The sequence below is a fragment of the Hemibagrus wyckioides genome, linkage group LG06 (genome assembly GCF_019097595.1).
Source record: "Hemibagrus wyckioides isolate EC202008001 linkage group LG06, SWU_Hwy_1.0, whole genome shotgun sequence".
Classification (NCBI taxonomy): domain Eukaryota; kingdom Metazoa; phylum Chordata; class Actinopteri; order Siluriformes; family Bagridae; genus Hemibagrus; species Hemibagrus wyckioides.
The window spans coordinates 31,783,726-32,070,116 of record NC_080715.1 but is presented as its reverse complement, the minus strand read 5'-3'; the positions used below and the strand labels follow the sequence as shown (position 1 = coordinate 32,070,116).

Below are 286,391 nucleotides of genomic sequence, written 5' to 3'. Positions count from 1 at the left end.
CTCTTGTTGCCGATATAACCACAGGGCAATGTTTGAACATCTGGCCCGTGTCCGGACCTACAACAACCCGAAACACCCTCGAGTGTGAGTTTGCGACACGGAGCGGGACAGACTGGCCGATTTCAGATTGCTTGTTTGTGTGGGCTTTGGAAGGCACACTTGCTCCAGAAGACACAACAGAAGATCAGGGAAGATGGAATGGCGGCAAGAATTTGCAGTTCAGTGCTCCCATCTGCCTTGTTGGCAGTCAGAGTCGGTTTTAAAGCCACCGAAAAGTGAAAAAAGTGAGCTGAATATCGCAGCCAGCTAAAACATTAAAAGTGAAGTAGCTCTCCAGAGATGTTTGCTTATATCATATCATTGAAAGACAGAAGTCGGAGAGGGTTAAGGCGTAGATGTAGCTTCAAGCTGACAAACATAATGAGTTATCTGTTACTGAACAATAAAACCTACCAGTCAGTTCATACACATTTCAAATAAATTGCCAATGACAACGGATGTAGTATTTTTAATGAGCTTCTCAATTGTTCCCTCAATAGGATGCCCGATAGGACATCCCTTCCTCGGCAGCATACTGTGCGTTTCGGCTGTAAACTGTAATCAGAGAGACAGAGATGTGGCATCTGGGATACGACATACTACATGTGAAAAACAACCTCAGCACCACTGACAAGAGCTTCACTCGATTTGTGTATTCTGATGGGCCCTCAAAGTTGTAGGAGACAAGTTTCTCTTCTTAATGACTGCTTTGTTTCTCAGCTCTGCTGAAGAGCTTCAAAGAGATGCAGAGCAGGGAGACAGGAGGGAACATTTCTTCGTCTAGGAATGAAACGAAAAAAGGGAATAGTGGGAGGAAGGCACTTCAGTTGGCAGTTGGCTCTTTTATGGTTGCCTGGCACATGAATCTTCACTTTTTTTCCTCATATCCCTCTCTAGTCCTGTCTCACATTGTGTGACGGTTTGGCTAAAAGTTAAGAAGGAACCATTTTGACCCATTCATGCTCTGGAATCTGCGCTGACCATTCACCTCTAAGTCCCTAAGATTGAACTCTTCTCAGTAACACATTTGAGAGAATCTGATACATCAGAGTCAAATCCAGATGTCACTTCTTCCCATCGCCACTTCAAACCGAAAGGGTGCAATTTTGATTGGCTTCACTGTTCTATTAAAGCAGATCTACATTAGCATTAGTACTAAAGTGGACCCAGGTAGTTCTAATTAAAGCACTGGGGCAGTCAGGCAGAAGGTGCCAACCCATGGATCTCTATTTTTGTATCAGACTTTCTTGCTGCACTATATGAGCAACATCTGGCTGTACCATGGCTGTGCCCACATGCTGCTGGAGTGGGTTCTAGAGTCCATGCCAACTCCCTTCATCACATCACAATGAAGAGGTCATCATCTGTGACTTCAGCACGGACAGTTTAACATCAAAATCAATGCTGACCATCACATCGCTGCAGGCAAATTATGCTCCAAGCAGTGAGCTCTGTGTTGTATCAGCATAAACCTGCGCACTCCTTTAAATACAAGCACACCCATCCTTAAACCACAGCACTGCATTATTTAAAAACACTACAGAGAGGTGTTTTAGATATAATTTCTCACTCTGTATGCATGCTGATTGTCTCATCTAATTCGTATTTGTTTAGTCAGGTATGCAAATGCACCTCTCATTTGCATGGCACATCTCAGGGGTGTGCAGATGTGAGGGGGGATTTGACAGAAGTAAAAGCTAATGCTTTCTCGCTGTGGGAGTCTGCTGAGTGAATGTGGGCCTAATACATTTTTAAAGAAAATGCTTTGTATACACTACCAGCATGGACAATCCCAGGACTGTCAGAGAGCCACTGTTTGACGCTTGAATAGGAACCTGAACTGTCATCTGATCAGACATATGTTTGAATTGCATCCTGTGTCTCAATGCTATTGTAAGTCACTTTCGGTGATAAAAATTGGCAAATGAATAAATATGAATACAATCATGGGAATGATTAGAGGAAAAATTCATATCAACATGTGAGTTGTCTTACTGTATAATTACAAACTATTGTCTGTTGTTGAAAATGAAGCAAAGGCTTCTGACCAACCAGATTTGAGAATTTTAAGTCTGTGTTGAACTATAAAGGATATTATTATGGATACGATTGAATTTTAATAAATTCTAACCAAATTTGGGAAAAATAGTATTATATTTTACTGTATACTATAGTGCCTATTTTTTCTGTTTATATAATAGCTGTATTTATTACTATAAAATCTCTACTTTACATTTATTTTTATATTAATGTTTATTGTATTTGCCATGTATATATATATATATATATATATATATATATATATATATATATATATAATATTTGCCAGATGCCCTTATCCACAGTGTCCTACAGACAGTCTTACTCAGAGGACAGTTACTGGCTTTAGCTGACCTTGTGGTTGAATGAAAATATAATTGATAAGGCACAATGGTCAGGGCTAGAGGATGTATTTATGGAGGTTGGGGTTCTAACAGTCTTCGATAGGATTGAAAGTGACCCGTCACGTGAAAGATGCAGGCGCCATGTGGCACGATTGTGTCTGTCCTGCTGAAGTGTGATGAGGACGAAGGCAAGGGGGTGCTGACAGAATCCTGCTCATGGGCATGAGCTTCCTCTGAAGTCAGTATCCTAAAGAATGAGGACAGGAGAAATGCAGGTAAGTTGAAGTAAGCCAGACCAAGTGTATAGAAAAAGGGGATGGATTTTGGGGGATGGGGCTAATACCCAAGCAAAAGCTGAAGGTAACAAATCTATCTGGGTGTTTTACGAGACTCACACATCACTCTGCCTATATTATTTGCTCTTGAGCTACATTCGATATCTCTTTTACTGGTTTCGCCGCCATTTTCTCTTCACCTGGCCACATGAGTTACGAGCCTGGCCTTGATTACAGCTCCCGCGATGGTGTAAATAGATGCAGTGGTCAGTGCCGGGGATCCACACACTCGGAAGGGGAGTGTTGCCAGGGCGAACAAACCCTACCCCCTTGTGACGTGTCCGTAAATCTATGCTTTACGAGCTGAACTTGATGAAACCATTTCCCTTGACACCTTGTTTTTGCTGCATCCAATGTTGGTTTATTTCTCCTCAGCTGAGCGGTTTTATGGGGTGGTTTGGGCACTTGCTGACAGAACGACTGGTGAAGACTGAAGGTTTTCTAATAGTGTGGTGCTGCTGGCTTGGATGACCAAACGCCCTCCTTTTAATTTCTCCTCAGAAGCTGTTTTTTTTTCTCTCTCACTCTTCTTGGCTTTAAGGCTCATCCTTAACTGGTGTGTTTGTTGTAAGGGGACGGGGGTCAAACAATGAAAGCAGCTTATGCTCTCAATATGTTGTTTATGAATCCAAATATTTATGCAGAATCCAGTTAAATAAGAGTTCATCTAATCATTTTGCACATTTATGCTTTTAAAATGAAGCCATTCAGACTTTTGTAGGAAAAAAAATGTCTGTATTTTCTCTCTCCCCTCTACAATTGTCTTGTGAGCAGTCTTGGCATATCGGTTTAAAGAAAGATCCATTTGAAAAGATTTTGATTCCAAGATGATGAAATGAAGTTTCAGTTTTGACAAAGACAGATGTGAGGAGGTGGAAAGGAGAATGAGCAAGTATTCGAATGGAGAGAAGGAGCAGTAGCAGCTTAAGACTTGGCACCTACTGTAAATATGCCTCTCAATGGGAGACGACACAAACGGGGACAAGATTCTACATCGACAAAAATAACTAGGATACAATCCCAAAGAGTGAGGAGGGGTAATCAGAGAGGGCAGTTCTCCCTGACATTGACCCAGAGATGTAAAATAATGATGTGTGTAATTTCATGCTGCTAGTTATCTGGACTGCAGCTGTGTGTGTGTGTGTGTGTGTGTAAGAAAGAATGGAGGTACTGCCTAAAGCTCAGACCCCAATGTCATCTGATGCAGCCTATATTCACTCTATTCATCACTCCCTTTCTCATTCTTCCCCCTTGTCTATATATCAGTATAACAGGAATTAATTGGACAGCCAGAACATGTAGGATCCACTCAGCTGGCCACTACTTTCTCAACATGATGATTGGATTCAAAAAAGGGATCAGAGGTGTAAGTAGATTTATGGAGATGAAAAGTACATTATTTTTGTATGTAATCATATCCAATAGCGCTACAGTTCAATCATTCAGTACGTACACTATAGCGCATGTGAAGTCTTATAGTGTCCAAGTACCAAATCTAACATATCATTATAATGTGAAAGTCAAGGACTGCGGGTTTGATAGTCCCAGAGAGGGTACACTTCAACTGATATCCATATATCCACATCCACTCAACCTTTTTACTGTCAAAAGAGGGCCCTCTAATCTATAAATTATGGTCAATCAAACTGATGTGCCATGAGATTAGGTTACTATAAACATATGTGTAGTGTTTTTGCTTCAGTTCCATAACAGATTGCTTGCCATGCTGTGCAGTATGCCATGCGGATATCTGATACTCAGTTATCTGGTAATTTATGAGACTTCTATAGGCCAATATTTATGAGGTTTTCTATTGGCCACTATTTAGAGACCGGTTGTGGTGGTCATTTATAAATGTCTAATCAGTGAAAATGTAACTATTAGGTTATACTTGGGCGAGTCATTAGTCACCGTGGATCTGAGTTTGTTGGCAGCTGCGGATCAATAAAACTGGATGTTCTGCGATTAGTCTTTTTACAGTCATCTTCACATTCTGTACATCAAATCACTTGATTTAAATCTTCTAAACAAAGTGTTTATAGGGAACAATAAGTATTATTAGTTATTTAGCTTTCCCATTATACCACATTTGTAATATATTATGCACAATATTTTGTTGACATGATTACCCCACAATAAATGGAAATTATATATAAACTGAAATATTTCCTGAGGTTAATATTAAGACTGAATTGAAATGTCATGAGCAGTCATAGCAGCGTTAGTGACAATATGACCTAATGGGAAATCCAGCACGGATAATAATACATGTGTGTTTTCTCTGTGTGTGTGTGTGTGTGTGTGTGACCAGTATACAATTAACGTCAAATGAACAAAAGATAAAAGAAAGAACTTTTTGATATTCGGCAGATTTAATCCCAAAAGATTAACAGTTAAGTATGATTTGAACTTGAGGTCAGGGTACACTACTAGAAAGAGAAAACACAAGAGTGCATTGATCTCACATCCTCTTGATCACAGCCAGGTTCGCTTCATTTCATGTTGTGCCTTTTTTAAATCTCCTCTACCTCTTTGCCCCTCTGGTATTCTGGACAGAACTTGGCTTGACCCTAATTATTGATCATATTCAACTCTTATATTTGAAACTAGAGAAATGTCTTAAAGTCACTGAATTTCTCAGTTTGAATATGTTTTCATCTTATTGAGCCTATAACGCTGCAGAATGTTTTAATGCTGCTTTGTGTTAAATATAGTATGTATAATATGCAGCAGAAAACACAGTTATCTTTGGAATAAATATGTAAGAAATTATCCTTGTTGCATGCAGAATCCGTTCCATTATTGATACACAACTCGGAAAGACACTGCGCTAACCCGTCTCTCTCGGCTGCTTTCACTGTTGTCTCCCGCTGCAGAACAACTGGCAAGGTTTCAACAAGGTGATTTACTGTTTGTGTAAGTGGCAATTCCACTGAGGCTGACGCTCTGTTTCTCCTAATTGGGGCTCTCATTACCAACAAGTAACCTTCAGTTTCTAATGAAGCAGAACTTTTGGATTCGTCTAATGAAGGAGTGCAGTATCAGAAAGGTGAGCGTGATGGTCTGGTTTGGAATTAGATGGACATGGGCAGTGAAGACCAGCTTTATCTGAGGAATAAAATTTTTAGGACCAGTACGGGCAATCCCTGTATTCATATTACCCTTTAGCTCAATTATGCCTCAGAGCATAATAGCCTTTTAACACCAGCGCATGCAGGAACCATGTGAAAAGTTTGCAGTGTAACAAATTCGAGTTCTGAGCTCTATGACTATCCTTGAAAAAATTGTAACTCAATGTCTCTTCTATAGCAACCCTGAGGGTTTTATATATAAATACCATATTATACTGGCAGGCTCTACTGCGCTTGACAACTGTAATGACATTTGCCCAACCGGCCATATCAGATCGGCTCTGGTCACTAATATTTATTGCATGCGCTAGGTTCCTGTGTGTTTCCAGGCTTTTTAAATGGCTCTTGACCTTTTCCAGACAGTGACCAGCAAATGGGGTCTCTATTCATTGCCATTTTTATTGCAATGGCCATTTTCCAGTCCTTTTATGAGCAGTTGACATTTGCTCATACCCTCCATAGGTCTGCTTGGGTGACAAGGTGAGCCCATGTAAAATTTAAAGCTGTGGTTTCATGTGTAAAATGCTAGCTTTGGGGGTTTTACTTTCATTTTTTTCAATCCACTCGAAATATGTTCCTGTTACAACAAACAGATCTGATTGTCTCCAGTGTTAGTTATATATTTTTTATTAACCCTTATAACCCTTACTAACCCTTATTTACACAGAGGACATCTACTGTAATATTGGATTCCGAATATATGAAAAAAAAAATCAAATACACATACACATCAACGTCAATAAAGGAAGCGAGATTAAATCTGAGCACAACAAAGACCACATAAAAACTAAAACAAGCAAAGTGTCCAATATTAAACCTGTCACTATGTAATTTTATTTTACAGTATACTGTATCAAGAAGTTATTTACATAGAGACTCATTAAAGGAAAAGCTAGTTGCTGGGCTATGCTGATGCATTTTACTAGCTTTTACGATTTGCGTTCTCTTAACAGGACAAAGGCATTACAAATCACTGCAAGCTTCTGACCGATCAACTTTATCCTTTAATGAAGCATTGCTTTCCTGATGGGAATGGTGTCTTCCCGGATGACCCCGCCCCATCCACATTGCACAAGGGATCACTGAATGGTTTGATGAGGATAACAAAGAAGTAAATCATATGCTATGACCTTCACAATCTCAGCACAATTGACCACTTATGAAAGATTTTGGAGTGATGTGTTAGACACCACAGTGCTCTCCAGCATCATTATCATCAAAAATCACCAATTGAGTGAAGAGATTTTGGTAGAATGGCATTCAGGATAATTCCAGAGACATGTAAAAATATTGGCACTGTTCTGGTGGCTTGGGTTGGGCCAACACCTTACATTGCCTGTATGTTGTATTTATTTTTTGTTTGTTTCTTTGTTAATTCAGTTACTAATTGATCTAAATACATCTTCTGTCAGTATCTGATTTTTAGACTGGATTATGTACATATGTTTTTCATTTCTTTTCAATTTATTACAAGAAATATGCCAAATCACCAGAGCTATTGTAAATAAAAATGGAAAAGCATTTAGTGAACATTCTCATCAAGATCTCTTGAACAGACATACTGGAAATTGATTCTCCATTTAAAATAAAACCTCAGAAGATAAGATAGGGTTTGCCAACATAGTACTGTATTGTTCCTGTTTGCTCTTACTATAAATCAGATTTATAGTTAGAGGTGTTTTTAAAGGCTCAGAACGACCCCCCCCTCCGCGCACACACACACACCATCATTTCCACACCCCATGTGTTTTACGACCTGGGGGACCTTGTTAGGTTGGCAGACTGGTGGCGCCACACTGGGTCCGGCTCGCTGTGCTTGTTTCTGATACAGCCCCTGTTTCATCTCCCTCAGGACAGGGTTGAGGACACGTGGGGGTGCCGGAGTGTTGGAGCCAGGAGAGAGCCATGATTTCTCCTTGAATACTTTACGCTCATTGCCGCTGACATCACCCATCTGCTGGCAGTAGTCTTTAGTCTGGCAGGCGACTCATTGGTACCATCTTAAAAATGTCACGCTTGGAAAGGGCTCGGCACTGAGCTGTTGAAATTTGTTCACTGATCTTCATGGAGCCCAATTTACTGCTGATGGTGTGTCTCCCGTGCCAGTGGATTTTTTAGATCTGAAGCTTTTTTTTTTCCGCTCGACTGGGGGAAATGGCAGTACCCATAGCAAAGCTGAAGTTTATTTAACGCTTAGAGGAGGAGGATTGAGCTCCTGTCATGACTAGCTAATTAGGAACCTTGTTGATATAAACGTTTGGAAATGGAGTTAAGATCAAGAAAAATTAAGATCATTCATATTAATTTAATAACTGTGTACATGAACCATTCTCAGCGACCTGGCGCATCACCGAAACTGAATCACATCCCAAATCTGTGCCAGACTTACATCAATCCTCAGGAGTGAGTCCTGGTGAACGATGCCCAGAATCACAGGGCACTTGAAAATGTGTGCTACTCAACCACAGGGGTGTGCCGTGATCAGCGTTCTGCCTCTGGGGAAAAAATGAGGACCAATTTAAGCGTGATGGTGAGGCAGGGTGCATGGTTGCCGGGATGTGACTCATGGGCTAATATTAGGGCAGGCTTTACTGTGGACCCCTGGTGGTGCTGGCAGCTTGTTTGCGGTCCCTCCCACTGGGTTCTCCTCAGCACGGCTCCTCTCGTCCTTTTCGCACATCAACTACAGTTTTGGAAGAGGAGGCGAGCGAGAGCACCCGAACCCCACATTCAGACACAAAAGCCTTTTGCAGTCCTGCTAAAGCAGAGCCTGCTAATTGATGAGAGCAGGCCATCAAACAGCCTCTTGCTAATTGCCTGTGAAAACTTGGAGCTTGGTTTGATCACAGAGAGTGCTATAGCACTGAACCATGCAAAGCGCTGTGTTATCTTTTAAGGAGCCCTGGTAAATAACAGAAGATAGGCAGCTTTGGGTTTTTTTTTGGTTGCTGTGCTACTTAGAATAAGACAGGAGTAGAAGAGAGAGGAGAGAGTGTGGGTGTGTGTGAGTGTGTGAGTGTTTGCGGATCGTAGCGATTCTAGTTTCTACAGCCCTGTGGGTGTTAAAGCAAACTTTCACTCAGCAGGCAATCAATACAGAGAACACTCAGGTGTGGTGGTTTACAACCAAAATAATGACTTTAATCAGGCTTACACTCAGCTATAAGGAATCGGAGCAAACATTACTGTTGGAGTCTGGCTGGACCACCAGTGTCGCAGCTAAGAAATCTCAAACACCAATGACAATAATCACCCAGCTGTAATGTACACTTTATGGTGACCTTAAATTGTATCATAAATGTGATATTGATTAAAGAAGAAAGCATGGATCGATTTGTACACTGATGTGGCTATTATCTAATTTCTCCCTCGCCTCTATGCCGAATGTATAGATTTATGAGCATCCATTGTATCACATTTTTCTTTTACATTTTGTTTGCTACCAAAAGTTGCCCCTTCTTACTGAGGTTTTGAAATTCCTCTTGCACATTCACATCATTTGATGGAAATTAAAGATTTTGTAAGCTTACCACAATGCACTGAATACTCAATACTGGAGTGATATCATAATCAAGCGATTCCCATCAGGCATAATGCATACCTTAGCATTAATATTTAATAAAGATGACCTTATATGCATGCTTTCCATCATTTCGTTTGACCGTGATTTTTTTTTTTTTTTTGCATAGCTCTTCCTACACTGATAATATTCCTGGTACACATTCTGCAAAGTAATAACACTATTATGAATGAATCTCAGTTAAGACTGTAGAAAAAAAAATATTTAGGAGCCCATGAATCATGGTTTATGAGTCGAAACCTTATTCCTAATATTATAATACCAATAACTGTTAGGTACTTCAATTAAATCTCTAATTTAATTACTGCATAATAAATGTCACCTCCTGGTTTCTCTGAAGATGCTCATCGGGAGTGATAATACACATCTCTGAATCAGCTCTAACCAGCCCCTTTCTTGTTCCAGGATATTTAATATTTTTGCTTGACCTTTTCACAGTGACCAGGACGATTTCCTCCCCTCTATTAACGGTTGACATTTTGTGCCATTCTTTCTTGTGTCTACCTCATTCAGAAGGGTTAAACATACATGGCTGACCAAAATCACGCCATTAAAAGCAATTGTCCTCCTTCGAGCCTGGGGAGCAAACACAGAGGTCGCTTCGTCCTCTGCGTCTGATTTGGGACGTTTTCTTCATGACCTTTCTCAGTGACTGGCTCTTGGCTACAATGTTGCTCTAATTCAGGCTTTTGGCAGTCATTGGAGCGGCATTATCAGCAGCACTACCTCTCTCCCCCACACACACAAACACACACACACACACACACATAAACACACACCCCTCGGATACATGTCTCCCAGGCAACTGGCTGAGGCCGCTAGGCAACAAGCAGCTCTGCTCAGCAGCGCCAGGTCTCCGAGGGCTTGCTCTTTCTGCTACTGCTGCTGCAAGCTTGTACCATTTCACTTTTCACTCACCATTACGACCTCTGCAGGTTTTACTTATCACCACAATCTCTGCCTAAAACCTCAATATTACACATGTTCAGCCTGTCTATCTTTCTGCATGGGATTTCACTTTCACTTTTATCTCTTGGGCTTTTGTTTTTATTCTGCACTTTCTTTCGAACTGTGTGAGGTGTAATAACACGACAATAGCAAGTGTCTGGTTTTGATGCAAAATATACTGTTTCGGTGTGTTGAGAATAAAACCAGAGTCTGTCGATGCCTTTCAGTTCGTTCTTGCTCTGGCTCCTTCTACTTTCCTCTTTCTGTTCCTCTGTGTCGATACTCTATTTATGTCTATTTATTAAGGATGTGATGTAATAGCACTATCTGTGTCTGTATCTATATCTGTTTAATGCTCCAATATCCATATCTGTTTTGGTATAATAGAAACTCCTAACACTATGCCCCTGGAAAATTCTGGCTCTGACACTTCCTCGATCCCAGCTACATCATTTAAAATGTGTGGAACTGTTTTTTTTGGTTTTTTTTCCTACTTGCAGAGTTATTATTTTTGTTTGTACTTGCCCACATTTTTTAATGACTTTAGTTGGTTCTGTTTCCCAAAATACTAAACATACTAGAAGCCTAATTTAAGCCTCTGTGACCCCGACCGATCAGTTACTAAGGATGCTGTAAATGCATAACGCAGCATCACACTTTCACTTTCACATATGGTCTTTGTTTGTCCCACAAGCTTCATATTGTGCATATGACGGTAAAAATCCTGCAATATATTTTGTTGTGTCCCACTGGATTCCTACAAAAAATGTATCCCCTGATTCGTATCTGTATGTGCATCTGTTCAGAACACATTATTTGTTCAGTCTGAATAATGTATTCATTTTCCTGCTATTTATGTGGGAACAACAGTGGATGGCTGTTGATTGATTGATTGATTGATTGATTGATTGATTGATTGGCTGGTTTGTTCATTCATTGTTCATTCATTCATTCATTTAATCTTCAGTAGTCATTTTACTCAGGAAAGACTCAGAGACCACTAGGTTTGAGACAGGAATACTCCCTCGACAGAGTGTAATGTCCATCACACTACACTATGCACACACATTCACACACTCATTCACTACATTGCTACTAAGATTATGTAGCAGTGTAAAACAACCATACTGACACCGAAATCCAATGAATTATTATACAAACTGACAAAGTGTGTAATGCAGAGCATCCCACATAGCTAATTATGCATAATTTACTCTTATATTAATGATTTAATCCAGCATGGATTACATGTGTCTATATATGATGACTCTATCCTGACTTGGGGGCTTTTTTCATTCCCTCACACACCATGCAACACTAAATTACTGGCTGTGGCAGTCTTGCCAAGAGAAGGCATCAGCCTGCAAATAAAAGATAATGGCGGCCAAATAAACAGTGAAGGTGCTGCGCTAGGTCCAAATGCACTGGGCCTGGTCCCTGCATGCGCAGAAATGTGCTTTTAAATGGGCAATATCTGCCAGGGCCATAGGGCTATTTGGCAGCTCTGCTGCTCGATTCACAGCTCACTTTGCAGACAATTAGCAGGGGGAAAAAAGACCAAAGAAACTTTGGCAGATAATATGGTGTAATTATATGTTTGCTCACTTCAAACATGCATTAGCATATCTCAGGATTTAACGTACGCATAGAATTAGATAAGGATGGATTTGGTTCGAAAAGGAAATTCTACTAAAGTGTGATTTGCTGCTTGATGAGTAGCCTGCTGGTGTTTGCCCACTGTCATTTTGTTCCCACTCTATCAGCCTGAGAGTGGAGAACAGCTTTCTGGGAAACTGCAAATGGGCCCATCAATAGGCAAATACATATGCACTCAATTACATGTTTGTTAAGCAATGAAATATGAGGGTAATGAGGCACAGCCATTTGCCGCACAGTCATTTACCCCGTTGAGTTATTACCATGTTAATGACACTCTCTCAATACCTTAATTAATGCTGGCCAGGCTGCTATAAAGCAGATGTAGGTGTGATGGGCAGACAAAAGCCCACGCAAACATTCATGAGTAAAGAATAGTTCAGCAGTGAAATGAAGAGTTTCTGAGGGATAATTACTCTGAGGTTGATGTGTACCTTGATAACCCACGATATGCGCGTGTAGCATATTCCCTCCTATGATATTGCTACAGCATGCAGAGAGACCTAATGAAATGTCCAGCATTTCATTTATCCTTACATTAAATGAGAGAGTCTAAATAACATGCTTAATGGAGCACTCACAGGTATGCACTTATGTCCATTACACACATGAATGTTATGTCTGCTTAATTAAATTGCGCTTCACACTTAAAATCAGTGTCATCTCAGGCAAGTCGTCTTTCTCCATGAAGAACCCAATGTTAATAGACTGACTGACGAACACACGCACATACACACACACACATACACACACACACTCACAAGGCCACGCTCATAAATCATTCATCTCTGTTGATTTGGTGTGTTTTCCCCTTTAATGGGAATGAAGCTGTAACATGTCATATAAATCTTTCAGACATCCTCGATTTGTGAGCCCCATGTGTTTGGAGTACATTCTGTTCTTTTCATGTCCTCTTAGTAAGGCTAAAGATTATAAACTATACTCTTTGTTTCCATGTCCAGCGTCTTAAATTTCATTCACACTCTTTTTTTCCATGCTGAGCAGTTATCTGGATTCTCTAGCCTCTGACTCTGGTGTTTCCTCTGTCTATATCAATTTCCCTCGTTTTGTTGACCTATTCTACCTCTTTACTCTTTTTCCAGCTAGCTCATTGCTCCCCTGCGGTGTCATTATTCTGCCCCTTTTTTCCATTCCCATCTCACTCTGTATCTCTCTCTCTCTCTCTCTCTCTCTCTCTCTCTCTCTGTATGTGCGTGTTGTATGACCCAGGGGAGAATTCAGCACCTCTCTGTCTGCGTGTGTGTGTCATTTAGTCTCTGGAGTTCCCCCTCTGCTGATCTCCTGCAGAGTCGCCACTTGTGCGACAGTGTGATGTCTCCTCTGGTATTGCCAATTATTCTCTCCATCAGAGTGACCTAATTTTTCCCAGCCTGTACTGTGTCTATGGCTGCTCCTGCCACACACACACACACACAGCTTCTGTGTGTACGCTGACCACACTTTGCCCTCATTGCCCCAGCCTGTGCAGTTTTGGTAGCTGGTTTGACAAGCTGCTCCCTCGTCTGACAGGAGGGTATTTTATGGGCACTTATTTTATGAACACTTTGTTGGATTGCTTCAGCCTGTTAATGTATTAACTTAAATTCCTCACTCCTGCAGTCCCACCTCTTACCCAGCAGAGCAAACTAACCTTAAGACTGGAGTTTAGCATTTGGAAAAACAATACACCAATACAAGTCTAGTCTAATATTGTTGTACTGTATGTTTTTTTTATACAAGCATCAATAAAAGTCTAATATGACACTATCATTTTTAGCCTGCCTGTGCTGGAGTGATGCTGTCTTCTGGGCTGTACTGGATGTGATGTGCTCCAATGTTGAGAGACACAGGCAGTTCCTGGGCCTAGTGCTGTGACAACAGAGGCTCTTCAACTCCAGGCTTGGACAAGCTGCTGTGTATTTAACTGATAAGGTTATTTCAAAGCAAAAGGCATCATTTAAAGAAGTAAGAAACTGAAGTTTGTGTTTCTAAACACTGCCTTTTTTTCTCCTTTTCATCTCCAATGGTCTGCACCGTTTTCATCAGCATCATTGCTGCTCTTTGTCTGTATTCTGTCTTTTTGAGGCAGGTTTGAGGTAGTTGAGCGCAGGGTTAAAACCCTTCCCCTTCTGGGCTCCTAGTGGAGTGTCTTAGAAAGACACAAATTCATCTTTAGTTTACTCATGACTAAATTATAAATGGTGGTGTTCATTTATAATTTAGTTCTTTGTCGTTTTAAGCATGCTGTTGCCTCCATCCTGGTGCACTTATTCAGACAATTCTCAACCTCTATGACTGTATTATTCAAAAATGTGTAAGCTGAAGACGATTTCTGACTCACTGGGACTCAATTTCCCCAATATCCTGTATGTCTGAATTTGGTTTAGGAAGTATATAAATATGAGAAAAAAATCATTATCAGCGTTGTAAATCATGATATATAAGAAGCCTTCATATTTTTATGCTGTAATCGAGCATTGTGGTCCTGATAGGGTTTTATCACAAACCCTGTGCTTTTGTGTGCCACAAGGCTTTGGCATTAAGTCCTGCCTGGAAAATCAGTATGCTGTTAAAGCCTTCTGTCACTGACCATTTCCCGTCCTAATCCTTCTCCTGTACCCTCTGTCACATTCTTCTCAACCCTTCATCTCTCTGTCTCACTCTCTGTCTCTCTCTCTTCACAATCACTCCGTCCTCTCGATGCCTGGACAAAGAGCTCAAACTCCCCCTCCCACTAAGCACACACACATGGTCTCTGTCCATACCAGTCACATAGAACACAGTCACCCACAGGAAAATTGGAGGATAATACTAGCCTGGTCCTGAGGCTGCCTGCTCCCTCCTCCCTCCACCCTCTCCTGTGGACATTCAGGAGGCTGGAACCCATCCTCCAATTTTAGTGCACCAGCCACAACCAGGCAAATTGGCCATTTTACAGTAGGTTCTGTCAAGGTCCATGAATATTTGATAGGCTCTGACTGTTGATGAGCATGTGCTTTGACTCCCTTATCTTATTTGGTCAGCCTGCCAGCATAAGCTTCTCCACCTCCTAGCCTTATTCCCCCAAGACAGACAGAACGAAAGAGAACGGGAGGGGTGAGTGAGGTGGCAAAGCCAGTAAGCTCTGATTCAGCGGTGGCTCCTGCTGGCTTGATTGTGATGTGGTGGCCCAGTAAGGGGGAAAAATTAAAGAAGAGTGAGTGAGAGAGAGAGAGAGAGAGAGAGAGAGGGAGAAAGAGAGAGACAAAGAGAGAAATGCAGAGAGAGAGAGAGAGAGAGAGAGAGAGAGAGAGAGAGAGATCATCCTACACAGCTAGTGAGGAAACAAATGTCAGTTGAGTCCTCAAGTCCAGCCACAGAAGTCATTCCCCTGGGTGGACAGAGATGAGAAAAGCTTTTCCACCTCAACAGCAGGGGCTGATAATAGTGAGGCAGCTGAATTGGCATGGCCTCCACACTAGCTTCCCTCCCTCTGTTCCATAAAGGGATCAGGGTGCTCTGCTTCCCCTCAGGTCACACTACTGTAGCGCAAGGCCACACTGTGAAAATGCCATTACAGCAGTACCGCCCCGGAGAGGTAAAGTGGTTTAGAGGGAGGGGGTGGGAAAGTACCTTTTTCCTGGGTGACTAAAATGACTGATGGGATATAGTAACCAAATTTCAGTAATAAGGAAAAGAGAAAAATAAAGCAAAATTTAGAAGCTCTGAAGTTCTTTAAGTGGGTGCGTGTGTGTGTGTGTGTGTGTGTATGCGTGTGTGTGTAACTGTACTCTGCTGAGGTCAACACTCAGTTGCATGATCATCGGCTCTCTCTACCAGAGGGTTCTTTTTTTTGCAGACAGCCATAGAGCATCTGTGGAGTTCTGCCTCCAGGCCACTTCAAGTAAATGGATTTTCTTTTTTCCATCTACCAGCATCTTATTTCATCCCTCCTTCACATGTAAGATGCAGAAAATGGCAGCCAAGGGAGTGAACAATACATTTCCCTGGATGCACTGACGGACTAACTGAAACCTCTATACATTCACACATTCAAGAGCTGTGTCAGAGACACACTCTACCAGAATAAACCGATCAAAGGAAACTCTTGAGCTACTTGCATTAATCTGGGTGTGAACCCTATCGATAAGCTGCCCTTTGCTACTTTGCAGAGCACCTAGTGACCTTTGAACCTTTGCTCTCTGTTTTGTAGCTTTTAAGCTAATATTTGCGAAAAATAAATTCTGCAGTGCACTCCTGTTTGGACAAGAGAATCACAAAGGCTAATTCTCAAGCTAGGTCTTTCATTAAATGATTTAAACAGATATTCCTCATGATGGAATTTTTTTTGCACCTCTGTCTTTGTTTCTCATCCCCACTGACCTCGATTTCCAAAGAGGTGACAAGAGGCAGAGTGCAGGCTTTCTGGAGAGCATTGGCCTCCATCAACTCTCTCCTAATTGAATCAGATTCTTTATTCGCCATAATCTGGGCCTTTTAATTGCATTACACCCTGGGTCAGGAAGGAGGGCCTCGCAGGCAATAACCAGAGGAGCGCATTGGACTGTTGACATTGGGCAGAGCTGACGCAGTCCTGGACGTTGTTATGGCAGTAACCAAATTACAGTGCATCTGGTCTAGGATAAATCACGAACCCAGGGTAGAATGGGATTGTTGAGAGAAGAGGAATGGACTGGAATCAGGTCAAGAATGGAAGAGATGAGAAATAGAGAATAATCTCATGGAACAAATCGTGTGCATTGAAGTGTACTAATAGATGCATGGACGAGCATGCTATTGTGACTGACAGAGGGGATGTGCTGGTCATGGCATTTTATTTGCCATGAAAACACGAATGATGTTTGTAAAGCCCCTATTCCCCCTAAAATGAAGCATTTCCACCACTTTTGCCCTGTCTGAAGCTTTGACTGATAGTCACTGCATCGTTATGGCACGTGCATACTAAGCAAAACCATTTGCATATGTATATCTATTCTAGGCATGGCTTCCTTAAGGAAAAAGTGTCTGGTTGCATGAGATGGAGAGAAGACTACTTTGTTGAATGGAAAAGAAATAAATATGTGGAGCCAAGGGGATCGATGGAGATTCAGGCTCTGTCTTGCTTGGCTCTGGCGAGTGTTGGCGTGGTAACACCCACTTTGCTTATCAGCTGCAGCATGATGGACGAGACTCTTCCACTATAAAGAAATTCCCCCCGAAAATGTCTGGTGCGATAGATTATGTGAGGGATTTGTTCAGGTGCACAGAATGCCCAATAGATCTGGTCCAGAATGCCGGCAGTATCGCAAGCCTATGTGCAGAGTCCTGATTAGTACAGTAGATTTAAGGCTGGTATGGGAGCTGATGCTTAGCAGAAAGGATGGGTGTTTAAAAAAGATAGATATGAATGAACGGGAAAAGTCAATACAGAAGGCTTTTCGGTTGGTAGTTATTAAATGACAGAAGTCTGCAGGCCTGTTTGGGTGGTAGACTGTAGCTCCACCAGACAGAGGCCGTGACATTGTCATGGTCATCTCTGTGGTTCTAATGTGACAACAGTGGCAGCAGTGGTGAGTGGGGTCATTTTGGGAGCACATGATTTGGCCTGGTGGCCCTGAGATGTGACAGTACATACTCGGGGCTTAGCTGAGCCTTTGCATGTCATCAGAGCACTCTTCAGAATGTGCTCGACATATGTCCCTTTGGCAGCTGTCTCCCCATGTGTCAAAATTCACACCACTCATGCCTGGTCCTACACAGCTGAGCCCCTCTTTCCAGGGCAAACAGGGTTGGATATCAAGGCAAAAATAAACCTTTAATAAACAAACATCCCCATCAATCAGTGGTCTTGTCAGGCCCAAAGCTGGTGGCACAACTTGTTCAGGATAAGAAACAAAACAAAATGCATAGATGAGCCTCTTTATTGACAACCATAATGTTTATCTGAAATCCATTTCCCCAGACTGTTATGTGAGCATTAGGGGTCATTGAGCAGCACCTTGGACGGTCGTGAAGATTCATACTGAGAGGCTCATCTGCGACAGACATCAAAATCAATAGGCATCATTGGAGGAGGTGCACTGCTGCAGTGCCTCATTCTCTGACACGTGTGTTGCTTTTTTTTTGCCACGGCAATACAGTGGACAGTTTACAGCACTAACCATGAATGCAGCAGAAACATACTCAGCTTGCAGAAACTTGCAAATCCAGCATTAAAACGGTCTGATTCAGGAGAATCACAATAATCGGCCATGACAATGTAATCCATTTAAAAGTCTAGAATGGGGGACACACAGAGAGTGATGCCTCTGCTGTGAATGAAACAACAGCTCAAATGTTATTTAATCGCAGTTCCGGGGGTGGGGGGGTAGTTCTGAAACAGGATTTTTTTCGATGACAAAGAAAAATTGAGCATTAAGCTAATTTAAGTTAATTTGATATCATGTATTGGTACCTTCTGAATTTAAGAATTTTTTTTTCATAACCTCTTTTCTGATGTTTTATCAGTAAATCTTGGCTAAGGGCCAAGTAAGGGGGGTCTGCCCTGATCCCAAATCCATACTGGATTAGCAGAGGTTTGTGTGGATTTGTAATATTCTCCCTAACCTTCCAGCCATTCTGGAGTTCCTAAATTGGGTGACTGCTTTACTCCCAGAGACAATCCTTCTTTCTGTATCCTCTTTTACACTTTTCTTTTTTCAGTCTCCTTTACCTGTATTTTTAATTGGGTGACTCGTCTCGTCTCACCCATTTTCGATTTGCTTCTCTGAGAAACTGATTTCCTCCTTTAACACCAAGTATGCCACTTCAAGACCTCTAAATAAAGTACCTTTGTTTCTTTTTGAGTACTTTGACTCCTGAATAACATCCATTAATCTTTCTAATAATTAAATTGTTCATATCTGCGCCTAGGAATACATCTTGCATAGCTCTGTTATATAATGCAACCTTGAATTCACTTGATTGGTCATTCAAATGTGTTTTCAGTCAGAATAATAATTCTGTCTCTCGTCATATCCTCCAGTGATTGTTTAGACTAACCTGATTTAACCCACTTGCCAAATGCAGCTTCTTCTTCACAGTAATATTCTCATCTTATGCATTATATCTAGGTAATAATAAGGTCTATTCAAATAAGGACTGTAGTACGAGATCATGGGGGAAATGATTTCATTAATCGATTAAATATTCATAAATCAATACAGCTTTAGGAACAGTGCTGAAGGTGGCTCACGTTTACTTTTTCACATGAGAGGAAGAGAGATTTAGTGTGTGTGAGAGTGAGAGTGAGCAAGCAAGCAAGAGAGAGAGAGAGAGAGAGAGAGAGAGTGTATGTGAGACAGAAAGTGAGAGAGAGAAAGAGAGAGGGAGAAAGAGAGGAAGCTGACAACAAGGAAAAAGTGCTATGTTGTTTCTCTCCCTAATTGATCCAGCTTTCCAGGACCAACTAATTGAGCAGAAAATATCTAATTGGCCTGGTGTACATCATAAGAAAAGATACAGGTCAGGCCAGTCCGGATTAGGCTTAGTTTTTTTTCTCACAGATCCAGGCTTTTATACCATGGTGAGCCGATATTTGATCTAGGTCTTCAGAGCAGACTTACAAAACAGATCCTGTTGTGTCATCTGTTTTCTTATAGCCTTATTATTTTTATTTAATAGTTCTTATCTTCTTTAATCATCCTGCTATTTGCAGTAAGATGGGTAGGGTTGCCAGCCAGCTCAGACTGGCCAGAAGATTACAATAATTAGACGATTCTCGGGCTCTCTGGAATACAATCATACATTTCCAGAAAGTCAGGTTAAAATGAAACACAATATACATTGAAACGTTTATTTAAAGTGACAGACACGACTTTTATTTAAAAATTGTTTAATGTAGCATTTTAACACACTGACTTTTCATGCTCGAGCACCATGACTGAAGAGAGGAAGACACCACACTGAATTCAAACAACATACAGTGAGATAATATTATCAATCATCGGTCAAATCTTTGAAGAGAGACATGGAAAATACAGCAGTAATAAATATTATTTGCTATCAAATACTTGAGTTTGTTTAGTAGTCATTTGGTGTATTTATACAGTTGACTGCTAGAGAGTTTAGGCATGCCAGTACATATCCAAATTCCCTCTGAATTTTCTATGTTTTTAAATTCCAGCATCACTAACACTATCACACTAACACTATCTATCTAGGGGAATTTGGCAATCCTAAGGATGGGGTGGGTGCAGTGCAGACGGCTTGGCAGCTCTTAGTGTGATGGCAGCTGAAATGGAGAAAGAGAGAAAGTGTGTGTGTGTGTGTGTGTGTGTGTGTGTGTGTGTGTGTGTGGTGGGTGGGAGTGTTGGACCGGCCAGATGGGTTGATATTCAGGTCTCGGAACGAATGTTAATTTAATCAATGTGCTGTAAATCTGACTGACTGCTGACTCATGTGAGTCTACTGCCCCAAGGGTCCCTCCAACAAAAGCCCTGCTATTGCAGTTTGTTCCCCTGATGCATTTTAAAATGCCTACTCTTACACACATATGCATGCACAGACACACACAGGCACACACACACACACATGCAGTGGAAATCTGGACTCATGGACCAATACTAAAGTCGTGCACCTGCAGATGTGCGTGCAAGCGTGTGTTTTGCGAAGAAAAGTGCTGAAGAAGCAGCTCAGGGAGAACTGGGTGAGTGGTTTGAGGCGCCTCTCGCTCTCCTTGGGTCCGAATGTCTGCCAAACCATGTGTCCTAGCCATCAATCTCATCGCCAAGTCTCTCACACAAACAAACACATGCACACACACTTAGCCGGCTCAATGAGAGGACACTGTGACCGACAAAGTGTCTGGGATATATAAGCGTTATCATGTCATGTCATACAGTGACTGGTGAGGATTTGCACAGAGGAGAGAGACAGAGGAGAGAGACAGAGACAGGGCCAGAAAGGAGAGTTGCTGAGAAAGAACGGGTGATAAGAAATTGGGAACACAGAAAAAGATGGAGTAAGTGAAAGAAGAAATAGATCAGGGTTGGGTGCTGAGGGATAATCCCAATGCACACGGTTTATGGCCGTGCGGAAATTTATTTAGAATGAGTACGGAGAGCCCGCTGTGTGTGTGTGTGTGTGTTGGAGTTTGAGGCAGAGGGAGGGTACTTTTAATTAAAGTGCATGTCTGTCGCAGGTTTTAGAAAGGCTTCTAAATCACTGATGCAAATCCAAGGAAATATGTGAATACAGTTCCTCTCTGTGTCTCTCTCTCTCTCTCTTTTTGTGGTATTGATGAAGCTGTAGGGAAAATGCGACAAGAAAGTAGTGTTAATAATTAGTGGTAACATCACTAAATTCCAATAACATGACAGTGGACATATGGTGAAACGCATACACCAGCCAGAATGCCACACAGAAATGATTTTCTTTTAGCACTCGATGGGATTTTATGCATTTGTTTCTCCGAACTTACATAAATTAAAGCAGCTTAAAGCAATGTTGGGGATCTTGCTAATTTCTGCACCTTGAAGTATACAATTGAGCTAATGACACTCACAGCTAAATGGTAGCCAAGAGTTTTGCCTTTCCATCCATTTAAAGCAAAATACTGGTGTGTAATTATCATCTGATCTCCTTAATTCCTGGATGTTAAAACATATTATAGTTACTGTATTAGATATTTAAGTCTTTTTGATGGTACGAGCTCTGATACATCTAAGTAAACTTTTCAGGCTTCAAGGTGAAAGTTGACAGACAGCAGGTCTGAGGTCAGTGTGGCAGAAGATGTGGTGAAAAAGATCATATGCACCTTATTACCTGAGTAATGAAGGCAGACTCTGGAACCCTGACAGGAGTTCTGTACTGCATCGACACACTGTGTTAAAAAACAAGATAATCTTGCAAAGCCATGGATCTTCACAATGGCTCTAAATGTTCACTATGAACTTCTTCTAGTGTCACAGCAGCCACAGTGTTTAAAAGCACAGTTGTGTAGTCACTACAATCAAGTGTCCAGCAACAGACTCCACTGATTATATAATCAAAACCAGCAAGCATTTCTTAAATGTGCAATCCTCTTGTGATTACAAATACTGTGTATCTTTAAGTATGTTGTTATTGTGAAATTGCCAGGAAGCATTCACAATGTATAAATAATTAAAAAAAAACACCCAAAAGATCCTGCCTTTCAAATAAATAGTGATAAAGCACGAAGAAACCATCTCTGTGTTCCTTCTGGGAGACCCGTGATGTGGAGGGCAGTCTGCAAAATCCTGTCCGAAATTTCTGGGCTTAAACGTATTTCAAGAATAAGTCATGGAAATTGTTTATATCCTTCTCTTCCTGAAAGGTCTCCTATGTTGGCTGGCTACAATAAGTACGAGTTGTTGTATAAATGTTCACAATCTTTGGTTCGATTGTGAACGTTTTTTTTATTTTATTTTATTTTATTAATATATATGTGTGTCAAATTTAAAATACTATATAGCTCAATAGTTTCAATTTCACGTTAAATTGTAGTCAGTAAGTATCCTGTCAAACTATTATTTCTTTACATCTTCGAAACGTGATTTGGTGCAAACAGCAATTTGATCCATCAAATTTGATCCATCATTCCATCATTAGAGAGCTACTGCTTGAGGTTTTCTTGCCTGTAGCTTTATTTAATGTCGTGTTTAGCTAGCCAGAGATTAACATGCCATTATCCTCTAACATTACCTCTATTATGGTGAAGTCAGTACTTGCCAAGAGAGAGAGAGAGAGAGAGAGAGAGAGAGAGAGGGAGAGAGAGAGAGAGAGAGAGAGAGAAAGAGAGAGAGAGAGAGAGAGAGAGAGAGAGAGAGAAAGAGAGTGGGAGGGAGAGAGAGACAGAGAGGGAGGGAGATAGATAGATAGATAGATAGATAGATAGATAGATAGATAGATAGATAGATAGATAGATAGATAGATAGATAGATAGATAGATAGATAGATAGATAGATAGATAGATAGATAGAGTTGGAGAGAGAGAGAAAGACAGGGGGACAGAGAGAGAGAGTGAGGTCTTCCTAACTTGGTCACTGTTTAATCTTAAAGAATCGTCACAGACTTTTTCATCCAGATTGGCCCCCTAAATTTGTTCACAGAGCTTGAAGAAACAGTAGAAATTCTGTCTTTAGTTTTGTTATCACAATCCTTACTGTGAGTATATTCTTTCCCTGTTTCCTGCCAACAGATCCTGCTGATTGTAGGGTTCCAATATTAGCTGCATTATTTATTTTAACCAGTATGTTGCTCTGCAGTATGTTCAAATGCTAGCACTTTGTTGCTACAAGATACCAGCTCACACTGGATAGAAAGATCTTATTTGCTAAAAGTCATTCCTTTCTAAGGTGCTTTATTTTCAGTTGCATTCTTCACTCTCTCAGATTAACCTTCTCTGTCATTGCTTTCATAAGATATACTCCACAATAATCCAGTGCTTATTTTCTACTTTGTCAGCCTAGTGCTTCATTTCTGGTTTATTTTTAGTGCACCATCTATCAGAATAATTGACAGATATAACAGAAAATACTTGACAAATGGGAAAGGCTGCCTTCTTGCAATTTAGTTTCCTGCTACAATTTGGTTAACACAGCTGGGCTTTCTGACCATATTTACTTGCTGAATGCAAGATGGTCGCTGACATATTGACCATTCAGGATGTAAAGACAGCTTAGCTATGTATTCATAAAAATATTGATCATAAGCAAGTTCGTAAAACATAAGAAATTCGTGAAATATAGCCCAAAAAACTGTCAGCCACACAGAACCTCTTATTCATCATTTTCTGGATCTCCCAGACACATGTGACCTTAGTGCACCTATCAGCCTTAAAGGTCAGGTCTTGCCTTGAGGGAATAAAGTGTCATAAAACAAACTCCAGCGATGCGACCGGCATTTCAGCACCGGTGTCAATTCCTGGCTTTCCAGAAATATTTGTGTTACATAATGAGGTCTGTATCCATGGGAACGGAACAGGGTGAGTTATAGCTGTCAGGTCTACAGGAGACAGCATGTAGTGCGTCTGCGTCGGTGTCACCGATCAGGCCTTCTAGCTATCATGCATGAGCCACATATAGCTCATATGCAGGCCTGCACCGGCAGTGTTGAAAACAACCTGGTGTGTATCAGCGAAACAGCTTGTCTCTTTGCATTAGAAAAGAAGTGTGACACTGACAGAGTGTGACAGTGGGTTCATCATTGAACCTCTCCAAAACAGGGTGAACGGGTTGATTTTTTTTTTTCATGATTTGTAGCACTGAGAGGCCATAAATAAAAAAAACTGACGTCATGTCTGCTGTTGTCTCATCTGCTGCACTCTCCTTCCTTCCATCTTTGCCAAAATCACCCTGGCTGGAATGTGAGGACACCACTGAAGGTCCCCAGGGCCCAATTCCAATATAAACCTTGGGTTGATGAGTTACAATAGCGTTGTTAGGATCAGGCCCCTTTCGATATAAATATTATAAGGCCAACAGACAATGGACTGCGTTCTCATTCTCATACATATAGTCATATTATTATTTTATTACTTATACACTTAATGTCTTTAATAGGAAGACTTTCATTCACGCAATTTTATAATCAGCCAATCATGCAGCAGCAGAGCAATGCAATAAATCATGCAGATACAGGTCAGAAAGGGCGAAAACATGAGAAAGAGGGGAAAATGTGATCTCAGTGACTTTGACCATGGCATGGTTGCTGGTGTTAGTTGATTGGTTTGAGTGTTTGAGAAACTACTGATCTCCTGGGATTTTCACGGTCTCTAGAGTATACACAGAGTAGTGCAAACAACAACAACAACAACAAACATCTATTGAGCAGTTCTGTGGATGATGTTGATGGAAGTAGTGAAAAGTGATTGAATAGAATGGGTTGACACAAAGCCTACAGGAACTCCAATGACCAGTCTTTACAGCAATGCTTAGCAGAAAAGTATCTCAGCACATAGAACCTTGTGGAGGATGGGCTACAACAGCAGGAGACCACATTAAGTTTCAAATCTGAGCAAGAGGTCAAGGCTACAGTGTGCACAGGATCACAGGAACTGGACAGCTGGTTGGAAGGGTTGGAATACATGATGAACAATCATCAACTTCTGGACACTTTTGGTCCTACGAATCTTTAGAGTAAAAATCTTCTTAATTTTAAATTTAAAGTCTTGATAGTTTAATTATTTTGACTAATACCAAGGTCCAAAAGTGGAAATAATTTAACATAATTAATTTTCTTCTTCTTCTTCTTCTTTTTTGTCTTCTTCTCCTTCTTCTTCAAACACATTTTAATTACTGAAGGTTTATAACATCTTTTAAACAAATAGACTTTGTTACAGTAAACAAGAACATGATTCCTTCAGAAGCATGACGGTGATAGAAATACCATTTTAACAGTTTATAAAATATAAAAAAGGCAGATTGATTTATCATGCTAAAGCTACTTTATACCTATCATATTAGATGTCCTAAAAGCACACAATTTATTTTTGATATTTTCACAGTTTTGGCACAATTTTACCAGATTATGGTGTTATTGGAAATGGCACACGATACAAATGTTCTGCTTTCACTTTTGACAAATGGGATGCTGTTCTCAGAGACTCCTATTTACTTTCTAACCACCGAAAAATAACTCAAAACAAAAAATAAAGCAAAATGTCATCATTTGGTGTCAGAAGCAAATTTAGAATTTTATTCATTGCTGTAAATTCTCCATACTTTGTAGCAACATAATGTTTATATTTCACATTTTGGACAATAAAAACTCATTGATGGATGTAAAGCTTTATATATTTTGAGAAAATGAAATTTTCAGACTATATATTAAAATAGTTTTTCACTGATCAATGAGGTACAGCAGACTCATTCATCAAAACCCAGGACTGTCAATAGTCAATATTAAGTTCATCAGTTTCCCACCACATTCCACTACTTGGGAAAGTAGAAGGATTTTGCTAGAGGTTATAGGTGACTAGTGACTGACTGTAAAAGAAATATAATTTATAATTTGTAATGCATTATGACATCTAGCGTTACTGGGATCGGCTCTGGACTCAGCGATACCATGGCCAAGATAAAGTGCTTATGAGTTGAGTGAGTGTAATCTTATATTAAATAACATTTAATACATATTTATTGTATGAATTTCACAACAATATCAACATAGTATGAACTCTGAGACCAGAAGCTGAAACCAATAAAATCCCAATGTTTGTTTGACCCAAAATGCATTTTCAAACCGAATAACTGACCGTGACTTTTGACTCAAAACAATAAAACACCTCCCAAATTTCCCTATTTCTTTCCTGTCATCCTGAAAATCCTCATCTATCATTGAAACCACTGAATAAACTTGGCCTCCTCTGCTGAGTTATTTAGGCACACATTGTGTAGAAGAGAAGGCGAAAAGACAATAGGTGTCCTCTCTCCCAGCTCTTATTTTCTTCACGGCTTTAACAATGTGAGAACTCTGCAGAGTGACAGACCTCTGGAGCTGCACAAGACTCCCACAAAATGTGCTCCATGCCATGTGGAATGAAGATGAACGTAACATTCATATCTATGTACATTATTGCTATTTTGTTGCTGTTATTTTAAGTTATTTTAACTTAAGCATTCCCTTATTTAAACACATGCTGTAGTATATTCTTAAAAATGAATAATAAAATGAAAGACATAGTAATGAATATATTGCAGAATCATAGACCTAAACCTTAACATGATCACTAGACTAAGTGCATGCTAATGTGGTGATATCATGATAGAGCACATTTATTATAGCCTATTTCTGCAAAATCACCAGGATTGAATTAGCCCTTGCTGTGTTCATCTGTGTCTGGATATAAAACACTGCAGGTGTTATTTCAGCACTGGGGGATTTGTTGTGTAGTGTGATATAAAACTCAGATTCCAGTGCAGTTTTGAGATTAAAGCCCCGGTCAGCTCATTTTCATAATTAGTCTCTTACTGTTATCTATAGCTTCTGTGAACCTACCACTGACAGCAAAAGAGGGTTTATTTTTTTAAGTTGATAAAATTCTGAATTATTTTTTTCTGCTGTTTTTCTTTTGGACTACTTGAATTGAGCAGGGCTACATTTGGTAGATGTGACAGCAGGTTTACCTGCACCAGCTATTTGCTTATGCAAGCGCTGTTTTTATCCCAACCACAAAAATCTACCTGATTTCTCCCTACTCACTGGAGCCTCCTCGTGCTTGTGTCAGAGCGAAATAGTATAGTTATCTATAAATAAACAATGTCTATTGTTAAAAATGCTAAATACACCGATCAGGCATAACATTGTGAGCAGTGAGAAGTGAAGTGAATAACACTGATGATCTCATCATGGCACCTGTTAGTGGGTGGGATATATTAGGTAGCAAGTGAACATTTTGTCCTCAAAGTTGATGTGTTAGAAGCAGGAAAAATGGACAAGCGTAAAGATTTGAGAGAGTTTGACAAGGGCCAAATTGTGATGTCTAGACGACTGGATCAGAGATCTGGATCTCCAAAACTGCAGCTCTTGTGACAGGGTCATGGGCGGCCAAGGCTCACTGATGCACATGGGGAGCGAAGGCTGGCCCGTGTGATCTGATCCAACAGACGAGCTACGGTTGCTCAAATTGCTTAAGAAGTTAATGCTGGTTCTGATAGAAAGGTGTCAGAATACACAGTGCAGGACGGGTCAGGGCAGTTTTGGCATCAAAAGGGGGATCAACACAATATTAGGCTGGTGGTCATAATGTTATGCCTGGTCAGTGTGTATAAAACGTAATTTAATTGAATTGAATCATCGTGACTTGTATCTAATACTGGAAAAAGCTAGAAGAGCTGTATTTTTATGCAACTAACAAATTTTTATAATACTCAATACTAACTATTTGGGACAAGCCAAGACAGTATTTGTTGCATTTGTATAATAAAACTTACAAATTTATATTAAAAAAAAGACAAAGTAATATAGTGATAATCTTATCTTGCCGAGCATCATCAGCACGACTCATGACCCGCTGCATGGTAGTAAGGACGATGAGAGGATATCTGAACTGATTCTACAGATTGCAGTTTATGCTCTGTTGATCTTTCTAAATTAGTTATTTGGAAAAGACGTAGCAGTGACACACACGCAAGCCATAATCTTATGCCGTACTGCTACAAATATGTACAAAATACACAAACTACACAACATTCAGGAGTCAAAAAACAACTTCAAGAGTGTTGACGTCAACCGGTATGACACATCCACACTGTTCTGATCAGGAAGAAGAGAGCAGTTTTTGTATTTATAAATAATTGTATTCAAATTATAATATATTGGCATATATTTCTATTCTCTATTATATTTTGTATTATATTCAGATACTCTTTTTATACTTGATATTCTATTTATTTTAGATTCTTCTTTTCTTCTAGTGTATGTCTCATGTTTTTATATTCTAGTTTTACATTTGAAGAGTTTATTTGTAAAAATTGATAAAAGCCATTTTTACAAAAAATTAACTCACTGTCGTTAGTTATTCTCCACATATAGCACGATCTAAACCCTAAACAGGTTTTGTCAAAAAAGCTGGTATTGTCCACTTTTAAGGCATTACAAGTTCATGTTTTACTGCAAAAGCCGACAAGTGCCCTTGTTGTTTGTGAGCAAAAATAGATAAGTCCATTTTAGCGAATCAGCGCACAGTATTCAGGTCAGCTGACCAGGCTGCTAGTTACCTCGAAAAGACACACTTGCTGAGAGGAGTTTCACTGAACCGGACTAAGTGATCGAGTATGGATAATTTTGACAGACTTGCTGAACCTGTGATATCTTCTTCATGGCGTAAAAGGAAAATAAATAAATAAAAAAATAAAAGCTGAAACTTTTTCACGAACATTGCTAAAGCAGCATGTTGCAGTGGTGAGGGGAAAGCTCCCTGTATTGCATTTAATCACAACAACAAAGTTAGTCAGGTGTCTACATCGTCAGCTGAGGAGATTACAAAGATGAACCAATTGTTTTATTGAACCACTGATAAAACTAAACAAGATGCCACTGCGTTGTCATACGCAGATATTATCCCAGTTGTGTACATTGTGATGTCTAGTTATAAACTCTGGATTGCTGATTTCTGTCATCTAGAATGTTTATTATTGCTAATTAATGGCCTATTTTTACTGCTCTTTACCTAGACTACTTGTTTTAAGTTAAACAATGTAAAATATTGCACTTAAATTCAATTACAAAGCAATTACTTGGTTTTGTTTAACTCTGAAATATGAAATATGGAGTTATCTACTTTTGCCAAAAAACGACTGTTGGAGATATCTGTTTTTGCTCAAAAACAGACATTTAATAAATTAAAAAAACATACTGAAACATAATGAACTTCATTTTTTTAAGTTACCTGTATTTTTTTGAGTTATTATTATTTAATCAGAACAACCCAACTGCAGTTTGATTGATCTATGATTGATCTAAGTTATCTGTTTTGCAAATAAACTCTTTATTTTTATTTAAACTTTCTTATATTTTATATTCTAGTTTTACATTTTTATTTAAATTTTCTTTCTTATGTTTTATATTCTAGTTTTACATTTGTATTTAAATTATTTGTTATATTTTATATTCTTGTTTTACATTTTTATTTAAACTGTATTTCATATATTTTATATTCTAGTTTTACATTTTTATTAAAATTATTTGTTATATTTTATATTCTAGTTTTACATTTTTTAAAAATGATTTCTTACATTTTATATTCTACTTTAACATTTTATATAAATTATTTCTTATATTTTATGTTCTAGTTTTACTGTTTTATTTAAATTGTATTTCTTATATGTTATATTCTAGTTTTACATTTTTTAATTATTTCTTATATTTTATATTCTAGTGTTACATTTTATTTAAATTAATTCTTATATTTTATATTCTAGTTTTACATTTTATATTCCATTATAGGACAGTCGTAAAAAACATTTCCCAACATGTTGCACTGTGTATGATTGTGTATGTGACAAATAAAATTTGATTTGATATCTGATCTCATAAATGAATAAATGAGTGACACTCATGAGTTTGAATAAATGAGATTTTTAGCATCACAAAGTTTTTTAAATGAACCTTTGAAATAAAGTGAAATCTTTAACTAAGCTTCAACCCCTCAGTCTCAATTCACCTTCACTGGAGTCACTTCTATATTATTGCTTAATGGATAATCTTCTGGTATTGTGTGTGAATGACAAAGAAAAGGCCACAAAGAAATCAAGAAAGATCCACATAGTCAATAAGACTACTGAAAAGGTTAAGCCGGTCATCTTCCCTCTGGCCTGTCTATCTGTCATTGTGGACATGGACAAGAAAAGATGGCTGTGTTTCTCTCAGCACACGTCAACCTCCCTGAGCTCCCAAATCGGAGTTTATTTCACGCAGCATTTTTTTCATCTGGTTTTTCTTTTAAGGCTATACCTATATCCCTCTCTCCACATCTCTCCTTCTGTCACTCCATATAAAACATTCTGTTCTGTTTATTATTTCATATGTTGTTTTTTCTTTCTTTCAGCTTTTCCATCTGTCCCTATTTCATCTGTCTTACTTACTGCAGCTGCCCATGCAAACATCAGTCACTGCTTGATTTTGCTCTGTTGGTCTATTTACTGTGGGTTAAACCACTCTGATAAACTGCTGGGTATCTCTTCTGTAGAGCTGCCCACTTCTCAAACAGATAGATCAGACTATAAAAAACTCAATCTAGTTGAGCATCAGAGAAGGACTATGTTTGACAGACACGCAAACACTATATGGTCTAAAGCGGCTATCTACATACAGTAGATTATCAGAAGAATGTCAGAACCGGTGTGTGATGAATTGCATCTTCTTCAGTAAAACACAAAGGTAAATGTATTCATCTCAGCTCAGAGTTTAGAGGAACCAGAGAATAAGGACGTGCCAAAAAAGGAGGACAATACATTTATACGTACATTTATACATTTAATGTTAATTTTTTTTCTTGTATATCGTGTGTATCCACACAGTCTTGATATGATACCATTCCAACAATAGAGTTAAATTAGTTACATTTTACACTTATATGAGAAGAGTTGCTCTGTGTCTTTTATGATGTTTAAGATTATAACCAGTAGTGGAAATTATTCCTGTATTTAAAGTGCTTTTTAAATGATTTATGTTTGAGAAGTTCCGTTTTCTACTGGTTCTGACATCTTGAAATTCTACTCCATTACAGCTTAAAAGGAAAACCTTTTAGCCTAATTTCCTTTTCCACTGTATTTCAGAATATAAATTGTGAGAATGTCATGTTTGTGATCAGAAATTGTGTAACTGTTTAAGAATTACATAATTATCTGCTGACAGGAAAAGAACAGTAGCAAAAATATTGCCACTTAAGTTGTCTGCAGGCCCATTAGAGTCGGTTTAGAGGTTGTTCATGACATTTTATATTGACTTGTGGAAAATCAAATATTTTTTTTTTTCATAAACTAATTCTTTAGTCAACCTTCCATTAAATAAATCTAAATACTTTCTTGCTTTCACCAATTTTTCCCACTTTTAACTTTTTAAAAATTCCCTGTTGTTTTTGTTCCTATCAGGACCGTGTTCTTTCAGCGCTTTGTCTCTTCCTCTACATTTACTAAACGTGACATGTGACACGTCTTCCAGCTCTGTAGAAACATTTACATGGCTTGTGTCGTCACCTGTGACATGTGACCCAATAAGGTGCCAATTAATTCCATGTCTTGCTCATGACATCCTCCCGCATTACTTTCACACTTGCCCTTCTCCACCACCTCACCTGTATGGGCCTTTTAATTGCCATGTTTGCTCTTAATGAGATTACAGGCTTTAAGCAGTGTCCTTGGACAAGCATTTGTGGAGATAGTGGACTGGAAATCTGTGGCATGATGATGATGCTGGGTCTGATAGTGGGGGAGATGGTCTGATATTACATTAGCACTGATTAATTGATAGGTGCTGGGCATAGAGGTGAGAGCATGCATGCCTGAGAGTGAAGTGTGTGACTGGAGGAATGTGTGTCAGTGTGACACACGGGCTGTAAGAGGATTATGGAGATAGGAGCTCAGGCATGGAGTAGAAAGTGTGTGTGTGTGTGTGTGTGTGTGTGTGAGAAATAGTGTGAGATTGCATGAGTCAGAGGTATGTAATTCAGTGAGAGGTACGCTACATCTTTCTCCTTGCAGGGACTTGTTTTACATGTCATTGAGTAAGAATGTACAGTATCCATGTGTGTGTGTGTGTGTGTGTGTGTGTTTATGGAAGATGTATGAAAAGTCACATGTCCAAAGACATTTTTTATATTATAATATTAAGTGCTTAAAAAGACTTTGGTGGTTGGCTTGTTCATACAGTAATGCTCAGTAGGGGAGGAAAAAAGGAATACTAATAATGAATCACAAATGCAAATATGAAGGCATATGAAATAAATATGAAAAACAGAGAAAGACAAAATGAAGCATGAATACTAAATGTAGAGCATGAAAACAAATTAATGAATCACAAACAAAGAACAACAAAATAACAAATTAGAAGAGATGAAGCATATTAGACAGTTTTGCACACACAGTAGAAATTTGATCAGCATTCCAAAACTCCTGGTCCTGTTTTTCCCCCTACTGCACTAGTATAATTAATATAAAACCAGCAACATGCTACAGAATATAAAAATGTATGTCAGTGGGGGTGCTGTTGACATTCAAAAGCCTCTGTTCTTCACAGTGTGCCGAACTAGCCTGCTAGCTCTAACTATTCCTGAAGGATCAAAAGTCCAGAAGCATCCTGCTGTGTGGGGGAGGCAGATCCTGTCAGAAGCTCATTGAGATGCTAGATGAGGGCACTTAGCAGAATGGCAGGGTCAGCATATCTTGTCTGCCAAAGAGGAGCTAAGGCCAGAGCCCACACGGCTAGCACCAGCTTGTAATCCACCCAACACAGAGGGTTCTCTTATCCATACTGCTGCAGTAGCACCTACAAGCTCTACTAGGACTATTATAAGCTGATGACACTGAGGTCAGATGAGATCTGAGCTTTAGGAGAATATTTGCTCTTACACACTTTACAAGCCAGTTAATCTGATCGTTGTACAAAGGCAGTCTTACACTGCACATGTGTACAATCATCCAACTTCCAACCTGTTCAATCGGAAACATTCTCAGCTTGCTGACTGTTATCTAAAACTACTGGCAATGTATTAAATAGTTTGCCAAAATAGTACATCAGATATGTTACTAAATATGAAAATCATTGTTTATAGTATGGGAGTGTGCAGGAGTATACAGAATACTGGCTATTAATCCTAGCCTCTAGGAAGGTCTTTTCTTAACAATTCATTTTTAAAGACCCAGTTATTATGGTTGTTGAAATCTTCACACAAAAAAAGTTTCAGGAATTTCATTTCAAGTTTCAGTATTTTTTCTCTTTTCTTACCATCAAAATATTTATTCATAAAGCAATTGCTTTATCCTGGCCTTTCCTGGGAAGACTGGGATTGCACTCTGAAAGGAATGCCAGTTCGTCATAGAGCACACACACTTTGAGACTTAGGGTCAAATAGGCATAGCCAATCCACTGAAGTCATGATGAAACTGGTTTAAATCCACTACAAGAACATGCACAAAAACACCAAACAGACCCAAACTCAGGACTGTGGACCTCATCCAGCAGCATTGCTGCATCACCGTGCTACCTGCAGCCATACCTGAAAAAGTATGCCATTTATGCCAAGTATGCCACTGCCGTTTTCTGATTGGTCTGAATTTACTGTGTCAGCTAGACTGACCTTTAACAGACAGCAGATAGCCGACCACCAAACCCACCCCCAACAATTATTACACAACCAACAATCATTAGACCCTGTATAAACCCGAAAACAAAGCAGCTATAGTCTGTCTACCACCTGCCAAGTGACTGCCCTGCACTAATGTAACGAATTCTCAATATGTCAACGGTTTGTTGATCACCTATAGAATGGAGTCTACCAGTCTATGTGTACTCACTTATTCATTCACCACCAGTTCATCACAGGTCGCCACACACAAAGATACAGGCAGAGCTAGAAGTAACTGAAGCAGTATCAGCCAATTCACCAACCAGCAAGTTTTTTTGGAAGTGTGTACAGCAATACCCAATGTACTTCACACAGTAACCTGAGGTCAGAATCAACCCCAAGGTCCTGTAGTGTTAAGACAGCAACACTACTATCTGCATCACCTCAATGTGTAATCAATTGGTTAAATATATCACACATTGTCGAAAGATAAATATCTCTTGACATTTATTCATCTACATTAACCTCTTTATCTTCATTACGTTTGTGGTTAACTCTTGACATGTTGATGAAAATCAGTTAGTAGGCTGTTTGTGACGGTTTATTGACTGTTTGTTGAAGTGTCTACAGCAGGTTACACAAATAAACCGCTACCCAAAATGATTTTATTACTGAAACCTTTATTGACAGTAGAGGCTATAAAGCTCTCAACAAAGAAGATAGAAGTTTAATTCTACCCAAGTCATTTAACTCAGTAAAGGGCTGAACAGAAAAAAAAGCAAAAAAACAAAAAACAAGAAACTCTTGCTGTAAACAACAATATCACAAATTCTCTATTGTATTGTTATTTTTTTATGTTCAGCCTGACTTTGCCCCTGGCTAGCAACGCCATAACGGTTTGTCCTCTGCCTCTCCCAGCAAATTGAATCTGTTCCTCTGTAATTGGAGTTAGCGGGTGCACTGATCCTCCAGGTTGCCTGCGTCGTGTGCTCGCCGCTTGTGGTTTCTGCCGAATCCCTCGGTCAACACATCTGCAGCTACTTTAGAGCACATTATCGCATTTTGGCAGTGAACATGGAGTCATCTTATCTCTTCCTTCTGCCATGTCTGACAGACCTGAGAGAGGAGGACGAATAAAAGTCAGCAACGTATTGACAGGACAAAAATTGGCAACATCACTGCCGAGCATGAACCCCCCCACACACACACTTTACCCCAACTGACCCCATGTGCACGAATTCCAGAGAGATGACTGTGCTGAACAAAGGTGAGGCAATGCAGGCAGGGCCAAAGTGAGGCAGAGTGCTGAGTCATTGGGCCAGACGGAGGTGGCCATGATCTCCCGATTGATTATCTGTACAGTGTGATACCAACGGAGGTCAGCAAGTTCGACAAGCAAGGCTGCTGTTTAGGAAAAGAGTCCAATCTCATCTAAAAGGAAGCACTGACCTAGCAACCTTCCTTGCCACACTCCCAATATCAACAAGGTCTATCAATAGCAACCTACTTTCCTAATATTCTAATGAGGGTCCTGAATGTCTTGCAAATATAATAGAGGTGAGCTATCTGTCAATGCACATTAGCGAAGTCATCAGCAAGGATATGTGCTCATATGCACATATGGAATGCAATTGATAGCTATTGATTACAGACAGAGATCCTGGAGCTCTTATGGACTGCATGCTAATCTCATTGTCACTGTAGGTATCTGTGTTCTCCAAGGATTTGAGTCTTCTTCTAAATGAAAGTAATATCAGCAACAAAAAAAAGTAATAAGTAATATCAGTTTGAATATACTGAGGAGATTCTGTTCTCATATACGCTCTTGCTATACGGCAAATTAGCTTTCCTCCGAATGCCTCCACCTTCCCCATCTCGTCCGTCTTAGCTGAGTGTGCCCCGTGTGATTGGATACCCTTAATCGCACCAGCCGCAAATTGCTTTCTGGAGAAGGGGTGCGTTCTTGTGTTTTGCAGTGGCCCCACTGGGGGAGTCACCATTCGTGTTGCTTTTTGGCTAAATAGACAAATGAGATTGGGGAAGAAGTTGGAGCAGAATAGTTAGTTCTGCAGGTCCTGCAAATCTAGAAGGAAATAGAGCAGAATAGTTAGTTCCAGCAGCCCTGTGGATATGGAAGCCACTCGTGTAAAATGGAGCAGCATGAATGCACAGGGAGTTTAAATTAGCCAGTGATCTAAACTGTTGTGAGAATTCTTCAGCTTTAAGGAGGGGGATGAGAAAGGCTCTTCTATTTTCTTCACATCTAATTTCTACATCTAATGACTTCCTCCACTTTATTAGCACTTTGCAGGAGAACCGGTTGTGTTTTGCAGGGTGGAAGAGGCAGATACTTGAAGCCGGGACCGTTTCAGTTTGGTAACGTGATTTTATATGACCCCTCTAAGGCACAAGTAAATGGTTTCCGTTCAGAAGCAAGCATGTAGCAAACCGCTCTTGGCCGGCCCCAGGCTCTCACACTTTTTGTATCATTCATCATCTCCTTCCGCCTGGTGACACCATGCATCATATAACCAACAAATTAGGCAACAGTGCACCACTGCACAAAGGAAAGGAGATTGTAGGGTTAAAGAATTTGTGGATGCTTAATGAAAGAGTGAATGGGAGGGAAAGAAAGGCTGAATAATGTGATCTTACATGTATCTATTCTTGTATCATTTTCTATTGTTCTTTAACTGTTTGGAGCCTAAAAAGGTAAATCATGTTATTTTTCTCCTTCTGACTGCTGCCTCTGTGGAGTCACTAATCTGTCCTGAGGCCATTAAAAGAGTGAACTAACCTTTGCATTAATCTTCCTGAAAACGACGCACTCTTTGCCGTTCCCCATCGAGCACCGATTCCTCACTCTGTGTGTGTTCAGCTCAGTAAGATGGAAGAGTGTTGAGTTATGTGTTAGGGGACATTGTCTCTTGCTGCGCTGCAGTCAGTGAGATGGAGGTGCATTAGGCAGGGCGCAGTGGGATTAGACTGTGCTGAAGTCAGTAAGGGTTGCTGTTTAAGTGATGTGATGTGGGACATGCTGATCCACACCGGGCACATTAGTGCTAGGCCCCTGGAGGACCACCACAGTGGCCAAGGTCGAGTTCCAGGACCCAGAGTGAGCTTTACACATGCCACACCGCTGAAGACAGAAGAGACAGAGCACCACTGAACATCCCTGCCTCCTTATTTCCATTTTCATCTCTTCCGAATGTTGCATTTAGAACCCACCATGCTCCTTTTCTCCTATTATCTTTCTTCTGCCTTATATCTCTCTCCTGTCATCCATTTCATTGCTTTTGGCTCATGTCTTTTTCTCATCTATCTCCTGTTCTATCTCTGCTTCCATCCCACTATTCTGTTAAACCTTCATCAAACCTCTCTCGCGCTTTTCTCATCTTTCTCCTTCTTCTGTGTTTTCTTTCCCCTCTACTTTCATACATCAGTCATCCCATCCTATCATCCTTCTGCCCTCTCATCCTTTTCTCATCTCTCTCCTGTTTCATCCCCTCTAGCTTAGCTCTTGTTTCTCTCTCCACTCGTTCTGCTTCAAGCAGAGCGTGTCTGTGCTATCTCTGCAGCGCAGGAAGAAGTGGAGCCATGATTAGATTACACAACAGTCACACAGCAAGGGATGGAGCAGGAAAGTGTAAGGAAGTGTGTGCGTGTGTCTGTGCATGTGCGTGTCTGTGTGTGTGTGTGTGTGTGTGTTTGTGTGTATATAACAGACTAGCAAAGACCGGCAAAGACACTGAATAATGCTCAGATGCATAGAAAATACTCTTAGCAGATGCACACACAAATGCACGCATTCACTCAGATACACACCTCTTCTTTGCATTGCTCTTCATGCACCTTTGCTCCTGATCCTGTCCAACATATACAGGAAGTAAAGTCATGTGTCCTGTCTAATGACAATGCCTCCATGTACGGGTCAGAGGATTTGTGTTGTGTGCTTCACTGGCCTTAGCCTCCTTTATCACAGTGAACAGAGCCAACGAGCACTCTCTCCCACTCTACTTCTATCAAGCTCTTCTTTTTTCTGGCCCTTTTGCTATCCTCTAACTCTGTCTGGCCTCTACTTGTCTTATTCAGTGACATTTCTCCTTCCCTCACTCTCTCACTTTCCTTCTCTCTGTCCCCCTACCTGTACAGCCAAGGAGTCTCAGATAGCTCTATCTCTTTTTACACCAACCTATCAGCTCCCACCGTTGCCCAGGCAACGCACCATTGTCATGGCAACCCTGGTGGGTTGGAGGAGGAGGAGGAGGAATGGTGTGTGTGTGTGTGTGTGTGTGTGTGAGAGAGAGAGGGGGGGGGGCAGAGAGAGAGAGAGAGAACGGGACAGAAGAGAAAGAAAAATTAGAAAGTCAGGGAGAGAGAAAGAGCGTAAGAGAGTCACCCATCTTTTCTCATTAAGCGATAAAGAAGTCGCTGTGCTTCTAATCTTTGTTCCACTGCAGCTTTATCAGCACCGAATATCACGCTGTCTTCCTCTCAGAGTAAATAACACAGACCCAGTCCATTTGGTAGCATAATGGCTGCCATTTATTAATAGTGATGCCCGTATTAAATTGGCCTCCGTCACTACTCAGCTTGCCAGGTTTTTCTCGTGTGCAGTCAGAGTAAAGAGTAAAGGAAAAAGCAACACACTTTGAGGAAATATGCTCTTCACCTTCGCTTTGGGTTCTTTTTATGTTGTTTTCCCCTTTTGCTGCTGTTAAAAAGCATGCTGAGGGTTCCAGGCAGTCTGTAACAAGTGAGACAAGATGCAGGTCAGTGGAGCTGTTTAACCCCATTACCGGCCAGTGTGAACGCAAATACAGCCAGCCTGATTCAGCAGGCAGCTCCATACCTCCCTGGGGAAAAGAACAAACACACATGCTAATATATTTGATCTGGATGTATTGTGTGTTGTGTGAGGCAGTCAGTGCATGTATCCATGTATGCACACAGACATGGAATAAAGTAGCATGGAAAATTGCTGTTAGATCAATTTTCTTTACTCCCCACAACAGTCCCTCCTTCTCTGTTGCAATCTCTCTCTCTCTCTCTCTCTCTCTCTCTCTCTCTCTTTCTCTCTCTCTCTGTCTCTCTCTCTGATGTAGGCACTGTATGTTGAAATAGTACCCTGATAGAAATTCATTAAATAGACTTCTGAGCTGTGTGCCGAACGCATACGCGAGGACTAAAAACAGATAAGCCATTACAAAGACTGATGGCCACGTTCAGCAAAAAGTCTATTCAGTGCCTGGTCTAAGTCCAGTGATACACAATGCACAAAGCTATTCCCAGCCATCGTCTCGCTCATTTTCTCATGTGAGATATATTCTCAGTGTTTAAGATTTTTTACAAATTTAAATCCATTTAATGAATCAAACAAAATCTTGTTTCAAACGTTTAATAAGTCACTGACCAGCATGTATAATGATTTGCAAGCATACTTATTAAACTTTACATTACTACAGTTAATATTTTAATTATAATTGTATAGCTGTAGCTTTAGAAGCTACATCACCTGTTTCGTGTTCCACTACAAAGACCGACTTGCATTCCAGTTTTCACAAAAGCTTAAAATTTGGTGCACATCATCTTCTTCACTGAAGGCCATTCCAGAGTGTTCAAAGTTAATTAAATCCACACATCTAACAAGGTCAGGCTCCATTTTTGTTTGATATGTTAACAAGGTCAGCTTGAAGGACATCAGGACTCATCTGGCAGCTTATTGTGGTGCGACAGTGGCGTGAGAGGGATAGGAAGCTCCTCTGGCTTCATCTTGATGGTCTATTATGCTTTTATGGCCAGATTTGAGCAGATCATACATTTTTCAGTGTGGCCAGAGCATCCTTTAAAGGGCTGGTAAGTGTTGTTGTTATAAGTGCTAGTCAACTAGATGGCCACACAGTGCTGCACTGAAGTGAATAAAGGATGCTCGCTCGGTTAGCGCAAGTCAAGAGACGAATTTTCATGTTCAATCTCTGTCTGAATGAACACAGTCTCTCTGTCTCACACCTCCATGGTGACAAAACGACAGCTGGATGTGTACAAAATGCGATTTGTTAGCATCCCTTCATGCTGCACTGTTGACAAGCATGCTTCCTCTAGGTCTGATCCTGAACAGTGCGCTGTGGAAGCAAGCAGAGGAAGGGCACGGTGTGTTTGGTGTACAAGAGAAGATGAAAGGCTTCGGAGGTCAAGCGGAATGTTCACGCCGGCTCTACACTGCAGAGGCTTATGGTGATCCACAGAGCGTGAAAAAACAAGCAAAATGGAAAGAGAGGGGCCGAGAGTCGAGGAGAAGGGAGCGAGCCATCCCCGGTAGGGTTAATTTCATGGGGGCTGCTGTGGCATGCTGGTTTCCAGTACACACTGCCTTTTGATGTGCCTGTCATATAGAAGAGGAAAAGCTGGCTTTAGCAGAATGTAATTACACTCATATACACAACCTGTAATGCCAGGACCATCTACACACTCATTTACACCTCAGCGGATTTCTGTGTCCAAAATTTTGCCTGCTACACCAGACACTGGAAGCTACCCGTCTTTTCATCCATTTCTCCATTTCCTTATTTCCATTTTTTCCACAACTGATGAAGCACAGAGAGTACTTGCCTGCTGTACCGAACAGCCAGTTAATTAGAATAAATTAGGCTCGCTGATTTAATTAACCTTTTTGGAATTGGTTTGCATGCAGTGTAGCGGGCGGATTTTACATCCTGTTGACATCGGACACGACAGTGAGGACATCAGTCAGGTTTGGAGGGTCACACACTTACAATCCACATGCAGGGGCAGGAATCTCATGTTTAAATCCGTTCCCTGATCCTGTGATGGCAAAATAATGTAGGGTAGCACTGGTTTTGAGTTGCTTTGCCCTATTGTTTCATATAGAATTATGTTCTCCATGCCACCTGTGGTGATTGGATATAAGCCAAGACAATTATGGTGCATAATGTGTGAACAGTTGGCAAAGAGCATGAAATCGAAGTGGCTCTGTGCATTTGCCTGAAAACTAACCCACATACTGTTATACATCATTGTTTTCTCATCAAAAACACATTACTGTTAGCTTGTGCTGTTAACATAAACGATCTCCAGATCTGGTTCCCACAGATTTGGAAACCAGTTGCTATGCATTTACTATTCTGAGCTCTACCAACCTTCGCCACTAACAGTGACAAATAATAGTGCTTCTGAAATAAGCCACAGTTTGTTTTCAAATGCCATTCAAAACAGATGAGGCCTTGAGGTCCCTCAGTTTGTCATAAGCTCCAAATGGATGAGCCTCTCCCATTCCATCACTGGCACACCCCTCCAGCGTCCCCAGCTGTAATATTAACTGCTGTGAGAGATGGCCGTGAGACCCCCTTTTTCACTGAACCTCGGGGGCTATGCATCTTAAACCCCCCTCGTCAGCGTCATGCTTGTGCACTGATGATCCATTCCAGTGCCATCAATTTCGCATTACTTGAACACTCATGATGCATGGGGCCTCTTTAGCCAATCTCTTACATATTTATCACGTGCGTATGTACCATGTCATAACCCTCCCAATCACAATACACTCACTTGGAGACATGCAAGCGATCAGGGTGATTGATTTTACGCAGCAATGTTAATTTGAGGTTCGAGCAGGGTGCAGGGTGCTGCTGCTTTTGGTCTGCGTCGATTTGCTGAAACTGAAAATGCCACAGTGTTTGGCGCTCCAGGTCTGAGCAGCAGGGCTCCGCCGAGAGCACAAAGTGTCTAATGGGCCTTATTGATCGTCAAACGCAGCCAAGTGATGGATGGCAAAATAAAAGCCCCCCCCCCATCTCTCCCCCTCACCACTATCTGCTAACCTCTGATCAGCTTGAGCGAATGTCCACCATGACACCAGCTGCAGTTGCCACCCCCCAACTTCTTCCACCATCCATCACCACCTCCACCCCCAACCAAACGGAGCGGTCTAAAGAGTTCTAATTGGCGAACTGCATTCCAATATGCATATATCACACCGGAGAATGCTCAAGCAGGGTCGTATTTAACAGCAGTCTAAGCCTCTGAGCTTTAGCATTGCAGATTTATACTGCCAAACCTGCAGGAGGGAGAGAAAGAGTAAGCATCAATATGTACAGTATTTGATGCAATTTGTCCACAATGTTGCTGAACAAGCGGGGATGTGGGGAACCAAAATTTCATCATCAAAATGCACACATAGTCTTTCAGCCGCTTAATGTTGCCGCTGTGTGTGTATTGGTGAGATGCACACAGAAATGCATGCTAACTTCATACTCTGTGCCTCGCCTGCTGCTGACAACTGCTTCATGCTTTGTACCACACATTATAATGATAAGGAAAAAAATACCAATCGGTTGAACGAGGTTGAAAGCAAGAGGGAGGGAGAGAGCGAGACGAGGGAGGAGAAAATATTGCATCGTAATTGAGATGATGGCTGGAACCGTCTGCAAAAGCCATTATGTTTGTTGTTGTGGAATCAGGCTTAATGTTATCAGATGAGGGACTAGTGCCAATTATAAATATTTCTCTCTCTCCCTTCTCTCCCTCTCTCTTTCTGCCTCTCTCATTCCCTCTTCTCCTCTCATTCTCTATTTCCCTTGGCTGCTTTTGCCTTTAATTCGAAAATCAAATTAGCAGGGTGGTATGCATGCAAACACCTACATGCTCTCTCTCTCTCTCTCTCTCTCTCTCTCTCTCTCTCTCTCTGCCTGCTTCTGTCCCTCACATTTTCAGTCGCTCCATTGTCCATACCATACCACTGCTATCATGCAATAAAACAAATGTAACCTTGTTCTGCCCCTCCTTTTTGACACATGTACCCTCTATACTTGCACATAAGGCACCGCAAACATAATATTCTGTGATCACGGCCAGCAGATTTGTCAGTTTATCCGCACTCCCCCCAGGCTCGCTTGACATTAACTTCCTCAGGTTTCATGTTAATGAAGGATCCTGTTCCTGCTTAATAGACGCTCGCGCTCGGATCTGCGCCAAAAATCAATTTCCAGTCTTTTGCACAGAGCATGTCTGCAGTAGGCTCTCCGGGAGGAGCGGACTCTGTGGTGTCAGAGGAAAAAGTCCATTATAGTAAGAGATCCAGAGATGAAGATAGGAGTGGAGAAAGAAAGAGAATAATGGAAGCAAGGATAAAGAGAAAAAAGGCAAAGCCATAGGAGGCATTTATCACAGTGAAAGTGAGAAAGACAAAACTAAGGAGAGTATGCAAGAAAAGGGCATAATAAGAGGGCGTAAAAACAAGTGACTGATTACATCGCATTAATCAGTGAACCAGATAATGTGATACTCATACAAAGAGATGAATACAGAGGAAAAACAAGGATCAATAATAACACCCAGGACTGTCCAAGCAGTAGCTGGAGCAGCTGCAGGTACAGTAGAAAAGGTGAAGAGGAGGTAAAATTCTCTAGAGAATTTGTCTCAGCCAGAGGAGAGAGAACAAAAGGAGAGAGAAGGAAGAGAGACGTATGTGTAATGACAAATAACAGGCTCATGCCACTTAACGGCAAAACAGTGGCGTCCATAACAAGGCCACACAGCATCGTCCATTAAATATTTATCTCCTCCTCTTGAGATTCCAGTAATCTGCGTCATCAAGTCGATGGGGCCAATCGCTACTGTGGCCACAGCCAGAGGACACCGAAGAGAGAGAGAGAGAGAGCTGCACCTTTTTCTCGATGGGTTTGGAGTTTGTGCCCAGATCTGTAGGCAAATCTCCAAACCCCTGAGTCCCCTGGAAAGGTTGGCAGAAAAAAGGATTTGTGGTGACCGAGGAAAGCTTTTGGTGGTCAGTGATCACTGTGTTGATGTGTCAATGTACAATTTTGTCTTATGTGTGTCTGTATAGATGTGTGATGGTAGTAAACTCAGGGCACTGTGGAGAAAAAATGGTCACTTTAAGGTGGAATGAGCGACAGGAATGAGTGGAATAGTGAATCTAATTGTCTACAATGAGTCATTTTCTGTCACACTCGCTTCCAGTTCAGTCCGAACCCTTATCAGTTTGTTGTATTGTATAACTGGTGAACAGTAACGCACAGTTTATATTTTGCAGGGTTTCGAATGTTCTGAATTTATATGCGGCACCAGTGGGATTTAATAACACAGTCAAGCAATTGTAAAATCATTTGCTATTTATCACAGAATCAATGAAATGTGCTGAGCAGTTTGCTTTCCTATAGCACAACATACCAAAGCCTGCCTTCTTGCCTCCCCTTGCTAATGTTAGCTGGAAATATCATTAATTTAGTTTGCCAAATGTTATGCTTCAACTTGACAGTGATTTTTTAGTCTTGCTCCTAATCACAGTGTGGTGCTGTGGTGCTAACTGAATTTGATCTTACAGCTGTTTTTAATCATTCATTCTTGAAAAAAAAAAGTGTCTGTTTTTGTTTGCAGGATAATATCAACTCTACATTGCTTCATTACCAAATGAATGAATTATGATGGTAATCCATTAGATGCCTCCTGAGGTGACTACTTACAGCCTCCTGCCTGCTACTGACACCAGCACTGATGTGTTTCCTGGTTAACAGCATGCAGGCAGGAAGTAGCATGGCAAGTGTGTGTGTGTGTGTGTGTGAGAGAGAGTAAGACAGAGAGAGAGAGACAGAGAGAGAGAGAGAGAGAGTATGAGACAGCACTCATGTTAGAGATTCTCGGCAGAGCTCTCACACTTTCAGTGCTGCTGTAGTCTATAGGTGATCGACTCGGCCGCTTTCCACCTCCATCTCTAATGGAGAACTAATGGAGCTCATGAGAGAGAGTTCATCTGTAGATACCTGCATTTACATTAACATTTACAGCATTTAGCCAACTCCTTTTTTCAGAGTGCTTCGTAGTCTCTATCAACAACATATCTTCATGCTAGTTCACTGGGTCAGGGACTAAGAATACGATTAAGCTAATACCATGTTAGGGGGATTTTTTTTTGTTTGTTTTAATTCAATTGCTTGGTGAAGAGGTAGGTCTTAAGTGTTAGTGAAAAGACAGCCAGTGACTAAACTGTTCAAACAGCCATTGGAGGTTCATTCCACCATCTTGGAGTCAGGGTAATGAAGAGTTCTAATGCATGACTTGCATGTACCTTGCTGTGTTGGGTTGAGTTGTAGCTGTGGTTGTAGCTTGAAGGTAGCTCATTGTGTGAAAAGTGCCGTAATGTAGGTGAGGCATGTCTGTTCTTGGCTTTGTACTCAAGCGTCATTGTTTTCAGTCTGATGTGGGCAGCAACAGGAAGCCAGTGGAAAGAATAGGGTGATGTGGGAGAACTTGAGGAACGTCTTTGCTTGAGTTGTGTTTGTACGTAAAATTACATAACATAAAGGGTTGATGAGTTATATCCCCATAACGAGCATAATGTTTAGAATATAATCATTTAATATGGTAATTGTCCAGGCAGAAATGTAGAGAACAGATCATCAGCCTGATTAGCTTATCCTCTAGCTTTAATTGAATCTGTTACGGGGTGAAATAATTTTTTGCAGCTCTATTCCTCATGCCTTTTTATCTACTGGCATGCCCAATTTTCCCTCAAAACTCCACTCCACTGCTAATGAAATGTCAGCATTGCTGCTTTGCCCTTTTCCTCCTCTTCTGCTAACTACCTGCAGCACTTCAGCTCCTCCTTTACTGAGCCTCCATCCTCATTTAGAAGCTGGGGGAAAAAGGCATCTCAGCTCCTTTAAGCTAGAAATCTTAGTAGCCTCAGGCAGCGTAAACAAGTTCCTCTCAGTTTTCTCCTCTGCAGCACTGCACCAGTGCTTACAGGAAGCTCAGGTTGGATGGAAGCTGAGCACCTTGGTGGTGTGACCATCAGTGTAGCCTCACTTTCACACATGCAACCTTTCACTCATTCCCTCTCTCTTGTTCACACTGTGGCACTTCTGTCTGAGGGTCTGCACTTCAACCTTTCCTCCCACGGGGCCTTGCTTTTACTAATACACACTCTGTACAGTATTATTGCATCTAGACATATGCCAATACTACTCCTATGCTGTGCTTTATGGTATTATTATGGGGGCGAGGCATTCTAAAGCAAGTACTAATGGCGTGATTTTTCCTTTAGTTATAATTATCCCTACGTAGTAACCAGGTATGCTGTGAAAAATATGAGATTTTTCCTTTGATGTAATACAAAATAATTGCATTCTAGCATTATATGTAAGTTTGAATATTATGCTTTTCATAGCAGACGGGGTGAGATTTATAGATCTGTCAGAGTTCCGCTACCGCTCTCCGCCCACACCTTAACAAGCACATTAGCATGATTTCCACCAAAGATCCATTTCCTCTTGAGCACACTTACAGCAACAGGCATCCTGTTATATCACACACACAAAAAAAAGAAAAACATTTCAAAAATACACTTTGAATATTCATGCCTCACAATTAATGCCACAGAACACTATCTTTCATATAAAAAGACAAAAGGCATGTGGTTTCATATTATATTGTAGTTGAATATGCTGACCCATACAATGGGACTCTTTGGGATTCATCCTCACATACAGTTGCAGATGTAGGAGAGTTCAGGAAAGTGGTCTTCTTCTCATTTACAGTCACAGAAAAAGGTTAAGTCTGCTTCCCTTGTTCATGCTGGCATTTGCTTGCTCCCTCTAATCCTCGACCATCTGTATCAGCTTTACACCGAGCACAGAAGACTGCAGAGAAATAAACCCATTAGAACGCTCATTTGTAAAGATGCCCATCTGCTTTCACTACATTCTGAAATATATGTGTTTATATATATACACAGCTCTGGAAAAAAATAAGAGACCAGTGCTCAATCTCCAGATTTGAACCCTATTGAAAACCTCTGGAATGTCATCAAGAGGAAGATGGATGGTCACAAACCATCAAACAAAGCTGAGCTGTTTGCAAAAAGAGTGGTATAAAGTTCCCCAACAGCAATGTGAAAAACTGGTGGAGAGCATGGAGCCAAAACGCATGCAAATCGGGGTTATTCCACCAAATACTGATTTCTTAATGTTATTTAGCCAAAGCATTAACACAATTTGTTTACAAATTATTTGCATTTTGTTTTATTTGAGTTATTAAAGCTCTGCAAATACTGCATGATCTTGGGTTATTTTGATGTGTTGTCATTTCCTTTAAATATACACTCTAAATATTATATACAGCTCTAGTTATATTTTGAATTTAGGAGAAATATTATCAGCAGTTCACAAAAAATGAAACAAAACTGTTCATCTCACCAATAAGAGTCATAAGAAACTGATTATTTTGTTGATTATTTATTTTTTTCCTTATATATATATACTATATTATTATACTATACTATACTATACTGTAAGGTCCTTGTGCCTAAGCACTATAAATGTATATTATGTAGGTTACTGTAAGTAAGGTAATATGCACCTAAGTCTCAAAAAACTTTAGACACATTCCTCCTGTCCCTGTGGAACACTGTACATATTTTTTTTACTCACTTTTTCTTTATTTATGCTTTTAACAACAGTCCCAAAGTAGCTTAAGAGAAATCTGGGTCTGGACCCCTAATGAGCAAGCCAAAGGCGACAGTCGTGAGGAAAAACTCCCTCAGGACATTAGGAGGAATTCTTTAGAGGAACTGAGATTAAAAATGGAAGTTATTCTCCTTTAGATGAAATGGGATAGTGGAATTATAGTAGGAAGTGTGCAAGTACACAGTAGAAGGGGATTCGGTTCAAACTGAGTTCGATTAAAGCCTCAGCTGTGAGATATGATAAGACGCAAGCAGAGGAATGATTTCACTGTATTGATGATTTCACATGGAACCAAACCTAGACAAAAAACAAGGAGTTTTTATGACATTTTTCCAATCTATGATTTAATAAACTCTATTTACATAGAACATGGACAAAGAGGTGTCAGCTTATTTAGATGTACTTCTTTGATGAGGCAAGAACTTGTAAGGATGTAAGGATGAATCCAAAACAGGGTCCATTTTTAAGTGATAATGTGGTTACTGATATATATATATATATATATATATATATATATATATATATATATATATATATATTATTTTATTTTATTTTTACCATACTAGCCTTTAAAGCATACATTTCTGTTCTCTTGAGTTATTGCCTGTCTGATAAAAAGCCTACATTCTAGTAGTTTATGCATTTTATCATTTCATGTCAACGTAACTCCTTATGATGTGGATGTTGCCAGTCATTACACATGTGCGTTTGCATAAGCCTTGGCTTTAAATCTCTCTCGACGTGCGTGAGTTTGGCTTTGTTAATGTGCAAAGACAGAACCGCAGCATTTTGCAGCAAATGTGTTGTTTGCCTGAAATACTTCGCAAAAACACAACTCATGCACTATTACAGAGAGGAAATACAATGACTCAACCTATCTTCACACCATTCCTGGAGCTCACCGCTGTAATTCCCTGTAGCATGATGTGGTCGTATCTACTCCTTGCTGAGGGCCAAATAACTGGAGACAAGAGTGTGAAGCAGGCCATGTGGTGACCTTGGCAGCCTCTCTTCCACATACCTCCTATTCTATCCACACCTGCTTCATTCCTCCTTTCCAAATGCCATTGTTTTATGAAGCTTTGTTGAATGAATGACATTTTTTGTGGGTTCTAATTCACCGCTGAAGGATTCTGCTTTGGAAGACCTTGGCGGCAAGCGAGAGTCTTCCAGCTCCCCTGCTCCTCACACGTGTTTGAATAGAGACGCAAATCTTTTTAACACAGAAAAACCTTGGACATGTGAAGAGCGCTGTGCTTTGCTGATAAAGACATTCCAATTCTACATTTTTGTACCTTTATATTTCAGACTGAAGGACTGAAAACTGAAGTGCACTTATGCAGGAGACAGAATGTGAAAGAGAGAGAGACTTCATCAAGCAAGGAAAACAACAACAATTTTTCATACATTTGATTAATATTGAAAATCATGCATATATGTAATAGTTGTATAATATATATATATATATATATATATATATATATATATATATATATATATATATAATGTGTTTTTTTTTCTAAATCGAATCTCATTACAATATTTTATCTAAGCACAACTTTCCTGTAACATGCCTTATGTGATTAGGTTTATCTCCCACAATGCAACATTGCCATCTCCTGTTTAAATAGGGAACTGCCTGAATTTCTTAATAAAGCAATTTACAGTCTATATATCTGCTTTTATAACACAATCTATACAGTTTACAGTCTGTGTGTGTGTGTGTGTGGCCATGGTTTATAATTTTTAGGGAGCAAATATCCCCACAAAGACAGGCATATGTGACAGTTCTGACCTTTTGGGGACTCCCTTGGGATTTTTTTCCCCCATAAATTCATAAATTTTATTTTAAAACTAAAAAAGTTTTCCTTTCTGTTGCTGATGATCAGGTTAAGTTTAGGTGTAGAATATCATTAATTAGGTGTGTTATATCCATAGAAGGTCCTCAGAAGGACAGTAGAAAATTTAGCTGTAATAATATTAATTTGTTCGTTTGGACAAACTAATTTAGAACTTTGTGCCAATGCCGGAACATTTATTGATTAAAAGTAAAAAATATCCTTACATTAAAAGTATATATTTAAAACCAATGGATGTACACACACAGGTACCTCTCTCATCCGCCTGGAAACGTTATACAATATAATATAACAATATCTCCCTCTAGTGGCCACTATAGTGTCATTACAGACTCTACATGAATCTCATTTGCACTATATTAATACTTTAATACAGTACACATAATACATTATTAATACTATATGATTTTGAATATTTTGAACACTTCAAAAGTCCTTTTTAATAGCATAATTTGAGTAGTTTAAAAGATTGATGGCATTTTTAAATGTAGAAAACATTTACGGCAACAAAATATTCAGTGTAATAGATGGTCCTCATTGTTGATTTTTTTTAATTTGGTAGCGTTTTAAGTTTTAAAAAAAAAATCCTTTACCAACTCCTCAGTGCTGTTTGTCCTCTACTGCCCTCCCTCGGGTAATCAGCCTTTGATTAGCTCAATTTCTTGGCCCAGCCTAGGTCCTTTTGTTTCAACGTTAAAGTACATATGTACCCGCAGGCATCATTTCCTCAGACAAGTTCTTCCTCATCCAGCCAGCTCTAACGACTAGATTCAATAATGTTCTGATTAAATTAAGCCATTACTAATTTACTAGATTCCATTACACTGGACCCACTACTGTGACCCTATTAGTACAACAAAGTCTAATACATTAAAGACTACAATACCAATGATTTCAGTTTTTCTTTACTTTTCTTTTTGTTTCTTTTTTCTTTTTCTTTTTCTTTTTTTTAATACAGTATACTGATCTAAGCATGTTTTAAGAGAATAACTAGATTTGCAGTTAATATGTTTCAGATAAACAAACTGCATTTACTGCCTTTTTTAAAATTTATTTACTAAAATAAATCTTACCTTCTATTTTTTTTCTCTACAGCAGCACAGGAGGTGTGCAGAGAGAACAGATAAATGCCCAGTAGAAAATGGGCACACACAGTGGGGGACGGTAGGTTCCATTAAGGTCCTTGTCCATTAAGGAACTAACTATGGAGTAACTTTAAATTTAAACAATAGAGCTAATAACTATTTTATTCAATCAGGAGACTAATAATGTACGAAGCACCTTAAAGAACTACACCACTATAACAAATTACAAGGGTAACAATTCAAATGAATTTAATGCTGGAAAACACTGGGAAATAAATATCCAACATCTGTTTGTGCCTTGGGTATCGAAAGAAATCTAATCAAATAAGAGAAATTCACTAATTATAAATGTTGTTCTTGCTGTTGTTCATGTACTCATGAAGTATTCACCCTCTCAAAACCACCTTACACCTCGAACTGTAATAAACACCTTTGGGATTAACCTGAGTCTTCAGAAAAATTGTTTATTTTGTGTGTATATTAAAGTATGTGTGTGTGTGTGTGTGTGTGTGAATTTATGTATACAGATACATTACAGATAACAGATAGCATGTATTCCATTTGAATGAACAAGATATGTTTATAATATTCATTTCTGTAATATGCAGAAAGCACAAGCAGATCAGAGGGAGTGCAGTAAAAATTTTCTATTGTATTCTACAGCTTACATTTTCATTCAAGCTTCTTATTTGAAGTTGACAGATGAGTAGATGACGGAGTCACTGGTACCTGCCGTCTGTTTATATCACACAAAGGACAAATAAAGATGTGTCAGTTGCTAAAACAGCGAATGTCTGTCAGTCCAGTTCATGTCAGAATAAAGCATCTTATGAGCCACTGTGTAAACTGCAGGAGATTAAATGTAAATATATTGGCTACTACTTACCTTGATCCTTTTAACATTTCCACAAGCTCCTGCAAAAATCATTAACAACACTACTGTAAGTTATATTACAGTTACTTTAGTTTATTACACAGAACAGCAGCAATGTAACCAAAAAAAAAACTAAAAAAAAAAAACTGTTTCATAGACAATAATATATTATATTATACACTGATCAGGCATAACATTATGTCCACCTACCTAATACTGTGTTGGTCCCCATTTTGCTGCCAAAACAGCCCTGACCCATCATGCACTGTGTATTCTGACACCTTTCTATCAGAACCAGCATTAACTTCTTCAGTAATTTGAGCAACAGTAGCTCGTCTGTTGGATCGGATCACACGGGCCAACCTTCACTACCCACGTGCATCAATGAGCCTTGACCGCCTATGACCCTGTCACCGGTTCACCACTGTTCCTTCCTTGGACCACTTTTAATAGATACTGACCACTGCAGATCGGGAACACCCCACAAGAGCTGCAGTTTTGGAGATGCTCTGATCCAGTGGTCTAGCCATCACAATTTGTCCCTTCGTCAAACTCGCTCAAATCTTTACTCTTGTCCATTTTTCCTGCTTCTAACATCAACTTTGAGGACAAAATGTTTACTTGCTGCCTAATATATCCCCCCCACTAACAGGTGCCATGATGAGGAGATACTCATCGTCATAGTCATAATGTCATAATGACATGCCTGATCGTGTGTATATCACAATATATTCAAATTCAATTTCAAATTTTATTGGTCACATACGAAATCATACACAGTACGACATGTAGTGAAATGCTTTTAACAACTGTCTTACACAAAAAGAAAGAGTAAAAAAAGAAAAATTTAAAATTTAAAGTGTGGACAGTGTGGAAAGTCAAGTGTCAGATCAGATATGCATATGCAAATATATGTCTATGTATATATACACTATATTGCCAAAAGTATTCGCTCACCTGCCTTGACTCGCATATGAACTTAAGTGACATCCCATTCCTAATCCATAGGGTTCAATATGACGTCGGTCCACCCTTTGCAGCTATAACAGCTTCAACTCTTCTGGGAAGGCTGTCCACAAGGTTTAGGAGTGTGTTTATGGGAATTTTTGACCATTCTTCCAGAAGCGCATTTGTGAGGTCACACACTGATGTTGGACGAGAAGGCCTGGCTCTCAGTCTCCGCTCTAATTCATCCCAAAGGTGTTCTATCGGGTTGAGGTCAGGACTCTGTGCAGGCCAGTCAAGTTCATCCACACCAGACTCTGTCATCCATGTCTTTATGGACCTTGCTTTGTGCACTGGTGCACAGTCATGTTGGAAGATGAAGGGGCCAGCTCCAAACTGTTCCCACAAAGTTGGGAGCATGGAATTGTCCAAAATGTCTTGGTATGCTGAAGCATTCAGAGTTCCTTTCACTGGAACTAAGGGGCCAAGCCCAGCTCCTGAAAAACAACCCCACACCATAATCCCTCCTCCACCAAACTTTACACTTGGCACAATGCAGTCAGACAAGTACCGTTCTCCTGGCAACCACCAAACCCAGACTCGTCCATCAGATTGCCAGATGGAGAAGCGTGATTCGTCACTCCAGAGAACGCGTCTCCACTGCTCTAGAGTCCAGTGGCGGCGTGCTTTACACCACTGCATCCGACGCTTTGCATTGCACTTGGTGATGTATGGCTTGGATGCAGCTGCTCGGCCATGGAAACCCATTCCATGAAGCTCTCTGTGCACTGTTCTTGAGCTAATCTGAAGGCCACATGAAGTTTGGAGGTCTGTAGCGATTGACTCTGCAGAAAGTTGGCGACCTCTTCGCACTAAACACACTCCTAAACCTTGTAGACAGCCTTCCCAGAAGAGTTGAAGCTGTTATAGCTGCAAAGGGTGGACCGACGTCATATTGAACCCTATGGATTAGGAATGGGATGTCATTTAAGTTCATATGCGAGTCAAGGCAGGTGAGCGAATACTTTTGGCAATATAGTGTATGTAGTATCAATAGCAGTAAATATAAATATGAAAAATAAAATAAAATAAAAATAATATAATAAAAATATTAACAAAAAATAGTAGTATAATATATATGTATACAAATATAAAACTGCTTTATAAAAACTAAACAAATATAATATAAAACAAAAATATAAAACACTAATATAATACAGTAGAATGGTTAACTTTGAAATGGTGTAGCAAAAGAATACAGTATGTACAGTGTGCATATGTAAGATAAATATATAAATATATATGTAGATGTCTATAGGCAAGTATAAATGTCCAACTGAACAGGGAGTAAAGTGTCAGTGCAGTGTGCACACAAGATGTACAGGAAAGATGTACAGTGAGAGTGTTATTGTGTGTACAGAATAGTGCAGAGTACAAAGTGGTGCAATTATTGCATGTACAACAATCAGCTGAGGTAGAATGTAATGTCGTGTGGGAGTATGTCCAGAAAGTCCAGATTCTAGGTCTATATATATCAAGTTCCTTATTATTTGATCTGATACCTAATATGTTTCCACTATGACATTACTATGAAAAACAAATCAGTGATTATTAAATATATTTCTAGACATTTTTACCCATTTCAAACCTGACATTATATTTGTTTGGAATATATTCTTGTTATATAAATAATTTAAATGATTTATTCCCATAATTACATTCCTAAAGAATACGGCTTTTAAATTTGAGGCGAGTAAAAATGTCTACTTCATATTTATTTTATAGTAATTTTATAATACAAATATTATAACAGCATGCCTTTATTTAGGATAATTTTACATGCAGGGAAACTGTAGAACAGTCGAACAGTATTGAGTCTGAGTGACGTGAGCAGAGAAAAAGAAATAAAGTGGAATCTGATCTCTAATATTACCATGGGCACGTTCCACTATGGTGACGGAGGCATAGTGGAACTCTTCTACTTCTTGTTCTTCTTCTACTTTAACCACGTCAACATCTACTACAAAAAAGAATGACAGTTACTATGCAGCGTGTGATTAAGATAAACATCTTTACCTTAAGTAACATTGCTATTATTCAGATATGTTTCAGAAAAACAAAATGATTCATCTACACTTCCAGCTAATTGCTGCAACTTGTGTTTATTAGGCATAGTACTAGTGGAAGTTATACCTCTGTTACCTTGAGCTGAATCTGAATGGCATGGATCACCTCTGCATTTCATCTCTATGACAGATGGACCATCTGGAGTAATAAACAAAATTGCTCAAAAGAAAGATTTATAGGTAGAGGCAGAGAAGTTTTGACATAAGCTGTTCCCAGAACATGCTTTCATAATGTGAGTTGTACTGTGGCCCAAACCACATGATACGCACTAAGTAGTAATGCTAAATAAATAAAGGCACCGCTAGAGTGCAGATCTCTTTTCTTGCTTGCTAATTATCTGTTGCCATTTTTGTCATATCGTCAGTGTTGCAGAGGTGAGAAATGAGGAATATTTTGGGCACATCAATATGAATTGGGATCCAGTACAATAGCTCACCTGTGTGTGGGTGTGTGTGTGGGTAACAAGTGATAACACTCTCACACTGCACTACTACAACACTTTTTTTCTAGACTCACAAGGTTCTACTGCAATGTAAATTACAACTGTGTTTCATACAGTATCTGCACTGCTACGTATTCTATTGTATGTATATATATGTATACATACAATATATATATATATATATATTTTATGTCCAGTTTCCCACAGTTTCATTAGCCAGTGTCAGGTTTTTCAGTGAGGCTCCTGATGTGTTCTCATCTAAACCATATTTTAAAATATTTTTTACTTCCCTTTTTTTTACCACCTAAAAACTTTACGCTTTACACCTTAAACTAAATGCGAGTTATGTTGAGTTATGTTGAAATTAAGGTTTTTATCTCCTAAAGCTGTTCGATGAGAGCAGTGTTATTTATAAAAACAGGTGAGTTTACCTGTGGAAGATTTTCTTCGACTGTAGAACAAAAGAAACCCAAGCACAACCACCATGACATGATTATCACAATGATGATGACACTGCCCTTTTCCACACTGTTTCCTGTAGAGATGCAGTGCATATTAACCCAAATGTGCACAAAACGGAGAATAGAATCGCAGTGAACCTGCTACTGCTGCTTGTGAACACATGTAAAAGAGCTTTACCCTGGCTGGAGAGTTCTCTGGTATGTTTTGGTATAGCTGAAGAAGGCTCTTTTCTTAATGACTGAATGAGGGGAAGAGTTACTGGGACTAGAGCTCTGAGTGAGTTCTCACTAAACACAGCACACCAGCAGAAAAGCAGGTCCTCCCAGACACTCTTCAGTGTTACACTGACTCTCCTCATGTCTATTGGTGTCAGGACTTGCTGTTTAATTAGCATTGCCCTGTTTCCCTCCATCCTCAGCCAGGATAGAGTAACTCGCTCTGTCACGTCAGACACCTTGCAGGTCAGAACCACTGACTGATTCCTGATCAAGACAGCAGGCTGTGCAAAGACTAAGATGAATACTTGTCAGAACATAACTCTACTTTTCATAATACTGAAAAAATTGATATAAATGCATTGATGGGCTACAAACCTCTTAGTGTGCGAAGTGTTAATGATGAATAGGTGACGTTATCATTCACAATACATCTATACGTTCCACTGTAGTTGAATTTCATGGGTGAGATGTGAAAGATGAAATCATTTCCATTGTAGAATGTGGATGAATGCCTCTCTGGTATAATTGTTCCATGTACTTTAGTCTTTTTCTCTTTTTCTGCAGCTATCATTACTTCTTTTGTTTGGTTTAGCTGCCGAATCCACATTATTCTGTTATAAGATTTTTTGGAATTGCAGATGAGGGTCAAATTACTACTGTTGGAGCTTTCTCTGTATAGCATATACTTTTTTTTGTTCTGCATCTAGAAAGACATCAAGCACAGAAGACGCTTTTAGGTATTTTCTTTATCTCTATATTGCTGATTGCTGACTAAAATTTAAGACCTCAAAATGCACCGCAATGATCAGGACAGGATGCAGCTACATTTTTAGAGGAAATGTTTTGATTTCATTTTGAACTGTATGCTGGTGCTTATCAGGAATTTTAACATTTTAAAGTTGCCTGTTTCTTTTAAGGAAGAAAGAATTGGGTAGTCTGTTTATTAGGGGTGGTACTGAGAAATTATTATTTATAAAAGGATTCAGCCCATGTCTAACTCATGAGGTTAAGTCAGTGTCATGTTTTCATGTAAGAAATGACATAAAACTAACATTACTGATTAATGAATTAATCAAAAGTATAATGTCAGTAGCCAAAATTACCATTAGGAAAAGTTTGACTTTCTGCATAGCTAATTACGCTAGTTACAGGAATGCTAGTGTGACTTGCATTAGCAAAGAAAGCAGTCTTACTAACTTGAATAAATTCGAACATGACTTCAAAGGAGATGCCTTATTTTATGCAAGTCTTTATTGTCTCCAGCATATTGCAATATTTTAGCCATATAGGGCCATGGGAACCCATGCTCAAAATCAACACAGCCATCTACTGCCTTATCAGTCTTTTAATGCACTCAGATATCTACAATGGTAAATAGCAGAAAAGATCACCATAGGGTGGTGTGGGGTAGGTAACATCACCAGTAATCAGAACTAGTCATTCCTACCCCACTCTAATATTTATACCATGATCAACTCATATAACTGTAAATTTATTTTGTAACATTATTGGTGTTCTGAGTTGATTTGTCATATTAATCAGATAAAAATACTAAAAGCCCCGTTTGGTTGCAAAAGTTGTTCAAGTATTGCCCTATTGCAACACAATGCTTGATTACAGACATGTGACTGGGAGAACTGATCACAGGTAGCCCTGAAGACGAAGAAAAGCACTGTCCAGCAGACTATTGTCATCATCGGTCAGAGATGGAGAGCAAAGAAATATAAAACATATGCTCAGAAGGACGTAGGATAATATGGTGTAATCTAGCTAACAACACTCCACATTTATTGTAGCTCACTAGCGCATTCATTGCAATTAACCATCAATTCAACAAGTTAGTAAAAAACAATGCTGAAATTTAGCGAATTTTATTTTAATAGACTTCATTATTATTAACAATGAGGTTGTTCACACTGGATATCATGTTGCTCTGTCTTCTGTTGTTGACAGATGCTTCATTTAATTTTAGATTACTCTGTTGTCAGGTATCTAAATGTGCTGAAGTGAAGTGACGTTTCAAACGAATCGATGCATCCAGTGTGAACATCCTGAAATTGTCTCTAAGCAACTCATCCCTACACTTCTATTCCTTTTACTTAGTTTCCACAGCTTTTCCACTTGTGTTGTCAGAAGTGAACATCTTTAGACAAATAGATAGGTTAGACAGATGTATGGATGTATGTATGGATGGATAGATTGTTGGAGGGGTAGGTAGATAGAAACATAGAAAATTGTGTAATGACATTGCATCTTTTTTGTACTTTGATGAACAGAAGTCCAACTTACTAACAAAAAGCACACAGTCATTGGCTGCATGAGAGAAGAAGAGACCTTTGTGAACTGTAAGAGGCGAAATAAAAACGGTCTAAATAAAGATAAAAATTTTTTTGAAAAAAAGCATGGAGTAAAAAAATTCCATTACAACAATATTCAGGTGAGATATAAATACCCCAAAATAATAGTTAAGTACAAAATAAATGTAAGCATTTTCCTATTCACACAACATACTCACATTCTTTTACTTCAAGTGTTTGATTTCTATAAATTTGTTTCTTTCCCTGGTGTCTCCATGTGCAGTGGTATTTCCCCTGACTGCGATGGTTGACGTTGTGTAAAATGATGTAGCCGGTGCTGTCATAGAACAGAGTGCTGTTAGGAACGTGAGCTTCTTCTCTCTCCCAATGCACAGTGGAGGATTGTGGGAGGTCAGACACCTCACAGCTCAGTGTCACATCAGTTCCACGTTGGGCTTTTAAAAACAGACAGTGTTGTCTATAACTGCTGCAGAGCAAGGCTTTTGCTAACACATTTGTCATTTGTCATGTTGCTTGCCTAGAGAAGGATTTATGTAACAGCCACTGAGTTCAGTACGATCCTGTGCCTCAGCTCTGAAAGAATGCTATAACTGGAAAACATCTGCAGGTTTGCAAATAACCAGTTTTACTTAATGATTATCAGTAAAGTCGTGACAAATTATGACATAACATGGATTACATAATTTATAATTACATATTATTATTATTATTAGCCTGATTATTGTGCAGTATCATATGTATGGTCACTGTTAAAAAACACTTTGCTAGTACTACCACTGCATGTGTAATGACGAAGTAAAAAAAAAACTTACCTTTAGTTAACTCAGCTTGAATTCTGTAGCAGAAAATTAATTTAAAAAAAAAGACGTTTAATGGTGTGAGGTTCATGGTTGTAACTACTTTATGAGGAACTGAAAACGACTGACTTCATAGGATATAAAAGCTTAAATTACCCCTTAAAATGCACAAGAAACAACTGGCATATATATATATATATATACATACATATATATATATATTTATTTATTTATTTATTAGTAGCAATATTTTCAATTTACTTTATAATATCCTTCTGAAGTATATAATTTTCATCCTGTAATTTTGGAAAAAATCTGCAAACAGCTGCTGTGGATATTTGCCATTCAAAGTATCACTTCAAAATCGATCATTTGTACATTTTAGTCTCTAACTCTTTGCTGTTATAATAAGCTCTCCTGGGAAGGCTTTCCACTAGATCGTGGAGCATGGCTGAATGGACTTGTGATCATTCAGCCATAAGAGCATTAGTAAGATCAGACACTGATGTTGGGTGAGGAGATCTGGGTTACAGTTAGTGTTCCAGTTTATCCCAAAGATGTTGAGTGGGGTTCAGGGTTGAGTGTCACAACACTGAAGTTTTTTCACTCCAAACTTGGCAAACTTTGTCTTCATGGATCTCACTTTGTGCACAGAGGTATTGTCATGCTAAGCCTCTTGGTTCCAGTAAATAGTCTTAATGCTACAGCATAGAACTCCATTCCAGATCACTGTGCACTTCCAACAGTTTGGAGGAGAACCACGAATAAATGCAATGCATTGTTTATGTATAAAAATGGGTAAACATATGCATACATGAATATAATTTGTGAGTAAGTTTTTCTTTAATATTTTTTGTGTCTTTCTATCAGTTGTTGTGGAACTTTGGAGAAAATAGCACACTGGTAGGCACGGGCAAGTGTGAAAAGGTTTACAATTTATTTGTACTGCTGCGCAACAGGACCCAAAGCGGAAGGGCCATGATCATTTGTTACACTGAGTTTTTATAAACATGATTTAAATACAGAAACAAATAAAGAAAAACATTGTCACTTATTGGCTAAAATATAACACCTGATCAGGACAACCTTAGGTCTGCCAAAGCTGCCACTTAGCCTTGAGTCTCACCATCTCCAGCGCATTCTGACTCTCTAATAATTAGCACAAACAACTTTTATTCACAAACAACTTCTAGTCACATCCACAGAACTTCTTTCTTTAAAATTGTCCATCACACAGTGTATGAATCATGTGCTGACCCTGCTCTGTGATTTTATGTGGTCTACCACTTCGCTGCTGTTGTTCCCAGTTGCTTCCACTTTGTTATAATACCACTTGACTGTGGAATATTTAGTAGTGAGGAAATGTCACAAATGGACCTATCATGGTACCACACTTGAAGCATTCTTTCACAAATGTGTGTAGAAGCAGTCTGCATGTCTAGTTGCTGGATTTTATACCCCGAATTCAATGATTTGCAGGGGTGTTCCAAAACTCTTGGCAATATACTGTATTTCGAAGCTAAGAAAAGAGAACTTTGCATGATCATTGGGAATAGCCAATACAAGTAAAGATAAAGAAAGAAACCACTCATACACTAACAATCAGACAATCTGGTCATGCAAGAAAACAACAGCAGTTGATACCAACGACTGCCAGAGGGGCAGGGGCTGATAAAGAAATAAGAGGCACAAAAGTTCTGGTAACAGGATTAAAGTGATGGATCGGCCAAAGTGTGGAGGAATTTTAATATTGTGGAATAATGAGCTCTTACCTTGCTTCAAGTGAGGTATACTAAAATATTTAGGAAGGTCTAGAAGAAGGAAATTAAATTTATGTTTTTAACGGTGAGTACAGGCATGTACACTATATTGAAAAAAGTTTTGGAACACCCTTCCAAATCATTCAGTTCAGGTATTGTTTTTCAGGGGTTGGGCTCAGCCCCTTAGTTTTGGCCTGGCTTGCAGTCTCCACTCTAATTCATCCCAAAGGTGTTCTATGGGGTTGAGGTCATGTCTTTATGGACCTTGCTTTGTGCACTGGAGTGAAGTCATGTTGGAACAAGAAGGGGTCATCCCCAAACTGTTCCCACAAAGTTGGGAGCATGAAATTGTCCAAAATGTCTTGGTATGCTGAAGCATTAAGAGTTCCTTTCACATTGGAACTAACAGGCCGAGCCCAACCCCTGAATTCAATTTCACTTTTGGAAATATAGTGTATGTGTGGTCATAGGCATTGTTAAGGCTGATATTTTAAATCACAACACTTGCATGTCTTATTAACATGTCAAAACTACAGCCATGCCAAATACAGTTGTGTAAAAATGTACCACTGGGCAAATTAAATAAATAATCTGGTAGATAAAAACTTTGCTTTGGATTTTTTTTTAATTGGTGCAAATATTTCCATGAGTTCATGCTCAGAAAATCAAAAAACACCAAATTCAAGAGGATATACAATTTATTATGAGACTAAATACCTCATATTTTAGACTGATGGCATTGCGTTCTTACATAAAAGGTGGTCAGGTGGAGACTGTGGGCAGTGGAGGTGTAACATGAGCAAGATAAATTGCAGGCATACATTAGAAAAATGTTATAATGTAATAAAATATAAATGAAGACATACAAACCTAAATGAAATGTAAATTCTTCATACCATATACACAAATAAAACCTTCCTTGAGACATATAATGACTACGAAAAAAAAGTATCTGGACATTTAAACCCACACAAATCTATGAATTTCATTCCATTAGAAAACAACCAAACCAAATGCCATTTATTTTAAAGAAAGGCAAAACATTTCCACCCAAAATGTATTGTTTAACTTGAAACTATAAAGATAATAGATATACTGGACATAATTAAGGAAAAAAAGTCTTGAACTACACCATGTAGTTACCTTGTAGAAGCCTGTTTGAAATTGAAGGTAATTGACTACATATTACATTCACTATATATTATCTTTAATGGATACAGCTGGGTAAAAAGTATTGCAAAAATGACTATGAAGTATGAAGTTAAAGCATTTTTATAAGCATTATTGAGTGTATTGTAAAGCAAAGTGGTGGCCAGGGCTGTTTTTCCTACAGTGGTGTTGGTGGGTGTGTGTTCACCGATGGCATGAAGTGTACTGGGGCATTTTGACCAGGAGACAGCCGTGGACAGAGCCACTTGGGGACTTTCACACCATCACAGATCTGCAATTACATCTGTCAGCTTCTGACAGCAAAGAATTAGTGTCTATAATAAACTCAGAAACTACACTGCCCTAATAGTTCCTCATGGACCCTTGACTGCCGTTGTAGAAAGGACATTATTTAGTTACAGTTACATTATTTACTGTCCAGTGCCACCCAAATGAGGATGGGTTCCTTTCTTGCCACTATTGCCACAGGCTTTATCATTACGGATAAAATAGGGATAAAATAGTTTAATAATTTAATTTACTAATTTTTTTTCTCCTTTCTCTGTTTCTCTACTTTTGTAAAGCTGCTTTAAGACAATGTCCATTGTAAAATGCACTCTACAAGTAAATTGAATTGAATTGAATTTTGGATGTAAGCTTTAAAGGAATTATTCAAATGAGAGAAGTGGATTTTTACCAGGATAATTATTCAAAATATGAAGCTATCATTTGAAAGTATACTTCTCAGAGCACTGACCTAAACACTATAGTGCATATGTTGGATGCACTGGAAAAGAAATTAGCTGGTTGTTGTTGATGTAGTGTGGATGAACTGAAAGTTTTATTTGAGAGTTGAGATAAAACCTGTACTACAATTGTTTCATAAACTGGTTGATTCCATGTCAAGTTGTCAGGAAGTTCTAAAAACAAATGATGGCAAACTAACTATGAAAAGACTGTAAAAGTATATTTAATGCAGCCACTATTGAGTGTCTGAGTATTTTTGGCAAGTAATGACCAACGCATTATAATAATAATATTTTGATTATATTCTCTCTTTTAATATAGCAACACTGATACATTCACAATTTGTGTTAAAAAAAATTGATAAAAAATATAAAACATAATCAGCATAATTTCATTAATAAATAAGTTAAAATAATACCAACTCTAACTGATCTGATTCATTCCTACAGACCACTGAAGTGGCAGGATCTTTAGAGGAGAATATGGGTCAATAATAAATAGGAATGGCAGTAATTTGTTGGTAAATGTGTGTGTGAAAGTGTGTATGTGTGTGTTAGTGAGAGGGTCAGAGAATGACACCTTTCCTCTGTCCCAGTCCAGTTTCACTCTGATCCTCTTGAGTTTCTGTTCTAGTGAGAGGAAACCATATATTTTAGGTGTGTAACCTGCTTTATATACACCATCATAATGAGTCACATACCAAATACCACCTCTAGAAAATACATCCCCCTTCCTTTGAGCAGATTCTGTCATCACACCCACATACCAGTGTGTACAGTCTCCAACTTCAACATCCCAGCAGTTTGTCCCTGAGTTAAAGCCCTCAGAGCCCAGGATACATTTTTTTTCATCAAATCTCTCTGGATTATAAGGAAGCTTCATTTCTCCAAAATATGAGTTGTGTATCACACTGGTCAGATCATCAGACACAATGAGTCCAGGATGTGCAGTGTTCAGATCCAGAATTACAGGTGCTGGGCAAACATATAAGTATAATGCAATACATTATTAAACGAAAGACAGACAGACAGACAGACAGACAGACAGACAGACAGACAGACAGAAAGAAAGAAAGAAAGAAAGAAAGAAAGAAAGAAAGGAAGGAAGGAAGGAAGGAAGGAAGGAAGGAAGGAAGGCTCTTACTGTACTGGACAGTGTCCTGCATCTTCTCCCAGACTCTGAACTTCAGGTTGGCCAGATGTTGTGCCACGTGGATCAGTGCTCCTGAAAGCTCCTCTGGATGCTGCAGTGTACACTGGGCTCTGCAAAAACATTCAGGAGTCAGTGTTGCTGTGGCTTTGGATTCAGAAACACAGAGAAGCAGAGAGACAGGAACCACACCACTCACCTTTTCACTGTGGCCTTGTAGTTCTGGAAAACAACAAAGCACATATCAGTGGATATGATGGACATTTTTACATCACTGAAATGTGACGTTTGTGATGATGGAAATAATTTCTCACAGTATAAATACTGACTAAATGATCCTCACTTGTAAGAACAGGACGTCCTCAGCTCTCATCTCCTCTTCTATGGCTCTGATTGTGTCTGAAAGGGATGATATGTCTCTACTCAGCTTCTCAATCTTCTCCTTCATCATCTGACTCTTCTGCTCCTCTTCCTCTCTCAGTGCAGCGATCCTGACTGCCTCTTCATCTCGTAGAAACTGGTGAAGCTTCTCAAACTGCTCCTTAATCTGACGCTCTGTTTGTTGGGCCTGAATCTGCAGTGAAGGGGAAATCACATGAAATGTAACTGATTTTACAATGATGGAGAATATAATTCTATCAAAACCATGTTATTGATTGTAACCTTTATATGTTCTGCAGTCTGATTAGAGTTCAGTTTACAGTCTTTAAAGATCTTCAGTTTCTCCTGTAGGGGCTTCAGTGCAGTTTTGAGCTCCTCCTGAAACAAATCAACACACTGCATGTTTCAGCTCTTATTTTTCACATCGTTAACTCATATCACTGTCATTAAAGGGAATCAACTGTAGAATGTTTGAGTTTCAGTACTAGTTGTATTCTTTTTTTTTTAAAGGTTTCAATGAGTGTTTAAAAAAGGTGACACTCCAGATGGTGAAATTCACCATCGATGGCAGATTCGATGGCAGACTCACAGGATTGAGTTTAAATTGATTTCAAAATAACTGTTAATTGTCAACGTAATTGTTATTATTCATTATTTATTATAAGCACCACACAAGTACACTGGTGTTCGTGTGAATCACAAGCTGGGGTGGGACATGAACATGGCCAGCCTGTACAAAAAAGGACAACTCTGATTTCTAAGGAGGCTGAGGTCCTTTGGTGTGTGAGGTCAACTGCTATGAACAATCTTTGAATCTGTTCTGTGAATTTGCTGTGTGCTGTGGGAGTAGCTTCACTACAAACCACACCATAAGAACATCATTAAGAGAGCTAGATCGGTCATAGGTTCTAGGCTAGACATAATAGAGATGAGCACACTGAGCAGGAGGTTACTCCTATATTACTGCAGAAAGGAGTTCACAGGGCAATTTCCCTGCAGCCATCAGACTGTACAACTCCACAACTAACCTCTCCACCGGATTTTTCTGCACTGCTTCTTGGAGGATACACATCATACTTTAGGAATTTTGATAAGTACAAAGTACAATCACGAACTACAAGACAACCAGTGACAGTGACGCCTCCCTCCCAGATGCACTGAACAACTTCTATGCTCGGTTTGAGGTGCAGAACAACACAGTGGCAAGGAAGACCATCCCTTCTTCCATCGATCAGGTGCTCTGCCTATCTACGGCTGATGTGAGGAGAACTCTATGCAGAGTTAACCCACAGAGGTTTGCTGGACCAGACAGCATTCCTGGCAGAATGCAGGAACAATGGCGCTGCTCAGGGAAATCCACTAGCTGTTCTGCACTTTCCCTGAGCAGCGCCATTGTTCCTGCATGCCTCAAGAAAATGACCATCATCCCCACGCCGAAGAAGTCTACAGTTCCCTGCCTCAAAGACTATAGTCCTGTCGCACTCACACCCATCATGATCAAATGCTTCAAGAGGCTCGCCATGAGGCACATCAAGACCCATCTACCACCCTCACTGGACCCGTCTGTGTATCATTCAAACTGATCCATGGAAGATGCCATCACCACAACCCTCCATCTGGCCCTTACCCTCCAGAGATCATCAAGAGCACCAAATTCCTTGGTGTTCATCTGGCAGAGAACTTCTCCTGGTCAGTCAACACAAGCTCCATCAGCAAGAAAGCCCAGCAGCATCTCTACTTTCTATGGAGGCTGAGGAAAGCCCATCGCCCTCCTCCCACCCTGACCATGTTCTACAGAGGGACCACTGAGAGCATCCTGAGCAGCTACATCACTGCCCGGTTTCAGGAATTGCACCGTCTCGGATTGCAAGACCTTTCAGCGGATAGTGAGGACAGCTTAGAAGATCATTGGAGTCTCTCTCCTCTCTATAACGGACATTTACACCACACGCTGTGTGGTGTAAATGTCCTACAGCATTGTGGATGAGCCCATACACCCCTCCTGCAGTCTGAAAAGAGGTTCCAATTGTAACAATTTCTTCCCTCAAGCCATCAGGCACCTCAACATCCAGAACTGAACAGTATCAAACACACAGAAACACACACAGAAACACACACACACTCACTCATTCACTCAACTGTGTGAACTGACCTATTCCGAACCTGAGACTCAAACACATACATCTCAAACTCCACCCACATAAAAAAATGTTTACATGCTTGTATTTGCACACTATTTAATTGCTGCTGTTGCTATTTTTGCACATTTCAAACCGTCACCTACTGCTGCTAGACATATTTGTTTACTAGCATACATGTTTACTAGCATACAGTTCCTCTAGTTTGCACATTTTTGGTGCTGTGTCCTGTACTGTTTTGTGTTGTTTTGTATTGTCTGTACCAGGTTGCACTTTATGTAGCTAGGACAAACTTTCTGTCCCTTGCTCTATGCAGTTGTGTTATTTTGTAGCTCTCTGTTATGTTGTTTTATGTAGCACCATGATCCTGGAGAAATGCTGTCTCATTGCACCCTGTCCTGTATCAGCGATATGTGGTTGAAATAACAATAAATGCTTCTTGACAATGGCAGTTCTGCACACTGTTATTTTTGTACATTTGAACTGTGAAATTTGCGATATTGTCTGCTGCTGTAACATTGCAATTTCCCACTTGGGATTAATGAAGTTTAATTTTATCCTTTTTTATTATTATTATTTAGTCTAATTAATATATAAAATCAACTCCATTTTCATGTTTTTTTATTATGACACATGACATCACAGGTCAATTTTATTTACCTTACAGTCTGTTGCTGCCTCATCAATGGGGCAGAATTTGTGGTCAGTGTGTTTTCTTGAATCCCGACACACCACACACACCGGCTGTTGATCGTCCAGACAGAAGAGTTTGAGTTTCTCACTGTGCAGACTGCAGACTGTTTCAGACCCTGATGAAGAGCTCTGATTTCTCTCCTGTAAGAAAGTCTCACACAGGTTCTTTAAGACCAGACTTATAGGTGGAGATTCCATAGATGACTTCCTCCTACATATAGGACATTCTCTGGATCCTTTGGTCTTCCAGAACTGATGCAAACACACTTTACACACACTGTGACTGCAGTGTAGAACAACAGGATCCTTGAAGATTTCACAGCACACAGGACAGGAGAAATCCTCCTCTGAAAACCTAGAAGCCATTTTGTTTTACTGCTGCTGCTGTTGTTCTCTCCCTTAACCACCAAAGAAGAGTTCAAAATTCAGAGTGGATGCCCTCTGGTGGTGTGATAGAGAACTGTCTGTGAGGGCAGTGAGAAGGCCACTGTGATGTACAAAAAAATTGAATGTATTTAGTTATTAGGTTCTTCCTGATGATTAGAATGGCAGTGATTTAAAACACTGTTTGTTTGTTTTGCTCTCTAGTGACAGTCACAAACGATTCAGGATTCTATCTAAAATATATTGTTCTATTTCTTAATAAATACTGTTGACCATTATGATGTATTAAGACTGTGGAGGACCAAGGGATTTTTGGCCTGTGTTGTGAGGTTTGAGATTGAGGAGAAGAAAGATCTGAGAAGTGGAGCTCATGTGGAAAAGGTTTGAATACCTCCAGGAGAATTTGAGAAGAAAAAAAACATCTTGAGTTGCAGCCAGTACACCAAGAAAAAGTCTCTCCACACAATTCCTGTTGTGCTTTATTAACATACAAGTGGTCTAGTAACATACCTACACTGCACACCTGATCCTGTAAATACCCTCAACATAAAGCTGAAAGTTTGCATTTTGATGTCGTGTTCATTACTTCATGCAGTGGTAGATTTATTTGTCCAGTGGTGGTGGTGTGCACATCAATAGAACAAAAAAAAAATTAATGAGACAGAAGATTGTAGCTACCTGCATGCTTTCTAATGTTTTCTACTAATGTAGGTCTAAGGATGTGAAGGAAGGAGACACAGGATTGATTTATAAATGAGGATATGATATTGTTTTAGTCTGTGGATGGAAAAGGCAGACTATCCAACACAACATACAACACACAATGATGAGTGAGGGCTTTAAACATTGTTAAACATCAGTGTCCAAATCATGTAAGCTCTGAGAAGATGCATGCATATACTACATTTTACATATGTTTTTTATATATTACATGACCATAGTCCAGTACTGACACAGACACACACACACACACATACATATTTGAGGATTTATATATATATATATATATATATATATATATATATATATATATATATATATATATATATATATATAAATTATTTGATCCCCTGCTGATTTTGTACGTTTGCCCGCTGACAAAGAAATGATCAGTCTGTAATTTTAATGGTAGGTGTATTTGAACAGTGAGAGGCAGAATAACAACAAAAAAATCCAGAAAAACACATTTCAGAAAGGTTTTACATTGATTTGCAATTTAATGAGTGAAATAAGTATTTGATCCCCTATCAATCAGAAAGATTTCTGGCTCCCAGGTGTCTTTTATACAGGTAAGGAGCTGAGATTACAGTAGGAGCACTCTCGGGGAGTGCTCTTAATCTCAGCTCGTTACCTGTATGAAAGACACCGTCCACAGAAGGAAGCAATCAATCAGATTCCAAACTCTCCATCATGGCCAAGACCAACAAGCTGTCCATGGATGTCAGGGACAAGATTGTAGACCTACACAAGGCTGGAATGAGCTACAAGACCATCGCCAAGCAGCTTGGTGAGAAGGTGACAACAGTTGGTGCAATTATTCCCAATTGGAAGTCCACAAAAGGACTGTCAATCTTCCTCAGTCTGGGGCTCCATGCAAGATCTCACCTCATGGAGTTTCAATGATCATTAGAACGGCGAGGAATCAGCCCAGAATTACACTGGAGGATTTTGTCAATGATCTCAAGGCAGCTGGGACCATAGTCACCAAGAAAACAACTGGTAACACACTACGTTGTGAAAGACTGAAATCCAGTAGCGCCCACACCTTAATGGGACCTTAATCCTATAGAAAATCTGTGGAGGGAGCTGAAGGATCAGTCACAACACCTTAATGACTTGGAGAGGATCTGCAAAGAGGAGTGGGCCCAAATTCCTTGAGATGTTAAATGTGTGCAAACCTGGTGGCCAACTACAAGAAATGTCTGACGTCTGTGATTGCCAACAAGGGTTTGCCACCAAGTATTAAGTCATGTTTTGCAAAGGGGTCAAATACTTATTTCACTCAATAAAATGCAAATCAATGTATAACTTTTTTGAAATGTGTATTTCTGGATTTTTTTGTTCTCACTGTTCAGATAAACCTACCATTAAAATTACAGACTGATCATTTCTGTCAGCGGGCAAATGTACAAAATCAGCAGGGGATCAAATAATTTTTTCCCTCACTGTATATATATATATATATATATATATATATATATATATATATATATATATATATATATATATATATATATATATATATATATATATATATATGATTGAGTATATGTATATGTGTATGGTCCATGGTTAGTACACCAGTGATCACTGCTGTGAACTTTCAAGCTTAAAATCCTCAAATAACTGGGATACTACCATAGTAAACAACTCTAGAAAAAAGTAAGAATGGTGCTGCGTTTGCGGTGACTTGTAAATTCTAATAACACCATTTCCAACTTCGGACATTTGAGGAGAAATTGAAAAAAGTGTTTATTATGTCAGAGCATGACCGGATCATCACAGGAAAAGTTTTTACTTTCCTCTTTAATTTACTTCTGCCCTGAACTGAAAGCTGTGGGGGAAAGCACTATGTAGTTGAACTTTGTTAACTTGGAATTTCAATTCCGATGTTTTCAAATTTGATGTATCTTTACTGAGTTATCATTGAATAGAAAAAGATATTCTATCAATATTTTCAGTTAGTTTGGCTTAATTTACAAGGTCAGTCGAAAATAACGTCACAGCACTTCAGTAAACTTTTCCCAATGAACTGTTCAGTGCTTCTGTAAAAATCTGCTCTAACTGATCTGATTCACTCTTACAGAGCACTGAAGTGGCAGAATCTTTAGAGAACCAATAACACTTAGATATGGCAGTAATTTGTCAGTAAATGTGTGTGTGAAAGTGTGTATGTGTGTGTTAGTCAGAGGGTTAGAGAATGACAGCTTTCCTCTGTCACAGTCCAGTTTTACTCTGATCCTCTGGAGTTTCTGTTCTAATGAGAGGAGAGTAAATGGTTGTGGTGTAGAACGTGCTCCGTATTCACCACCATAAAACCCCACACACCAGATTCCACTTCTGGAGAATACATTCTCCATCCTCTGAGCAGATTCTGTCATCACACCCACATACCAGACTGTACAGTCTCCAACTTCAACATCCCAGCAGTGTGTCCCTGAGTTAAAGCCCTCAGAGCCCAGGACACACAAACATTTATCAAATCTCTCTGGATTATAGGGAAGTTTCTGTTCCTCATCACTGCGTCTCACACTGGTCAGATCATCAAATACAATGAGTTTAGGATGAACAGTGTTGGGGTCCAGAGTTACAGGTGCTGAGAAAAAAAAAAAAAGAACAAGTACAAGAAAAGTACAAATACACACAAAAATACAGAAAGAAAGAAAGAAAGAAAGAAAGAAAGACTCTTACTGTACTGGACACACACAGACACACACACACACACACAGATAATAAGCTAGAATAGAAAACCCATTGTCACTATACGTTCCTTTCCATTTCATTTGCTTCCCTTTTTCCATTTCGTTCTGATCGCACTGAGCTAAATTTAACATTACGCTTGGGTGGAACTTTTGCCATAACCAAAGAAATGTATTTACAAAATTAATTAATAAACATCTACAACTTAACAACATACCATGTGCCATTTAAGTTTAAATTTTTAATGTAAACTTTATTAAAGTTTTAACTCTATAACTTTTGTAAACCATTTCAGTGCTTTATTTTTTCCCTTAGGCCCTCAGCCTGCTCTTTCAGTACTTAACAACCTGATGACCAAAGAAGACTTTCAAAAAAAAAATTCTGTTACAATACATCAAGTAAAAAAGAAAAGTGAACACATATGTATATAATAATAATGATAATAATAATAATAATAATAAGAAGAAGAAGAAGAAGAAGAAGAAGAAGAAGAAGGAAAAGAAAACATTATACAAATGAAACAAGTCATACTAAAGACCAGTTAAGTATTATTAACAAAAGCAGAAAATATAAATTTTCAATACCCACATGCTCAAAGAAAGAAAGAAAGAAAGAAAGAAAGAAAGAAAGAAAGAAAGAAAGAAAGAAAGAAAGACTCTTACTGTACTGGACAGTGTCCTGCATCTTCTCCCAGACTCTGAACTTCAGGTTGGCCAGATGTTGTGCCACGTGGATCAGTGCTCCTGAAAGCTCCTCTGGATGCTGCAGTGTGCACTGGGCTCTGCAAAAACATTCAGGAGTCAGTGTTGCTGTGGCTTTGGATTCAGAAACACAGAGAAGCAGAGAGACAGGAACCACATCACTCACCTTTTCACTGTGGCCTTGTAGTTCTGGAAAACAACAAAGCACATATCAGTGGTTATGATGGACATTTTTACACCACTGAAATGTGACATTTGTGATGATGGAAAGAAGTTTTACTTTCTCACAGTATAAATACTGACTAAATGATCCTCACTTGTAAGAACAGGACATCTTCGGCTCTCATCTCCTCTTCTATGGCTCTGATTGTGTCTGAAAGAGATGATATGTCACTGCTCAGCTTCTCAATCTTCTCCTTCATCATCTGACTCTTCTGCACCTCTTCCTCTCTCAGTGCAGCGATCCTGACTGCCTCTTCATCTCGTAGAAACTGGTGAAGCTTCTCAAACTGCTCCTTAATCTGACGCTCTGTTTGTTGGGCCTGAATCTGCAGTGAAGAGGAAATCACATGAAATAGAACTGATTTTACAATGATGGAGAATATAATTCTATCAAAACCATGTTATTGATTGTAACCTTTATATGTTCTGCAGTCTGACTCCAGTTCAGTTTACAGTCTTTAAAGATCTTCAGTTGCTCCTGTAGTGGCTTCAGTGCAGTTTTGAGCTCCTTCTAAATCACCAGTTGGAAAAGAACATTTTATAAATTATATATCGGCTCCTGTTTATACAGGTGACATTCAGATGGTGAGAATCTGATTATGATGGAATAGCAGATTACAGATTTGGTAATTATAGATTTGGTAATTATATGAATAAAATATTCAAAAAACAAATGTAATACTAAAACTATAGCTATTGTTAAGTAATATAAGCTTCTTTCTTATTTCTTAACATGACCTCAGATGTACATTTTATTTACCTTACAGTCTGTTGCTGCCTCCTCAATAGGGCAGAATTTGTGGTTAGTGTGTTTTCTTGAATCCCGACACACCACACACACCGGCCGTTGATCGTCCAGACAGAAGAGTTTGAGTTTCTCACTGTGCAGACTGCAGACTGTTTCAGACCCTGATGAAGAGCTCTGACGTCTCTCCTGTACGAAAGTCTCACACAGGTTCTTTAAGGCCAGACTTACAGGAGGCGTAGACATAGATGACTTCCTCCTACAAACAGGACATTCTCTGGATCCTTTGGCCTCCCAGAACTGCTGCAAACACCCTTTACAAACACTGTGACTGCAGCTCAGAACAACAGGATCCTTGAAGATTTCACAGCACACAGGACAGGAGAAATCCTCCTCTAAAAAGTTAGAAGCCATTTTGTTTTACTGCTGCTGTCGTTCTCTCCCGTCAATTTCACTTTCACTTTGATAAAAATTATTTTAGAACAGATGACCTTGTAGATCCAGTTAAAAATCTTTTCTTTTCAGAGAGCTGAAACTGAAAACAAAACTAATCTCACCAGAGCAGAACACTGCAATCGTCTCAAACTCAGCACTTCCTTAATAGGAGGAGTTTTACATCATAAACAGCACTCAACACTTACTTAAAGGAGCAATAGTCAATTTTTATACCTTATGCACAATCCTATATCCGATCAGTGTCTTTTTGACATAAGTCACATAATATATATGCAATGTGTGTGTGTGTGGGGGGGGTATTATCTTGATCTGTTATTTAAAATGCCTTTCTTTTGTCTTTATCAGTCTTCAGACACAGAGACAGAGAGAGCATTGGTCACATGACATTTGTAGGTGCACCAGTGCTATTACAAATCGAGAATCATCTGCATGTTGAGGTTATGAGAATGTTGCCTATTCCATCTGTTTATTTCTTTTCTAATTGTCAAAACACTGTCCTATCCCCACCACTGTACTGTTGCTGTATGATTTCACATCACATAAATTAGAGAATAAATAACTCAGTGGCACAGAGGCTCAATGCCGGCAGTCAGACAAGATAGCAGCCTTCCACATATTCCACATTACCAGATAATTTATAATGATGTTTATGTGGCCTGTGGAAAGTAGAACCATATTTTCTTCAAATAGTGTATAGTATCATTCCAGATGGGACAAGAAAATGAATAGATTAATGCACTTTTACTGTAGTAACATCATGTCAGAATCCAGCACAGGGAGAACCAAAATGAATTCACTGTTGTACTTAAATATCAGCTAATCCATTTTCCCACCCAACCACTAGAGGGTGACCCTGCACATTTTCTTAACCTCTCCTTCAGTTGTGTTTTTTATTTCCCTTTTTCATCCATTGTTATGCTTACCTGTTTTGTGTTGTGTGATTAGCTACCTGATTTAAGCCCCTGTTTTTGTTTAGTGTCTAAAGACTTCAGTATGCTTGTCATGCTTAGCCTTGAGCCAGTTTCTGAGTCAATTCCTGACTCTAGTACTTGTTTTGCTTTGTTTTGTCAGTTTCTGGTTCTCTATTTACTGGTTTCTCTTGCTTTGACTGTCACTGCTGCTCCCTCACTAGTGCTCCAGTGTATATACCTTTTGTTAGTTTTAAGCATCATTGGCTGGCTGGTGCTTCCCTCTCCTCTGTTTTCTAATCATCACTTGGAATGTCCAAGTGCTTTTTCCTGCGCTACCTTGAACTTTCTTTGGTTTGTTTTCTTTGTGTTTGGTAATTCTGTTGCCCCTGTTTGTTGCTTTTAAGCATCATTTTCCAGGTTGTGATGAGACTCATTGCCTGTGCTTTATTGCTTTAGTTGCAGTTAATTTAAGGCATTGTTTTTTGTTCTCCTAAGACTACACTTTATTAGCACGACCAGATTTATTGCTATTGTGTCTCTAACTAATGCATGGAGATAGCTATCCCCAGGTTCTACAAATTTTTCATGCACAGAGTAGATGGGCTGAGAGAAAGTCTTTGGAGGGAATGGAGATCTGGGGATCAGGAGGGGCGGGCAGGGAGGGAGGGAGTTAATGCCTGCCTGCCTGCCTGCTGTACTTCCTTCTGTTCCATCTCAAGTGCAGACTAGGGCAGTAGAGGGTGGGCAGCATCATTCTGATCAACTGTGAGGAAACTAGATTCTGCTGAGCTGCAGAGCCACAGCTCTGTTTAGAAAAATACTGGCTTTTGTTTGAAAAATCTGGTAGATGTTTTGTGCAGTTCTGGCCAATTGTCAAATTTGATGTTGTCTTGCCATATCTTGTTCTTATTGGTGGAATCAAGATGCTCCAGTATCTTCACATCGCCCAGTTTCTCTAAACAAAAATAAAATCAGATGTTTGCAAAAGGGAAGGGAAACTAAGAGCTTAAATTCTCCACTGCACAATTTCACACATAACACACACAGCCAGCTAAACATTTCACCCAAGATTAACAGCATAGTGCTAACAAGTACAAGTAAAGAAAAGACATGAGCTTTAAAAGTCTCAGTTTATTTAATTTGAAAATTTATGAATAAAATCATCTATTTCAGATTTTAAATTCAACCTTTATGATTTTAATGTCCTCCTGTGGTTGGTTTGTTTGTTGAAGCCCTGAACTGAAAGCTGTGGGTGCTCTGTAGTTATCTGAACTTAATTTCACATTATTTTATTTTGAAATGTTAACAGGCTAGATATATACTTTAACATAACCATTTCAAATTTTGTTTAATAACAACATTTTAAGATATATCATTGTTGTGAGTTTTTTCCTCTTGGAAATCCGAATCAGATTTTCAGTTTTCAGATTATTTTGATATAATTAACAAGGTGAGTCAAAATAATGTCACAGCATTTCAGTAAACTTTGCACAATGAACTGTACAGTGCTTCTGTAAAAACAAACTTTCTATGAAAGGAAGTGATTACTTATTGGACCTACAATGTCATATGTTTACCAAAATGAAAGTGAAACAGTGAGCATACCGACTGGACTGGAAAAGCAGCAGCAGTAAAATAAAATGGCTTCTAACTATTTAGAGGAGGATTTCTCCTGTCCTGTGTGCTGTGAAATCTTCAAGAATCCAGTTTTACTGCGCTGTAGTCACAGTGTGTGTAAAGTGTGTTTGAAGCAGTTCTGGAAGATGAAAGGATCCAGAGAATGTCCTGTTTGTAGGAGGAAGTTGTCTGTGGATCAGCTTAACACAAACTTGGCCTTAAAGAACCTGTGTGAGACTTTCTTACAGGACAGAAATCAGAGCTCTTCATCAGGGTCTGGAACAGTCTGCAGTCTGCACAGTGAGAAACACAAACTCTTCTGTCTGGATGATCAACAGCTGGTGTGTTTGGTGTGTCAGACTTCAAGAAAACACACTGACCACAAATTCTGCCCCATTGATAAGGAAGTAACAAACAGAAAGGTAAACAAAGTGTATCTGTAAGATCATGTATCACATCAGAAACTTCAACATACAATATCAATCCCTACAGATGGAACAATTAACAGTTAATGATGTGTAAAATAAGAGTTGACATCCTGCAATACAGAGAGAGAGAGAGAGAGAGAGAGAGAGAGAGAGATAGATAGATAGATAGATAGATAGATAGATAGATAGATAGATAGATAGATAGATAGATAGATAGATAGATAGATAGATAGACTTTATTGATCCCATTAGGGAAATTCTTGTGTTACAGCAGCTTAGACAGTTAAAAGATCACAAAAATATAAGCCTGAGAAGAAATAAAACGTTAAATATAGAATACAATAAGTTAAATTAAAGGTAGCAGTTTACATTACAGTACAGAACACATGTGCAAACTGGAAGTATATAATAAATATGAAGAACGTTGTGAGTCTAGAAGAAAATGTTAATAGTATTAGTGATAATAGTAATAGTGCAGTGTGAGAGTGTTATATGTATAATACAATTGTGAATGGTATGAATGATCTGCTGTAATCTTCTCTGTGACACGAATCTGAATGAGTCTTTTGGAGAATGAGCTCTTGCTGTGTGTTGTAGAGTGGGTGAGACGGATTGTCCATGATGGAGAGAAGTTTGTTCAGTGACTTCCTGTTACTCACTGACTCAAACGTCTCCAGTTTGTGTCCAATGATGGATCCAGCCTTTAGAATTAGTTGTTAATCCTGCTGGCATCCTGGCACTGATGCTGACCACAACACAGTATATGGCACTCGCCACCACAGACTGGTAGAAGACCTCCAGAATCTTGTTACAGACATTGAAGAATCTGAGCTTCCTCAGGAAATAAAGTCTGTTCATTCCCTTCTTGTATACAGCACCTGTGTAGGTCCTCCAGTCCAGTCTGTCATTTAAGTGTACACCCAAGTACTTGTAGTTATCAACAATTCACAATCAAAGTTTTAGTCCTTATAAAATCCACCACCATCTCCTTGGTCTTCATCACATTTAGGAGCAGGTAATTCCTAGTGCACCAGTCCAGTTATCCAGTAGTCTCTGGTATTCAGACTCCTGTCCACCCATAATACTCCCCACCACAATAAAAAAACATGATCCTCACAGTACCACTGCTGTCATCCAGGTAGGAGTGAGCACGCTGCAGCAGATAGATGACAGCATCATCCACACCCACATAAGGCTGGTAAGCAAACTGGAGTGGGTCCAGTGCAGGTTTCACTTGTGGGACCAGGTGGGCTAAAACTGTTCTCTCCAACACCTTCATGACATGTAAAGTCAAAGCAACCGGTGTGTAGTCTCTGAGGCCAGATGGGGTGGCTTTCTTAGGTATAAGTACTAGACAAGATGTTTTCCATAGCGCCGGTACCCTTTTCTGCATCAGACTCAGGTTGTAGATGTACTTCAGGATACCAGACAGCTGAGTAGCGCACGACTTAAGAACCCTGGGACAAATACCATCAGGGCCTGCAGCTTTACTTCGATCAAGTCTCTCCACCTGTCTTCTCTTCTACCTGGTTGGGTGTCACAGTCAAGTAAGAGGATGTGTTCGGTCCTGTGGAGGTAGGAATTGGGGGGTTGTGGTCAGGGATACTCAGCAAGGGGTGGTGGTGACTCAAGTGGTTAAGGCTCTGGGTCGTTTACCAGAAGATCGGGGTTCAAGCCCCAGCACCGACCAAGTTGCCACTGTTGGGCCCTTGAGCAAGGCCCTTAACTCTCTCTGCTCCAGAGGGGCTGTATCGTGGCTGACCCTGCACTCTGATCCCAATGTCCATGGATGGGATATGTGAAGAAAGAATTTCACTGTATATATGACAAATAAAGGCTATTTCATTTCAAGCCTATATGATGTTGCTGAGGGTGTCTGTGAGGGTGTGAAGACTGTTCCTGTGTGAGATGGCCTGTGATCTGCTTCCTGCCCATCCACATGTCCTTGATGTTGTTTTGCTAAAGCTTCTGCCGATATGAGTTTTTACACTCCCTCAGTCTTGTCTTCAGTTGACGCTGTATCCTTTTAAGTTCTTTAAGATCTTTCAGGTCACTGGTGATCCAAGGCTTATTGTTTGGATGGCAGTATATGGTTCTAGTCGGGAAAATGGTGTCATGGCAAAAGCTAATATAATCTGTGTTGCTATTAATGATGCTATGAACCCTATATGGTTCACAGAGTACATTCCAGTCTGTTGTCTCAAAGCAGTCCTGCAGAGTCTCCATGCAGTGTATTGATTTGTTCCAGGAGGAGCTCAAAACTGCACTGAAGCCCCTACAGGAGAAACTGAAGATCTTTAAAGACTGTAAACTGAACTCTAATCAGACTGCAGAACATATAAAGGTTACAATCAATAACATGGTTTTGATAGAATTATATTCTCCATCATTGTAAAATCAGTTCTATTTCATGTGATTTCCTCTTCACTGCAGATTCAGGCCAAACACACAGAGCGTCAGATTAAGGAGCAGTTTGAGAAGCTTCACCAGTTTCTACGAGATGAAGAGGCAGTCAGGATCGCTGCACTGAGAGAGGAAGAGGAGCAGAAGAGTCAGATGATGAAGGAAAAGATTGAGAAGCTGAGCAGAGACATGTCATCTCTTTCAGACACAATCAGAGCCATAGAAGAGGAGTTTAGAGCTGAAGATGTCCTGTTCTTACAAGTGAGGATAATTTAGTCAGTATTTATACTGTGAGAAAGTAAAACTTCTTTCCATCATCACAAATGTCACATTTCAGTGGTGTTAAAATGTGTATCATATCCACTGATATGTGCTTTGTTGTTTTCCAGAACTACGAGGCCACAGTGAAAAGGTGAGTGATGTGGTTCCTGTCTCTCTGCTTCTCTGTGTTTCTGAATCCAAAGCCACAGCAACACTGACTCCTGAATGTTTTGCAGAGCCCAGTGTACACTGCAGCATCCAGAGGAGCTTTCAGGAGCACTGATCCATGTGGCATAACATCTGGCCAACCTGAAGTTCAGCATTTGGGAGAAGATGCAGGACACTGTCCAGTACAGTAAGAGTCTTCCTTCTTTCTTTCTTTCTTTCTTTCTTTCTTTCTTTCTTTCTTTCTTTCTTTCTTTCTTTCTGTATTTTGTGTGTGTTTGTACTTTTCTTGTACATATACTTGTTCTTTTTTTGTTTTGTTTTTTCAGCACCTGTAACTCTGGACCCTAACACTGCTCATCCTGAAATCATTGTATCTAATGATCTGGCCAGTGTGAGGCTCAGTGATAAACAGAGACTTCCTAATAATCCTGAGGGATTTGATGATTTACCATGTATCCTGGGCTTCAGGAACACACTGCTGGGATGTTGAAGTTGGAGATTGCACAGTTTGGTTAGTGGGTGTGATGACAGAATCTGCTCAGAGGAAGGGGGATGTATTCTCCAGAAATGGAATATGGTATGTGTGGTATTATGAGGCTACACATGGAGCATGTTCTACACCACAGACAGACACTCTGCTCTTAGTGTCACAAAAACTTCAGAGGATCAGAGTGCAGCTGGACTGGGACAGAGGAAAGCTGTCATTCTCTGACCCTCTCACTAACACGCATATACACACTTTCACACACATGATGTTTACTGATAAATTACTGCCATATCTATTTGTTGGTTGTAAAAAATCTCCTCTAAAGATCCTCCCACTTTAGTGCTTTGTAAAAGTGAAATAGGTCAGTTAGAGGTGATATTATTTCATTGTAATTCATAAAGGAAATACTGCATGTGCCCTGCGATGGGTTGGAACCCCATCCAGGGGCCCCTGAACTCATTCCCAGAGTCCCCTAGGATAGGCTCCAGGCTTTCTGTGACACTGTATAGGATAAGCAGTACAGAAAATGGATGGATGGATGGATGGATGGAAAAACATCAGATGTGGCATGTGAATCCAGAATGATTGACAGTAGTACAAGTGTATTGAGTTTCCATTTGAAAGATGAGCTAATGTGGCACTTTCAAACTGAAAAAATAAAAACTCAGTGTGTGTCTGACTTAACTATCATTAAATAAATATACACCAGTCAGCTACATTTAAATGATTGTTATATAACTGAAATATTTTGGCCTGCTTTACTTTGGAGTCAATATTATTATTGTTATAGGACACTTTATGCACATTAGAGTATTATTACTTATAACTTTTAACACTCGGCAAGAGTTAAAATATTGCAAAAAAGAAAAGTGGATAAGTAAAGGCCCCAATTACTGAATCAATATCAGAATGTGATTTGATGTTATTAGATCTGATTGCTGATAATTTAATAAGCCACAATTAATAACAACCAAGTCACTGTTGACTTGTCACTGTCACTGTTAGATAATTAAACAAATTGTAGACTGCAAAAAATTACTTGGAGCTGAAAGTAAATAAACAAAAGAATTTTTTTCTGAATCTAAAATGGTGCATATGGGTCTACACTTTTTTAAATATAATTTTTTTATACTCAGAACAGCCCTTCTGCCACATGATTGGGTGATTAGATAACTGCATGAATGTATAGGTGTTCTTAATAAAGTGGGCGGTGCGTGTAGATTTAAAAAAAGAGATGCTGCATTTGCTGTTGTTTGATTGAATAATAAGACTTGCTTTGCAGTACAATTAAAACTGCAGCTGTTGTGGGGTGTTCCTGGTCTGCAGTGGTCAGTATCTATCAGAAGTGGTCCAAGTTGTCCCAACTTCGACAGCGTTGTGTGGGACATGTCAGCTGCTGCTGGAGTACTCACCAGCTGGGCCAGGCTCTGAAGCACCTACCAGTCTTCCTCCAGGGCTTGGAACAGGGTCTGGAAGTGCTGCGCTAGTGGTGAGGACTAAATGATGGTGAATCTCCCTCAGTTCTGGCATCAGTATTACACTTCTGGGTTCAGAGAGAAATGAGGAGGCAGGAGATAGGCATGGTACAACACAAAAAGGGTCTTTATTGGCTGTTACTCCAATTGCTTTTTGGCACTTTTATTTTATTATATATACACACACACAGCTCTGTGAAGCTTAGCTCTCTCTCACACTGTGCTTGTCTTTCTCCACTTTATGATTTCTGGTGCTCATTGAACCACATAACACACGTTATTGCAGTGGCGGAACATCAGGGCCAGCAAGGCCTTCTCTGCTGGCCTAAACAGCAGTGATCTGAATCACTAACTTGCATTTTAATATATTTTTCCATGAATGTGTATTTAGTTATTCCCAGTAGTCTATTCTCTACATTTCATAGCTTTTCTCTTGGTTGTGGTGCTTCCAGTAGTGTATATTTATGATAAGAGTTTTTATCATATTTCATATTTCAGCTAGTGGCTGACATCATGTGTTGCATACAATTACGTCAACAATTTCCCGTCCTTTGATTGGATAATTGGAGTAGTCAGAGGCAGTGAACTGCACAAACTAAATAATATATATATATATATATATATATATATATATATATATATATATATATATATATATATATTTATATATATATATATTTTAACTCACAATGGCTGACAGAGGAGAAGAAATCGATTTGGTCGCGGACATCCTTACAAATGCATTTTCAATGTGGACTTTTCAAGAAAATCCTTTTGATTCTTCAAAATAGTTGGTAAGCTTTTTCAAGAACCATTTATGCTTTTGGGTTTTCTTTTTTTTCTGGGATTTCAGTTTGCCTTCATTCCAGATCCCCGGGGTGGGCTGTGGGTTTTGTTTTGCTGCAGTGAAAGGAAATTTGTGAGACTGAATTGTGTTAATTTGTTTTTTGCTACACTATATGTAATGTAATTTTATTCATGTTTGCTACAAGAGCCTGTGATACAACACACATTGTTTCTATATTCACTGCGTCTCATTTTGGATGCTGCGTCCTCCGGAGATTGCAGTTTGCTGCATATGTCATCAAGAATGTCTTTTTTGAGAAAAGTAATAGTAATAAAATTGACTATACCTTGTGAGGTGTGAAATACTCTAGCCTAATTTCTTTTTTACTTTGTTATTTAACGGTTGATTAGTATCTATTGCCGTGGCGTCATAATGATGCTATAGAGGTGGATTAATTCAGGAAGGACACCAGTGAAGGCCTAAGTGTGAAACGCACGGCCCGCCACTGCGTTATTGCAATCCTACCCAGGTGTAGATCCTTACCACTCACTTTTCCCGGCATTCTTCCTGATCATTACTACCCTCTCCACTTCTGCTATAATATAACAATTTTCCAGGTAATAATAGACAATAATCAAAAGTTTTTCCCTGGTGATGGAGAATGAAGAAGGGTTTGTATAGTGTAACATGTGACAGGTGAATTTAGCTTTAATTCCCTACAGAGCCCTCCAAAATGTTGCAGAGGCTTTACACATGGGTCAAAGCTGCCAGAATCAGATACCCAGTTTCAGTTGATTTCTCAAAATGACTTAAAATAAAATTTTCTAAAACTTTTAAAATCAAATTTGATCTAATATCTAGTTAAAATGAGATGTAACCAATCATTATAACAATTATAATTCTATGATGAATCCTAAACTTTTGTAAGCCACTGAAATTCATGTTTTCACTCTATCCATCTGCTCACACTGAACAGTCTGACAACAATAGAAGTATTTGAAAAAAAAAACATCCCCTCAAATCACATAAGTTCAAAATGAACACAATAATAATAATAATAATAATAATAATAATAATAATAATAATAATAATAATAATAATAATAATAATAATAATAATAGCACTACAATCCCTTTAGTTCCACTTAACAAATGCAGAAAAACAGTGGGCAAAAAGAACTGAAAAATATATTAATGGTTAACGCACACATCAGAAAGAAAGAAAGAAAGAAAGAAAGAAAGAAAGAAAGAAAGAAAGAAAGAAAGAAAGAAAGAAAGAAAGAAAGAAAGAAAGAAAGAAAGAAAGAAAGAAAGACCCTTACTGTTCTGGACAGTGTCCTGCATCTTCTCCCAGACTCTGAACTTCAGGTTGGCCAGATGTTGTGCCACATGGATAAGTGAAAGTGAAAGCTCCTCTGGATGCTGCAGTGTACACTGGGCTCTGCAAAAGCTCTGCTCTGACATTTTTACACCACTGAAATGTGATGCTTGTGATGATGGAAAGAAGTTTTACTTTCTCACAGTATAAATACTAACTAAATAATCCTCACTTGTAAGAACAGGATGTCCTCAGCTCTCAGCTCCTCTTCTATGGCTCTGATTGTGTCTGAAAGAGTTGATATGTCTCTGCTCAACTTCTCACTCTTCTCCTTCATCATCTGACTCTTCTGCTCCTCTTCCTTTCTCAGTGCAGCTATCCTGGCTCTTCATCTCATAGAAGCTGATGAATACGATGGAAAGGAAGACTCAGTAGTAGTCAGTAGTAGACACTGTAGTCTGCACAGTTTCTCACTGTGCAGACTACAGACTGTTTTAGACCCTGATGAAGAGCTCTGATTTCTCTCCTGTAAGAAAGTCTCACACAAGTTCTTTAAGGCCAGACTCATGGGAGATCTTTCCATAAATGACTTCCTTCTACAAACAGGACATTCTCTGGATCCTTTGGCCTCCCAGAACTGCTGCAAACACACTTTACACACACTGTGAATGCAGCTCAGAACAACAGGATCCTTGAAGATTTCACAGCACACAGGACAAGAGAAATTTACTGCTGCTGTTCTCTCCAGTCCAAATGCTCAGAGTTTCACTTTCACTATGTAAAAAAAAAACTTTGTAGGTGCAGTTAGTAATCACTTCCTTTCGCAGTTATAAAAATGAGACAGATTTCTCTATAAACTAAAAATAAACCTAATCTCACCAGAGCAGAACACCCCAGGTTGTTTATGAAGGACTACAGTCGTCTCAGACTTGATACTTAATAGGAGGAGTTTTACAGATACATATTATGAACTGTCATCAGTCATCAGTTACATCAGAAAATGCACACAACACCTACTTAAAGCAGCAATAGTCCATTTTTAATTCCTTATAGCCTGAAAGTTATCTACAACTTGATTAAACAGATTAAAATATGGCCTTAGCACAAATGTTTTAAGTCACTAAGAAAAGTGTTTTGGAAAAATGACTTTTGGACTTGTTTGTGTTTTAATGTGCATCCTGTCACTTATTTCATAAACACTCTACTCTAGGCTCTGGGGATGGAGCTTCATGAGCATGGGTGGATATCAGTGCAGCCCTCAGAAGCTGGACATGTCCACAGTTCAGTTCATCTCATTTTATCTTGGCTTGTACACCCACTGTGTAAAGAATTAATGGTGGTCACTAATTGTGCTGACATGATAGCTGGGAGAATCCTGACCCATCAGCTAACTCACGCTGGTCAGCACTTCTAATAATTCCACATACAGTGTAGCCTATTTATGGATCTGTTGATGTGTGAAATTGCTTGTAAATTCTTGCATACTGTAGAATTGCTTGCACCTGTAATTAGTCACAATTAATAACAACCAGGTTACTATTGAGTTCTGGCTGCTATTAAAGAAAATGGAGAATCAGCACTGCTTCTTGTGTCACTTCCTGTTTGAAGCGTTTACTGCAAGTTTATTGCCCATGATGGTGTTTTAATTTATACCGTCTAATTTTCTCTTTTGCCTCAGTATTTTACGCTGTCACCTTTTGTTTGCAATTTGTTTTACTTGCCTATTGCAGTTAATTTTTCTTTTTTCAGGATAAGCTTTAACGATAACGATAGCTATATGATAGTGAGAGTAGTGTAGTGTCTGTAGTGGATAGTCTGGATGCCCTAGAGTTAGTAACCCCCCAACTATGGCATTAGAGCCCTCACAATGGGGTGAATGGGTGACGACTCAGCAGCATAGTCACAAAGCCAAGGCTAAAGCTAACACTCACCCATGGGAGCACCACTCCTCTTCAGTTCACATGTCTAACAGGTTTGCTCTCCTCAGTGAATCACCCACTGAGAGACCTGAAAGAGCTCAGGTTATAGGAAACTCAGGAAGCACAGGTTCTCGAAAGAGGTTTTCCATGTAGGAGCTAATGATATATGCCTTCGTCAGTCTGACATTACTAGGAGCAATATTGTAGAGGTGTGTAAATTAGCAAAGGCATTGTCCGATGCTGTAATATGCTCTGGCCCCATCACAATGTGGCATGGCTCTTTTAAGGACAAGGCTGTTAGGACAGGACAGTGTCCATCCCACTCAGGAAGGTGCTGCTCTCATTTCTTCCAGCATAGCACCTTAGAACAGATCTAGTTAATCAGAGACAATCCAGAGCCAGGACCAGGGAAGCAGGCTAATCCCACCATCTGCTAGCTGCAACAAGTCATCACCCATCTCCCCAAACAAAATACAAACAATAATAAAAAAAAAAATTTAGTAACCTATTTATCATAAAAATTGATCATAGTCAATATAGACCTCCAGGGCCATATTCTGAATTCCTCAGTGAATTTGCAGATTTCATTTCAAACCTCATTGTTTCTTTAGACAAAACATTAATTGTAGGAGACCTCAACATTCATTTTAATAAGCCAGAGCACACTCTGAGAACAGCAGTTGTGTCCATCTTAGATTCAGTAGTTGTTAATAAGAAGGCAATAGGACCCACTCCTGATGGGGGTCACAGTGTGGATCTTATTCTAACATTACATTTAAATATAGAAAATATAGTAGCACTTCCCCGGAAGCTGTCTCAAATCTAAAATCTTATTTCATTTGAAAGGCATCTTAGATATGAGACTCAATTTGCCCAATCACCGTGTTAAACATTCATTTACATCTGCTACTGCAGAGACACTTACCAATAGTCTCCTAGAATTATCATCCATGATTGGTTCACCATCTGACCCCAGAAAACTTCAGGTGAGTGATTACTTAGAGTGTTTCGCTACACCTTAGACAATGTAGCTCCACTCAAAAGGAAAATTAGTAAAGAAAAGAAACTAGCACCCTGGTACAATGACCACACATATACAGTCTTATGCAAAAGTTTAGGCACCCCTTGATAAATAACAGATTTTGGTGATTTTTTAATTGAAAAGATGTTAACACAGTCTCTCTTGGAAATGGAAAAAATGCACAATATTTTCAGCAAACATTGATGCATAGTTACTTCTTATGCCATAAATTGAACAAAAATAAAAAATAAGAGCACTCTGTTAACATCTTTTCAATTAAAAAATCACCAAAATCTGTTATTTATCAAGGGGTGCCTAAACTTTTGCATAAGACTGTACCTTAAAACAATCAGCCAGGAAATTTGAATGTAAATGGCATCAAAATAAATGATCAATATTTCAGTTAGCATGGAAGGAAAGACTTCTGAGCTACAAAAAAAATCTATTAGTGCTGCTAGATCAGTGTGTCTCTCTCCCCTAATCAAAGACAACAAAAACAATCATAAATTTTAATTCAGTACTGTAGCAAAACTAAGTAGGAGTAAAATTTCTGTAGAAAAGCGTACACCATCTAAATGCAGCAGCAATGACTTCATGAATGATTTCAATGGAAAAATTGATATCAGGCAAATAATTCAGTCTATTAATTTAAAACAAAACAATTTGATAGATAATCCTGTACATAATATGACTATTTCTGATTGGCACGTAGAATGCTTCAAGAACGTGATTTAATTTCACTAATTTCTTTTTGCAAACTATCAGCCTTCATACTAGATGTTTCTTTAAACAGATAATACCAGTAGAACCCTGGCTATGTGCCTACATTTTTTAAACCAGTGGTTATCAAACCCCTGTTTAAAAAACCCTACTTCAATCCCAGGTTTGCGGGCAGGGACAATAATTCAGGCCAGGAATTTGACTCCATCCCACCTTTGCTGCTGCCGTCACCACCACCCTATTCATGTAATCCACCAGACTGCTAATCTTGTAAGCCAACCCTATTAGGTGATGTAACAGGTAGACTACCAGACGAATTATAAATGAATAAAAAGGCCTAAATGAACCTTCAAAAACTCACTAGGAATCTATACTATACTACCACACCACAGACAAATATAAAATTGGCTTACACTTTTAGGGATAATAAAAGGGATAATAAGAGATACACATTCAAATGTTGAAATATATATTTTAGGTATTTCCAATGATCAAGTACAGTATATCAAAAGCATCAGAAACACAAACACAAACTTAAAAAAAAGCTACAACAGTGTAAGTAACAGATAATAATGTCCACTCAATGGCATAAGAGCAGACCAGTAAGAGTAAACAGTAAGTCATTAGCACTAGTAAATAAATCAAAATCCTTGGACTGAGGACGGGCAAAATAATCAAATGGATTATCAAGGCTTTCACTGTCTCTTTCATCTTTCCCTGAATCTCAATCTCTCTCTCACTCTGCACATCTAGTTGCTCTGCAATATGAAATAAACACATTCAATAATCTATACTTATATTAATTGTGCAGCCATCAGTTGTATGACCCCATGATTACAGTCCTACTACTGATGATCTCATAAATCATAAAAGCACATATTGTTCTAAGAGTATAGACTGCATGTTTATTTTTGCTTAGCTTAAACTTTACCTGAAGGTTCCTGCTCTGACTTAAACGCAGAACTGTCCATCACTTCTAGTTCAGTGGCAGGAGCACTTGCAGCAGTACACTCTAAAAAAAAAAGGGTTCCTTGAGGTTCTATAATTCATGTTTTATGACTGAAATGTAAACTAAAGATTACACAATGATTATAGGCCTACACAACACATTCACAAAGCTTTTTGAGTTAAGACCCAGGAGAATGACTGCTGTAGTCAAAAACAAGAGAGTCAACAAATATTAATATCTAGTCAATGTATGATTTGAGCTTTTTTGTGCAAGTTTGTACATTAGCATGAAACTTATATTTCCTAATATATTATAGTTTGCCTTTTTGACGAATCATTTTGTGAAATAAATAAACTAACCAGGTGTTTTCTTTATTTCGTACTATACCATATTGTGATGGTTCACCCGAAAGGGGCATTAAAAACAAATAATGGTAAAAATGCCCTCTGGTGACGTAGATGCGTTTCATCATCCTTGAATTCCTATTGGTGGATTGGCGAAGATGAGTCTCGAGACAGCGACAGTTAATTTTTCAAACTGAGGAGTCCGCCATTTCTGCCCGTCCATACCCTCAGGTAAGTTAAGTTTTTACATTTTTGAAATCATATTACTGAAATATTTAGTGTCATCAGTTAATATTTCTAATTGTTAGAGTAGCCCTTGTGTTAAATAGTAATACTAGAAGCAAAATGGATAATATTTACCTCAGTTAAAAATACTGCTGGGTAGCACTGACGGGCTTCGTCAGCCGTCGGTTCAGAAAGAACCGTTAAATTGATTTTGCTCCGGTTTTTAAATGAATTAAGTTACAGTCTCCGTTTATTTCCTTTTCAGTGTTAATTAAATTGTCAACAACAATAAGACAGTTGTGTTATAAGGAGACGAGCTTCGAGACAGAAGCGTGAATTTTAATTTCAATGAAGCGCGCGCGCTGTTCGCTAATGGTAAGTTAACGATAGGCACCGATTCAAATAAAAGTGAGTCAGGTGGAAGGCGGAGGGTATGATATGTGACTTCCACACATACTCAGTTTGCGGTGAGTATTTTTCTCAGGCCTATGTTAACAGGTGTAGTTCAACAAGTTCTTAACTTTTGTGCAATTTTTAGCTCCAACATTGACTGTTACTTTTCAGTATTGTATTTCATTACAGGTAAATGTCAAACTTGTTGGTTGTTGGGTACTGAAATAATACATTTTATTATATTTCTTAGGTACCCAAATCATAAAATGTATGGAGATGTTCTGGGGAGTTTGATCGCCCGCTTTCCATTTTTGAAGGATGACAGCTCCTCTGGTTATGTATGTACATATTGCTGCTCTTTTAAAACTGTGAAAATATTGGGGTCATTGCTCATTAAAAAATCTCACACAGAAAAAAAATCTATTTTAAATAAAGTATAAATGTGTCTACAGGATACCTTGTTGGAATGCCTTTAAAAGAGAAAGGATTTCCTTGGTTAGCTCATCAATCGTCCTGCAAATGAAGGAGAAGTATGGGATCAAAAGGAAGTGTGCTGGACAAACAGACTCTGAGAGATTTAGTCGACAACAAAAGGCAATTTCACATACCGATTTCAGTTGATTTCTCAAAATGACTTAAAATAACTTCTAAAATCACATTTGATCTAAGATCTAATTAAATCTACATCCAAAGTGACTTTAATTTTATTATTTATTTTAATTTTCATATTGTTGTTTATTTGTTCTTGGAAGCTCTGAAGTAAAAAAGTAATTTCTAATTTTAATGTGAATCACAGTGTATTCTGTCAAATAAAATATGTAAATATTTTATGTAAATACCTACACCGATCAGGCATAACATTATGACAGGTGAAATGAATAAGACTGATGATCTCCTCATCATGGCACCTGTTAGTGGGTGGGATATATTAGGCAGCAAGTGAACATCCTGTCTTCAAAGTTGATGTGTTAGAAGCAGGAAAAATGGACAAGCGTAAAGATTTGAGCAAGTTTGACAAGGGACAAATTGTAATGGCTAGACCACTGGATCAGCTCTTGTGGGGTGTTCCCGGTCTGCAGTGGTCAGTATCTATCAAAGGTGGCCCAAGAAAGGAACAGTGGTGAACTGGTGACAGGGTCATGGACTGCCAATGCTCATTAATGCACATGGGGAGCAAAGCCTGGCCCGTGTGGTCCAATCCAACAGACGATCTACTGTTGCTCAAATTGCTGAAGAAATTAATGCTGGTTCTGGCAGAAATGTGTCAGAATACACAGTGCATCACAGTTTGTTGCATATGGGGCTGCTGACCCCTATGCACTGCTGAAAGTGCCAACAATGGGCAGATGAGCATCAGAACTGGACCAGGGAGCAATGGAAGAAGGTGGCCTGGTCTAATGAATCACGTTTTCTTTCCAATCACATGGATGGCCGGGTGCGTGTGCGTCACTTACCTGGGGAACACATGCCACCAGGATGCACCACAGTGGAGGCAAGGTCATGCTTTGGGCAATGTTCTGCTGGGAAACCTTGGATCCTGCCATCTATGTGGATGTTAGTTTGACACGTACCACTTACAGGACTTAAAGGATCTGCTGCTAACATCATGGTGTCAGATACCACAGCACACCTTCAGGGATCTACTGGAGTCCATGCCTCGACAGTTCAGGGCTGTTCTGGCAGCAAAAGGGGGACCAACACAATATTAGGCAGGTGGCCATAATGTTATGCCTGGTCAGTGTATATTTATTTTAATACCTAGATTTAATTTTATATAACCATTTTATATTAAACTGCTTCATTTTTTGTGTGTCATTTCTACACATTAATCAGTGTTGGAATCTTGGATAAAATCAGTATGGAGAAGAGTTGTGTATATTAATTTGAGCAGAATTAATAAAATTCACTGGTCTTAATGTAGTCTACTTATCTGTTCCTTGTTACTGTCTGTTTAAAGGTTCACTCAGACATTTGAGCACTACTCACTTTAAAGAATGCTGGTTAATACCATGGCAGATGTCTTGGTCTTATAATGACACCTAGTGGTGTGGACACAAAATCATGCACAAACTTTATCATGCATAAAACATTGTTAAAAAAAACAAACAAAAAAACGTTAGAGCTTGAGCCTGGTTGTATTAATGTAAATTTCATTTCATGATTTACAGTATTAAACTAAATAGTTTAACACTAAAATTTATTATTTAAATAATTAAATAAGCTTTTCAGTTCTGACATAAGCAGTTGTTTTCTAAATGGTTTCTGTCAATATTTCTCTTTTAGTATTTCACTTTATTTTGATTTACAAACTTTCACAAAGAATATGAATCTTTTAATCTGCAATATTTCATGAGTGAACTGGAATAAAACAATCTCAGCTCTAACTGATCTGATTCACTCTTACAGAGCACTGAAGTGGCAGGATCGTTAGAGGAGATTCTTTACCAGAAACATATAGATATGGCAATAATTTGTCAGTAAATGTGTGTGTGAAAGTGTGTATGTGTGTGTTTGTGAGAGGGTCGGAGAATGACAGCTTTCCTCTGTCCCAGTCCAGTTTCACCCTGATCCTCTGGAGTTTCTGTGCTAATGAGAGTTCACTCTCTGGCTGTGGTGTAGAAGCTGCTCTATATTCATCTTTATAATACCTCACACACCAGATTCCACTTCTGGAGAATATCCACCCCTTTCTCTGAGCAGATTCTGTCATCACACCCAATGCCCAGTGTGTACAGTCTCTAACTTCAACATCCCAGCAGTGTGTCCCTGAGTTAAAGCCCTCGGAGCCCAGGATACATTCCCAATAATCAAATCTCTCTGGAATATCAGGAACTTTCTGTTCCTCATTACTGGATCTCACACTGGTCAGATCATCAGAGACAATAAGTTCAGGATGAGCAGTGTTAGGGTCCAGAGTTATAGGTGCTGAAAACACACACACACACACACACACACAGGTATAAGAAGTAAAAAGGAATGAAAGAAAACCCATTGTCACTGTACATTCTTTTCTATTTCATTAGCTTCCATTTATACAATTCGTTACAATGGAGTTTAACATTGCACTAGCATTAGCTTTTGCCTAAATGAAATAAATGATAAGTGTAATTACATAATAAATTAATAAACATATATAATGTTATATACAAAACATGGCATTTTGGGTTGTGTTTAAATTACAAATGTAAACAATCTTCATAATAATTGTAGCTTAAACCGTAAGCCGCTGCACTCCTCATGAACACTCCTCTCATTTTTTCTCTCTTTGCTCACACTTCAAACACTGAACACTCGGATTACAAAAGAAGTCTTTCCAAATGAATGCTCTGTCACATTAAAGTCACATTAAATGAGATCAAAATGTAAATATATTAACTACATCAGGGTAATTAACAAAGGTAGAAAAGGGGGGAAAGAATTATTATAATTATATAAAAATTATTAATGTTTATAAGAACACAACACACACACATTTACTCAAAAAGTGAGTCTTACTGTATTGGACAGTGTCCTGCATCTTCTCCCAGACTCTGAACTTTAAGTTGGCCAGATGTTGTGCCACATGGATCAGTGCTCCTGAAAGCTCCTCTGGATGCTGCAGTGTGCACTGGGTTCTGCAAAAACATTCAGGAGTCAGGGTTGCTGTGGGTTTTGATTCAGAAAAACAGAGAAGCAGAGAGACAGGAACCACATCACTCACCTTTTTACTGTGGCCTTGTAGTTCTGGAAAACAACAAAGCACATATCAGTGGATATGATACACATTTTTACACCACTGAAATGTGACGTTTGTGATGATGGAAAGAAGTTTTACTTTCTCACAGTATAAATACTGACTAAATGATCCTCACTTGTAAGAACAGGATGTCCTCAGCTCTCATCTCCTCTTCTATGGCTCTGATTGTGTCTGAAAGGGATGATATGTCTCTGCTCAACTTCTCAATCATCTCCTTCATCATCTGACTCTTCTGCTCCTCTTCCTCTCTCAGTGCAGCGATCCTGACTGCCTCTTCATCTCTTAGAAACTGGTGAAGCTTCTCAAACTGCTCCTTAAGCTGATGTTCTGTTTGTTGGGCCTGAATCTACAATGAAGAGGAAATCAAATTAAATAGAACTGATTTTATGATGGAGAATATAATTCTATCAAAACCATGTTATTGATTGTAACCTTTATATGTTCTGCAGTCTGACTCCAGTTCAGTTTACAGTCTTTAAAGATCTTCAGTTTCTCCTGTAGTGGCTTTAGTGCAGTTTTGAGTTCCTCCTAAAACAAATCAACACACTACATGGAGACTCTGTGCATCAGCTCTGATTGCACACATCGTTAAATCTCTGTAAACTGTTAAAGGGGATTTAACTGTACAATGTTCAATATTTGATATTAAAGATCATGACACAATAAAAGCTTTTAAAAAGCACCAGGTTAAAAAAAATGTAAAAAGTTTATACTTAGGGAATCTGGGTTTACTGGTGTACAATGCAATGCTTTTTTCTCACATGGAAGAATATGACTGAATGACAGATTCACATTTTTTAATTACTGTATGAATATATTTAACTCAAGGCTATTGTTATTAGTACAATTTGTAATTTTATTTCATTAGTAGACCAGGATTTCATAGTGAACTAAGTTTCATTCTCAGTTAACATGATCTCACAAGTAGAACAGCTTTTAAAATGCTCTAAGAGCAGCAGAAAATTATGAGAAGCTCATAATATACTTTAGTCAAATACAGAAGATTTGGCTGTTTATGCAGGTAACACTTGTCTGAGGAAATTTGGGTATAATGAAAAAGCATACTTAAATATATAGTGATTATATTGCAATTTGCAATTTATTATGTAATTATTTCACCATGTTTTTAAATTCAACCTATTTTTAGATGTATAGGTATACTTTTTTAGTATAGATATATTCATTTTTACCTTAAAGTCTGTTGCTGCCTCATCCATGGGACAGAATTTGTGGTCAGTGTGTTTTCTTGAATCCCGACACACCAAACACACCGGCTGTTGATCGTCCAGACAGAAGAGTTTGAGTTTCTCACTGTGCAGACTGCAGACTGTTTCAGACCCTAATGAAGAGCTCTGATTTCTCTCCTGTAAGAAAGTCTCACACAGGTTCTTTAAGGCCAGATTTATGGGCGAGTTTTCTAAAGACGACTTCCTCCTACAAATAGGACATTCTCTGAATTGTTTCGTTTCCCAGAATTTCTGCAAACACACTTTACACACACTGTGACTGCAGCTCAGAACAACAGGATCCTTGAAGATTTCACAGCACACAGGACAGGAGAAATCCTCCTCTGAAAACCTAGAAGCCATTTTGTTTTACTGCTGCTGTTGTTCTCTCCAGTCCAAACCATCAGAGCTTAATTTTAATCATGCACTGATTTTAGGTTTGTAAATACTTGACGTTGTAGGTCACTGTGCTGAAAATGAGACTGAGATTTCTACGTAAACTGAGAATAAAACTAATCTCACCAGAGCAGAACGCTGCAGCCTGTTTATGAAGGACTGCAGTCATCTCACACTCCCTAATACTTCCCTAATAGGAGGAGTTTTACAGAGACACGTTATGACCTGTTACAGTCATTATTCATGTCAGAAAACGCACACAACACACAACACCTAGTTAAAGGAGCAATAGTCCATTTTTTATTGCTTATTTATACAAATAGTCTGGAAGATATCTACAACTTTGAAAAATATATCTATGAATTAAAAAAAATGATTAAGGAACAGCCTTATCTGTAAATAAGTATATAACACCTAGAAACATGTTGTGTCCAACATGTAAGCAACCAAATCAGACAGCTTTCTCCTTTAGAAAGTTTTATCTTTTTCCTCTGCTTCGTCTTTACATTCAATAAACATGTAATTCTTTACATTGCTCCAGAGAATGACTTGGTGGTAGAGTTTCACTTAGATTGACTAATTTGATTTTCAGCATTTGCTTTTTTGATTTTACTTACAATAGGTTTGTCATTGCTGGTAACATTGGTAGCAAAACTATATCCCTTTGGCTTTGACTGGATTTGCAACTTCCATTTGTAGACATCCTATGGTTTACCAGTTTCTCTGCATTTTTAATAGAATGGACCCAAATATTGGATCTGAAATTATTTAACTTGGTATTCAATGAATGTGACATTACAAAATCTTGCTCTTTGTTTGTGTCGAATGAGATCACATGACATCACATTCAGCTGTTCTTCATTTTTCTATAAGTTTAAATGGAAGCTTTAGAATTACTGCCTTTGTGCACGTCCAGCTCCTGTATGTACTGTAAATCTGCCATCGCATTGTAACACCCATATAAAAAGAGCAGCTTCTCCATATATGCAGCGTGAACAAGATAATCTTCTCCAAACAACTGTTAAAGCATAACTTTAGCTGTATCATAACCACTTTCAGGGGCCATATTCATACAGCTTTGAACAGTTTCTCTTGGGTACACTCTTGTATATCTTTCAAGAAAACACAAGCAGTCCCTTGTTATTAGTGTTTTTCTTCCACAAATTGTTTAAAAGCATTTGTGAACAAAGTGAATTAAAAAGGATCCTCTTCAAACACTGGAATCTTACATAGTGGCAACTGTTGAGATTTTTGTTGTTGAATTAGCAATTCTGTTATTTCCTATTGCCTTTGAAGCACTGTCTGTGTGGAATCAAACCCTCTGTCATCTACTAAAGCACATGATTGAGATGCATTTTGCTGTAAATGATGATATGTAGGTTGTGAAGTAACACTTTTGCTTATTATTTTACTTTGAACCATGTTTGAACCATGTTTCATACATATCTTTCTCTTCAGAGACTCGTGTGCTTCTTTTGATTCTTTGCATTTTATTTTAAAGTTTTCAAACATACTTTTGATATCAAATTTTCTATTTCCCATACATTCTTGAATTTTGCTTTTCACTTGGGATGATTTGTCAAATTCTAACTTTCTCTGTAAAATATCACGTTTTGACATTATATTTTGACTTTTGCAGTAAGTTTAAGCTTTCATTTCCGAACAGATGATTTTTCACCCTCTGATTTCTAAGTTTGAAACTCATCATGCTCCATTTCAGAACCATCACACCCACTTTTATTTGCCGTTTTGAAACCTTTAAATGCTCAACTCTCATTAAATACATACCTATTTATTGTAATCAGGATGTTATGTTCCTACTGAACACACAGGAACAATAACTTTTATGTCATAAGTTTATTGGACCCAAATGATGGAGGCAGGACAGGAGGTAGAAGGCAGGATTATAACTTTAATGATCCACATACAAGAGATTACTGACAACACATGAAGACACAGGACACAAAGTGACAGGGGAGCTAGACTCACAAAGATAGGAGAACATGGACTGTGCCAAAGAAACGAAAATAAAAACAATCTACCCCAAGCTCTGTTTTAGTTGACTAGCCAAACTCACAAAACCAAAGCAAACTACCTGACTACTCTAGGATAAACTAACCAAAATTTAAAAGTGGCACCTGCCCCCTTACCTAGTGTTTCTACACAATCAAACTCCTATGTGGTGCAATGACCTACACATAATCTTGCTGGTTCTCAAACCAAGTTGTTGTATGTTTTGTTAGCAATAACACATGCACAACAGTGTTTGCACATGGGCTTCTACTTTACTTGTCACCCAAACTCCAACTGGTACAGGTGGCACATATGCAGTACATTTACAGGCGAACCCACTACACAAACTGTGTGGGGGTGTCCTAGGCTAAACTATTCACTGCATATACTACTTCCCTTTTCTTAAAATATTGACAATATAGAACAATATATTGACCAAATTTTAAATAGGGACAGTATGCTATAAACACTAGCAGTGTATAAGTAATCATTTGCTATGCACAAGAAATATAAACACTAGTCAAACATGCTTAAGTTAGAACATAGTCTTTTAACTGTGCAGGTTGTCTGATGGTATGTCCAGCTCTTGTGCATCGAGAACCAGGGACAGTACTCTCTTAAACACATTGGAGCGGCTCATTTTGAACAGGCTCAGAAACTGTATTTTCACACAGGACATCACCACAGTACATGGGGCAACCGGGTTGTGTATCATGTATGACTGACCTGTCAGGTCTGAGGTGGTGCCTGTTTCTGCGGTAGATTGTGCTCGATGATGTGATTACATCGTATGAGTGGGGCTCATCTCTGATTCTGACAACTGTAGCTGGTTTCCATGTATTTTTGATTCTCATATATACTATCTGTCCCCTCCTAAGGGCTGGAAGTGGAGCTGCTATTCTATGATACCAACTCTTCTGCAGCGGCTGACGATGCTGCAGCACTACTTGAAAGTACTTAGGTGTGGAAGGCCACAGAACAGCTTTGCTTGTTGGTAAGGTGGAACATAGGACTCTACCCATCAGGATGTCGGCTGGAGAGTGCTTGAGACCAGTGAGAGTTGTGAAGAGTCAATAAGGCTAGGTGAGGGTCAGTGCCAGACTGAGCATAGTTTTGACAGTATTTATGGCTCGCTCAGCCATACCGTGTGGACTGAGTGTAGTTCGGGCTGGAATGGGTGATGTTGAAACTCCAATCATGAGCGAATCAAGCCACTGGCAAAGGTATCTGCGACCAGGGTATTAGGTACACCATGTCTCAAAAACACTGCCTTGAACTGCGTTATAAGTGAGCCTGATGTTTGGTCTGACAGCTGTAGAACTTCTCTATATTTAGAAAAATAGTCTACTATCAGAAGAAATGCTCGTCCCTGAAAGTCAAAAATGTCAGCAGCTATTTTCTGCCATGGTCACTCTGGAACCGAATCGGGGATAAGTGGCTCCTTCTGATTTTCAGGAAGACTCTGTTGACAGGAAACTACAGGAATCCACCATCCCATGTAACCATCCCATGGGGAAGCTGTAATATTGCTGTATTGCTTCCGATTTAATGACATGGCCTAGATAAGTCACCTCATTAACCATATATTGCAGCTTGTCTTTGTTGAACTTGATGTTGAGACTCTGCTATGTTCCACATCTTTTCTAGGATGACATCATGCTCTGCTTCGGTAGCTGCTGCTATGATCATGTTGTTGGCCACCATGAAGCCACCTTCAATATCCCAAAACTCTCTGAGTTCAAGCACTGAAAGACTTTTTTCACTGACTTGATGCCAAAAGGCAAGCATTGAAAGCAGTACCTGCCCCATGGCGTGTTGAAAGCACACAGGTCTGCAGACTCCGCATCAAGTGTAATCTGCTAATGGCATCTTTCTCATCCAGGATGGTAAACAGCTTTTTACCAGCTAACTTGCCTCGTATGTCTTCCAGGGTGGGTATGTTGTAGTGCTGATGGAGTATGGCCAGGTTTAAGTCTCTAGGGTTGAAGCAGACTCTGAGTGTGTCGTGTTGCTTTTCTGTGATGTACAGACTGCTAACCCATGGAGAAGGCTTAGAAACTTTGCTTATCACACCCCTGTTCTCCAGTTCTTCCAGCATCTCATGGCATTGGTCATGGACTGCATATGGGATATTCCTGCAGCCATGTATGACAAGTGGAACATTAAGGTCAGTGTGGATAAGATGCAATCCTGGAAACTAGCCTTGAAACACTGATGCATAAAGACTGAGGAGTTCAGTTTTTGTGGAGGGTGGTGAAGGTATGAATGTCTCTACTGTTCTTATGAGATCCAACTGCATGCATGCCTGTCTCCCTGACAGGGCTGTATTCAATACTGTGGTCACAAAGAACATCATGTGAGTTGTTTTGTTGTGTTTGCACAGTGTTTGTAGAGTGTTTGAAGAGCCCAGGTCGTGCCCGTATTGCTCAGTCGGTAGGACCCAGAAGACGAGCTTTGGGAAGTGCCGACCGTTTTACTGTGGCAAGCAGGAGTTCAGGGCAGAACGTCCACGTATTCAGGTGGAACTGTTGAACGCGTGTTTCCACCGTCCTGACCCGCTTGGAATTGAGGCAAGCCGCCAGCGGTAGCCCGGATAGCTCAGTCGGTAGAGCATCAGACTTTTAATCTGAGGGTCCAGGGTTCAAGTCCCTGTTCGGGCGCGTATAGCCTCCTCTTTGCTCGCCGGGTTGGCCTTTGCAGCCCGCAGAGGTGAAGAGCCTCCTACAAGTCGCTGCTGGCGTCCGAATGCTTCAATGATCCGGAGGACAAACCCTGAGCTTGCTTGCTGCTCCTTTGTTGTACTGAGCGCTGGTTCAGAGCAGAGATGATAGAGATGATACATATGACACGAGTGCAGATGATATAGCTTTCTTGAGAAACTGACAACAGTGCGTTTTTCCCCGATATGTTGCTAGCTGAGCAACGATAGCTTTAATCGTGAGGTTGACCAAGACACGCGTGGCCATCACAAGAATCCGATTCCAAATAAAAGTCTGCGCATCTGACTGTGCATAGAAGATCCCCGACACCCTCACACGGGTAGAGGACAGGTTCTTGACCTCGACGTGATTTGAACACGCAACCTTCTGATCTGGAGTCAGACGCGCTGCCGTTGCGCCACGAGGTCGCGGACGCCCGGGACAGGGGTCACCCTGACACAGACTTTCACAAACCCATTCTTGTCCATCGCTGAGGAGATTGAGACGCGCTTCATACCCAGAGACAAGTAGTGGGCCGCGAATCCTGCGACTAGTTTCCGATACCTGGCTGGATCTTTTTCGGAGGACGACGTGAAAGCTTTTTATACTACATAACCTGCCTGGATTCCCCTACCCAAGCTATTAAAGGAGATGTCGAAGCTCTTAAGGCAGTTCTCACCTTAGTGTGTGAGTGTGAAGCCCATCTTCGAGATTACCCAGCCTATCGGATAGGACCGATGTTCAACTTACTCTTGTAACATCACGTGTTTTCCTGACAAACGAGTTCTTTCTATCATTATATGTGTCAGACAATGGGCAATCGGTGCTACCGGTGGCAGAAAGCTGTTTTTTGAGAGTTACAGAGAGGCAAGATTACACCTTGGACTGCATCCTCCACTACTGGCGTTGAAGACAAAAATGGGGAATTACCGGAAATTGGATCGTGTCCAGTTACTAAGGAAGATTTACGAATAAACTCTCGAATGCTACAAGGACCAGACGGGATAGACGTTTTCTGATCCAGAGCACGGGATCGGTTTCATCACGAGAACCTGTCGAACGTGCGTGGACACTGTCCTGATTCTGACGTCTGGGAAGAGCCCAGGTCGTGCCCGTATTGCTCAGTCGGTAGGACCCAGAAGACGAGCTTTGGGAAGTGCCGACCGTTTTACTGTGGCAAGCAGGAGTTCAGGGCAGAACGTCCACGTATTCAGGTGGAAGTAGTGGGCCGCGAATCCTGCGACTAGTTTCCGATACCTGGCTGGATCTTTTTCGGAGGACGACGTGAAAGCTTTTTATACTACATAACCTGCCTGGATTCCCCTACCCAAGCTATTAAAGGAGATGTCGAAGCTCTTAAGGCAGTTCTCACCTTAGTGTGTGAGTGTGAAGCCCATCTTCGAGATTACCCAGCCTATCGGATAGGACCGATGTTCAACTTACTCTTGTAACATCACGTGTTTTCCTGACAAACGAGTTCTTTCTATCATTATATGTGTCAGACAATGGGCAATCGGTGCTACCGGTGGCAGAAAGCTGTTTTTTGAGAGTTACAGAGAGGCAAGATTACACCTTGGACTGCATCCTCCACTACTGGCGTTGAAGACAAAAATGGGGAATTACCGGAAATTGGATCGTGTCCAGTTACTAAGGAAGATTTACGAATAAACTCTCGAATGCTACAAGGACCAGACGGGATAGACGTTTTCTGATCCAGAGCACGGGATCGGTTTCATCACGAGAACCTGTCGAACGTGCGTGGACACTGTCCTGATTCTGACGTCTGGGAAGAGCCCAGGTCGTGCCCGTATTGCTCAGTCGGTAGGACCCAGAAGACGAGCTTTGGGAAGTGCCGACCGTTTTACTGTGGCAAGCAGGAGTTCGGGGCAGAACGTCCACGTATTCAGGTGGAACTGTTGAACGCGTGTTTCCACCGTCCTGACCCGCTTGGAATTGAGGCAAGCCGCCAGCGGTAGCCCGGATAGCTCAGTCGGTAGAGCATCAGACTTTTAATCTGAGGGTCCAGGGTTCAAGTCCCTGTTCGGGCGCGTATAGCCTCCTCTTTGCTCGCCGGGTTGGCCTTTGCAGCCCGCAGAGGTGAAGAGCCTCCTACAAGTCGCTGCTGGCGTCCGAATGCTTCAATGATCCGGAGGACAAACCCTGAGCTTGCTTGCTGCTGCTTTGTTGTACTGAGCGCTGGTTCAGAGCAGAGATGATAGAGATGATACATATGACACGAGTGCAGATGATATAGCTTTCTTGAGAAACTGACAACAGTGCGTTTTTCCCCGATATGTTGCTAGCTGAGCAACGATAGCTTTAATCGTGAGGTTGACCAAGACACGCGTGGCCATCACAAGAATCCGATTCCAAATAAAAGTCTGCGCATCTGACTGTGCATAGAAGATCCCCGACACCCTCACACGGGTAGAGGACAGGTTCTTGACCTCGACGTGATTTGAACACGCAACCTTCTGATCTGGAGTCAGACGCGCTGCCGTTGCGCCACGAGGTCGCGGACGCCCGGGCCAGGGGTCACCCTGACACAGACTTTCACAAACCCATTCTTGTCCATCGCTGAGGAGATTGAGACGCGCTTCATACCCAGAGACAAGTAGTGGGCCGCGAATCAGGACCAGACGGGATAGACGTTTTCTGATCCAGAGCACGGGATCGGTTTCATCACGAGAACCTGTCGAACGTGCGTGGACACTGTCCTGATTCTGACGTCTGGGAAGAGCCCAGGTCGTGCCCGTATTGCTCAGTCGGTAGGACCCAGAAGACGAGCTTTGGGAAGTGCCGACCGTTTTACTGTGGCAAGCAGGAGTTCAGGGCAGAACGTCCACGTATTCAGGTGGAAGTAGTGGGCCGCGAATCCTGCGACTAGTTTCCGATACCTGGCTGGATCTTTTTCGGAGGACGACGTGAAAGCTTTTTATACTACATAACCTGCCTGGATTCCCCTACCCAAGCTATTAAAGGAGATGTCGAAGCTCTTAAGGCAGTTCTCACCTTAGTGTGTGAGTGTGAAGCCCATCTTCGAGATTACCCAGCCTATCGGATAGGACCGATGTTCAACTTACTCTTGTAACATCACGTGTTTTCCTGACAAACGAGTTCTTTCTATCATTATATGTGTCAGACAATGGGCAATCGGTGCTACCGGTGGCAGAAAGCTGTTTTTTGAGAGTTACAGAGAGGCAAGATTACACCTTGGACTGCATCCTCCACTACTGGCGTTGAAGACAAAAATGGGGAATTACCGGAAATTGGATCGTGTCCAGTTACTAAGGAAGATTTACGAATAAACTCTCGAATGCTACAAGGACCAGACGGGATAGACGTTTTCTGATCCAGAGCACGGGATCGGTTTCATCACGAGAACCTGTCGAACGTGCGTGGACACTGTCCTGATTCTGATGTCTGGGAAGAGCCCAGGTCGTGCCCGTATTGCTCAGTCGGTAGGACCCAGAAGACGAGCTTTGGGAAGTGCCGACCGTTTTACTGTGGCAAGCAGGAGTTCGGGGCAGAACGTCCACGTATTCAGGTGGAACTGTTGAACGCGTGTTTCCACCGTCCTGACCCGCTTGGAATTGAGGCAAGCCGCCAGCGGTAGCCCGGATAGCTCAGTCGGTAGAGCATCAGACTTTTAATCTGAGGGTCCAGGGTTCAAGTCCCTGTTCGGGCGCGTATAGCCTCCTCTTTGCTCGCCGGGTTGGCCTTTGCAGCCCGCAAAGGAGGTGAAGAGCCTCCTACAAGTCGCTGCTGGCGTCCGAATGCTTCAATGATCCGGAGGACAAACCCTGAGCTTGCTTGCTGCTGCTTTGTTGTACTGAGCGCTGGTTCAGAGCAGAGATGATAGAGATGATACATATGACACGAGTGCAGATGATATAGCTTTCTTGAGAAACTGACAACAGTGCGTTTTTCCCCGATATGTTGCTAGCTGAGCAACGATAGCTTTAATCGTGAGGTTGACCAAGACACGCGTGGCCATCACAAGAATCCGATTCCAAATAAAAGTCTGTGCATCTGACTGTGCATAGAAGATCCCCGACACCCTCACACGGGTAGAGGACAGGTTCTTGACCTCGACGTGATTTGAACACGCAACCTTCTGATCTGGAGTCAGACGCGCTGCCGTTGCGCCACGAGGTCGCGGACACCAGGGCCAGGGGTCACCCTGACACAGACTTTCACAAACCCATTCTTGTCCATCGCTGAGGAGATTGAGACGCGCTTCATACCCAGAGACAAGTAGTGGGCCGCGAATCCTGCGACTAGTTTCCGATACCTGGCTGGATCTTTTTCGGAGGACGACGTGAAAGCTTTTTATACTACATAACCTGCCTGGATTCCCCTACCCAAGCTATTAAAGGAGATGTCGAAGCTCTTAAGGCAGTTCTCACCTTAGTGTGTGAGTGTGAAGCCCATCTTCGAGATTACCCAGCCTATCGGATAGGACCGATGTTCAACTTACTCTTGTAACATCACGTGTTTTCCTGACAAACGAGTTCTTTCTATCATTATATGTGTCAGACAATGGGCAATCGGTGCTACCGGTGGCAGAAAGCTGTTTTTTGAGAGTTACAGAGAGGCAAGATTACACCTTGGACTGCATCCTCCACTACTGGCGTTGAAGACAAAAATGGGGAATTACCGGAAATTGGATCGTGTCCAGTTACTAAGGAAGATTTACGAATAAACTCTCGAATGCTACAAGGACCAGACGGGATAGACGTTTTCTGATCCAGAGCACGGGATCGGTTTCATCACGAGAACCTGTCGAACGTGCGTGGACACTGTCCTGATTCTGACGTCTGGGAAGAGCCCAGGTCGTGCCCGTATTGCTCAGTCGGTAGGACCCAGAAGACGAGCTTTGGGAAGTGCCGACCGTTTTACTGTGGCAAGCAGGAGTTCGGGGCAGAACGTCCACGTATTCAGGTGGAACTGTTGAACGCGTGTTTCCACCGTCCTGACCCGCTTGGAATTGAGGCAAGCCGCCAGCGGTAGCCCGGATAGCTCAGTCGGTAGAGCATCAGACTTTTAATCTGAGGGTCCAGGGTTCAAGTCCCTGTTCGGGCGCGTATAGCCTCCTCTTTGCTCGCCGGGTTGGCCTTTGCAGCCCGCAGAGGTGAAGAGCCTCCTACAAGTCGCTGCTGGCGTCCGAATGCTTCAATGATCCGGAGGACAAACCCTGAGCTTGCTTGCTGCTGCTTTGTTGTACTGAGCGCTGGTTCAGAGCAGAGATGATAGAGATGATACATATGACATGAGTGCAGATGATATAGCTTTCTTGAGAAACTGACAACAGTGCGTTTTTCCCCGATATGTTGCTAGCTGAGCAACGATAGCTTTAATCGTGAGGTTGACCAAGACACGCGTGGCCATCACAAGAATCCGATTCCAAATAAAAGTCTGCGCATAGAAGATACCCGACACCCTCACACGGGTAGAGGACAGGTTCTTGACCTCGACGTGATTTGAACACGCAACCTTCTGATCTGGAGTCAGACGCGCTGCCGTTGCGCCACGAGGTCGCGGACGCCCGGGCTAGGGGTCACCCTGACACAGACTTTCACAAACCCATTCTTGTCCATCGCTGAGGAGATTGAGACGCGCTTCATACCCAGAGACAAGTAGTGGGCCGCGAATCCTGCGACTAGTTTCCGATACCTGGCTGGATCTTTTTCGGAGGACGACGTGAAAGCTTTTTATACTACATAACCTGCCTGGATTCCCCTACCCAAGCTATTAAAGGAGATGTCGAAGCTCTTAAGGCAGTTCTCACCTTAGTGTGTGAGTGTGAAGCCCATCTTCGAGATTACCCAGCCTATCGGATAGGACCGATGTTCAACTTACTCTTGTAACATCACGTGTTTTCCTGACAAACGAGTTCTTTCTATCATTATATGTGTCAGACAATGGGCAATCGGTGCTACCGGTGGCAGAAAGCTGTTTTTTGAGAGTTACAGAGAGGCAAGATTACACCTTGGACTGCATCCTCCACTACTGGCGTTGAAGACAAAAATGGGGAATTACCGGAAATTGGATCGTGTCCAGTTACTAAGGAAGATTTACGAATAAACTCTCGAATGCTACAAGGACCAGACGGGATAGACGTTTTCTGATCCAGAGCACGGGATCGGTTTCATCACGAGAACCTGTCGAACGTGCGTGGACACTGTCCTGATTCTGACGTCTGGGAAGAGCCCAGGTCGTGCCCGTATTGCTCAGTCGGTAGGACCCAGAAGACGAGCTTTGGGAAGTGCCGACCGTTTTACTGTGGCAAGCAGGAGTTCAGGGCAGAACGTCCACGTATTCAGGTGGAAGTAGTGGGCCGCGAATCCTGCGACTAGTTTCCGATACCTGGCTGGATCTTTTTCGGAGGACGACGTGAAAGCTTTTTATACTACATAACCTGCCTGGATTCCCCTACCCAAGCTATTAAAGGAGATGTCGAAGCTCTTAAGGCAGTTCTCACCTTAGTGTGTGAGTGTGAAGCCCATCTTCGAGATTACCCAGCCTATCGGATAGGACCGATGTTCAACTTACTCTTGTAACATCACGTGTTTTCCTGACAAACGAGTTCTTTCTATCATTATATGTGTCAGACAATGGGCAATCGGTGCTACCGGTGGCAGAAAGCTGTTTTTTGAGAGTTACAGAGAGGCAAGATTACACCTTGGACTGCATCCTCCACTACTGGCGTTGAAGACAAAAATGGGGAATTACCGGAAATTGGATCGTGTCCAGTTACTAAGGAAGATTTACGAATAAACTCTCGAATGCTACAAGGACCAGACGGGATAGACGTTTTCTGATCCAGAGCACGGGATCGGTTTCATCACGAGAACCTGTCGAACGTGCGTGGACACTGTCCTGATTCTGACGTCTGGGAAGAGCCCAGGTCGTGCCCGTATTGCTCAGTCGGTAGGACCCAGAAGACGAGCTTTGGGAAGTGCCGACCGTTTTACTGTGGCAAGCAGGAGTTCGGGGCAGAACGTCCACGTATTCAGGTGGAACTGTTGAACGCGTGTTTCCACCGTCCTGACCCGCTTGGAATTGAGGCAAGCCGCCAGCGGTAGCCCGGATAGCTCAGTCGGTAGAGCATCAGACTTTTAATCTGAGGGTCCAGGGTTCAAGTCCCTGTTCGGGCGCGTATAGCCTCCTCTTTGCTCGCCGGGTTGGCCTTTGCAGCCCGCAGAGGTGAAGAGCCTCCTACAAGTCGCTGCTGGCGTCCGAATGCTTCAATGATCCGGAGGACAAACCCTGAGCTTGCTTGCTGCTGCTTTGTTGTACTGAGCGCTGGTTCAGAGCAGAGATGATAGAGATGATACATATGACACGAGTGCAGATGATATAGCTTTCTTGAGAAACTGACAACAGTGCGTTTTTCCCCGATATGTTGCTAGCTGAGCAACGATAGCTTTAATCGTGAGGTTGACCAAGACACGCGTGGCCATCACAAGAATCCGATTCCAAATAAAAGTCTGTGCATCTGACTGTGCATAGAAGATCCCCGACACCCTCACACGGGTAGAGGACAGGTTCTTGACCTCGACGTGATTTGAACACGCAACCTTCTGATCTGGAGTCAGACGCGCTGCCGTTGCGCCACGAGGTCGCGGACGCCAGGGCCAGGGGTCACCCTGACACAGACTTTCACAAACCCATTCTTGTCCATCGCTGAGGAGATTGAGACGCGCTTCATACCCAGAGACAAGTAGTGGGCCGCGAATCCTGCGACTAGTTTCCGATACCTGGCTGGATCTTTTTCGGAGGACGACGTGAAAGCTTTTTATACTACATAACCTGCCTGGATTCCCCTACCCAAGCTATTAAAGGAGATGTCGAAGCTCTTAAGGCAGTTCTCACCTTAGTGTGTGAGTGTGAAGCCCATCTTCGAGATTACCCAGCCTATCGGATAGGACCGATGTTCAACTTACTCTTGTAACATCACGTGTTTTCCTGACAAACGAGTTCTTTCTATCATTATATGTGTCAGACAATGGGCAATCGGTGCTACCGGTGGCAGAAAGCTGTTTTTTGAGAGTTACAGAGAGGCAAGATTACACCTTGGTCTGCATCCTCCACTACTGGCGTTGAAGACAAAAATGGGGAATTACCGGAAATTGGATCGTGTCCAGTTACTAAGGAAGATTTACGAATAAACTCTCGAATGCTACAAGGACCAGACGGGATAGACGTTTTCTGATCCAGAGCACGGGATCGGTTTCATCACGAGAACCTGTCGAACGTGCGTGGACACTGTCCTGATTCTGACGTCTGGGAAGAGCCCAGGTCGTGCCCGTATTGCTCAGTCGGTAGGACCCAGAAGACGAGCTTTGGGAAGTGCCGACCGTTTTACTGTGGCAAGCAGGAGTTCGGGGCAGAACGTCCACGTATTCAGGTGGAACTGTTGAACGCGTGTTTCCACCGTCCTGACCCGCTTGGAATTGAGGCAAGCCGCCAGCGGTAGCCCGGATAGCTCAGTCGGTAGAGCATCAGACTTTTAATCTGAGGGTCCAGGGTTCAAGTCCCTGTTCGGGCGCGTATAGCCTCCTCTTTGCTCGCCGGGTTGGCCTTTGCAGCCCGCAGAGGTGAAGAGCCTCCTACAAGTCCTACCAGAGCACGGGATCGGTTTCATCACGAGAACCTGTCGAACGTGCGTGGACACTGTCCTGATTCTGACGTCTGGGAAGAGCCCAGGTCGTGCCCGTATTGCTCAGTCGGTAGGACCCAGAAGACGAGCTTTGGGAAGTGCCGACCGTTTTACTGTGGCAAGCAGGAGTTCAGGGCAGAACGTCCACGTATTCAGGTGGAACTGTTGAACGCGTGTTTCCACCGTCCTGACCCGCTTGGAATTGAGGCAAGCCGCCAGCGGTAGCCCGGATAGCTCAGTCGGTAGAGCATCAGACTTTTAATCTGAGGGTCCAGGGTTCAAGTCCCTGTTCGGGCGCGTATAGCCTCCTCTTTGCTCGCCGGGTTGGCCTTTGCAGCCCGCAGAGGTGAAGAGCCTCCTACAAGTCGCTGCTGGCGTCCGAATGCTTCAATGATCCGGAGGACAAACCCTGAGCTTGCTTGCTGCTGCTTTGTTGTACTGAGCGCTGGTTCAGAGCAGAGATGATAGAGATGATACATATGACATGAGTGCAGATGATATAGCTTTCTTGAGAAACTGACAACAGTGCGTTTTTCCCCGATATGTTGCTAGCTGAGCAACGATAGCTTTAATCGTGAGGTTGACCAAGACACGCGTGGCCATCACAAGAATCCGATTCCAAATAAAAGTCTGCGCATAGAAGATACCCGACACCCTCACACGGGTAGAGGACAGGTTCTTGACCTCGACGTGATTTGAACACGCAACCTTCTGATCTGGAGTCAGACGCGCTGCCGTTGCGCCACGAGGTCGCGGACGCCCGGGCTAGGGGTCACCCTGACACAGACTTTCACAAACCCATTCTTGTCCATCGCTGAGGAGATTGAGACGCGCTTCATACCCAGAGACAAGTAGTGGGCCGCGAATCCTGCGACTAGTTTCCGATACCTGGCTGGATCTTTTTCGGAGGACGACGTGAAAGCTTTTTATACTACATAACCTGCCTGGATTCCCCTACCCAAGCTATTAAAGGAGATGTCGAAGCTCTTAAGGCAGTTCTCACCTTAGTGTGTGAGTGTGAAGCCCATCTTCGAGATTACCCAGCCTATCGGATAGGACCGATGTTCAACTTACTCTTGTAACATCACGTGTTTTCCTGACAAACGAGTTCTTTCTATCATTATATGTGTCAGACAATGGGCAATCGGTGCTACCGGTGGCAGAAAGCTGTTTTTTGAGAGTTACAGAGAGGCAAGATTACACCTTGGACTGCATCCTCCACTACTGGCGTTGAAGACAAAAATGGGGAATTACCGGAAATTGGATCGTGTCCAGTTACTAAGGAAGATTTACGAATAAACTCTCGAATGCTACAAGGACCAGACGGGATAGACGTTTTCTGATCCAGAGCACGGGATCGGTTTCATCACGAGAACCTGTCGAACGTGCGTGGACACTGTCCTGATTCTGACGTCTGGGAAGAGCCCAGGTCGTGCCCGTATTGCTCAGTCGGTAGGACCCAGAAGACGAGCTTTGGGAAGTGCCGACCGTTTTACTGTGGCAAGCAGGAGTTCAGGGCAGAACGTCCACGTATTCAGGTGGAAGTAGTGGGCCGCGAATCCTGCGACTAGTTTCCGATACCTGGCTGGATCTTTTTCGGAGGACGACGTGAAAGCTTTTTATACTACATAACCTGCCTGGATTCCCCTACCCAAGCTATTAAAGGAGATGTCGAAGCTCTTAAGGCAGTTCTCACCTTAGTGTGTGAGTGTGAAGCCCATCTTCGAGATTACCCAGCCTATCGGATAGGACCGATGTTCAACTTACTCTTGTAACATCACGTGTTTTCCTGACAAACGAGTTCTTTCTATCATTATATGTGTCAGACAATGGGCAATCGGTGCTACCGGTGGCAGAAAGCTGTTTTTTGAGAGTTACAGAGAGGCAAGATTACACCTTGGACTGCATCCTCCACTACTGGCGTTGAAGACAAAAATGGGGAATTACCGGAAATTGGGTCGTGTCCAGTTACTAAGGAAGATTTACGAATAAACTCTCGAATGCTACAAGGACCAGACGGGATAGACGTTTTCTGATCCAGAGCACGGGATCGGTTTCATCACGAGAACCTGTCGAACGTGCGTGGACACTGTCCTGATTCTGACGTCTGGGAAGAGCCCAGGTCGTGCCCGTATTGCTCAGTCGGTAGGACCCAGAAGACGAGCTTTGGGAAGTGCCGACCGTTTTACTGTGGCAAGCAGGAGTTCAGGGCAGAACGTCCACGTATTCAGGTGGAACTGTTGAACGCGTGTTTCCACCGTCCTGACCCGCTTGGAATTGAGGCAAGCCGCCAGCGGTAGCCCGGATAGCTCAGTCGGTAGAGCATCAGACTTTTAATCTGAGGGTCCAGGGTTCAAGTCCCTGTTCGGGCGCGTATAGCCTCCTCTTTGCTCGCCGGGTTGGCCTTTGCAGCCCGCAGAGGTGAAGAGCCTCCTACAAGTCGCTGCTGGCGTCCGAATGCTTCAATGATCCGGAGGACAAACCCTGAGCTTGCTTGCTGCTGCTTTGTTGTACTGAGCGCTGGTTCAGAGCAGAGATGATAGAGATGATACATATGACACGAGTGCAGATGATATAGCTTTCTTGAGAAACTGACAACAGTGCGTTTTTCCCCGATATGTTGCTAGCTGAGCAACGATAGCTTTAATCGTGAGGTTGACCAAGACACGCGTGGCCATCACAAGAATCCGATTCCAAATAAAAGTCTGCGCATCTGACTGTGCATAGAAGATCCCCGACACCCTCACACGGGTAGAGGACAGGTTCTTGACCTCGACGTGATTTGAACACGCAACCTTCTGATCTGGAGTCAGACGCGCTGCCGTTGCGCCACGAGGTCGCGGACGCCCGGGCCAGGGGTCACCCTGACACAGACTTTCACAAACCCATTCTTGTCCATCGCTGAGGAGATTGAGACGCGCTTCATACCCAGAGACAAGTAGTGGGCCGCGAATCCTGCGACTAGTTTCCGATACCTGGCTGGATCTTTTTCGGAGGACGACGTGAAAGCTTTTTATACTACATAACCTGCCTGGATTCCCCTACCCAAGCTATTAAAGGAGATGTCGAAGCTCTTAAGGCAGTTCTCACCTTAGTGTGTGAGTGTGAAGCCCATCTTCGAGATTACCCAGCCTATCGGATAGGACCGATGTTCAACTTACTCTTGTAACATCACGTGTTTTCCTGACAAACGAGTTCTTTCTATCATTATATGTGTCAGACAATGGGCAATCGGTGCTACCGGTGGCAGAAAGCTGTTTTTTGAGAGTTACAGAGAGGCAAGATTACACCTTGGACTGCATCCTCCACTACTGGCGTTGAAGACAAAAATGGGGAATTACCGGAAATTGGATCGTGTCCAGTTACTAAGGAAGATTTACGAATAAACTCTCGAATGCTACAAGGACCAGACGGGATAGACGTTTTCTGATCCAGAGCACGGGATCGGTTTCATCACGAGAACCTGTCGAACGTGCGTGGACACTGTCCTGATTCTGACGTCTGGGAAGAGCCCAGGTCGTGCCCGTATTGCTCAGTCGGTAGGACCCAGAAGACGAGCTTTGGGAAGTGCCGACCGTTTTACTGTGGCAAGCAGGAGTTCGGGGCAGAACGTCCACGTATTCAGGTGGAACTGTTGAACGCGTGTTTCCACCGTCCTGACCCGCTTGGAATTGAGGCAAGCCGCCAGCGGTAGCCCGGATAGCTCAGTCGGTAGAGCATCAGACTTTTAATCTGAGGGTCCAGGGTTCAAGTCCCTGTTCGGGCGCGTATAGCCTCCTCTTTGCTCGCCGGGTTGGCCTTTGCAGCCCGCAGAGGTGAAGAGCCTCCTACAAGTCGCTGCTGGCGTCCGAATGCTTCAATGGTCCGGAGGACAAACCCTGAGCTTGCTTGCTGCTGCTTTGTTGTACTGAGCGCTGGTTCAGAGCAGAGATGATAGAGATGATACATATGACACGAGTGCAGATGATATAGCTTTCTTGAGAAACTGACAACAGTGCGTTTTTCCCCGATATGTTGCTAGCTGAGCAACGATAGCTTTAATCGTGAGGTTGACCAAGACACGCGTGGCCATCACAAGAATCCGATTCCAAATAAAAGTCTGCGCATCTGACTGTGCATAGAAGATCCCCGACACCCTCACACGGGTAGAGGACAGGTTCTTGACCTCGACGTGATTTGAACACGCAACCTTCTGATCTGGAGTCAGACGCGCTGCCGTTGCGCCACGAGGTCGCGGACGCCAAGGCCAGGGGTCACCCTGACACAGACTTTCACAAACCCATTCTTGTCCATCGCTGAGGAGATTGAGACGCGCTTCATACCCAGAGACAAGTAGTGGGCCGCGAATCCTGCGACTAGTTTCCGATACCTGGCTGGATCTTTTTCGGAGGACGACGTGAAAGCTTTTTATACTACATAACCTGCCTGGATTCCCCTACCCAAGCTATTAAAGGAGATGTCGAAGCTCTTAAGGCAGTTCTCACCTTAGTGTGTGAGTGTGAAGCCCATCTTCGAGATTACCCAGCCTATCGGATAGGACCGATGTTCAACTTACTCTTGTAACATCACGTGTTTTCCTGACAAACGAGTTCTTTCTATCATTATATGTGTCAGACAATGGGCAATCGGTGCTACCGGTGGCAGAAAGCTGTTTTTTGAGAGTTACAGAGAGGCAAGATTACACCTTGGACTGCATCCTCCACTACTGGCGTTGAAGACAAAAATGGGGAATTACCGGAAATTGGGTCGTGTCCAGTTACTAAGGAAGATTTACGAATAAACTCTCGAATGCTACAAGGACCAGACGGGATAGACGTTTTCTGATCCAGAGCACGGGATCGGTTTCATCACGAGAACCTGTCGAACGTGCGTGGACACTGTCCTGATTCTGACGTCTGGGAAGAGCCCAGGTCGTGCCCGTATTGCTCAGTCGGTAGGACCCAGAAGACGAGCTTTGGGAAGTGCCGACCGTTTTACTGTGGCAAGCAGGAGTTCAGGGCAGAACGTCCACGTATTCAGGTGGAACTGTTGAACGCGTGTTTCCACCGTCCTGACCCGCTTGGAATTGAGGCAAGCCGCCAGCGGTAGCCCGGATAGCTCAGTCGGTAGAGCATCAGACTTTTAATCTGAGGGTCCAGGGTTCAAGTCCCTGTTCGGGCGCGTATAGCCTCCTCTTTGCTCGCCGGGTTGGCCTTTGCAGCCCGCAGAGGTGAAGAGCCTCCTACAAGTCGCTGCTGGCGTCCGAATGCTTCAATGATCCGGAGGACAAACCCTGAGCTTGCTTGCTGCTGCTTTGTTGTACTGAGCGCTGGTTCAGAGCAGAGATGATAGAGATGATACATATGACACGAGTGCAGATGATATAGCTTTCTTGAGAAACTGACAACAGTGCGTTTTTCCCCGATATGTTGCTAGCTGAGCAACGATAGCTTTAATCGTGAGGTTGACCAAGACACGCGTGGCCATCACAAGAATCCGATTCCAAATAAAAGTCTGCGCATCTGACTGTGCATAGAAGATCCCCGACACCCTCACACGGGTAGAGGACAGGTTCTTGACCTCGACGTGATTTGAACACGCAACCTTCTGATCTGGAGTCAGACGCGCTGCCGTTGCGCCACGAGGTCGCGGACGCCCGGGCCAGGGGTCACCCTGACACAGACTTTCACAAACCCATTCTTGTCCATCGCTGAGGAGATTGAGACGCGCTTCATACCCAGAGACAAGTAGTGGGCCGCGAATCCTGCGACTAGTTTCCGATACCTGGCTGGATCTTTTTCGGAGGACGACCTGAAAGCTTTTTATACTACATAACCTGCCTGGATTCCCCTACCCAAGCTATTAAAGGAGATGTCGAAGCTCTTAAGGCAGTTCTCACCTTAGTGTGTGAGTGTGAAGCCCATCTTCGAGATTACCCAGCCTATCGGATAGGACCGATGTTCAACTTACTCTTGTAACATCACGTGTTTTCCTGACAAACGAGTTCTTTCTATCATTATATGTGTCAGACAATGGGCAATCGGTGCTACCGGTGGCAGAAAGCTGTTTTTTGAGAGTTACAGAGAGGCAAGATTACACCTTGGACTGCATCCTCCACTACTGGCGTTGAAGACAAAAATGGGGAATTACCGGAAATTGGGTCGTGTCCAGTTACTAAGGAAGATTTACGAATAAACTCTCGAATGCTACAAGGACCAGACGGGATAGACGTTTTCTGATCCAGAGCACGGGATCGGTTTCATCACGAGAACCTGTCGAACGTGCGTGGACACTGTCCTGATTCTGACGTCTGGGAAGAGCCCAGGTCGTGCCCGTATTGCTCAGTCGGTAGGACCCAGAAGACGAGCTTTGGGAAGTGCCGACCGTTTTACTGTGGCAAGCAGGAGTTCAGGGCAGAACGTCCACGTATTCAGGTGGAACTGTTGAACGCGTGTTTCCACCGTCCTGACCCGCTTGGAATTGAGGCAAGCCGCCAGCGGTAGCCCGGATAGCTCAGTCGGTAGAGCATCAGACTTTTAATCTGAGGGTCCAGGGTTCAAGTCCCTGTTCGGGCGCGTATAGCCTCCTCTTTGCTCGCCGGGTTGGCCTTTGCAGCCCGCAGAGGTGAAGAGCCTCCTACAAGTCGCTGCTGGCGTCCGAATGCTTCAATGATCCGGAGGACAAACCCTGAGCTTGCTTGCTGCTGCTTTGTTGTACTGAGCGCTGGTTCAGAGCAGAGATGATAGAGATGATACATATGACACGAGTGCAGATGATATAGCTTTCTTGAGAAACTGACAACAGTGCGTTTTTCCCCGATATGTTGCTAGCTGAGCAACGATAGCTTTAATCGTGAGGTTGACCAAGACACGCGTGGCCATCACAAGAATCCGATTCCAAATAAAAGTCTGCGCATCTGACTGTGCATAGAAGATCCCCGACACCCTCACACGGGTAGAGGACAGGTTCTTGACCTCGACGTGATTTGAACACGCAACCTTCTGATCTGGAGTCAGACGCGCTGCCGTTGCGCCACGAGGTCGCGGACGCCCGGGCCAGGGGTCACCCTGACACAGACTTTCACAAACCCATTCTTGTCCATCGCTGAGGAGATTGAGACGCGCTTCATACCCAGAGACAAGTAGTGGGCCGCGAATCCTGCGACTAGTTTCCGATACCTGGCTGGATCTTTTTCGGAGGACGACGTGAAAGCTTTTTATACTACATAACCTGCCTGGATTCCCCTACCCAAGCTATTAAAGGAGATGTCGAAGCTCTTAAGGCAGTTCTCACCTTAGTGTGTGAGTGTGAAGCCCATCTTCGAGATTACCCAGCCTATCGGATAGGACCGATGTTCAACTTACTCTTGTAACATCACGTGTTTTCCTGACAAACGAGTTCTTTCTATCATTATATGTGTCAGACAATGGGCAATCGGTGCTACCGGTGGCAGAAAGCTGTTTTTTGAGAGTTACAGAGAGGCAAGATTACACCTTGGACTGCATCCTCCACTACTGGCGTTGAAGACAAAAATGGGGAATTACCGGAAATTGGGTCGTGTCCAGTTACTAAGGAAGATTTACGAATAAACTCTCGAATGCTACAAGGACCAGACGGGATAGACGTTTTCTGATCCAGAGCACGGGATCGGTTTCATCACGAGAACCTGTCGAACGTGCGTGGACACTGTCCTGATTCTGACGTCTGGGAAGAGCCCAGGTCGTGCCCGTATTGCTCAGTCGGTAGGACCCAGAAGACGAGCTTTGGGAAGTGCCGACCGTTTTACTGTGGCAAGCAGGAGTTCAGGGCAGAACGTCCACGTATTCAGGTGGAACTGTTGAACGCGTGTTTCCACCGTCCTGACCCGCTTGGAATTGAGGCAAGCCGCCAGCGGTAGCCCGGATAGCTCAGTCGGTAGAGCATCAGACTTTTAATCTGAGGGTCCAGGGTTCAAGTCCCTGTTCGGGCGCGTATAGCCTCCTCTTTGCTCGCCGGGTTGGCCTTTGCAGCCCGCAGAGGTGAAGAGCCTCCTACAAGTCGCTGCTGGCGTCCGAATGCTTCAATGATCCGGAGGACAAACCCTGAGCTTGCTTGCTGCTGCTTTGTTGTACTGAGCGCTGGTTCAGAGCAGAGATGATAGAGATGATACATATGACACGAGTGCAGATGATATAGCTTTCTTGAGAAACTGACAACAGTGCGTTTTTCCCCGATATGTTGCTAGCTGAGCAACGATAGCTTTAATCGTGAGGTTGACCAAGACACGCGTGGCCATCACAAGAATCCGATTCCAAATAAAAGTCTGCGCATCTGACTGTGCATAGAAGATCCCCGACACCCTCACACGGGTAGAGGACAGGTTCTTGACCTCGACGTGATTTGAACACGCAACCTTCTGATCTGGAGTCAGACGCGCTGCCGTTGCGCCACGAGGTCGCGGACGCCCGGGCCAGGGGTCACCCTGACACAGACTTTCACAAACCCATTCTTGTCCATCGCTGAGGAGATTGAGACGCGCTTCATACCCAGAGACAAGTAGTGGGCCGCGAATCCTGCGACTAGTTTCCGATACCTGGCTGGATCTTTTTCGGAGGACGACGTGAAAGCTTTTTATACTACATAACCTGCCTGGATTCCCCTACCCAAGCTATTAAAGGAGATGTCGAAGCTCTTAAGGCAGTTCTCACCTTAGTGTGTGAGTGTGAAGCCCATCTTCGAGATTACCCAGCCTATCGGATAGGACCGATGTTCAACTTACTCTTGTAACATCACGTGTTTTCCTGACAAACGAGTTCTTTCTATCATTATATGTGTCAGACAATGGGCAATCGGTGCTACCGGTGGCAGAAAGCTGTTTTTTGAGAGTTACAGAGAGGCAAGATTACACCTTGGACTGCATCCTCCACTACTGGCGTTGAAGACAAAAATGGGGAATTACCGGAAATTGGATCGTGTCCAGTTACTAAGGAAGATTTACGAATAAACTCTCGAATGCTACAAGGACCAGACGGGATAGACGTTTTCTGATCCAGAGCACGGGATCGGTTTCATCACGAGAACCTGTCGAACGTGCGTGGACACTGTCCTGATTCTGACGTCTGGGAAGAGCCCAGGTCGTGCCCGTATTGCTCAGTCGGTAGGACCCAGAAGACGAGCTTTGGGAAGTGCCGACCGTTTTACTGTGGCAAGCAGGAGTTCAGGGCAGAACGTCCACGTATTCAGGTGGAACTGTTGAACGCGTGTTTCCACCGTCCTGACCCGCTTGGAATTGAGGCAAGCCGCCAGCGGTAGCCCGGATAGCTCAGTCGGTAGAGCATCAGACTTTTAATCTGAGGGTCCAGGGTTCAAGTCCCTGTTCGGGCGCGTATAGCCTCCTCTTTGCTCGCCGGGTTGGCCTTTGCAGCCCGCAGAGGTGAAGAGCCTCCTACAAGTCGCTGCTGGCGTCCGAATGCTTCAATGATCCGGAGGACAAACCCTGAGCTTGCTTGCTGCTGCTTTGTTGTACTGAGCGCTGGTTCAGAGCAGAGATGATAGAGATGATACATATGACACGAGTGCAGATGATATAGCTTTCTTGAGAAACTGACAACAGTGCGTTTTTCCCCGATATGTTGCTAGCTGAGCAACGATAGCTTTAATCGTGAGGTTGACCAAGACACGCGTGGCCATCACAAGAATCCGATTCCAAATAAAAGTCTGCGCATCTGACTGTGCATAGAAGATCCCCGACACCCTCACACGGGTAGAGGACAGGTTCTTGACCTCGACGTGATTTGAACACGCAACCTTCTGATCTGGAGTCAGACGCGCTGCCGTTGCGCCACGAGGTCGCGGACGCCCGGGCCAGGGGTCACCCTGACACAGACTTTCACAAACCCATTCTTGTCCATCGCTGAGGAGATTGAGACGCGCTTCATACCCAGAGACAAGTAGTGGGCCGCGAATCCTGCGACTAGTTTCCGATACCTGGCTGGATCTTTTTCGGAGGACGACGTGAAAGCTTTTTATACTACATAACCTGCCTGGATTCCCCTACCCAAGCTATTAAAGGAGATGTCGAAGCTCTTAAGGCAGTTCTCACCTTAGTGTGTGAGTGTGAAGCCCATCTTCGAGATTACCCAGCCTATCGGATAGGACCGATGTTCAACTTACTCTTGTAACATCACGTGTTTTCCTGACAAACGAGTTCTTTCTATCATTATATGTGTCAGACAATGGGCAATCGGTGCTACCGGTGGCAGAAAGCTGTTTTTTGAGAGTTACAGAGAGGCAAGATTACACCTTGGACTGCATCCTCCACTACTGGCGTTGAAGACAAAAATGGGGAATTACCGGAAATTGGATCGTGTCCAGTTACTAAGGAAGATTTACGAATAAACTCTCGAATGCTACAAGGACCAGACGGGATAGACGTTTTCTGATCCAGAGCACGGGATCGGTTTCATCACGAGAACCTGTCGAACGTGCGTGGACACTGTCCTGATTCTGACGTCTGGGAAGAGCCCAGGTCGTGCCCGTATTGCTCAGTCGGTAGGACCCAGAAGACGAGCTTTGGGAAGTGCCGACCGTTTTACTGTGGCAAGCAGGAGTTCAGGGCAGAACGTCCACGTATTCAGGTGGAACTGTTGAACGCGTGTTTCCACCGTCCTGACCCGCTTGGAATTGAGGCAAGCCGCCAGCGGTAGCCCGGATAGCTCAGTCGGTAGAGCATCAGACTTTTAATCTGAGGGTCCAGGGTTCAAGTCCCTGTTCGGGCGCGTATAGCCTCCTCTTTGCTCGCCGGGTTGGCCTTTGCAGCCCGCAGAGGTGAAGAGCCTCCTACAAGTCGCTGCTGGCGTCCGAATGCTTCAATGATCCGGAGGACAAACCCTGAGCTTGCTTGCTGCTGCTTTGTTGTACTGAGCGCTGGTTCAGAGCAGAGATGATAGAGATGATACATATGACACGAGTGCAGATGATATAGCTTTCTTGAGAAACTGACAACAGTGCGTTTTTCCCCGATATGTTGCTAGCTGAGCAACGATAGCTTTAATCGTGAGGTTGACCAAGACACGCGTGGCCATCACAAGAATCCGATTCCAAATAAAAGTCTGCGCATCTGACTGTGCATAGAAGATCCCCGACACCCTCACACGGGTAGAGGACAGGTTCTTGACCTCGACGTGATTTGAACACGCAACCTTCTGATCTGGAGTCAGACGCGCTGCCGTTGCGCCACGAGGTCGCGGACGCCCGGGCCAGGGGTCACCCTGACACAGACTTTCACAAACCCATTCTTGTCCATCGCTGAGGAGATTGAGACGCGCTTCATACCCAGAGACAAGTAGTGGGCCGCGAATCCTGCGACTAGTTTCCGATACCTGGCTGGATCTTTTTCGGAGGACGACGTGAAAGCTTTTTATACTACATAACCTGCCTGGATTCCCCTACCCAAGCTATTAAAGGAGATGTCGAAGCTCTTAAGGCAGTTCTCACCTTAGTGTGTGAGTGTGAAGCCCATCTTCGAGATTACCCAGCCTATCGGATCGGACCGATGTTCAACTTACTCTTGTAACATCACGTGTTTTCCTGACAAACGAGTTCTTTCTATCATTATATGTGTCAGACAATGGGCAATCGGTGCTACCGGTGGCAGAAAGCTGTTTTTTGAGAGTTACAGAGAGGCAAGATTACACCTTGGACTGCATCCTCCACTACTGGCGTTGAAGACAAAAATGGGGAATTACCGGAAATTGGATCGTGTCCAGTTACTAAGGAAGATTTACGAATAAACTCTCGAATGCTACAAGGACCAGACGGGATAGACGTTTTCTGATCCAGAGCACGGGATCGGTTTCATCACGAGAACCTGTCGAACGTGCGTGGACACTGTCCTGATTCTGACGTCTGGGAAGAGCCCAGGTCGTGCCCGTATTGCTCAGTCGGTAGGACCCAGAAGACGAGCTTTGGGAAGTGCCGACCGTTTTACTGTGGCAAGCAGGAGTTCAGGGCAGAACGTCCACGTATTCAGGTGGAAGTAGTGGGCCGCAATTCCTGCGACTAGTTTCCGATACCTGGCTGGATCTTTTTCGGAGGACGACGTGAAAGCTTTTTATACTACATAACCTGCCTGGATTCCCCTACCCAAGCTATTAAAGGAGATGTCGAAGCTCTTAAGGCAGTTCTCACCTTAGTGTGTGAGTGTGAAGCCCATCTTCGAGATTACCCAGCCTATCGGATAGGACCGATGTTCAACTTACTCTTGTAACATCACGTGTTTTCCTGACAAACGAGTTCTTTCTATCATTATATGTGTCAGACAATGGGCAATCGGTGCTACCGGTGGCAGAAAGCTGTTTTTTGAGTGTTACAGAGAGGCAAGATTACACCTTGGACTGCATCCTCCACTACTGGCGTTGAAGACAAAAATGGGGAATTACCGGAAATTGGATCGTGTCCAGTTACTAAGGAAGATTTACGAATAAACTCTCGAATGCTACAAGGACCAGACGGGATAGACGTTTTCTGATCCAGAGCACGGGATCGGTTTCATCACGAGAACCTGTCGAACGTGCGTGGACACTGTCCTGATTCTGACGTCTGGGAAGAGCCCAGGTCGTGCCCGTATTGCTCAGTCGGTAGGACCCAGAAGACGAGCTTTGGGAAGTGCCGACCGTTTTACTGTGGCAAGCAGGAGTTCAGGGCAGAACGTCCACGTATCCAGGTGGAAGTAGTGGGCCGCGAATCCTGCGACTAGTTTCCGATACCTGGCTGGATCTTTTTCGGAGGACGACGTGAAAGCTTTTTATACTACATAACCTGCCTGGATTCCCCTACCCAAGCTATTAAAGGAGATGTCGAAGCTCTTAAGGCAGTTCTCACCTTAGTGTGTGAGTGTGAAGCCCATCTTCGAGATTACCCAGCCTATCGGATAGGACCGATGTTCAACTTACTCTTGTAACATCACGTGTTTTCCTGACAAACGAGTTCTTTCTATCATTATATGTGTCAGACAATGGGCAATCGGTGCTACCGGTGGCAGAAAGCTGTTTTTTGAGAGTTACAGAGAGGCAAGATTACACCTTGGACTGCATCCTCCACTACTGGCGTTGAAGACAAAAATGGGGAATTACCGGAAATTGGATCGTGTCCAGTTACTAAGGAAGATTTACGAATAAACTCTCGAATGCTACAAGGACCAGACGGGATAGACGTTTTCTGATCCAGAGCACGGGATCGGTTTCATCACGAGAACCTGTCGAACGTGCGTGGACACTGTCCTGATTCTGACGTCTGGGAAGAGCCCAGGTCGTGCCCGTATTGCTCAGTCGGTAGGACCCAGAAGACGAGCTTTGGGAAGTGCCGACCGTTTTACTGTGGCAAGCAGGAGTTCAGGGCAGAACGTCCACGTATTCAGGTGGAACTGTTGAACGCGTGTTTCCACCGTCCTGACCCGCTTGGAATTGAGGCAAGCCGCCAGCGGTAGCCCGGATAGCTCAGTCGGTAGAGCATCAGACTTTTAATCTGAGGGTCCAGGGTTCAAGTCCCTGTTCGGGCGCGTATAGCCTCCTCTTTGCTCGCCGGGTTGGCCTTTGCAGCCCGCAGAGGTGAAGAGCCTCCTACAAGTCGCTGCTGGCGTCCGAATGCTTCAATGATCCGGAGGACAAACCCTGAGCTTGCTTGCTGCTGCTTTGTTGTACTGAGCGCTGGATCAGAGCAGAGATGATAGAGATGATACATATGACACGAGTGCAGATGATATAGCTTTCTTGAGAAACTGACAACAGTGCGTTTTTCCCCGATATGTTGCTAGCTGAGCAACGATAGCTTTAATCGTGAGGTTGACCAAGACACGCGTGGCCATCACAAGAATCCGATTCCAAATAAAAGTCTGCGCATCTGACTGTGCATAGAAGATCCCCGACACCCTCACACGGGTAGAGGACAGGTTCTTGACCTTGACGTGATTTGAACACGCAACCTTCTGATCTGGAGTCAGACACGCTGCCGTTGCGCCACGAGGTCGCGGACGCCCGGGCCAGGGGTCACCCTGACACAGACTTTCACAAACCCATTCTTGTCCATCGCTGAGGAGATTGAGACGCGCTTCATACCCAGAGACAAGTAGTGGGCCGCGAATCCTGCGACTAGTTTCCGATACCTGGCTGGATCTTTTTCGGAGGACGACGTGAAAGCTTTTTATACTACATAACCTGCCTGGATTCCCCTACCCAAGCTATTAAAGGAGATGTCGAAGCTCTTAAGGCAGTTCTCACCTTAGTGTGTGAGTGTGAAGCCCATCTTCGAGATTACCCAGCCTATCGGATAGGACCGATGTTCAACTTACTCTTGTAACATCACGTGTTTTCCTGACAAACGAGTTCTTTCTATCATTATATGTGTCAGACAATGGGCAATCGGTGCTACTGGTGGCAGAAAGCTGTTTTTTGAGAGTTACAGAGAGGCAAGATTACACCTTGGACTGCATCCTCCACTACTGGCGTTGAAGACAAAAATGGGGAATTACCGGAAATTGGATCGTGTCCAGTTACTAAGGAAGATTTACGAATAAACTCTCGAATGCTACAAGGACCAGACGGGATAGACGTTTTCTGATCCAGAGCACGGGATCGGTTTCATCACGAGAACCTGTCGAACGTGCGTGGACACTGTCCTGATTCTGACGTCTGGGAAGAGCCCAGGTCGTGCCCGTATTGCTCAGTCGGTAGGACCCAGAAGACGAGCTTTGGGAAGTGCCGACCGTTTTACTGTGGCAAGCAGGAGTTCGGGGCAGAACGTCCACGTATTCAGGTGGAACTGTTGAACGCGTGTTTCCACCGTCCTGACCCGCTTGGAATTGAGGCAAGCCGCCAGCGGTAGCCCGGATAGCTCAGTCGGTAGAGCATCAGACTTTTAATCTGAGGGTCCAGGGTTCAAGTCCCTGTTCGGGCGCGTATAGCCTCCTCTTTGCTTGCCGGGTTGGCCTTTGCAGCCCGCAGAGGTGAAGAGCCTCCTACAAGTCGCTGCTGGCGTCCGAATGCTTCAATGATCCGGAGGACAAACCCTGAGCTTGCTTGCTGCTGCTTTGTTGTACTGAGCGCTGGTTCAGAGCAGAGATGATACATATGACACGAGTGCAGATGATATAGCTTTCTTGAGAAACTGACAACAGTGCGTTTTTCCCCGATATGTTGCTAGCTGAGCAACGATAGCTTTAATCGTGAGGTTGACCAAGACACGCGTGGCCATCACAAGAATCCGATTCCAAATAAAAGTCTGCGCATCTGACTGTGCATAGAAGATCCCCGACACCCTCACATGGGTAGAGGACAGGTTCTTGACCTCGACGTGATTTGAACACGCAACCTTCTGATCTGGAGTCAGACGCGCTGCCGTTGCGCCACGAGGTCGCGGACGCCCGGGACAGGGGTCACCCTGACACAGACTTTCACAAACCCATTCTTGTCCATCGCTGAGGAGATTGAGACGCGCTTCATACCCAGAGACAAGTAGTGGGCCGCGAATCCTGCGACTAGTTTCCGATACCTGGCTGGATCTTTTTCGGAGGACGACGTGAAAGCTTTTTATACTACATAACCTGCCTGGATTCCCCTACCCAAGCTATTAAAGGAGATGTCGAAGCTCTTAAGGCAGTTCTCACCTTAGTGTGTGAGTGTGAAGCCCATCTTCGAGATTACCCAGCCTATCGGATAGGACCGATGTTCAACTTACTCTTGTAACATCACGTGTTTTCCTGACAAACGAGTTCTTTCTATCATTATATGTGTCAGACAATGGGCAATCGGTGCTACCGGTGGCAGAAAGCTGTTTTTTGAGAGTTACAGAGAGGCAAGATTACACCTTGGACTGCATCCTCCACTACTGGCGTTGAAGACAAAAATGGGGAATTACCGGAAATTGGATCGTGTCCAGTTACTAAGGAAGATTTACGAATAAACTCTCGAATGCTACAAGGACCAGACGGGATAGACGTTTTCTGATCCAGAGCACGGGATCGGTTTCATCACGAGAACCTGTCGAACGTGCGTGGACACTGTCCTGATTCTGACGTCTGGGAAGAGCCCAGGTCGTGCCCGTATTGCTCAGTCGGTAGGACCCAGAAGACGAGCTTTGGGAAGTGCCGACCGTTTTACTGTGGCAAGCAGGAGTTCAGGGCAGAACGTCCACGTATTCAGGTGGAACTGTTGAACGCGTGTTTCCACCGTCCTGACCCGCTTGGAATTGAGGCAAGCCGCCAGCGGTAGCCCGGATAGCTCAGTCTTAACTTACCAAATCTTAATTGTTTTAAAAAGGTATGATCAGAGAGAGGACGCTCGGAAATAGCCCCAAAAGACTGGCCAAACAGCTAAAGGAGAACCATGGGGAGGAGTATGCCTTTGTAGATAATGCCAGCCTCTTTCCTGTTACTTTTCAGGAGCCACCAGAACCCACTGAGGTGACTACCAGCAAGTAGCTGCTGAGCATTTATGGGAAGGACTTCGTGAGCTGTCTGGATCATGTTAATGCCAGCATCAACTCAAAGTTTGGGAACATTTTGAAAATGGATATGACAAGAAGGCTAGGAGTTTGTTGCTTGAGACTTTCACCAGGCACATTATTTTTATGTGGCATTGAGATTATGTGTATGCAATGGAATGTATTGCTAATAATGGTTGGTGTGCTTATTGTTTGTGATTTTCAGATCACAAAGTTGTCTGTGCATGCCAAGGGTATGGCGCAGTGGTTGTGTCTCTACACCGAGACAGGCACCACCACCAGCAAGGGGGGGATCATGCTCACCAGTTACAGTTCTGCAAGAAGGTCCACATGGCTGGAGACTTTTCACTGCCACCTTCAAAGGTTCATTCCAGGTTTGTGGCAACGCGAACACACTAAATTTTCAATCTCCTGGAAGGCCTATGCAGGTGGAACCAGGACCAGGAAGCAGCTTCCTTAACCAGCAAGCCATCCTCTCTCCTCATCTACACCGGGGAGATGGTTCACTGTTTAAACAGTCTGAAGGTGTTTGGGAGGAAATCTATTCCTAGCTTCCAGCCCCCTGCAAAGTAAGACTCTTTATAATATAATAATAATAATAATAATAATAATAATAATAATAATAATAATAATAATAATAATAATAATAATAATATTTAAAAATTAATGTAAGCATTAATGCCATAGTTAGTTTAGTAATCCGAGTCTTGTTTTCTTTAGGGGAACTGATTGTAGTGGACTATTTGCTTGAAGGATTTGAGGAGGATCTAAGCAACAAGCATACCTTGAGCTCACTGGAAGACCACATAACAGCTGCAGCCAGAATTCATACTGCTGCTTCCATCACCCTTCCCAGTTCTTCCTCCAACTCACCATCTGCTGCGCCCTCGTCCAAATCCACCAGCTGCTGCGCCCTCCTCTGCTTCCATTTCCTCCTCTGCAACGCCAGCTTCCACATCCTCTTCTGCACCGTTTTTCTGTGCCCTGCAAGCTGTAGCGCCCTCCTCTGCAGCACCCTCGTCTGCCAGGCCAACTGCTGCTGACCACAGGGAGGTTTCACTCTTCCAAATAGAAGGCCATTTCTACTCCTGAGTGTACAGTCTGAAGCGGTGTGTTTTGTTATCGACAGCTTCACCTGCCCAGTAGCCTGACTGTTGTCGGCTTGTGGAAGCCATTTTCATCAGGCTCTGTAAGATTTACAAAAATCCAACAAGGAAGGGCAAGGGATCGGTGACCTGTGAGATTAGTTTTTAATAATATATAAACAGAAAAAAATCAGCTGTTGAATGAACAGGCAAACAATATTTTGTACATTTGTTACAATGGACACACACACACACACACACACACACACACACACATTATATATATATATATATATGTATATGTATATAAAGTTTAAATTAAAGCTACTATTTTATCTCTAATGAGCAAGCCTGATGGTGGCAAGGAAAAACTCCCTGCTATGATGTGAGGAATTTGAAATTTGGTTGACACAGGACAGTAAATAAAGCTGACAGATGTAACGACAAATACAAACCTATACAAACATACACTATATTGCCAAAAGTATTTGCTCACCCATCCAAATAATCAGAATCAGGTGTTCCAATCACTTCCATGGCCACAGGTGTATAAAATCAAGCACCTAGGCATGCAGACTGTTTTTACAAACATTTGTGAAAGAATGGGTCGCTCTCAGGAGCTCAGTGAATTCCAGCGTGGAACTGTGATAGGATGCCACCTGTGCAACAAATCCAGTCGTGAAATTTCCTCGCTCCTAAATATTCCACAGTCAACTGTCAGCTGTATTATAAGAACGTGGAAGTGTTTGGGAACGACAGCAACTCAGCCACGAAGTGGTAGGCCACGTAAACTGACGGAGCGGGGTCAGCAGATGCTGAGGCGCAGAGTGCGAAGAGGTCACCAACTTTCTGCAAAGTCAATCGCTACAGACCTCCAAACTTCATGTGCCCTTCAGATTAGCTCAAGAACAGTGCGCAGAGAGCTTCATGGAATGGGTTTCCATGGCCGAGCAGCTGCATCCAAGCCATACATCACCAAGTGCAATGGTGATGTCACTCCTAGTCTGGAGTGACTAATCGCGCTTCTCCATCTGGCAATCTGATGGACGAGTCTGGGTTTGGCGGTTGCCAGGAGAACGGTACTTGTCTGACTGCATTGTGCCAAGTGTAAAGTTTGGTGGAGGGGGGATTATGGTGTGGGGTTGTTTTTCAGGAGCTGGGCTTGGCCCTTTAGTTCCAGTGAAAGGAACTCTGAATGCTTCAGCATACCAAGACATTTTGGACAATTCCATGCCCCCAACTTTGTGGGAACAGTTTGGAGCTGGCCCCTTCCTCTTCCAACATGACTGTGCACCAGTGCACAAAGCAAGGTCCATAAAGACATGGATGACAGAGTCTGGTGTGGATGAACTTGACTGGCCTCCTGACCTCAACCCGATAGAACACCTTTGGGATGAATTAGAGTGGAGACTGAGAGCCAGGCCTTCTCGTCCAACATCAGTGTGTGACCTCACAAATGCGCTTCTGGAAGAATGGTCAAAAATTCCCATTAACACACTCCTAAACCTTGTGGACAGCCTTCCCAGAAGAGTTGAAGCTGTTATAGCTGCAAAGGGTGGACCGATGTCATATTGAACCCTATGGATTAGGAATGGGATGTCACTTAATTTCATATGCGAGTCAAGGCAGGTGAGCGAATACTTTTGGCACTATAGTATATTTGAATGACAGAAGCTGAATCTGGCAGGAAAATGGTGTGTGAGGCATTGCTTTAATCATTTAATGTAATCACTTTTGTGTAATACCTAAGATTTATTATTTTAAACAGGGGCTGGTGTGGGTACATGTGCCATTCGAAGCTCTTAATGCTGCTAGATTAGCAAAAATTATGAAAAAGCAAAAGAAAAGCAAAAAAATAATATAATATAACAATATAATATAATAATATAAAAAATATAATTTGTGCTACAAGAATGATGCACAAATACTATTTTGTCACCACTAGGTTGGACTATTATTATTGTCTTTGCATGAGTGCAGGAGTTGTCATCTTCTGCACATCCATATAGCATTCACTGAAATATTTTAAGGGTGTGGTGGCACCTGTATTACTGTACTGGCCTCACTGAATGCCTCACTCCGCTATCAAGCAAGCTAAACATGTTTCCCACAATAAACTGTGGACACTGGGGGTGAAGTTGAGTTTTAACATGAAAAATGATACATATGAGCTATTCCTTTAATTAAAGATTAATGAAGTCGCTAATGTTGACCAATGTAACAAATAAAAAAGATGGGAAAAAAAGATTACTTTCTTATAGGTACAGAACACAAGTATTCAACACCACCTTTTCTGATAAAAAGTATTATTAAACATCTGATCTTCCAGTAGAACAGCATTAAATCCATTATTTAATATACTAAGCAATATGACAATTGCATCTCTGAAGGGCAACTCTGAAGGAACTGGAGAAATCCATAGCTCAGATGGAGAAGCTGTACACTGAACAACCATATCATGGAAACTTTGGACTTAGATAAGATAGATAAGTCATTTGAAAACCCTTTTGGTATTTGCCAGAATCCAAGTTTGAAGACACACTCATGTAGAAAAAGGTTCTCTGGTGAAAGTTTTTTTATTTGTTAATAATTTTAGCAAATTATAATGATTCACAAATTTTAACAGGTATTTTTTATTCATGCCATCACTATTTAAAAATATTTAAGCATTATGCAAGGCACTGTAACTAACAAAAAGGTCTTTATTAATTGTGCAAATTAGAAAATCTCATTTGTTTATTAGCTGTGACTGAGCAAAATCCTGAGCTGCTCTCCTCTAATGCTCCTGTCTAGTCTTTGTGTTTCACACTCCAAAACCGAAGGGGCAAGCTGCTTGGACACCAGTGTGAGAGAGTCATTCAGGTCCTGCCTCAGGGTCTGCAGTGAATTACTATTCCTCAAGGACTCGTCAATAAAGACTGTCCGTTCCTGATGATCCGAAGCCAGCAGCAGACGCAACTGGTGAACCTGTACATTTACAAACAAGGTAAGCTGAATCATTTAATTATTCTAACATAGCCCTTAAAATGTCCTTAACTCAAACAATAAATAAATAAAAACAGAAATGATGCATTTTAGCACAATCATGCACCTATAATGCATTTTAGCACAAACCTACAAGTTAATTAGTTTCAGATATAAATAAGGTTTTCTTAATCTCTAACCTGTGCAGTCAGTTCACTTGCCCTTGCTCTCAGACACTTCAGCTCATCGGCTCCAGAAGAACTGCTGTGATCCTTAAAGGATACAGAAACAGTTAAACACTTCACACTTTCTTGGATATTATTACACATGTATAACAGGCATATTGACATACTGACCAGTATAGTTTATTAACAGAATGTCTGAAGTGTACCAAGTAGGTAGTAAATGTGCTATTTCTTGATTGGTATTTTGTGCTTCAAAAGAGCTCTAAATCATTTTGTCCCATATCATAAACATTTTTTGCATAAATATACAAATCCACATATCAACATTCAGTTCAAATAAACCACTCATTGATGTGCTAGATTATTGAAAGTAGACCTAAGCTACTTGTGTGAACAAAAAAAGTCTTCATGATAAACGATTATGCAAGAAGCAGCAAGTGAAAGTTACCATTTAAGTTTCATTTTAAAACATCGTCATGTAAGCCTAACAAGTCTAAAAAGCCTAATGTCTTCATAACTGTCAAAGTAGAAAAAGCCGATGAAAGGCTTTAGAATTGCCTTTATTGCCAAGTACTGTGGGTACTTAGTGTATTGGTGCATTTTAATATGAAGTGAAGGGGCATAAACATAAAGAACCTATAAAAGCTGAGAATAAACATTAAAAAATCCTATAATAAAAAACATTAAACGTATAATAATGCAGGATGTACAAAAGCGGACCACTGCAAACGTGAAGCTGCATATGCTAAATGCAGTGCAGATAAAACTGTACATTAGTGGACTAGTGCAAATGTTCACAGTTTGAGGTAGGAAGGTAAGAAGTGCAGTATGGCTGTCTTGTGTTTTTATGCAGCATGGCTGTTGTGTGTGTTAATGTAATGCATATGAATACAGCAAAGGGTGGTTGTACGTTAATGTCCAAGGAAGTAGACAAGAGACCATAGTAGGTACTGGATATTGTTGTTGTTTTTGTCATGATGGACCGCAGCCTTCTGCCAGAGGGGAGTGCATCAAAAATATTGCATCCAGGATGAGAGGGATCAGCCACAATCTTAACTGCCTGCTTCAGGTTCCTGGAAATGTACAGGTCCTGAAAAGGTGGCAAATTGCAGCCAATCACCTTCTCAGCAGAGTGAATGACACTCTGTCAGTTTTTGTCCCTGGTAGTGGCAGCACTATCAAATGTTAGTGGTATTGTGGTAGCGGCAGCAAGTGGTATTGGAGGAGGGGAGTATGAACTCGATAATGGAGGTGTAGAAGTGTACCATCATTGTTTTTGATAGGTTGAACTACTTTAGCTGCTTTATCTGAGTTTTTTCTAATTAAGAGCACACAACTTTGTATCCTGGGTGATGATGGTTCCCAGGAACTATGCATTACACTGCATTTAAACTACATTTTTAGCTACTATGCTAAAGTGGATAAACTGGCTGCTACAGATTCTGTAAGGCATGGCTTTATGTACTTGGGTACTGACAATTAGGTTGGTGAAGTAGTAAAGAAATATTTTTATATTTTGTTTTTCTAGTTTAACTTTGGAACTGATAGAGAACAAATAATTAACATTGTTAAAAATTTACCAATATTCAAAGATTCAAATAATATAACTAAACAAATAAAACCAAAGAAAAGTATTTTAAATTATCTGTAAAATGTCATTTAAAAATATTCCAATTTCTTGTGAGGAAAAAGTAAGGACACCCCCACATTTATTTGTACTTAAAATGGATAAAATAACCTACAAGTTTGTCACATCAGGTGCAAATTTTTATCTACAAAACATTTAGCTTGGTTTGCTCTTAATTGTTGAAGTGAGAGATATCACCATGGTGAGATCAAAAGAGCTCTCTGAGGCCTTCAGACAGAAGATTGTTGATGCTTATGAGTCTGGTAAGGGATATAAAAAGATCTCAAAAGAATTTGTAATCAGCCATTCCATTGTCTAGAAAATCATTTACAAGTGGAGAACATTTAAAACAACTGCCAACATGACCAGGTCACATGAGCATCTTGCAAATGGCAGGATGCTTAAAGAAGTCTCCAAAACCCCTAAAATATCATTATGCCAAAATTCATGAATCTACAGTCAGAAAAAGACTAAACAACTTTAATTATTATGGCAGGTGTGCAAGGAGGAAACCTTTGCTGTTTAGAAAAACATTAGGGCAAGAGTGAAGTTTCCCAAAGAACACAGAGACAAAGGCAAAGACTTCTAGAATAATGCGTTTTGGACAGATGAGTCTAAAATTTTATTATTTGTACATCATAACAGAGGGCATGTTTGTCGTAAACCAAATACAGCCTTTCAGCAAATGAACCTCATACCAACTGTGAAAGATGGAGGTGGAAGTTTTATGGTTCGGGGATTCTTTGCTGCAGCAGGACCTGGCCAGCTCACCGTCATAGAATCCATTATAAATTCTACACTGTATCAGAAGTTGCTTGAGGAACATGTGAGACCATCTGTCAAAAAATTGAAGCTAAAGCAGAACTGAACCTTGCAACATGACAATGACCCAAAACATACCAGTAAATCCACCAAGGACTGGCTGAAATGTAAAAAAAAATGGAGAATTCTGGAATGGCCAAGTCGAAGCCCAGATCTAAATCCTATTGAGATCCTATGGGGTGATTTGAAACGGATTGTGCATGCAATAAACCCCCAAACATCACACAGCTGAAAGAATTCTGCATTGAGGAGTGAGGGAAACTTTTTTCCTGTCGATATCAGAAACTGGTAGAGGGCTACAAGAAACATATCATTGAGGTTATTTCAGCCAATAGGGGAAACACTAGCTATTAGGGCATAGGGTGTCCTAACTTTTTTCTCAGGTGAAATACTCATTTTTGTTGAATTCTTTTGTTTAATAAGTGAAAACAAAGTGATATTTTGACTCAACTTTCACATGACTGTACATGTAAACATGTAAGTAAACTAAGGCAATTGTAAAATGGTAAACTATTTTAACGTTCAACATACACTTCCTTTATAGAATTAGAACTTGGGGTGCTTGCATTATTTATTTTGCAGCTCCCTCCTGCTATAAGCTCTTTTATCCATACCTGCATTTCTGCACTTGACTGTGACAGCTGACATCTTAATTTCTCCCTCTCCAGCTCAACCTGTTGTAAAAGGCAAAAAAATTAAAGTTAGACCACTCAAAACTGCATAGAATTTTAGCATAAACAGATCTGAGCTGTGCCTCCTATTTACAGAATTATTTGATCCAATGGTAAAATCTGATAGGACATCTGAACCTATCTCCAGAAAATATGCAAGCTAGAAAGCAAAAAACAGAGACAAAAGTGACTATGAGCTAATCAAATAGACCTGGATATCAAATTCTGTAAGAGATTTTGTCCATTAGTAAAAATATATCTGGTATGTCCTTCTGGAAATGTCACTACATACAGTATAAGAACAAGTGGCAGCTTGTGATAGACCATCACTTGTGACAGGAGTATACAAAGGTTATTATACATAAAGACATGACATTACACAAAAAAAATCAAGCAAACAGGATATTCAGATAGAACTTAAAATTCATAGAAATTTCTTGCACTTTTCAAGATGTATTAAGGTCTTGTTAGTGGAACCAACCTGCTTTAAAGTGTCTCGTAGGTTCATTTTCTCCAATCTCAATTTCTCAATACGATGTTCTAGCCGCTGATTTCTCTGTTGTAATTTTATTAACTTCAGTTCTAGCTCAGCCACAGCTTTTTGCATGGTGTACACACGCTCCTTTGATTCCTCTTCACACCCGATCATCATCTGAAAAAATAATAAACATATCAAATATCATGCAGTGTCTATGGAAAGCTACACATTTGAGACAGAAGGTCTGGGCAATGATGGCTCAACAGTTAAGGTGCTGGGTAACTGATCATAAAGTGCAGTAATGTAGACTGTAATGAATATTTCTTCTGTGTGAAGAATAGCCAGAAGAGGAGGAAATTATACAGTATATGTTCAGACTCTACTTTGAGTCGACAATATCTTGACTTGAATCGGTAAAGAGATCCACCTGCACTTTGCCAAACTCATCCTAAATCTTTGTGCAGATGCCATGTTGTGTATCTGGTGAATGATGTTACTTTTATTATGAATGGGTCCACCTGAGGAGATTCCATGCAATGCAAAGAGATGCTCAATATTATGCTACCCTAAAATGGTAAGAGGAACTTGAAGGCCAGATGGAATGCCTTTAATTCCAGCTGGTTAATAATCTTCTGACATTATAGCAGGGATCCACATACCCTGTCTGCTTCTCTAGTACCACACCAAGTACTCCATTTGGGTACTGACTCCAAGTAGACCCCACCTGCATCACCATCAAACAGGTAACAATGACACATCTCTGTTTATATTGCTTGTGGTTCAAGCAAGCGTAGGAGAATTATCATTGTGGCTCCCCTGAACAATACTACCATTCTCAAGAAGAGCTAAGGTTTTTAGTGAATCTGGCTGGTCTGCATGGTCTGATTTGGTGGAAGGAACTCATAAGAGTGCACTGTTAGACCAAGCAGAGAAAATGTGCCAGTCATCCAACTGAAGACTTGGCCATCAGAGGAGACAATGCCACTTGTCTACATCTCAAAACCATCTACGGTTCCATGAGGTTAACAGACAGGAGACATGAAAATAGGAATCACCGTGATTCCAGGTCCACTGTGAACCAGTCACATGCTTTCACAGCATGTATTTAATAGCCACTGTGATATTTCAAGCAGTTAAACCTCCTCAAATCTAAGTGCCTGACATCACTAATGCTCTTGCGGCAAATTAATGTGTAAAGCTCCACAGCCACACTTCAAAATTTATTGGAAAAGCTTCCTAGGAATTGGAAGTTATTATAACAGCAATGGGGGGATAGATAAATCTGGAATGGGATGTTCAAAAATCCTGAGATCATGTATCACTAAAATTCAGGTTCTTACCTGCACCTTTTTTTCCAGCTGATGTGCCTTTTCTTGATAATGAATAAGAATTGCTTCATTTTTTTCCAGTGCTTTTCTGAAGCGATCTCTGTCTTTCTTGAGCTCGTCTGTTTCATTCTTTAAATCATATACCTCTGCTTGTAATTCTGTATTCTCTGTCATTTCAGTCTGACTCAGTAATTCCTTCATTTGAAAGTCCCTTTTTGTGTCTGCATTTACAATTGTAAAGTTTTCTTGAAAATGGCAGTGTGTCTTCTCCAAAAGAATGTTTTTCTCCAGATTTGTATCCATTTTTGCATCATTGAGTTCCCCTAACAAATGCCTTGTATTTTCTTCTTTAAATTCTGGAGTTATTTTCAACCCTGTTTCCCCTTTAGGTAGAATGTCTATAGCAAACACAACTGTTTTATCACTTTCTGGTTCTATATGCTTTATCTTCTCATTTGCCCCAGTTTCCCTCTTCTGTCCCAGTTCGTCTTTGACAAGTTCAAAGCTTGTCTTTTTCTTTTCGGTTTTACTTCTCAACACTGTGATTTCTTGCTCCTCCATGATATTCTTCGTGTTGATCTCACTCTCCTCCTGTTTGAGTTTCTCACGGAGTTCAAAACTATTGTCCTTCAACTGACTTTGTCTTTTATTTTTCTCATATTTCATCGATGCTTCATGTTTTTCTAGCTGACCATTTTTATCTTTTACCTCTTCCTCCAGTGTCTTCAGGGTCTCGTGCATTTCAAGCTCCATTTTCTTTATTTCCTTAACTTCCCAGTTCATCTTAATGTCATTTTTCTCCCTGATCCACAGCTGGGCCTGAAGATCTTGATTCTCCTTCTGGAGTATCTGAACTCTGAGTTTTAAATGTTCCGTTTCTTCTCGTGCTGCTCTGACTTCCTCCTTTCTTCCCTTTATCATCTCATTCTTTTTCTCCTCCAAGATCTTCCGGAGTTTTTCTCCTTCACAATGGCTCTCCTCTAGCAGCTCCTTCAGAGTGACCATCTCTTCCAGTCCAACCTTTAGTCCGTCTTTTATCTTTTTATTTTCTATATTCAATTCCTTCACCATTGTTTCTGCCTTCTCTTTGCTCACAGAAAGCACAGTTAATTCTTCTCTTAGCTTTGTCAACTCTGTTGACATTGCATCTTTATTTTTCTTTGCTACTTTTAGCTCCTCTTCTTTTTGCTTTATAATTAAATCTGTTTTCTCCTTCAAAGCATCAATAACTCCATTTTTCCTCTTTAAGTCTTCTCCCAGATCTAAAATTTGTTGCTCAAGCACCAACCTCAACTGTTCTTCTTCTTGTTCTCTTTCTCTCAGTTCAACCAGTTCCTTAAGAGACCTCTTCAGTTGTTCCTTTTCATCTTCCCCACTCTCCACTCTCAATTTTAACCTGTTAAAATTTTCTTCATATTCTAGCAGAAGCTTTGACTTCCTTTCCAATTCTCTCAATTGTTCCACAAGATTCTTTCTCACCATGTCTGCCTCTTGTGTCAAATTTTTGTTTTTAGTTTCCAGTTCTTTCACTTTTCCTTCTACTTGCTCTAACGTATCCCTCGCCAGCTGGACTTTTTGAAATTCCTTTTGTATATTTCTTTCTTGGACCAATTCTGTTTTCTTCAGTTTTTCTTTTAATGTCACCAGTTCCTCATTTTCCTGCTGTTCTTTTTGTTCTAGGGTCTCTCTCAGTTTGTCTAAAGCTACCTCTCTGTCTTTCAGAAGAACAGTCTGGATTTGGAGTTGATCTCTTTGCTCTAGCACTTTCCTATCAACTTCTTTCTTCTCGCTATCTAGCTCACCAACCCTCACTCTTAGCACAGTAATCTCTTCTTTCATATTTTGCACTCTTTCCTCCAGTTGATTTGTTGTTTCTTCAAGACTTGTCTTTTCTTTTTTCAATTCCTCCAGCTGCATTTTCCATTTTTCTTGCTCGTTTTTCTCTTTTATCAAATTTACTATTGTTGTTCCAAGTTCTTCTACCTCTCGATCTCTCTGCTTCAGCTCTTTCTCTTGTTCTCTCTGCTCCTCTTTCATCTTCTCAATGTCACTCACCATATCTTGTTCATTTGTCTTCAATTTTTTTATCTCTTTGTCTCTAATTCTTAATCGGTCTGCCAATTCATTTATCTCCTGTTCAACAGAAATGTGGTTTTCCACCCTCTCTTTTAGTACTTCTTTTTCTCTTTCCACATCCCCAGCCTTTTTCTTCCAACACTCCATCTTATCTTGTGTTTCTCTGTCTGTTTGTTCCAGATCAATCACTTTGTTCTTAAGCTTTTCAAGGTAAGCATCTTTTTCCTGCAGAAGATGAGACATGTGTTGCCGCTCCACCTTCAATTCTTCCACATTGTCTTTAAGTCTTTCTAATTCATTTTCTTTCTTTTTGATCTCTCCTTTCAGCTTCAGTTCTTTTTCTCTCTCCTCTACTTCCCTTTCTGTTTGCTTTATTTTCTCTTTGTTTATTAAAGCAGACATTCCAAAATCTTTTTCTTTAAGCTCTTTTTTTAGTTTTTCCACCAAGATGTCCTGTAGTCTTAAGTTGTCTATCAATTCCTCTATATGTTTGCTGTTCTTTTCTATCTCAACATCCCTCATCTTTAAAATGTCAGCCATCCCAGCATTCTCTTTTTCTCTTATTTTCAGATTTTCACATTCTTGCTTTACTCTTTCCAAAAGTCCATCCTTCTCTCTCTCAATGTCTATTACTCTCTCCCTCCAGTGTTCCATCTCAGCTTTAACTTCTGGCATCTGCAACTCCAGACTCCTGATTTCTGATAACAGTCTTAACATATCTCCATCTTTTTCACCAATCAGGGCTGCAAGCTTTTCATTTTCTTTCACCAATCCATCCATCCTATTTTTTAGAGCCCCCATCTCCCCATCTTTCAGTCCCAGCTCAGAGTTCAAAGCCTCTCTTTCTCTTTGCCATTTTTCTCTGTCTTCCTCATGTTTTCTGTTGTTGTTCAATGATGCTTGGGCTTCAGCATTCAACCTCCTGATCTCCAGCTGGCAGTTATTGATCTCTTTTTCATGCCACATGTGTTGTTCACTTGCTCCTCTTCTCTCTTCCTCCCTCAGGAATGAGTTTTGCTGTAGTTCAGACTGAAGACACTTTATCTCTCCTAAAATAATAATCATCATCATAATCATCATCATCACAACCTATTTATTTACATGCCCATTTGTAATCAGAAGCATCCCAACGCACGGGGAGATACTGTGTGCCTCCAGAATCACGTACTGTGACAGTTCCTACTGCTCGGACGTTGATACAAATCTATCTACTGTTTATCTACAGTATCTATCAAGCTAACTTTCAAATTGTTTAACAATGTTTTGTTAAATGAGTACGGTTCAACCACATGGAACAATTTATACCTACAGCACTTAAATAAAGAGCTGACAGGCTGGATTCTGCCATGTTTTAATTCTGACAGCTCTTCTGTGCCAGTCCTGCTGCCTTATGGGATGGCACAGTGTCCTGTTTTCCTAAGGCCAAATCATTGCGAAAGCAGTTGTTCATCCAGGAACTTCTCAATAATACAGAGAATTGGACCTACTGCTCCTTTGGTGTGCTACTTATATATATATATAAGTAGGGTAGCAGGGATATTGTTAATATGTGACAATTTGATTTCAATAAAAATGGGAGTAAACAGTAATTCTCACCATGTAGAACATCTTTAGCCTGCTGAAGTGTGTGAACCTGCATCTGCAATTGTGTATGCTGAACCTTGTGTACAGAAATCTGCTCCTTTGCCACACACAGCTGCTGCTGGAGGTTGCCACTCAAATTCCTAAAAAAATCATAACCCATGTTATGCATGCAGCAGAGCAGTGCTCATTTATTGCTATATTTATAAAGGGATTATGCCTATCTAGCTGTCTGTTTCACTGTTCGGTTTAATTTTACAGCATTTGGCGCTGATCTATTCTGAATTCAGATCAGGCCAATACTAATCTGATTTTGTATTTTGTCTAGGCATATAATTTTACAAAGGAAAAGCACACAGTAAAAGACAACAAATTAAGACAGGCTCATAGAGTGTTGATTAGATATAGTTTTTCCTAACTATATCTACAATAAAACATTTTTGACCATGTTTTTGAGGTGAACATATGACATTAATACATCTTTCATCAGAAGTACAGATTGATTAGCGCTACAAAGTTCCAACATGTGTCTGTACTGATCACATGTTTTTATCATCAGGTGCACTTTTCCAGGTAATTAATTGCTACACACAAATCAAAGGAAAGGGAACATGGCAGATATTATCTGGTGGACCATTTTCAACAGAGCAGTAGCATTCATATTTTATTGTTAATATGTTAGTGTGCATGGACTTTGTATGAAAGCAATGTTCAGGGTTTTCTAATACTTTGTTTTACTCTTTTAGCCTCTCAAGTTGACATAGACTGTACATCATCTTTCCACATGCGTAGTGTGTACTAATAGTCATTTAACATTCATTGATGTCTAATGCACAGACAACCGCAGCTGTTTTTTTTTTTTTTTTACACAAACAAGTCATATTACTTATCTGTTGCTAAAATGTGCTTTATATAGGGCTATTGAGCAGAAGAACATTTGTTGAGCAAACCAAATAAAAAAAAAAACAAAAAAACAAAACAAGTGTGGCAACAGGCCTGCTTTAATCTCTATGAAAATAGAAGAAACATAAGAAAGCAAGGAGTGCAATGTGGTAAAAATAAATAAATAAATGCAATCAGTCTGTCCTTTAAGGAAAATGCAACTGCAGAAAATAGGAAAATATTATTTACTGTTAACAACCAATTGGTATTAACAAATACTGTTTTTCAAAATGTAATACTCACTCATTTTGTAAAAATGCATTTGCTATGCAGTGTATACATTTAATGTACTAAATAAGACCACCCTAGTTTTAATAATAAATTTAATTAAAACACAGACAAACAGTTTTACCTGAGATCCTCTTGGTCCTGTTTTATTTCCTCCTTCTCTTGCCCTATCTTGTGCACTTGTTCCTCCAGTCTCTGTTTTTCTCTCTGCAGCTCTTCTCTCTCTCTTTGCGCTCTCTTCTCTTGGTCCATCTCTTTATCAAGCCTCACCTTCACATCATGCAACTCCACGCACACACTACTGTATTGTTCGGATAACTGACACACACACACACACACACACACACACACACACCAGGTTATGTAAGCTTAGCAATCTGGCAACCAGCTCTGCCATAAAATACCCTAAAATAATATTACAGGAAACTTTTCAGTTTTCTAAAGTCACTAAAGTTGGAGAAAAAAAACGAAAGGAAATACATAAATTAATTCATCTGAAGCTGAGCTTATAGTACTGGTGTCTGGTTATTTAGAAGCTTTAAAATCTGATTCAAAGGACAAACAACAATAAAGAATAACAATCAAAGCTGAATCACTTACCATGCCACTGTCATACTATCTACATTATTATTATTACTATTATTATCACTGCATGTGATGAGAGCAACAATATTATTCTCACGTTTTGTTGTATAGATAAATACTCACCCCAATACTGAATCAGAGACATTTGTGCAAGCTTATTTTACAATCTCTGTTCATGCATAACCTTATCATCATCTTAGCCAATATATTTACACTACTGTGGATCTAAGGATCTAATAGGTTTTTAATTATGTTAAACAATAAATCAATCTCTCTCACCCTCTCTGCCACACACACACACACACACACACACACCTACCTCCTATCACATCTCACCTGCTCATTTTTTCTTTTCTCATCACTGAGAGCATTAGATTCTCTCTCTCTTTCCTCTCTCAGTATCTGCAGTTCTCCCTCAATTTCTCTTTCTCTCACTCTGAGCAAATGAAGGGAGTCCAAATCTGCATTTTGTAAAGCCCTAAAACATATATGCACACAAGCATTCTTTAAAATGTCTTTTTACATATTGTGAAGAAATAATGGATAATTAATAAAAAAAACAACATAACATTAAAAACACATAATATTAAAAAGTGAATCAGGAGGTAAATTAATCAACCAATTAATCTTTTTCACTTAATTTAAGTGTAAAATATAATCAGTAACTATTTAAGCAATTAGGAAGCTAATAAATAATAATGAATACAGACAGGCTCCACATTTGTTAAGCTTTAGCCTGGTATTTTGTACCCTACTTTAGTGCCATTGGAAATAAGGTGTTTGGGAAACTACATCACAGCCAATAATTTGATTCAAATCAAGAGTAAGATCAAGAGCAAGACGGTGGTTGAAGTCGAATAGATAGAAGCCATGCGACAAAAGAAATTAGTTTTTTTACATAATTACAATAAAAAATGTTTTTTATTCTAAAAGTCTATGATGCTGAAACACAGTGGTGGGCCGTCAGGGCCAGCAAGGCCTTCTCTGCTGGCCTAAACAGCAGATCTGAATCACTGACTTGCATTTCAATATATGTGAAAATTTTAGTAGGTTTAAAACTACCCACACTAAATCTTGTAGTAGCAAATGTAGGATGTGTAGTTTAAGTTACAGTTTAAGTACATCATTTAGAATGATGATTTATTCAATAATGATTTATTCATTTATCTGAATAAATTAATTGTTTTACACAGAAATAGGTTTTTTTTTTATGTTAATCTGTATAGAGATATAGTCTTTAGACAGACTACTGAATTACAATGTCTGACCTTAACTCTGTGTTTTCCTCTGAAACAGCATTCAGCTCCTTCTGTAGAGATGCTACATCTGATTTTAAATGCTGTAGCTGCAACTGACATTCAGTCACCTCCTCCTCCAGCTGGGCGACACAAACCAAAAACCCACACATATTGGTTTTAACATGTTTGTAAGCAAAATTGACATTACTGTCATTAGGTAATTCTATGCCTACACACACACAGCAAAAGACACAATCAATTTATCATAACATAATGACAAGTTAGTAAAACTGAGTTGGAGATTAGGTCAGGATTAATGGTGTCCTCACTGCAGAGAAATATAGGCAAATGCTTATCCATCATGCAACACCATCAGGAAGGCATCTGATTGGCCCCAAATTTATTCTGTAGCAGGACAAGGACCCCAAACATACAGCCAATGTCTTTAAGAATATTTTCAGAGTAGAAAAAAACAAGGAGTCCTGGAATTGACAGTTTGGACCCCACAGAGCCCTGTTCAGAACATCATCGAATATGCCTGGGATTACTTGAAGATGACCACCTGCCCAATATTGTGTTGGTCCTCCTTTTGCTGCCAAAACAGCCCTGGCCTGTCAAGGCATGGACTCCACTAGATCCCCGAAGATGTGCTGTGGTATCTGGCAACAAGATGTTAGCAGCAGATCCTCAGGGATCCTCAAATCTGGCAGAGTTTAGCTCTAACCTTAATCTAAACACACCTGAGCATGCTAATCAATGTCTTCAGGATCATTAGAAAATCACAGGTAGAGGAGTTTGATCAGGGTTGGAGCTAAACTGCAGAGTGGCCCTCCAGAGCTAGATTTGAGGAAAACTGCTTTAAGTCCTCCTTAAAGTCCTCTTTTAAGTTGGGAGGGGCCTCCATGGATCGGACTTGTTTGTCCAGCACATCCCACAGATCAATCAATCAATCAATCAATCAATCAATTTGTATAGCACCTTACAACAACCTTAATTGAACCAAAGTGCTTTACAGTGTTAAAAAGGTGACTAAAACAATGTCTATGTAAAATGAAATTGAAATAAAATAACAATAAAATATACAAAACACAGAAAATGATTATATGCCAAAAGCCATTTTAAATAAGTGAGTCTTGAGTTTGGCTTTAAACAGAGGCAGGTCAGTAATAGTATGCAACTTATAAGGAATTGTGTTCCAGAGTTTAGGACTGGCCACTGCAAAGGAGCGATCACCCCACGGTTTGTACCTCGACAGAGGGACCTCTAGTATGTTATGGTCAGCAGAACGTAAAGCTCTACTTTGTTGGTAAAAGCTTACTGTCTCACACAAGTAAGAAGGTGCCAGGCCATTGATTGCACTAAAAGCAAACAGCAGAAATTTAAACTGTATCCGGAACTGTGGTCAACAGTATCAAACGCAGCAGTGAGGTCCAACATCACGAGCAGCACAAGAGAATGTCATTCTGTACCTTTAGGAGAGTGGATTCAGTGCTATGACATGTTCTAAAGCCAGACTGGAATTTCTCTAGGATATGATTTTTTTTTCCAAAAAAAGACTGGATGAAAACAACTTTTTCTAAAACCTTAGATAAAAAAGATACATGAGACACTGGTCTATAGTTAGACAGTACTGCAGGATCGAGATTGGATTTCTTAAGAAGAGGTCTGACCACAGCATGCTTAAAAACATCTGGGACAGACCCTGAACTGAGGCAGCTGTTAATAAACGAGAGGAGACATGGGCCCATTGTGTTAAAAACCTGTTTCAGTACCCTGGATGGAATAATGTCCAGAGGACAGTTAGTTGGGGATAACTGCTGGACCATGTCAGAGAGGAAAGATATCAAGACCATTAGATGTGTTGATAATGTTCTGCCTAACAGAGGCCACCTTGTAAACAAATTGATTAAGGAATTCATCACAAGGTTTTACATGTTTGATACATGTTTCAGAGCATTGCAAGATGGATTTATGACAAACTGGATTGTATTAAATAACACCCTAAGCCGATTACAGCTGGTGGAAATTACATTTGACAAGTACATACATTTTGCTTCTTTAACAGCTTTTTGATAGTCAGAGAGATCATCATGCAGTATACCCAGTGATACATGCAACTTGTCCTTCTTCTACCTGCGCTCGGCTTGTCTGCAGTGCTGCCTGAGGGTATGCCTAGTATCATTGAGCCAAGGGTCAGGTTTGGTTTTCATGGATCTGTCCTTGAAAGGTGCAATGGAGTCCAAAATTCCTGTGCAGGTGGAGTAGAGGGCAGAGATAAAATCCTCTGGGCACAGAGGAGAAGAAGCCAGCTCATCCTGGATGTAAAAACTAGTGTTCATGAATGTAGCAGCAAACTCTCCAGCTGTGGTGGAAGTGATGGTATGGCAGGGGCAGGCTGGGGTAAAAGATTTGATGGCAGAAAGGGAAGCAGTAAATTCAAAAATGACAGGAAAGTGATCCGAGATGCAAACGTCAGTTATTTCTGAGATGGATACTGGAAGTCCATGTGAGATTATAAGGTCCAGTGTGTGACCATGCTGATGCGTTGGGTCATGTACTGATTGTGTCAGGTCAAAGGAGTTCAAAAGACTGGTAAACTCATTTACCAGTTGGCTGGACGGACAACAGACGAATATTAAAATCTCCACATATGAGCAAACTGTTATATTCAGGAATTAATTCAGCAAGTAACTCTGAGAACTCAGGGATAAAGTCCTTATTGTATTTAGGTGGACGATAGATAATAGCAGACAATACAGGACATGCAAACTGAATCAAAACCAGTTGTAGCTCAAAGCTACTGTAGCTTTTACATGGGAGTAAATGGCAGCTGAAACTTTGTTTGAATACTGCAGCCAGTCCTCCACCGCGCCGGGACACTTGCGGCATACTCAAGAAGGAATAGCCCGGAGGGAGGAGCTTAGAGAATGCACTATTATTACCTGGTTTTAGCCAGGTCTCTGTGAGCAAAATAAAATCCAAATCGCGGGTGGAAATCAGATTCTTCAAAATGAAAGTCTTATTTGTGAGCAATCGAGTGTTCAACAAGGCTACATGTACCGGCTTACAGCTCACAGCTCACAGACTGCTTTGGAGCTCGAATGAGCGAGCAGAGATTCCCTTGTACACAGCCCTGTGCCTGGATCCTCACCAGCTGGCGACACGGAAGCGAACACCTGCTATCAGGGATAGCCTTTCTGAGCCACTGATAGCTGTACTCCTAAGAGCGACGCAGGTCAAAATTCCCATACTCCATAGATACTCCATTCAGAGCAGAGAAAGGATTATCCACACAGGAGGCCAGGTAGGCTTTGAGTTTGACGAGGACACCTCCTCTCTTTCCGCGTCTCCTGCACCTCTTGTTGCTATGCAGCAGACAAACAGGATGCCATAGATAGGCAGGCACAGATGCTAGAAAAGGTGGTGGTGTCTTTGAATGTCCACTGTAAGTACAATCAGGCGAATGGTTCATAGTATCCCGTATATTTAACAGTGTCAGGCGATCGTATACCAGCAGAGATGACACATTCTAAGAGCCAAACAGAATAAATGCAGCAATTAATAATAAACATGACAGCGTAGGACGGCGGACCATACACAGCGGCGCCATCATCACTAGTGCAAACACACTAGACACTTTTCCTACCCACAGACACCCACTCGATTGGATTGAGATCTGGGGAATTTGGAGGCCAAGTCAACACCTCAAACTGGTTGTTGTGCTCATCAAACCATTCCTGAACCATTTTTGCTTTGTGGCACAGTGCATTATCCTGCTGAAAGAGGCCACAGCCATCAGGGAATACTGTTTCCATTAAAGGGTGTACATGGTCTGCAACAATGCTTAGGTAGGTGGTACGTGTCAAAGTAACATCCACAAGGATGGCAGGACCTAAAGTTTCCGAGCAGAACATTGCCCAAAGCATGACACTGCCTCCGCCAGCTTACCTTCTTCCCATAGTGCATCCTGGTGCCATGTGTTACCCAGGTAAGTGACACACATGTACCCGGCCATCCATGTGATGTAAAAGAAAATGTGATTCAAAAGAAAACGTGATTCATTATCATTACTAACAGGTGTCGTGATGAGGAGATCATCAGTCTTATTCACTTCACCGGTCAGTGCTCATAATATTATGCCTGATCGGTGTACAAGTAACTGTAACTGTAAATACAAATTGTTTACTGTGTTCCAAACCTTTGATTTTGTTTAAGTTAATTAAATGAGACCATGAAGTCTGAAATGTAAATCAAAGGAATAAACACCTGAAGACTTCGAGCACTGAGCTCTCTTTTGTCCCTGGTCAGTGACTCGTTCAAGGTGGCCATTTTTTCCAAAGCATCAGATGTATCTGAATTTTCCCTCTGCAACATAGTGTGTGTAGAGGAGAGAGACAACAGAGACTCACGTGCCTAAGAAACAGAGAGATAGGGATGAGCATGCTTAAAATGAGAAAATTTGTACATTTAGAAAAATGCATAAGACTAAATTACCAATACTCAACAGAAAAAAAAAGATTTATGATCATTTTTGCAATGAATTTGCAATCTCAGGGCCAAAATGAAGCAGAAATGTGTCAAAAGTCAGTGACCGTGAGTGAACTGAGCACCTCTAAAATGAGCATCTCTGAACCAAGAGTGTCTGAGTTGCACATGCTTACTAGAGTGTTTAGAACCAACTCTAACGTCCTAACTGGGAGCTTTAATACGCGTCTCTGTACTAAGATTGTTAATCTGCAATATACCACGCCCCCACCGACTACATAAAGCTTCTCTTTAAAACAAAAGCCACATAAATTGGGTTAGTGTTCACAGTCTAGTTTACCAGGACCTAAGAAGATTGATTATAAACAAGACCATGAGTACAGCACAGGGCTGTGGTTGAGAAGTGACATTTCATTGTGGCATGATTCCTACACACTCTTTGTTGGAAATGCAATAGTGAGGTGCTAAAAATGTTTGAAAGGTGTTCATGTGTGTTTTTCAAACTTTACCTTGGCTAATGCATCTCTGGTGTCTGCTAACTCTTTCTCTGCAATTGCCTTTCCCTCTCTCTCTTGCTCTAGCACCACCTTCAGGGTATGTAGCTCTATACGAGCATGACTCTGTTGCTCACACAAACGGGCATTTTCCACAAGCTCTGCCTCCATTCTGAAACACAAACAGTATCACTGGAACCTGAAATATCTACCTTTCAATTCTATCCCACTTCATACACATTTTTATACAGACACATGTCTATCTATCTAGGTCTCTATCTGTTTATACTTCTGCAAAATCTGCTATTTAGTCATGAAGGGCAGGGAGTTTCCTATGTTAGAAAAGCAAGCCATTCTGAGCTGAGATTAGAGCTAACACACAATCATTGGGCATAGCCAATACAACAATTTGAAATGTCCTGAAAAAGAAATAAACCACTAGAATACTAACAACCAAACATCCAACAGGTTGGCTAAAGAAAACAACAGCAGCTGATGACAGAAAACTGTGAAGACACCCAACACAACAGTTAGTGACATCACCAACAATCTCCACAGGGGTGAAGGTATGACAATCCACCATTCACAAAAGAATTTAAGAACAGGAATACAACACAAGATGAAAACCACTTCGTAGCAGTGAGAATACCAGGTTGGAATTCTCAAAGAAGTACAGAGATGAGCCATAAATGTTCTGCTCATGATCCAAAACATAGCTCATCTGTGAAACATGGTGGAGGTAGTATCATGGCTTGGGCTTACATGGCTGCTTCTGGAACAGGCTCACTAATCTTTATTGCACTGTGCTACTGACACATAACTGGTTGATCAGATAACAGTATAATTAAGCAGGTGTATAGGTGTACTTATAAAATTTACCAGTGAGTGTAGAAAAAAAACACATATAATAACAATAATAAATTCTCAACCTGCCCTGCAATTGTAGCAATTCAAGCTCGCTCGTTCAAAATCTGTTAAAGAAGAGTGTTTACCGTCGCTGTCGCTCTCTTTCTAGTTCATTCCTCTCCTCATCTGCTCTCTCTCTCTGCTGTATCAAACGAACATTGCTTTTCTTCAGTTCTTCACCTCGGTGTTCAGATTCATCCAGCTGTCTCTTTAAGCTCAAAGCTGTTTCTTTCTCGCTGCAAAAAATAAACCAGACAGAAATGGAGATTCGACAGAGGTGTAACTATACACCTGTTTCTGAAAGACTAAGGAAAATTACAAACAGAAACAAAAGCTGGGCAAGTGCTGCTAAGCTTCTTGTTCCATCATGTGGACTGGGATTAGAAGTTACACTTATATGAATACATTTGGATAAGGGCTAGTATTAACCTTTGGACTATCAAGCACTATCTCTAAAAATATATTATATATATATTATATTTGTATTTTATAAAGTACAGTATATCATAAATTATTTCATGTCACCCACCTGTTCAGTAGACTCTGTGTTTGCTTTAATTCTACAGCCATCAAACTGGCTTGTTTCTGAAGATCCACCTTCTCATTTTTAAACTCTGAGATTTGCTGTTGCAGTGATTCTGTCTCCATCCTCAAACCTTCACTCTTCCTTTCAGCTGCCTGAAAACAAAGATACTCCACTGTAACAAATCAAAAGTATATTAACACGCAACCAATGCATACATCCTGTGTATTATATAACAAACAAATAGCAAAATGACTTGTGCAATACAAAATTTCCCCTGATCATGATCATCTTCCGGGTATAGTAATACAGTAATCCCCCATTTATTGTTCCAAAACCACCCGCAATAAATGAAAATCTGTGACGCTTTTTTTTTGTAGCCGTAAATTACCTTCCCACACTCTTTAAACACACAAAGAAAACATTTGCAAGCATATAGCAAAATGAATTTTGGGTAAATCCATAGAAATATCACATGTATAGTGAGTACTGTATGTATGCATGTTCCTTGCCTGAAGCCTTAGAAGGTGCAGAGGGTTTGGGCGACATAATAGCACTTGCAGAAAAACCATAAAAATACAGCGTACACTGAACAAAACGAAACACTCGGGACAGTGACATGCAAAGAACTGGGATGCTGGAGAATTCTGCTTCCCTTTCCCCAGCTGCATGCATAGCCAGCAGCCAATCACAACCATGATTAAATGAATGGGGCAATCCAATTGGCCAGACTCGTTCCTCCAGCGGTACTGTATTTTGATTTTCAGAAACCCCGCACCGTGCTTTCCTAAACAACGCTATGTGTTCTTTGTCTCTTGAGTAAATATGCTGTACAGTATTTTATATATTATTAACATTTTACTCCATTTTAGTTAATGTTTATATTTTGTGATTAACAATTATATTTTTATTAATAAATTACCTTATTTCAACATAAAAACAATTCACTTTAAGGTTTGCGGATACTGCAATATACTGGGAAAATCCGCAAAAAAAATTATGTTCCAAATAAAAATCCGCAATATATGAACCATGATATAGAGGGGGATTACTGTATGTTGAGTTGTATAGTATGGAAGTTTGGCAATCGTAAAAAAGCATCTGGAGGGAAAAGGTTTTAACTGATTTTGCAATAATTTGCTGCAAACAGGTAAAAACAGCTCAACTTTATATGGACAAAAAACCTTTTAGAAATCTAAAATATTGAAAATATTAAAATATAAAAAGTGATAATTTAATTTAAATAAATATTTTCACTATTCAAACTGCTATATTATACACTTTACTGAACAGGAGAAAGAAGGAGAGAGCCAGAAAAAGTAAACAAAAACCACATGTTTAATCTCTGTCCACATGTCATCATTAATGCTGTTCATACTTTTTGGGTGAAAAATACTACTCTTTAGGATTATTTAGAGTGGACATTCATACAAGCATATGTCACTGTTTTAGTAGAGCTTCTATGTAAAAATGTATAATGGTTGGCAGTTCTGGTAATATAAAATAATCAGCCATAGACATCACTGGATATTGCGGCAAATGTCGCAACCATATACGGCAGTTTGCAGGTCTATATTTACTGGCTACAGGAAAGCTGCCCCGACCATTACTGTAAAAGACCCACTTTGGTTCACAACCGCCACCGGGGGAATATAGAGAAGATTTCATTCTAGAGCAAAACATAATCACAGTGATAAATTGCAATATACACAGTATTGCAATTCACTGAGCACTTCTGGTTCCGCTAGAAAAGCAAATAAAGCAGTGAAAGCTGTATTGCATTTCAATTAGAGTGGACAGGGTGGGATAATCTTTTACTGCAGCCGTTACAACATGTGCTATCTACTATAGTTATAAAGGTATAAAGTTCACTTCCACTTCACTGTGGTCATGCATGAGCATGGCACACAACCTACTACTTTTCCTTGGTCATTCCTAGGAAAATAACAAACACAGAATTTGCATAAATTTGGTCAAATTAGAATATTAATATCAAGAATATATATATATATATATATATATATATATATATATATATATATATATATATATATATATATATACTTTTAAATATATATATATATCTATATATATATATATATATATATATATATATATATATATATATATATATATATATATCTATATATATATATAAATAATCATTCATATCATTCACTAAATTAGTGAGTAAATAGTAAATAGTAAATACCAGTAGTAAATACCAACCATATGAAAAGGGAATGCATAATACCTATATGTGAAAGGTATTTTGTGTTCTGCGTTTATTAAACATTAAATTGCACCCATTACAACTACAAAAAAAAACTGTATGGAGGTCTGAACTACCAAATCAGGGGAAGAAAAATCATGTGAAGAAAGAAACATCATATCTTGAGTGTATTAATATGACCTATTAAATGTCATAAATGTGCCATTTATGTAGAACAGTAACTATTAAAAAAATGTACACGTGATAAATCAAATCAGAGTGCTCACCTGCAGTTCTTTATGTTCCCACTGGAAGGCGCTCTCAATCTCAGAGATAACCCACAGGATAGAATGGAGATCGTCACTGAACACAGCAAGGTCAGGAAAAATTCTTTTGTGTCCATTTGACCTCTGAGAACCCAGAGACCTGTACTGTACATAGGCAAAAAAAATATTAATTTTAATTAAGTTTAATTAGTAATGTAGATTAATGTTCAGGTTCTGAAAATATAAATGCATTTGGAATGTGTTTATGTTTCAAAATATGTATAAGTTGTGTTTCAATATCTTTACATTTTGAAATGTGTGCCAAGCATTTCAGTTCAAAATCATTAACGCAACAGAAATATTATTTATTTTTATAATTTATTAAAATTTTTTATTTATTATTAAAAAAATAGTGTGTCGTTTTTTAGATTACTAAAACTAAGACCTCTATAATGTGATGTCATGAATATTTTAATGTCATTACACTTTAATGCTGTTTTTGCACATCACACTCTAATGCTGCTTCCATATGTGTACATATGTTTACAAGCATCCTTTTCTTTGCACAATGGTCCACAGAGACTGTATACAAGCCAGCGCTATTTATCTGTCCTCTCTCCTGTAGTGTATTATATTGTCTGTCTGCACTGTCTTCTGTCTTGCACTGTTTACACTAGGTTGTGCACTATGCACTTTGTGGCTAGGACAACTTACTTCTTAGTCCTCTGTGTTATCTTATGTAGCTTTGTGTTGTTTTATGTAGCACCATAGTCCTACAGGAATGTCATTTCATTTCACTATGAACTGCTATAGGACCTCTATATATGGTCAAAATGACAATGAAAGCTTGATATGCTTGATATGAATGCCGTGAGCTGTTCCTGATAGGCCGCTAGTAGTTCTCCCTGTTGCGCCATGAGCATCTGAAGTCAGGGAATCTCTGCTGGATTCCACACAGAAGTTAGGGTATCCATATGCAGAATTTATTAAGGACACAAACAATCCAAATCAAGAAGCAAGGTTGAGGTCAAAAAACAGGCTCAGAGTCCATAAACCAGAAATATCATGCAGTGTGGCAAACAATCCAAAACACTTCAAATAGAGAGAAAACCAAGAAACAGAAAACAGGGTCAATACACAGACAATGGCAGTCAAAACAATGAACGGCTTGGTCCGTCGCTAAACTAACAATACTTCATGTTTAGTTTTGGTGCAACTCTGTCTGTGGTGGTTCGGCCGAATGGGGTGGGGGATGTTATGTTGGTTGAAGTGCAGGTGATGCTTTGGTTACAGTACTGCACTTCTGTAATATTAATCAATGACCAGTTGTCAGTACATGGGCTGTTTGTATACCACCGTATTAACTATTAGGTCACTAAACTATAAGAGTAAAATTTCTACTGGTGAAGAAATAATGCAGCACACCCTAAGTTTGCAGTTGTGAGTCAAAATCCAATATCCTCAATTATTTAAGAGACAGATTTACTTGTAACTAGCCAAAGTTGTAATTTACATAATAATAATGATAATAATAATAATAATAATAATAATAATAATAATAATAATAATAATACAGATCTTAATCTTGCAGTGCTATAGTGTATAGAGGTAGGTCAAAACAAGGTATATATATTTAATAATAAAGCAGATTAAAGAACCAACGCATGATTAACTATAATCTATAAGAATGACTATAAATCATGAACACACTGTCAACTCACCAGTTTAATGAGGGCCTGTGTAACGTATTCTAGCTGTCTCTCCATTTCCCTGTATTTCTCCTGTTGCAGCTCTTGCTCCATTTCCTCTTTTCTGATACTGTTCTTCATTGCTTCCTCCTCCCTCTGTCTCACTAATTCCTGAGACTTTATAATAGCAGTTAACTCGTCAATCCTGGAAACAGTAAATCACAGTAAAAGTGGTAATACACCACTTGTCTGCTTTCAAATCAACAAGAGCTGATTCAACAATGTAATGTAAATGTTCTTTCAACAGACAAACAGAAAAACTTCTGACATGCCACAAGAGACCCATTTGCTTCTGTTAATAAGACATACTAAAAGTAACCCAGTCAGAAAATAACAATGACATTCATAAATGTATAAATTATACATAATTTTTTTAGAATTATGACCTGCTTTTGAGCTTCTCTGTGTTCACATCATGATCTAATTCCGCCAGGGTCATCGGTCCAGAAGTGTAGAGAGGAGGAGGAGGTGGCGGAGGAGGCTGAGGAGGAGGAGGAGGAGGATGAGGGGAAAGAGCAGGACGGACACTCAAAGAGAGAAAAGTAGATGACAAGCGAGTGAACTCTGCTTTCAATTCCCATAAGTCTCTGGAATACAGAAAAAAAAAAAATCCAAACCATTCAAAAATGAGAGATTTGCCTATACATTATGATTAACATTTAGATTACAAGAAACTTTTTATTCAAAGTCAGCTAAATAACTATGATACACCAAAATTATAAAGCAGCAAACAAGAAAGTTAGCTACAGTAAGTCTAACATAAACTGAGACATTTTTTCCATTAACCCTAAAAGAAAACTGAAATTTTTGTGAATGTTAAAATGAGTTGGCAGAACTGCACCTTTAGTTAACTAAGACTGGTGGTCAAGCTGAAAATAAAATGAGACATTTAAAATAAACAGTTTATAGAGAGCAATGTTTCATGTTAAAGCAACGTTTTATAAAAGGGAGTCTACATTATCCTTATTTTAACACACGATGAGTGTCACTCAGTAGTGGCATGTCATATGTGCTACAGTGAAAAGAAGATAAAAGGTGTCTAATATAATATAATGCAACTCAAATTTGACCCAAATTAAGAACCTACAGACACACTGACACAAACATGAGCATGCACAAAATAAACTAATATAATACAAGAAGCTTCCAGCAATCAAATCCAGTGAATGTCAAAAAACTGGTAAACGCACATTTATAACATAATTCAAATCAAAATCTAATTACAGAAATGATTGATTATATCTTCATCCAAAAAATATAATGTTTTTTTCTTATTTATTAGCTTAGTAACTAATATTAAAACTTAAGCCAGGTTGCAAACACACCATTATTATGTGTTCACAGTTTTATTCTTACATATTCTAACATGCTGGGCTTCCGTAATAATAATGTTTATATTGATAATCATTTTACTAGATTTTTTGTTAGTGTCCAAGCCTAAGTCAGTTACAGTGTTTATGACTGTGGCAGAACACACAGTCCTAGACACTCACTAAAACACACCCCACAATTTTATTCAAAGTGAAAATAATTGCTCTTACTTGTCTGTTGCAGTTTTGACGGCGTGACACTGCCGTCTGAGATCTACGACTCTGCTCCATAGTGACATTAACCTTGAACGCTCTGATTCTAAATACCTGGAGAGAACCTGCAAAAACACATACAAACATCCTTCAGACACACACATTGCTTATTATTCCAGGATTGTTTAATGAAAATGAAATAAATTATTTAGCTAAATCAAAATCCTAACATTTTATATATGAATAGCTACTCCATACACCATTTGTATTTGTGATGACGCTATTTCAATAAAATCCATGGCAATACCTAAAAGCTGCTAACAAACATTGTTAATTAGTAACCAATGAACTATTGATGAACTAAAATGAACTATTAGTGTAATATAACTGTATGCATCTTTCATTAATGAAATACTAACACAGACAACTAGCAATCTGATGCCAACATGACACTGATGCCTCCGACTACACAGCAGGCTTATAAATATTTACCCCCTGAACTATACATGTGGACCTGAAATAGACATAACTGCAATTAGAAATAGCTTGTAAAGTATTAACTTGTCAAGTAATAACTTGACCTTTGGCTGCTTCTGGTGGATGGCCTCTTCTGGGCAGAGTGTTTTTTTAAAATAATGGATTTGAATTTATATTCAAAGTTTGCGATATTTTTTTAACCAAACCCTGGCTCGTGCTTTGGTCAAACTTTGTTCTGGACTTGTTTTTCACATAATCTTAATGATGCTTCAAGAACTCTTAATACATAATTCAATAAATACCTTTTTATTCAGAAATAATTTGCAAACTATATTTCTACTGACTGATTTGGTACAGATTCATGACCTATAATATACTGACCTCTTTCTCTTTGCTCCAATCTATTTCTTTTTGCCCTGCTTCCTCCACCGCTTTGGACCAATCAGCAGTCAATTTCTTCAAGTCATCCTGCAGTGCTTGGTTTGCTTCTGCTGATTGGCTGAGCTGACTACGCAACAGTGCATTGACCTCAACCAGTGTTACGCTCCTGCACAGGGGGAAATTTTAGGAAGTACGTTAATCGCTTTGCAAGAAGGGATCTCAATTATAGCTCACTAAGAACATGCCAGTCTCTGCTGTTCACTGTTCATTCACTCGTTCTTTCAGCAATGTAGCATTTAAATTCCTGACCTCTGCTGTTCCTCCTCCAGCCTGATGAGAGTGGTCTCCAGATTATCGCTGCGCTCATCTTGCAAAATCCTCTAGAAAAGTACATTGAGTCTAAGTCTTAAACATCCCTTTATTTAGCATACACTGGAAGGAAGACAATGGATGCAGCTACCTCTCTGACTCTCATTTCTCTCTCCTCAGCCATCAAGTGATGTTGCAGATGTTCACAGCGACTTCTGTACTCCTTCACCTAACTCACACACACAGGCTTTATAAATAAATATATATCTAATATAAAAAACTTACAGAGTAAAGTAAAAGAACACTTATTCTCAAAAATATTTGCTACCCGTCAAATAATAATTTCTGTGTTCAGACCTTTTGCTGCAGTTTCTGGATGAGCAGAGCCTGTCTTGATTCTCGCTCCCTTCCCTCTTTCAGTTTCTTTCTCCACTCTCTCTGCTCACTGTCCCAGTGAAGAGATATGGAAGAGTCTAATGTCTGAGACAACTGGATACAAAACACACACACAAATATCATAGTTTAAGGATCGACTAGTTTAAGGACAGAATGAGTGAATGACTAAACGTGTGAATGAATTAAGAAATCTCCCTTTTCTGACCCGTTCACTCAGCACATTTGATCGAGATCGAAGTTCCTCTGTTTCTGCTCGACTCTCAGCCAGCTCTTCCTCCAGCCTGGATAACTCTGCCTTTAACTCCACCCGTTCTGCATCCCAGCCAATGTGTGACTCCATGATCAACCTTGTATATTAATAACATGACAATAAAATTGTATGGTTAAAGCAGTGGGTGTGGATCCTGACTGCTGCTTTTTTCTTCTTCTCATGTAGTATAATTTATGTGTGATTATTGTCCACTGAGAATTTTAAAGTGCACTTGATCTGTAGAGCACATGTAGGTATATGTGATCAAAACGTATTTCTACACTAAATGTTAGTTAGGATTAATATATCTAGAAATGGCATTTCACAACAAAGCAATTGTGGTTGTTTATGCCCAGTGCTTGTGGAATGGCTTGGCTGATTTTCCATCTTTTCTCAACTTCAAAATGATGCCTCCCATAGACAGCTCTCTGTTCTTCATGTTCATTTATCCTTTTTAACAACAGACACAGTCTTTACAGGCAAAAGTAAACATTCAGAGCTACTGAAAAACTTAAGTTAAATTAAAATCTTAAATTAAATTTCTTTCTAGCACCTCTATTTTGCACTTTATCTAATGATTTTGTACCGCATAACATGGAGTTCAAACATTAAAAAAACATGTAAACAAGGTCTTCTTGTTCCAGTTTTGGAGGGGTATATATAGGGTATATATTTTCTGCATAAATCACAAAAAGATGCAAAAAGACAGCTAAACAGCTCTTGGTGACGACAAATCTGAACAACTACATCCAAATAAATTAATCCAGTTAAATGCCTGACAGATTTACTTTGCATGATTGAAACTCAGAGTTCAGATTCTCTGCAAGCAAACAACAAACAGATAGATGAAAAAAGTTGATTAGTTTTCTATAACAGCACGCTCCCAATGTGTATTTTATTCCTCTTACACATTCCAGCTTGTAACTGTCACTCACAGCCATTCCACAATAATGCATGGATCTATAAATGGACAAAAAGTATTGCCATAAATATACCGTAATTCTTAGCAAGCTACTGTCAATGAAGAAAACACTTTGGCGCACTCTGTTATAAAAAAAAAAAGAAGAAGCATAGTCCAATTAACCATTTTAAAAGGTTAACTCTTTATCATCTCCACTTCACATCAGCCTGGAAATCAGCAGTCTAACAGTGTTTTAAACCTAATATAACATTCCCATGTACTCATTTATTTGTGACTATTCAGACTCAGTCAAGGTTTACTGAACTTCATGGAGAAGCTTCACACACAGTGAATCACAGACCAATCAAAATCAGACTTGACATCTAAACCCAGAGCTTATCATTAAAACTACATTCATGGCTATTCACAAGGGCTGATCAACAGATATTAATCTCAGATAAGATCAGGGTGGGTGTGTTAAGACTTTTATCTATGTATCGGTTTGTCTGTGATTTGACATGTTTACTTGTTGTTTACTTGTTGTTGTTGTTTGCTCCTCTATATCAGTCGGAAACAAGACAGAAGTGAAACCGATGATTCTGTACTGAATCGCTAGCAGATGCTTTAAAAAATAAACAAAAACACAACATTCAGTTTACATTCATTTGTCTCTGCGCAGGTTCCGCTTACCTTTAAAATCCCAGCATACGGCACGAAAAATCAGAGATTAAAATCAGAGATTATAATCAGAGATTAAAGAGCATTACCTTTGCTTTAGTTCACCGTCAGTGAGATTAATGCTTTATTTGTTGCTTAAACACTTCTTCTGTGACTAATATTTTGAAAAGGCAGCGCGTTTGTTATGAGTGAAACTTTCACAGCGCCCCCTCAGGACGGAGGAACACGAGATTGTAGACCTATGAAACATACACTGCATTGCCAAAAGTTTTGGGACACTCCTCCAACTCATTGAATTCAGGTGTTGTTTTTCAGGGGTTTGGCTCGACCCCTTTGTTCCAGTGAAAAGAGCTCTTCGGCATACCAAGACATTTTGGACAATTTCATGCTCTTTGTGGAAACAGTTTGGGGATGACCCCTTCCTGTTCCAACATGACTGCACACCAGTGCACAAAGCAAGCTCTATAAAGACATGGATGAGTGAGTTTGGTGTGGATGAACTTGACTGGCCTGCACAGAGTCCTGACCTCAACCCCATAGAACACCTTCAGGATGAATTAGAGCGGAGACTGAGAGCCAGGCCTTCTCGTCCAACATCAATGCCTGACCTCAGAAATGCACTTTTAGAGGAATGGTCAAAAATTCCCATAAACACACTCCTAAACCTTGTGGAAAGCCTTCCCAGAGGATTTGAAGCTGTTATAGCTGCAAAGGGCGGAACAACTCCATATTACATTCATGTGCATGTAAAGGCAGGCGTCCCAGTTTTTGCCTGGCTTACAGTCTCCGCTCTATCATTCATTCATTGTCTATACCCGCTTATTCCTAGGATTCCTAGGGTCACGGGGGTCTGGTCTCCGCTCTAATTCATTCAAATTTTAAAGAATCAGACTTGGCAAAAGTAAAACTATTTTGGTGAAATCACAGTGTTAATTGTAATTAGTCATGAATAATGTGTGTGTTTGTGTGTGTTTGTGTGCAAATGTGATGCAATAAGTGACAGATGGGTTGAGACTGACGTGTCAAGGACTTTAGATACAGAACAAACTAATCTAGTGTAAGCTTATTATCAGTGTCAAGCATTGGATATGAGTGAAATGGAACTTAGCATTGAGACACACACTGTGTGTGTGTGTGTGGACTCATATCAAGAGACGGCTGGTCATTTGAAGTCTATTGGATTATCTGTTCTTTTTTGAGAAAACCAACACTTAATGGAAATGATTTCCAACATAATCCTGATGAATTGAGACAGTAACTGAAAAAAGAGGATTTTTTGGTATGCTGCTCCTCTGCTCCTGTTTTCTGTTCCTCGCGTATCTGTCGATCTACCTGTCATTTAACTTTTTCAGGAGTCTGTTCACATTAGACTGTGAGAAGCACGATATGACGGCAAGAATACGGAGAAAGAGATGGAGGAGAGGACGGATGAAACTGTCGACCAGGATGACTTTCCAGCGAAAGAGCACACATTAATACACACACACACACATTTATTAACAAACACACTATCATGTAAAATGTATTTAAAAATGTGTTAAGATAATTATATGTATAGATGAATATAAAAAGTTAGATATAAAGTTAGCTATTATTTAATGTGTAGATGGTATTAATAATAAACCAGAAATTATTAAATGAATTAACAGCATGTGCAACTGACACGTAAATGAATAAGCTGACACTAATGTGTGTGGTACCAATAAAGTGATTTATACAACAGTTATTTCTAATCTGATGAATTTGATTGGATGAGCAGTGTTCCAAGAATGCTTATATTTCATATAACACCGTTTGTCTGTGTTTGCCACATAAAATTCCAGTTCTAGCATCTGTGGACATGGCAAACAATTCATATTACATCAATATAACATCTAACTATAGATTTGAAAGCTCATTAGATAAAGATGAATAGAAAAAAGGAAAGTATTGTTTTTTTGAGATTTCAATTTGTGGAGCAAAATATGCAAGTTATTTGGCCACATTGTGCCAAAAATGTCAGATACATGATACTATTAATTTCCTATTTATACAACTGTTCATAAAATAGCACTCACATTTGTGCTGTGGAATATTCTGTACAACTACACTATTGCTCATGTATTTTTTTTTTATATACAATTTTATATACAAAGCTTACATTTTGTTGCTCATACAAAAATGTTGATATGAATATTTTATTTGAAAATGTCATAAATAATAAAGCTAATCACAACTTGATGGAGTGAGATCTAATGGAATCCTTTCATTCGAATCCTTCATAATAAACAAGCTTTTAAAAAAATACACATTTAGCCACATTGCTGGGTAATAATGTGCATGCTGTGTTTTACAGACAATAAGTTGCACTGGTCAAGAAGTACACTGATAAATTTTAACTGCTGGGAAATATTGCCATAGCTGTCCTTTTTTTTCTTATTTTTTTTAGGTTTATCAAGTATCAGATACAGTGATGGTAGAAATATTTATTTATTAAAAATATTTTGATGCAGAGGTTGTTTTTTTTGTAACAAATGTGATAAATATGCAAAAAAAAAAATCTACTACAGTGCAAAATAAAAAGTGCAACCTATAGTAAATACAGTAACAGTGACTGAGCTGCTAGTTTAATAAATTAACTTTAAGTTTTATTCCAGAGCTTCTGTTCAGATGAGGCCACCTGTTGGATTGTAGGAAAAAATACATACATTATGATTTGTAAACACCTGATAAGTATATCAAATGAAGATTTTTACGCACCACATTCGTACAGCAGATTTATTTTGTGAATATCTAGCTGGCTCAGTCCATCACGCTGGCCAATAGGAATGTTTGGATCTGGTTTAGGGATGATGGTTGGTAATCCGTCTTCTGAGAAAGCATATCTGTAATGAGATTAAAAATATAAAAATAAAGATTAATTCTTAATTAAATATTCAAAGTTGTTAGTTTTTAGTTTTTTTTTTTTTTTTTATAAATATGACAACTGAGTTAAACTAATAAAAAAAATTCAACACATATCTGAATAACATGTACAGTCATGGGGAAAACATTTTTATTTTTTTATTTTTTTTCAATCAAAATCAGGGCCTACATATCAGTTGTGTGGTCCTCAACAACATCTATAAACAGTCAGGTGACAGCAAAAAACACAACACTTCTTAACCATTCTTTCCAGAAACATTAATTCATCATCAACAGCTTTTGCTAGCTTTGTGTTCTAAAGAGCTCAGGTGTTTGTGTGTGTCTACATCATGGCAATAATGCAAGGACATTAAAAAATAGAATATCATAATATCATAACAGGACCATAATTAAAATGTGATGATAATGGTAACTGAAAATGTTAGCGTTATGAATATTGTACATTGGCACGCTGCTTACCTTCCGTAGTGCATTACAGAGTCATAGTCATATACGGTGTTTAAATTGTTTGTCTCATACTTTTTAAAGTTGTGCTTTTGACCTGCATAGAAAAAGAAGATAAATCATTTAAAATGTTAGACAATGAGACTGACTTTTTTTGTCTGAATTTGCCAAGAGACTGGATCGACAGCAAAGGATGTTGTGTAATAGTGAACAGGAGGGCATGAAACACACCCTCAATGATGTTTTCCCACAGGATGTTGACGTAGTGGTCGCGATCAGAGCGTGACTGCTCGTGAACAAAGCCGAGCACATGCATGAGCTCATGAGATGCAATGCCTGACCACATGCACCCTGGGGTCTGCAGTGAGAGTGGCTGAGGTCCTCCCACCCTGCCTAAGAATGACCAGCACCTGTAGAATCAAAAATAAACACAGCTACAGTACTGATAAAAAAAATAAATAAAATAAAAAAACTATAAAATAATAAAGTCACAGAAAGTGGACCTTTATTTATTTGTTTGTTTGTTTGTTTGTTTAATTAAACAAATGTTTAAACAAATAATTAAACAAATGTTTTATTAACATGATTCCTGGGCACTGCAAATTCCCAAATTTCTGGCAATTTATGTCATCCCCTTTGAAAGTGCACTGAATACCATAACTATGGGTTGGATGGATATTAGGCGAGTCTGGGAGTTAAATGAAATGTTATACATGTGTTAATGGTTGACAGTCGTATCAAAGCTCACCCAAATCTAGGCTGGATATCAACGAAGTCAGCTTGATGCGTACGTGGAACAAATTTCACACATGTTGATGATGAGATGTCCAGCATTCCCAACTCGATTGTGATCCGGTCCATATTATCTGCAGCAAGATAATGTACATAAATATAAAACACTTTAGTATGGCCATCAGCAGCTACCAGAAAAGCTTCAATGCACCTTGGTGTGGATTCTACAGTAAGATACTGAACTTCTCAACTGGAATAGTTTACACCATTGCCCCAATAAACCATTATTCAGTGCTTTGATGATGGTGGTGGAGAACGCTGTCCAATATGTCATTGCATAATTCTCACACAGGTCTTCAAATGTTTTGAGATCTTGTTAGTGCTGATAGCCGAGGCATATGATTTAGTTCATTTTCTAACTCATTAGAAATTAGTTTTCTTGTTTCCTGTGGAATGGGGTGCAGTCAATTATACTACAATGAAATGATTCATCATAGAATAAAGATGATCCACAGAAACACAGTTCTTGCTAATGGTCTAGAGTCTAGACACATCCTTTGTGTTAGTTACCTGAAAAATGGTTGCTGTTCTCTTTTTCCCTACAGATTGCACTAATGCACATACATCATGTTCCTTGATTGTGTTTTTGATCACAATTTCCAACCCTACTCATTGTACTTCACAAATCAAAATGCAGACTTTATATTACAGACACTATTAAATTTGTCTATGTGACTGAAACTGTACCCAACCTATCTTGGCAGAAAATCAACATTTACTTGCTCTTCTCAGCATTTATATATGTATTTATATATACCACACAGCAGGGTAGGATGCTAACTGTTTCACTGTATCATGAACTAGACCTACTTGTAAGCATCTGATATTTTTCCTTTAATTTGACATACATCACTAAGAACAGGATTGTTTTTGAACCCACCATAGAGAGGAGAGATGGTGTAAGGAACATAAACAAATCCATCCACTGATTTTTGCCAGAGGCAGTTTTGGTTCGGACACGAAATGGCACTTCTCAAACCAGAACTCACGATGTCACCTTCACGAAAGGCATAGCCCCGAAAACGTGATATCCCTGTTGGAAAAACAGACACACACACACACACACATATAAATCATTTAAATGAAACACCATGTTCATGGCTTATGTTCTCTAGCAAATTTGAAAAAGATCCTTTAATGATAATATTGTATATTATAGCAGTTATATTCTCCAATAAGAGTAGAAGAGGAGCTTTGGCAGCTGTCTTTCCGTCAGTATTGTTCAAACCTTACCACTGTTTGCTACAAGTATCTTGTCCATTGAGTTCATCTCATCTGGATACAGAAACTCCTCTGAAGAAACAAATTGGATAAATATCATCAGCAAAGAACCAATATAAAAACATAAATACACACAAAAAGGTTCATATATACAGTATGCTAAATTATACACAGATTGGTAGTTTTTTTATGTACTATAAGCATACATAATAAACCAGCATGAACAAAACACACACAGGCTGACCAAAAACCACAGAAAAAAAGAGAACACAAACTAGCCAGAATCTAGCCTTTATTTATCACATATACATTACAGCACAGTGAAATTCTTTGTTTGTATAGACCAGCCATGGACGGTTGGGGTCAGAGCACAGGCTCAGCCATGATACAGAGCAGAGAGAGTTAAGGACCTTGCTCAAGGGCCCCAACAGTGGCAACTTGGCAGTGCTTGGGCTTGAACCCCCAGTCTTCTGGTCAATGACCCAGAGCACTTGAACCACCACCCTTCACAAGCAGATGGACATTAGCTAAAATGTTATCCACTTACACACTTTCAAAGTTGTCTAGCCTGCAATGAATGGATATATGAACTGAATATCACGTACAAACTCTGAGCATTTATACTATAGAAAAAAGAATGTAGGCTTACAAGTCTCCTTGTGTTTGTGGCCACAATAAGGATTTAAAATTCTATGATTAAATCCGAGTCCTAAACTAAGTTGAACAAAGTTTTCTAGCTAAATGTGAATTGGCTTACACACTGGTTACATACACACACTGACAAAACCAAAGATTGGCTAACAAAAGAAACCAGAAATCTTCCAGAAAACGATTTTACCTGAATACCCTCGTTTTGCCCTCATTTTTGCTCCATGCACTGCAGAGGAATTCTGCCAAAAAGTGAGAAATATACAGACTATTCTTTATATCAAAATGTGTGAAAAGATAAAACATGTATTAGAATGAATGCAGATAAATGGTTTAAAATCTTGATGTCATAACTATACCTAAACATACTAATTTTTGGATCTCTTGATTTTTATTGCACAGTGCTCTTTGCATAGTACTATTCGCTCGAAATGAACTGCAATATTACTACTAATGTTCATGAAACAATTTAGCATTTTTACCTGCAGAGGAAAGGTCCAGCATTGCATCACCATTGCAAAAAGAATTGGTAAACACAGCATTTTGCAAGAAACTAAACTGAGTCTCATTTTAAAGCATTCTTATATATATATATATATATACATGTATACACCCATACACACACACACACACACACACAAAGCTCCTCCCATATTAAAGACGCACATACTGTAGATACACATCATTATTTGATATTATGACAAATCCTTAACTTCAAGGAACAGTTTACACAATTACTATGTACACTACAGCGCTAAGTGCACAATTACAACATGTACTGCTTTAACATCAGAGTTTCTGTCCTACATCAGCAGGTTTATGGGAAGCAGCTTGAATTCACTGAGGCCAAATCACTGACTCTGCAAGGTCTGACTGAGCAAACTGCACTCATTGTGTGTTAGTCACCACTTTTAGTACGTTTCATCTTATGCTTACAAAGCTCAACCCTATTAATAACACACCCCAACATGCTCTTAACACACAATTTACAACTTTTTGTTTAATAACACATAATGCAGGGAAAGACAATTCTCCTAAAATGCAAAAAGTTTGTTCAGAATGAAATTACATTAAACAAAATAAAAACAAATAAATTAAATAAGATAAAAAAAATAATGTGGAAAGAAATTAAAAAACATTTTTTGGGGAAAAAGGAAAATAAAAAATGGTTAAGCTGTTCCTTTGTTGATTTGGATGTATGCTTTTTTGCAATGAAATTGATTGGTATTTGTTGCTACTCATGAATACCTCCATCTTGATTAAAACTGGCTAAAGTAAAGCAGCTCTAAAACGTAATGCTGTCACCTCCATGCTGCACTGTGATGTTCTTTAGGTGAATTTTTAAATTGGTCTCATTGGACCGTAACACATTTTAGAGAGTAATCAGTATGTATCAGGTATTTCTGCAGCTCCTTTAATGTTGATGTAGGTCTCTTGCCAGCCTTCTTGGTACATTTTGGAGGGACGTCCTGTTCTTTGTGTGCTCCATTTTTTCTATTTGTTGATGATGGCCTTTACAGTGTTCCATGGAACATCTAATGTTTTGGAAATTATTTTATACCCATCTCCTGATCAATACTGTTCAAATGCCATTCATGATTTGTAAGTTATTTGAGGACCATGGCTTCAGCAGTCACATGAACCCTAGAAATTGTGAAGAAAATGAATGTCAGCTGAATTATAATTACTTATGAACATGAGATTTAATTAAATAGGTGTGAGAGCTCCACATAATCTTTTTCCATATGCTTACACTATTATCCACTAGGGGTTCCTGCTTATGCATGGGCAGGAGTGTGTGTAAATGAACAAGGGTTGGACAAAATAATGTGAACACTCACTGTTAGGGTTAATATTATTTGTGTAGGCTACTGTGAAAAAAAGAAATGTGATTACCAATTATTTATTTTTCATTGCGATATATTGTCTAGGTTGCATCCCAGTGTAAAACAAATTGTGCTCAGCAGTGGTTAGTTTAAGACATTGTTGAAATGGGTGACTTGTCAGACTTCCAAAGGGGACAGATCATTGAAATCTGTTTAGCAGGAGCATCTGTAACCTTTACAGCCCATCTCCTTGGTGTCTCCATGATTATGAATGCGTATACATTGCAGGACTTCATCATCAAAGAAGAACAGTGGATGAAAAAAACCAACTTAATGATAGGGACTGTCAAACATTAGGAAGGACTGTGTTCAAACAACACAGAACTACTGCAGCAAAAGTGGCAGCAGAACTTAATATCCACTATAAAGACCCTGTTTCGACAAAAACAGTGCACAGAGAACTTCACAAAGCCAACATCCATGGAAGAGTTGCAGTTGCATTAATCACAGACACAAATGCAAAAATACAAAAAAGATGGTGTCATGATCTTAAAACCTGGACAGTTGAAGACTGGAAACAAATGACACTGATCTCCCTACAGTAGGTCGAGTTTATGTATGGAGAAGCCCCAGTGACAACTTGGACTCTCTGGTTCAAACTGTAAAACATGGGGGTGGATCTGTAAAGATTTGGGCAGCCATATCTTGGTATTCTACTGGATCCTTCACTAGCTTATGGTCATGTTACTGCCAGCAGGTATTTGGAAATTCTCAGTTAATCAGGTGCACCCTATGGTCCAAATGTTGTTTTCAAACAATGAGGCCATTTTTCCAATATGATAATGTGCCCATACACACAGCCAAAACAGTTCAGTCTTGGTTTGAGGAGCACCAGTATGAACTTCAACATCTGCCCTGGCCATCACCTGACTTGAATATCCTCAAATCAATTTGGGAAATTTTGGAGAGAACAGTGAGAAGCAGGTTCTCCGCTCCAACCTCTCTGAAGCAACTAGAAGATATTCTACTAAATGAATGGTGTAAAATTCCACTAGAAGATATTCAGAAGTTGTATAAATTTATTCTACAAAGTTCTACACCATTCTACAGATGGTGGTCCAACCACAGTAATAAAGAGATGTTACATATTTCATCTGTGTTAATGTTATTTTATCCAACCCTGTAAATATACCCTCATGCACAAGACAAAACTGGTAAATCCTATGCATAGAATCATTCTATGCTTAGATATGTGAGTAGAAAAGTCTGAACACACAATTTACGCTCAAATATATGCACACACATGGTTGAGCCATCAGATCTGCTTGAGCGGCTGCTTGACACCATTATTATGAGTTTCTTTTTCAGTATTCAGTATTTGTGTAAATATTTGCTTACTATGAATAGTTTACAGACAAGTGTACCCCACCAAGAAACTGGAGGCTTTAAAATATTTGTGACGAATATTACAACCGAATTCATGCTCCCCTAACCTTGATTACATACTGACCTAACAGCATCAAAAAAGGCATGCTAATGAGCTGATTAGTCCATTCAGGTGTGTAGGGAAAACTAAACGACTGCAGGATACATCTCAAGCCACTTTTCACACTTTTTTCTACTTATTTTAAGAAGGGAAATATATTCAGAGCACGGATCTTAAAGAAGAGTAATGACTTTGAAATGGACTCGCCACAAGATAATACACATAATTCCTCTCAAAATGACAAGGCTGTTCATGTAAGTATGAGATCTTTTTTTTTAGGTACAGTGCTGCAATATTAAAATGCTATCTGTTAATCCTGCATTAAACTTATGCACACACAAAGAAGAGAGACAATAGAAAAACAGTGCTACAATGCTAACACTAATAAGCTGATTGTTATCATTTTTAACAAACTTAGTTGCCTCTCATTCCCAAAATCTACACAAACTAGTCATTTAAACCCTTATAACTCAGTAAATAAATGTGTGAGCAACATGTTTCATGGACTTAAGCAGAAATCGAGATTCATCAGACAGGGCTATTGTTTTTACAGTCTTTAGCTATCCAGTTTGGGTGAGTCTGTGTCCATGATAGCTTCAGATTCTTGTTCTTGGCTGACAGGAGTGAAAGCTGACGTGGTTTTCTTCTCTTGCTGAAGTATCCACCACAATATTTGACATGGTGTGTATCCTGAGATACACCTCTCTGTCAGTTCCAACCAGTTTAGCCATTCTTTGTTGACATTTCTCATCAGCAAGCCATTTCTGTCCACAGACCTGCTGCTCACTGTATGTTTTTTCATTTTCTTGCACCATTCTATGTAATCTTTAGAGACTGGTGTGTGTGTGAGAGAGAGAGAAAATCCCAGATCAGCAGTTACATAAATACTGAACATTAACTGGAGCTCTTGTTTGGTATCTGCATGACTTTTACTACATTCCTAAATTCACTGCTACTGATAAGATATAATTTGGCATGGCACAGCCAACTGTACAGTTCCCTGATGCTAAATTGCCAAATTATCATGCTATTATGAAACAGGTACACAGTGTTGGTATGCTTTCCTGACAACAAAAATTGTACACAAGTGTTTGCTAAATTCAATTAAATGTTTTTTTAAGGATTTGCTGAAACAACTCAAAGATGCAACTTCTAAACTGCAGAGAGTGAAGGCTGAAAGTGAGGACGTACGCATGGAGGTTCAGCAGTGGTAAAACACGCACACAAAACGATGTGTGTGGTTTAGGTCCGGTGTTTTATTAATGCTCTTAAAACTTTGTGTGAAGGCGAGAAGAAATGGACCGCAGGATGCTGTTGTTGCTGCATGTGGATGATCGAGTGTGTGATGCGCTGATGGAGCTGGAAGCCGTGAAGCAGGAAAAACGGACGTTGATTCAACTGATCGAGACGTTGAACACACGTGCTCGGTATAAACCACAGACATTCCAGAAGTCATTTTTTTAAATTTTCTACAATTAATATCTATTTGTGTGGGTCAATTTCCAATAAGCATCAGATTGTTTAGCGCAACATTTTTCTGTTTAGGTATTTAAAAAAATTTTTTTACAGGGAGATGAAGCTGAGCAGCATCTCTGTGAGTGTAATGCATAAACAGGTGGAGGCACTGGAAGAGGAGGAGCACAAGTTGAAAGCGCAGTGTGAACATGTGAAGAAAGTGCTGGACTGTGTTCAGGAGAAACTTTGAATGGTGTACTGTGAATGTGTTCTTTTTAAATAAACTATAACTATAAGACATTAAACCCATGTGGTAACCTAGTTTATGCTTTTGTTTAATAAAACAAGTTCGACTTAAAAGATGTTTTTGATTCAAATTAGTTTTATACATGCATGATAGAATTCTGTAAATAAAAATGTAAGAATTCAGCAAGAAATTGCTGAAAGCTCCAGAAGAAGGGCTTCTTCTCTATAAACTCATGAACCGAAAGAAAGCTTATTCTCTTCTCTTCTCAGTTGTTTGTAATTAGTGTGTTGTGACCTGAAGAGAAATTGAACAATAATTTAAGCAAACTACAATACCATCTATGATTATTGCCACCCTTTGTGTAAATGACTAGAATAAATGTTTTTGGGCTCAAATGTTTAATGTAAAAGCAATTTTAGAATTGTAATCATTTTTTGACAATTATTTCAAATGGATTTACTATTGCTCCATAGGACGTTCAAAGTTTGGAATATATTCTGTTACCAAACTCTGGTTAACAATTTTCTAGAAATTTTAGCCTATTCTTCGTCTTTGTTAAAGTGTGTTCTCTTATAAACTGTGTGCCTTCCAAAAACCTTCCTCGATGAAAAGCAGCACTCTACCACTCTGTAAAGACTGGAGATTTTCCAGCTGGAGCAATGACGCTGGTAATGGTCAGTTGCCCAATCAATCAATCAATCGTCGATCAAATTGGCGGTGCATTAAGGTAATGCCGTGAGTCACACTAAGATGGCGGTAGTGAGTCGAAATGAAATAATTTGCTGATTCCAAGAAAAGAAGAAAAAAGGGGAGCCTCGTGATCTTAAGTAGCAAGGTATAGATTTAAATATACGTATTTTTCTCATGGGTTTTCTTAGCTTCTTGGGTCGTGCTAGTTATTCTCACCGTACAGTTATATCTACTCCGTATTATCAGAACAAATATTCGATTTGTTCCTGACTGTATAACGAAGAACCCGAAAAACAGCACTGTATTCCGCACCTGTATTCCATTTTATTTCTTTCCACTGTGATTGGATAAAAGATGTCTTTTAACCAATTACAGCGCAATACTGGTGCACTACTTGCCAATCATAGCGCAGGAGGGCGGTGCTTGAAGGGAAAACGGGTAGGAAAGAAAAGCTAGTTCATGAGCAACGTGTGAAACAGTTCAGGGTATTTAACGCCTAATTTAACCATTATATAAATTAAACAGAACAACAGACTAGCGAGACAGCGGTTCTAAATAATTTACAATTGAAAATATTTTCAAACTAGGTAGCTTAAACTAGGCAGTTTGGTGTTACTTCAGCTGTGTTAATGTGGATTAAAGCAAAGCCCCTGATGAAGGGGCAGCATGGGCACTGTGGGGTAGTTACACAGGAGCTTGGTATTATTTGCTTATTTAATAATGCATACAAAGACATTTTGATGGGCAACTGCCTTACAAAATACAAGGTGGTATAAAGTGACTGGTGTATTATGGACATAAAACCTAAAACATACAAAACACTATGCTAAAATAATTTAGACACCTGTACAAACCTGGGTGTATTATTGGGATTATTGCACTGAAGCTCTGTGTGAGAAAGATGGTCAATAAAATGGCAAAAAGGTAAAAAAACAAAACAAAACTGGCTTGATTTTGTCCAATTCTGAGTATTTGTCTGAATAATTTATTGTTTTCTTTCAGATCCTGAACTCTGGAATGTACCATAGACCTTAGTTAATTTATGTAAATGTTTTATGTAAGTTGGTTTCCAGGCCCATCGTGTGTGTGTGTGTGTGTGTTGTGTGTGTGTGTGTGTGTGTGTGTGTGTATGTATGTATGTATGTATGTATTGAATGTAGGGGACATTTTGCAGGCATGGCTTGGAAATGATTGACATTTGCACAGGTGTTGTCAGTTCTCTGTATGAAAGATGAGCTGCTACGGTACTCTCACTTTTCTCTAACATTCAGTAGAGAGTTTATTAATACGAAGTGAATTCTACTGATATACAGTATGTCTCACTTTAATATTTAACAGTATTTATTTTACATCAGTCTAACACTGTCAAAAGATTGTGGGTTCATGAGCAAAAGGTTTGAATATGGGTGCCTTAGAGGCACCACTTTATCCTATGATAATCATTTGGCTCAGTAAATGTTATGTAAATCATATCTTATGGCCTTTATAGTCACTAGAACCCAACCCAGTGGACTTGCATGCACCTACATCTACTTAGACAAATAATGCTGTTTTTTTCCCCCCTGTTAATGTGTAATAAATAAGTCTCGTATAATAACTGCCATTTTTCTTCCACTTTATTTCCTCAGTTCCGTAAGTGTGCTTCTTTCATGATGGCCAAACCCAATCGCTGCTCTTTGTTTGACCTTGTTGTTGACCTAAAGCTTACTGATGGCCTCAGGGAAATTTCAGAGTTTCAGAATCATCCAGAAACCCTCTGTCTCACTCTCAGAGAGGGTATGTTGTGTTTTTCCCAAATGATTAAGCATAAAGGTTTTTCCAACAGGTTTTCCACTTGTTGCTAAGGGTACGTGTTTATATATGTATATGATTTCTATGAATATATGTTTTAGTAGTAGAAGTATGTCAGGATCAGGCACCAGCGTCGCATCATGCAGAGTGAGAGAATACATTATTGGGTATGTTTGTATCATATAGTGGTTTAAAAGGGTGTATAATTTATGAAGGGGGGGGGGGGGGGGGTTTGGAATCTGGCAACACTTGAGGGCATCTCACGGATGTAAGATGACTCGCTTTCCCCTGCTGTAACCTCCATGATTCTAGGTTCTAATGAAGAGTCTGCACCTTTTGTTTTAAGCTGGTGTGGTGGATCCTAACAGACCAGGCATTCACTCAAAGTAATAACGGTTGAGACCTTTCAGGCCACTGTTAATATTTTATAATCAGTACAGAACTTTACTGGGAGTCAACATGGAGTGAATAAATTCTAGGACTCTGGCCTAAATTATGGAATGTTTTAATATTGCTTTTTGAAATTAGAAAGCAACAGTTCTGAAAAGCAAAAAAAAAAAAGCCAAGGTTATTGTGGCTTATTTAAAAAAAACAGGACCCACAGAACCCTAAACATCTGGTGCAATATCTGTAATATTTGAGATAATATGTGACAATTAATGCACATGGTCTTGTTTCAGTATTTATAAATTAAATGAAAGGTAGTTGTTTTGCAGAATTTCCTGAGGATAAGAGAGGAACGGATGTAAGACGAGGTGAGGCAGTGTCACTAACAGACGTGTCGGACAGGAAGTTTTGCTCTGCCTGTCAGTGCTCATTTGAAAGTCGTGAAGAGCAGGTGTGGTAATTTCACATGAAGTGTTTACCAAATGATTTATTTTCTCCGCTGTGTAAACATCAGGAAGATATACAGGCTAATGTTTGATGGGATTTTCTGCACTTTGTATGTTTATTTAGATGGAACATTATAAGCTGGACTGGCATCGCTTCAATCTGAGGCAGCGACTGGCAGGACGATCACCGATCACAGTGGAGGAGTTCGAAAAAAAGACCGGAATGGGTTTGCTAAATAAGTTCTCACTCACCTGTTTTAATGCTATACATAAAATCCAGTTGTTGCAGTGAATCATAACACTTTAAACGAGATGTATATGTTAAAAGGATATGAACTTTTTCAGTTAAATAAAACAGGGTATAAATGTGATCACTACTTGTAAAGTTACATGTAGACAAAATTTCATGATCATTGTGAAAATGTTGCCACTGTTCTTACTAATTGTTCTTTTTTTTTTTTTATTTCATTGTGTCTGCCAGGCTTTTATTTTTGGACATAGTCAGATATTATGAATTTTTTTTTTAGTTCATTAAATTGAGATAATAATCAAATCTATATTTTAAAGGTTGGTCTTCTGTAAAGGCCTGTCTAATTTTGATTCCTGTATGTTTTGTGAACAGGTGACATGTCGAGTATTTCAGGTTCAGACTCTGAGAATGAGGAGTCACATAGTGAGGAGGAGGAAGGTGGTGGTGATGGTGTGATTTCTTCTGGAGGTCGTTTATCTCCCAGGGTTTTGCTCCAAAATTCTCAGGGACAATATTTTTGTCTGTACCGTTGTGCAGTACAGAAAAAGACAGTACGTTATGTAATTTTTTTTTTTTGAAGTATGTATATAAGCTGCCATACAAACGCCAAGTAATGCTTGGCTAGTCCTTATGGAAAAAGGACTGTCCTCATGCCAGGCTGCTTGGACACAAATCTATACAGCCATGTTCCCAAATCTCCCGGAAAATTGGAAGCTGTTACAGCAGCATTTCAAAATTAATGGCCAAGGTTTTAGAATGGGGTGTACAGTGGTCAGGTGTCCACATACTTTTGGTTTAACAGGTTATCTTGGTTGTGTTAGAAAAGAAAGCTTAAATATCAGACTTAGTTTGATAAAACATAACAGAGTCCAACATTAGAATAAAGATTGGTGATGTGTGAATATGGTGCTTGGGCCCCTGACATTCAGCATGAATCTGCTCTGTCCTTCAGAGAGACAGTGAGGCAAATTTGGTGGATTCTCTACTAAACATTTCGGACAAGACAGTGTGGGTGATTCTGATGACTGGCGGTGGCCATTTTGCTGGAGCTGTTTATAAAGGGTCAGTAAACTCTTGCAAGTCAATTCAGTGTCATGGTTAAACATATGATAATATTATCTTTTTACAGTTTCAAGCAAAACAATATTCACAGTTTAAATAGTCAGTTTGAATAGTGCATTTTTTGAAGTATCATGCAGATCCTGCATAAAATCTTTTTAAAGTGTTAACCCACTATTTAAACCGTTGAATATTTTCCTTTCTCTTGGGAAAAAACTGCTTGTCTGTTTGACGTAAGGTCCTTTTTTATAATCCCTGTTATTGATGTCATTCTTTTTAAAAACCTAAAACATCATATACTGAAAAGCACAGTATTAGTTTTGTTCCATTACTAGCTATTCTTGGAACAAAGTTAGTCTTATTTTACAGGAAAGAGGTTGTGCAGCATAAGACGTTCCACCGTTACACAGTTCGAGCAAAACGAGGAACAGGTCAGAGCGCCCGTGACGCCCAGAATAGAGCCCATGCCCCTAAATCAGCTGGAGCCTCTCTCCGGCGCTATAATGAGGCAGCTCTAATAAAGGCAAGTACAAAGAACACTTGACTGAATGGATGTTACAGTGAGGGAAAAAATTATTTGATCCCCTGCTGATTTTGTACGTTTGCCCACTGACAAAGAAATGATCAGTCTATAATTTTAATGTTAGGTTTATCTGAACAGTGAGAGACAGAATAACAACAAAAAAATCCAGAAAAACACATTTCAAAAAAGTTATACATTGATTTGCATTTTATTGAGTGAAATAAGTATTTGACCCCTTTGCAAAACATGACTTAGTACTTGGTGGCAAACCCTTGTTGGCAATCAGAGACGTCAGATATTTCTTGTAGTTTGCCACCAGGTTTGCACACATCTCACATCTCAAGGAATTTGGGCCCACTCCTCTTTGCAGATCCTCTCCAAGTCATTAAGGTTTTGTGGCTGATCCTTCAGCTCCCTCCACAGATTTTCTATGGGATTAAGGTCTGGAGACTGGCTAGGCCACTACAGGACCTTAATGTGCTTCTTTTTGAACCACTCCTTTGTTGCCTTGGCTGTGTGTTTTGGGTCATTGTCAGGCTGGAATATCCATCCACGACCCATTTTCAATGCCCTGGCTGAGGGAAAGAGGTTCTCATCCAAGATTTAACAGTACATGGCCCCGTCCATCGTCCCTTTGATGCGGTGCAGTTGTCCTTTCACCTGGGGATGGTGTACTTGGGGTCATAGGCGGCATTCCTCCTCCTCCTCCAAACACGGCGAGTTGAGTTGATGTCAAAGAGCTGGATTTTGGTCTCATTTGACCACAACACTTTCACCCAGTTCTCCTCTGAATCATTCAGATGTTCACTGGCAAACTTCAGATGAGCCTGTACATGTGCTTTCTTTAGCAGGGGGACCTTGCGGGCGCTACTGGATTTCAGTCTTTCACGGCGTAGTGTGTTACCAATTGTTTTCTTGGTGACTATGGTCCCAGCTGCCTTGAGATCATTGACAAAATCCTCCAGTGTAATTCTGGGCTGATTCCTCGCCGTTCTCATGATCATTGAAACTCCATGAGGTGAGGCCATCCATTCAAGGAAGATTGGCAGTCCTTTTGTGTTTCTTCCATTTGGGAATAATCGCACCAACTGTTGTCACCTTCTCACCAAGCTGCTTGGCGATGGTCTTGTAGCTCATTCCAGCCTTGTGTAGGTCTACAGTCTTGTCCCTGACATCCATGGACAGCTCTTTGGTCTTGGCCATGATGGAGAGTTTGGAATCTGATTGATTGCGTCCTTCTGTGGACAGGTGACTCTCCCTGAGAGTGCTCCTACTGTAATCTCAGTTCGTTACCTGTATAAAAGACACCTGGGAGCCAGAAATCTTTGAGTGATAAGGGATCAAATACTTATTTCACTCATTAAAATGCAAATCAATGTATAACATTTTTGAAATGCGTTTTTCTGGATTTTTTTGTTGTTATTCTGCCTCTCACTGTTCAAATACACCTACCATTAAAATTACAGACTGATCATTTCTTTGTCAGTGGGCAAACGTACAAAAGCAGCAGGGGATCAAATAATTTTTTCCCTCACTGTACATTCCATCAGGTTCTGACTCTAGACTCGGGACTAGACTATATTTGTATATATACATTCTATATGCACTGAATGAGCAGTATAAATATTGTAATTGGACTAACACTTTTTTAAATTTTAAATATATATGTTTATTAAATACATTTGAAAACATTTTCATATACTGCATCAGCTATATATGGTTGAAATGACAATAAAAGCTACTTGATTTGAAATGTAAACAACACGGGCACTGCACATAACCTCTTCCTCTTCCTCACTAGTGCATTCAGGAGCTGCTGAAGAGCTGGGCTGAATATTTAACGCAGGCTGACGCCATTTTCCTTCGAACCCCTAAATATAACCGAAGTGTGTTCTTTGGAGGTCGTGGAGCACCACTGATGAAAAAGGACTCAAGAATTCAATCGATTCCTTTTGCTACTCGCAGAGCCACATTCAGCGAAATAACACGTGTACATGATGTCCTGTCAACAATGCAAACTTATGGTAAATGATGCACAATTTTTGGATTTAACAGCTCTTTTTATTTTGGCCCTACAAGCTAAGGTTTGAAATACAGTTCCGAGGTATTACTTTTGAAAATAATTACTGAACATAATGTGTTAATGGTACATGCATGTGTCAACTTTATTTACAGATAAGATCACAGACATATCCAGCATTCTCAGTTCATCCAAGAGACTGTGGCAGAAAAAAGCCTCAAATCCAGCTAATCAGAATGCAGCAGGTAAGTTACAGCCCTGATCTCTGTTAGGGCTGTGTGTGTGTGTAGTGTTTTACTGATGACCTTTGTGCATCTGTACACTCAGTGTGTGTCTGTGTCAGTAGCCCACCATGTAGTCCAACAGCAGGATGATCAGGAGGAAGAGGAGGAGGAGGAGGAGGTTTCTGTGGAGCTGCAGATGGAAGATGTGTCTTTAACTACTTTAGATTTAAGGGAACATGAGGTCAAACCTGGCAAGAAGAAACGACGGAAGAGGAAAGAGGGAAAACTAGAAACAAAAGAGAAAGAGGGGAAACCCAGAGAGAGAGAAAGTATTGTTCAGATCTAAATCACTGTTTCACTTCAAACAAATAAATTTTGTCATTTTGTTAAAGATTTGTTTTTTAATTTATTTTATACGTGGCTAGACCTGAAGGACGAGACTGGGAATGAAAAGGTGGAGGACGAGACTGGGAATGAAAAGGTGGAGGACGAGAAAACAAAAGGCAAGAAAAATCTGAAGAACAGCAAACATGATGAAGGTACAGTCTGTCAGATATGATATGCACTCAAAAATGACATGATTTTTAAGTTTAAAATTTCACATATATTTAAAAAAAATATTTGAAAGTCTTTTGTTGAGATGGGTTTTGGGTTATCACTGAAAACTGCGAAAGAGCAGTTTTTGTTTAACCCAATAAAAACAGCACATACGCCAGTCCACATGTTATTTCTTGAATTATTAACAGTTGCATATGTTTTCTTGAACACCCCTATATTAACCCCACCCCTCCAGAAGCCCTGCCCACTGTCCCTCCAAACTCACCTTGCAATAGTAATGTCTCATCTTGGTCTTCTCGCTTAAATGTACACTGACATGGCTCCCTCAATTTCTCAATTCCAGGGTAAACAGAGAATGCTTTGAAAGTGTTAAGATGAAATCAAATCCAATAGTGAATGTTTAAGATTTGACAAGTATATACACATGTGGACAAAATTGTTTTAGGGGTACCATCATTTTTGTCTAAACCAGTTTCATTATCATTACCATGTGTGTATTTAACATTAACTAACTACATTTATTAGACATGTACTTTGGCCAGAAGAGAAAAAACAAGTTTAAATACAAGCTACAAGAACATTGTAAAATGTCCAAAGTTGTACTAGCTACCGGGACTTTAGCTAAAAGCTTTACCAAGGGTTTCATTTGTGTGCATTTAGATGAGGTCTGTGTATCATGGGAGTTCAGCATCAGAGACGCTCTCTACACCGCCTGTAAAACTGGTGACACGGAGGCATTACACGCGCTTCTGAAGCAGGACACATGCACGTTGATCCGACTTCTTAACACACCAATCGACTCAGCTGGATACACACTGCTGCATGTGGCGTCAGCGGCTGCGCAGAAACATGCTGTTAAACTTTTACTGGAGATGGGAAGTGACCCAACATGCAGGTAACACACAGACACACTGGAAACATCCGTTAACATGCACAAACATAGACCAAACATTTGGAGTGTAGCTATTACCAGGTGCAAGTTTTCACTAAATACTCTCTAGTTTCTAAAGATTCTATAGAATTCTCTATTGTATTATACATTCTATAGTCTATTTAGTATCTCTATGCAGTGGGACCATGTATCTCATTATGCTTTTGTACTGCAACATGTTCAACATTTTGATTAAGCTCAGATACAAAGCACCTAATTTTGTATTGAGGCTAATTGAAAAAACATAACATTGTAAGACAAGCTTGGCTAGTTTATTTGCAACATCTTCATAAACATCAACACTATAGTATTCTTAAATCTGATTAGTCAGAGCCATTGATTAATTCTCTATAAATGACAGTAATAACAGTTATTCTCTTACACCTCTAGGGTTTGATTCCCATCCTGTGTGTGAAGTTTGCATGTTCTCCCAGTGCTTTGGGGGTTTTCTCTGGTTACTCCAGTGTCCTCTTTCTCTAGTCTAAAGACATGTTATATGCCAGGCTGAATGGCATCATTAAATTGTGTATAGCGTGTGTAATTGTGTCCTGTGATGGGTTGGCACCCCATCCATGTGACCCTAGTCTCCTGGGATAGGCTCCAAGCTCCCCACGACCCCATGTATGATAAGCTGGAAAGTAATGCCCTTGTTCTAGTGTGTTATCCTTTCTACAGTAACAGCATACAAAGATTATGTTGCTTGTTCATAACACCAACTGAATTAACATGGAATGTAAGACATAGTCATTAGGCCTTAAAGATAGAGGAGTTTCTGGTTTCTCCTTAACATAAGTTGTGTTTTAGCTTCTGAAGAGAAACCGCAAGGAACCAGCGAATGACTGTATATACCTGCTACAGTATGACAAGTGAGAACAGAAATTAACTAGTTTTTTGGACCACGAAATTAAGTACATTAACTACATTATAAATCGTGAAATGTTTGATGTCATTCTATGAGCAGAATAAAACACTTCAGGACCTATTCATATAAATGATGACGTTTCCTGTTGTAATTTATCCCATCATTCATTATTTCTATGTTCAGGCTAAACTGGAATTTTATCAAAAAGAGCTTACTTTGTTAATAAAATTTACATTTTTTGTTTCACCCTCTGTTCACAGGCGCACTGTTTAGTGGCTTCGTTGTTACTGTCCATTTCACTTTAATGAAGGGTGTGTATTATTTCTCTCTTTTTTTCTGTGTGCGCGTGCGTGTGTGTGTGTACACAGGGATAGGAAAGGCCAGACACCATATGTAGTTGCACCAGACAAAGAATGCAGAAACATGTTCAGGATGTTCATGGCTGAACATCCAGATAAATATGACTATGCTAAAGCTCAGGTATGGCACACACAGAGAGACATCATCAAACTGCACGGTTACACTTTCATATTCCAAAAATGTCAATTTATCCGCTTGGTCATTTTCTCTTCATTTATATAATTTTTTACACAAACACAGTCATGGGCAGTGCCCTAAACCACATGCTAAATGATGAACCACAGGGAAATATAACATTGCTAATATTTTTAAACATTATTTATTACTGTTATGTGTGGCTTTATCAATGTTCAAAATTCATTCAATTTAAAATTTTCTGAAGCACAGATTTAAAATGGGTTCTGTTAAGAGTGCTCTAAAGTTTAAAGTGAACATTTGGTGTACGAAAGGTTCCAGGACCGCTGACAGCTGAAATAGAGAGCAAGAAAGCGGAAAAGAAAAAGGCACAGAAGGCAGCCAAGAAGCAGCGTGAGAAGGAGCAGAGAGAGGAGAAGCGACGAGAAGAGGAGGAACAAGAGGAGAAAAGAAGGTTTTTGGCGCTTAGTGACCGAGAAAAGGTACTGAGAGAAGAGGGAAATAAATGTATGGTAAATAGCAGGAAGAATGATCCAAATATCTACCATAAGCTGTGTAAACTTTCATTCTTCAATTCTGTTAAATGTTATGTAGGATACATACACACATACAGGATCCCTGTTAGTCGGATAATAAACAATTAAAAAATTATACTATTATATCACTTTAGCTTTGCTTTAGCGTTACAGAAATCCAGACTTAAATTTTAATTCTTCAGTGAAAAAGCATAGACCTAGCAGTGTATAAATCATAGTGTGTTTGTTTGTTTAGCGAGCACTGGCTGCAGAAAGACGGTTGGCAGAGCAGGTAGCCACAACAGGAGGAACACTCACGAATATCAGGTACATGGTATATGTGTTTAATCCTTTAAATACTCACAGGCAGCACTGCCATTTTATTATAACTAGTGTTGTCAAGAAGAATAAGCTGTTATAATATCAGGCTAAAGGGCGTTCCCACACACAGCGACAAAACGACTATTTATTTTCAGTGAGAGCTGGGGTGAGAGAGCGCTGGTGACTAGGTGTGCGCGTGTCCAGTGATGCGACAAAGTTGAGAAAAGATTAACTTTTAACGTCCAGTGTAAGTAAAGACTCGTGATCCGTGGCAAAGAGCGCACACTGCATTTTATATACAAACACCAAATCTCCCTCCAGATTGTTTTTATTTTATCGGCAAGAAAGCAAATGCTCTTTGCGTCACATTCGTCATTACATCATTTTTACTGGCAACTTTGCAGTACAGCGACTGGTGACCTGCAGCAATAAAATCACTGAATGTGTGAATGTAGCATAACAAATACTTACTTGGTCTATGTCTCGCCAACATGTACTGTGGCTCCTGCTTATTTTTTGGTGTAGATAAGTTAATTTGTCTTTATTTATCACATATAGTGAACTATTACTACACAGTGAAATTCTTTCTTCGCATATCCCATCCTTGTAGGTTGGGGTCAAAGCACATGGTCAGCCATGATGCAGCACCCCTGGAGCAGGGTGGGTTGGGGCTCTTGCTCAAGGGCCCAACGGTGGCAGCTTGGCAGTGCTGGGGCTTGAACCCTGGTCTTCCGGTCAATGACCCAGAGCCTTAACCACTTGAGCTGCCACTACCCCGTATATAACACTAGAACATTCCTGCAAAAAAACATATATTTCTTTTAGTATTGTTTTGCTATTTAACATGCTTTTTTGGGCAAGTCATTTATGTTAACGGCTTCGTATTGGCACCTGAATGCAATAAATTGTTGCTGCCCGTTCATTGTCAGGAAATGCTTCAGCTGCTCAAGAACACTGCAGATCATTCATTTGTTTTTAGAACAAGAACCAATCAAGGTCATTAGAGAACAGTATGGAGGTATACCTTAGAATATAAAAATCTCCTTTTGTGTTGATGCAGTTTCTTACTGTGTGTCTTTTCATTGTAGGCGATGCTGGCAATGTGGAGAGTCTCTGCTGGGGAAAGTGCCATTTGAATATCTAAATTTCTGTTTCTGCTCAACACGATGCGTCCAAACACACAGAAAAAAAACAACTGTGCTGCAAAAACCCTAACTCTGGCAAGAGTTATTAGACTACTCCTGCCACAGCTGAAGAACTTCTCCAATTCATGCCTTATAATTTATTTTAATTTTGTGTTGTGTAAATTTAATAATAGAATTTACTCAATACTCACTAACAATCAGTATCACAAACATGAACAAAGGTGTGATGGAAATAAAAAAAAAAAAAGAACAGAAGCAGATCAGGAGTGTAATTCTGCATGCGGTATAATGAAATAGAAATTATTTCTTTTATTATTCATGCTAATGATAATCAAACTAGAACTCCTCCTGTTATTTTTGTACATTTTTCAGGACAGTGGGTAACTGTTTTGACATTTCCATTACAGGACTAGAAAATATTTTGAAACAACTACACATTTCATTTCTTTAATTTAAGAGCAGTTGAAAAAAATTTTTTTTTTTTTTTAATGAAATATATTTTTGAACAATTGGCTGTGTTCAGTAAATGCTCCCCCAAAAGTACATCTTAAAGCAGCACCATTTTTACAAAATTTGCTCATTATTATCTAGGACTATTTGTATTAATAAAATATAATATTAAAGTATAAATAATAAAGCATTTTTACTTGATGAAAGCACATTAATAATACTAACAGATACAATATCAGGTCACTTCTGGTAAACATAAAGTAGAAATAAAATTATATTAACCCACCACACATGTTTAGCCTAGCTGTTTTAGACTTTAAAAGTAACAGAGATAATAATAAACCACAAGTTAAGGCAATATAAAAACACTATGAACAAATTAAATATATTAAGCATATTGTGCTTAAAATAAACATAAATAAATATCCCTCCCCGTGTGCAAAGCTGGTAGGAAATTAACCCAGCAGACTTAATGCAATTATTGCAGCAAAGGGTATACTCGTATAAAGGGGCTGAGTACTTTTTTAATTTGTCATTTTTCTGATAAACAATGAATTTTGCCATTAACAATTTACTTTAAGAGCATCTAAAATACATTTACAATAAAAATACTGACTGGAACAATCTGTCTGTGTTTCATTGATAATATGGATTAACTTGAATGACATTTAAGGAAGTTTATATTTGTTTGTTTTTATTTGTTTCTTTTGCAAGGCAGTGTTAAAAATGGCATGAATATCTCCCATAGACAGATCTTGTCTGCTTCACAGGCAAAAACCCTCAGATATAAATGCCTTCAGTGTATATCTAAAACAAAAGTATTGACCCTGTGTGAGTGTGTAAAGCTGTGGACTTCTGTCTATGGTGTATTTTCTACAGTGTCCCTGGGATGCACTACACGAACATTGACCAGGGTAAAGTGTTACCATTAATAACAAGCAATTAATAATGACCTCTCACTATAAAGGACCTGGTGTATGCATGTGCGAGTATTTTATGCACTATTTTATATGAGACTTTCTGCATTTTAAATTCAACATTCTGGATCTTGTACATTGTCCTTTAGCTCACTGAAATATCTAGTCAGCTTTTTATCAGGCTCTAGCTGTCGAACATTTAGTCAACGTAAGCATCTGATGAGTCGAGCATATCTTTACCATACCATACTTTGTGCGTTTGCCTTTCAAACTCTTTGTCCTTAGGTACCCAGTCATTACCTCCGATAGCCTCCATTATATGTAAGTGCTTGGTTGGTAAAGGCTGATTGTTGATTTTTGTAGGTCTTGTACTGCTTTAACAGCTCCTGTAAGTCAAACTGATAGCTGCCCAGCATACTGATGATGAAAGCTACATGGGCTTTGAGCTGTTCCTGGAGTTTTGCTTCAGTCTTTTCAGTCTCACTGCATGGATAAGCATCTTTAGATAAAAAGCAGCACCGTTGGTCCAGTGCTTCATGGAGCATGAGCTCATTTGATTATTGTGCAGTATGGAGTTTTTCAAACAGGTCAGCTGTTCACTCAGCTGTTTATTCAGTCTCCTCCAACGCCTGTGTCGGCTGGTGTAAATAGATGCCTAACCTCCTCCATTGAACTTTCTACACCTGAAGCCTTTTCCTTGGTTAACACATGGCACAGTATATATCCACAGTATATATCCAGCATGCTATCGTCTTTCTCCCTTTTATGTGAAACCCAGATCATGAACTTAAGCACAAAAGAGAGGACCACTGCGTTTGGTACCTTATTGAAAGTGGTTATAGCACTGCCCATGAATTCAGGACTCATTCTACCCACATCCATTAGTGCCTGCCTAACAGAGTTCTAGCTTAGCTGCTGAATTATCTGGAGTATTTCAACAGAGTCATCAATACGAATACTAGGCATGATGTCAAACAACTTTCAACAGAAAATGGAAAAAAAGGCTCTTCATGATTTATAAATGTCATCCATAGTGCATAAAGAAAGAAATAATCCACAAACTGTATTGTTCAAGAAAATTCTAGCAAATGAGAGCATTCTCTTGGACACATGTGAACACAAAAATGAACACAGTACAATTATGACCCTTGCGAGAGAGAGAGAGAGAGAGAGAGAGAGAGAGAGAGAATAGTAGGTATACTTGTGAAAAGTACAATTTACATTTTGTGCAAAGTACAGGTAAGGGTAAGACTACCTATGACAGTAGAACTAAAAGGAAGAGCCAAAAGGTGACATGAAGTGGACATTTTTTTGTTTACTGTAATTGCTCTAATCAGTACTACAGTCAGTAGCTCTATGGCACAAATCATGAGTTGATTTTAAGAGTTAGCATCAAATATGCTTCTGGCAATTTGGCAAAATGGCAGCATCAGGTAAAGCAATCATTTTGAATGACACTGTTCAGTGTTACATATATTCACTATTAAGCTATGATAAAGGAGATGTGGTGTAAACAGTAAGTAGCTTGAGACCTCATCAATGTTAATATTTCAAGAGTCCACTTACACTGTGAACAGAAAAAGCGTCAAGGCCATTTTCAGCCATCACGTCTCCATTCCCCCTCTGACCCACCAGATGGAGCCCTCGCCGGAATTCTAACTACTTCTGTTTCACAGGGTTATTTCCAGTTTGCAGGGTTTTTCTTTGGGAGTTTCCTAGAATTATTGTCAGTTTATCTGCTCAACCAGTCCTTTTTCATTGTTCTTTTGGCATAGTGTTTCTGTTTTCTGTTTTTTTCTCTACTAATTTGAATTGTTTGTTGTGTGTTTCTTAATAAACTCTGCATATGGATTCAGCTTCCGCTTCTTCTAGTTGATTACAGCAGCTGGTCCCCTTTAGGGTCCACTTTAACAGGACTGAGTATGATTCAAACACAACTACAGTAGTCCCCCGTTCCAAAACCACCCGCTTATTGTTTAAGCCATAAATTAACTGGGCACTGGTTCTTTAATGTGTGTGTGTGTGTGTGTGTGTTTTTGTTTTGTTTTGTTTACTGAAAAACCTTGTTTCACCCATCTAATAGTATATTAAGCATTTTGAGCATTTATGCACTGGAGGAGTTTTTATAAATGCTTATCTAAAATCTAAATTTGAAGCCCTGCAGAACACCAAACTGCCAAAATGACTGCAGAAAGTAGAACGTGAGTACTTCATTTTTTCATCTGGTTTCTGAATGTTAGCGCTTGCCAAATAGAATTAAAGGAGGGTGTGCTTTTTCACATAACTGTGCACATTCTACACTGCTCTGCTTATTTTAAGATCAGACATATACATTTACAGAAACAAAATTGCCATTTTCAACTTCCCTTTCAAAGGTTGATGTTATGGCTATATGTGTAGAAGCTACAGTCAATTCAAGTGACTATTTAAGCAGTCTGATAATGTAAACTTTAAATAATATTAAAATAACTTTATTAATGCTGGGTTATCATTTCCACTGCATTTACTAAATAAATAGATCCCCCTGGCTTTGCTTCGTTGATCTCTGGTGCACCCCATTTTATGAGACACTGAACTAAACATATGTTTCATTGTAGAGTATTTATAAAAAGAATGCTTTACAGTTTTATTTAAAGTATTTCCAAACATTTTATATGAATGCACATGACCAAACTACGTACACATTCATTGCACTATATTATTATTAGACAGGATGTAAAAGTCTTTTATCCAGTGCTAATTACTTCACAGTAATAACCACCTAATGGATTAGATGGGGCTCATTACTTAGGATTAGAGATGGAAGTTGACATATATGAATTATTTAGTCCTACCTTAGCCGAGATAACAAACAGTTGTTGCATCCTCCCTTTGAGAAAAGCATTTAAGACACTTCTATCAGAAATACACATTGAAAACACATCATTTAGTTCTTTGTTGGTAACAACAAGGGTGATCATAGCATCAGCTGTACACTTAATATGGTCTTGACGTTTCCTACATATATTGCAGATTAGAAAGTTAGAAATAAAAAAAACAATTACTGCACATTTAAATGAGTTATACAACATAAACAACCCCATATAGGCATATTAAATCATGTTAAATCTAAAACATTGCTGTATTGAGGAGGAAAATCACTCATTACAGTCGGCTATGTTGTTGCTCACCAAAAAGATCATGAATCATTTTTCTCACTTTGTAGCATGAATGCATGAAGGGAAGAAATGCCATAATTCCTGAGCTCTGACTTCCGATTTCAGTGGAAAGTCACCTGCAGCATTCTTTGAGTACTCTGGCATTTGCTCATTCCTTTTAAATGATCAAAATATATTTGTAGAATATAACTATGTAGTTGCATTTTTAGCAATCAATATTTAGTATTGCATTGCACAGCTACTACATGAATGAAAAGTTTCCCTTGAACAAGTGTATTATTATTATTATTATTATTATTATTATTATTATTAATAATAATAATAATAATAATAATAATAATAATAATAATAATAATAATAATAATAATAATAGTGTTGTTTTGTTGTTGTTTCTATTATTGTTACATGCATATTTAAAGAAATTGCTGAGCTAGACAAATCAATAAATAAAAAAGACAAAAATGATACTGGTAACTACATTTAAACAAGAGAGATATGCTAATAAATAAATAATAATATTCTGTGGATTCATGAAAATGTGTAACATGTATAGCTTTAAAAAATGTCTTACTGGACGTATCCTCATACTCTGTAACCAGGAAGTCTAAAATAAACTGCTGAACTAGCAGAAAAGATTTGAATGGTTAAAATACACAAGATCATACAGCTGCCTCTGTTGGGCCCTTAATGGCCTGAAGACTTTTCTCTTTTCCATTACTTTCCTATCAGAAGTGTTATTTAAACAGAATTAATAAGTCAGAAAGCAACACAAGTATATCTCAATGCCAGCAGTGTAGATGGAGATGCTTCTGCAGCCAAGAAGTCTAGTCCTTCCTGTTACTAACATTTTACACCTGAAATACCCTTAAAATATTCTTCAAACATGAAGGAGATTAGTCTGACATAAACACTGGGCGGTGGTAGCTCAAGTGGCTCTGTTGTTGATCGGAAGATCTGAAATCAAACCCCAGCACCACCAAACTGCCGCTGTTGGGCCCTTGAGCAAGGCCCTCAACCCCCCCTACTCCAGGGGCACTGCATCATGGCTGACCCTATGCTCTGACCCCAAACATCCAAGGATGGAATATGTGAATAAAGAATATTACTGTGCAGCAATGTGTATATGTGAAGGCTTAAAGTCAATAAATAATAATAGACTTAACGATAGGTTTTTAGCAGTGAATAGTAATGGAGCCACTTTAAATTTATAGAAAACAATATATAAATCAAGGTATGTTACAAAAAAGTATAATGAATATTTTGGAGATTCTAATACATTACATTACATTACATTGCAGGATAGAGCAGAAGGTAAAATCAGAAACCAAGTGCATTTACTAAGGAGGCTGAGACTGAAAGGATGTCTGTGGCCATTTTATAAAATCATTATCACCAATCCCATTTAGCTCTTTCTATAGACACATCATTATTCTTTGAAAAGATTTCAAAGGGCATTTTCTTGTAAAATAAAAACCTTACAATGTAAGCATTTACAATTCTTTACACACTTTGTGAACTTGAAATCAATTTTCAATTTTTCACATGACTGGTTTGTTAAGCTTTCATTCTTTTCATTTTTTATGAGTCTATACTCCTCCATAAATATCTGCTCTACTGCTTTTGATGCAACCTAGCAGACAGTATAGGTATTTCATCCTAGATGTATGTATTGTTTGTACCCAACATATGCAGAGGTGAATAGGGAACATATTTCAGTTTATTGGCCTCACAATATCCAGATGTTCAGAAAGTTGAGAGTGGAAAAAAAAACAAATGCCACTGTGATCACAGACAACTAACACTTTCCTGAGGGATTCTTTTAGAAAGTTGTGACTTTTTACTTGGAAGTGGTGATGAGAAACCTCCCAGAGCCTCAGCTAGCGCTGACTGATATACTAATGGAGGGATGGTGTTGACTAAAATAAGCCTCAGTGGTTTTCTCTCCTCTCTATACTGACATCTTACGTATCTAGCAAAGGCAGAACGATATGTTTTATTGAAGAGAGTGTAGACCAGTGGATTCACGGCTGATGACAGGTACCCAACCCACACAAAAACATTATGGAGCCCACTGATGATATCACTGTGGCAAATGGTGGAGTCACACACAGCCACCAAGACATTTGTAACAAAAAACGGGCACCACATGACAACAAAAAGAATAAAGACTATGCCCAGTACTTTAGATGCCTTCTGTTCATTGCTGAGGGTCAATGAGCGCCGCAGAAACAGCTTCTTCTCATTAGGCAGAAAGCCCAGTGCCAAACTACCATTCCACCTGGGTCGTGGCACCAAGTTGTCCAAACAAAGTGTTGCCTCGCTATGGAGAGCATTTATGGTCAGAAAGTATGTTACCACCATGATGGTCAATGGCATAAAGAAGGCCATGAATGAGCCAATAAGCACAAATGAGCTGTCAGTCAGAAAACAGCTTTCTTCTTTGAACACTTTGGTGTGGTCATGGAGGCCTAGGACTGGGATGGGCATGGAGATACCTGTGGAGAGAAGCAAGAGAGGAAGCTGAAATTAGACACTGATTATTTAAGGATAATTACAATCAGTACTATTCACTAAGCAATATACTGGCATTATGGAGCCCACTGATGATATCATTGTGGCAGATGGTGGAGACACACAGAGCCACCAAGACATGGGCATGGCCTGGACTCTTATTAATTTCAGTACTTGCAATCTGGTTATTCATAAATAACTTTTTTTAACTTTTAAAAAAGTTTTAATAACTTTTTTGTATCTTGTTTGTGTATTTACCTTCACCATGGACAATTTTCCACAGCCTGCCAGAGAGCACCCACATTCTCATTTTTTAAATTCTTTTATTGTTGTCTGCCTCACTAGTTTTTGGTTCTTTTCATGTCTTTTGTTTGGTTGTTAATTTGGTGGTCAATCATTAAAGACTGCAGTTGCATCCGTTTCCCTGGGTTTGTGATATTTATGCTATGTGCTATGTAATACAATCTCCTTCTTCATGCACTTCTTCTTCACATTTCAATCACTGATTTTTTTTCAGGTTTAAATGAAAGGGGTTGTTTTCTACAAAAAAAAACAAACAAACAAAAAAACAATCTTGCATCTGGCAATCTTGGAGGTCACAGGTATATTGGTGCACAGGCTTCACAGGTGCATTGTCATACATGACCCAGAAAATTAGCTTAGCAGCTACGTAATCTGTCTCTAGATATGAAACGTTCCCAATTACACTGGAAATCATTGTCATAGGTTACTGACTCTAATAACTGAACACAGTCCTGGTCTGCCCAACAGGCACAGTTTAAAAAAAAGATTTTACATTATGGATCAAAAGATAGAAAATACCAGAGACAGAATTAATTTAGAAATCAATCAGTTTATGTAGCTAGAGTTAATAAAACAGCAGAAAGCAATGAAAATAGGACTTAGTAAGAGAAAGGTCATGTAATGGAAATGAAGCATGTATAACTCACTGGCAGAGATGGTCCAGACTGCAGTGATCTTGGCACGGGCACGCCATGCAGACTTGGCACGGCTGTGGGCTATTGGATTGCGGATAGCAATGTAGCGGTCTACTGAAATTGCACACAGATGCATGATGGATGCTGTGGACAACAGCACGTCAAGGTAGATCCACAGTGGGCACAGGATGGCTGGCAATGGCCATGAGTATCCTATAATGCACACACATGTTCATTTAAAATGTTATTATTGGTAACAGTTAGTTCTCAGTGGTTCCAAATTGTCAGGTGGCAGATGTCTGATAATGATGTCAGACACCGGAGCAGTGGGGCTAATTTGTAGTTAATTATGGTTGCAAAATCATGCAGCAATGTTTGAAAGCACCTTTTACCTGTGCAATGCTCTCAGACTTAAAAGGACAACACAGTGAATAGTAGAAATGATCACAGGGATCAAATGTGTGAGCTCACCACCTGGAAGATGAAGCATGTGGTTCAGGTGCAATGCCAGTCGTGTTACAGTCATCTATACAATCTGTAATATGGACTAAGGCCTTAGCATGGAAACTTTGGAACATGGATCTGAATCTGAATGGTGAAATGTTATTAGACTTCTGTGAAGTAACTTCTTGTCAATTACAAATTTAAACATACAGTCCTCATTTGAACAAAGCCAGATTTTTGGACTAGCCACGAAAGATATTTGGGTTTGAGATCAAAGAGTTGATATGAGATTGAAGTTTAGGATTTCATCTTTTATTTCCTGGTATTTACCTGGTTATATATATATTTTCTTAAATTATTAACAACAGGAGGTGTTAAATAGTTCTTCTTTTGCTATGCTTTCCCAGGCTTTTACTATAGAATCTTTCAGTATTAGTTTGTTTTCTTCCTTGTCAGGAAGTAAAATGCTGCTCATTTGTGTTCATGTTTGATGATGGTCAGTCTAAATGCCCACAAACCCACCTAACACCCAGAGTCCTTTATTCTGTTGATAATGTGTTTTGGAGAAATTGTCTTGATGTATGATAAAGTTTCTCCCAATAAATTTGGATCCATTTCTCTGAAATTGGGGAGTGACCTTGCTTCTGGCAGAGATGTATCTTAAGATCTTATTCACAAGTGATTGGGGGGGAGGTGCAAGATTGACAATGGATTGGAACAGTGGCAGCACTGGTGCAATCAGTGTACCAGTTTGTAGTGGTGAAGGAGTTCAGTCTTTGGACAAAGCTCTCTGTTCAGTTATCATAACTGTCCTCACCTATGGATAGTGATAAAAAGAATAAGCTTGGTGACTTGGTGGACTAAGCTTCCTCTGCTCATTTGCAGAGCTTACTCTCAACAACAGGGGTCAGGAGCTCAACATTTTGAGAGTCACAGCTCCTGCAAATTGAGATGTCCCAGTTGAGTTGGTTTGGGCACATTACAAGGATTTCACAGAATCCTGGGAGTGCTTTATCAGGTTCCTGGGAGTGCTATACCTCCCACTGGACAGAGACCCCGGAGCATCTTTAGAGATTAAATGTCACTGAAAAACAGTGATTAATGAAAAAGGGGTGGAGTATATATTCACTTTATATTCACTGAACAGTGCAGTGATGGTGGGTGGTAATTCTTGCTTGTAATCTTATCACTTGAACAATTACAGGCTAAATGATGAGATGAGAGAATACACAATAATCTCTCTCTTTCTCTTTCTATCTCTCTATCAAAATATATGTGTACTCCTGCTTCTTGATTTAATGCCAGAGCCTCACAAAAAGTTGTGCACATTGTAAGTTGAGTAACCATAGCCTCCCAGTCAGTTTGAACAAGTCTGACCCCTCTTCGTCTAAAATGTGAGCGGAAAAAAAAAGTTTCAGACACGCACTACGAATTGAGGCACTACAAATAATGTTAAATAATGTTAAACATTAGGCCACATCAGTTGACCCTTCAGCAAATTCTACGAAAGTACCAACAGATCAGAACAATGGAAGGGATTTTCGAAAAAGACCAAAGGAAAAAAAGAACAAAATAGTGCAGAGATGAAAATCACATTACAAGGCTGCAAGTAATCAATGATCCAGAGAGGAGGACATTAGCTTGCAGAATAAATAAAGGTGGAAATAGGTAGAAAGTAATTAAAAGAGATAACTGAGCATTTTTTAAAATTATTATTTTAAGTAAAAATCTCTAGTGTGATTCACTGCATGCATATGTGACTTTTTGTGAAGTATGTGTTGGAGTGATTGTCTATGTTTCTATAGAACACATGTTTGTATACATACAGTATATGTGTGTGTGTGTGTGTGTGTGTGCATAAAATCATGCAGATACAGGTCAAGCGCTTCAGATCACAGACATTTCTGCGGCATGGTTATTGGTACCATTTTATTTCAGACACTGCTGATCTACTGCAAATGTCACACATGCCTTGTTGATCAGAGAGATCAGAGGAAAATAGCCAAATTCATTCAAGCTGCCAGGAAGGATACAGTAACTCAAATGGTCACTTTACAACCATGGTGAGCAGTACAGCATCTCAAAACATCTAACCTTGAAGTGGATGAGCTACAACAACTAAAGACCACATTGGGTTCCACTCCTGTCAGCCAGTAACATGAATATCAGCCTATCATGGCAACAGGCTCATCTAAACTGGACAGTTCAAGATTGGTGAGTCTGTTCCCACGTGAGCCTCAGTCAGTGTGGGAATCCGATAGTGATGTTCTGGTAGTGTCTCTGTGAATAAGTGGTTCATTTTATTAAATGGTGGGAGTTATCTAATATAGCTGTCATGTTGAACATTATGCTCTACACCACTGATATTTAAAGCAGTGCCCAGTCTTGACTCATAGAATCTCTGGTTTCTTGGATGAGTTTTCCAGCAGTTTGTAGGTATAGAGAGGGAGCCTAAATATTTATGTTTGTGGATTAGGGTTTAGACAGCAACCTCATTCTACATTAACATAAATAAGTAGTACATTACATGTACACTAGTGACTATTCTCTTCCCTCTCTTGTGCACCCCACTGGATAACTTTCACAACAATACAGTAGGAATGTTTAGTATTTATCATATGATTATTCTAATTCTTGAATCATGGAAATATTACAAGGCCAGCAGTAAGTATTTCCTCATCTAGAAATATGAATGCAATTCTGAAAATACAATGCTAGCAAATAAGAACAATACAATCATCAAATCAAATAAAATACAACCAACTCACCATACAAGATGGTTACCATGGAGATGGGCATGACGAGGAAGCCCAAGAGCATGTCAGCTACAGCCAGTGACATGAGGAAGTAGTTGGTGGCATTCTGCAGTTTTCGCTCCATCGTGACAGCCATGATGACTAGGATGTTCCCTGTGATGGTGATGACCACGATTAACATGATCAACAGTGCTGCCCAGTTCTTCTTCCTCTGCCCAGGCTCCAGTCCCTGGCCCACACAAAACCATGCCTCCAGATTCGAGAGATTGCTGAGTGCTAAGGATTCCATGCTTCGGTTGCAGCTTAGCGAGATGTTACGGACCTTGTGACCGAGCATCTTCTCCAGGATAGGGTCAAACGTTTGCACCTTTAGTGCACTCACAAAAGTGTTAACTGCTGGAGAAGAACTGCACAGTCTCTGTGTGCTCCAGTATGCTTGTCCTGCTCCAAATGACCTCACGCAATGTCTTCCATTTATGGGTATTCCTGAGAAAGCTGTGAATGGGTAAAACCCCTTTGCAGGTGTTGGAATCCTGCTCCCACTTTATTTTTTTTCACTACAGTTGTCACTACAGTTTTTGTCTTAACATTAGCACAACATTAATATTTCCAGTTGTTCATGTGAATTTGATGGACTTGATCCAGGCATGTTCAGGGCCAGAAAGAGGGAGACAGACACAAACAGCAGGGAGATATTACTGAGCTGCATCTCCTTAGATGTTTGTTGGATCTCTGTTTATAAATAAATAAATAAATAAATAAATAAATAAATAAATAAATAAATAAATAAATAAATAAATAAATAAATAAATAATCACAGATCAATAGAGATCTCCTAAATGACATGGATAAAGTGTACACACATAGACACACACAATTGTATTTTTTATATATATCACAACTTGTAATGCAGTTCTTGAATAGCTCAGTACCCAAAAGTAACATTTCAGGTTTTGAGTAAAAAAAAAAATCATTTTATTGTGAGGACAAGCCACTCAAAGATTCATGCACACACACACAAACACACCTTTGTTAAGTTAAGGAAAGAAAATGTATTAACAGGAAGGCAATGCAATACACGTGGACAGACAGTGAAACAGCAGACTTACTAACTTACAATGAAGGCTGCTTGTCTTTCGAGGTTGTTGACTTAGGACCGCAGTGCTTTTGTCTTCATTCAGTAACAAATCCCTTCAATCATATACACTCCAAAGACTTAGTGATCAAACCTGCACTGATCTCGTTTATCACTGATTTTCACTGCCGGTACTCTCTCTCTCTTTCTGTCTCTGTCTCTCACTCTCTCTCTCGATCCTTTGCTATTTGTCAGGCTTCTCCTCCTCCTTCTGTGTTTTAACCATCTCATTGCCTTATATATCTCTATCTCTCAATAGATTACTTTCCATGTGAGAGATGAAATATGTAAGAAAGAGAGGCGGAGAATTTGAATGTATTTTAGTGGATAGGGGAGAAAAATAAAAATGAATTTACCACAGTTAACTACTACAAACATACTAACTAAGAATTAAAATGGGACAGAAAATGTGTGCAATTTCCTGTAGAAATGTTTTCAGCCATTCAGGTTTGCACTTAAAAATGTCCACACTGAAATTTGACAGTAGGAAATTCAGAGGTAGTCTCTTTTTTCTGTTTTCCTTCAATATAACACATTGTTATATTGTAGGAGATTCTGTAGGAGATTCAATCAGTAAGCAGCTGTATAACCCTGAGCAAGACCAGCACTTAGTATACAGAGATGATCAGCATGACAGCGCTAAAACCCCTAAAGGTCTTTTCCTTGCTATAAACAACAAATAAGCACAGTAGTTAAAATGTGGAATAGTTTGTTGAAAAAAGGCATTTCATGTACATTTTAGACCCATATAGCTGCAGATCTCTTTTCTCATTTTATAAGGTCTTCAGATGTTCTATGTAGTGTAATGTCTTGGCATTTAAACCTCACATGCATAATAAAACCTTTAGCTGCCCCTAAATGTGGTACTGGAATATGAGAGAAGAGCAAGAAAATTAGCACTGACTTAAATCGCCATAAGATGCCTCCATGCTTCCATATCTCCAACAGTTGTCCTGTGCACTGAATTGTTAGGAAAAGTTGGAATTACAGGTCTCAGAAACCTAGATTACAATGCATAATGATACTGTTAATTAGCTTACAAGGACGAGCTTTCTGAGATTTCCTACATTTCAATTTATGTTTGGTCCACTGAACAAAAACAGTGGAACTTGATTGACATCTGTCTGGTCAGTTTATCCTGTCTGCATCATCAGTGATTCATTTTGCCTTCACTGACCTACTGTATTCTCAAGAAAATGACAGCAGCACCTTACTGAGTAAGATAAATACTAACTGGACTGACCTGTCCTTAAAAGAAGCCCTCAAATCTAAAGCCCAATAGTATAGTAGCTGCCTACTGTATTAGATAGCTTACTGGCAAACATGGCCTGAACAATTACTGAACTGAACATTTATACTTCAGAGAGTTGATGCAATAAATAATGCTTAAAAATTAAAATGGACATTTTAGAGACATTTATTTCAAAAGGAAATAAAAAAGGTTGCTACATCAAATGTAATACACAGTATTTACAGACAAATCTCTCATAACTTTGTTTAGGTTATTGCTGTTTACTGCTCTTTGTAGTAGTTCTTTAATATAAAAATCTAATATATTTAATTATTTTATATATGGAGCTGTCTGTGCTTGTGTCTTTGAGGAATTTGTCATCATATAATTTTTGTTTTTTTATGAATAGTGAAATACCCACTGCTGCACTAAGCTGCATTTCTTTCTTAGAGGGCTGTAAAATTATTTTATTATTTTTGTACCTTTCTCTTCTCATCTCTTTCAGAAATTTAGAATCCCATTTTTCTTAAACTAAGAAAGAAGAACTATCATCCATCTCAAATATAAGCTGATTTCACCACCTATAGCTTTAAAAGAGCTGTGAAATGCACTGCAATATTTCCATGTATTCTTACAGCAAACTTACCAAATGATTATAATCAAACAATCTCAATTTCAGTCCATTAAGAGGAATTTGTTTATCTTTTGACCTTGATTATCCTGACTTGATTAGACTCAAATTATGATTTTCACTACATGATTCATGGCAGAGAGGATTGTAGGAATAACATTAAGGCCTTTGGATAACATGTATCACACTATACAAGTAATTTCCACTTAAAAAATAATTGAGAATGGTAATGACATTTGTGTTTAGAAGGGGGAGGTGGAGCAGTTTGTGTTTTTATGAAGTGTGTCTTCTGTGGCACATGCTTTTAAATGCTGTAATGCTTCCATAAGTCACAAAAATTGTCACAATGGAGTTGGTGGACTAAACCACAGCATTTAAAAAGCAGCTCATAATGAGCATGCACAATCATAACGAGTACTCTGCGGAGAAATAAGGAATTATATCAATTACATAAGGAGGTGATCAAACCTCCCATTTCATCTAACATACCTAAATACAACAAAATAACATGTACACAATCATACTCTTTTCTTCATTGCAAACGTATCCTGCCTAGATTACACACAAATATACAAAACAGTTTATGGGCTAAGCAGATAAATTGTGTTTGTATGTTGTTTTTCTTTATTTAAGAAGCTTAATTGACCAAAGAGTGTTTCAAACACAGTGAAGGTGCCAATTATAACACACCATACACTGAAGATATAAACATATCTACATAGTGGGTTCCTTTATTTCTTGATGTCTACATTAGACTTGATAGTTCTTTAAACACTTGCTGTAATAGGTTCATTTTTGTGATCAGTTGGTTTAAATGTAAACTGAATGAAAAAACTTTCAGTTAAGCTGTCCAACACCGGCTAAAAAATGAAAACTGTGGGTTGTGCGCCAGGATACTGAGACCTTCCAGACAAACACATGAAGTGGAGTATTTGCTACCAATTCTGCATATACTGTATACAACAATCTGTGTCGGAAATTTTCTCTGTGAGGTGTCACCAGGTCAGTGCTGGTCTGTAGTGAAAAGAAAAGATGGTGTACAGAAACATGATATACACAGCTAGCATTCAGTATGTCTTTAACATGCCAGCAACAGTAAGAATCACTTGGACAATGTATGCCAATAATATCACAAGACAGAGTGGAGAACTTTACCTTAGGATTAGGATTATATTGAAAGGTGACTTCAATGTTCACAATGTTCATGGATCATATTCCACCTGAAGGCATATAAGGCCTGTGTGCTTGGGAAGCATTAAGTTCCCAGTGTTCCTTGGTCTTAAAACTTTTGTTTTGTTTATCATCTAGTGAAGTGCTAAATAAAATCCCAAAACAATCTATAATAGGACGTAGCATAAGGGCAAATCATATGCCGGTATTAAACAAGTATTAAAAATGCACATAATGCATGATGAATAAGACATTGTGAGGAGAAAATGAAGCAGAAATGCTTATCTACACAAACTAATTAAGAACTAATTAACATGGAACTGGTGAGTACTATAATGACACATAATGGAGATGTACCAATGACAAGACTGTGAGAGATACAGGACTCAAATAAAAACACAAAGCAGATGACAACGGGACCAAAAATGGAAGAGATGTGGAATATTGACAGGAAAATTATGATTCTACCTGCTATTCATCTAAATCAGCAAGGCAGTTTAGCAGTGACACAGATACAGGTTATGTGGTTATGTGTCATGGACAGACTTCTGCCTATCTGAACAGACAAAATGACACAAAGTAAAGTACCTTTTTTTTGCTTTAGGCTTTACTGGTCTTATCGAATACTACACAGAAAATGTGAGATTTCTCTGTCCTGCAATCTAGTTAATAGTTTTGAATTAAACAAAGACATTTATTCATCTATCTAGGTTAAATTCAGAAAGTATTGCATTTATTGAGCTTTATAAAATAAATCATTACACAGCTCTTTGGTAATCACTATTTGCAGCTAATTCAAGTGTAAAACTAAGACAGTAACTCTGACTTCCATACAGGAGTCTGTTGAAGGCTCAATGGCTCAATCTTTCTGGGTTTTAGAGTGCTACCTGAGACCTTTGGAGATCTGGATTTGAAAGACTTCTTCAGGAATTACTTTAGTGGAACTACAGTTGGGCATTCTAATTGCGGTATTTATAGATATCATGCCATATTATTTATTTATTAATTAATTAATTTATTTATTTATGAGCAGTGTGTCATTATCATAATTTTTTAAATTATTCTTTATTAGTAACACCTGTACACCTAATCACTCAATCAATTATCTAATCAGCCAATAGTGTGACAGCAGTACAGTGCATAAAATTATTCAGATATGGGCCATGCTTCAGGCCATGTTCACGTCAATCATCAGAATATTTCCAGCCTCTTGTGCAATCTGTTCTATGAAGACTTGAGGCAAGTTTTGAGAGAAAAGGGAGGCCCTATTATTTTTTTCCCCTGCAAAAAGCTGATGATAATGAGCTGATAAATGATAGAGCTGATGATGAGCCTCAAATCTTGGCATTTTTATTAATTTCTTTACCAATCATTATTAAGTCTGTCTCCATCTGAAATAATTCTGCAAAAGAGGAAATTTATTTGCTGTTTTTAACAGCTAGTCATCCGGACGCCTCTGTTATACAATAACTCAGAGCTAATTATTAGCATCTACACATCAAGGTTCCAAATAGGACATGTAATTTCATACCAGTTCGACAAGACCAGTGCTAGCAAAGAGAGTTGTACAACAGTTGGCAAGTGCTTTCATGATTTTGATGCTGACATTCTCCCTTTTTTTGATCCACATGCTGGTTTAATGAAAATGTCGTAATATTTTTGAATGCATTCGATTTTCTCAGCAATAAATCTTGTAGTATGAACCCCTCTGTGACTAGTTGCATGAACAGCATTGAGGAAAGAAAAAATGAGCTAACAAGGCTTATCCCCCATTGATTTCACAGATAAAAAGACATTAGTGTAAAACTTTTTTTTTTATTTAATATATAAGGTCTGAAATCAGATTCATTTGGATATCTGTGAAGCCAAGATCAACAACACCCATCAATCCAGCTTCACTGATGCCTCATTGATTAAGATCCTGCATGTGAACAGACCTAGTGTAATGAATGTGACTAAGTTGGATTTTTTTCTCAGTCATCCTATATTTTCCAAAATACCTTAAGAAAAACAAAAAGCACTAAAAAACCATCCATTTTTTTCAATTTCAAATGTTATTTGTATAGCTCTTTTAACAATGGACATTGTCTCAAAGCAGTTTTATAGAAGAATAGAAACAAAAATAGTGGGGGCAAGGAAAACTCTCTTAGATTATATGAAGAAGACCTTGAGAGGAAGCAGGCTGGCCACACAAAGTAGAAATTCATGCACATACAGATCTATGACACAGCAAAAGACCACATTGGGTCACTCCTGTTAGCCAAGAACAGGAATCTGAACTATCAAGGACACAGGCTCATTGACATTGGACAGTTGAAAATTAAGTAAACAAAAAACAAATCACCTATAATTTTTTAACCCTTTTTTTTAATATATATATATATATATATATATATATATATATATATATATATATATATATATATATAAATATATATATAAACACAATTTGTTGTTTGTTAATAAAATTAAAAATTGTAAATGTTGGCAACTTATTGTGGTATAAGGGGAATAATATATTTGAAATACAAAGTTAAAAGGAAAATGGAGTGTTTTCATTATTATTATTATTATTATTATTATTATTATTATTATGAACATTATCATCCATCCATATTCTATTCCACTTACCATACACAGGGTTGCAGAGAACCTTTTCCAGGTCACTCTGGGTACAGGGCACAATTGCACACACACACTACAGACAATTTAGAGATGCCACTCAGCCTTCAACATATTTTTAGAAGTGAGAATGAAACCAGTGTACTCAGATAAGATCCTCAAAGCATGGGGAGAACATGCCAACTCCATGCATACATGGCGGAGGCAGGAATCAAACCCCTAACCCCAGAGGTGTGAGGCAAATGTGATAACCACTCACCACTATGCAGATTGATCCACCAACTGGCAATGTGTACACTTTGATGAATGAGGCCCAGATCATAGAGCAGTTTCATTTTCACCTTAGTTGAGTATGTTAGAAATGCAAGAGCGCACAAATAAAGTCACCCCCGTCATCAGAACACACAAGGAGGCAGCTCAACGTGATGACCAGCACTCCAATAACCACCAAGCACAGCCCAAAGAGTTCACCGAGTGCACCGAGACCAGGTGCTCCTTCTCGTTCCCAATGCCTCAAGTTTCTACTGAGAGGGGTTGATCTCACTAAGTCCCAGCTACAATACCTGATGAAGTTGGTGAACCATTTCACTGATGTCTTTTCCTTATCACCTGGACTAAAGCATCTGGTATGCCATTAGATCAAGACCCCTCTGGGGTTTGTGATAAAACAGCGGCCTTACAGCAGACGTAGGCCAAATGCATCATCAAGGAGTCCACCAGCCCCAAGTCCAGCCCCATGTCACAGTACCAAAGCCTGACTGTGCAATGACTTTCGGAAACTCAATTCAGTATCTGTCTTTAAGCTATCCCCTATCCTAAGTGGATGACCTGGTGAAGAGATTGGAGAGAGCCCGGTTTATCTCCACATTAGACCTGACAATCGGCTACTGGCAATCGCCCTGGCCCCGATGCTAAAGAGAAAACCACCTTCAGCACTGCCACTGCCAGTACCGGGTTCTCCGATTTGGCCTGCATTGGGCACCAGCAACATTCCAACGTTTGATGGACATTGTACTAATGTAAAATGCCATGTTAATGTTAAACACTATAATGCTTTACCCTCTTTCCCTCAAAAACTAATTATTCAAGACCTTTTGCCTCTTTTCTCCACACAGAGTTCACTAATGAATCAACTTCATGCTTGACCTTTCCACAGCCTTTCTCATGCTTTCACACAAACACACACATGCAAACAATGGGAATAACTAATATGGATAGAAATAGACTAAAAGATCTCACATATCATAGTGACAGAAATATGCATCATGTTTTTTGGAATATTCCAATTAAATAAATACCTGAGTAGCTTGTAGAGATAATGGGCCCCAATTTCATCATATTTACTCATACCAACAAACTATCATTAGGCTGAAAGATTCATGAAAAATCCTCAAACATGCACTGAAATTGTCCAAGAACTGAGGTTCGACTCATTCCAGCTGACACTTATTATTTACAACATTGTTGGCAAATGATAGTACCAGATGTTACTCTGTTCAAGGGACTAATCCCCCATCTCATTGTGAACACATGCTGAACTATAGCTATGGTAATGAGGCTGTTTTGTTACAGTGCAGAACAAGACTGAATGAATGCACTAAACAAAGATGAAAAAATAAAGAAATGTTTCAAATCTTTTGAAAAAGAAATTTAACTTAGTGTTATCTATTGGTTACAGCAATAGTTAATGACGGTAATACTATTAAATTGATGGGTGTCATAATATGTCAGTAAAGAACAGAGATCTGCTCTATTGAATGTAACATTTCGGCAAATATATGTAAACAGTTGGCATAAAGCTGAATAATATGGCTAATCATGATTAGTATTTTGATAGACTTTAATTAATTTCCACCAAACTAAAATCCTCTACTAGATTCTGGAAAAGTCTACTAATAACTAGAAAAAAATTCTTTCTTTTGCAGTTATTGCTAAATGCACTAAAACACTAAGCTCAAGGCTCGGGCCATTAAGTTCTACCTTGGCAAACCATACCTTCATGGACATCCCACGTGGTAATGCAACAGACTGCGCCTTTTAGTTCCAGTAAAGGGAAATCTTAATACTACAGCACACAGTCACATTCTAGCGAATTGTGGGCATCTTTGTGGCAAATTTGGCAATGTTTTCTACTTTGGGAGTGCAAGCTGAAAGCTTTTAACATAGTAAAGAATTTGTCGTCAGTGGTGAACCTAAAAGCCAGTGTGGTTTGAATATGATTTGAGCAACATGCTTTGACTTTCTATCGTTTTCTGGTAACCATGCAGGCTGAACTAGCTGAAGCAGACACAGCAGGGCAGCTAGGCAGTAAGGATACACAGATAAATGCCTACCTTCCCACTTCAATAGCTTTATTAATTTTTTTTAAAGAACCAGCAATGTCTCTTAGCTGTCATCAGTGTTTGAGTAATCATTTTCTCCTGTTCTCCCTCTCAAGGTTCAATTTTCCATCTTTTTTTCAGCACTGCTTGCCAACAAAACGGATTCATCATGATTACCTTTACTGAAGCCTGGCTACATACATTTCAGTTGTACACTCATTCCCACACAAGAGAGGTGAGTCATCAGGCATCGGTCTCTGGGGAGATAAGACTCCTCTTTTTTTTTTAACTCTCCATCATTTGAACAGAAGGAGGAAAACAGGGGGAGAAAAAAAGTCTATGATGGACTGACACAGGGAAGGAAGTAGACAAAACAGCTTTAATAACCTAGCATGCCTGTGGCACAATGACAGATCTCATTCAGAAAATAATTCAGAGTTCTTCTTTTCTGAGAATTACAAAGATTAAGAGCATCCTTTAGCCATTTTCAGTCATGCCCTAAAATGTTTGTTTTTGGCTTTTATTTATATTTGTCTTAATTATAATTTACTATATTGGTGCTTTTACAGGAACAATGAAGCAGCAGAAAGCAAAAGACTATGTCTGATGTGAAGCTTTAAACATTTTTCTCTCTCTCTCTCTCATGCACACAAACCCCTTGGAATATAAAAAGAAGAATGTTTCTATGTTTTCTTATAATCATATAAAATCTTGGTTAATAAAAGTAAATACATATGACATGTATTTGATTTCGTTTGAGTGCAGTTTATGATGTTAATACACACTGATCAGCCATATCATTAAAACCACTCACCACTGAAGTGAATAATATTGATCGTCTTGTTACTTTAACACCAGTCAAATGGTGGGATATACATGCATTAGGCAGCAAGTCAACAGTCAGTGGGGAACATGGCCCAAGTCAGACCTTAATCCAACTGAGCAGTATTTGCCTTCCTTAAAAAGAGACAGAAGCCAGAAGCCATGGCACTACTACCACCACCATGCTTTACAGATGAGCTTGCATGTTTTTTATCACTTTGGTAGAGGTTCATCTTGGTTGCAGGACTTCCATAGCTCATCTCTGTACTTCTTTCCAACCTGGCCTTTTGAATCTCAATGCTGAGGAGTCCACAGAACTTTGTGTACTGAATGTGATGTCCACTATTTGATGATCAACATTTTTCAGTAGTCCCACATTATGTGTTTAAATTATGTTGAATATGTATGCTATTAACAAAATGTATTTGCTTGCTGTTGTACCTTTTTGTTCACATACATGTACAAGACAACCCCTAAAAAAACAATAAATGTAAATCCCACACTGTTGTAATTATACCAGTCCCAAATTAAACTGTTTAAATACCTCCCACCCACCCCCTTCTCAGCACACAGGCCAGGACCACTGGTTCTATTTATTCTGGCACTAATTACACACAGATGTACCAAATAAACTTTATTTACAAAGTTTGAAACCCAAACATATTTACAGTTCTATTTACACAATTGCTGAGTTACATTAAAGGTTTGCAGCATTTCTACATGAGCTTCACAGTACACTGAATTGCAAGCTCATCAAACGAAGCCAAACTTCACGCCCAGCGCCACGAGCAACAGAATGCAGACAAGAGGCAAAATATTCCTGAATTCTCAGATGCGCCTTGCGTCTAGCAGTAAACAGATAGCAACAATGAACAGTCTAAACCTGATGTGTGTAAAAATACACTGTTGAGTGGTTTTAGCTTGGTGTCATGAGATCTTTTCAGCTGGCTGAGGTCAGGTTGGTTTTAGCAATGTGGAAAGAATGAAGTTAATAATAACAACCTTAAAATGTCTTATGTAAAGAAAGTAGATTAAGATACTTCACACACCAAGTCCTTTTGTTGATTTGTGTACTCATATTGCCTCTCGCACTCATGCACTCTCAGTCAGAATCACTGCTGCTACTGGAGGAGTCGGTGCTCATGGCTTCCACATCGTCCTCGTTCTCCTTATTGTGTCCTGGCAACTCCAAGCCGAGGTCGTTACCGTGGTGAGGTGGTGGAGGCATTGCCATGGCAACATCTGCTGCCTGCCATGGGTACTGTGGGGCCAGCACGTCTTGGGAGGGAGAAAGAGGAAAAATTAATAGATATTCATGTGAACAATCATCAACAAAGCTGAGAGGAGGCAAATCAACAAGCAGGGAATGTAAATGAGTGTCGTATAATACAATCTTAGTTCATCAGAGGACCGAAATAAATGCTGAAGGTTTGTACTTGCTTTACTATAATTTCAATATTCATGGATCCGACTGTATTCATCTGACCTGGTTCTCACCTAGGGGCTGTAAAATGGTTGTGAAGGGAGGGGGGTTTGGTTCACAGGAAAACTTGTTTTGAAAGAGTGCATAACACACACACCTAATGGCACCACCTACATAATATAATTAATTAACTCATTTTTGGAAGTCACCTGGGCTTAGCAATTTGTGGTTTATAATCATCATAGCTGGACTGCTGGTTTGACATGAAGCAATTTCATGTCAAGAACAAGCACAAGTATAGAACCAGATTCATAGCTAAAGACCACCATGCATCTTCTGTCCAAGCCCAACCAGGGGCGGACTGGCCATTGGGAGCATTGGGACATTTCCCGGTGGCCTGACGGTTGAGTGAAAATGACATCACCACAAGACCCAATGTCAGCGAAGCACTGCCTAATTTCCAGTGGCAGGTAATAGGTGTGCTCAACTTGAAGCGGCGCTGTGCAGACCGATTGGTATATGAGTTCAAAGTACCGCAAGAGTGACTTAAGAGTGTGCAAGTACAAGTCTCGTTTAGTCTAACGCAGTACATGTAGCATGTTTTTTTTTTAAATAATAAATAAAAAGAATAAAAAGTAGATGGAATAGAGAGTGCTAGTATTAGTGGGTCAAGATTTCTATTTAACAAATAAAAGAAATCACAGAAGTAGAAAAGAGTGTGTAAGTGTTAGAGGGTTAAGATATTTTTTATAATAAATAAAAATTAATTATTTGCACACACGTATCTACAGTATGCCTAAATGCAAGTTAATGGTGTTCACAAAATATATATTTTTTAAAAATATATAGAAGTTTTAAAAGCGCATGTTACAACATCTTAGAAAATTACAAACTAGCACACTGTTTTAGAGATGGGGATAGAGTATTTTCTAGTGCCAAATTTCTCTCTCTTTTTTTTTTTTTTTTTAAGCAAGCAAAACTGAACATGCAGGCTATATTCTTAGAGAAATATGTGCTTTTATGATTTATAAAATCAGTAGTAGGACTGTAATATACAATTAATGTGTGTATATATTATTGAATGTGTTTATTTCATATTGCAGAGCAACTGGATGTGCAGAGAGAGAGAGAGATTGAGATTCAGGGAAAGATGAAAAAAAAAAGTGAAAGCCTTGATAATCCATTGATTATTTTGCCCGTCCTCATTCCAAGGATTTTGATTTATTTACTAGTACTAATTACTTACTGTTTGCTCTTACTGGTCTGTTCTTATGCCATTGAGTGAACATTGTTATCTGTTACACTGTCGTAGCTTTTGTTAAGTTTGTGTTTCTGATACTTTTGATATACTGTACTTGATCATTGGAAATACATAAAATATATATTTCAACATTTGAATGTGTATCTGTGTAAAAGTGTAAGCCAATTTTATATTTGTCTGTGGTGTGTACTATAGATGGTGTATTCATAGTGAGTTTTTGAGGGTTCATTTAGGCCTTTTTATTCATTTATAATTGGTCTGGTAGTCTATCTGTTACATCACGTAATAGGATTACAGGCCTACAAGATTAGCAGTCTGGTGGATTACGAGTCAAATTCCCGACCTGAATTATTGTCCCAGTCCGCCACCGAGCCCAACCATCCCACTAAGGAAGTTGTAATGAAGTTATTTTATATTTTATTAAATCTTTATCCATCTGGGGGTGGGTCACACAAAATGTTTTCAAGGTTGCTGCAAAGACAGCGTATTTATTATACAGAGCTAAGTACTAAACTTGACTATTTTTTTTTACTCTACTCCTCAGGCCACAGGTCTTATTAACAACAGTTATTAGTCACCAACCTTTAATGATTTATACTCAGATCAAGTCTAATGATTATATGAAAACAGCCTGGAATTATGTTATTGATATGTGCCATATGTTGTTCACATGCCCAACCTTGTATTGGCTCAATTACCTCAATCACTGAATGAAACTTAGTGCTGATGTTTGCCTCTGCTAGGGCAGAATTTTGTGTTCCCAAGTACTGGAGTTAGTTTAATTCAAAACAGAAATCTTTATTAGCTTTATTAATTCCGTTTGTATAGCGCTTTTAACCATGGACATTATTGCACAGCATCTTTAGGGGAAATGATGCATTTAAATTTGTCCCTAATTTATTGGAAAACTAACAACGGCTCAGTGGCTCAAAGATTCAATGTCTTACGTTAAACTGGAAAAAAAATGATACACTCAATGAGATGTAAATCTATTAAATTTTTATCTGCTTAATTCCATTCATTCATTCATTCATTCATTCATTCATTCATTCGTTCGTTCGTTCATTCATTCATTCTTGATTGGGGAAGACGTCAGGAATCAAAGGGTTTTACTTATACTTTTGTTAGTCTGGGTTTATTAAATCTATAAACATGTTCATTACATCACCATCTTCAACACATTTATAAAAAAAAAAAAAAAAAAAAAAAAAAAAAGACTACCATGCTACGACTGGCATTATGCTGAACCTAACAATTCAAAAAGGCCTATCAGATTGGTGTGTCCATAGCACAAATCACACAAACCTGGTAATCTTCCAGCAGCCAGTGCATCTCCAGGCAGGTGTCCGTTCACACCATTGGTGGGCAGGTTGCACATGTGACCCAGCATTCCACTGCGCATCTCAAGGTCAGTGGGATATGGCCTCCGGGGGTCACCTGACACACAAAGACACGTGAAGAACATTAAAAATGCACATTCATATGAATCACAGCCAGTTGTGATCTGTCCAAAAGACGCTCTCTGCCCGCACACAATGCGTAAATGTATTTTTCATCTGTAGTGTGGTTAAAATTTTTTTTTTTTTTAAATCTGAGAAACAAAGCTCAGTACATTATTTATAAATGAAACAAAAGAAGAGTGAGAAATGAAAAGGTAGAGATAACATACCTGGGACCCAGTTCAGAGGAGCACACACTGCATTACTGGCACTGATCCTGTGGGCATACTTTATAATTTCCTCGGAAGAGATGCTGCCTAATAGAGAAACATTACATGGACAATGAGCACTCACTACATCAAGGGAGTAACTGGGTAATGCTACTCAATTTTTCTAAGACAAGTGAGGAATCAATTATGGTAGAAAAGATTTAATTATGATACTGTGTCAAATGTTTAAGTACATTAGATATCTTATTATTAATGAAATAGCTTTAGAGTATTAAATTCAGATGAATCATGTATATTTTCTTTCAGATGAAAGAAAATATACACTATTCATCTGAGTAAAAAAAAATTCGAACATAGGGGTGTGTTTTCTTCGAAATCACTTCGAAAATGACATAGTATTGACTGGTGCATTTTGTAAATCACATTAACTGAATTAAATGTGAAAATCGCCCAGCACTAATGTTTGGTATGAGGGATGTAGATGCAGGAGTCAGTAAAAGGCTATTGTGATCAAAAATCTTGAGTTAAAACAATAACACAGTCAGTGTATTTGGTTTGAAAGCTGCTCTGGCCTGAAAAAAAAGGTAAAATTACCTTTTCTGGCTTTCTCGATGGATTTGAGTTTCTCTTTGGCCTGGTAAACAGCAGTAGCCTATAGGGTAAAAAAGAGAAAGAAACAGAGAGACAATGAAAGGTTTCAAGGTTAAGGAGATGCAATCTTTTCACTTAAAAAAAGAAAAAGAAAAAAAGCCATCACCAAGGTTCTTTCTACCATTTAATAGACCAGACATTATGGCTGACCAAATTCATGTACCATCCTGCTTGGAGGAGGAAACAAAAAATGGATTTGTGTGTGTGTACAGATGGTTGGAGAGATATTAGAAAAGAGAGTCACTGATTGAGCCCAGGGAAGAGAGAAAAAAAAAGTTATCCAGTGTGCTTTCTAGGCTATACAGTGAGTGAAAGTACGTGTCTGTCTGCCTGTCCGTCTCACCCCCATATATATATATATATATATATATATATATATATATACACACACATATGAGATATATATATATATATATATATATATATATATATATATCATATCACATCATATCTATATATATGGATGGATGGAGAGAGACAGAGAGATACATGCTATTGATGATATCACTCAATAGATCATATGCCTATTAATAAAGTAATGTGATGGTTCAGGTGCCAAGTCAATATTCATATTCAAACAGTGTATAATTGAACACACTTCTATACTATACCAGAGCTGGGTTGTGTTTAAGGATAAGAGCAGAACAAATAACTTTCTGTTGACTCTTTCACTCCCCCATCACTATTTCTCTAAATTCAACCTTTTCTGATAAACATCTCTGTTTCACTCATGGCTTCTACACTGTAACAGTATCTAGACTACTAGTCCCATACATTACTGTTCTCCCACAACAGAACATTACGAACTCCTAAGAATTAAGGACAGTTAAGAACTCCTCACTCCTATATATTCTGACATGTCACTGCTCCTAATTTCCATAAACAATCTCACCAGGATGTGCTCGGCCTCCTTGAGCTGCTTCTGCAGTAGCTGGATGTCTCCGTCCCTCTTCTCTACTTCTTTCTCCAACTTCTGCATCTCCTCGTGGGTCCGGCCCTGCCTCAAGGCCATTCGCATCAGCTCCTGGAACTCTTTGTCCCTCTGTACAAGCAGCTCCAGCACCTGCTCACAGAAATAAATTCAACACTATGATTCTGGACTGGTCCTGACTGGGGGTATCTACCCTATTTGTAAACATGTGTGTCTGTGTGTGTGTGTAGGCACTCACACAAGTGTGTATATGAATGTTTCTGAGTAGCAGTTTACCTGAGTATCCTCTCCAGGCTGGGGAAGTTTCTGGCTTCGAGACAATGCAAGCATCTCTATAAGTTCTCTGGAGACACATAGCAAAAAGAGAAGCAAAAAAGAATCTCACTCGTCAAGATGAAGACAGAATCCTTTCATAACCTTTCACTGGCCAAGTGTGCATCAGATTTCAACACCAGATAATGCTAAGCTTATATTCTGACGTCAATTTATACAATATTTATAATATGTAGGAGAAGTGCTAGCAATGTCAATATCAGTTTCCTACCAGCTCGCCACAAACCGCGCTCTGATTGGTTCGTCACTGCAGACGAGCCAATCAGCGGCGGGGAGCACGAACCACAAACCAATCCAGGTCTGTGTCGGAACACGGGTAAAGCTATACGTTAGCACAGCTAGCCAACTGATCCAAAGTTTTCTTCGTTAGATGTAATCAGTTGAACCGAACACTGAGGAAAAGTTAAAGACTGCAATACTACCAATTATCAAAAACAGAAATCAGCGATAAAACCAACCTGGATAACACCTCGATATCATTCAGAGCAGACAGTAGCCTTTCTTTAGTAGATTTGTCTGCCGCCATGTTGCGTTTCCTTTTTTCTTCTGTAATATCTTCTGAAGGTTGGCAGAAGCGTTTACGGTGCAGTAGCACCACCTAGGGAAATGGAGACATCACATTATATTATACTCGCACCGTACATTTCATAGGAAATCCTGTACACCTGCACATTTACGCAGATGTCTAATCAGCCAATCACGTGGCAGCAGCAGAATTTATACAGTCGTGCACACAGAGGGCAAGAGCTTCAATTAATGTTCACACCAAAACATGGGAGAGAAAGTGTGATTTCAGTGGCATGGTTGTTGGTGCAAGATGGGATGTTCTGAGTATTTCATGACCTGCTGGTCTCCTGGGATTTTAACGAAGTACAGTCTCTAGAGTTTACACAATGTGTTGTGAAAAAAATAGATAAATAAAAATTTGGTTGACATTTCTGTTGGTGGTCAGAGAAAAGTTCAGATTGGTCCGAGCCTACAGGAGGCATGTAGAAAATATTTTTGCTAAACCCCTTAAATTAAATCTACTCTTCATTCAGATCTTCAATTCACATCCATTGTGGTGGTGTACAGAGGCAAAATAACTAAAACTTTGTTACTATGCAAAGTCAATTTTATTGTGGCAGTTGTATATGCTGTTCTATTATCAAAAAAGCTTTAGTTGTTTTGTCTGTATTATCTTTTGTTATCATAGTTATTGTGGAGAAGTGAGAATTGTTTGCCCAGCAGCAGGTTAATACCCCTCTCCTTTCCTATCGTTCTGCTCAACAGCAACTAAACATAGGTACTCTACACACAGAAACCCAGCAGTGTCCTGACTCATCTTAACAGTCTTTTGCTCAAATAAAAATTATTTATTTGCTTATTCCCAAAAATTTCAAATGTTTGATGAGTCCATTTCTAATATGCCATTGGATTAGAACACTAGTGTACTGCAAGTAAGGGTTAAAAAGCCCAGTAGCCTGGTCAGGGCACTGCTTTTTGCAGACAAAATGCAGGTCTAAGGTTGGTTTAAACTTCTATTTTAATGTGTTTGCATTCTAATGAAGATTTGGTTTATGAACTATACACTTTTTACATCGTGAGCTACGGCTAAGTTAGTCTAGGTGCATAGTGTGCAACCTAGAGCAAACAGTGCAAGACAAAGGACAGTGCAGCCAGACTGCAGGACAGATACATAGAATTGCACCAGTATACAGATGTAAATGTAAATGTTCAATGGTCCTGTATACCAGAATACAGGAACATTGTGTGAAAAAAGGTATCTGTAAGCATACCTACGATGTGATAGCTAGTTTTCGAGATTGTATATCAGATTAAATCTTCTTCTTCTTCTTTTTTTTAAACAAATTTATTATTGAAAATCCATGGAAGAAGAGTTTTCTGTTTTTTGGTGGTTTTCAGTTTCTCAGCAACAAACAAAACTGCATGTTTTTTTGTTTGTTTTTTGTCCCATTACCTTCAAGACATAAAAAGGGATAAAACAGGATGTGGGATCCTGTAGAGTGAAAGACTGCAAATATCTACTTTATAGCTATATAGCTTGTGTCAGAAAACTTGCAAATTTACAAAGCTGGCCTGGACATCTTCATCTTAAGTTTTAGTCTTGAAATTTCAATGATGGACGATGAATTTCTGTAATTCACTACATAACCATGAAGGGTCCATCTAGTAATGAACTTTGCCACATGTTTATATTTTAAGGCTAACCAATTTATTTTGAAATGTTAATGTTGAACAAATCTTGTGGTCAAACAAACAGCAACGAAGCAAAGCAGTATCTCAAACGGAAGGACAATTCCTTTAATGACTAACCACCAGCTCAGTTTCCATAGACTAAAGTTCAGTTATTTCTTATGCTTGCTACTGTAAAATTTAGCCAGACCAGATGTCCACCTGGTGAATTATCACTCCATAACATATGTCTCTAATGTAATGCCTCCACTTCATTGGCATTGGGAAACATTCCCTGAGTGTTTTCTTTGAAACAATGTCAGGCAAGCAAATTATGGCATTTCTAGCTGGATTAGGAGGGTTGGGTGCGACCATCAGTGCAACTGTGTCTAACGAATGGAAAAGCACAAGCAGGGCTTCATCTGTCATTACAGCCACCTGGGTGTTTCAGGGACTTTGGATGAACTGTGCTGGGAATGCCATTGGAGCTGTGCATTGCAGGCAGCACCACACCATCTTCAAATTAGAGGGTAAGTTTAAAGCCTGGTTTAGATTTTCCTCTGAATGTCTTTGGAACGATATTTCAGGGAGGGTTGTTGTCATACAGTATGACCAAATTTTATTAATAATATGCAATAATATTGTTTTAAATGCTATAAGTAACATTTAAACAAGCCACATTTAAATAATAACGTTTTAATAACGTACATGTTTTATTTTTAGCATTATTGTCTATACCCAGTTATGAAAGTCAAGACTGGAGTGTTGATTTCACACTCCTGGACATATATAAACATTGTAGGTGTTAATTCAACCCTGAGGATTTTGCTGTGTATCCTGACCAATGACTGTATTTATATGAGTGGACAACATGATGCAACTGTCTCCCACTGTGTATATATATATATTTTTTTTTATTTTTGGTCTAAATGCCAGTTGCCATCATGTGAAAATTGGTGTGCACAGTAGAAACCTTGGCACCAGAACATGCACAAAAGACACTGCTAGTCAGACAGTGGGTCTGTGTGTCATCCTTCCATATTGTTGATGGATCAACAAATGGATATATGGGTAGACAACAGGAAAGTAACAGAACGCTAGCCCTGAACATTAGTTTGGGCTATTTCCCTTTTACTAAAATTGGAATCGGTGGGGTCAAGAACTGTACCACAACACAACACTGAGACATTTTGGCTTCATCTGTTATGACAATGAACCCATATATATAGTTACAGATCATGACTTTATATATTAACATAGTTCAGCCATAAAATTGACAATAACATGCTCAAATCTTCCCATCCATCTAGATAGCTATTGAGCTATATGCAGCTCATGACAACAATCATGATGGTTGTGGAAAGAGAGACAGAGTTTTCAGTGTATTTAAACTTGCACACTTTCTGCAGTCCTAGTGCTCAAGGTAAAAGCTTTTTGGTAAAAATGTGAAGATTTAGGTTCTTGGGTTTGAGCTATTCTAGTGTAGCTTTCGAAGTTATTGGAAGTTGATTTATCAACAATGGCACTGTGTTTGCCTTCAGCCCTGACCATGATGCTACCTCCACCATGCTTTACTCTGTTCTCAGGGCGACAGCCAGGGTGTTTTTTTTTGTCTCATCAGACAAGAGAACCTTTTTTTCTCGCATGTTTGATGAGTCACCAATATTCTTTTTGGAAAACTCATACACTATATTGCCAGATGTTTTGGAACACCCCTACAAATCACAGAATTCAGGTCTTCCTGTTCCAACATGACTGTACACCAGTGCACAAATCAAGGTCCATAAATACATGGATGAGCGAGTTTGATGTGGAGGAACTTGACTGGCCTGCACAGAGTCCTGACCTCAACTCCATAGAACACCTTTGGGATGAATTAGAGTGGAGACTGCGAGCCAGACCTTCTCATCCAACATCAGTGTCTGACCTCACAAATGCAATTCTAGAGGAATGGTCAAAAATTTCCATAAACACACTCCTAAACCTTGTGGAATGTCTTCCCAGAAGAAGCTGTTATAGCTGCAAAGGGTGGGCCAACTACATATTAGACCCTACAGATTAAGAATGGGATGTCATTAAAGTTTATGTGCATGTAAAGGCAGACATCCCAAAACTTTTAGCAATATAGTGAATATATAATGTAGGACTGCAACATCTAATCAGCCAAATCAACAAAAATGTAACTAAAAATATTTCTTGAAGTAAAACTTAATTCATGCTTTGTTTTTACATTTACTATTAATATATACACCTTTAACAATACTTTAAGTAGACATAAGGTTAACACCTATCTACTCAGTGGAGTAAACACAAAAAAATCAGTGCCAACAGAATAACTCTAATCTAATGCCTCTCACAACCCCAAGCTATGCAGATCTATTCTGTTGGATCAGTGAGAACTACATGACCATGCTGCACAAGGTGAAGTGGACAATTAACAGGGTGTGATAACAGACTGTTAGTTGAACAATAATGCCTCTACAAAGTTGAGTAGTTTGGGAACCTGCTTTGGATCCTACTTTTATTTTAGATTACACAGTACTGTGACATGCTGTAGTTTAATGATCTGTATTATTGAGTGTATGAATTTATTTTGATTTTAGATTCTAAACGAACTATTTGTATATATCTGGAATTGGACAGACTGTAGACGATTTTCATTTATACTGTACAGTAATGCAAGTGTGTGAACAGGGAGTAAAGCTGGGGTCCTTCTTTTCAGTATGTGGTTTAAGATCTAAATGAAGCTGCAACCTTCATCCTGATCACTATCAGACTACCAACACTTAAATACTTCCACTTTAAACCCTAATTATGATTTAATAATAATAATAATAATAATAATAATAATAATAATCATCATCATTATTATTATTATTATTAAAGTTTACATATCTATATCTTCTAAAGCTCTTCTGCTTGGCTAGAAGTGTGACAATAGTCAAACTGTTCAAAACGATGCATGTGATCTGGCGGCCCTTGGTGGCGATCTCACTCTGACACCAACAGAAGCTGCACGCGATCCTCACTACTACTAACGGCAGCACAAGAAAAAAAGTGAAAGAAATGAGATTTTTAAATACAGGAAATGCTGAAAATGTGAAGCACCAAACAGACAAAAAACAGGAACTGTAAATATAATTTAAAAAAAAACTTACAAAATCAAAAGGAGTAAAACTGAGACAAATAATAATTCAATTGCCTCATAACTAGCGTTGTGTGTCAAATGGCATTCTTACATTCTGCATTGGTCTAGGGCAGTGGTTCCTAAAGTGGGTGCTGCTGCACCCTGGGGTGCCTTGACAACTGGCTAAGGGTGCCACAGAATCTCAGCTTTTTTCCAATTTAAACAGCCTAAAATATCTATCATACCATATAATAAGGTCAGGTTTGAACAAAGCAAATGAGATACTAAAGAAAAAATTTAATTTGAGTTCTTTATAATTATTAAAAGAGATAAGTATTACTGTTTAAATGTGTTTTGTTCCAATGATTCCCACATACAGTAAATGGTCCAAATCAGTCTGTTGACATGCATCATCCAGCTGTAAAAGACAGACGGTTCATTTAAATGGATTGTTTCAGCTCATATTATGTCTGTTGTTATGCTTTTATAATACATTCATGTTGCTGTTTATGCTTCATTTGTTGTTTGCTCATCTGGATTAAATTTTATATTTGTATGTACGCATGTACATTTAGTTTAATTGGGTTGGGGTGCCGTGGAAAAAAAAAAAACACTACAAAGGGGTGCCATGCTTTCAAACAGTTTGTGAACTACTGGTCTAGGTCATTACTGAATGCTAACGATAATTGTTTTTTCTATTATAAACATTTTAAGTTGAAAAACCTCGTACATGGCCTTCAGATATACTTTTGAATGTAAACTGATTTTTATTTATTAAAACAGTCACAGACAACAGAAGTTTTTAAGGAGAATTGCTTACAGTTCCCATTTAAATCCCAGGAAGGACATGTCCCCCATTCCTGAGAGTTGTCCCCCTCAATATATCATTGTAAACTTAAATATGTAAATTTAAATAATATAATATGTACTGAAAGTACTTGTGTAAAGTATAAATGCAAAACAATATGAAGATTTCAAAGTTCCAAACGATTTTATCCCCCTTCAAGTGGTTTGGTCCACTGCCTGCTATCCCCACACACAACATGAGTGTTTGTGGCTCAGCTATGTCTAACCAATTAAATGTAAACTTTGCTAAAATGACTTTAAAACAGCAGATGTGTCAAACATGTTTATTTACTTCTACCACTCAGCAGAATTACACACATTTATATTTGTAACCAGACAGCATCTTGTTTGCTCCATTACTTTGTGGTTTACACAATGACAGCAAAACATTAGAGATCTGCTTCTTCAGTTAAACAAAATCAAATTAAGCTTTAGCTTTGTTAGCTTTAGATCAATTAATGGGTGTTGCTTCTCTCCAAGTACTGTAAATGGCCATTCACACCAAGAATGGTAGCTATAACGATAACGATGTGAGCATGAATGATGATGTGCTACATGCTTCAGCTGTGTCTGCAGTGTAGGAAAATGGATATTGATGTTGAAAGTGATGCCCTGTAAATTAGGGGATTTTGATTGGCTGTCAGTGTTTTTATTATATTTGATAGCATAACTGTCCATACATTATTTTGAGAAAAACTACAATAAATAAATATGTTGATTAATATTTTGGTTAATTTAGTTTTAGGGTTATTCATTAAAGTATTTCTGCTTTTAGAACTGTACCCATTTTGTGTCCCCCTCAGGATTTTTTTGTGTAACCAAACAGACAGGGATTCTTTTGGTGCTGATGTGCCATCTAGTGGACATAGTAGTTTTGTGTGTGTGTGTGTGTGTGTGTGTGTATGAGAGAGAGAGAGAGAGAGAGAGAGAGAGAGAGCAGAGGTGGACAAAGTACACAACTTCCTTACTTGAGTGAAAGTACAGATACTATTGGTCAAACTTTACTCCATTACAAGTAAAAGTTGTAAAGACAGATTTTTACTTAAGTAAAAGTACAGAAGTACTTGTTTTTAAAAGTACTTAAGTATCAAAAGTAAAAAGTAAATGTCAACGCATTGTTTTATTATTGTTATATGTTGTATGCAATACTTACAGCACCATTTGTAGCAACCTAGTGAATATACTGACCAGTTTGTAGTATCTGTTGAATTAAGAGCTTTAAGAATGTTACAAAACCTATAGAAATTAAACAACTGAATTGACAAAAAAGACGGATATAATCATTTTCATTTTTTATTTAACAATCCTTCCACCCCCAAGAAAGAAGTACACATCTATGTGTATCCATTCATGCACATTTGAATCAAGTGGTCTGTAAATGCAGACTGATCAGAAAAAAATCCAACTGTAGCTGTATAACTGCCCCACAGCAACACTGCTTTAACAAAGAGCAAAACAGGAAGACTTATTTGCCATCAAAACAAAAATTACGTGTGACAACGATACTATGCCTCACAGATCACTAGCAGAGAGAAATCGTACTATAATCAAATAAGTCAAACTTAAAAAAGTCCTTGTTTATCTTAAGTAGAAGCTGGTTCTCAAAGTTATGCGGATTAATTGCTCCCCGTTTTGGGCTGAAGATCAATCCAGCTGCACTAAAAAGCCTCTCACAGGCCACTGAGGCAGGGAGGGCTGTGTTCAGCTTAAGTGACAGAAGCGAATGTTGTTGCCTATCTACGCACACTCATCATAAACAAAGCATTTCACATTTTACTTATTCTTATTTATCCAATATAATTTACTATTCGCATTTTATATGTTATATATATTTCCACATTTCATTTACACTGTTTTAATATGCATTTACACCTTTCTCAAGGCTCCTCCCTCCTGCATGCAATGCGTTGTGGCAATGCGAGTGTGGATTGTTCTGAACTTTGAATTTCTACCAGAAGTAGTAGACCATCCGGGAATTTTTTTGAAATACTATGATTTGGGGCATACTAATTCTATTTTCGAATACAATTTATTACAGATAAGTAAGTAACATCATTACCAATGCGTTGGTGGTGTATATGCAAAGCTATGGCAACTAGGCAAACAAATACATAAAAAAAAAAAACCTTATGCCTTACCATACATGCTTCATGGCACAGGCAATATCCATTTCAAGCCTTTACCAGAAATTAAAAGTATACATACCTCAATATGCTTCCGCAGGCTGGATGGAGAGTTTTTGTAGGCTGCGATGTGGTTTGTTTTCGATAAATAAAGCAAACATTTAAAATGAAAAGAATCTTTACTCTTTTCTAAAGACTGGAACATACTCTCTAAGTATGGCCATGGATGCGCGCACTGTGCCGATGATCTGTCTTCATCCATTTTATCACCAACTGATCAGAGTTCAAAAAATGACGGAAAACCACTGAACTTCACAACATGTGATGCTACAAGAATGAAAAAATTCATCCTCTGATTAACGTAACTACTTTCTACTCAATGACCTTCACAGAAATGTAGTGGAGTAAAAAGTACAATATTTGTCTTTCAAATGTAGTGAAGTTAAAGTAACAAGCTTCCAGAAAAAATAATACTCAAGTAAAGTACAGATACTCAAAAAGTGTACTTAAGTACAGTACTCATGTAAACGTACTTCGTTACTGTCCACCACTGAGAGAGAGAGAGAGAGAGAGAGAGAGAGAATGACTAGAGTTTCTTTTGTAAGTAAATAAATTACATTTATTGATATGGAAATATTTTGTTGCTCTTCTTGAGTCTGTATAGTATTTGGAATTGGATATGGCAGCTGTAAAGCTATAACTTAAGTTTATATTAAGTTTAAGATCCTCATTTGTATTAATGTTTATGATTATGAATATACCTCTGACAACCATGCCTACCTGTTATTCAACCTCTGTATGAGTATTAAAATTGTCCTAATAAACAACACACTGAGTGCCCTATGCACACTCATGTTATACCCACACCATGTAATTTGCACATTCGGTATTTACCACCCATAATAAAACTGTCATCATCATGTCAATATGTGACAGCTTCCACTAACTATACCAATGGTACAGTTCTTGCCACTATTCAAGTCAATTCAATTCAATTTATTTTATTTGTATAGCGCTTTTAACAATGGACATTGTCTCAAAGCAGCTTTACCGAAGTATAGAAACAGAGAAGAGAAAAAAAAAAATATGAAGTTTAAAGTTAAGTAACTATTTTATCCCTATTTTATCCCTAATGAACAATGACATTGACAGAGAAAGACAGAGAGAGAAAGCCAGAAGGTGATAGACATGAAGGCTTTGTGGGAAATAAAGCATCCAACCACTATACTATAGTCAGCAAACCTGAGTGACTTGCAAGGGTGGTAAGATGACAGCATCCAAACATCCCAGCACACCAAACACTCTATGTCCATGAACCTTCCAGATCTGAACCTTTAACCTAAGAAAAACTATACAGTGAAAGCTCGACTAAACAAATGTATTTTCAGCTTGGACAGAATTAAGAACTCTGAGAATGTGTCTGAATCCCCAACACTAATTGGAAGGCTGTTCCATAACTGTGGGGTTTTGTAAGAAAAAGCTCTGCCCCCTGCTGTATCCTTTGCTACTTGAGGTACTACCAAATAACCTGCACCTGAGCCTATGTCAGGATGGGTGGGCATTTCCCTGTCGGAACATTAGGGGACTTTCTGGCAGTGTGTGTTCTGTGTCATGTGGTTTGTTTTGCATTTTCACGTGTTTGCCCTGTCTAATTAGTCCCTCCCTATCTCTGCACCCTGTTCCTAATGTGTTATTAGTATTTTCCCTATTTATACTGGTTGTGTTGCATTTGTTTTTTGCTGAGTCCTCGTTGTAATGGTGTGCCTCTACTGTTTTTCGGGCTTTTGTTTTTGTGTTGCTGTTGTTGAGTTTTCTCCCCAGTGTTTCCCATGTATGTGTTTGTTTATTTAAAATAAAGTTAATTATCCTGACTGGCTGCTATCTCTGCATTTGGGTCTGATCTTGCTCTGTGGAGGCATCCCGGTCACTGACATTAAGCTATCCAAAAAAAATGAGTCTAGGTGAATTCAAAGAAACAGACCACAAACTGAAAGTATAGCTTCAGGCTCCTTCTCAAGTAAATTCTCCAGATTTATTTTGCAGTTGGTTGAGGAAAAAATATTGACTCTCACCTGAACAGCTAAAATGGATAACCCTATTCCTCAAGCCATAGATCTTCATGTTAAGAAAAATGAGACCATCAGTTTTTAGACTGATGGTGTCTTAATTCTGTGACCTATTGAACCAGTGTTAATGTACTCATTTATAGAGACTTCAACACACTTTTGAATGTCGCTCTAGATAAGGGCATCTACCAAATGCCAGAAATGTAAATGTTACAACAACTACAATTTTCGTAACAGGATCGTAATGATTTAACTAGAGTATAACACAACTATCCCCATAAAATACCATTGTAATGAATTTACCTAAGTACTAATGTAAATTTACCTACACCACAAATATTTCTCAGATATTTTAACCTCATGTTAAAGTAAGTATAAGTAAGCACATGACCTACTGTGGATGTCTCACAAGTAACCGTGGCAAGCTCATGTGTTTCTAGCTTGACTTGCTCATTTCAGCTACATTCACATTTCTGTGAAGATGTTTTTAGACAATGTCTGTTGTCTACTGTTGAATCTTCCAGCTGTCATCAATCACCTATATCTGTACCTACATCTCCAGCTCAGTCTTTTGTTTTTCTCTTTTCCCCCTCACTCTGTTTTCTCCAACTTTATTCAATTCAATTCAATTTATTTTGTATAGTGCCTTGCATAGAGATGTCACCATTTAGATCTACAAACTGATAATATTCAGTCAAATAAGACCTGAGCCAGGAGAGGGCTGTTGCTTAACACCAACAACATGTTCTAGCCTATCAAGTAGAATAGTGTGGTCAATGGTGTCAAAAGCTGCACTAAGATCGAGTAACACCAGTAGGGAGACACAACCCTGATCAGAAGCCAGTAACAGGTCATTTACCACTTTAACCAGTGCTGTCTCTGTGCTGTGATGAGGTCTAAATCCTGACTGATACATTTCATAAATGTTATTTCTATGCAGGTATGAACATAACTGCTGTGCTACAGCCTTTTCTAGGACCTTGGAGATAAAGGGCAGGTTTGATATCGGTCTATAGTTAGACAGCTGACAGGGGTCGAGGTCCGGTTTTTTAATCAAGGGTTTGATAACTGCTAGCTTAAAAGATTTAGGCACATAGCCAGTGCTAAGGGAAGAATGAATGATTTTTAGAAGGGGTTCGGTAGCTACTGGTAATATCTGTTTAAGGAAAGACGTGGGTAAAGGATCTAGAATGCAGATTGAAAGTTTTGAAGAGTAAATTAGTGAAATTAGATCACTCTTAGGCTCTTGAAGCGGAGTGAAGCACTCTAAGCTCTGATCAGAAATAGCTATATTATCTAAAGGATTATCTATCAAATAATATGGTTTCAAATTAATAGTCTGAATTTTTTGCCTGATATTGTCAATTTTTTCATTGAAAAAATTCATGAAATCATTGCTGCTACATATAGATGGTGTGCGCTTTTCTACAGTGGTTTTGCTCCTAGTTAGTTTTGCTACAGCGCTAAATAAAAATTTAGGATTGTTTTTGTTAACTTCGATTAGGGCAGAGAGATACGCTGATCTAGCAGCACTAAGAGAATTTGTATCTCAGAAGGCTTTCCATCCACACTAACTGAAATACTGCTAATTTAGTTTGACGCCATTTACGTTCTAGTTTCCTAGCAGACTGTTTTAAAGCTCGTGTGTGGTTGTTGTACCAGGGTGCTAGTTTCTTCTCTTTAATTATTTTCCTTTTAAGTGGAGCTACAGTGTCTAGGGTGTTGCGAAACATTGACTCCAGGTAATCAGTTGCCTGATCAACCATTCATGCGTGATAATTCCGGGAGACTATTGGTAAATCTCTCTGCAGTAGCAGACGTAAATGTACGCTGCAAATAACGTGGTACGTGTAACGTGGCAAATTGCGCATCTCATGTCTAAGATGCATTTTAAATGAAACTAGATAATGATCTGAGATAGCTTCCGACTGTGGAAGAGTGACAATGTTTTCTATATTTAATCCGAATGTAAAAATGAGATCCAGAGTGTGACCTCCATTATGAGTGGGTCCTATTACATTTTGATTAACACCTAATGAATCTAAGATGGACACAGCTGCTGTTCTTAGAGGGTCTTCTGGCTTATCGAAATGAATGTTGAAGTCTCCTACTATTAATGCTTTGTCTAAAGAAACAACAAGGTTTGAAGTAAAATCTGCAAATTCACTGAGGAATTTAGAGTATGGCCCTGGGGGTCTGTAAATAACAATTAGTGGAATTGACTCTTTGAACTTATTATTTGTAGTTGCATACGTTAAGTTAGTATAAAGAACTTCAAAAGTGTTGAATTGATTCATGGGTTTTTGTGTGGCACCTAGCTTATTATCATGAATAACTGTGACACCTCCTCCCCTGCCTGTTAGACGCGGTTGATGTATATAGCTAAAACCAGGCGGACAAGCTTTATTTAATGCTACATACTCATTTTGTTTAATCCATGTTTCTGTTAAACAAAGAACACTGAAGGAGGATCAGTAATCAGTTCATTAATAATAAGTGCTTTAGTTGACAGAGATCTAATATTTAACAGTCCTAGCTTCAGCTCAAAGGTACTGGTTGTGCATTCACTATGATCTAGTTTTATGTTAATCAGGTTACTAAAACAAATTTTCAGATTTTTCTTAAAACATTCATTCATTCATTCATTCATTCATTCATTCATTCATGTTGTCCATGTTGTCCTGGGTAGCAATGATGCATAAATGTCCTGTTTGTATACATTGTGTTATCTATTAAAGAAAAAAATATAAAATGTATAATAATTGGTTATATACGGTGATATATATATGAGGTCTACATTCATTTGACATTTTATTTCCTCAGTTCTTAAAGGACCATACAAAAGCCTAGCAAAACCAAAAAATCTACATACCGTGATCACACAATGCCTTAAGGGGGCAGAAGGAGCCGTTTATTGGAAGACAGGTGGGGCCAAAACCCTCCCTAAAGTGTAGCCAATGTATGACTCATTTACCCTTACATATTTAACCTGGAGTAACTTTGCAAGGATCCTGTGAAACACTTTCGTAACAATCAGATGTTTGGCTTTACAACCATCATAAAGAAACAATGGGTACAATGGTAATAGAAATAGCAGCATTTCTTGTAGCTATAGTAGGCTGGGTGCTGGTATCTTCCACTTTACCAACAGATTACTGGAAAGTGTCTTCAAATGATGGCACAGTAATTACTACAGCCACCTTCTGGTGCAACCTCTGGAAGATATGTGTGACGGATTCTACTGGAGTCTCCAACTGCAAAGACTTTCCCTCTATGCTTGCGTTAGACGGTCAGCCTGCTCTTTTTGCCCTGAAATACTTTTTGCTATGAGTGAGTGTGTGTGTGTGTGTTAATGTGAGTGGAATTTTGAGAATATTTGCTTAATTTCTTAGAAATGCCTAACCAAAAAAATTAATAAGATGCAGTTGGCTGTATGCATTTAAGAAGAGGCTATATTTATCAGCTATTTTTTCATGTCTTAATTAGCTCTGCAATGCACTGATTGTCAAAAGTCCATTAACAAACAGCCCAGACCTCATGGAAAATCTGATTCATTTCCTATTCCTGACAAATGACTTAGGTCTTTGAATTATACCAATTAATCAGGAGCCCAACAAAAACATATAAATATTCAAAGAGGTAATAACTCAGGGGATGTAAAACTCAGTGGCCCAAAACAAACGTGGCTTTGTTTGTGATTAACTTTTATGATTTAATTGAGCAGAAAGAAACTGTCTTTTAACAAACTAGTTTTAAACAAATAGCTAAGAACCATGTATAATGATGCATGCAATTTTCAACAATACAAGTCACTACTGTATATTGTATGTGTATTTTTATTTTACTTTTTTTTTATTGTAAAACTGGTGTATCTTAATAATACAGACTTCTAGATCTCAGGTATAAATGTAAGAACTTTAGTGAACAATGGTGTTAAACTTTAGAAGACACTCACGCTTCACACTCAAAATTGAATTATAAGCTAAATTAAGTTTTCAGGGGGAAAAAGCTGGTGGTTAAAGGTTAATAAACCCTATATCCAAATTTATTATCATGTGTCAATAAAGTGCCATCCTGTTGCTCATGGCATGCTTACTTACTTGTTTACCTAAAATGATATTTAAGGATTTAATACGTTTATGTTTGATATGATAAAAAAAGGAGTTCTCAAAAAAGTCAGTGAGACATAGTATGCCTGCTGATACATACCTCATTAAAATCATTAAAAGTGTATCTATTATCATTCTGAGGCTCCAGGAGGAATATCTTCACTAACTGCATATTAAAAGAAGGTGTAAAAAGGAATAGCTGAAATTAAGCAAAACTCGAACTTCTATATTTCTGAGGAAACCCATGTGGACACAGGCAGAACATGCACATGACAGCAAATGCTAATATTGATTAATGCCATTTGTAAATTGCAGTGGAAAACAACATTTTGCATGTCGAGGTAATATTTAGAGCAGAAAGGTCTTTGGGCTGATTGTCCATGTGTGCAACTGTAGCTACACATTTTGCCAATCTGTCTGTCCATCTGTCCAAGAATCTCATTAGATATGTACAGAACACATGGCTGAATGTTTGTAGGACTATATCGAATGAATTAATTACATTTTGGAATTGATTCAACAGGCAAAATTAGTTGCTAGTTTAAACCTGTTACAGGGTTACACAAAAAAAAGAAAAAATGCATTCTCTCAACTTACCAAAGTCCATGGTCTTGAGCTACCACTTCATTGTGGAATAAACAACCAAGAAAAGGCTATCTAGATACCTATGCCACCCACTACAGCTACTGCAACAAGTACAACTTGGGTGCCACAACTAATAGAAGTTCAAAGTGCCATACTATACTGAACATTCAAATATAAAAACAAGCTGTAACAAATTTCATTGAAGATCCTTATTACTATCAGTAAAAATGTCAATGACATCTTTGATACATGACACACAACACGATATTGGAAATACCAGCCATCTGTGTTTTGGATGTATTTGTACAATCATCCATATAACTTTCAAAATACCTCTGTAATTGCAATGACATTCTAAGAAAAAATCTACCAAATATGAGTTTTATTGCTGGGTTTAACTGGATGTTAAACAAATAGAAAAAGTATGAATCTCTATCTAAACCTAACCTAAAAGCATTCAAAAACTAAACGGAAGTCTTGATGATAATGAGAGCAATTTATTGCTATGGCAGATGGTCAGGTTTATGGTAAGTCTGGAACAGTGGGCTTGAGGCTAGGACATCACAAGGTCACCATGCACATGCATATTCACACACTTTTGGGAACGTAGCCTATAAGCCAACATGTCTAATGCAGGTTTTTTGTAAAGTGGGTGAAAACCAGAAGGAAACCCATGCAAACAGAGGAAGAACAAAGATTCGTACTAACCACTGTGCCACCATTATCATTCTTTGCTTGATTACTTTTCTTTATTTGATTTTGCTTACATTAACTATAACTAAGAGTTTTATTTCAATATTTTGTGATAGGTTACATCCAGGTGTGCAGAGGCCTGATGATCTCAGCAGTGTGTCTTGGTTTCTTTGCCACTGCCTGTGCTCTGGTGGGAATGAAGTGCACCAAAATTGGAGGAAGTGATCAACTCAAAGCACGAATTGCGGGCTTTTCTGGACTTCAGTATTTTATTGGTGGTGTGTGTTTTTTCTTTTGTGTCTCCTATGTGTGTGCTATGTTGTGCTGTGCTGTGCTACATTGGTAGGTTGATACTCTTCTCAGGTAAACCAACCATCTGTAATTGCAGGTCTCTGCTCTTTGACCGCCTGCTCGCTGTATGCCCACAGGATTATGTCTGAATTTTTTGACCCCATGTTTGTCGACCAAAAGTATGTTCCTGATCTTTTGGCATGAGACATGTTATGACATGAGTTCATTTGAGGTAAAACACATAACTTGAGAATAAATAATTGGTTTCTACTTTTTTTTACTCTAGGTATGAACTAGGGGCAGCCCTGTTCATTGGTTGGTCGGGATCTGCCCTGTGCATTTTGGGAGGGATTGTGTTCTTGATGTCACTGTTTGATGGCGTCAACAAAAGGTAATATAGAGGAAACAAAGAAGTGTCACCCCAGTAAATATGCATTAAACATCTAGATTCAATGATTCATTAAACAACAATGCACATTTTGTGGCAGACCACCCAATGTTTAGTTGAGCAAAAGTATAGATCATCTTAGATTATAGAAAATAACACTTATATTTGGTTACATATCACTTGCTGGTAATAACTACATCAAGTCGGTGACCCACTGACATCACCAAACTGCTGCATTCTTCTTCTGTAATGCTTTTCCAGGCTTTTACTACAGCATCTTTCAGTTGTTGTTTGTTTGCGGGGTTTCACTCTTCAGTCCCCTGTGCTGGCTGTTCAGTTGTGCTCAGGTCTGGTGATTGATCCTTCCAACTTTCCTTCTGATGATATCTTCTACATTGCATCTTGTGGTATTCTTCTCTGAATGGTGGATTACGATACCTTGAATGCACTATGGGGTTTGTTGTTGATGTCACTGACTGTGTTTTGGGGTTTTTCTTCACACCTCTGGCAATGTTTCTGTCCTGAAATGTTATTATTTTCCATGGCAGACCTGTTCCATGCCTGATTGTTAATACAACAGTGGTTTCGGTCTTTCTTAGGATATTGAAAATGGTTGTACTAGCTATGCCCAATGCTTGTGCAATAGCTTGATTGATATCTTCTGTTTTCTCACCTTTAGAATGGCTTGCTCTTCTCCCATAGACAGCTCATGGCTACATGTTGTTTTATTCTTTGTAACAACAGGTGAAACCCAGCTAATAAAACAAACAAACAAACAATCAGTCAAACAAACAAAAAACATAAGTAGACATTCAGTCTATCAGAACAGCAATTAGAAACCATTTAGTCACATGTTCCAATATTTTGGATCTCTTGAAAAATGGGTGGTTTCAAAGAAAAGGTGCTATGCTCTAAGTTGATTAGCACATCTAGGTGTAAATATCAGGAAATGAAAGCTGGAATTGTGATCTATCTTCTCATATTCATCTACTGATCTCAACTTTCAGGGGACTGTCTAATAACTACAAAAACAACTTTACTGAATTGATTGTAATATAATATTCATATTAGTTTTGCTTATTCGTAATTATATTTGTTATTATTGTCAATTAATCCTAAAGATTTACTAATGTTTTGCTTTCTTCCACAGCTCAAGTAGCATGGACAGAAGACGATATGTCTATAGCACATCCACTTATGTTTCTAGTCCCGAGAAGACACAAAACCATCCAACCAACATCAGAAAGCCCCTTACAGAATACAGTACCACCTCAAAAAACTTTGATAAAAATGCCTATGTATGAAATTTACAAAAGGAAAAAAACTGCCACACTTCTATTATCACAATCATTCTGGTGGAGAGAAAGCAGCTGGTTATAGGAAATTATCTTCAAACCCCAGTTTAGGTTTTTGCTATCTGATAGAAAAGTGTCCTGGTTAGCAACACAATCAAATATAGCAATGAAATTAATAACATTACATCCTAAATTAAATAAAATAGCTTAGATAGTGAAGAAATGTTTACAAGTTTCAATTAGAAAATCAGATATTAAATGTTCAAATATTCAGTTTTCTCCCCACATTTATATACTTCTGGGTATATACAGAGTCTATAGATTATAGGTCTACAGAGTCAAATTAATGGGGAAAAACATTTATTTTTTGCATGATTTATTATGTATGATTTGAACAAACTATTTAATATTATACTGTTGGTTATAATGATTGTAAAAGAGTGCAGTTGATATTCTGCATATTTTTTCCATGGTTTTTTATATACATTAGCATGATAAGTTGTTCAATTTGCCACACTACTACTACTACTACTACTACTACTACTACTACTAGTACAGATCTGCTTAAAGTTTTTTGTTGTTTTATTTTTCATCTTCAAGGTACCCTACGATTTCACTGATTCTGTGGTTATTACATTATTGCCATCATGATACATTTACATTAAACCAAACAGTAACACTTTCTGTGAAAGACTTTCTATGATTTAATAGATTATTATGCTTTCAGTGAGTTAACAATTACCATTAATTAACATATTTAGTCAACGATTTATCACACTTAATTATTACTTAGTAGATTAAATATTTCCTCATTGGTTACTGAGTAGCTGAAATGTTAAATACACTATCAAAAGTATGGCAACTTTTGAAATGTATAATTTCCTGAATTAGGATCATACTTTTATTGGTTACTTTTTTAGATCAATACCTTTAGCCCAAGTTTTATTTATTTATTTTTTAATAAATGTAAGTGAAGATATTTGTTTCGCTATTTTGTCCACTAATAACATTTGACTAAACTCTACTTATTCTATGATTTCAAAACCGTCCAATATTAATATTTATGATGTTTTTATATATGATTAATCATACATAGCCATATTGATGACCTGCTCTGTGTACTTCTTAGGCTTAGGAAATTTGTGATTTTCCTTTATAAAGTGTATCAGTGTGTCCAACAACACAGCAGCTCTGTTATGACCTAGGATACAAGTGAATCAATTATGCAGATAAATCCATGCTCTCTACAGAAATTAAACAATGATTAAACAAAATCAAATATGAAATTTTTGCATGTGTAAAGGCCCTACTTCATTGTGCTTAAAAGAATTGTGTCCTACTACTACACCTTTGCCTTTTATTATTAATGGATGATTAATTTTTTTTTTTTTGATCATATTGTAATGTATATTTGTAATAAAAATAAAATATCCAACAAAGCAGTCAAAATATTTTTTTTTTAAATGGAACCATATAATACTCTAGCACATGGTCAGATATGCATAACAAATCAAAAACTCTCTCAAGTCTGTCTCTGGCCTGTCAATGATTTGTGGCCTGTTTCAGAAAAACAAAAACAAACAAAAAAAAATACATAATGACCAGTAGACCTTAAAACTCTGAGTTTATTTATTTTCCATGTGTTGTTCATTAACTTTTCTTAAGTTCAGTAAAGTATCTTAAATATGCATTCTTCACTTAAGGGTCACTGGCATACACTGTGAAAATAACCAAAAGTTACAAGTTATTCCCCCAAATACATTTAATGATACTGTATTATGTATACACATATATTATGACACATAACATATAACCTATGCTATCTGATGGCACTTTTAAAAAAATAATTATCTATAATTAACAAAGAGTTTTCAAGGCAGCTCTATATGTTTGAATTTGACTCTCAAGGTCAAATGAAGGAAATGATCTGGGGTCAAATAGCTTGCAAGATGAAACATTTGCCAACGTTAGCAACAGTGACTCTGACAAAATGCTTCCTCGAGTTAATGATCAGCAAGAGAAGATATTCGGCCCATTACTTGGAAAAAAACTGCCCACTAGGTAATGCTTCATCTTAAAATAGAATATTCTGACATTTAAACACCTATAATGAGCAGACAATGTAGCAGTAGTAATTAATTTATCATTGTTTTGATTTATCATTGTTTTTAAAAATTCAGGCTAGGTGAATGAATCATCAGGATGTACGAGATCCCAACTGAGGTAAACAATCCAGTAATAAAATTATAAACAGCAATCAGAATAGCGGGTTGGAGCATGGGTTGTGAACACAAATGGATATTTCCCAGTGAGTGAATGAAGTGTGTTTATATAGAGGTGAGTCGAATCAGTAATCTGATGAATGTGAACAAAAGATGTAGGTTATTTGGTAGTACCTCAAGTAGCAAAGGCTACAGCAGGGGGCAGAGCTTTTCCTTACAAAGCCCCACAGTTATGGACCAGCCTTCCAATTAGGATTTGGGACTTGGACACAGTCTCAATGTTTAAGTCCAGACGGAAAACACATTTGCTTAGTCAAGCTTTATTTTTTATTAAATTTTAGCAGACATACAAAATGAGTTACCTCATTTACAAAATGAAACAGGATGTCTGATAAGAGTAGAAACAAGAAACAAACCAATAAATACAACAGAACCCTCACCCACAACCTTCCCAAGAGGCCACAAACAAACAAACAAAAAAAACTAAATAAAAAATAAATAAAAAGTCCAAAATGTTACACTTAGGTTCTTAATAAAACCTAGTATAGGGCTCCAGATTTTGTAAAAGGATTTCAGTGATCCATTGCAAGTGTGTCTAATTTTTTTCAGGGTAGATGCATTGCAATATCTCTTGTATCCAATCCTCATGTAATAGGGGTAGGCATGTTTCCATTTAAGGAGGATGGCATGCCTAACCAACAAGGTGGTAAAGGCAATGACGCCATGCATTGTGAATGATACGACTGAAGCAGGGGGAAGGCCAAACAGAGCAGTCAGTGTGTTAGAAGCACTGGTGGTGTTAAGGGCCTGTGTTCCCAAAAATGGGACTAGTCGCCCATTAGCAATGGGCAAGACCAGAACATATGAATGTGATCAGGTGGAGATTCTTTGCATCTGTTGCATGCATCCAAGACTATCTTGAAAGGGAATGAGGAGAGCGGAAGAGATTTAGCCATTTGATTTACGAAGAATAACTCACTTTTTTGAAAGTTTGACTTGTAACCTGAACTGGTCGAGAATGCATAGTATCAAGGGAAGGGAGGCTATAGGGTGGAACACATACAATAACAGATCATCCACATAAAGGGAAAGTTTATGGACCTGTGCATGGTGGAAGATGCCTTTAAATGTGTCTTGACTACAAAGACAGATGGCCAAAGGTTTAATAGCTATATTAAATAACAAGGACAAGAGTGGACCCCCTTGACATGTCCCCCATTGGAGCAAAAAGGGTGGCAAACGAACACCATTAGTGTGCACTGAGGCAGACATGGAGGCATAGAGGAGTCGAATCCAAGAAATAAATTTGGGGTCAAAACCGAATTTACCTAGAGCAATGAGCAGGTATTCCCACTCGACCCTATTGAATGCTTTCTACGCATCTAATGAAACTGCAACTTCAGGGACAGTGGTTGAAGGAGAGAAAAAAATGTTGAGTAATCTTCTAGTGTTAAAGAAAGAGTACATCCCTGATGTAAAGTCTGTTTGATTCAGAGAAATTATGTACGGCATGACATCTTGGAGGCGAAGAGAGAGGACCCCATTCAAAGCAAGGCTATGGATGCCATGTACAGAGTCTCTGGCAGTTTATTTTTTTACCAGGATAGGAACTAGTAAGTTCCTGGGGCCTCATTCAGCATTCAGCATTGATCTAATTGCTTCCTGAACCTCCTGAGGGGAAATGGACTGTAAATTCTTAGCTGTATCTTCATCAATTTTAAGGTCATTTAATAAGTTGGGGGTATTTGCTGGGCCTGGGGAGCACTCGGATGTACAGTATAAAGGTTAATGTAGAAATCTAAAAAAATCTTTGTTGATTTCAGACGGATTTACAGTAAGTTTGCCACTAGGAAAAATAATTCTTCTAGTTAGCATAGAGACACTGGCTACACAGGCCTGTTGGGCTAAGAATCTGCCCACCTTATCACCATGCTGAAAAAAGGTTGCTTGGTTTGTCAGAGTTGTCTCTCTACATCATGTGTCATCTGATTGTAGTATAAGTCGTTTTTTGTAAAGGTTGAGGGAGGAAGAGATTTCATCAAGTTTAAGTTTAAGCTTCATCAAGTTTAAGAGACTTATCTAAAATGTCCTGCCTTTTAGCTGTTTCAGCCTTACGGGTGATTAATATCAAGTGATGTGGGAGCATGATCTGAAATAACTATTGGGAGATAGCTAATAGCAGTAACCAGGAGCAGCAATTAATTATCACTCAAAAAAAGTAAATTACGCAAAGTAAATAGAAACAGGATGGGTGTAGGTACTGCCCACCATACATAATGTGCATTCACTAGATATATAGTAATGTAAACATAAAGTGTATGATGACAATGACGAATCTGAAATATTATGACAGCACTTATTGTAGGTGCCGCAGCAAAGTCTACAATGCGGATGTGTATAAAGAACAAATAAAATGAACATGAGGGTGCACAGGGTTCTTCCAAAATGCCTAACAAAAGAAATCTATAAACTAGAATAAACATAGGCATTTTCAGATTGAACAACCAAGCAATGACTAGTCAGCCGCTTAAGTTTGTATAGGAATCAAAACATTTTACAAACGCTGCATCTTGAGTCACTAACCAAACCAGCCACATATTACTGCATCAGGCACTACAGGTTTAGTACTCAGCAGGGCGTAAGGATATGATGTAGTCCTTGGCTTCAGCGACTGATGCAAGTCTTCTTCAATCTCCCTCTTTTGTTACAATAGTAATCCTGGCCGGAAGCAACAACACTGGTTTTAGGCCCAGTTTGTAAAGTTCAGACAGCATCTGTAAAGTTCAGAACGTTGTTCCAGCACCTCCAGATTTGCAGATTTACACCGGCTATGGGACTCGAGATGCACAACTTTAGCGAGCAGTTTAGTTTTGCTCTCTGTTAGCTTAGCACATGTAATCTTTAAGGCTTATTTGCGCTCATGTTGTGAATTTGCGTGGGTCTCGAGCAAAACAAAATTTGAGGCATGTTTTGTCATGATGGCTTGAATTTGGTTCAGCTTTACCTTGAGTGTTGAAATTGTGGTTTTAAAATCTGCAGAGAGAGCAGCCCTGTGTTCCTCTAGGTGGTTGATTTAGCTGCCATAATTCAATACAGATATGTGTACGATGACATTATTGTCCAGTTGGTAGTAAAATTGAAATAAACAGTGGGGTTTTGAAGCAGATATAGAATAAAAATATGGGAGAGCAAGACTCAACATGTATCTATGCCATCACCCCAAACCGGAAGTCCCTAGTCAAGCTTTCTATGTATACCTTTTCTTAGGTAAAGGAGCAGATCTGGAAGTTTCATGGGCATAGAGTGTTTGGTGAACTGGGATGTTTGGATGCTGTTACCTTTCAAAGTTTTGCAAGTCACTGAGAATCTCTGTCTGTACTTTTCACATAAAGTATCTCATCTTTAATCATTACATGTTATAAGCATACCTAATAAACCCTACCCCGCCTCCTGTCAAGCTAATGCATACCCCTCTCAAGCTCCAAGTGTTCGGAGTTCCCAGTGTGTCTGCTTCTTCTTTCCAGACCTGCCTGATCAGTGCTGATGCCCTGCCTTCACTCCTTCTGTGGTGAATTTCTGTGATTTTGTACACATAATACATCTTTTTTTAATATTGATCATTTTAAGTATAATACAGGAGTAATGTGTGTCTCTTATTATTGGGTTCATCATATTTCAGAGAAGAAAGACAATTGTAAGACTACCCTCATATTATGTTGGATGCATGCTCCGCCAAATTTACAGTAAACATACCTTGTGACTCTCATGCCAACAAACCTCATACTGTGCTCACACTTTTTCTTTCCGTACAAAAGTTTAGTAAACACACACTCATACACACACTCAAACTATATATTCTCAGGTTTAAACCTGTTATTCTATGGTAGTTCTAGACATCTTTTAAGCATTCAAGTAAAAAGGATCAGAATAAAGAAGATCACAATGAATAGGACTGTTATAGAAGTGTTTGGCTTCTTGATATCCACCTTTGGTTGGTTTTTTGTGTCCTGCACAGTGGGAATGGATTATTGGAGAGTTAGCTACATAGGTGGTCAAGGAGGCTCATGGATCATTAAAGCTGCATGGTACTGGTCCACCCTTTGGAGAGACTGCTATATAGACACCAGCGATGTCGCCAACTGCAGGGACTTTGACATCATGTGGGTTGTGAGACCTGGAAATAGGTCAGAACAGGGTAAGTCAACCTCAACCACAACCATGTTAAACTAACTAATAAAAGGCATTTTATAAAGGCAGTAATAATGTGCGATCTATTTCTATTTTTCCATGATTATGTGATGAAAGATACATGTTGAATCAGATAAGATCAACCCAATGTGACTTTTTTATTACGTATTATGTATACCTTTGTTCACTTTGTGATGTTGTGTTTTCTGTCTTGTTCCTTGTTTAGCCTCGAGCACTAGCTATATTGTCCCAAGTGGTTCTTTCATGCATACACCTCATTATAAAATCAAACTGTGCGCAGCATTTGTGTAGACTGTGATTTGCCCATTATGTGTGCAATAAACTAAACTTCATTTTAGGCTCTTAGTCTCATTATACTTAAGTCATCTTACTTCTGGTGAAATGGCAGTATATTTGGTCCTTCAGAAAGGTTTACAAGAATGCCCAGAAAAAGGCTTTTATTGGCTAGCCACATGCCAGTAAGTAAGAGTAATATAATATAATATAATATTATAGTATAATCCCCTTATACAATGACCACCAAAAGGAAGACGGTAAACGATCTGTTCCTTGATTGTTGCATGACACTTTTGCATGATAGCTCATTGGATGGCACTTCACTCACTTGCAAACCCTATTAAAACAACTCAATGTCCTTAACTTGATAAGTAAACAGCTGCATTTCAATGATGGAAGACAAAGGTCACTCATGAAGACTGATCACCAACAATACAAAAAAAAATTATAATTTAATATTTGCATTTCCCAGCTTTATTTAAACTTTTTTATTTTACTTTTTAATATGATTACCTTCCAAAGGTATTTATTCAGCCATTTATAGATAAAGCTTGTCTGTCACCCTTTGTCCCTCCCATTGTTCTTTATATATATTGATATTTCATATAGATATATACAGTATATCCATATTTCATTATTTTCCATACGGTGATCAGTCTCATGGTTTGCCAGGGAAAAGCGGACAGGTAGACGTCACATGACACACATTGTGCACATGTAGAGTGGTTCTCTGTATTAGACATTCTAGTTTAGGAGTCCGCCACCCCCTGCAGATTAACTCTTAACTTAGTTGGCACCAGTGTCATTTCCCCCCCTTTCTTGTGAACAGGAGCAATACAGGCTGTGCGGGCATTATTGCTTCTTGGTATGTTTCTGGGGTTATTCGCTGCCATATTCTGCTTCATTGGAATGGACTGCACATATATCGGTGGACATGAGAAAACCAAGTACAAAATATTACTACTTGGAACCGTGCTTCATTTTACAGGAGGTATGGAAGTACAAAAGAAAATAACTTTCAATAAAATAAAGATATTTTTTTGTGTGTCTATCATGTATTTTTTCTCCCCAAAGGTGTGTCTTGCCTTGCTGCTTATTGCTTATTCACAGGGAGACTGGGCACAATAGTATTTACACGCATGCCTGATGCACGCCTCCTAAGGTATTCACCTCTGTTTATAATATGTTGCCACTATTTTTTTTAACATTATTACTCCTTTCCCATTACAGATGTAAGCTCACAGCAGCCAGTATATGCTAACCGAATATTAATGAGGCTTTTTTTTAGACAGTCATAATAGGTCAGTTATGTTTGTTTTCATACAATGGACATTCATAATTTTTTGCATCATTATAATGCCATCTGCTAAAAAACAAAATTGATAAGACAAAAGACATTCACCAATCCTTTTTTTGTCTTCTTATAGGTATTATATAGGTCTTCCAGTATTCTTTGGTTTGGTAGGCAGTGCTGGCATACTCTTGGGCTCTGTTCTGTATGCTGTGACTCTCTGCAGTGCCCTCAAATCAAATAGGTAAAATGTACATACAGAACAGTTTCTACCCACATCCTGTGCTACAAAAGTCCACTGTTAAACAGCTCCTTTAGTCCTTTATATGAGCAGAAGGTAGCAACTGAACTGAACTGAAAGTGCTGTTACTTTTCTCTGGATTCTCTGGTTTTCTCCACCAGTCCAAAGACATGTGTTGTAGTCTGATAGACTGATCTCTAAATTGTCTGTAGTGTGTGAGTGTATGTGCAATAGTGCCCTGCGATGGGTTGGCACCCTGTACAGGTTGCCCCTGCCTTTTACCCCAAGTCCCCTGGGATAGACTCTAGGCTGAATCTGATGATTGTGCCTTATATTTGGGATATTTGGGAGAAGGATCACTCTTGCATAGTTGGAATTATTTACCTTAATTGTTATCTCACTAAATTTGACCCAATTATTCCACACATTCATGTATGCTACTTCTTTTAAGAATACATTTTTGGACTTCAGTTGGGAAATACATTATGAGAAATGTAATTGTAGTAGTCTAAGGTAAATAATTAAATAAAAACATGTCTGTTGAGATACAGAGATGATCACTTGTGTTTTTTATTGTATCTTTGTATTGTAGAGAAACGGGCATTTCTGCTTCAAGAACTTACACAGTTCCTAGGACATACAAGAGACAGAAGAAAGATCAAACATTATACATCATAGACGATGCAGCATCAACTCAATCTGAATCCTCCAGCCAATTGAGTAACCAAGCATCAAGAAGAAGTTCTATCATTCTAGCTGACAGAGATTCTTTTGTTTGAATTTAGAGTGTGGACAATGTCTCCAAAACTGTAAATATTATTTGCTAACATTATAAGTGGAAAGTAACAAGCAATGTGTACTCTTCTTACAGTATATCATTCTTAAATAAAAAAAGTCTACACAACCCTGCTAACATATTAGGACATAAAGCCCACCCAGATACTGCCAAAAGAAACATACAATCACCCCAAACCATGTGGCCAAATATAATATGGTCTAATGAGACCTAGGTGGAACCTTTGTCGTAATATTTTTTTATACGGGCAAGAGTCATTTTTTTGGTGCAAAAACAAATGCGACTGCTCATCACTCAAAGAACACCTTGATGAAGCATGATGGTGGTAGCATCATTCTATGGGGCTGCACAACAACAACCTTTAATTTTAATAGGGGAGTGTAGACTTTTTCTATACAATATAGTTCACTGTAGTGTTTTTTTTGCAGTAATGTTTGTGAGTATAATTAAATTTTAGAATGTTTACTTAAGATTGTTTTTAAAATAAATTAAATGCAAATATGCAAAAAATAATGCTACATTTGACATCAGAAGAGTGTATGCCTATTTAAAGACAATATACAATATATGCAAATATTATATAATCAAAATAAAGCTGTGTCCTGATCAAGATTCTAAATGAATAACCATATATATATATATATATATATATATATATATATATATATATATATATATATATATATATAAAATGTATATACAGAAATGTAATGGTATGAGGAAAAAACCTTCAAACCTTCAAACCTTCAAAATCCTCATTTGGATGACACTGGACAGTAAATAAATGTAAATAATGTCCTTGTATTTCTGCAACATGTAGTGACATCATAGATTCTTATCTTGCAGCAATATTTCTGAGATGAAAGAAGGCTACCCTTTTGATATTATCTACATGAGCTTCAAAGGAAAGAAATTAATCACACCAAGGTCTTTTATTGCTGGACATGATGAAACAGCAAGACCATCCAGAGTTACTCTGTAATCGGAAAGCTTACTTCTGGTTGCATGTGGTCAGAGTATGAGTACTTCTGTCTTGTCAAGTTAAGCAGCTGGAAGTTAGTGAGCATCCACTGTCTAATGTCATTTATGCATTCTTCATTCTTCATACACCATTGTCTCTCATCTATCCATCCATCCATCCATTGTCTATACCCACTTATTCCTATTTAGGGGGTCACGGGGGTCTGCTGGAGCCTATCCCAGAGCACATAGGGTGAAAGGCAGGGGTACACCCTAGACAGGTCGCCAGTAGCAGGTCTCTCATCTAAATTAGAAGAAACATATAGCTGTGTGTCATCAACATAACAGAAGCTAACATCATGTTTAAGAATAATTGCACCAAGGGGTAGCATATATAAGAAGAAAAGCAGTGGGCCTAAAACAGAACCTTGTGGAACACTGAACATAACCTTGGTACGCATAAAGAAGTCACCATTTAGGTCTACAAACTGATAACTATCAGCCAAATAAAGCTTGAGCCAGGAGAGGGCCTATCAAGTAGAATCGTATGGCCAATGGTGTTAACAGCTGCACTAAGATCAAGCAACACCAGCAAGGAGACACAACCCTGATCAGAGGCCAGTAACAGGTCATTTACCACTTTAACTTTTGTCTCTGTGCTATGATGAGGCCTAAATCCTGACTCTTACATTTCATGAATGTTATTTCTATGTAGTTATAAGCACAACTGCTCTGCTACAACCTTTTTGGGGGTCTTGGAGATAATGTGGAGGTTTGATATTGGCCTATATTTGGACAGCTGCTAGTGTTTGAGGTTGAGTTTTTTTAATCCAGAGTATTAATAACCACTAGCTTAAAAGATTTGGGCACATAGCCAGTGCTAAATGAAGAAATTAGAATTCTTAGAAAGGTTTCAGTAGCTACTGGTATTATCTGTTTAAAGAAACATGTAGGTAAGGATATAGCATGCAGATTAATAATTTGAAGAAGAAATTAGTGAAATGAAATCTCTCAAACGGGAGTAAAACATTCTAAGCACTGATCAGAAATAGTAATAATATTATCTGCAGGATTATCTATCAAAATGCTTGATTTTAAATAAGTAGTCTGAATTTTCTACCTGATATTCTCAATTTAAGTCATTGCTGCTGCATATGGTGTGATACAGTGGTTTTACTCCTAGTTAGTTTTGCTACAGTATTAAATAAAATTTTAGAATTATTTTTGTTATCTTTGATTAGGGTGGAGAGACACTGATCTAACAGCACTAAGCGATATTTTTGTTGCTCAGGAGGCTTTCCTTCCTTTCCTTCCTATTGCTAATTGAAACACTGATAATTTAGTTTCACAGCATTTGCCTAGTTGATTGTTTGTGTGGTTCATGTGTGATCATAAATATTTTCCTTTTAAGTGGAGCTACAATATCTAAGGTGTAGCAGAACACTGACTGTAAGTAATCAAGTTCAGTGGGGTCAGACACCGATCCAGTCATGGACAATAATTCTGGGAGACTATCATTAAATGTCTCTGCAGTAGCAGGCGTAACTGTACGTTTAACACTGCAATGTGCTAAAGTGCATATATTGTAACTAAGATGCATTTTAAATGAAACAAGATAGTGGTCTGAGATAGCGTCCGACTGTGGAAGTGTGACTATATTTTCTATATTTAATCTGAATGTTAGAACGAGATCAAGAGTGTGACCTCCATTATGAGTGGGTCCTAATTCGTTCTGAATCTAAGATGGACACAACTGCTGTTCTCAGAGGGTCTTCTAAATGATCGAAATGAACATTAAAGGCTCCCACAATTAATGCTATGTCTAAAGAAACAACTATGTTTGAAATGAAATCTGCAAATTCTCAGAGGAATTCAGAATATAGTCCTGGAGGTCTGTAAATAACAGTGGAATCAACTCACTATACCTATTTTTAGGCTATATTTACATTTCTGGCATTTGGCAGACACCCTTATACAGAGCGACTTAGCAGTAGCAGTTTGGTGGACCTGGGATTCAAACTCACTAGCTTCCAATTGGTAGTACAGCATCTTAACCACTAAACTACCACATCCCACACCCAGGTCACATGTGTTAAGTTAGTATAAAGAACTCCAAATGTGTTGAATTTATGTCTAGATTTTTGTGTGGTGCCTAGATTATCACCATGAATAACTGCAACACCTCCACAGCTCAGGGAACAGACACACTCTCCATATCATGAACCCTGAGTGACGATTCATAACAGATGGGTTAGCCTGGCTGAATGTGAGATCTGAAGTGGGTTTCCTCTGCTTGCTGTTTTAAGACAGAAAACAAAAAACTTTTGCCAAAAAGGTTAACTTCGATAGGAAAGTGAAAAATTTAAAAAAGGAAAGTGACAGTGCAAAATATTGAAGAAAAAGACAAAATTAAATGGTATAATTTCAATGGCTACACAGGCAAGAAACTCGTGGTAAACACTTCAAACACAGTAACACTAGAAGTGACAGCCAAACAACTAAACGTATGTTATTGCAATGATTCATCAGGTCTTTCAATGTGAAACTGTGGATACCAGTCTTTGGACATTATGTGGCCTTGATCAATTGGCATTGTATTCTTTAAATAAAATAAACTGCTAAATACAAATACATAACTCTTTCTTCTTGAAAGATTTATTCAGCTAGAGTCCTGTTACAACCTTAAGAACAACATCACAAGTATATTGGTACTGCTAATAATGGCACACTCAAGTAATGCAGGTGGTTTATAAAAAAAATGTGTCCATTATAAACAATTGATTGTCATTCTGTCCTTGAAATCTTAGATGACGGAAACCAAAACATCTCCTCAGTTCATAACATGAAGGCAAGGTGTGACAAGTGGGTGTGACATCACCTCAATTGAAGGGAGTCTTTCAGCTGAAGTGGTAGATTCACTGGTAGCAGTTGTAGATAATCCCTCTTCTAGGTGAAGACAAGGCCCAGAAACTGACTACCACCTGCTAGTTTGGTATTCAGCACATCAAAACTATGAATAAAAGAACATTTGTAATGTACCTGGAAATTGGTTCCTTTGTGACCTGTGTGATTGGGTGGATCTTGGTTTGTTCCACCTTGCCGATGGAATACTGGACATTTTCAGAGGTTGCATCTACAGTCCTTACTACTAATTACTTCCACTCCAACCTGTGGAAAGACTGTACCACTGATTCAACCGGGATGATTGACTGCAAGGTTTTTCCAACATTGCTTGCTTTGCAACGTAAGTCTGCTTATTCAGCTGTTATGTATTTAGCAATTTATTAAAACATACTAAGGTAATTATATAGCAACAAATAAACCAGAAATCTACAGTGCTAACACACACACACATCATATGAAGAAAGTAAAATGCATTCATGCTTTTAAAAGGAGACATACACCTAATGCTAATGAGGAAGCTAGAACTACGGTGCTATTTATAATTGCATAGATTCTGAACACATTCTAAATATACTTTAATGTGTACAATAGGGTTTGCCTCTCACCTCAGGGCTTGTTTTGTGTACAGGGGCATTGTCATTCTGGGGGGCAATCATTAATCTAGTTTGGGGATGGGGCTGTGATGGTCAGGTGTTTGATGTCCAGTGTGATATTTTGTTTGTTGTGTGTCCTGAACTGAGGTTTTGTGTAGGGGGAGAGCAACTTAACTATACAAATGAACATAACCAGAAAGCATGTGACAACATAGTATAAATACAGGACTGCAAACCATACAGTAACTGCCCTTATTTAGCCATGAATGTGGTGTAAATGGTGAGCTCATGGCATTCTAAATGACACACACTGAGTACGTACTTCTATTCAAGCGGTTTGTAGTCATGTGCACAGTGGTATAGACCACGCAATGAAATTCTTACTTTGCCTGTCTCCTGTTACACAAAATAAAAATAATAGAAAGAAAATATGAAAAATTTAAAAATATAACAATTTAAATGCAAACACCTGAGTCTAGTCAGTAAGGTGCTCTGTTCATTGTGCAAAAATTACAAACAGTGTAGGCATCCATGGGGGGATTGGTTAAGGAGATTGGTTTTGAATGGGTTGTTCAGGAGTCTGATGGCTTCTGGGTAGAAGCTGTAAGTCTTTTTGTCCTTGATTTCACACTCCTGTTGTTTCTCCGTGGTGGCAGAAGAAGAGAAGAGGCTGTGTTGTGGATATGTATTGTCCTTGATTATGATGTGGGCCCTCCTAATGGCCCTGGTGTGGTAGATGTCCTGAGTAGTGATGAGTAGGCTGCTCCAGAGATGAGCCTTTATCACCTGCTGGAGGGCCTTCCTGTCCTGGACAGTGCAGCTTACGTGCCACACTGTGATTGAACTGGTGATCATACTTTCAACTGGACATTTGCTGAGGATCTCGGTTGATATTCCAAAGTTCCTCAGCCTTCTTAATAAGTACAGTCGCTGCTCTGATTTCCTCAGGAGCTGCTGAGTGTTTTGAGACCAAATGAGGTCTTTGCTGATGTAGGTTCCAAGGAATTTAAAGGTTTTCACCTTTTCCACTTCTGTCTCACCATTGTATATTGGGGTGTGCTACTCATTCCTCCTCCTCCTAAGATCAATAATCATCTCCTTGGTCTTGTCTGTATTTAAGAGGAGATGAATAGCATTCTCACATGTGTCCTTACCCTCCAAGTGTGTGAGGGCTGTGAGAATGGCAGCATTGACACCATGATCAGTAGAATGGTTCTGTCAATAAGCAAACTGTAGTGGGTCCAAGGTGGCTGGGATGGTCCTTTGTATGTGGGCCATGACTACCCATTATAATTAATGTGAGTTCGACAGGATGATAGTAATTAAGGTAGGCCACATTGTTTTTCAATGGTGGTGGACTTGAAGCATGTCGATACAGAGGACTTTGCGAGGGACAGATTGAAAGATGTCTGAATGTCAGCCAGCTCCAACGAGCAAACCATGAGTGCCCACACAGGGATGTTATCAGAGCCATGCACACCTCCACTGATAACACGGTGAGTGTTGTATCTAATGTGCCTTCTTTGCTGTTGGTGGGTATTGAGGGCCTCAAAGCAGATATAGTTCTCATTCGGCTCATATGGGAGTGTGGTATTGGCGGTTATGACTCCCTGACTCCTCTGCCGGAACTTGTGATGTGCTGCAGGCCTTGCCACATGTGTCAGGAATTTGTAGTGGTGTAATAAACAGCTTTAGTCTATAATATCTCTTGGCCTACCTGATTGATTTGTGTAGGTTGCATTCCTTAATATCACCTGACACAAATGTAGTGTAGTAGTAATAGTGTAGTGTAGTGTAGGTCCTACAATGTTTTGTGGGAATAATGTTCTCAGTGCATGTGATGATGTATCAGTTTACAGCTACAGCATACTCCTCCAAGTCCACGGTAGAATCCCCTCTCAGAGCAGGAGTTTTAAACACACCACATTCTGTTCTTTTAAAGCAGTCCTGAAGCACAAGCTCTGATTCTGGAGTCCACATTTTAACAGTTTTACTCATTTAGTAGTACAACTACCAGTACTCACTTGGTAGTTTTACTCACATTGAGGAGATGTCTGTGAAAGGCTCAAGATTCAAGAGTAACACTGAAATGTGGTCTGAATGTCCGAAGTGCCTTGTTGTGAAGCTCACATGTTGTTGGTACAGCTAGTAGCAACAAAGCACTAAACTAGCTTGGTAGGAAAAATGGTCCCGCACATCCCTACACCATCTTTTGTTAACATACATTCAGATGCCACCTCCTCTGGTTTTCCCTGATGCCAATTTGTGGTCTTCGTGGTGAATGGTGTGTGTCAAGCATGAGAGCTGAGTCTGTCTGGGGGCCAGGTTTCCGTGAAAACAAGGGTGCAACATTCCCTTATCTCAAGCTGACTAGTTCTGGTCCTCAGCTCGTCATGTAGCTCTAGCCTTTAGCTTATCATGTAGCCTGCCACTCTTGCAGCATCTCTGCCTAGGATGCATTGTTCTTTGTCCATGCTGCTCATGAGAGGTCAGAGCTGCGGTGTCTTGCTGGCTGGTGCTGGTTGGGTCCAGGCATAGTAGAAAGTTACAATCCAATAGGCAATATTTAAGTTCATGTTGAACTTTACCAATTTCCACTTTCAGTGGAAGCCCTTTAACAAATTCTTCCCTGCCAAGCTGGCATGGTGAAAATGAAAGAGAGATTTTTAGGAAAAAGGAGTCTGTGCTTCAGCATGCATCCTCAGCAATAGTTTAGAAATGAACTTTGTGGCTAGTAGTAAAGGAGTGGTAAATCCACAAGGTAGTTAATTAGGTAGTTAATTGGCTTAGAAGTGACACTGGAGCATATTTACCAGATTATTATTAGTGTGTTGTTTATAGCTCCTTTTTGGAAAAGAGTGAAAAGATGGATGTTGTTTTTTGAAGAGAACCTAATTTAGTCAATACAGAGTATGAAACATCCCTGACATTCAAACAATACCACATTTGGATCAGAAATTGGTACTAAGCAACTGGCTCCAATTTTCTCATTCTTTAGCATAACAAAAAAAAATCCATGAGCTTCATTACATGAGCTTGCAGTGTCATCAGTTTTCAAATTTCATGTGTACTCTACTGTCATTAAATTGTGTACTTCTATTTTCTATTTTTACTGTCAAACAGCTTATATCCATTTGAGTCGAGCTTTAATTATCATCGCTATACTACTGGGATTATTTGGAGCCATTCTAGCCCTGATTGGGATGAAGTGCACCAAACTCGGGGGGTCAGAAATCACAAATGCAAAAGTTACCTTTGCTGCAGGGATTAATTATCTCACATCAGGTAAATTTCACCATAGTTTCAGTTAAAGCGGGAATGAAACTAGGATTTTTTCTGTGTTCACATTGGATTAATTCTGTGTCCTCTTTAGGTTTTTGTTCCATTTTAGCTTACAGCTGCTATGGACACAGGGTTGTTTCAGAGTTTCTTGATCCCAACTATCAGGCACAAAAGTAAGTAACTTTCTTTAAAAAATGTATATTTCCAGCATTTTAGTAGAATTACAGCTGGACCAAAAAGCTAGAAATAAATGCTTGAAAATAGTGTGATTAACAGAACAAGACTGTTTCAAGCCTGAAATGAGTAACAATGTTTATAAATTAGATTAATGATCTAATTCTTGGTTTAATCTTATAACGAGAAATACTAAATAATGAAAATGATCACTGATGAACATTAGGCATGAATATTATGAATATTAGGCATTTCATATATACACCAAAACATTTAATTTCACATTCATAAACTCCAATGCTCTGCTACTGCATACACATGTACAGATTCACAGTGGCATTTTATATTAACTTTTAATTAGAACGATTTTCTGATGTTAAAATGCAAAATTAATACACAAAAAACAGGTTTCAGTGTATCTCCACTGGGCTGAACAGAGGGCTGGATATCAAAAGCAGAGGCAATGATCTGCTTGAGCTTAACTTATTATTGTCAATAGAGTTCTAGGCCATTCATTGTCTGAATTATAATCTATTTTCTATCTGTAAAGGTTTGAGCTTGGAACAGCACTCTATATTGGGTGGGGCGGGTCTGTTCTTCTCATAGCTGGCGGACTGATTTTCTGCATATTTGGCGGAAAGGAGGGCTGTCACTCAAGGTATAACTCATTTTCCTATACAAAAATTGTAACCTGAGAGTATCAATTTTCGTGGCCAAAATTCAATAATTTAAAAGTAAATTAATACCGTATAAGGTCTTGTAGACATTTACCATAACTCACATTTACTTTCTGTGATCATCTTTCCTAGACAAATGCAGTAATCAAGCATTGTGTGGCAGTAGTTAGGTTATACCAACTTGTGCAATGGTGGTGGTGGTGAGGGGGGGTACTGCAGGTTTTGATTTTTAATAATAATAATAATAATAATAATAATAATAATAATAATAATAATAATAATAATAATAATAATAATAATAATAATAATAATTCCCCCCACCACCACCCCTAGAAACTATAGCTTTGGATCTAAAGTTAAAAAAACATCTAATGGAAGTTTACATTCAGGTAGTTGCCAGTGGTAAGGAGTCTAAAGGGTTAGGGTTCAGAAATTTAAACTTTATGGATTGTATAGCTGGATGGATAGCTCTGAAGATGAAGAAAAGTGATGGTCAGCAGACTATTCGACATCACTGGTCAGATAGGGAGAGTCAAAAATAAAAACGTTACTCAGAAGGAGCAATACAACATATTATCCTACCCCTGACCCCCTCGGTTCAAACCAAATCGGCACCCATGACAAAATAACACCACATCTAAAAGCATCTGTTCACTTGTTTTTCTGTCGCATAACACTAATGTACAATTATTTACTTGGATTTATAGTTCATATTTATAATTATTTATATGAAGAGTTTATTTGCAAAAACTGATGAACACCATATTTACAAAAAATTAACTGACTGTTGTTAGTTATTCTCCACATATAGCATGATCCATTATTGTATTGTCCACTTTCAAGGCATCACGAGTTCACATTTTACTGCAAAAGCCGACGAGTGCCCTTGTCGTTTGTGAGCAAAAACCGATAAGTCCATTTTAGCGAATCAGAGCGCAGTATTCAGATCAGCTGACCAGGCTGCTTGTCACTTCGAAAAGATGTGCTTGCTGAGAGGAATTTCATCAAACCGGACTAAGTGATCGAGTATGGATAATTTTGACAGACTTGATAAACCTGTGAGATCTTCTTCATTGCGTGAAAGGAAAAAGCTGAAACCTTTTCACGGAACATTGCTAAGGCAGCACGTTACAGTGGTGAAAGAACAGCTCCCTGTATTGTGTGTAATCACAACAACAATGTTTGTCAGGCATCTACATCGTCAGCTGAGGAGATTTCACAGATTATTATTATTTTTACTACTCTTTTCCTAGACTACTTGTTTTAAGTTAAACAATGTTAAATATTACACTTAAATGTAAATACAAAGCAATTAAAAGATGAAATGTGGAGTTATCTGCTTTTGCCAAAAAATGACTGTTCGAGTTATCTGTTTTTGCTCAAAGACAGACTTTTAATAAATAAAAAAACATACTTTCAATGAACTCAAATTTTATGTATTTATTTATTTATTTGAGTTATTATTACTTAATCAAAACAAAACAACTCCAGTTTGATTGATCTTATAAAATACAATAAAAAAAACATGATTTCTGAAAATTAATAAAAAACTGAGTTATCTGTATTTGCAAATAAACTCTTCATATAATGATATTATATTAACATTAATCAATTTTCTTTCCTAATGGCTTATTTTTTTTAAAAATATTTTTATTATATTTTAGTTAACTAAAACAGGTTAATATCAAACCTAACAATTTACTAAAAAATTGCATTTGTATATAATATCCTGCTTATAATTGAATATGTTTTTATATATTTGATACACAGCCTATTTAGATAAACATGTTGTTATTGTGTAATTCTTAAATTCATCCAAACATTTTTGTTATTTCAGATCATTGACTAAGGAGAGTCTGGCATATTCACCTGAAGTAACAGGGCCGAGCAAACCAGCAAAGGATTCATCTTCACGTCGTCCTCAGATTGAAAGCAAGAGGTCTGGGCACACAAGAAGTAAAGGCTATAAGAAGGAGTATGTTTAGCTTTTTGCCGTGTTAACTTTCCTTTTCTGGTTGGATATGGGGACAAAACGTTATATACTGCATGCACCTACAGTTAAGAGTTTATTATAAAATTACGGTGGCTGAGCAAATGCAAAACAAAATAACAAATCCAAAAACACAAGGAGAATCCAGACAAAGCGAAAAAGGTAGGTATAGTTTGCAAATGGAATTCTTACCCGTGATTGTACAGGACATCTGTCAATCAGGATATACAAGGAAATTCTGTATCTAACTTTATTTCTTGTATATGTGTGGGGTTGTGCCTTCACTTTAAACCATTTTTTTTGACAGTGCAACTTTAAATCTTTTAAAGAAAATAACAAACATATATATTTCTACTTATAAGAAAATGGAATTCATTCAGTGCTACTTTGAGGAAGGACGTTCATATGGCATAATTTTAGATATACTGATAGCGTATTATGGCATAAAGATTAGTTTGCGATCTCTTAAAAACACACCAGGTATGTTTGGAAGAACAAACTATTCCAGATTAAAGGATGTAAGGAGCACTATAAGCGCAGAGCTGTGTTCATACACACACCAATCCACTTTCTACTGCTGCAGCCTGCTGGACTTCCTGTATATCCTGAGTGACTGATGTTTCTTTCAATCAGTGGTAAGAATTCCAACTATACCTTTTCAGGTTTGTCTAAATTGTTGTTGTGTTTTTGGATTTATTATTTTGTTTCTGTTTTTTTTATTGCGTTTTTTGATTGGTTGTTTTGCACTTCTTGGCCACCGTATCAAATTGATAAGAAAAAATTATTTTAGCAAGTAGTCATGAAACTGATTTTCTCAAAGTGAAAACATGCAGCACCGCACCAAATGATGCATTACTGGTCAAAAGCATGAACTTCTACAATTATCAGATCATATCTCTAAATTTTGCAATCCAACTGCTCTCAAAGCAAATAACATGCATTTGCTAACAGGTACAATTTAGTTTATACACTACTCACAAAAAGTTCAGGATATTCAGCTTTCGGTTGAAATTTCAGGATGCACCTAAAATGCACTATAACCTTTACAGGTGAACTTAATTTGACCTTTTCTACACTTTTGAATGCACATGTCCAACTGTTCAGTGTTTCAGTACTTTTTGCATAACTTGCTGTTCTCTAACAAGGTGCTTGATGGCAAAATTCACAACTGGTGTTTGATCCATGAATCGACCAATAAATTTTCTGGTTCAATTAGAATTGGTATTTAAACAGTTCTCTTCATCGTGCTGTTCACATTTTGACATCATGAGACCAAGACAACACCTAACTATTGATCAACAGTACCTCGCCATTGCAAGGCTTCAAACAGGATGTTCTCAGAGGGAAGTGGCCACTGAGCTTAGAGTGTCACAGAGTGTCATCAGCAGGTTGTGACAGAGATACAGAGAGACTGGAAGAGTCACAGAAAGGCATAGAAGTGGACATCCTTTGGCCACATCCCACATTGATGACCGCTTCATTGTGAACAGTGCCCTGCGGAACCGGATGATGAATGCCACTCAACTCCAGGCACATTTAAGGGAGGTGAGAGGCACCCAAGTGTCACGTCAGACCATTCAAAACCGTTTACATCAGCGTGGTCTGCATGCTAGACGACCTGCAAGGTTACCTGACCACACCACCAGGCACAGGCATCATCGTCTTGCATGGGCAGACAATAAGTCGACTCGTGAACAGCATGAGACGTCGTTGTCAAGCTGTAATTGATGGTCAAGGGCACATGACAAATTATTGAGACACTGACATTTTTTGTTGTGGTATACCCACCACTGTTGTTGGCTTTTGTTTCAGTAAATTGTTTGAGATGAGGAAATCACCATGCTTCTACTTAAATGCCCTACTTTCATGATATAATATCACTGTAGTGTGAACTTTTTACATTTTCCATAAATTTCACCCAAAAGCCAAATATCCTTAACTTTTTGTGAGTAGTGTATGTTGTTAGGCCAGAAGTGTAATTTAATTGGAAATAACCTATGCAATTTATTTGTAACCAGCTTCTCCATAGGTGCACACGTTCTACACTAACATTTTACAATAAAGCTTTATTTTTGTGAATAATAGTGATGCTGTGTGGGCTAATGTCATGAATCAAGCAGTGGAGGAAAAGAAGAAAGTTTTTGATTTCTACTCAGCTGTTTTACAAAGACGTCTTAAATGTTCAAACTGTTTGATCTGCTGGTACAATTAAGATAATGATGACATTGATATAACATTATACAGTATATGCTGTTCAATATCAAAATTTGCGTTCAATGAACCTACATTGAACTGCTTGTCCAAATTCTACTAAATGGAAGGTTGCTTTATAAAAAATAGACTTCATAGACTAATTCATTTGTGTCTATGTTTATAACAAGTGTTTGACACTTTTGGATTTCTGTGTGTAGAGCAGGGGTCTCCAACACATCACTTCTGGGTAGCTCGCCTAAAGTTTCATAGAATATATACAAAATTGATCAAATCAACTCATTAAACCTGTTTAAATTCCATCCCAATCAAACTCACAGACACCCCGCCCCTTTCTGGTGTTGTACCGAAATCTGACTCCCCAGACAAACGCATGCACATCACGCAGTGACTGCAGATCATGAGAAAATTAAGTCGTGATCATGAGGAAACAAAAATGTAAAAAATATAATAATGCATGGTCTCTTAGAACTTCCTAAAACAGACTCAAATTAAATTTTAATAACAATTGCAGTTACATAAATAACATTAAAACAATAAAAAATGTTTTATCTTAATTATACAATTATACTTTATACTGTATATTACAATTATACTTTTAATTATGAAACCCATTTTTAATTAAACAACTTTCAATGTGTATATGTACACAAAAAAATAACAAGAACAAATTTTTTCCCATATTTTCCCCACTACACAACACATAACTTGGTACAAACTAAAATCATTAGACAAAGTTGCTGGTGTCTGCCTAGGTAATGCAGTGTGTTTGTTCCTCTTTCCTTCTGATAGTAATGTGTATGCTATGCTCTAGATCAGAGGAATTAAGGTTATAAGATAACAAGATACTTGTTTTTCTTATGTCAAGTTTCACACATAGGCCTCAGTTCAGTATTCATCTTTGAATCACATTGTCAACTAATATGAAATGGATATTTGTCAGTGGATCATATCAGGTCATCTCAATCCACAAAGTCATTTTTTTAAGCATTCACCACATCTACAGACAAGGCTGCCATGGACACACACACACACACAAGCTAGAACTAGAACTAGGGTCATGTTTACAGTTGCAGAGATTCTGAGCACAGCCAACACAAACAAGAAGCCAAGTGATATCACAAGCACCTGAGTGAAGGACAAGACTAGTACAACAGAATACAGAAATTCCATCACATCAGATATTTCCAAGACATTTTGGAGAGTCAGTACTGAAGGAGAACTGAAAATCTGAGGTAAGGTAATTGAGCCAGCCACCTCCATCCGAATATCTGTAAAAGCTACTGGCAAACAGTAGCAAAGTACTTCATAAAAAAAATCATAAAATGGATTGTAAAATGTTTATGCTCTGCTTAGGCAAAAACACGTGGTTTTAATGAGAGGTCTAAACATTAACAATAGCCGATACCTAATTTTATGCAAAACCTATGTCAACAGTCAAGTCAGGAGGCTTTTATTATCATTTTGACCATATTTAGCTGACGCAGTACACAGTGAAATGAAACAACATTCCCCCAGGACCCCAGTGCTACATAAAGACAGAGCTATAACACAGAAGACAACACAGAACTAAGGGCTAAAGAGTAAAAAAAAAAAAAAACTATCAACATGAAGTGCGTGTGTGCAGCCTTGTGCAAACAGTGCATGTCAAAAAACAGTCCAGGACAAGAGACAGTACAAACCAGTACTAGCTAAGTGAAAGATAGCACCGACCAGTATACAGTCTGTTGCTGTGCAAAACAGTTGACGCAACATAAAAAATGTTTTAAAATGTACTGTACAAAAATTGCAAACTGAATAAAAATGCATACAGATGTATAGCTGAGTATGAGTGTGTGTGTCTATCCAGTCCCTGAGTGTTGATGAATATGATAGCTTGAGGGAAGAAACTGTTACACAGTCTGGTTGTGATGAACTGAACACTTTGGTACAATTTTCCAAATGGCAGGAGAATGAAGAGTGTATATGAGGGGTGTGTGAGGTCATCCACAACCCTGTTGGCTTTGTGGATGCAGCTTGGGGTGCAAATGTCCATGACTGAGTCAAGAAAGACTCCAATTATCTTCTCAGCTGTCCTCACTATCCGCTGCAGGGAGTTGTGGTCAGAGACGGTGCAATTTCCCAAAAACAGGCAGAGATACAGCTACTTAGGATGCTCTTGATGGTCCCTCTGTTGAATGTTAGGATGCGGAGGTGGGGTGCAAGATGGCTTTCCTCAGCCAGAGAAAGTAGAGATGCTGCTGGCTTTCTTGTTAATGGACCTGGTGTAGGTGAGGTTCTTCACAAGATGATATCCATGGAGGATTGATTGATTGATTGATTTATTGTTTTGCTAAAGGTCATTATCTGCTACTAGTCGTGATCTGATGAAACCAGTTTGATCATTGTGCAAAAATATTGGCATAAAAGTGTCTAAACAGGAAGCTAACACTTTGGCATACAGGTAATTGTTAATGTTTAGAAGAGACAACTGTCTATGATTCCCACACGGAGTTAAATCCTTGTCAGGCTTTGGTAGCAGAGTGATGATGGCCATATTAGCACTATCATTGTAAGAATCCCCATGAACAGAGCGAAGAATCATATTTAACAACAGCTGCCCAAGCTCATCCCAGAAAGTGAAGTATAGCTCATTTTCCTCCTCTTCAGAAAGGGATGCAAGGGTTAAATCCTGAAAAAAAGTTGTTACATAAGGCTTCAGTAAAAACCAGCTTCAATTTATATAGATTCTGATAAAAAAATATATTCAAATTCTCCATTAATGCCTTTGGGTTCACAGGACATTTGAATTGGCATAATATTTAAATATTTTTCACTGTTCTTCAACCTGAGAGATTGAGATGGCTTGGCCTAGCAGCACTGAAGTAAAATGTTCTTCTTACTTTGTGCATCAAAAACTCAGTTCTGCAAAATAACAAGGAGTTAAGTTCTGTGCATCACCTTTATTTCTTGTTGAACACTCTCAGTGTGTGAGATCTGCTGAAGATTTTCTAGCCTATTTAATTTTGTCTCCAGCGTACAAATTGCATTTAATCTATTTTTGTTACATGAGATGCATAAGAAATGGAAGAATCTCTTAAGCAACCCTTTATAGCATCCCATCGAAAGTGAGGATCATTGACTGTGTACACCTCATAAACCAACTTAATTTCTCTTTGAGCATTGCACAAAAATCTTTATCTTGTAACAGTGTGACATTAAAATGCCAACAAGATGCCTTAATTGGTGCAGACGAAATTGAAATTTTAGCTGACACAACACCATGATCAGATAAAGGACATGGCCTTATTACAACACTATGTATTTCTGAATATGAAGAGTTAGAGACAAAAATCTAATAAAGTCTAGAGTATCAAATATGAATTTACATATGTCAGTGGATGATAAAGACAGAGTTGGGGGGTTCTGTGAACAAGAACGATCGACAGAAACATCTACTACAACATTCATATCAGCACCAACAATAAGAAAACAATCCTGACTATGCAATAAAGTTAACAAAGAGAGCGGGGAAAAAGGTCGGATGGAGCTTAGAAATAAATGTAAAATTATGCTGAAAAAAAATTATTTTAATAATTCAATAATTATGCTGCTTATCCGATCTAAGGTGTCAGTGGGCATCAAGGAAAGATATACCCTGGATGAAGTGCCAACCCATCACAGGGCACACACACACTCATTCACTCACACACTACAGGCAATTTAGAGACTCCAATCAGCCTAGAAGCATGTCTTTGGACTGTGGGAGGAAACCCACCAAGCACAGGGAGAACATGCAAACTCCATGCACACAGTGAGCACGAGCGAGCCTCGAAGCCAGGCCACTGGAGGTGTTAGGCAAACATGCTAACCACTAAGCCACCACGCCACCATTTAATTTGTAATGTCACACTGAATTTAATGTGATACTTCATATTTGCATGGAATTTTGTGTAATCATTTGTACAATTATATAAGTTATATACAATAACAAATAATATTAACTACAGTAATGCATTGCCTGCACAACCTCTTGAAAGCAAATAAACTTTACTATGGTAATGGGAGTAAATCTGGCAAGTTACCAATAAACAGTTTAACATTAGTTTTGTGGTTAGTGACCTGTTTTCTGTTACTTATTTCAGTGGCATACTGCTCAACTGAGCTCAACAATGTGGTGTGGAGTCAGATATAGTCAATTTTTAGATCATAGGATGCATTTTTCCACAATAGCTAGCTAGCCATGGCTAAGTCTCTATGTGAAATGGAACTATAAATCCAGATGATGGTAAGGTAAGCCTCTCCTTCCTGTTATTTCTTATAGCTACTGGTGAAGAAAAGTGCCATATAGTACTTAAAAAATAAAATGTGTAAAATAACACTGAAATGCTAAATGGAACAGATGAAAGTTGAAATTTTTTGTGCTATTAAGCACTGAATGATCTCACACCAAACTGGAAAATCCAAACTTTTCAGTTAACAATCGCAATGTGTCAGTCATCACTTAATTTATCACAGCAATCAGCAAATCATTGTGATATGAGGTTTTTTTATTACTTATATATTGGTTACTATTATTTTAGCAGCTGCAGTTGAAGGAATCCTGAATATTAGCAGTGCTGCAAACCCCTCAGCATATCTACTTCCTGCTTCTCTAGAATGGTGTCCACTAGAAGAGGCTGGGTTCCCTGTTGAGTCAGTTTCCTTTTAAGGTTTCTTCTTCATGTCATTAGATTTTCCTTGGCATTGCAGCCTCTAGCTAAATTGTTATTAAACAAATAATAACATTACTTCATTTTTTCCTCCTAACAAATTCATCTCAAAAATTCCCAGGCAGTTCCTCTGTCTTTGTGCAAGCAGAACTGATTTGATTAGCTGTGACACTTCACATTTTGTGAAGTCAGACATTAATTATTTTTAATTATTTATTATTATTATTTTATTATCTTTAATTTAGACTTTTTTAGAAAATAATTCCAAAGATATCTAAATGCTTTTTTCATATTTTTGTAGAGAGTCACTTCAAAATGAGCAAGAAAGATATCCCATTCTAAATCTAATTTAAAATACAGCAACAAGAGAAGGCATCACTGTTTTGTACAGAACAGTTAACATAATCATTGCAAATTTGCTTACATTTAAATAGGGACTCAGAAATTATGCAGAATCATGAATCAGTTGCATGCAAGATATTGAACCTTTACTTTCTTTGTTTTAAATGTTCAAACAAGTGTTTGAATGTTTAAAACTTCTAAAAATCTTCTGTTCATTTCCAGATTTTCAGTGTAGTCTCAGTCTCATGGACCTTAAACAGAATGGGAAAATATGTATAAAAAAATACAACACTTGTGGCCTTAACATTCACACATTTGAATATAAATATAATTATATAATATAAATATATACCTTTTGCTGGTGAAATTTCACTACTATTCCTGTCCTAAGGCAGCAATTCTGTTTTGAATATCTGTAACCTTAAAGAAAGTGTAGTAATTAGATGACATTTATTATAAGGATTTTAGGACACATCTTAATCTAGAAATAATTTAAGGAAACATGATTTAGAATTTTGAATGATTTAGAATACCAAAGTCTCACCTCACTGAGAGTACTCTGGACTCTGGCCACTGCCATTGCTACTTCATCCTCTAGTCGAGACAGCTCACAGCTTATGGTACTGACCTGATAGAAACTCAACTTCCTCTGGGTGATAGTGCGTCTCTCAAAATCGACAGTAGTCTTTAAAACAAAAGCAATGCATAAATTCATTTTTATATCAAATATCTTTGCTGACAAATTTTTAACATTCAGGTAGAATGAGGTCTATCAAAAGAAACAAGTAGTACTTGTTTAGTAGTAACTTGCAATACCCTTAAAATATCGAACAAAAAAAAAAAAGATTGGAATCTGTGAACAATAAACTATTTTAGACATTTGACTTTGACTCCGTTTGGTTTAATTACAAAAAATGTATAATTATAATTAATTATAAAGCAAAGCCAAATTATCTAGGCTCACCCTGGGAGTTTTATGGCACCAGACTGCTAATAAATTATTAATCAAGACAGTAAAACTGGAATAAAGAAAACTTTAAATGAGTAGATATATTTTGTTTTGTTTTTTCCTCTACCAAGTTATTACTATAGAAATAAGTTCCTATGCATTCCTATGCATTCCAAGTTGTCTGGGTATAGAGGATTTACAGCTTGGCAACCCGACCTATCAAAATAAGAAAACTAAAAATATTCAGCCCAACAGAAAATTATATAAAAGAGAAACAGATTTTTGTTCAAATCTAATAGAGAAGCAAAAGCCTTTAGAATTGCCACACATTCTTTGGCTCACTCATGAAACCTTTAGCAAGTGTTACTAGGTTTTTGAATGAAACAATGGATTTAATAAACAAACCTGGAAAAGTTAGTCTAAGCAATAATGACTAGGCTAATTCTTCTTTTCTCATTGCTGTATACAAACATTCCACAAAACATTGCACATCCACAAACTTATTCACAATCCACAAACTTATTTTCAAAGAAATATTTACAAATTTAAGGTACAGCAATGGGAACCTCATAAGCAGTTATGCACATACAAGGCATGCACAAGGATATTTTTTGTAGAATTTGTTCATCTGTATGTCACAATGTAGCGATGTGAAAGTTCTTACTGCAATCTCAAATACAATGCAATTAAATCATATACATCATGTGAAACAACAACAAAAAAATCTACCTCCTGCAATGTCTTTGTTCCAATTGTTAGTGTTAAATTAGTCTAGGAAAGACCGTGACAGAACTAAAGAGTTTGCGACACCATCTCCAGGCCCAGAAATGGCTACAATAACCCAAGCAACCATGGCCAATACAGCAAAAGTTTTTATTTACAGAATTTGAAATGAAGAAATAAAGGGTATCAACTTCAGAAGAGGGCGAGGCCAAAAATAACAAACATAACAAAACCAACTCTATGACCAACCAACTAAGCTAGAAAGAAAAGAAAACAAAATGCAGCAGAATAAACTAACTCCCCCAAACTAACATTTTTTTTTTCCCCTTAGTGTTTGTCCCACACACTTGCAGGTCCGCTGTTTGTAGCAGGTCAATCGACCCGCGTGATTTGGCACAGGTTTTACGCTGGATGCCTGTCCTGTCGCATGCCTGTCCGTCCATTTTTATCCAGGCTTGGGACTGGCACTGAGAGTCAACTCTTCAGCAGCTGGGGTGGCGCCCTGCCCGGGAATCGAACCCAGGCCACAGCAATGAGAGCGTGGGATCCTGCCGCTGGACCACCAGGAAGCCTACCCCCAAACTAACATAACCAGTAGAAAAATGAGTTTGGCCCAAAACAAAAGACATGAATTAAGGTTCAATATTTACAATGGGCAACTCAAATTAACACTCAGACTGAACTGATTTTGATTTTTATTGAATTTATTATTTTGTAAATGTCTAAGTGAGGACTTTTGAAATTTTTGAATTTCAAGTTTCTCATAAACCATGTTAGTTCAGGAAAAAGGAATTTCAATTAGTACTGCAGTGAGTCAGCAGAATGTTGTAGCTGCTTTGTGCCAGGCTCAATCTAAAATAACTTTTCTTTGCACCTGCTGAAAATAAGAATGGCAAAAGGTCACACAGATTCAACAGATTTGAAAGGCACAGGAGAATTCTGTCAGCACACATTCTTCTAAAGCATCCAGTTGTTCTTCAAGGGGATCCAGTCATCACTCAAGTGGCAGCATAGCTCTTTTCAAGGCAAGAGCAAAAGCAGAAGCTGCGCAAGTCAGAGCAGCATACACTAAAAGAAAAATAGAATTGAAAGTTGACCAGGCATGTCTTGTCACGTAATGGTGTGCCTCCACAGGGCAGGATCAGGCCCAAAGTTCAGGGATAGCAGGCAGTTGGGATAATTTACTTTATTTTAAAAATAAACAGACACATACATGGGGAAACACTAGGGAGAAAACTCAACACAAAACAAAATCCCGTAAACAGAAGAGGCACACAATAACAACGAAGACTCAGCCAGAAAAAATAAACACAGCAGAACCCGTATAAATTGGGAGGAGGGGGGTCGGATGGGGCAAGCACACCTGCAAACACAACATAAACAAAAGCACATGGAACATAAAGAAACCCTGTCAGACCGCCCTCTGGTGTTCAGGCAGGGAACTGTCCAGCCTCCCATGACACGTCTTCAAGCAACATTAATAATGACATGGCAGAGACATGAGGAAATACTGTATATGGCTCTCCAGAAGCGATTGAACAAGCACTTTTTGCCAAGCTCAAAAACTTGACCCACAAAAGCTTCGAGATTTAGGAATACATCCTTTCAGAATTAGAAGCTGCTAAGCTTGAAGGATACTTATTGGGCCTAGCATACTTGGACAAGGGAGTAAATCCTATTGTGGTGAAATGTCCATATAACATTCAAGAAAAGTGGATGTCCTTTGGATCCAGATATAAGCAAGAATATCATGTTGCTTTTCCAACTTTCTCAGTGTTTGTGAATTTTGTACGTTCGGAAGCAAAGCACATACAGGTCACAGTTTCAGTATATTTCCCCATGCAAGATATGAGAAAGGAGAAAATTTTGAGAGACAAAGACAAATGCCAATATCAGTTCACAAAACTAAAGTTAATCCTTAAACTAAAGCACTACCTGGACAAGAAAAGATATCAGTCAGCTTGAATAAAATCTGCCCAATACATCCAGGTCCTGCCCCATGGAAATCTTTGACATCTACCCCTACCTCAGAGTATGGTGGGGAAAAAGACAAGTCAGTTAATCATGGGGTTACATCTGAGTGCTCGGAAGTCTGTGGAGAAGGTTTGAGTGCGTGGTCATGTTCAAAAATTTGTCTAGTGTCTGTCTATCCAGCTGGACACAAAGAGAAAGCAAAGAAGATTTATGCTATCCTAGATGAGCAAAGCAATCGCTATTTGGTGAGAAAAGATTTCTTTGACATCTTTAACATCAAAAATGTCAAAAAAGACATGTGCAGGGCTTCTAGAGACAACAGGGAGAAGAATTTCTGATTTCATCGTGGAGTCTACTGATGGAAAGATAAGTCTACCTCTCCCTAGTGTTCTAGAATGTAATCAGATTCCTAATAATCACACAGAGATTCCAACTACTGATGTAGCATTCCATCATAGCCACTTGAGACATAGCACAGGAAATACCTCCTCTTGAGTTAGATGCTGAGATTCTTCTTTTATTGGGCAGAGACATCCTCCAGGTACATAAAGTACACAAACAAATCAATGGTCCAAATAATGCCTCTTTTGTGCAGAAGCTGGATTTGGGCAAAAGTGAGTACACCCCTCACATTTTTGTAAATATTTTATTATATCTTTTCATGTGACAACACTGAAGAAATGACACTCTGCTACAATGTAAAGTATTGAGTGTACAGCCTGTATAATAGTGTAAATTTGCTGTCCCCTTAAAATAACTCAACATACAGCCATTAATGTCTAAACCGTTGGCAACAAAAAGTGTGTACACCCCTAAGTGGAAATGTCCAAATTGGGCCCAAAGTGTCAATATTTTGTGTGGCCACCATTATTTTCCAGGACTGTCTTAATCCTCTTGGGCATGGAGTTCACCAGAGCTTCACATCGACCCGCATGATTTGGCACAGGTTTTACGCTGGATGCCTGTCCTGTCGCATGCCTGTCCGTCCATTTTTATCCAGGCTTGGGACTGGCACTGAGAGTCAACTCTTCAGCAGCTGGGGTGGCGCCCTGCCCGGGAATCGAACCCAGGCCACAGCAATGAGAGCGTGGGATCCTGCCGCTGGACCACCAGGAAGCCTACCCCCAAACTAACATAACCAGTAGAAAAATGAGTTTGGCCCAAAACAAAAGACATGAATTAAGGTTCAATATTTACAATGGGCAACTCAAATTAACACTGTCTTAATCCTCTTGGGCATGGAGTTCACCAGAGCTTCACAGGTTGCCACTGGAGTCCTCTTCCACTCCTCCATGATGACATCACAGAGCTGGTGGATGTTAGAGACCTTGAGCCCCCCCACCTTCTGCTTGAGGATGCCCCACAGATGCTCAATAGGGTTTAGGTCTGGAGACATGCTTAGCCAGTCCATCACCAAGGTAGTGGTTGTCTTGAAGGTGTGTTTGGGGTTGTTATCATGTTAGAATACTGCCCTGAGGCCCAGTCTCCGAAGGGAGGGGATCATGCTTTGTATGTCACAGTACATGTCAGCATTCATGGTTCCCTCAATGAACTGTAGCTCCCCAGTGCTCGCAGCACTCATGCAGGCCTAGACCATGACACTCCCACCACCATGCTTGACTGTAGGCAAGACACACTTGTCTTTGTACTCCTCACCTGGTTGCCGCCACACACGCTTGACACCATCTGAACCAAATAAGTTTATCTTGGTCTCATCGGACCACAGGACATGGTTCCAGTAAACTGTATGCGGGCTTTCTTGTGCATCATCTTTAGTAGAGGCTTCCTTCTGGGACAACAGCCATGCAGACCGATTTGATGCAGTGTGCGGTGTATGGTCTGAGCACTGACAAGCTGACACCCCACCCCTTCAACCTCTGCAGCAATGCTGGCAGCACTCATATGTCTATTTCCCAAAGACAACCTCCGGAAATGATGTTGAACTTCCAGTGACCAGTATGAGAGAGTGTGAGAGCGATAACACCAAATTTAACACATCTGATCCCCATTCACACCTGAGACCTTGTAACACTAACGAGTTGCATGACACCGGGGAGGGTAAATGGCTCATTGGGCCCAGTTTGGACATTTCCACTTTGGGGTGTACTCACTTTTGTTGCCAACGGTTTACACATTAATGGCTGTGTGTTGAGTTATTTTGAAGGGACAGCAAATTTACAGTGTTATACAGGCTGTACACTCACTACTTTACACTATAGCAGAGTGTCATTTCTTCAGTGTTGTCACATGAAAAAATATAATAAAATATTTACAAAAATGTGAGGGGTGTACTCACTTTTGTGAGATACTGTATGTCTCAAAGGCGCTCACAGGCCAACTTCAGTTCATACTTTCAAGATGTTTGTTTTAGAAAATGGCCGTCACAGCTTTTTGAGTCCATGCTACAGTCAAATCAAGGTAAAAGAGAAGTTGGATATCAATCCACAATGGCAACAACCTTTAGAAACCGCATATGAGGACTCGATCATACGAAAGCATTGATCATTCGGTTTTCTCCTACACAGCAAATGATCATAAGATTGCTCCATCTGTGGAAGACACTATATTTCTCCAAATCATGGACAAAGAGTTTTTTCAGGACAGCTGCAACAGTTGGGTTTCTCCGCTACCCTTTCCTGAGCCCAGACAAAGTCTACCCAACAACAAAGACTAAACATCTAATGTTCAAACGTCTGCTCTCACTGTGACACACTTTGGACAAGCAACCACAAATGAAAGTAAATTTCCTGGAATGACTTGTTAAAAAATGAGCATGCAGAGATTGCCCACCACTTCTGCAAGGTCAGGAAGTGTGGTATTTTCCACTGTTTCATGTGTATCATCCAAAGAAACCTTTCAAAATTTGAGTTGTCTTTGATTCAAGTGCATGATATGACATGATATGATATGATATGGCTAGTTGGAGGTAATAAGTGCATATGCAGTTTGCTTTTCAAGTGTGTTATCTGCAAGAAGCTTTGAGGGAACACAAAACATCAGCAGATGTCTGATTTGCCAGTGGAGCGGCTGACGGTAGCTTACGTGGGTGTCGATGTATTCAGACCATGGGATGTGAGTGGCCGTAAGACCAGAGGAGGTCAAGCTAATTCCTAGAGGTGGGCAGTTATGTTTTCATGTATGTGCACGAGAGCTGTCCATATCGAAGTGATCTCTAGTAGTTTCATCAATGCCTAAGGAGGTTTTTTGCCATCAGAGGGCCAGTTAGACAACTACATTCAGACACAATTTTCATTGGAGAACTTAATATGGATGAATCTAGTGTCAGTTCAGAGGATGTGCAGAAATATCTGAAAGAACATCACACCTGGAAATTCAACCCACTTCACACATCTCATATGGGTGGTCACTGGGAGCGAATGATTGATTGCATGCTGCTTAATGAGAAGTATTCCCATCTCACACACGAGGTCTTGACTACTTTCATGGCAGAAGTTACTTCAGTGATGAATTCATGGCCTCTAATCCCAGTGTCCTCAGACCCAGAATTCCCCTTTATTCACACCCCTTGTACGAATCCTTAATAATTGGCTGCTTAAGGAAGAATGGAAACAAGTACAAAGGTTAGCAGACATTTTCTGAACAAAATGGAAAAAAGAGTACCTTAGTACTTTGTAATTTCTGTGAAAGTGGCAAGACAAAAAAACTGCTCTAAAAGAAGGGGATATTGTCTTGGTAAAGAACATTCAAGTTAACAGGAATGAGTAGCCAATGGCAATTGTTGTGAAAACTTCACCAAGTAAAGATGGATTGGTTAGGAAAGCTGATGTCAAATTGACTAAAGATGGCATTCTAAAAATTCTGTCACGTCCCATCTCCGAACTTATAATTCTTCTGTCACCTGATGACAAGTTGTGAATGTGGGATACTTAAAATCCCAGACAGGGAGTGTGCAGGTCTGAACTTATTTTGATTTTTTATTGGATGTATTATTTTGTATCCGTCTAAGTGAGGACTTTAATTTTGAAATGCAGTCTCGGACATCCTGTTAGTTCAGGAAACAGGAAGTTCAATTAGTACTATACATTAGATGAAACTTTGATACATTTGTTCTTTGAGTGTGAGAAAACAAAAAGATTCTTAACTATCCTAAAATGCCACCTCTTGGACCATCTCAATGTATCTCACTCCTTTGGCATTAAAGACGTAATTTTTTATTATGAGAATTTGGAAAATAAACCTCTTGAATTTGTAGTTAATTATTTTGTCTTAAATACAAAATTCTTTATACATAAACAAAGAATTTGAAAGGAACAATTGAATTTCCCCCTTTTCATAATGGAAATGACCTCACTTTTTAATTCTCTTAAACTAATTCGATTTAATAAGAAGAATAATAGACTTCTACATTTCTATGACACTGTTTTTAATTGAAGTAAATATATCTTTCCCACTATTTATATATCATAACTATCCTCTTGTGTCTTTTACCTTTACTTGGACTGGCATATTATTTATAATTCTTTGTCCTTTGTGTTTGATTTGTTGTAATTAATGTTTTTGTTGTTGAACTGTATTTAATGTGCTTTGTATTCTATTTTGTATTGTTTCAAGTTATTTCAATAAAAAAAAAAGTTCAGTTAGTACTGCAGTGAGTCAGCAGAATGTTGTAGCTGCTCTGTGCCAGGCTTAATCTAAAATAACTTTTTTCTTTGCATCTGTTACACGCTATGTCTGTGAGTACACAATGTTGAATATATTGTGTGATACATATGAGAATGTTATTTTGATATAGCTGTCATGATATATATTTTCTTAGGCCTAGTCCACACATACACAGGTATTTTTTATCAACAGAGTTTTTCCTCTTTCGTTTTTAAAAAAATCTCGTCCACACAAGCATGGTTTAAAAAAAAATCTCCATCCACATGAAAACACAGTCTGAAGTGCTGTCAAGAGCATGCCAAACCAACAGGTGGCGATATAATCTCAACCGTAAAGTCATGTTGGCCAATCAGAAGCCGGAGAAAATGTTATTACCAGTTCCTCTAGGCTAACAACATTTTGCTACGTCCGCCATTGCACAGATTTGTTTCATGTAAACTAAGCAGATAGCAGCGCACAACCTGATGTCAAACAACGGAGAAGATGGTGCACACGCCGACATCACAAGCCAAAAATCTCCAGTTTCACTGTCTACACGATAAAACTGCAACCAGATTTTTTGAAAATCTTCACTCTGGCAGGAGTTTCAAAAATGTTCGGTTTCAGTGACCTGATGCTGCGTTTGTGTGTGGCCGAATGGCCAAACCGCATAAAAAAAGCTGCAGTTTTGAAAATACCCACATTCGTGTGGACAGGGCCTTAGTTAATTGTCCTTACTTTATTGTCAAATGATAATTTTTTAATTTAATATTGAGTAGTTGTTTTTCTGTATATTTTTACAGTTTTACAGTTGATTCATAAAACTTCAGAAACGATTTGACGTCTCCAGCAAGGTTTTCTTTGAGTCACTGTTTAACTTACTGGATGATTAGGTGCCAGAGAAGTCTAATAAGGCCAATACAGTCTCAGTCATAGATGTAATCAATAAGACAAAAAACAGAAGTTCTACTTCAACAGTCTCAACACAATTGAGAGAATGAGATGCCAAATCACCAAACTAAGGCACCCCAATGAAAATGCTGAAGGTGAGGCTGAGCCCCCAGCCACCACACACCATCTACTGGGCTGAGGTTTGCTGTAGTTTAAATACTCACTCTCCTCTCCCATCACCCAATCACAGCAGAGCTCTAATTAACCTCAGGTGGGGATGCTGATTCTGCAGGGAGGAGGGGGTGGGGGTGGGGAGCACAGTTTGACACAACAGAACCTTACAGCTCTGGACGTAACACAATATGTATGTTTGGATTATTGTTTTTGAAAAAGTAGTTCAAATTTTAATATGTTGCCAAGATATAAATTTGCCTATAGCTAGGCATTTTTATGAAATGCAACATAGGCTTAGGTAGTTGGAATGAATAGGAATTAAAAACTTAAAAATAAATATAAAAATAAAAATTGAGTGGTCTGCCATCATTTTTATTATAATTATTATTGTTAGATAATGATACTAGTAATAAAAATTCAAAATATAATAATAATAATAATAATAATGTAATTTTGTTATATTTTCAATATACAATCAGCTTTATGATTAAATGATATTATCTTGAATAATCATGCTGATAGTAGATGCTGCTTTTAGAAAGAGAAACAAAGATGTAGAGGGCATAGAACATCCATGCGTCCCTGGATTAAGTGTTTCATCATGAAATGATCAAAGCCATCAGGGGCTCAGTATCATAAAAACAAAAAAAAAAGGATAGGAACGAAAAAGAAATACAGAGGTATGCAACTAATAGTCTAATTAATGGAACTGGTTTGGCAGTGGATAGTACTCTTTCATAACAAGAACAACATAAAAATTTAATGCAAGTATTCACCATGTGTTAAGCGCATTTAAGCAGCTGAATATTTCCATAATAAAGAAGTGCCAAAAGGAATCTTACAAAGGTTGTCAAAATGGCCAGAAACTGCCCCAGCTCAGACTGTTGACACAAGCAAGGTTAGATTCATGGATTCATGCTGCTGGTGCCAAAATCTGACAATATCATCTATCTAAGGAGAAATTGAGATTAAGGGCAAACCAGGCTATGTTTTCCTTATTGTGATGTTCTGCTATTGTAGCTCATATACTAGCTCATCAGAGTTGTCATCTGAGTTACTGTTGCCTTTCTGCTTGTCAGTTCCAAGCAGTCTCACCACTCTCTTTTGATCTTGATCATATCTGCAAAACTATCACTTTCTATATGATTTTACATTATTGCACCAGCCCCTCTGGCACCAGCAATTAAGTCTTGTTCAAAATTACTGAAATCAATGTTTTCCACATTATAATGTTTGATGTGAACAAAGCTGCTGGCCCGTATCTGATCGATCGATCTAGACTATCCAGAAAAGTGTGCATCGGGAGATAAAAAGTAATATCAACACAATTAAAATGAGTCATGTAATCTTACCTTCTGCACAGAGGACAGCTCATTTCTAAAAAAGTTGCCATAAGCTGATGTCACTGTTTTTCCTTTAAGGGTTGTGGCAAAATAAATCTCTTCTCTCCCTAAAGGCTTCATTTCATCCGTCACTCGATTTGCATCGTCCTCATCCGAAGTAAAATTCTCATTAGAACTTTTTTCTTCATCACTGATGTTTTTAGTCAACTTCTTCAGCTTCTGCTTGAGCTCCATTTCCTCTAGGTCCAATAAAGATAACAGCTCATCTTCATTTTCGGCCTGAGACAGCAGGAAGTAGAAAGTTTCCTCAGGGTAAGAAACTTGTCATTGCAAATCATATTATAAAACTGAAGCAACAGAATATCAATATTTAGAAGAACAAAAAACATCAAATGATTATAATGTTATTATATACAGGCTCTGTGAACCACTATTTCCTTTATATTTTTGCATCTTTTCTTTGGCCTTGCCTCCAAAAGATCATTTGCTGTTCTAATAAAATAGGGTAATACACTACTTTTACTGTATGTTCATTGAGGCGCAGCATTAAAATATATTATAAAATAGAAAATTATTTTAAAAAATAAATAAAAAAAGCAATGAGGAAATATTGAATATTATTCAGTATTATTGAAGCATTGGCTGTCTTCTATTCAACATCAAGTTTATTTAAGAAACAAGAGTCATAAAATATGCTTTTAGATGAAATTGTTGTTAAATTCAACATGACTTGCTAACATTGTGCTTGACAAGATGCCACTGATATTCACTTATGTATTTGTCCTTCAAACAGTAATTATATGGGCCAAATTTACAAAGTAATAATATGGGTGCCATGTGACCTGAGCTTTACCAATAGGTGGTTGAACCTGAGTGCACTAAGAGTGGCCAGAGTGGACTTTTTTATGCTTTAATGATGGTCTGTCTCAATTACTGGTAAGAATGTTTGTTATAGATAATAAAATATTGAAAGGAAACAATTATTAATTTGATCATTAATAATAATTTTCCTTATGCAACATTAGTTAATTAATACAGCCTATAGGGAAGCTAAAATACCCCATTTAAGCCCCCCATTTTGCAACAAAATGGCTTTTATATACCTTATAATTTAATAAACAGCTTACCAGTATATTATATAAATTGTTGATCAATTTTAAATACCCAGTTGTAAAGGCTATATACACAGATATTATCCCTTCAAGAATGCGCATTTGGAGAGGATTTAAATTCTTGAGTCAATAGGCACAAACCAATAGACTTTTCCTAATAGGCTTCTCCACTAATTAATTACGAAAGTAGACATTCAGAGCTATAAGTTGTTTAAATAGTCAATCTAACAGGCTACACTTTGGTATACCAAGGCCCCTTGTACATCCCAGAGACCCAAGCCATTGAGGATTACATAGAAGAAGACTTACAGTAGCAAATGGATTTAAATGTTCCTTGACCTCTCCTGCAGCAGCAGGTTTCTTTTTCATTGAAAAGAAAAATGGCAGATTAGGTCCTTGTATAGATTATTGAAGGTTAAATGACCTCATGGTAAAACAACCCTATCCCATGCCACTTGTCCCCTCAGCACTGGAGCAGCTACTGGAGGCACGGATCTTCACAAAATTTGACCTCAGAAGTGCATACAATCTTATCAGAATCAGAGAAGGGCATGAGTGGAAGACGGCCTTTATTACCACTAGGGGGCATTACGAATATCTGGTTATGCCTTATGGGCTATCCAACACCCCAGCAGTTTTCCAGTCTTTTGTCAGTGAGGTGTTTCGGGACTTGCTCTATCACTGTGTTATTGTTTACATTAACAACATCCTCATATACTTTAAGACAAGTGAACAGCACATGGGTCATGTGCAGACTGTCCTACTCTTGGGTCCTGTCATCCATGTGGATGTTACTTTGACACGTACCACCTACCTAAGCATTGTTGCAGACCATGTACACCTTTTCATGGAAACGGTATTCCCTGATGACTGCGGCCTCTTTCAGCAGGATAATGCGCCATGCCACAAAGCAAAAATAGTTCAGGAATGGTTTGATGAGCACAACAACCAGTTTGAGGTGTTGACTCGGCCTCCAAATTCCCCAGATCTCAATCCAATCCAGCATCTGTGGGATGTCCTGGACAAACAAGTCCGATCCATGAACTTGTTTGTCCAGTACATCCCACAGATGCTCAATCAACACCTCAAATGAGGCCCCACCTCGTATTTTTGTGAAATGTAACAGAATTACTGTATACATTGAGGAAGGTGTATTCAGTATTTAAATTGTTAGTTAATATTAAAATTCTGGTGAAGTTCAACTTTATTTAAAAGAAATAAATAAGTAATAAAAAATAAAAAAAGTTAAGGCACCACTGGTAAACATATGTCCCTCTGGTTCCACTAATGACTTTTAGCAAATGTGTATAGAAAAAAATAATGTTTATATAGACAATTTTTTTCTATATTTGACATTGTTCATGCTTGTAGGAGGTGGCATTATATACCACAAACTACTAAAAGACAAGACAAGGTGCACCTGAGCACATCTAAACCAAACTTCATCAATGGCAGAAACAAACGAACAAACAAACAAATAAATAAATGCCTTGCTGTTCTAATACTTTCAGTGGGTCGGTAGTCTTAAAAAAGATAACAGAATATTACTCAATTTAATTACTTAATTATATTTCCATAATAATTTAGTGTCAGTGAAAAATATACAAATAAGTAATAATTCATTAAATAGTAGTGAATACCAGTTTGTATTGTTGTCTTCCAGAGCATTTCGAATGTTGGTCATCTTGGCTGAAGGGCAAAAAAACTGTATGGGGAAAATTATATATAGTAAAATTTAGACGGAAATTTGTTGATTTTGCAACAAGTTTCAAATGATAAACATTCAATTAAGACATGTGGCAATACACAGGATGGTAAGTTATATTTCTTTGTATCGCCCTTTGGGTTTTCTAGACTTATTATTTCATATATTTGTCATATAGATTTTCTGTTTTGTAGCTTTTATTTCAATGAATTTTATAGTTTTATTTCATCTATATCATTGTTAGTAGTTGGTTGTACGGTATGTTTTATATGGGCTTTACATTGATAATGTACATTGGTATGATGTACATTGGTTTGTGGGTAATGTTTAATGGGTAATGCAGGTTTTTTTAAAGACAGCGTGTCAAAACCTTTTCAAGTTTTATTTGTTTCTACCCGCCAAACAACAACTGAAAGAAGCCATGTGACAAGCCTGGAAAATGCAAGAGTTTGGCTTTATACAGTTATTGCAAGCAGGGGTTGCAGTAACAGGGATATGCTAACAAAACTTTAATAATATTTAATATTAAATGATATAATGTCATTCACTTCAGTTTACATTGAGGCTTTTTTTTTCTAAAACCTTGTCAGAAATTAAAAGTTGAAATTCTAATTTATTGTCTCATATTCAGCTTTTGATCTCAAAACCAAATAAATTCAGTGAATATCAAAAGCAAACAAAGTGTTCTGCAATTTTGAATACTTTCAGAATGGCCTACATGTTGTGAGAAATTGTTTTTATTTGAAACAGTTATGATGTTCTCTTGCTGTGAAGTTCAGGTCAGTGCACAGACATGTGACTTGGTCAGGGAGCAAGTCACATGAGCAATTAGGCATAACTAATGCTTCCCCTTTCAGGATCTTCCACTAATTTGTTTCAAGGGTAGGGGTTAGGCATGATATATATCTTCAGATATTTCTGTAACTGTATTTTTCAGACTTGGGAGAATTACTGACCTTCGTGCAGTCTCTTGTACAGAGACATCATCACTTTTGCACTGCCAGATTGCTTAAAACGAGCAAATACATTATCATGGAACCACTCTAATTTACCAATCCTCAAGACTCTGCAATAAAAGACATACAAGATTTTTGTTTAAGGGGAAATAATCATTAATGTAACAAGTTGTCTATAATTCAACAAGAACTCAATGGTAAAAAAAAAATTTGTTACTAGAATTACATTTCTGCATAATTAAATAAGGTATTTCACATATATACACACTACACTGACTTTAGCTTAGGAATTATTGAAAATAAACAAAATGACATATTGTAGAGCTGTATTATTACAAGATCCAACAGGCCAAGAATAAGCAAGCCTGTCGTGGAACTTACTTGGACTTGTGGCACTGATCACACAAGCAGCCATACTTGTTTTTTTTTAACCAGCTGCAACCTTTGCAGATAAAGGCTTTGCAGTTCCTGCACTGATATTTACTATCGAGCAGGAACTTGAATAGTTGCAGGCAATGTATGCAAAAAGAGTTGCTAAGGTTGGACTGGTAGGTCAGCAGATGTCTCTTCATGTCCTCAGTCAATATGTTTGACTGAAGATTTCTGCAACGTATGGTCAAATTAAACAGACTTCACTTCAGAATGGGTTTCACTAATATATATTTTACATACGGAAGAGACATTAGTCTTACCTGAGTCTCTCCTCTTCTTTTTTCCGTAGGTTAAAATCCCTCCAAATCACCTGCCAGATGTGTATGACCTCTTCAGCAGCAAGTCTCGAGAGATCCAGCTTCATCTGCTTGGTAATATCCAGTGTCATATTTTTCAAGCTCTAGTCAACAGAATAAAAATGGTTTAAACAAGGAAATTCATTCCTGACAGGGTAATTTACATATATGTGTATATAAGCAGCCATTATGTATTGCCCAATCCAAATAGTTAAATTAGTCTCCATATTGTACTGTTAAAACTACTACTAGAGGAATTATATATATTATAGTACTATAATAGTTTACAATGCAGCAATATCTTTTATTTTCCAGATTGAGTACTAGTATCAGTACATGTTTTTGGTACTTTCATATACAAATTTACGATAATAGATGAGTCTCCGCTAAGTTTAGGTGTTTTTTACTGGCAAGAGAAAGAGTAATAGGGCACTTTCAGCATTTAATTATAGCCTGTGAGGTAATCCTCACAGTCTGTAGTTGGTAAGGAAATTAGTAAGTTATTAGTAAGGAAGTTAATAAGGAAAGTAATACAGCAATAACTAAAGTACATGGAACTTCAAACATCCAATCCTGACAGCACAAGATTCTTTAATTTGGAAAGCGTGGATAAAGAATTGTTTTCTCTAAAATTAAAATTTCTTATAACAATGTTTACCTTTATACACCTTTGTTTCTAAGCTGAAGTATAATACATAATAACAAACAAAACATAAGTCATTTAATTATCAATTGAAAAAAACTAAAAAAATATAACAATAAATCAAGAATGCAACAAATAAAAATGAAAATCTGAATTATAAATATCTAATTAATAAACAGTGATGTTAAATTTACACCCTCTGAAAAGCTAACTTTCCTGTATTTCAAATTTCACCACAATCAAATATGGAGAATACCACTCATGCCCTCTTTGTGTAATTGACATTTCTGGTAGAAAACGAAGTTAAATACATTGCACTGAAACTACAGTATACCATGCCACAGGATATGTCGTCTGAGTCATGAGTTTCTATAGCCATGTCTAACCTATTAGAATTAATTCAAAACGTGAGGTTTTGTTTTCTTTCCAAAGTCACTTTCAGTTATATTTAACAAGCTACATCAGCTAACTGAAAGTTATATTTAACAAGCTGATGTGGCATGGTTTTGTGATTTTTTTCCTTTAGTGTTAAACTGTTTTTATATCCAAGAAAAACAAAATATGGCACACATACCTTACATTTTGAAGTACAGCCTAATTCCATAGGAGCTCATCTGGATAGCTGCAGGCAGAAAGTCATACTGCTTATCACATGTCTAATTAACAGTGGAGGGAGGAGAATAATAGATTTTTTTTCTCCAGCAGCATAGACAGCCAAAAATATATTTGTGAAATGTACTTTTTGATATATTTTTCTCATTTTACATTTATGGCATTTCTGCATTACAAAAGTTCATTCAGAGTAAGATCACATGCAATGATAAAATCCAAGAGAGAGGAGAAGAGGTATATATGTTATTTGTTTAAAAGAATGATGATTTTAACTGTTAAGCTTCAAATTACTCAGCACAATTTGAAATAAATAATAGTAACTCTATCTGTTCCTCCCAAATAGTGTTATTTTTAACCCCTTATTTGAAGTTGTTTTATAGTTCGTTGCGAAGTTTGTTGTGCTGGTAGAGAAGCACACCAGCAAGACTATAAAAAAGCATCTACGTCACATTCATTCAGCTTCTTCGTCTTCAGTCAGTCTTTTGTCTCTCAGTGTGAATTGTCTGTGTCGCTGTCTCCTTGTTTTTTATGGAAAGCGATTCTCACCCTCTTAGCATTGTTTGTTGGGAACAGAGTACAGCAGTAGGTCGATGCTGTACATTGGCTTTTATCGCAGGTCTCACAGTTGGAGGAAGTGGAGCATGAGACGAGGAATACCCATTCTCTTGCCCTCTGGGCAATGTTTTGGACTCAGAAGCACACTCCACCATTTCTGCCCAGCCAAACGATGACCTAATGTTGTCTGATCTTGATGTGGCCTTGATGTGTCTGGACCTTGATGTGAGCAACGAATTGCAGGTTGCGGCTGAGCAGTCTCCTCAGTCAACCTGTGTTACCCTCAAAGCCATGTAGGTCCACCTCTGCCATCATTGGCAAAACCTATATGGCGGCAGACCAGGCTGGAGCGTTCTTGCACACCATAGTGGTCTTGGAAGCCTACCTGCTGAGGAAGTTGGACAGTGGTGAGCGATTATACCCTGTGGAGGTAGCTGAATGTATCACAATGGGTTCTAGACACTATAAAGAGAGGGTACAGAATACAGTTTCCCATCCCCCTTTAAATGTGTTCAGTCTCTGTTACCATGCACCTTCAGTAAGTGCATGGATGCTATTCTGGTTCCTTTGTGTCTCCAGAACATATGTGTACTGAATTATAGCAATGAGTCACTGATTTTGCCTTCTTCCTCTTAAAGAGGGATAATATGAGATTTGACCATGATGCAGGCACATTTTCCCTTCTTGTATGGGTTCAAACATTTCTGCTATGAATGACATCAGGCTAATCCAATACCAAGCTGTGTTGGTTGTACCCTTCATATGCAGAAAAGACCCTGGTTTCCTTCCTTGGGTCCCACTAAGGACAATACTATGATTACATACAGAGAGTTTTACTATTTGAAATGCCCATCTGTGGGCATAGGGTTATGTGCCACAGGCCTTGAAAAAAGGGTTTCAAATGCCTTGGGGGAGGCCCTCATCCTTCATTGCACATGCCTGAATGTAGGGGCTGTGTTTCTAGTTCAAAACACCTTGTACAATTCATATGTGGTTAAGACCCTGGTTCCAACCTTGGGTCCCACTTTTCGGGCCTGTTGCTGTTGCAGGACTCTTTCATCAGCAATCCCTCATGTGCTGGGGAGCAGTCCTAGATGACCTCCATGCCCAGAGAGTTTGGGAAGGCCCATGTCTCTCATGGCACATAAACTGCCTGGAAATAAGGGCTGTGTTTCTTACCCTGAAACACTTCCTCCCACAGCTTAGATGCTACCATGCCTTAGTTTGCACCTTATATCACCTTATATGCACCTTATATCAATCATCAGTGCAGATTGCATTCACACCCTCTGTGCAGGTTTGTGCAGCAGATCCTACTCTTTGCAAAGAACAAATATTCTATAGCTGAGAGCGATTTACATTCCATTGTGTATTAACAGGACAACAGACACCCTGTCACAGGAGGATCTGAGGCCCAAGGAATGATGTCTATGCTGTGGCAGGCTGGTCCTCTCTGCACACATTCATTAGGTTTATAATCTTTTCCTTGAGAAGGAAATAAGACACTGTGTCACATGACACACTCTGGGTATCCACTTGCACATTCCTTCAGAAAAGCAGAAGCTGAATGAATGTAATGTAGATGCCCTTTTATGAATTTGCTGATACTCTTTGCTATGTCACCTGACCCTCTTCGCCAATAGATTGCTGTTGTTTTACACAAAGCTTCAGGTAGCACTTCCCATTTCATCAAGTTACTGTATGATGCAGCATCTCGTTCCCTTCTCAGGGACCTGGGTTTCTTATGTAACCTGGAGACGTTTTACACCGTCAGTATGATTCAGTGAAAAGTAGGCCACCTCTTTTACCCAGAAAAGACCTAAAAGTTTTTATCCAGAGTTTATTCAGTTAAATTGTATTTGTATAGTGCTTTTAACAAAGCAGTTTTACAGAAATATACATATATATAAAAAACAGAATAAAAATGACAAAGTTTAAAGTTAAATTTATATTTATCCATATGAGAAGCCTCAAGCACTGGTGACAAGGAAAAACTCACTGAGATAATATGAAGAAGAAACTTCACCCAGACTCAAAAGGGAAGCCTTTCTAATCTGGGTGACACCGTAGTGTGTGATCATAAATAATATCCTATCTGCAACTGTATATAACATAAGTGGTGTTGTGTAACCAGGAGCTTTTGAGCAACTTATAAATTAGTGTAATTTCTGAATTCATTATAGATGCAAAACTGATTCCTTCTTGCTGAAGCCATTAAATGTTCAGTGATGGAGACCCTAGCACAAAACTAACCACCACAACAGCAGTTCACAACTGGTGTCATAGTCTCCAAGTGGTTCTATCCATAGAAGTCCCAAACATCTCCAGGCTCTCCAGGTGGGACCGTCCTCAACAGTATTGAGAAATACTGAGCAATAAGATCCAACCAGAACTAGGGCATCAGGATGGATCAGGCAGGTCCGGAGAAAAGAAGTGGTCAGGAATACAGTATAACTAAAAGGGAGCCAGAAGGTGACAGATATGAGGGCTCCCTAGGACCTAAACATACAGTTACTCCACTGTCAACAAAGTGAATGCATAAGAGGGCGCAAAACACTTCATGCCCATGAACCCTCTAGATCTGCTCCTTTACCTAAGATGAAACTATTGATAAAAAGCTGGACTAAAAAATGTTAAAAATATATTTTCAGTTTGGACTTAAAAAATGAGACTGAGTCCCAAAAAAATAATTGGAAGCCTGTTCCATTTCAAAAGGTACCAAAGGTACCAATACCTGCACATTTTGATCACAATGATGGGTGGATCATAAAAAAGGGAAAAAAGTTTTGCTCAGCCCTTTTGCCTACCTTACTGTTGTTATTGTTATGGCTGTTTACATTCCACCAAGCACCAACAGCAACAAGCACTGTGGACGTTTTGATGACAGCTATAAACAATCTGCAGACTACTTACCCTGATGACATTCTTATAATAGGGGGAGACTAATCAGGCCAACTTAAAGACTGTCCTTCCTAAATTTCACCAGCATATTACGTGCCCCACGTGAGGACATAATGTGTTGGATCACATTCACAGCAACATACAAAGTCATGACCCTTAGCCACCTGGGTCAGACTAATCATCTATCCGTCTTTCTCACCCCTGCATATAAACCTCTCATCAGGAAAATAAAACCATTTGTGTTAACATTAAGGACTTGGCCTGAGGGGGCTTCCAGACAGCTCTAGGTCCTTTTTGAACACACTCAGTGGTGCTTATTTGAACAACATAACTACAAGACTACACATTTACTATCTTACTGTCACAATTAACTAAACTCAAGCTGATGGAGACAATAATCACTATAGTCACAACACTCATTCAACTACTAGATATGCAGTAAATTCTCTTCTTGCCAATAGTTATATATTCTTTAATTAATTCTCTTTTATTTATTTTAATATATTTAATGTACATATCAGCTCATTTGCACTCACCCTATTTTGCACATTTTGTACACAGTTGCTATTGCATATCTATTTACAATTATATCTGTTTACATCTTCATTTGTATCTGTTTACACTTACTTTTTGTATAATCTGTTCACATTGTATGTGTGTGTGTGAATGTGTGCACCTATTCTATTCTATGAGGTCCTAGTACAAACACTTCTTGTCACAATTAAACAGAAGGAATTTAATAAGCATCCACTGTCTAATGTCCTTTGTTCTTCAACCTTATTAAGCTGGTGACTCTCATCTGGCTATGCTAAAACATATATCTTTGTGTCATCAGGGTGGAAGCTAATATGCAAATACAAATAAATGTACCAAGATGTAGCATACAGTATATAAGTACAAAAGCAACGGGCCTATTATACAACCCTGATCAGAGCCAGTAGTACATCTATACAGTCAGTATAGTCAGTAGTACATCTATAAACATGTCTGATAACCTGACTGAGACCTCTTCACGTTCATAGACACTGGTTTTGTAGACTCTTCGGTCATTCTAGAACTTGCTCATGTTGTGATCCTGATAGATTAACTCAACCATTGCTTAAAAAATAAATGATTCAACAAAAACATGTTAATTATATTCTTAGTTGGAGCCTTATGTTTCTTACACCTCAGCAGCAGTGTGATGTTGATGTACTACATCATGATGGGTGTGAGTGCGATGGGCGATTGTCATTGAGGCAGGATACTGTAGGGTACTGTAGACTTGTTCGGCGTGGGGACGATGGTCCTTACCTTGAGGCATGCAGGAACAATGGCGCTGTTCAGGGAAATGTTGAAGATGTCACTGACATCTGCTAGCTGTTCTGCACATTCCCTGAGCACTCTGCCAGGAATGTTGTCTAGTCCAGCAGACTTCCGTAGGTTAACTCTGCATAGAGTTTTCCTCAGGTCAGCTGTGGATAGGCAGAGCACCTGGTTGTTGGGAGGAGGATGGTCTTCTTTGCCACTACATTGTTCTGCACCTCAAACCGAGCGTAGAAGTTATTCAGCGCATCTGGAAGAGAGGCGTCACAGGCAGGTGAAGGTGTGTAGTAGTTCATGATCGCCTGGATGCTCTGCCACATGTGTCAGGTGTCTCCGCTGTCTTGGAAGTGGCTGTGGATTCTCTGGGCATGTGTTCACTTTGCCCCTGCTCTGAAGGTGGAGTCTCTAAACTTTAGCAGTGCACGTACCTTTGCAGTCATCCATGGCTTGTGGTTGGACCGTGTGGTGATGGTCTTGGAGACAGTTACTGATGCCATGTACTCCTCCAAGTTGATGGAATTGCTGTTAGTTGCACCCTCCCTGAACATGTGCCAGTCAGTGCACTCAAAACATAGTCTTGAAGAGCAGAGCATAGTCTGGTGAAGAGCATAGTCTGGTGTCACCTGCTGGCCAGGTTTTCACATGCTTCAGAACTGGTTTAGAGCATCTGACGAGCAGGCGGTATACTGGAATAAGCATAACAGATGTGTGGTCCGAATAGCCGAGGTAGGGGGTGGGACTCTGAGGACTGAGGATGTTTGTGTAAACAAGATCCAGCATGTTCACCACTCTCGTTGCAAAGTCCACATGCGAATGGAATTTAGGGAGCACTGATTTGAGATTTGCATGGTTGAAATCTCCAGTGACAATAAACAGTCCATCAGGGTGAGCTTTCTGCAGATCGCTAATAGCCTCATAGAGTCCTCATAGTGCCTCCTTAGCATTACTGCTGGGTGGAATACACATTTCTACAATGGAAATAGTGATGAATTCCTATGGTAAATAAAATGGCCTGCATCTAACAGTCACAAACTCCACTCAGTCACAAACTCCAGTGAGTTCCTGTTAGTCACAATAAACTTTGAAGAGTTTTGCTACTCAATCAATGTCTCTGCATGTTTTTTTGGCACTCTCTTCCCAGATATCTGCTCAGAGGTAGTGGCAGCAGAAAGACTCGGACTTCTTCTCTGAGTGAACCTGGAAAATTCTAACAGAAGGCACACAGTGCTTTTTCTTAGTGCTGAGCTAAGCTCGTCTCCATTTACTCAGTATTGCAGTGTATACAAACAACAGAAGAAGAACAAACTATGGAGGGCAGAGTGTTCTTAAAGGCATCGTCTTTAAGTATTTATATTTTTTATACACATATACAGATATGATATAAACTATGAAATTACTCACCTTAACTCTAACCTTTAGCCTAAATGTAATCCAAATAAGAACAAGAACAGAAAAATGAGTACATTTTCTGTATGAAATTTACTCAGTGACGCATGCAGAGCATGAACAATGAAGAGTTGAACATCAGTACAGCTGACTAGGCAGGAGAGGTTGCTACTAAAATGTACAGTGTTGCAACGGTACTCTTTACTTCTACAGTCCACAACATAGGATCTTGGGACACAATATGGCCTCACTATGACTCCAGGGGACCACTGGGATATCCAGGACAAGATTTAAAGAACTTTATTAAAGTTCTCTAGTTACAGTTGCTCTAATGAAAATAAAAATATAAGAGAGAAAGAAAGAAATATATACACTGTTTTATAAACTGTAAAATAGAATAAATAAATACAAATACTGGTGATAATGGTAAAGTTGTACTGTACATGATAGAAAAAATCGTGAAATTGTAATGTGCATGAAAGGTCTATAATTACTATAGCATTATGTATTATGTATAAGCTGGTTACAGGGCCATCTGCCAATCAGTAGTTGAGCTGGTGATGATCAGCTCAGTGATGAATTCTCTGTGTGTACATGGGGGTAGAGAGGAGTGGCTTCTTGAAAATATCATCCAGAGGCTTGTGGTCATTGTACACTGTAACATGGTTTTCAAGTATATATTTGTGAAACTTAATACAGACATGCACTATTCAGAGCATCTCCTTCTCAATTTTCACGTAGCATGTTTCCTTGTATGTTAGTGATCTTGATGAGAAGGTAACTGTGCTGACTATCCTGCAGCACCTAGGCCACTGCTGCTGGCATCATAGAAAATCTAAACATGCTGAAAAGGGTCAAGAAATTTTGGCACAGTGGACTGTGTGCATAAGTCCTTTAGTTTGTCAAAGGCTTGTTGTGCTGGTTGCCATGAATACTCATGAGTTTTGGGGAGCCATCTTAGTTTCAATAATATGTTCCAAAAGTATGTGTCAATTTAGTAAAATCATCTAGTCCAGTTAATATATTTTGTTTAGTTGTTACAGCACTGGAATGTTTTGTTTTATTCCAGATTGGTAGGATGAAATGCATCACAAGCTGCTTACAAATTGAATATGTTTGTAGCACTCAGTGTGAGCATTTAAGTACACCAGTGTGCATCAGTGCCTTTGAGATACTCAAAATCAATGTATTACATTTTGCTCCAATATCAATTCTGAATGGCATATTCTGGGAAAGAATTTCAATGTCTGCTGTCCATCTGTCTTGACTTGAATCATATGTTTGTGTCAAGTTTATGCTGAGAATTCCTTGTCCTCCATTTCTGATTCAAGCTCCACATTTACTGTGTTCACTGACCTTTTGTGACATACTGCTACCCAGTGGTCTGGTCTATGACAGTAAGAACAGACAGAGCCTTTTTCTGTGGAAAACGCCTATTTTCATTTAGTCTTTTTCATTTGTATTTACTTGAATTGCATGCATTTGAGATTCTACTTCTCTAACAATTCTGATCTGCATTGATCTGAGCGATTTCAAGCATTTTGATAGCATTAAATCCTTTGTCCAATAATCTAGAACAGGTTTCTCTCTGACACTGGTGATTATTGTGCATAAAGCTTTCAGGTATGTGCCTTTAATTTTCCTGCAGAGTGTAGAAAATAGATATAGTGGAAATACTGTTTTGCAGAGAAACTTATCCTTCAACCCATGAACACATATGGGACCAGTAAGCACTAAACTACACAATACAAACAATAAGAGGTACTATAGTACAAATTAGTAATTATTTACTTTCTCCTTGAAATGAGCCAAAATTCTCTTTTAGAATGACCAAAAATTGCAGAAGGTTTACAGGAGACTGGTGAAGTGGTAAAGGGCAACAAAGAAAGTGTTGAAAGAGTTTTAAACGCTATTGGACAATACTATAATAAATTAACAATAATTTAGCTATGCATTAAAAATAAATTGATAGATGGGAAATGGAGAAGAAGTAATATGTAAATTGGGGAAAATAAATTTTCTATAAATACAATGGTAGGTAAAGTGAACCAGTAGCTGGCGCTCAGACTTTGCAGATGGATAAATTAAAGCCTTATTCCGGCATGTTTTGTAAGTAATGGAGAAACGGAATTTTTAACCTGTAGAGGGAGCGCAAGTCATGATTTGACAGTTAAAATATATTTATTTGATATATAATTTATAATTATTTTAGAAAATATTTTCCCAGAAATAATTGTATTGTATTATCAGAATATATCTGTCTTCTGTACAAATGTGTTTGCAGTTTTGGGGGTTGCCTTTTACATTACTATGACACTTTTCTAATCTTATCTTAATCCTGCTGTATAATTTAGTTTTAATCTTGCACTTGTATTTGTATTTGTAGTTTTAATTCTGAGAGAGCCTGCACAATATTATTTTAAAAAAATAAAATAAATTGACAAATGTGCAATAATGTTGTTGCCACAGTGTGCACACCCCTAAACAAATATTTAGTTGAAGCACTGATTGATTTCATTACAGCACTCAATATTTTTGAGAGAGAGAGAGAGAGAGAGAGACACCAAAAAATATCTTGAATTTGCAATATTTTACCACTCTTCCTTACAAAAGCATTCTAGATCCATTAAATTGTTATGTTGTCTCCTGTGCACAGCCTTCTTTAGGTTGCCCCACTCACTGTTAGTTTTTGTGCTAGACATACCTTTTTTTATCATGACTAAAAGGTTTATTCTGGGTCGTGTTGGACCATAAGACAGTTTGCCACATGATTTAGGTGAAGTTTGTAAAATATGTATGTCTTGGCTTCCATCTTGCCACCCTTATCAAAAGCCCAGACTTGTAAAGAGTTTGTTGTAGGGAGCAACCAGTACTTTTCTTCTAGTGATTTCTACATTTTAATATTTTTTTATAGTTTGCAGTTTCACAATAAATGTGGAAAAAGTAATAAATTTAGCCTTTCTAAAGGATTTAGTGTGTAATGGACCAGGTTCAAATCCTTATTCATAGAAAAAGTTTCAAGAGACATGGCTGTATTTGCCTGTTTTGGAGGCAAGCCTAGGATGTATGGCGAGGGATGCTGAAAAATAGAAGAAGGAGGCCTTCTGAGTGGAAAGAAAGACTCGGTTAGGTGGTATAGAATAGTTAGAAGGGCTGCAGTAAAAGTTGTTGCAAAAATGAAAAGCTCAGGAATAGAAAGAGTGCCCATCGGAAAAGATATTCTGACAAATCATTTGGCACTGCAGGAGGGGTAGAAAAGACCATGCAGACTCTCTACTGAGCAAGTGTGGTGGTGTGTTGAAGTCTACTGGGGATATTGTTAATTTCTGAAAGGAGCACTTTGGGGAACTCTTTAATCAGTCAGAAATCTGGTTCCCTCTAGAGTTGTTTCTGGTAAGTCTGACTGGAAGTAGATGGGGCAGACCCAGGACTAACTGGAAAAGTCGCATGTCACAGCTGACGTGGTAACATCTCAGGATCCGCTAGAATGAGCTGTGGTTGGAGATAGAGATGTCTAGGCTGACCTTCTCCTCCTGCAAGCACTGCAACCTACACCAGGAAAAGCAGAAGTAAAATGAATATATTGATCTGTTAGACAAATCATCCTTATTTATTGTTGAATCAAATTTTTTTTTTTTGTGTTGTTGCCTTATACAGTATCAGCTCTCAAATTTCCATCTGATTACATCTAGTTGATTATTATTAGTTGCTTTGAGACAATGTCCATTGTTAAAAGCGCTATACAAATAAACTGAATTGAAATTATCCTGACCTTTCCCTGGTGCACGAGGATCTATTTACAGACAGCTGTTTTATGACTGCTCAGAAAAGTGATAGTATTGATTTAGCAGTCAACTTTGATATCATTACGATCATGCAATCAAGACAGAACATCAATTTGCCCTTCAAACCCCCATAGCACTTTCTTTGTGATTTACGTACCCTAAATCAGAATGGTCCTAATTTTGTCAGTTTAAATTAATGTCTTAACTGGTATATTAATACATTTAATAATGTTTAGCTACATTTTCTAAAAAGTGAAAATGATTATGTTCATTAAGCATTATATAGGAAAAAATTATATAGGACACTTAGTTATCCACACATAAGTGTCATAAGAACATCCCCAAACTGGTGACAAAAATATTTGTATGCTACATCATTACAGTTTTATTCACCAGAACCTTTTTTTTAAATTTATACCTAGATTGTACACATTTGTAAAAGATTTAACAGTGATCAATATCAATGAAAAATTCTGGAATAGACTGGATTAATTTATGTTTGGTCTGGGTTTATTTTAACAAAGATGATTTCATTTCTTTTTTTAATACCACTCAAGTTTTTTTCAAGAGTCTTTCAGAGTGGCACTTTTTAGACTTGGCAATATTTTCTCACTCTTTTTTGCAAAAATATTCTAGAGCCATCAGATTGAAAGATGATCTCATGTGCACAGCCCACTTCATGTCACCTGACAAATATTTAGTTTAATTATCAAAAAACATTGATCTATTTTTGGCTAAGCCATTCGTTTGTTGATTTGGATGTACAGTGAGGGAAAAAATTATTTGATCCCCTGCTGGTAGGTTTATCTGAACAGTGAGAGACAGAATAACAACAAAAAAATCCAGAAAAACACATTTCAAAAAAGTTATACATTGATTTGGATTTTATTGAGTGAAATAAGTATTTGACCCCTTTGCAAAACATGACTTAGTACTTGGTGGCAAACCCTTGTTGGCAATCACAGATGTCAGACATTTCTTGTAGTTGGCCACCAGGTTTGCACACATCTCACATCTCAAGGAATTTGGGCCCACTCCTCTTTGCAGATCCTCTCCAAGTCATTAAGGTTTTGTGGCTGACCCTTCAGCTCCCTCCACAGATTTTCTATGGGATTAAGGTCTGGAGACTGGCTAGGCCACTACAGGACCTTAATGTGCTTCTTTTTGAACCACTCCTTTGTTGCCTTGGCCGTGTGTTTTGGGTCATTGTCAGGCTGGAAAATCCATCCACGACCCATTTTCAATGCCCTGGCTGAGGGAAGGAGGTTCTCACTCAAGATTTGATGGTACATGGCTCCGTCCATCGTCCCTTTGATACGGTGCTATTGTCCTGTTCCCTTATCAGAAAAACACCCCCAAAGTATAATGTTTCCACCTCTATTTTTGACGGTGGGGATGGTCTTCTTAGAGTCATAGGCAGCATTCCTCCTCCTCCAAACACGGCGAGTTGAGTTGATGCCAAAGAGCTGGATTTTGGTCGTATTTGACCACAACACTTTCAACCAGTTCTCCTCTGAATCATTCAGATGTTCACTGGCAAACTTCAGATGAGCCTGTACATGTGCTTTCTTTAGCAGGGGGACCTTGCAGGTGCTACTGGATTTCAGTCTTTCACGGCATAGTGTGTTACCAATTGTTTTCTTGGAGACTATGGTCCCAGCTGCCTTGAGATCATTGACAAAATCCTCCAGTGTAATTCTGAGCTGATTCCTCGCCGTTCTCATGATCATTGAAACTCCATGAGGTGAGATCTTGCATGGAGCCCCAGACCGAGGAAGATTGACAGTCCTTTTGTGTTTCTTCCATTTGGGAATAATTGCACCAACTGTTGTCACCTTCTCACCAAGCTGCTTGGCGATGGTCTTGTAGCTCATTCCAGCCTTGTGTAGGTCTACAGTCTTGTCCCTGACATCCATGGACAGCTCTTTGGTCTTGGCCATGATGGAGAGTTTGGAATCTGATTGATTGCTTCCTTCTGTGGACAGGTGTCTTTCATACAGGTAAGGAGCTGAGATATGCTAAGGGCAAACGTACAAAATCAGCAGGGGATCAAATAATTTTTTCCTTCACTGTATGCTTTGGGTCAGGGTCATTCTGAAACACCAAATGGCTGACAGAGGCCTGAGGCTTTTGCACTAAAATCATCAAGTGTTTGTATTTGTACAGTTCCATGATTCCCTCCAGCTTGATAAAAAGCCCCAGCTCTGGCTGAGGAAAAGTACCCTTAAAGCATGATGCTGACACCACCACGCTGCACGGTGGGTATTGGTTATTTGGTGAAGCACTTTTTTGCATGAAACATTATTATACCTTTTGGAATTGGTATAATCAGACCATAACACATTTTGCATGATTTATCTTGGTTTAATTAAAGAAAACAAAACCCTGCCATTTTAACAGGGATTGGTAGATGTTACATATCCATTCTACATATATGGTATAACTAGCAAGCAAATTTACATTTTAAGAGTTTTTTTAATTCAATACAAAGAGCAGGATTGGTATTTGGAGATAACCAAATGTCCTTGATATTCCTGGTTTTGTTGTAGATATCAGCTTGTCCAACACCTCTTCCCTGTTGTCTTGGTTTAGCAACATTACCATGCCCTCAAAATTCTTACATGCAGATCTTATGCACATGGACCCTGTCTCTTCAGCTCGTCTCATCTATGTTCTGGAGTTTCTGGATCTGTGTTATGAGGATGAAACCTATTTGAAGAGATAAGGGGAGCTTACCGGGTGCTGAAAAAACATTTGTTAAAAACAAAGTAACACAGATACGTATATTACAAGTAATACAATAGACTTAAGTACAATACAATTGCTGACTTATGGAAGAAACTATTCCAGAGGGTTTGTTTTTTTTGCAAAACACACAAAATAATGCATAAATAATTATCATCATCTAGCAAAAAGGGTTCTAGAAGAAGTTCAGGGATGGTTTTGGCTGTGGCATAACTCTCCTCCTACAGCCGAGAATGTCTGTTTCTCATTTGTAAGTCTTCCCAGTGTTTTTTTCTCTTTGAGATTGTTTCCTTCTTTTTCCCTCTAGAGAAAGTGGGAGGTGCAGAATTCTATGGCAGGTTTCCAAGTTTTATGTGAATATGTCCTGTCTCAGGGCTGGAGTCTTTGCCACTTCTCTTTTGGAGAACAGATCTGGTTGTCCTGATGAGCAACTCTGTGTCATGCACTGGTTTCTCTCAGTAACACCTTAGGACCTAGCCTAATTATCACAACCTTGTCTTTAACGGAGTTAACAATTAATCACACTTACTGATGGGACATAGCAAGAAGATACATTAGAGTGACTTTGCAGAATTTGAATATCATCTGTAAAATACACCATTTATCACTCAGGGTAAGTAAAAATAACAGCATGTGACAAATAAGGCATGGTTCACTGGAGCAAGGAGTGTTTGGTAAAAAAAAAAAAAAGGAGTGTGTGTGCAGTATGTGTGTATATTGCATTTTGTTGTGCTTATTTGGAAATCAAAGGATTCAAAATTTAAGATATATGACAATAAACTCTTGCATCTTGAATCTATTTTTGTATTGCTTAAGTTTTCACATCTTAAAACCGCAATCAAAAAAACATGGACCTGTAAAAGAAAGTATAAAGAAAGTATATTTCTGTGTGCAGCCAGAAGCAGAGCAGAGCATGATGAGATTAATGCTGAGGAGTATAAGCATGTTATGAACTTATTGGCCAATACTGAACTTATTTTCTTGGAACAGTTAGTGCAACAGTTTGTGTGAAATATATGTATAAAAAAGGCCTTATATTTGTGTCTGCATTATTATTTCTTTTTGCAAGACCAGGCTCAGTGTTAAACATCCACATCTGGTGTAATTTAGGTGCTATAAAGTAGAGACAATCGTTGGCTTTCTGATGCACTACATAATGTGTAGCACTATGCATGCTGGTTAAATAATCCTCTGGGCAGTAAAGAGAGTGCCATGAGATATTTTTTCCATTACCTCAGCCAGATGGTCAAGGAAACCTGGGAAAGTTAAGAGGGAAGCAAAAAAGCCAAGGTAAACAGAAACAGATGTTTGAGTATCTCTCCTCCATATCCATGTACTTCTTTGAAGAAGTATTAAAATTCCTGATCACATTTTACTCAATTAAGACTTATTTATTAGCTTCTTTCTTCACTATTGCTAATCATTTTCATGTTTCGGGGATATGAATATTTTTATATTTAGAATATAGACCTTCTGTTAACAGCAACAAGGAAGCTTTATGTTGAAGTTTACTGTTGAGTATTTTTCCTGCATTAGACAGACTAAAAGTTGAATTGAATTGAAGTTAAAAGTAAAAAAAAATAATATTTTTAGAACCTAGAAAACAAAATAGTCAAATTAATTCATTCAAAGTAAAAAAAAAAAAAAAAGCTTCCTGGCGATTTTGAAAAGTTAAATACTGTTTACTCAGTCGCTGACTTTTGGTCAGTAGAAAAAAATTGGGTTACTTTTTATAAATCATGATTGATAATCCTGAATTTTTGTTAGCATATTGGTTTTCATGAGCTATCTATCTATCTATCTATCTATCTATCTATCTATCTATCTATCTATCTATCTATCTATCTATCTATCTATCTATCTATCTATCTATCTATCTATCTGTCAACTGTGGATTCTTTTAGAAACCAGTATTTCTATTGAGATCACATTGTGTACATTTACACATACTGTTTATGATTTTTATGTTTTTAAATTAGAAAATTATGTAAATTCTTATACATTATGAATTGACAAATAATAATTCCTATAACTTCCAAATGATTAGGTCTAAAAACAAACGTTCATACCACCTGGGGGTGCTGAGTTCCACCAGTCGTATATACAATTTCATGAATACTGGTTTAAAAAATGATCAGAATTGAACAAAAATAAACTACTTATTTATTTATTTATTTATTTATTTATTTATTTATTTATTTATTTATTTATTTATTTATTCATTCAGTTAGTCATAATTGGTTATAATAAATATATCAAAAAGAAATCTGATTCTTAAAAATGAAATTATTCAAATTAATTTATTGCTCTCACATTCTGTACTAAATGAATTACTGTTATATTTAAAACCTTAAAATAAAATAAAACCCTAAGTCTATATTTTACTTACTTTAAATGTAGTTTTATTTTTCAAGTGCTAAACTACAAAAAAAGAAGTATTGTTTACTTGAACCATTTGCCTACTAATGGGGAGCATGGTTTTTAAACTTGATTTCCATGTGTGTTTCCAGACACTGATTTGATTTTTGAGTATATAAATGGGTTTAAAGTTTCTTTTCAATATTTGTTGTTATTGTTGGCTAAGCAGTCATCTTGTGTGCAGACAGGCATGCCTATAAAAAAAATATGTGAACAAAATACAGTGCTGTGCTTTGAAAAAGTTTAATTACCAGTAAAACCAGAATGACCAGTTATGGTGCTTATTCATTATTTTTTATTACTGGTGATTGTGTTGTAGCTAGATTTGGAATTAGTATTGTTGGTCCTGAACAAGTTCAGATGTGCAATCTGTAAAAACCCTAAAACAATTTTTAAACATTGTTAAACATAATGAATTATGTACATATTTTTTAAGACAATGTTTGGGTGAAACACCTCCACAGAACTCTATATAATGCTAGCTAACTTATGCAGCTAATGATGATAACACCAAAGCTAAGCTAAGTTTTTTTTTTACATAAACAAACAAGGAAATATATATATACACACAAAAATATAAGACTAAGAAGAAAGAAAAAACCCTTACATATGGAATACAATAAATTAAGCATAGCAGTGCTGTTATGAAACAGAGTAGATTTAATCATATTTACATCAGAATTTACATTACAGTACACCAGTACACATGTGCTAACTGGCAGTAGATAATAAATATGAAGTACCTTGTGAGTCTAGAAAATAGTGTTAGTAGTTGTAGTAGTGCAGTGTGAGTGTGTTAATGTACAATGTTTTTGCGAATGGTGTGAATGACCTCCTGTATTGTTCTCTGTGACACGAATCTAAATGAATCTTTTGGAGAATGAGCTCTGCTGACTGTAGTGTATTATAGAGTAGGTGAGACGGATTGTCCATGACGGAGAGCAGTTTGTTCAGTCCAGTATTCCTGTCCAGTCTGTCATTTAAGTGTGCACCCAAATACTTGTAGTTGTCAACAATTCCAACCTCCTGGCCTATGATAGTTATGGGTTCAATCAAATCTAAAGTCCACCATCTCCTTGGCCTTCATCACATTTAGGTAATCAGGTAATTCCTAGTGCACCAGTCCAGTTATCCAGCAGTCCCCTGTCCATCCCTAATACACACCACCACTGCGGTGTCACTTGTGCAGGTGGCATGACTCAGAGTTGTACTGGAAGTCTGAGGTGTACAGAATGAACAAAAATGGAGACAGGACAGTCCCCTGAGGTGTTCCGCTTTTACTGACCGCTGTGACAGACAGGGAGGCCCCCAGTCGCTCAAACTGGGGCCTGTCTGACAGGTAGTCAGCAATCCACCCAGAATGGTGGTGAAGGCACTAGATGGTGTTGAAGGCACTAGACAAATCAAAAAACATGATCCTCACAGTGGCACTGATGCCATCCAGGTAGGAATGAGTATGCTGCATGAAGATCTTAACGTATGAAGATATCATTTAGCCCAAGTAGGGCTAGTAGATGCCATCAAGTGCAGTATAGTACATATAAAATAAAAGAAATAAAAATCTGTACAAATCATGTTAGAAATAACAAAGACCTTAACTCTTGCTTAAGAGCTAAGTTAGGTACTTTTTTCACATATGCTTATATTAATAATAATAATGAAGTTAAGGAATGCCCTGGTGTCTACATGCCTGTTGGAGTTCTTCATTATGCACATTCAATTCACCTACTAGTGAAACCTAGGAAGAAAAATTGTTGTAAATCACATTTGTGGCAAGAGTAAGATTGTGGGTTTGGCGAGTCCTGGCAAGTTTCCTAGGTACCAACAATGGTAACCTAATTGTACAGATGCATTGGTTTGAGTGTCCCACCTCACACAGTATAGTTTATCCTGTATAATGGCCAAGTGGTTTAAGATCATGGTGAGTCCTGGCAATGCCACCTGGCCATCTATGAACTGGTCAAAGGCATGCAATAGTGTTCTTTATAGGTTCCTCCTCGGTCACTGTCACAGTGTCACTGGAGGTGCATCTGCAGCCAGAGCCACACAAAATGCACACCTGCCTACTAGAAATAAGTTTGAAGCCAACTGTTTAAGTTGTTTACCAAGTAGTTTGCTGGGTGGGAAATGTAGGGACCTTTACTCTATGTGCTTGTCTCTTATCTTGAATTTTTTATTAGGGCCATAAAATAAATATTCACATTCCCATGAATACACCTTACCTTCGCCTCCCATTGTGTATCTAAATCCTTGCTTGTTTCAGGTTTGGAAGGGTTTGGGACAACATGAGTCCACCAAAACCTGATGTATAACCTTTGATACTCACTGGTAGCCAGCGTTTCAGCTCCTGATTGGAGGATCAGTGGGGCAATGGAGCATCTGATTCAACTCAAGTGCTCTAGCTTTCCACAACTGCAGCAGTCTTTTTAAATGCTTGTATTTTAAACCAGAATTGCTTAGTTCCCTAAATCCCTAGGGACTGCCTACTAGTTTCATTGAGCAGCAAATTTTATATCAGGCCATGTCCCCCTCATAGGAGCAGAGCTATAAAAAAGATAAATATCATTGGTGAATTCCTTTCACACACAGGAAACTAGAACATTAATCAGCTACCCATGACATCCATGTGATATGAAGATGCTCCTAAAATGCACAGTGACCTGAGCCACTATGTTATGTTTGGTCTCAAATGCATTTGCTCAGTTATGCTTGGGACTCTAGACTAATTTCTGTGAATGCACAACACTTTTGTTTACTGCAAACATCACTTAATATGAGTATTCAAATTTCTCAAAGATTTAAAGAACATTATTACAATTTCTAATTTTGTTGATGCAACCATTAAGTTTTATCTTGTTCTAGAATTATGTTCATAGGACTGATGTGATTTCTAATATATAATTTAATAATAATACTATACCTACTTGCTGTACACTACACAGATTAATTAGACGCAGTGGTGGGCCGTCAGGGCCAGCAAGGCCTTCTCTGCTGGCCTAAACAGCAGTGATCTGAATCATTGACTTGTATTTTAAATATAATTAACATATATTTTTCCATGAATGTGTATTTAATTGTTCCCAATAGTCTATTCCCTACATTTCATAGCTTTTCTCTTGGTTGTGCTGCTTCCAGTAGTGTATATTTATGATAAGAGTATTTATCCAATCATATTTCAGCCAGTGGCTGACATCATGTGATGCCAGGGTGAAAGAAATCTGCCTTAAGGCCTTCAGAATCAATAGTGCAGGCACCCGTAGCTTAAAATAAGTGGTAATGAAATTGTTCCATTAACCAATCAGATTTCGAGTTGGTGTCACTGGGGCCAGGCATACAATTACGTCAGCAATTTCCCGTCCTTTGATTGGATAACTGGAGTAGTCAGAGGCGGCGAACCGCACAAACTAAATAAAATATATATATTTTAACTCACAATGGCTGACAAAGGAAAAGAAATCGATTTGCTCACAGACATCCTTACAAATGCATTTTCAAGGCAGACTGTAATAAAATTGATTATTCCTTGTGAGGTGTGAAATACTGTAACCTAATTCCTTTTTTACTTTGCTATTTAACGGTTGATTAGTATCTATTGCCGTGGCGTCATAATGATGGTATAGAGGTGGATTAATTCAGGAAGGACACCGGTGAAGCCCTAGGTGTGAAATGCACGGCCCGCCACTCATTAGACGTCTGTCTGACATGGTGCATATATGGAGGTTAGGGATGTTTGGAACAGAATGACAGCAGTGAAACAAGATCAGTGTACATTGTTATTTTTGTAGAAGTTGTTTATGCCTGCAACAGTTAGTAATTTTAAAACATTTTAGTATATGTAGAAAAAATATTATTTTTTAAACAATTATAATATTTGTTATCTAAAAAGAAATGTAAACACTGTTTATATATGTTTACTCCACTATGTCTTAATATCACTAAATGCATTATAAAGTTTGTGTTGAGATTGTATGAGTAATTTTCCAAAATAGTTGGTACAGAATTCCTATTCCTTTTTATCTATTTGATATTAGCTCCAAATGTTCATCTAAGTTAAAGTCTTCCTTTTTCAGGTGTGTTTGGTGTTTGTGTGGAGAATGGGGACAAATTGGCTGCTACTGTGCAGCCTTATGGGAGCCCTTTTTTTGGGCAGCCTCCCAAAACTTAATGCTCAGGATGGTAAGTCTATCTACATATACTTATTGCAAATCAGGGTTTTGTGGACGTTTGGTTGATGGGCTTTAAATGTGGTGGTGCAATTGTTTGAAACTAAAGGACAGTGGTGACAGTAAGATTTGGGATCATGGAAAGGTCAGATAGTTTACTAATAAATAAATAAATAAAATAGAGGTGCAAAAAAAGAGAAATGGAGATGTTTTCTGGTACATTTTTCCTGTGTTACTGTATGTTCTCTGTCAGCGAACCAGGAAGTTATTAATATTGACTTTTGGACATATATGCAAGTAGCCTTTCCTCTGCACTGTTAACATCACTTTTTTCACTTAAGATGAGAAAATGCATTTTTTGCATGATAATTAGCAATGATCTGGAATTTCTATTTATTTAAGCTTCATTTTAATTCTATTTTAACTGTATCTACAGTAAAATTTTATTGCCACGATTTCTATGGGCACTTTGGTTTAATAAAAAATGCTAAGGTAGGGTCTCAACCATCGACCTATTCTTTATTTGTTCTCTGTCTCTGTTTCTTTTCTAATCTTTCTCAGTCTCTAACCATTCACTTTCTACCACAAAAAAAACATTATAGGACTCCATATAGAAGTCCATATTCAAATGAATACAATATAACCTCAAGGTACAACTCAAGGTACTGGAAATGGCTAACTACCCACCACAGCTTTTGTCTTCTGAGCTCAGTGTCTTACTCTGTATGTGTGTATGGTAAAAGCATATTTGTTGTAACTGTGAAACTAGTCTTCTACAGCTGAATACAGTGATGAACCTTCTTTCATCTTTCCAAAATAATCAGTTCAAAAGTAAAAATAAAAATAAAGATTTTATTAAGCAGGAAAAAAAAAATTCCTGGGTTAGGAATTTTTGTGGAGTGTTTGAGGCCAATTACATAAGTGGATACACTTATGTAATTGGCCTCAAACACTGGATCAGTAAATCAGTTGGTATATTTTAAGCTGTAAAAGTATGTGATATCAATTAACACTGGCCACAGAAAAATAACTTGCTGCTGTCTGAACTTGCTCTGTGTATAGAATATGCATTTTCTCTGTGAAAATTGGGCTAATAAGGTACAAAAATGCATTGGGGGTACTAGAATTTTATGCAGCATATATATGATGTAATATCTATATATAAT

The 286,391-nt window shown here is 39.0% G+C and overlaps 13 protein-coding genes, 1 long non-coding RNA gene, 31 other non-coding genes and 1 pseudogene across 61 annotated transcripts; 23 read left to right on the top strand and 23 right to left on the bottom strand.

The window, feature by feature from the left end:
- Positions 1-60,905: 60,905 nt before the first annotated feature.
- Positions 60,906-67,869, bottom strand: LOC131354078 (E3 ubiquitin-protein ligase TRIM35-like). The gene is made up of 6 exons (XM_058391350.1): positions 66,450-67,869; positions 63,934-64,029; positions 63,614-63,844; positions 63,470-63,492; positions 63,265-63,383; positions 60,906-63,095 (listed from the first exon to the last, which is right to left on the bottom strand). Exons 1-6 carry the CDS (start codon positions 66,846-66,848, stop codon positions 62,545-62,547), a joined length of 1,419 nt encoding a protein of 472 aa, XP_058247333.1. The 5' UTR covers positions 66,849-67,869; the 3' UTR covers positions 60,906-62,544.
- A 1,237-nt stretch (positions 67,870-69,106) lies between these two features.
- Positions 69,107-72,541, bottom strand: LOC131354079 (zinc-binding protein A33-like). Its single transcript, XM_058391351.1, has 6 exons — positions 71,970-72,541; positions 71,625-71,720; positions 71,305-71,535; positions 71,154-71,176; positions 70,949-71,067; positions 69,107-70,182 (listed from the first exon to the last, which is right to left on the bottom strand). The coding sequence occupies exons 1-6, from the start codon at positions 72,366-72,368 to the stop codon at positions 69,647-69,649; spliced, it is 1,404 nt and encodes a 467-aa protein (XP_058247334.1). The 5' UTR covers positions 72,369-72,541; the 3' UTR covers positions 69,107-69,646.
- Positions 72,542-72,561: 20 nt separating this feature from the next.
- LOC131354080 (E3 ubiquitin-protein ligase TRIM35-like) lies at positions 72,562-79,772 on the top strand (annotated as a pseudogene).
- Positions 79,773-86,430: 6,658 nt separating this feature from the next.
- On the bottom strand, positions 86,431-93,382 carry LOC131354077 (E3 ubiquitin-protein ligase TRIM39-like). 6 transcript variants are annotated; one of them, XM_058391345.1, is made up of 9 exons: positions 92,762-93,382; positions 92,004-92,099; positions 91,687-91,917; positions 91,536-91,558; positions 91,331-91,449; positions 90,484-90,760; positions 88,293-88,348; positions 86,856-86,936; positions 86,431-86,682 (listed from the first exon to the last, which is right to left on the bottom strand). In XM_058391345.1, the coding sequence occupies exons 1-9, from the start codon at positions 93,158-93,160 to the stop codon at positions 86,459-86,461; spliced, it is 1,506 nt and encodes a 501-aa protein (XP_058247328.1). In that variant the 5' UTR covers positions 93,161-93,382; the 3' UTR covers positions 86,431-86,458. The 6 variants fall into 6 exon arrangements, 4 of the variants coding, with proteins under 4 accessions (XP_058247328.1, XP_058247330.1, XP_058247331.1 ...); XR_009204692.1 differs by lacking the exon at positions 86,431-86,682 and adding an exon at positions 88,090-88,201 and having other exon boundaries at positions 86,919-86,936; XR_009204693.1 differs by lacking the exons at positions 86,431-86,682; positions 86,856-86,936 and adding exons at positions 88,116-88,201; positions 89,822-89,874.
- LOC131354081 (uncharacterized) lies at positions 87,377-89,745 on the top strand. Of its 2 annotated transcripts, none has more exons than XR_009204694.1 (3): positions 87,377-87,448; positions 88,086-88,173; positions 88,288-89,743. It is a non-coding gene; the product is annotated as an uncharacterized LOC131354081 (long non-coding RNA). The 2 variants fall into 2 exon arrangements; XR_009204695.1 differs by having other exon boundaries at positions 87,385-87,448; positions 87,708-88,173; positions 88,288-89,745.
- A 4,411-nt stretch (positions 93,383-97,793) lies between the features above and the next one.
- Positions 97,794-97,866, top strand: trnak-uuu (transfer RNA lysine (anticodon UUU)). Its single transcript has one exon. It is a non-coding gene; the product is annotated as a tRNA-Lys (tRNA).
- A 395-nt stretch (positions 97,867-98,261) lies between these two features.
- On the bottom strand, positions 98,262-98,333 carry trnaw-cca (transfer RNA tryptophan (anticodon CCA)). Its single transcript has one exon. It is a non-coding gene; the product is annotated as a tRNA-Trp (tRNA).
- A 1,547-nt stretch (positions 98,334-99,880) lies between these two features.
- On the top strand, positions 99,881-99,953 carry trnak-uuu (transfer RNA lysine (anticodon UUU)). The gene has a single exon. It is a non-coding gene; the product is annotated as a tRNA-Lys (tRNA).
- A 395-nt stretch (positions 99,954-100,348) lies between these two features.
- On the bottom strand, positions 100,349-100,420 carry trnaw-cca (transfer RNA tryptophan (anticodon CCA)). Its single transcript has one exon. It is a non-coding gene; the product is annotated as a tRNA-Trp (tRNA).
- A 1,100-nt stretch (positions 100,421-101,520) lies between these two features.
- On the top strand, positions 101,521-101,593 carry trnak-uuu (transfer RNA lysine (anticodon UUU)). Its single transcript has one exon. It is a non-coding gene; the product is annotated as a tRNA-Lys (tRNA).
- A 398-nt stretch (positions 101,594-101,991) lies between these two features.
- trnaw-cca (transfer RNA tryptophan (anticodon CCA)) lies at positions 101,992-102,063 on the bottom strand. Its single transcript has one exon. It is a non-coding gene; the product is annotated as a tRNA-Trp (tRNA).
- Positions 102,064-102,917: 854 nt separating this feature from the next.
- trnak-uuu (transfer RNA lysine (anticodon UUU)) lies at positions 102,918-102,990 on the top strand. Its single transcript has one exon. It is a non-coding gene; the product is annotated as a tRNA-Lys (tRNA).
- A 383-nt stretch (positions 102,991-103,373) lies between these two features.
- trnaw-cca (transfer RNA tryptophan (anticodon CCA)) lies at positions 103,374-103,445 on the bottom strand. Its single transcript has one exon. It is a non-coding gene; the product is annotated as a tRNA-Trp (tRNA).
- Positions 103,446-104,992: 1,547 nt separating this feature from the next.
- Positions 104,993-105,065, top strand: trnak-uuu (transfer RNA lysine (anticodon UUU)). Its single transcript has one exon. It is a non-coding gene; the product is annotated as a tRNA-Lys (tRNA).
- Positions 105,066-105,460: 395 nt separating this feature from the next.
- On the bottom strand, positions 105,461-105,532 carry trnaw-cca (transfer RNA tryptophan (anticodon CCA)). Its single transcript has one exon. It is a non-coding gene; the product is annotated as a tRNA-Trp (tRNA).
- An 854-nt stretch (positions 105,533-106,386) lies between these two features.
- Positions 106,387-106,459, top strand: trnak-uuu (transfer RNA lysine (anticodon UUU)). Its single transcript has one exon. It is a non-coding gene; the product is annotated as a tRNA-Lys (tRNA).
- Positions 106,460-106,794: 335 nt separating this feature from the next.
- trnak-uuu (transfer RNA lysine (anticodon UUU)) lies at positions 106,795-106,867 on the top strand. The gene has a single exon. It is a non-coding gene; the product is annotated as a tRNA-Lys (tRNA).
- Positions 106,868-107,250: 383 nt separating this feature from the next.
- trnaw-cca (transfer RNA tryptophan (anticodon CCA)) lies at positions 107,251-107,322 on the bottom strand. Its single transcript has one exon. It is a non-coding gene; the product is annotated as a tRNA-Trp (tRNA).
- Positions 107,323-108,869: 1,547 nt separating this feature from the next.
- Positions 108,870-108,942, top strand: trnak-uuu (transfer RNA lysine (anticodon UUU)). The gene has a single exon. It is a non-coding gene; the product is annotated as a tRNA-Lys (tRNA).
- A 395-nt stretch (positions 108,943-109,337) lies between these two features.
- On the bottom strand, positions 109,338-109,409 carry trnaw-cca (transfer RNA tryptophan (anticodon CCA)). Its single transcript has one exon. It is a non-coding gene; the product is annotated as a tRNA-Trp (tRNA).
- Positions 109,410-110,263: 854 nt separating this feature from the next.
- Positions 110,264-110,336, top strand: trnak-uuu (transfer RNA lysine (anticodon UUU)). The gene has a single exon. It is a non-coding gene; the product is annotated as a tRNA-Lys (tRNA).
- A 395-nt stretch (positions 110,337-110,731) lies between these two features.
- trnaw-cca (transfer RNA tryptophan (anticodon CCA)) lies at positions 110,732-110,803 on the bottom strand. The gene has a single exon. It is a non-coding gene; the product is annotated as a tRNA-Trp (tRNA).
- An 854-nt stretch (positions 110,804-111,657) lies between these two features.
- On the top strand, positions 111,658-111,730 carry trnak-uuu (transfer RNA lysine (anticodon UUU)). Its single transcript has one exon. It is a non-coding gene; the product is annotated as a tRNA-Lys (tRNA).
- Positions 111,731-112,125: 395 nt separating this feature from the next.
- On the bottom strand, positions 112,126-112,197 carry trnaw-cca (transfer RNA tryptophan (anticodon CCA)). Its single transcript has one exon. It is a non-coding gene; the product is annotated as a tRNA-Trp (tRNA).
- An 854-nt stretch (positions 112,198-113,051) lies between these two features.
- On the top strand, positions 113,052-113,124 carry trnak-uuu (transfer RNA lysine (anticodon UUU)). The gene has a single exon. It is a non-coding gene; the product is annotated as a tRNA-Lys (tRNA).
- A 395-nt stretch (positions 113,125-113,519) lies between these two features.
- On the bottom strand, positions 113,520-113,591 carry trnaw-cca (transfer RNA tryptophan (anticodon CCA)). The gene has a single exon. It is a non-coding gene; the product is annotated as a tRNA-Trp (tRNA).
- An 854-nt stretch (positions 113,592-114,445) lies between these two features.
- Positions 114,446-114,518, top strand: trnak-uuu (transfer RNA lysine (anticodon UUU)). The gene has a single exon. It is a non-coding gene; the product is annotated as a tRNA-Lys (tRNA).
- A 395-nt stretch (positions 114,519-114,913) lies between these two features.
- On the bottom strand, positions 114,914-114,985 carry trnaw-cca (transfer RNA tryptophan (anticodon CCA)). The gene has a single exon. It is a non-coding gene; the product is annotated as a tRNA-Trp (tRNA).
- Positions 114,986-115,839: 854 nt separating this feature from the next.
- Positions 115,840-115,912, top strand: trnak-uuu (transfer RNA lysine (anticodon UUU)). Its single transcript has one exon. It is a non-coding gene; the product is annotated as a tRNA-Lys (tRNA).
- Positions 115,913-116,307: 395 nt separating this feature from the next.
- On the bottom strand, positions 116,308-116,379 carry trnaw-cca (transfer RNA tryptophan (anticodon CCA)). Its single transcript has one exon. It is a non-coding gene; the product is annotated as a tRNA-Trp (tRNA).
- Positions 116,380-117,233: 854 nt separating this feature from the next.
- Positions 117,234-117,306, top strand: trnak-uuu (transfer RNA lysine (anticodon UUU)). Its single transcript has one exon. It is a non-coding gene; the product is annotated as a tRNA-Lys (tRNA).
- Positions 117,307-117,701: 395 nt separating this feature from the next.
- On the bottom strand, positions 117,702-117,773 carry trnaw-cca (transfer RNA tryptophan (anticodon CCA)). The gene has a single exon. It is a non-coding gene; the product is annotated as a tRNA-Trp (tRNA).
- Positions 117,774-120,013: 2,240 nt separating this feature from the next.
- Positions 120,014-120,086, top strand: trnak-uuu (transfer RNA lysine (anticodon UUU)). Its single transcript has one exon. It is a non-coding gene; the product is annotated as a tRNA-Lys (tRNA).
- Positions 120,087-120,481: 395 nt separating this feature from the next.
- On the bottom strand, positions 120,482-120,553 carry trnaw-cca (transfer RNA tryptophan (anticodon CCA)). Its single transcript has one exon. It is a non-coding gene; the product is annotated as a tRNA-Trp (tRNA).
- Positions 120,554-121,407: 854 nt separating this feature from the next.
- Positions 121,408-121,480, top strand: trnak-uuu (transfer RNA lysine (anticodon UUU)). Its single transcript has one exon. It is a non-coding gene; the product is annotated as a tRNA-Lys (tRNA).
- A 386-nt stretch (positions 121,481-121,866) lies between these two features.
- On the bottom strand, positions 121,867-121,938 carry trnaw-cca (transfer RNA tryptophan (anticodon CCA)). Its single transcript has one exon. It is a non-coding gene; the product is annotated as a tRNA-Trp (tRNA).
- Positions 121,939-126,667: 4,729 nt separating this feature from the next.
- On the bottom strand, positions 126,668-154,566 carry si:dkey-230p4.1 (centrosome-associated protein CEP250). 5 transcript variants are annotated; one of them, XM_058392656.1, is made up of 24 exons: positions 154,474-154,544; positions 154,233-154,328; positions 152,761-152,902; positions 152,517-152,648; positions 152,311-152,388; positions 152,160-152,230; positions 151,851-152,016; positions 151,011-151,117; positions 149,856-150,056; positions 149,443-149,614; positions 147,743-147,886; positions 145,250-145,398; positions 144,807-144,956; positions 143,830-143,986; positions 143,102-143,248; positions 138,866-138,975; positions 137,934-138,075; positions 137,137-137,330; positions 135,858-135,985; positions 132,198-135,310; positions 130,861-131,031; positions 130,323-130,382; positions 127,275-127,346; positions 126,668-127,077 (listed from the first exon to the last, which is right to left on the bottom strand). In XM_058392656.1, exons 3-24 carry the CDS (start codon positions 152,893-152,895, stop codon positions 126,850-126,852), a joined length of 6,027 nt encoding a protein of 2,008 aa, XP_058248639.1. In that variant the 5' UTR covers positions 152,896-152,902; positions 154,233-154,328; positions 154,474-154,544; the 3' UTR covers positions 126,668-126,849. The 5 variants fall into 5 exon arrangements, with proteins under 5 accessions (XP_058248639.1, XP_058248634.1, XP_058248637.1 ...); XM_058392651.1 differs by lacking the exons at positions 126,668-127,077; positions 127,275-127,346 and adding an exon at positions 127,362-128,349 and having other exon boundaries at positions 154,474-154,547; XM_058392654.1 differs by lacking the exons at positions 126,668-127,077; positions 127,275-127,346 and adding an exon at positions 127,362-128,349 and having other exon boundaries at positions 154,244-154,328; positions 154,474-154,547.
- Positions 154,567-157,115: 2,549 nt separating this feature from the next.
- hce2l1 (high choriolytic enzyme 2-like 1) lies at positions 157,116-160,935 on the bottom strand. The gene is made up of 8 exons (XM_058393426.1): positions 160,876-160,935; positions 160,584-160,635; positions 159,758-159,817; positions 159,405-159,557; positions 158,481-158,598; positions 157,964-158,142; positions 157,748-157,829; positions 157,116-157,248 (listed from the first exon to the last, which is right to left on the bottom strand). The coding sequence occupies exons 1-8, from the start codon at positions 160,933-160,935 to the stop codon at positions 157,116-157,118; spliced, it is 837 nt and encodes a 278-aa protein (XP_058249409.1).
- A 2,870-nt stretch (positions 160,936-163,805) lies between these two features.
- Positions 163,806-165,410, top strand: si:ch211-167j6.3 (uncharacterized). Its single transcript, XM_058390899.1, has 4 exons — positions 163,806-163,959; positions 164,827-164,915; positions 164,992-165,132; positions 165,275-165,410. Exons 1-4 carry the CDS (start codon positions 163,903-163,905, stop codon positions 165,408-165,410), a joined length of 423 nt encoding a protein of 140 aa, XP_058246882.1. The 5' UTR covers positions 163,806-163,902.
- A 741-nt stretch (positions 165,411-166,151) lies between these two features.
- On the top strand, positions 166,152-177,874 carry ankzf1 (ankyrin repeat and zinc finger peptidyl tRNA hydrolase 1). 6 transcript variants are annotated; one of them, XM_058393101.1, is made up of 17 exons: positions 167,120-167,154; positions 167,726-167,873; positions 168,605-168,726; positions 168,846-168,948; positions 169,344-169,522; positions 169,924-170,033; positions 170,400-170,553; positions 172,355-172,577; positions 172,729-172,818; positions 172,917-173,126; positions 173,223-173,336; positions 174,016-174,250; positions 175,517-175,628; positions 175,958-176,125; positions 176,415-176,485; positions 176,635-176,726; positions 177,568-177,874. In XM_058393101.1, the coding sequence occupies exons 1-16, from the start codon at positions 167,146-167,148 to the stop codon at positions 176,684-176,686; spliced, it is 2,100 nt and encodes a 699-aa protein (XP_058249084.1). In that variant the 5' UTR covers positions 167,120-167,145; the 3' UTR covers positions 176,687-176,726; positions 177,568-177,874. The 6 variants fall into 6 exon arrangements, with proteins under 6 accessions (XP_058249082.1, XP_058249085.1, XP_058249083.1 ...); XM_058393099.1 differs by lacking the exons at positions 167,120-167,154; positions 176,635-176,726 and adding an exon at positions 166,152-166,242; XM_058393100.1 differs by lacking the exons at positions 167,120-167,154; positions 176,635-176,726 and adding an exon at positions 166,253-167,021.
- Positions 177,875-182,622: 4,748 nt separating this feature from the next.
- htr2aa (5-hydroxytryptamine (serotonin) receptor 2A, genome duplicate a) lies at positions 182,623-190,042 on the bottom strand. The gene is made up of 4 exons (XM_058392911.1): positions 189,916-190,042; positions 188,811-189,530; positions 185,611-185,811; positions 182,623-184,644 (listed from the first exon to the last, which is right to left on the bottom strand). The coding sequence occupies exons 2-4, from the start codon at positions 189,133-189,135 to the stop codon at positions 183,935-183,937; spliced, it is 1,236 nt and encodes a 411-aa protein (XP_058248894.1). The 5' UTR covers positions 189,136-189,530; positions 189,916-190,042; the 3' UTR covers positions 182,623-183,934.
- A 9,651-nt stretch (positions 190,043-199,693) lies between these two features.
- med4 (mediator complex subunit 4) lies at positions 199,694-205,550 on the bottom strand. The gene is made up of 7 exons (XM_058391031.1): positions 205,457-205,550; positions 204,942-205,008; positions 204,627-204,797; positions 203,678-203,735; positions 203,084-203,170; positions 202,720-202,851; positions 199,694-200,008 (listed from the first exon to the last, which is right to left on the bottom strand). The coding sequence occupies exons 1-7, from the start codon at positions 205,522-205,524 to the stop codon at positions 199,833-199,835; spliced, it is 759 nt and encodes a 252-aa protein (XP_058247014.1). The 5' UTR covers positions 205,525-205,550; the 3' UTR covers positions 199,694-199,832.
- A 1,823-nt stretch (positions 205,551-207,373) lies between these two features.
- On the top strand, positions 207,374-224,130 carry cldn10b (claudin 10b). 2 transcript variants are annotated; one of them, XM_058391005.1, is made up of 5 exons: positions 207,374-207,703; positions 220,839-221,000; positions 221,111-221,192; positions 221,300-221,404; positions 222,552-224,130. In XM_058391005.1, the coding sequence occupies exons 1-5, from the start codon at positions 207,490-207,492 to the stop codon at positions 222,703-222,705; spliced, it is 717 nt and encodes a 238-aa protein (XP_058246988.1). In that variant the 5' UTR covers positions 207,374-207,489; the 3' UTR covers positions 222,706-224,130. The 2 variants fall into 2 exon arrangements, with proteins under 2 accessions (XP_058246988.1, XP_058246986.1); XM_058391003.1 differs by lacking the exon at positions 207,374-207,703 and adding an exon at positions 218,082-218,624.
- Positions 224,131-228,734: 4,604 nt separating this feature from the next.
- On the top strand, positions 228,735-232,331 carry cldn10l2 (claudin 10-like 2). The gene is made up of 5 exons (XM_058391002.1): positions 228,735-229,113; positions 230,233-230,394; positions 230,478-230,565; positions 230,831-230,938; positions 231,528-232,331. Exons 1-5 carry the CDS (start codon positions 228,861-228,863, stop codon positions 231,712-231,714), a joined length of 798 nt encoding a protein of 265 aa, XP_058246985.1. The 5' UTR covers positions 228,735-228,860; the 3' UTR covers positions 231,715-232,331.
- A 3,235-nt stretch (positions 232,332-235,566) lies between these two features.
- Positions 235,567-246,199, top strand: cldn10c (claudin 10c). The gene is made up of 5 exons (XM_058391172.1): positions 235,567-235,935; positions 239,312-239,473; positions 239,562-239,643; positions 240,195-240,302; positions 242,159-246,199. The coding sequence occupies exons 1-5, from the start codon at positions 235,704-235,706 to the stop codon at positions 242,304-242,306; spliced, it is 732 nt and encodes a 243-aa protein (XP_058247155.1). The 5' UTR covers positions 235,567-235,703; the 3' UTR covers positions 242,307-246,199.
- Positions 246,200-249,601: 3,402 nt separating this feature from the next.
- On the bottom strand, positions 249,602-266,002 carry mlphb (melanophilin b). Its single transcript, XM_058393291.1, has 9 exons — positions 265,930-266,002; positions 264,677-264,816; positions 264,366-264,587; positions 263,985-264,094; positions 262,964-263,028; positions 260,221-260,490; positions 250,100-250,240; positions 249,908-249,975; positions 249,602-249,806 (listed from the first exon to the last, which is right to left on the bottom strand). Exons 1-8 carry the CDS (start codon positions 265,957-265,959, stop codon positions 249,931-249,933), a joined length of 1,023 nt encoding a protein of 340 aa, XP_058249274.1. The 5' UTR covers positions 265,960-266,002; the 3' UTR covers positions 249,602-249,806; positions 249,908-249,930.
- Positions 266,003-286,391: the final 20,389 nt, after the last annotated feature.

What these genes read in the sequence shown, in the direction of transcription:
- cldn10l2 (XM_058391002.1), top strand. Translation starts at nt 228,861, where the DNA reads ATGAATAGGACTGTTATAGAAGTGTTTGGCTTCTTGATATCCACCTTT. An exon ending in CGTGCTTCATTTTACAGGAG is followed by an intron (nt 230,395 to 230,477) that starts GTATGGAAGTAC and finishes TTCTCCCCAAAG; the next exon opens with GTGTGTCTTGCCTTGCTGCT. An exon ending in CCTGATGCACGCCTCCTAAG is followed by an intron (nt 230,566 to 230,830) that starts GTATTCACCTCT and finishes GTCTTCTTATAG; the next exon opens with GTATTATATAGGTCTTCCAG.
- LOC131354079 (XM_058391351.1), bottom strand. Translation starts at nt 72,368, where the DNA reads ATGGCTTCTAACTTTTTAGAGGAGGATTTCTCCTGTCCTGTGTGCTGT. An exon ending in AAGATGTCCTGTTCTTACAA is followed by an intron (nt 71,177 to 71,304) that starts GTGAGGATCATT and finishes GTTGTTTTCCAG; the next exon opens with AACTACAAGGCCACAGTGAA. An exon ending in TACAAGGCCACAGTGAAAAG is followed by an intron (nt 71,068 to 71,153) that starts GTGAGTGATGTG and finishes ATGTTTTTGCAG; the next exon opens with AGCCCAGTGCACACTGCAGC.
- hce2l1 (XM_058393426.1), bottom strand. Translation starts at nt 160,935, where the DNA reads ATGCTGTGTTTACCAATTCTTTTTGCAATGGTGATGCAATGCTGGACC. An exon ending in GCTGGACCTTTCCTCTGCAG is followed by an intron (nt 160,636 to 160,875) that starts GTAAAAATGCTA and finishes ACTTTTTGGCAG; the next exon opens with AATTCCTCTGCAGTGCATGG. An exon ending in GATATCCAGCCTAGATTTGG is followed by an intron (nt 158,143 to 158,480) that starts GTGAGCTTTGAT and finishes TTGATTCTACAG; the next exon opens with GTGCTGGTCATTCTTAGGCA.
- htr2aa (XM_058392911.1), bottom strand. Translation starts at nt 189,135, where the DNA reads ATGCTCGGTCACAAGGTCCGTAACATCTCGCTAAGCTGCAACCGAAGC. An exon ending in CATGGTAACCATCTTGTATG is followed by an intron (nt 185,812 to 188,810) that starts GTGAGTTGGTTG and finishes TGTGCATTATAG; the next exon opens with GATACTCATGGCCATTGCCA. An exon ending in AGTCTGGACCATCTCTGCCA is followed by an intron (nt 184,645 to 185,610) that starts GTGAGTTATACA and finishes TTCTCTCCACAG; the next exon opens with GTATCTCCATGCCCATCCCA.
- si:dkey-230p4.1 (XM_058392653.1), bottom strand. Translation starts at nt 152,895, where the DNA reads ATGGAGTCACACATTGGCTGGGATGCAGAACGGGTGGAGTTAAAGGCA. An exon ending in ATTGGAGCAAAGAGAAAGAG is followed by an intron (nt 151,118 to 151,850) that starts GTCAGTATATTA and finishes GTGTTTTTGCAG; the next exon opens with GTTCTCTCCAGGTATTTAGA. An exon ending in GGCTAAAGATGTTCTACATG is followed by an intron (nt 135,311 to 135,857) that starts GTGAGAATTACT and finishes TTATTATTTTAG; the next exon opens with GAGAGATAAAGTGTCTTCAG.
- ankzf1 (XM_058393097.1), top strand. An exon ending in GGAAGTGACCCAACATGCAG is followed by an intron (nt 174,251 to 175,516) that starts GTAACACACAGA and finishes GTGTGTACACAG; the next exon opens with GGATAGGAAAGGCCAGACAC. An exon ending in CGCTTAGTGACCGAGAAAAG is followed by an intron (nt 176,126 to 176,414) that starts GTACTGAGAGAA and finishes TTGTTTGTTTAG; the next exon opens with CGAGCACTGGCTGCAGAAAG.
- mlphb (XM_058393291.1), bottom strand. Translation starts at nt 265,959, where the DNA reads ATGGAATTAGGCTGTACTTCAAAATGTAAG. An exon ending in GAAGACAACAATACAAACTG is followed by an intron (nt 260,491 to 262,963) that starts GTATTCACTACT and finishes CTGCTGTCTCAG; the next exon opens with GCCGAAAATGAAGATGAGCT. An exon ending in AGCTGTCCTCTGTGCAGAAG is followed by an intron (nt 250,241 to 260,220) that starts GTAAGATTACAT and finishes TTTGTTTTAAAG; the next exon opens with ACTACTGTCGATTTTGAGAG.
- si:ch211-167j6.3 (XM_058390899.1), top strand. Translation starts at nt 163,903, where the DNA reads ATGGACTCGCCACAAGATAATACACATAATTCCTCTCAAAATGACAAG. An exon ending in AAAATGACAAGGCTGTTCAT is followed by an intron (nt 163,960 to 164,826) that starts GTAAGTATGAGA and finishes TGTTTTTTTAAG; the next exon opens with GATTTGCTGAAACAACTCAA. An exon ending in ACGTTGAACACACGTGCTCG is followed by an intron (nt 165,133 to 165,274) that starts GTATAAACCACA and finishes ATTTTTTTACAG; the next exon opens with GGAGATGAAGCTGAGCAGCA.
- cldn10c (XM_058391172.1), top strand. Translation starts at nt 235,704, where the DNA reads ATGAATAAAAGAACATTTGTAATGTACCTGGAAATTGGTTCCTTTGTG. An exon ending in AACATTGCTTGCTTTGCAAC is followed by an intron (nt 235,936 to 239,311) that starts GTAAGTCTGCTT and finishes ACTGTCAAACAG; the next exon opens with CTTATATCCATTTGAGTCGA. An exon ending in AAGGAGGGCTGTCACTCAAG is followed by an intron (nt 240,303 to 242,158) that starts GTATAACTCATT and finishes TTGTTATTTCAG; the next exon opens with ATCATTGACTAAGGAGAGTC.
- LOC131354077 (XM_058391345.1), bottom strand. Translation starts at nt 93,160, where the DNA reads ATGGCTTCTAGGTTTTCAGAGGAGGATTTCTCCTGTCCTGTGTGCTGT. An exon ending in TACAAGGCCACAGTAAAAAG is followed by an intron (nt 91,450 to 91,535) that starts GTGAGTGATGTG and finishes ATGTTTTTGCAG; the next exon opens with AACCCAGTGCACACTGCAGC. An exon ending in GCAGGACACTGTCCAATACA is followed by an intron (nt 90,761 to 91,330) that starts GTAAGACTCACT and finishes GTGTGTTTTCAG; the next exon opens with CACCTATAACTCTGGACCCT.
- cldn10b (XM_058391003.1), top strand. Translation starts at nt 218,405, where the DNA reads ATGGGTACAATGGTAATAGAAATAGCAGCATTTCTTGTAGCTATAGTA. An exon ending in ACTTCAGTATTTTATTGGTG is followed by an intron (nt 221,001 to 221,110) that starts GTGTGTGTTTTT and finishes CTGTAATTGCAG; the next exon opens with GTCTCTGCTCTTTGACCGCC. An exon ending in TTTGATGGCGTCAACAAAAG is followed by an intron (nt 221,405 to 222,551) that starts GTAATATAGAGG and finishes TTTCTTCCACAG; the next exon opens with CTCAAGTAGCATGGACAGAA.
- LOC131354078 (XM_058391350.1), bottom strand. Translation starts at nt 66,848, where the DNA reads ATGGCTTCTAGGTTTTCAGAGGAGGATTTCTCCTGTCCTGTGTGCTGT. An exon ending in AGGCAGCAACAGACTGTAAG is followed by an intron (nt 64,030 to 66,449) that starts GTAAATAAAATT and finishes GATTTGTTTCAG; the next exon opens with GAGGAGCTCAAAACTGCACT. An exon ending in TACAAGGCCACAGTGAAAAG is followed by an intron (nt 63,384 to 63,469) that starts GTGAGTGGTGTG and finishes ATGTTTTTGCAG; the next exon opens with AGCCCAGTGTACACTGCAGC.
- med4 (XM_058391031.1), bottom strand. Translation starts at nt 205,524, where the DNA reads ATGGCGGCAGACAAATCTACTAAAGAAAGGCTACTGTCTGCTCTGAAT. An exon ending in GATATCGAGGTGTTATCCAG is followed by an intron (nt 205,009 to 205,456) that starts GTTGGTTTTATC and finishes ATGTGTCTCCAG; the next exon opens with AGAACTTATAGAGATGCTTG. An exon ending in TCCTCTGAACTGGGTCCCAG is followed by an intron (nt 202,852 to 203,083) that starts GTATGTTATCTC and finishes TTTGTGTGTCAG; the next exon opens with GTGACCCCCGGAGGCCATAT.